This window comes from Scyliorhinus canicula, chromosome 1 (genome assembly GCF_902713615.1).
Source record: "Scyliorhinus canicula chromosome 1, sScyCan1.1, whole genome shotgun sequence".
NCBI classification, from domain to species: Eukaryota; Metazoa; Chordata; class Chondrichthyes; order Carcharhiniformes; family Scyliorhinidae; genus Scyliorhinus; species Scyliorhinus canicula.
Window position 1 is genome coordinate 249,955,607 of NC_052146.1, and position 288,358 is coordinate 250,243,964.

Sequence of the window (288,358 nt, forward strand, 5' to 3'; positions counted from 1 at the left end):
GACTGGCTGTGTTCACGAATCTCTGAGGTTTCTTACAGTTTTGGGCCGAGCAGTTGCCATATCAGGCTGTGATGCAGGCAGATAGACTGCTTTCTATGGCGCATCTGTAAAAGTTGGTAAGAGTCAATGTGGACATGCCATATTTCCTTAGTTTCCTGAGAAAGTATAGGCGCTGTTGTGCTTTCTTGGTCGTAGCGTCGACGTGAATGGACCAGGTCAGATTGTTGGTGATGTGCACACCTAGGAATTTGAAGCTGTCAACCATCTCCACCTCGGCATCATTGATGCAGACAGGGGTGTGTACGATATTTTGCTTCCTGAAGTCAATGACCGGCTTTTTAGTTTTGCTGACATCGAGGGTGAGATTGTTGTTGTTACACCACTCCACTAGGTTTTCTATCTCCCTCCTGTATTCTCTCTCATCGATGTTCGAGATCCGACCCATCACGGTCGTATGTCGTTGTGTGTGTATAGGGAGTATAGTAGGAGGCTATGTTTGCAGCTTTGAGTATTGGGACTATCATGCAGGAGGTGCTGTTGTTTATCCTTGCTGATTGTGGTCTATGGATCAGAAAGTCGAGGATCCAGTTGCAGAGGGAGGAGCCAAATCCTACGTCTTGAGCTTTGATATGAGCTTGGCTGGGATTATGGTGTTGAAGGCAGAGCTGTGGTCAATGAAAAGGAGTCTGGCATAGGAGTCCTTGTTGTCAAGATGTTCCAGGGATGAGTGCAGGGCCAGGGAGATGGCATCTGCTGTGGACCGGTTGTGGTGGTATGCAAATTGCAGTGGATCTCGGCATTCTGGGAGTATGGAGTTGATATGCGTCATGACCAATCTCTCGAAGCACTTCATAATCATTGATGTCAAGGCCATCAGAGTTCTTACACTGAGTTCATCAGGGAGAGGTGCGCTGCTGCCAGAGAAACTACTCGGTTTCGCTTTGTAACCTGTTATGTTGTTTAAGCCTTGCCTCAGCCGAGACGTTAGTCTGTGACTCTACCTTGGTCTGATGTTGTCTTGGCTTGCCATATAAATTTTCGGAGGTCGTACCTGGATTTCTTGTATAGATCGGGGTCGCCTGTCTTGAACACCTCAGACGTGGCCTTCAGTATGGAGTCAATCTCCCGATCTAAGCCATGGTTTCCGGTTGGGGAAGGTTTGTACTACCTTCTTTGCATGCAATCTTCTACACACTTGCTGATGAAGTCTGGGATAGTGGTGGCATATTCGTTTAGGATGGTCGCCGAGTTCTTAAATATGGACCAGTACACGGACTACAAGCAATAACATAAGAGTCCTTCTGTTGCCTTGGACCAGCACTGCACTTAACTTCTCCTGCGTATGTTTCTGCTTGTATGCAGGGAGAAGTAGCACCGTCTTATGGTCTGATTTTCCCAAGTGCGGTCAGGGAGATGGATCATTAGGCACTAGCAGTGGTCGAGAATGTTGCCACCCCTGATGGGATAGATGTGTTGGTGTCATTTTGGCAGTACACTCTTGAGGGTGACCTGGTTGAAGTCCCCAGCCACGATGAACAAAGTCTCTGGGTGTTCGTTTCATTGCTATTTATAGTGGTGTACAATTCATCAAGCACCTTCTTCACTTTCGCCTGGGGTGGATGAAGGAATTGTCAGTTATTTTTGGTGGCCAGGAATAGATGCCCAAATTGAAGAGAAAACCTGGCAATGCCAATCTTGTGAAAAACTGAGGAACATTCCACCATTACATCTGTGGGAATTGCTGACACAGCCATGCAGAGACTACACATAGATTATGCTGGACAACTGGAGGGTCACATGTTCTTAGTGATTATGGATGCGCATTCGAAATGGCCAGAAGTCGCGATAATGAAGTCAACAATGACTGTGCAGACCATTGAAAAACTAGATAAAACATTTGCAAGATTTGGAACACTGGAGCAGGTTGTCAGTGATAATGACATGGTTTACTTCGAAGGAGTTTGAGGATGCTTGAAAGGTAATGCTACGCACCATGGGTGCGATCTAATGGAAATGTAAGAGTCCCATTGTGAGTGCATTTAGCCGGATATTTCCTGGCATTTGTAGCACAGAAAAAGACCCCACTGTCAAATGGGACTCTATTCTATTTTGGGTCTCAGTGGGGAACGCCCGCTGAGGCTGCGCTTCGTCTAATTTCCTACACTGAGGAGCTCCGCTCACCAGTGCAAGATCAGGGTGCCATTTTTAAATGGTGCCCTGATCTCGAGACCCAGGACCCCCCAACTCATTTATGAGGGGGTAATCCAGCCCCCCACCATACCCTACCTAATAAGGGCAGGGCATCCCCGGGCCTGATCCCCGGCCGGTGCAAAATGCCACCCAGGCACCTTGACACTGTCAGCCTTGCACCTTGGCAGTGCCCCTGCCAGTGGTATCCTGGCGCCCGATAGCCTTGCACACTGGCAGTACCAGCATGACACCCAGGTGGCACTGCCAGGGTGATCAGGTGGCACTGCCAGGGTGCAAGGCTATCAGGGGTGCCAGGCTACCACTCTGCCTGAGCCCAGCCACCCAGGGGATTCCCTGGGAGACCTCCCCAATTGCTGTTCACCTGTTCATTTGTGGAGGCCAGTGCTAAATAGCGCTTGATTGGGGTCGCCGAGGCGAAGGGATTAGATCCCAATGCCTTGGGTAGATCTGGCGAGTGCATATTAAAATGAGAGTAACTGCTCATTTTAATATACAATTTTGCCAAGTACAGATCACACCCATTGTGGGTGGCTGGGTAAATCTCACCAGAGGCCTCTCATGAGATTTACAGGCTGGGTTGCACATTGCGGCTGTTAGATTACACCCCATATCAAGTCAGTTCTATATAATCCAGAAATTAGTGGATTGGCTGAACATTTTTTGCAATCATTAAAGCATCCTATCCAAGCATCGAAGGACCAGGGGACATTATCAAGAAGAGTAAACAAATTCCTAATATCTTGTCGTAACACTGTATATGATACCATGCAAAGTTCACCAGCAATGCTGTTTCATAGATTATCATAGAATTTACAGTGCAGAAGGAGGCCATTCGGCCCATCGAGTCTGCACCGGCTCTTGGAAAGAGCACCCTACCCAAGGTCAACACCTCCACCCCATCCCCATTACCCAGTAACCCCACCCAACACTAAGGGCAATTTTGGACACTAAGGGCAATTTATCATGGCCAATCCACCTAACCTGCACATCTTTGGACTGTGGGAGGAAACCGGAGCACCCTGAGGAAACCCACGCACACATGGGGAGGATGTGCAGACTCCGCACAGACAGTGACCCAAGCCGGAATCGAACCTGGGACCCTGGAGCTGTGAAGCAATTGTGCTATCCACAATGCTACCGTGCTGTTGTTCAAGAGGAAACTACAAACACAATGCGATTTGTTAACTCCACCTCATACTTCAGAGATGGTCAAATGACAATAAGAAGCGCAAATTGCTCGGAGGGAGAAAATCTAAAAAGGTAGTATTCAACCAGGGAATGTGTTAACTGGGAGCTACACCACCAATGAGAAATGGGTATTAGCTAGGATTCCATTAAAGACAGGTCCAATATCCAACACCGTACAGATGATGAGAGTTTGGTGACATCATGCTGATCAGTTATTTGCTGCATGAAGTGAGTTTGCAGAAACCTCTCAAGAGGTTCTATCTTTGGAAAATCTAGTGAGCAATAATTCGGCGCAGAGACCAGAGACAAGTTCAGATTCAATGCTTAGAATGACAGACACTGGCGTAGCTACTCGAGAAGTACCACCTACTGAAGGAATGAGGACACCTCCAAGATGGTATGGTAGCACAGTGGTTAGCACTGTTGATTCACAGTGCCAGGGTTCCAGGTTCGATTCCCGGCTTGGGTCACTGTCTGTGCGGAGTCTGCATGTTCTCCCTTGTCTGCGTGGGTTTCCTCCAGGTGCTTCGGTTTCCTCCCACAAGTCCCGAAAGATGTGGTTAGGTAATTTGGACATTCTGAATTTTCCCTCCACGTACCCGAACAGGCGCTGTAATGTGGTGACTAGTGACAATAAAGATTATTATTTTTATTATTAAGTTTGCAAGTTGCCAAGTTCAAGAACGCCAAATTCTACCAAAAAGGAGTAGAATGTCCATCACAGACTGCCTTATTGAATTGTATATATGCATAGAAATAATACATTGTGGATCTGTTGTGGAAATGTTAATTGTTGTTGTTGCACTAATGAAATAAAGGAGGGGTGTTATGTATCAGAGAATACATTCCTGATGGTTTAATATCACGTGATGTGTAGTGACTTCAGCATAGTGTTTGCGCGGGCTTTGGGCAGATCACCATCTTGATTGCATGAGCAACACCCTTAATGAACCTCTCATGGTATTTTAAAAAATCCAGAATGTGGGCACTTCCATACCTTTTCTCTTTGCGACAACAGCTTGGAACTATATCGCTTTGGCTTCACCGTCAATGGGTCAAAACCCTGGATCCCCCTCCCTAATAGCATTGCGGCTACAACTACAATACATTGACTGCAGCGGTTCAAGAATGTGGCTCACCAGCACCATCTCAAGGGCAATTAAGGATAAACAATAAATGCTGACCTTGCCAGCAACGCTCACATGCCATGAACAAATAAAAAAAATCTACAATATTCTTGTTCTCAAGCACTGTTGCCTCATAATCATGAAAAATCTGCCAGCTTTTAATTAAATATAGCTTTACAATATATTTTAATTTATTTAAAATTCTGAAAAGGGAATCATGCAAAAAGACAAGACACCAGATATATACAATCTTTGACATTTACAATATTTCAAAAAATACGGTAGTTAGTTATGCCACTTTTTAAAATTAAACAAACCTTATTTTGGACTTCTGGTGGTGGCTATGAGGCAAACAGTTGCATATGTGGTGCCTCCCGCCTGGGGGTCCGGTTTTTTGACCCTTTCTGCCTCGTTAACGGGAGATTTTTGGAAAGAAATTTGTGCAGTTTGATTGAATAAGATCCTCTCTTGGAGTGCCGTCTGTTGGATACAATACGAGGCAGAAGTCAGGCAAGGGATCCTTGTCGGATTCAGGTCCTTTAAGGGGAGAAAATGGCAGATGCTTCCATGGCTTTGTTGTCCCTTCTGTGGATGACGGAGAAGTTGGTGGACTTCTTAACAAACAAGTTTAAGAAGCGATAAGCGAAAGCTGAGGATCTGGAGAAGGCGATTGAGGGGGCATGGCCCCTATTCAGGTGTCCTTGGAGGAGGGATCAGCATATAGAGGTATTGGGGTGACTATGAAGAAGGTGGAGGAGGTGGTCACTGACCATAGTGATCTCTTTGGAGGCAGAGGTGTCATTGCTGGCAGAGGGGGTTGGAGGCCAAGGTCAAAGATCTGGAGATTCACTCCAGACAGCAGTATTTAAGAATTGTTGCGTTGCAAAAGAGCCTGGAAGGTACAAATGCTACAGATTACATCTCTTAAGATGTTTGGAAAGTTTGTGGGGGAAGGGATTTTTCCGACCCCATCAGAGTTGGACCGGACCTATCGTTTGTTGAGGCAGAAGCCCAGATTGGGGGAGTCACCACGGACGAACAGAGTCAGGTTCCATGCGTACCTGGAAAGGAGCGGTTCCTGAAATGGGTGATGGACACTGAAATGGTAGATGGGAGAACTATGCTATCAGAATATATCACGACATTGGGTCATTGTGGGTATCCACCCGCGCAGGTACCGGCACTTGAGCTTATCAGCCCGATCAGAGAAACAGCACTCCATTTTGTGTTTGTCTCGCATTTAAAAAATTTTTTTCAAAACACGTGGCTTTAAAACAAAAACAATTTTATTTTTCAGTGGGGTCTTTGTTTTCTCAGTTTCGTTTTTTTTTTTCTTGGCGGGGGGGGGGGGGGGGGGGGGGGGGAGGGATTTTTTTGCAGGGGGATTTTGTTTTCTTGGTTGTCTTCTCCTTTCGATTTTTCTGGGGATCTCCTTTTTTTCCCCCCTCTCTCCCTGGGGGTCCCCTTTTTTCCTTTACTTTTTCTCACTTCTCCTCCCACAGCACGTGAAATGTTCACCTGTTTTTTAAAAACTCGCCAGAACTCCCACCGACCTGTTCCCAGAACGTGAAGAACATGGGAGACGAAAGGAGAGAAAAAAATTCGGGAAAAGTTCAGGCCAGAAGCTGCACGGGGACCAGACATGGAAGGGATCTGGTATGGAGGCAATCTGACAAGCGGACCAGCACACGGCGCACAAGTCTCGCCGGAGCGAAAAGGCTGAAACAGCCAAGTACAAAACTCTCCCTCACCAGGAGAGAGCTGGATGGCAGGATCCATCTCAGAGGCAATGAAAGAGCACAGTCAAGAAATCAAAACGGACATATAGGCTGCGATAAAAGATGCGTTCGCTGAAACTCTGGTGAAAATACAGATTGCTCTGAGCAGGGCCGAAAAGAAACTGGAGACCCAGGAAGCCACCAAAGACCTTGAAAGAGCCGCAACTGACCAAAGTGACCGGATCGTGGCACCAGAAAAGGAGGTGGAGAGACTGGTTGCGACGCAGGATAACTCGAGTGGGAAAGTAGAGGACCAAGAAAATCTGTCAAGGAGGCGGAACCTGCAGATCATGGGCCTACCAAAAGGAACCAAAGGCAGAGGCCCCACGAACTATGTGGCACAAATGCTGGGCAACCTGGTGGGAAGGGTGACCTTCCCTACCCCACCAAAAATAGACAGGGATCATCGGTCGCTGTGACCGAAACCCAAGGCATCATAGCCAAAATACACCGATACCAGGAGCGGGAAACAATCCTGCACTGGGCCACGCAGTCCAGGAACTGCATTTGGGAAGGACACAAACTCAAAATTTATCAGGACATTGGGGCTGACCTGGCCAAGCGCAGGGCTGAATTTGACAGGGCGAAAGCAGCGCTGTACGAAGCGGCGTACGCTTCGGAATGTTGTACAGAGCAAGCTCTGGGTCACATACAAGTGCAAAGAACATTTTAATATGGCTCCGGCTGAAGCAGAAACGTTTGTCACAAGTGCGGGCTAGGGTAGCAACAACAGGAGAGGCGGGGAAGGGCCCAAGCAAAGAACAGCAGCATGGTAGCAAACCAACTGGGGGGGGGGGGGGGGGGGGGGGGGAAGAGAAGAGAAGAACCTCTCCCCTCCTCCACCCCACCAACACGACCCGACTGGCGAACTATGAGCCACCACCCGAGTGACTGCCGCAGGCGAAGAGGATGGCCCCAAACGTGTGGTCGAGGGCAACAGCAGAGGGAAGGTGAAGGAACAAGTGCAGGGCAAGATGGGGAAAGAACAGACAGAAACCATAGAGCGGGTGGGAGGACAGCGGGTCAGTAACTCCTGGGAGGAGGGTTACCACTCTAGCAGGAGAGCTAGTGCTGGGAGCATGCAGCAGATAAAGGGATAGAGTCCGCAGCAGGGGACAGCACATGGCAGGGGGCGTGGGAGAAGCAAGGAAGGAAAAGAGCTGGGGGAAGGGGGCGAAAGGGAAGAGGGGTCATGGGCAAAAGAGACAGGAACAGGAACGGAGCAAAACAGATAATATGACTACATAGAGCCGCATCTTGGGGCCCGGAACAAAGATGCACTGCAGACAACCACCCAGTACGGTCTCTGGGCAAAAGGAGACCCTGGAGTACAGGGGGCTATCTATGTGGCGGACGCAATGTTGGCGGCCGTGTTGGGTGCCCCCTGGACAAAAGGAAAAGCCAGAGTGCAGGGACCCGACCACATGGGGAAAGGCTCCCTAACAAAGGGAAACCCCGGAGTGCCGGGGCGCATCCACCAAGTATGGTTAATCCCACAGGAGCGAGGGGACAAAAACCCTTCACCAGGATAGTCACCTGGAATGTCAGGGGACTTAATGGCCCAGTGAAAAGATCCAGAGTCTTCCCCCACCTAAGAAACACGAGAGCCGATATAGTCTTCCTGAAGGAGACACACCTGAGACAGCAGGACCGACAGCGGGTAAGGGTTGGTTGGGACAGACTTACCAGTCCTGCTATGGGACGAGGGCCAGGGTGGTAGCAATTCTGTTAAATAAGAGGACGATGTTTAAGGCGACGAAGAGGTAACGGACTCAGAGGGATGGTATGTCACGGTCAGCGGGGGCCTGGACGGGGCACCGGTGCTACTTGTCAAATTGTACACTCCCAATTGGGACGATGCTAAATTCATCAAAAAGACCATGGCGGAAATCCCCAACATAGCAACGCACTGACTGATCATGGCCGGGGGGAAAGAGACTTGAACTGTGTACAGGACCCACAGATAGACAGGTCGAACCCCAGAATGGGGAAGACCTCGAACATGGCAAAGGAACTTGGTTGCTTCATGGGGCAGATGGGGGCGGGGGACCCATGGGGAGAAGGAATTCTTCTCCACAGTACACAACGTATACTCAAGGATTGACTTCTGTGGTCGGAAAATCGGTGATCCCAGGCGGGGAACTCCACAAAACGGGGAGGTCTCACCCTCCATGTTCTGGGAGGCGCTAAAAACCGAAATGATCACCTTTAAAGCGCGAAGGGATAGAGAGGAGAGCGTGGCTAGGCAGCAACTGGTTGACTCCATACTTGAGGTAGACCGCAAATACTCAGACTGCGATCGCAGAGCTCTTGTCAGAGAGGAAAAAGCTACAAATGAACTTTGACCTGCTCTCCACGAGGAAAGCAGTGCACCAACACCGCCAGGCACGGGGGTCCCTATATGAACACGGAGACAAAGCCAACCGCCTGTTGGCACACCAGCTGAGAAAGCAGGCAGCCACCAGAGATTGCGCAAATTAGGGACAACAGAGGCATACTAGAAACGGACCAAGACAAGGTTAACAAGACCCTCGAGGACTTTTACTGGGGACTGCATACCTCAGAGCCCCTAACAGGGGCCTTGGGGATGAAACAGTTCCTCGATGGACTGCACATGCCAGTCATGGGGGAGAACAGAAAACGGAGCCTGGGAGCACTGCTAGAACTGGGGGAGATCATGGAGAGTATAAGCTCCATGCAGGCAGGAAAGGCGCTGTACCAGCTGACTTTTACAAAGCATTTGTGAAAGCACTGGCCCCGCACCTGCGGGAGATGTTCACAGACTCACTGGGAAGGGGTACACTGCCACCTACGCTAGCACAAGCCTCAATCTCGCTAATAGCCAAGAAAGACAGACCCGACTGAATGCGGTTCATACAGACCCATCTTATTACTAAACGTAGACACCAAAATATTGGCCAAGGTTCTAGCCAAAAGGCTAGAAGACTGCATACCAGAGATGGTCGCAGAGGATCAAACGGGCATCGTCAAAGATAGATGGCTAACATCGAACATCAGGTGCCTGCTGAACGTGATCATGACCCCCACCTGGGGTCAGAGCACCGGAGGTGATCATCTCCCTGGACGCAGAAAAGGCCTTTGATTAGCACAGGCCTCAATCTCGCTGATACCTAAGAAAGACAAAGACCCAACGGATTGTGGGTCATACAGACCCATATCTCTGCTGAATGCAGACGCCAAAATACTGGCCAAAATCCTAGCCAAGAGGCTAGAAGACTGTGTACCTGAGGTGGTCACAGAGGACCAGACGGGCTTTGTCAAAGGTAGACAGCTTACCGTGAACATCAGGCGCCTGCTGAACGTGATAATGACCCCCTCCGGGGAGAGAACACAAGAGGTGATCGTCTCCCTGGACGCAGAAAAGGCCTTCGACAGAGTCGAGTGGAAATACCTCATAGAGGTACTGGAGCGGTTCGGGCTTGGAACAGGGTTCACCGCTTGGGTAAAGCTCCTGTACAACGCTCCCATGGCGAGTGTACAGACCAACAATACCAACTCCCAATACTTCCAGCTGCACAGGGGCACCAGACAAGGATGCCCCACTGTCCCCGCTGCTGTTCGCACTAGCAATTGAACCGCTAGCAATCGCGCTCAGGGCAGCAAAAAATTGGAGGGGGATCCGAAGGGGAGGTAGAGAGCACAGAGTCTCACTCTATGCGGATGATCTGCTCCTCTATATCTCGGACCCACAAAGCAGCATGGACGGAATCATCGCGCTCCTGAAAGAGTTTGGAGCCTTCTCGGGCTACAAACTCAACATGAGCAAAAGTGAGATCTTCCCAGTACACCCGCAAGGGGGGGGGGGGGGGGGGGGCAGCACTAAAGGGGCTGCCGTTCAATCAAGCCCGACATAAATTCCGCTACCTGGGGATCCAAATAGCCCATGACTGGAAAGGGATCCACAAATGGAACCTCACCAGCCTGACGGAGGAAGTTAAAAAGGACCTGCAAAGATGGAACACACTCCCGCTCTCCCTCGCGGGGAGAGTTCAGACGATCAAAATGAACGTACTGCCCAGGTTCCTCTTCCTGTTTAGATCCATTCCGATCTACATCTCCAAGGCCTTTTTCAAAGCGCTGGACAAACTCATCATGGCGTTCGTATGGGGGGGTAAAAATGCTAGGATCCCAAAGAAGGTCTTACAAAAAACAAAAACCAGGGGAGGGCTAGCCCTCCCGAATCTACAATTCTACCACTGGGCAGCAACAGCCGAGCGAGTAAGGGGATGGATCCAGGAGCCAGAAGCTGAGTGGGTGCGTGCGGAGGAGGCCTCCTGCATGGGAACCTCCCTCCGGGCCCTCGCCACGGCAGCACTCCCATCCCCACCCAAAAAAACACTCCAGCAGCCCAGTGGTGACAGCCACCCTCCAATCCTGGAACCAACTGCGGCAGCAACTTGGCCTGACCAAAATGTCGAACAGGGCTCCCATCTGCAACAACCATAGGTTCACACCAGCACTGACTGACGCCACCTTCAAAAGGTGGAGGCAGGACGGGGGGACACTGACAGTCAGGGACCTATACACGGACGACAGGATCGCAACACTGGACGAACTGACAGAGAAATTTCAGCTAGCTGGGGGGAACAAGCTACGGTACCTGCAGCTCAAAAACTTCCTACGAAAGGAGACAAGGACGTACCCACAACCGCCACGACAGACACTACTGGAAGACCTACTGGACGCAAGTATCCTAGAGAAAGGGAACTGTAGTGACATGTATGACCGACTGGTAGATAGGGACGACACCGTACTGGACGCAACAAGAAGGAAATGGGAGGACGACCTGGGGATGGAGATAGGGTGGGGACTCTGGAGCGAAGCACTGCATAGGGTCAACTCCACCTCCACGTGCGCAAGGCTCAGCCTGACGCAACTAAAAGTAGTACATAGAGCCCACTTAACAAGAACCCGTATGAGTAGGTTCTTCCCGGAGGTGGAAGACAGATGTGAACGGTGCCAAAGAGGCCCGGCCAACCACGCCCACATGTTCTGGTCTTGCCCCAGACTCGTGGAGTACTGGACAGCCTTCTTCGAGGTTATGTCCAAAGTGGTGGGAGTGAGGGTCGAGCCATGCCCGATAGTGGCGGTCTTCGGGGTTTCAGAACAGCCAGATCTATTCCTGGGGAGGAGGGCGGACGCCCTTGCCTTTGCCTCCCTGATCGCCCGCCGTAGAATCCTGTTTGGCTGGCGGTCAGCAGCACCGCCCAGAGCTGCGGACTGGCTGTCCGACCTCTCGGAATCTCTCCAAATGGAGGAAAATCAAATTGCCATCCGAGGGTCGGACGACGGCTTCCACAGAACGTGGGAGCCATTCATGCAACTGTTCCGGGACCTATTTGTGGCCAATGTACAAGAGGAAGAATAGTCAGGGGAAGGTAGCGGGAGGGGGGGGGGGGGGGGCTACAGGTTCGGTACGGGGGTTCGATGGCTAGCTAAGGCCCAAAACCAAACTAAATAAACATGTTGAGGGGGGGGGGGGGGGGGGCGGGCGCAGTTACTACTACGAAGATGCTTACCTGTAAATATGTATGTTAATTTTTGCGTGTTTGTTTTTTTTTCTCTCCTAACAATTTGTAATTTGTTCAATATAAAATATGAAAACTGAATAAAAACATGTATAAAAAAAAAAGAAAAGGCCTTTGACAGAGTTGAGTGGAAGTACCTTATAGAGGTGCTGGAGCGGTTTGGGCTTAGAAAAGTATTCACCTCGTGGGTGAAACTCCTGTACAATGCTCCCAAGGCAAGCGTACGGAGAAACAACACCAGCTCCCAGTACTTCCAGCAGCACAGGGGCAGCATGCAGGGATGCCCGCTGTCCCCGCTGCTGTTCGCCCTAGCGAGCGAACCATTAGCAATCGCTCTCAGAACAGCAAAGAACTGGAGGAGGATCCAAAGAGGAGGCAGGAAGCATAGAGTCTCGTTCTACACGGATGACCTGCTCCTCTACATCTCGGACCCATAAAGCAGCATGGAAGGAATCATCACGCTCCTGAAAGAGTTTGGTGCATTCTCGGGCTACAAACTCAACATGAGCAGAAGTGAGATTTTCCCGGTGAACGCGCAAGGGGGAGGGGCAGCACTGGTGGGACTGCCGTTTAAACAAGCCCAACACAAATTCCTCTACCTCGGGGTTCAAATCCCTCGTGACTGGGCGGGGATCCACAAATGGAACCTGACCAGTCTGACAGAGGAAGGCAAAAAGGACCTCCAGAGGTGGAAGACACTCCCACTCTCCCTGGCAGGGAGAGTACAGACAATCAAAATGAACATTCTGCCCAGATACCATCCCGATCTATATCCCCAAAGCCTTTTTCAACTCACTGGTCAAATTAATCATGGCGTTTGTATTGGGGGAGGGTGGGGGTGGGATGGACAAAGGAGCAAGAAGCCGAGTGGGTGCACACGGAGGAGGCCTCCTGCAAGGGGACCTCTCCCCAGGCCCTCGGCACAGCGGCACTCCCATCCCCACCCTAGAAACACTCCAGCAGCCCAGTGGTCATAGCCACCCTTCAGACGTAGAACCCAGTACAGCAGCAATGCGGACTGACCGAAATGTCCAACAAAGCCCCCATTTGCAATAACCACAGGTTCACACCAGAACTAATTGACGCCACCTTCAAACAGTGGAGACAGGACGGGGGGGCATTGACAGTCAGGGACCTATACACTGACGGGGGAGTCACAACACTGGAAGAACTGACGCAGAGATTCCAACTAGCTAAAGGCAACAAATTCCGATACCTGCAGCTTAAAAACTTCCCATGGAAGGAGACAAGGACACACCCGCGACTACCATGACAGAAACTATTAGAAGAGCTACTGGACAGAGTCATCCTCGACAAAGGGAACTGTAGAGACACGTACGAACGACTGCTAGAGAGAGCCGATACCGAATTGGACAAGACAAGGAGGAAGTGAGAGGAAGACTTGGGGTTGGAAGAGGGCTTCCACAAAACATGGGAGCCATTCACCCGACTGTTCCGAGACCGGTTTGTGGCCAACCCATAAATAAATTATTGATACAGTTGAAGAAGGCACACAAGTGGGTTCTTCTCAGGGGTGAAGGACAGATGTGAAAGGTACTGCGGTGCTCTAGGGGCCAGCCAACCATGTGTTCATGTTCTGGTCCTGCTCCAATTTGCTTAATTTTTGGGTCTCCTTTATTGATGTCAGGGATACTGGGTGTTAAACTGGAGCTGTGCCCGTTGGTGGAGCATCTGGTGATGCAGTCAAGAAGAAGACGTAGACTGGAGCAGAGTCTTGCTCGGGTAGGACTCCAGTGTCACCTGGTTCGGGGAACTGATGGAATTTCTGTATCTTGGGAAAATCAAGTACATGATGAGTCTTGGTATAAAACTGGGGTTTGTGTTGAGATTATTTTTGTATTATCGAAAAACATTTTTTGAACAAAGACATTAAAAAAAATAAACCTAATTTTATACATGAGCTATCCGAGATAGAAAGCCACCATTCAACACTATTACATTTTATACTATCTGTACATATTAATAATTTTCATTTCCTTAGATATTCCATACATTTATACAAGCTTAGTTTAACTGAATCTACATTTGCTAAATGTGGAGTAACTGGCATTATATTCACAACTATATAATGCTCTAGAATAGAAGGTAGGTCCAGCTAAAAGTGAATAAACTGATAAAATGAATCAAATTTGCACACGTTAAAAATGTTGGGCCAGATCCTCTGGCTGTTCATGCTGGCAGGATCTTCCAGTTCTGCTGACGGTGCACCGGCATTGAGGGTTTCCCGGCTCGGTGGGGCAGATTCAGTGGGAAATCCCATTGAAAGGAGCAGTACCAGACGATCTTGCTGCTGGCTAATGGTGGACCGCCTCCCACCACTGAGAAACACATCACGGCAAGGTATCTATTTAGACAATCTTAAAATACTTCATTTTCCATTTTATCACCGCAGAGCTCGACCCAGTGCTGCACGCTCTTACCTAGTTAAAATGAATAAGTTGACTTTGGTCATATACCTCTGATGATAGTACTTCAACCACTTGCAAACCGAGGTGTTAACTTCTTAAACTTTCATTGAACTTGGCTCGCAACATCTAAAAAATGTAATCCTATGTTATATACAGAAATGTACAAGTATCTTTTGATAGTAAAGATTTTGCAGGTTTACTGGCTGAGATGCAGTCTTCGCTTTGGGTATTTTTGATTAATGTAAGAACCTGACTTTCTTTTCTGAGAGCTACGATTCTTCAGCAATTTCTTGTTATTCGCCTCGAAGGGAGTGACATCGGTGTTTCCAAATGGAAGATCTTGTTCATTGTGTGTCTCTGCGTGGGTTGAGAAGATTGCCTTATTTGTCTGGGATTGCTTCATAATGGGGATGAGATTTAGAGTTTGCACAAATCCTTCAGCTTTCCCCATAAATGTTGGCAAATGCTTGGGGAACAAAATTGCATCATTATTAGTACTTTTACATTATAATTATATACATCTGAAACTACATAAAGAAACTGTACATTTAATGGCAATCCTAGAGACTTGATATATTACCCTTTAGTTAAATAACTGTAAACATCTGGCTATAGTAACCAAATTAACCATGATCCAGTCCTAAATTGTAATCCTCAGCAAACCTTAAATCATTTTAAAAAAATTTTTTTTTTTTTTATATTCTCCTCCTTTTTCACATTTTCTCCCAAATTTACACCCAACAATAAACAATCAGTAATGAATGTAATGTCAATCCCCCTAGGGGCTGTTTAGCACAGGGCTAAATCGCTGGCTTTGAAAGCAGACCAAGGCAGGCCAGCAGTACGGTTCGATTCCTGTAACAGCCTCCCCGAACAGGCGCCGGAATGTGGTGACTAGGGGCTTTTCACAGTAACTTCATTTGAAGCCTACTCGTGACAATAAGCGATTTTCATTTCATTTCATTTCATATCAATCACAACGATCCCATCCTCCCACCAAATCCCATTTAACATCCTCATGTTAACATAAACAAATGACAAAAAGGAATCAGCAATCACCCACAGTCACCATCAACACATACAGTCCCACTCCCCCCAACCCTTCCAGCCCCCAATCCCCCTAATGTTCGATGTGATCCAATTCTCGAAAGTGCATAATGAATTACGCCCATGTATTGTAGAACCCCTCTATACTTCCCCTCAGTTCAAATTTGACCTTTTCAAGCATGAAGAATTCCAGCAGGACCCCCCGCCTCGCCAGGGCACAGGGTGGAGGTTGATCTCCACCCTAACAGGATCCGCCTTCAGGCGATCAACGAGGGAAAGGCTATGACATCTGCCTCCGTGCCCGTTTCCAACCTTGGCTGGTCCGACATCCTGAATATGGCCTCCCAAGCGCCGGGTCCAGTTTCACGTTCACCACTTTAGAGGTTACCCTAAACACCTTCTTCCAGTAATCCTCCAGCTTTGGACAGGACCAAAACATATGATCCTGGTTTGCAGGGCCTCCCCCACAACGTTCACACACATTTTCTACCCTCTCAAAGAGCCAGCTCATCCTCGCCCTTGTAAGGTGCGCTCTATACACCACCTTCAGCTGTATCAGCCCCAAGCTCGCACAAGAGGTGGAGGCGTTTACCCTCCAGAGCACCTCACACCAGAACCTCTCCTCCATACCCTCTCCCAACTCTTCCTCCCACTTTACCTTGATCCCTTCTAGTGGCGCCTTCTCCTCCTCCAAAATAGCCCCATAAACTGCCGATACTACCCCCTTCTCCAGTCCCCTGTCGTCAGCACCTCCTCCAGCAATGTGGAAATCAGCTGTGCTGGGAAGCTCTGTATCTCCTTTCTGGCAAAGTCTCAAACCTGCATGTATCTAAATATTCCCCCCCCTGCTCCAGCCCATACTTCGCTCCCAGCTCCTTCAATCCCGCAAAACGATCCCCAAGAAATAAATCTTTGTGTTCTAATTCCTTTCTCCTTCCATCTCTGAAAATTACCTCAAATCATCCTTAATCCTCACTGGGTACACAATTGCTTACATTCAACAGCATTTATAGAAAATCACTATTTTGTTCTCGAGCTGTGGACAACACCGACCTTCTGCTTAATGGCTATTTACTGCCCATCCCCATTTGTCCTGGGGTCATTTAAGAATTAACCATGTGGTATGGAGCTCAAGTCAAGTATTAACTCGCCTGGACCGCAGGCTCCTTTTCCCGAATTAGACCAGAGAACTAGTTGCGATTTTATGACAATTAGGCAGCTTTCATGGTTATTGGGTGCTTGCCCTTTTAAGGAATTCAATTTTCCAACTTGTCACTTTGTGATCTTAATGCTAGTCCAGCAATATAACTCGAGGCCACTGCATCACATGGGACATCATGGCTAAACACATTCCTATCTATATATGCTCATTTTCAACAGTAGCTACTGAACAGTAGGGAGATATGCTTGTTTACTAACCCACTAATGCGGAAGCCAATTAATACACTCCATCTGAAATCACTTCATTCAGTAACGTTAGGGTCTGAACCTGGCGCATTATTGGTCAGAATGGTCCAACAACTCATTTGAGCTAAGGATTCACAACTTTTTCAACCTTTTTATTTAATTTTGGGAAAAAAAACACCTTATGAAAAAAGTTCATTCAGGAAGCTATACAAAATTAACACTCAATTCTTACCACCGAAACAGGATTTCATTACGAGACTTGGATCTCTGAGCCACAACTTCCAATGGAGAGGCATTGCCACACTGCTTGAGATTACATACCTGGAAATCCAGGTGATCCTATTTTACCTAACCTTCTGACTCAGACCGGGCGAGATGTGTGTAGTGCAGCATGCTCCCAGTGCAGCTCAGTAAACCAAGCCCTCCCACCAGCCTTTTTTTGGGGGGTAATTATTGCTGTTACAGTCGCAACACCCAGAGTTTGCAATTTAAATCACATTTGCAGACGGCTCCTAGTGCAGGGAAATTGCCCATTGGAAATTGGAACTTCCCAGGCAACTGTCGTGCAATCCTTATCTGGGAACTTCCGGGCAGGTTGGGGGGGGGGGGGGTTGTTCCCCTGGGGTGCCCTCCAGTTCCATGGCTCTGGAGCTTGGAAGTTATGGCATTGTTTTACTATGCAATTCCAGTCAATGGATGGAGTCATACATAGGTACAGTCATAGTTCTTACTTTCTTAAAATTACTATCTGGTGGGTAAAATTATTTGTGTGAACTTTCAATAATAATAATATTTAATAACAACACTTCTATCTACAGGCAATATTATGTACTGCAAAGTAATAATTGGTTCTTAATTCGATCCAATTAGTATATCCTGGACTCAGACAACCAATTATTACTCACAAAAGTTAATTTTGCTACATTCACAAGAATGTATAAATACATAATTGTAGCACTGGACACGGTATGTGAACACAGCCATTTTAATTCTCAGCCACCTATTTAATTTTAAAAGGCAATTTCAGCAACCTAATACACTTTTAATACCGAAGTATTAAAATTAGCCAAGGCCATTGTACTGGAGAAGGAATTAAAATAGCACTTTGGGGGGGGGGGGGGGGTCGAAGATTTCTTGCACCCGACCAAAGATAGGGCAACTTGTCCAAAGTTGTCAGAAACAAAATGCTAGTAAACTGTTCCTTCCAAAGACTCCAGTTAAGATCTTACAGTGCAAAAAAGTTGGAACACCTGAAATTTTTAAAAACTGAACTGCTGATTGAATCTTCTTTAGATAGATGAAGAGTTAATGGGTGGGCAGCATGGCAGCGCAGTGGTTAGCACTGTTGCTTCACAGCGCCAGGTCCCAGGTTTGATTCCCGGCTTGGGTCACTGTCTGTGTGGAGTCTGCACGTTCTCCCTGTATCTGCGTGGGTTTCCTCCGGGTGCTCCGGTTTCCTCCTATAAGTCTTGAAAGACGTGTGGTTAGGTAATTTGGACATTCTGAATTCTCCCTCAGTGCACCCGAACAGGTGTCGGAGCGTGGCGACTCGGGGGTTTTTCACAGTAACTTCATTGCAATGTTAATGTAAGCTGACTTATGACAATAAAGATTATTAATGTATAGTTGCTTTGGAATTCTTACCTTCATAACATCACTCATATCTTGAGAAATGTTTGATGCAATTCTCACCAACTCGGTCTCCTTGGATGCTACTAAAAATGCATTTACAAATTAGGAGTTAGAAATATATATACATTAAGCATATACAACTTTACAATCACCGTGGCTCAGGATTTTTCTAAAATCAGAAGGAAACTGCTTAGTGAACCACGACAAGTGCAAATCTTTTCACAAAACCTTATGTACCTTAAAAGGGTACTTCGTAGATCCATTTAATCTTCTAAGTAGTTCCTAACCCCAAAGATAATTTAACAGAACTCCATAATTATCCATCTAACCCATTAATATTTATTATCCAACAACTGCTTCAATTTACACATCACCTTTGTGCTAGAATTACATGTTAGTTACTAATAGGTTAAACGTAGTGCTCAAAACCACTTTTGCCAAACTAATAAATGCTCACTATACAATTGGCAAATCAGAGATAACAGTGTTATTTATGCAATTAACAAAGTTGTCTTAAAAAGCCATTAAGAAAAAAATTGTCACTATTTTCAGGGAAGAGCAGTATGACAGAGCACTGACATTTGCCCCTGGTTCTCATTCATACACTTTCCCTTGACCACGTTGCCCAGAAATAACGAGTTCCACTGGTATGCTGACGATAGCCAACTCTGCCGCACTATTTGTATGATGGTGTAGTGATAATATCAGTGGACGAGTAATCCAGAGCACCAGGCTAGATTTTGGTTCAAATCTCAGCAGGGGAGCTGGTGAATTTTTTTTAAAAAAAATTAGTTACTAATAAATAATTTATAATTGGGAGCTAGTCTCAGCAATGGTGCCATGAAAATATTTTTGATTGTTGTAAAAACCCATCTGATTCACCAATATCCTTTAAGGAAGGAAATCAGCCATCATTACTTGGTTTGACCCACATGTGACTCCAAACCCTAATGTGGTTGACTCAGAAATGGCTTGCTCAGTTGTATCAAACCGCTACAGAAAATTTAAAAAGGAATAAAACTGTATAGACTGCTCAGCATAAACTTCAGCATCAGAAATAACGACGTCAGTCAGCACTGTAGCCATGCCAAGTCCTTCTCACTAACATCCAGGGACTTGTGGCAAAATTAGAAGAGCTGTCCCACAGACTAGTCAAGTAACAGCCTGTATCACTAGGGGTGAGGCTGGAAGGGTTGTGTGTGGGGAGGGGGGGGGGACACACACTGTGTGTTAATGGTGACTATGGGTGATTCCTTATTCCTTTTTTGTCATTTATTTATGTTAACATGCGGGCTAATGTCTAGGGTTTGGTGGGAGGATGGGATAGTTGTTATTGATATGGAGATTGACATTACATTTGGTACTGATTATTGTTGGGTGTAAATTTGGGAGAAATGTGAAAAAGGAGAAGAATAAAATTTTTTTAAAAAAGTAACGGCCTGTATTGGTCATACTCATAGAATCATACCTTGCAGCCAATGTCCTGAACATCACCATCACCATTCCTGGTTATGTCCGATACCACTGTCCAGAAATGGCCTTCCCAGATCAAATTTTAAAAAAAAGCCATCTTCTTCAGCCTCACTACTGTCTTGGATTTGCTAAATGATTGGAATTATCCCCAAACTAAATATTGGAAAGAACAAATCATGGTCTTCAGTCCCACCGCAAACTGCACCTTACAGACATTGTCTAAATCCCTCCCCCTGGTCACCATCTGAGACCCAAACAGAACATTAGGATCCAATTTTACCACGTGTTTGAGCTCATGTCCTCTTTGTTGCCGAGATTGCCCACTTCTGCCACTGCCTGTTCACGCTCCTGCCTCAGCTCATCCACTGCTGAAATACTCCTCCTTGTTTGTTACCGTTAGCCTCAACTATTCTGATGCTATCCTGGCTAGCCTCCATCTTCAACCCTTCTAAACTTGAGTCATTCAAAACTCGGTTGCCTGTATTCCAAATCATCCTTACAGCTAGTCACTAATCAACCTTGTGTAGTTGTACAATAATTTATTTACCGTGTAGGTAGCAGGCATCAACTGGAAATTAATTTATGTCCAATTCTCCTTTACAAAAAAAGTATAAAATAAGACTAAACTGTGGTTGTTGGGTTAAGAAATGTTTGTAATGTGCACCTCTGCATGTAAATGCTAATATAAACAGGTAAAGAATGGCTTTAGTTTTCATCTCAACCCCCTAGTTTTCTGGAGTGTAACATTCTAAACTTATTGAACTGCAATGACCGCGAGTTCTGCAATGCTGTGAATTTAAAATTATCACTTTTGTTTTCAAATCATAAGACCATAAGACAGGAGCAGAATTAGGTCACTCGGCTCATTGAGTCTGTTCCACCATTCAATCATGGCAGATATTTTTCTCATCCCCATTCTCCTGCCTTCTCTCCATAACCCCATATCTCCTTATTAATCAAGAACATATCTATTTCTGTCTTAAAGACACTCAGTGACTTGGCCTCCTCAGCCTTCCTACCATGACCTTGCTCCCCCTATTCTCTGAAACCTCTAAATCTGGTCTCTCCCACATTCCAATTTTTATTTTGAACTACCATTACAGACTGTGGCTTCAGCTCCCTCCATCTGAAATTCGGCAATTCTATTCCTAAACTTCTCATCTCTACCTCTCTCTCCTTTGAGACCCTCGATAAAATCTACCTGTTTATCAAAGATTTTTGACACCTGTTCCACTACCGCCCTAAGCAATTGATGTTTTATTTCGTCCAATAACACTTCTGTACACGTTTGACATTGTTAAAGGCACCGCATAAATGCAAGTTAAAATTTCTGTTCAACTCTTGGCTGCACATGGAGGTGCTTCGTGAGGTGCTTCAAAAGAAGAAAAAAATTATCATTTAGTAGCTAGGTAAAAGGAAGAAGAGCAGTATTCCGGGAAGCTGGCAATCCACATTACACATAGGGTTTTTTGAGAAGAGCAAAAAAAAGGAAAACACAAATGTATTTATTAGGGAATAGTTCAGTGGGCAGCACAGCAACTAGGGAAGGCATTTGGAGGCTGAGGAAACAATTGCTCAGTGGGCAGCACAGTCAGTGGGCAGCAGTCACTGGGAAGGCATTTGGAAGCTGATAAAACAATTGCCCACATACTCACCGTGTTCTAGTTGGATCTCTGATGGCATTTTGGAGGCTACTTCCGGCTTATAACGTTTCTGAACACAATGAAATATGTATTATTAATAACAAAACTATATAAAAAGTTATATTAAAATGTTTTTTAGAAAATATTTTATGGAGGCATTTACAATTTAAACATTTTACCCTTTTAAACAACAGAGATCTAGCACACACAAAAACCCCACAATAATACACCCAATTCCCCCAGCCCTCAACCATAACTACCCATACATTAGATTCCCTGCCCTTAATCGTCACTTCCACCCCATCCCCGACGGTCAATTTTCGTGTGTCACGTGAGAGTATCTTTAAGAAATGGGTGTTTATAAATGGGTGTGTATATAAATATCTGTAAGTGAGAGTACTTTTAAGAAATGGGTGTTTACTACTGCAGTGATGTCAGAGAGTGGGTGGAGCTGGGCTGTCTGTCAGCTTTTTACTTTTGTTTTAGGCTGTTTGCTGCAGGGTGTGTTTTAGTTTTGTTTTCAGTGTTGGGGAGCTGAAGCCAGACAGAGCAGGTGTACTGTTGATCTCTCTTCCATGAAAAGACTATCTCTTGATCATTTGGTGAATTCAGAATTATAAATGTCCTCAGTAGTAAATGTAAACCATATGTGCTTCTGTTAAAAGGTGTTTCTCGGGTCTTCTGGATGGTTTTTGGGAAGTTATTAAGGATTACTTTGTGTTGTATTCTTTGGGGGTTGTATTTGAATTGATAGTTGCTAAGATGTTCACTGTACGAGTTAAAAAGGTTAACTTGAGTTCAAAGAATAAACATTGTTTTGCTTTTAAAAAATACTTTGATTTCTGCTGTACCACACCTGTCGAGAGGGCCGTGTGCTCCCCATACCACAATCTATTAAAAGTTGTGGGTCAGGTTAACTCCATGATGCACTTTGGGGTTCTCTAAACGCTGGCCCATAACACTTGAAGTCAATGAACCGCTGTCATCTCCAAGCGAACCCTCCCCCCCCCTCCCAATCTTCCAACACATCTGAAAATCCCCTCAGCCTTGGACACGCCCAAAACATATTTACATGATGCGCAAGGCTTCCCCCACACCTGTCCTCCACCTCCTCAAAAAACCTATTCATCTGGGCCAGTCAAATGAGCCCTGTAGACCACCTTGAACAGTATCAGACTAAGCCTGGCACATAATGTGAATGCATGGACTCTCCTCAGGGCCTTCTCCCATAACCCGACTTCCAACTCTCCTCCCAGCTCTTCCTCTTCACGTCCCCAATTGGGACCCCTTCCCACTCCATCAGTTCCAGATATATTACCGAGAGCCTCCCCTCCCCAACCCCTGTTTTAGTCAACACCTTATCCTGTAGTCCCCTTAGACCAAGGAGAGGAAAGCTCGGGACCTGCCTCCGGATAAAATCCTGTACCTGCAGGTACTGGAACCCATTTCTGCCCGGTAATTCAAACTCCCCCTCTAGCTTCTTCAGGCTTGGGAAACCCTACTCAATAAAGAGGTCCCCAAATCTCTCAATCCCTGCCCGCTGCCACCTCCTGAAGCCCCCATCCAGCCTCTCCAGAGCGAACGGTGATCATCACAAATCGGTGACCACACCAACGCCCCCTCCAGTCTCATGTGCTGCCTCCAATGCCCCGACACTCTCAGGACTACCACTAGGCTTGTGGAGTACCGAGCCAGCAGAATGGCAGCGGTGCCGTTAACAAAGCCTTCAGATGCCGCCTCCACTCGCTCCCACACCAACCCCTCCCACTCCCCATTTCCTAACTATCGACATATTAGCTGCCAGTAGTAATTAAGAAATTTCAGAAGGGCCAAGCACCCCTCCCCGCACCCCCGCTCAAGAAGGACCTTCTTCACCCTCAGGGCTTTCCTGGCCCATATAAAACACAAGATCGCTGCATTCATCTTCCAAAAAAAATGCCTTGGGGATGAAGATTGGAAGACACTGAAACACAAACAGCAATCTCGGAAGGACTGTCATTTTCAGTCTTTACCCTTCCTGCCAATGACAGCGGGAGCACGTCCCACCTATGGAAGTTCCCTTTTATTTGCTCAATCAGGCTGTCCAAATTTAGTTTACGAAGCTGACCCCAGTCCCTTGCCACTTGAATCCCCAGGTACCTAAAACTCCCTCCCACCACTTTGAACGGCATCTCCCTCAATCGTCTCTCCTGCCCCCTTGCCTGGATTGCAAAAAACTCACTGTTGCCCATATTCAGTTTGTAAACTGAGAACCAACCAAATTCTTCCAGTATCCCCATAATTCCTGCAATTCCCCCCAACTGGTCTGTTATATAAAAGGAGCAAGTCATCGCGTAAAGCGAGACCCTGTGTTCAACAGCCCAACCCCCCCCCCCCAATGGCCAGGACAAACAGTAGTGGGGAGAGTGGACACCCCTGTCTCATCCCCTGGCATGGACTAAAATACTCTGATCGAACCCAGTTTGTCCTTACATTCGCCACCGGTGCCTGATATAGCAACCGGACCCAATCCACAAATCCCTGCCCAAAACCAAACCTTCCCAGGACATCCCACAAATATTTCCACTCCACCCGATCAAAGGCCTTTTCTGCATCAATGGCCATCACCACCTCGACCTTGCGCTCCTCCAGAGGCAACGTTATTACATTTAGGAGCCACCTAACGTTGGATGTCAGATGCCGTCCCTTAACAAATCCTGTCTGGTCCTCCCTATTATCGCCAGAACACAATCCTCTATGCGTGTGACCAGGATCTTTGACAGATGTTTTACATCCACATTTAGCAGGGAGATTTACTATAAAACTCCCGAAACACATCACTTACCATTGCCGGATCCAAAACGACCCCCCCCCCCCCCTCCGCATCCCTCACTTTCCCAATCTTGCTTGCCACCTCCTGTTTCCTCAGCTGGTGCGCCAGCATCCTGCTGGCTTTTCCCCCATATTCATACACCGCCCCCCTTACCCTCTTCAGCTGTCTCTCTGCCTTACCTGTGGACAGGAGCCCAAATTTCAGCAGCAGTCTCTAACGCTCCTTCAAAAGCCCGTCACCCGGAGAATCCGTGTACCTCCTGTTCACCTATACAATTTCGCCTACCAATCTGTCCAACACCGCCCGCTCAATCTTTTCCTTATGGGCCCGAATTGAGATGAATTCCCCCTAATAACCATGTTCAGCACCTCCCAAACAATTCCTGCCAACATGTCACCCATGTCATTGATCCCTATATATCCCTGAATGGCTCCCTCACCGCTCACATACCTCCTCCTCCGCTAATAGCCCCACAGCCAACCTCCATTGCGGGCGTTGGGCCTTTCCCTTGCTAACTTGCAAGTCCACCCAGTGCAGGGCATGGTCTGAGACCACTATTGCTGAATATTGCAGCGTTTTGTCCATCACAAAGAAGTCTATCCGAAAATAGGAGACAGGTTTAGATAAAGGATCTGGATCGGCGCAGGCTGGGAGGGCCGAAGGGCCTGTTCCTGGGCTGTAATTTTCTTTGTTCTTTGTAATACACCTTATGCACATGGGAGTAGAATGAAAACTCCTAATTCCTCGGCCTCCCAAATCTCCACGGATCCCCCCCCCCGCTTCTATATTCCCCAATTCAAATGCCATTCGCTTATTAACCAAAGTAGCCACCCCCCCTCATTTTAAAGTCTGACCCCGAATGGAACACCTGTCCAACCCATCCCTTTCTTAACCCAATCTGATCCTCACTTTCAGATGTGTCTCCTGCAACATGGCCATGTTCATCTACAGTTGCCTCAAGTGCATGAACACACCGGCGCTTTTGACTGGCCCATTCAGTCCCCGAATGTTCCACCTGACCAGCCTGGTCGGGGAGCATCCCACCCCTGCCAATCAATCATAACCTCTCCTAGGCCAATCTGCAGCCCATGTCCCGCACCTCCCCTGCCCCACCCTCGGACAACTACTATCATCAACCCTCCTCCACTTTAAAAGTTCCCTCCCATCAGCAGTATAATTCCCCCCATTACCACTCCCCCTTGATCTTCAGCTCACCCCCCACTTTGCTTCCATGAACTAGCCCACCCAGCTAGCCTGGCAGTCCCAGCCCATGGCATCTAGCATCCTACCCCCCACTGATTCCCCTCCCCCCACCCTTAGTGCAAACAGTCAAAACAAAGGCAAGAGGTAAAAACAAATAAACAATCCCTCCCAAGGTCCGAACACAGAGATCCACCCCATATCCCTTAAAGCACTGCAAACCGACATAACCCCAAACAGAACCGATGAAAAAAAAAACGAAAGGAATCCAAACAGCATAAACCCAAAGTTTTTCACAACATAGTTCAGTTCTCCTCAAAGTTCAAGGTCCTCCTCCTGCCAGTCCATTCTCCTTCATAAAATCCACTGCCTCCTCCGCCCAGCCGAAGTACAACACCAGGCCCCCCATAGGCGAGTCGGGTAGAGTGGCCCAAACTTTATGCACTTCTTGTACAGGGCCGACTTGACCCTATTAAAATTATCTGTTCCTAGGTCTTGGTACCCCCGTATCTCAACATCTTCCCAAGTGCATCGCCTCATCTGTCTGGCCCACCTCATGACGCGTTCCTTGTCCTCGGCGCCTCACCCCCCTGGGGCTTATGCATCAGTGCCCTGTGTGACCGATCCACTTCCAATGGCCGGTCAAATGCACCTTCCCCGAGCAGCTTCTCCAGCATCTTCCCAACATATGCACGCGCATCCAATCATTCGATTCCTTCCGGCAGAGCCACGATTTGGATGTTCTGCCTCAGTTCTGCCTCCACTTTCTCCAGTGGTCGCTTCTGCTGCTCACGCATCAGCCCAATCTCTGCTGCCATCGAGGTGGACTGTTCCTCCAACCTCTGGATTGCCTGTCCCTGGGCTGCCAGTCGCGTCTCCACGCGGTCAACCACCGCCTTAATTGAGTCCACCGCCTGAGCCAGATCCTCCACACTTTCCTTCCGCTGTTGGGTGAACTTCTCATTTAAGAAGCTTACCAACTGGTCCATCGACCACTGAGCTGACGCACACTTGCCTCAACCAACTGGTTCACTTTTTTCTGGGGACTTCTGGACCGCAGCTCCATAACCAAGGGGTCACTCTCTTCTCACTTCTGTACCTTTTTCCGACAAAGTTCCTGCGACAAACCGGTGTAAACGTGACAAAAAGACCACCATGAGCAAGAGCTGCCAAATATGCACTAACTCACGTCTTGGCCGCCACCGGATGCAAGTTATATAAAAATATTAATGATCAAAATAACCCCTCTCCACTGGCTCACTGTAGGTTGGATAGTTCAATGGTCTAGATTGCAGCCTTTTCAGTCATTCATACAAGGTAACAGGAACTAAAGAATCTTACAGCATGGGATAGCTTTGTTCCATTCTTCTTCAGCTAGCTCGCTGAAAGAGCTGTCGACTTGGTTTTCCTCCCTTCTTGCAACTCTTCTACATACCTATTTAGATTTTATCTTTTCAAATATTCACCACTTCCTTTTAAAAGTTATACACATACTGTTTTATTTACTGTTTGGATAAGGCATTCCATGTGCCAACAGCACATCACAAGAAATATTTTTGTAACTCTTCCTTTCAATATTACATAAAACAGGAAGCAGACAGCATCAGTTTTTCCCTCTCATAAAAGCAGTGTTCTTAATCACAAAGGCCCGGCTTTTGTGGTAGTAACAGCGTGGCTATCAGCAATCACCATTACTATGGGGCAAATCTGACAGCAAATCCTGGACAATACGCATGCAGTTAAAGGTGCTGTCAGAGATATCTTACACCTCAACAGGGTGTGCAGTTGAAGATCTCACAAATAGACACAGCACTCTCCACGTCCACTCTATCTAGGCCTTGCAGTTATCCTGTAAGTTCCATGAAGATTTCCCTCCTCCTTGTAAACTCCAATGAACAGACCCAGAGTCCTCAACCGTTCCTCATACAACAAGCTCTTCATTCCAGGGATCATTCTTGTGAACCTCCTCTGGACCATTTCCAAAGCCAGCACACCCTTCCTTAGATATGGGACCCAAAACTGCTCACAATACTCCAAATGGGGTCTGACCAGAGCCTTATACAGCCTCAGACGTCCATCACTGGGCTTGTATTCTAGCCCCCTCGACATGAATGCTAACATTGCAATTGTCTTCCTAACTGCCGACTGAACCTGCACGTTAAGCTTAAAAGAATTGTGAACAAGGACTCCCATGTCCTTTTGTGCTTTTGATTTCCTAAGCATTTCCCCATTTAGAAACTAGTCTATGCCACCATTCTGCCTTCCAAAGTGCATAACCTCACACTTTTCCACATTGTATTCCATCTGCCACTTCTTTGCCCACCGTCCTAGCCTGCCCAAATCCTTTTGCGCACTCCCTCAATACTACCTGTCCCTCTACAGATCTTTGTACCATCTGCATACTTAGCAACGGTGTCTTCAGTTCCTTCATCCAGATCATTGATGCATATTGTGAAAAGTTATGGTCCAGCACAGACCCCTGAGGCACATTCCTGGTCACTGGCTGCCATTCTGAAAAAAACCCTTTTATCCCCACTCTCTGCCTTCTGTCAGTCAGCCAAACCTCTTTCCATACCAGGATCTTACGCTTTAACACCATGGGCTCTTAACGTATTTAACAGTCTCCTATGCGGCACTTTGTCAAAGGCCTTCTGGAAATTTAAATAAATCACGTCCACTGGTGCTCCTTTGTCTAACTTCCTTGTTACCTCCTCAAAAGAACTCTAACAGATTTGTCAGACATGACCTCCCTTTGAAAAAGCCGTGCTGACTCAGTCCTTCTTTATCATGCAATTCCGAGTACTCTGCAATCGCATCCTTAACAATGGACTCTAAAATCTTACCAATGACCGAAGTCAGGCTAACCGGCCTATAATTTCCAGTGTTCTGCCTCCCTCCCTTCTTAAACAGCGCTGTTACATTAGCCACTTTCCAGTCCTCTAGGGCCCTTCCTGCCTCCAGTGATTCCTGAAAGATCACCACCAATGTCTCCACAATCTCCTCAGCTATCTCCTTTAGAACCTTGGGATGTAGTCCATCCAGTCCAGGCTATTCATCCACCTCCAGACCTTTCAGTTTCCCCAGAACCTTCTCTTTAGTGATGGCCACTGCAGTCACCTCTGCCCCGATTCTCCTGGAGCTCTGGCACCCCACTGGTGTTTTCCACGGTGAAGACTGATGCAAAGTAACTATTCAGTTCCTCTACCATTTCTTGGTTTCCTATTATTACTTCTCCAGCCACAATTTCCAGAGGTCCAATGTCTATGTTTGCCTCTCTCTTACTTTTTATATATTGAAAAAAACGTTCCTATCTTCTTTTATATTGCTAGCTTGCACTCATTTAATCTCCTCCCCCTTACTGCTTTTTTTAGTTATCCTCTGCTCGCTTTTGAAGAGATCCTAATCCTCTGGCTTCCCACTAATTCTCGCCACTTTGTATGCTTTTTCTTTTGCTTTTATGCCGTCCTTGACTTCCGTTTTCAACCATGGATACCTTGTCCTCCCCTTAGCATGTTTTATAATAATAATCTTTATTGTCACAAATAGGCTTACATTAACACGACAATAAATTTACTGTGAAAAGCCCCTAGTCACCACATTCTGGCGCGTGTTCGGGTACACCGAGGGAGAATTCAGAATGTCCAAATTACCTAACAGCACGTCTTTCGGGACTTGTGGGAGGAAACCAGAGGTCCCGGAGGAAACCCACGCAGGCACGAGGAGAACGAGCGGACTCCGCACAGTGACTCAAGCTGGGAATCGAACCTGGGACCCTGGAGCTGTGAAGCAACAGCGCTACCCACTGTGCTAGCCTATTTTCTCCTCCTTGGGATGAATTTCTGTGCCTCCTGAATAACCCAAAAAACTCCTTCCTTTGCTGTTCCACTGTCTTCCCTGCTAGGCTCCTTTTCCAATCAACTCTGACCAGCTTCTCCTTCATGTCTTTGTAGTTATCCTTATTTAATTATAATAATGTTACATCTGATTCCAGCTTCTCCCTCTCAAACTGCAGGGTAAATTCAATCATATTGTGGTCACTGCTCCCTCAGGGTTCCTTTACCTTAAATTCCCCAATTAAGTCTGCCTCATTAGACCGCCAAATCGAGATTTGCCTGTTCCCTCATCGGCTCGGTCACAAGCTGCTCCAAAAAACCATCTCTTAGACTACCAACCTGATTTTCCCAGTCCGCCCGCCTATTGAAGATCCCCCATGATTATTGTGACAGTACCATTTTTTACATGCCTTTTTTAATCTCCCGATTTATTTTCTGTCCCCATCCTAACTACTGCTATGATGCCTGTACATAACCCCCATCAGGGTCTTTTTACCTTTGCGATTGCTCAACTCTACCCAGAGATTCTATGCCTTCTGATCCTATAAATCGCCCATGCTATCAATTTAACTTCATTCCTTACTAACAATGCAACCCTGTCCCCTTTGCCGATCTGCCTGTCCTTTGGATAGGACACATATTCTTGTATATTTAGATCCTAGCCTTGATTGCCCTGCAGCCACATCTCTGATGCGCACAACATCGCACCGGTCAATTTCAATGTGCGCAACAAGCTGGAGCCGTTAGGAGTGCAAAAGCCTAGGTTGAAACATTTGCAACGTTCTTCAGTCAAAAGAGTCAAGCGGATAATTCGTCACGGCCTCCACCATCACAGAAGTTATCTTCAGTCAACTCATGCTATGTGAATCAAGAATCAGCTGAGTGCACTGGATGCAGCAAAGGCTGTGGCAGCAAACAACATCCTCGCCACAGTGCTGGAAATTTGTGCTTAACAAAATCTTTCATGGGACACGAGTATTGGTGACAAGGCCAACATTTGTTGCCTATCCCCAACTGCCCTTAAGAAAGCAGCAGTGAACCACCTTCTTGAACCACAGTACTGCATTTGGTGCAATTACACCCACAATGCCTAGGAAGGAAGTGCCAGGATTTTGATCCAGAGACAATAAGGAATGGCGATGTACTTCCAAATCAGGATGATGTGAGGTTTGGAGAGCTCACAGGTGGTGATGCTCCCATGTGCCTAAAGCCCTTGTCCTTCTAGATGGTAAAGGTCACAAGTTTGGAAGGTGCTGTCAAAGGTATCTTGGCGGGTTGCTGCCACTGTATGGTGGAGGGTGGTGAATATTTAAATTCATGGATTGGGTGTCGATCAAGCCAGCTGCTTTGTCCTGGGTGGTTTAAATCTCCCAAGTGCTGTTGAAGCTGCGTTCATCCAGGCAAATAATCCATCACACTCCTACCTTGTAAATGGTCGACAGGCTTTGGGGAGTTAGGCGAGTTACTCGCTACAGAATTCCCAGCCTCTGAGCTGCTCTTCTCGCTACAGCATTGATATGGCTAGTGCAGTTAGTTTTCTTGCCAATGGCAACTTCCTAGGGTGTTGACGACAGGGAATTCATTGATGATAATGCAATTGATTGTCAAGATAAGATGGTTAGAAACTCTCGGAGATATCTTGGGGGCAAAAAACGTTACTTGCCATTTATCAACCCAAGTCTGAATGTTATCCAGGTCTTGCTGTGTGTGGACACTGACTGCTTCAACGTCTGAAGAGTCGCAAATGGTTCAGAACACTGTAATCATCAGCAAACATGTCCATTTCTGATCTTACGATGAAGGAGGTAATCGATGAAACAGCTGAAGATGGTTGGGCCTAAGATACTATTGAGGAACTCCTGCAGCATCTCCTGCCGCTTGATAGCATTGTTAACATCACCTTCCATTCACTTAGCTTGATGTTAGATTTGAAGATAAAGGTTTGCACCAAGAGTTATGCTCCTCTTTCAGAGCATGTACAAAAGCGTCCTGTTCGCATTTATGTTGCGATCAGTTCCCCAATATTTTAAAAATCAATTTAGAGTACTCAATTCATTTTTTCCAATTTAGCGTGGCCAATTAATCTACCCAGCACATCTTTGGGTTGTCGGGGTGACACCCAAGCAAACATGGGAAGAATGTGCAAGCTCCACACAGACAGTGAACCAGAGCCGGGATCGAACCTGGGATCACGGCGCAGACCCCCAATATTAAACTATTTTTTCTCTTAAATTCAAACATCTAGTATTTAGCGTTTCTTTCTTAAAAAATATATTTATAATGACTAGCTTTGACAAAGAGTCATCCAGACTCAAAATGTTAGCTCCCCTTTTCACTCCATAGATGCTGTCGGACCTGCTGAGATTGTCCAGCATTTGCTATTTTTGTTTCAGATTCCAGCATCTGCAGTAATTGGCTTTTATCTTTGTATTTTTAATGGCTTTCACTGCCAAAATAGGGAAGCAAATACTGCAATTTGTTACTGACTTTGACAAACTGTTTTGTTTAAGTGGTAACACTGATTTAGGAAAACTCCCCCTTTTTTATAGGTATACCCATGCTTAACCAGAGAAAGGATTTCCTGCTATCAAACAATTAAAGCTGTTTGCCCATTATTTGTTTCAACAACAATATGCAATTTAATTTATTTACCAAGTACAGATGTTCAATATTGTCATATATAAAGCATAGTGGTCAAAACACTTTCAGCAAATGATTACAGAATTGAATTCCAAAACAATAAAAGATTTTAAAAAAAAACAATAACATACTAGTGACTCCCTTGCTGCTTTCATGGTCTCAGCAAAATGTCCAACAATCTTCCTTGGAAACTGCTTACGTTTTGAGGCGGTCTCTTGAATACATTCATCCAAATCATCATCCAAACTCCTTATGTCATTACCTAAAAATAAAATTGTTATACAGGATATTTAGTAAAGGTGTAATTATTAATTTGCCAGATATTATTACATTATTGCCTTTTGGAATTATGTTTTTTTCCCCCAGCATAAAATTTGAATAATGTGAAAAAGTATGGAGGTTTTAAGATTAGAGGGGTCAGTATTGGCCTTTTTATCTTCCAGAAGCAGAACTGAATCATTCATGATTAACAGATTCAGTTTAAATACATACTAGCTGCATAACGTTTGTAAACTTTGTAGATAGACCAGTCACCTCAGATTTGCTGCACAGGAACTGGTCATTAGGCCCATGTGGTTTCTGCTGTTTATGCCCACCCGAGCTTCCTCATAGCTAACCTGCATGTCCTGTTACTTTCCCCTTCACATGCATGTCAAACCTCCTCTCATCACAACCACTCTCTGGGTAAAGAAATTCCTTCGGAATTCTTTAGTGGATTAGTGACCATCATAAATTTGGTGTCTAATTTTGGACTTCCCTCGAAGTCAAAAGACCTTCTAACCTCTACCCGGTCAAGCCCCTTCATAATTTTAAAGACTTCTATAAGGTCATCCTTCAATTTTCTAGGGAAAAGAGCCCAACCTGTTCAGCCTTCCATGATAGTTACAATCTCAGCTCTGATATTTTTGTAATCTTTTTAGCACTTTCAGTGCCTCTTAAAATACAGATCACCATAATACAAAATGGATTTATAGTGTGGTCTAACCACATTTTCAAACTTGACTTCTCTGCTTTTCAATTCTATTCCTCCAGTAATTAACTCGTGCTTTGTTTTAGAGTTTTTCTTGCCTTGTTAGCGTGCATGATTTGTGAATGGGTCACCCTAGATATCTTTGCTCTTTTAGATGCTAATTTCCAATGAGTAAATGACCTCCTTATTTACTGCACCAACTTATATTTGCTGGGTCATTTGCCATTTACCAGTCCACTCTGCAAGTTTATTAACATCTAATGTTCAGTTTTCTTCAGTATTTATTGTGAATGTTGAAACATTAACATCAAGACTAATGGCCAAGGAAGTAAACATGACAAAGTGTGGAGTGAGTCTTTTAGGAGTTTGGTGTTTTCTCTCAACTTAGCAACTTCTGGCAACTCCTGCAACTGACCAGGTCTACTGGCATGGAGAGAGATTTTTAGGTCGCCATGAGCAATCAGCTGGCATAGTGGTACATCTTCCTGTTGCTATCATCTGGAGGTGCAGTCTACATCATATGTCTTCTCTTAGGCAGTTCCTTGGAGTCGAGGATTACTTATTACCACATTAAAAATTGATTTCAGGTAACAGAGAGGTCCAATCCGCGACTGTCAGTTTCTGTCAAAGATGGGGCAGGTGGCGGTTGTACGGGGGTGCCCAGGTTGTCACGAGCTCCTTTCACTTTTGATATTTGGTTTCAGTTTCTCAGCAATGAAAATAGTTCAGCTCCTTTGCAGAAACTTTTCCCTCCATTTCGGACAGTCAGACATGATGGCCCCTCCCACCGTCAAGAGTCTGTAGCACCCGTTCACTATGTCAATCACATTGAAACAAATATTTGCTTCAATAGATAGAAATGTAATGGTACTGAAGGCTTCCGTGCATAATGTTAATTTTTAAACATACATTCAAGGGATGTGGGCTTCGCTGACTAGGATAGTATTCGCTGCCTATCCCCAAAAAGATGGTGAACTGTCTTCTTGAACCCCTGCAGTCTGCGTGGTGTAGGTACACCCACAGTGCTATTAGGGAGAGAGTCCTAGGATTTTAACCCAGTGACGGTGAACAAAGAACAATACAGCACATGAAAAGCTCGTTGGGCCCTCCAAGCCTGTACCAGTCATGATACCAACCTTTGCCAAAACTCTCAGCACTTCCTTGTGCCATATCCCCCTATACCCATCTTATTCATGTGCTTGTCAAGATGCCTTTTAAACGATATGGTTCCAAGTCAAGCAGGGGAGTGACTTGGAAGGGAACTTCCAGGTGGTGGTGTTCCAATGTATCTGCTGCCTTTGTCCTTCTAGATGGTAATGATTGCATGTTTGGAAGCTGCTGTCCAAGGAGCCTTGGTGAATTCCTGCAATACACCTTGCAGATGGTACACATTGCTGCTACTGTGTTGGTGGTGGAGGGTGTGCCAATCATGCTTTGTCTTGGATGGCATCAAGCCTCTTGAGTTCTGTTGGTGCTGCATTCAACCAGGCAAATGGGAAGTATTCCAACACACTCCTGTACGTTGTGGACAGGCTCCGGGGAGTCAGGAAAAGTTACTCGCCACAGGATTCCTAGACTGTGACCTGCCACAGTATTTATATGGCTTGTCCAGTTGAGATTATGGTTAATAGTAATCTCCATAGACTCCCTACAGTGCAGAAGGTCATTCAGCCCATCAAGTCTGCACCGACCCTCCGAAAGAGCGCTCCATCCGAGCCCACTCCCCCGCCCTATTCCAATAACCCCTAACCTAACCCACACATCTTTGGACACGAAGGGGCAATTTAGTATGGCCAAACCACCTAACCTGCACATCTTTGGACTGTGGGAGGAAACCAAAGCATCCGGAGGAAACCCACACAGAGACAGGGAGAATGTGCAAACTCCACAGACATTCATCCAATGCCAGAATTGTATGCGGGTCCGTGGTGCTGTGAGGCAACAGTTCTAACCATTGTGCCACGCAGTATGTTGATAATGGGGGATTCAGTGACAGCAATACCATTGAATGTTAAGGGATGATAGGTAGATCCTGTCTTGCTGGAGATGAGTCACTGCCTGGCACTTGAGTGGCACAAAATATTACTTGCCACTTGTCAGCCCAGGCCTGGATTGTGTCCGGGTCTTGCTCGATTTTGACATGGACTGCTTCAGTATCTGAGGAGTCACGAATGGTGCTGAACATCGGCAATCGTCAGTGAGCATCCGTATATCTAATCTTAGGATGTGAAATGTGTCTGTTTCTTTAGAGACTGAGCCTCAGTCTTTATGTACCTTTCCACATATCAAAATGAAGGCAGGTGATATATTCAGTAAACTCTATTACAGTTAAAAAGATTCACTGTTCAACCTTGAGGACTTGCTATATGGATCTCGATATTCGGCATCTGAAAGGAATTCAGAATTTTTTTTTCTTCAAATTTTAGAGTACCCAATTATTTTTTCCAATTAAGGGGCAATCCCCCTACCCTGCACATCTTTGGGTTGAGGGGACGAAACCCACGCAGACAGGGGGAGAATGTGCAAACTTCACACTGACAGTGACCCAGGGCTGGGATTCGAACCCGGGTCCTCAGCGCCGTAGGCAGCAATGCTAACCACTGTGCTACCGTGCTGCCCCAGGAATTCAGAAATGATTGAGGGAAACTGTCATCCTCGATTTATTTAAGGGAACAAAAGCAAAAATTAACTGATACAAGAGAATTGTGATCAGATTTCATATGAAGTTAAAGCAGGACACCTGCTTACCACTGCATTTTGCACCAAAAATGTTGTTTATTATCAAGAGACTGCAAAGAAAATTGGACTGAATTTATTTTGTTCCATACCACATCTCAGCTCCTCGTCCTCAGAGGCCTCTTGCCATAACAGCCCATTAACAAGGATATTCTCTTGAACAGCAGTTTTAAATATCTGCAAACAGAATTATTGCACATCATCAAGCCCCCAAAATTAACTGTACGGTCAGAATCCCTGTTGCTCCCCCGTCCGCAAGCCTTCCCGATTTCTGCCTCTCTCCACTCCCCCGCTCACCCCTTCATGATTCCCCCCTCCTCCAACACCACATTCACCTGGACCTTTCCCCGTCATCCCCCTGGGCCTTCCTAATCCAGCTCCCGCCCCGGACTCGCTTTTCCCCAGTTTCCTATCTGAACTCTGCCCTGCCCCAACTCCCATATCCTGAAGCCGCTCCATCCCCAGCATTCTTCCCTTCTCCTGATACTCCCCACCCCCAACTCTCTTCCCATGTCCAGAACAACCCACCCCCAACTCTCTCCTCTCCCTCTCTCCATCCCCAACAATCTTCCCTTCTCCGGACACTCCCCACTCCCAACTCTCTTCCCATGTCCAGAACCACCCACCCCTAACTCTCTCCTCTCCCCCTCTCATGTTCTACTCCCCCTCCCCTCTCCTTCTTCCTTCCCCCTCCAGACTTCTTCCCCCCCACTCCACACTTCTCCCCCTCCTCCTCCTTTTCTACCCCCCTTCTCCTCCTTCTTTTCTCCTTCTACTTCATCCCTCCCTTCTTCTTTCTCCCCCCTCCCTTCTTCCTGCTCCCCCTCCCTTCTTCCTGCTCCCACCTCCCTTCTTCCTGCTCCCCCCTCCCTTCTTCTTGCTCTCCCCCTCCCCTTTTCCTTCTTCTTGCTCTCCCCCTCCCCTTTTCCTTCTTCTTGCTTTCCCCCCTCCCCATCTCCTTCTTCTTGCTCTCCCCTTCCCCTTCTTCTTGCTCTCCCCCCCTCCCCTTTTCCTTCTTCTTGCTCTCCCCCTCCCCTTTTCCTTCTTCTTGCTTTCCCCCTCCCCTTTTCCTTCTTCTTGCTCTCCCCCTCCCCTTTTCCTTCTTCTTGCTCTCCCCTTCCCCTTCTTCTTGCTCTCCCCCTCCCCTTTTCCTTCTTCTTGCTCCCCCCTCCCCTTTTCCTTCTTCTTGCTCTCCCCCTCCCCCTTTTCCTTCTTCTTGCTCTCCCCCCTCTCCTTCTTCTTGCTCTCCCCCCTCCCCTTTTCCTTCTTCTTGCTCTCCCCCTCCCCTTTTCCTTCTTCTTGCTCTCCCCCCTCCCCTTTTCCTTCTTCTTACTCCCCCCTCCCCTTTTCCTTCTTCTTGCTCCCCCCTCCCCTTTTCCTTCTTCTTGCTCCCCCCTCCCCTTTTCCTTCTTCTTGCTCCCCCCCTCCCCTTTTCCTTCTTCTTGCTCCCCCCCTCCCCTTTTCCTTCTTCTTGCTCCCCCCTCCCCTTTTCCTTCTTCTTGCTCCCCCCCTCCCCTTTTCCTTCTTCTTGCTCCCCCCTCCCCTTTTCCTTCTTCTTGCTCCCCCCTCCCCTTTTCCTTCTTCTTGCTCCCCCCCTCCCCTTTTCCTTCTTCTTGCTCCCCCCTCCCCTTTTCCTTCTTCTTGCTCCCCCCCCTCCCCTTTTCCTTCTTCTTGCTCCCCCCCTCCTCTTTTCCTTCTTCTTGCTCCCCCCTCCCCTTTTCCTTCTTCTTGCTCCCCCCTCCCCTTTTCCTTCTTCTTGCTCCCCCTCCCCTTTTCCTTCTTCTTGCTCCCCCTCCCCTTTTCCTTCTTCTTGCTCCCCCCTCCCCTTTTCCTTCTTCTTGCTCCATTCCCCTTTTCCTTCTTCTTGCTCCCCCATTCCCCTTTTCCTTCTTCTTGCTCCCCCATTCCTTTTCCTTCTTCTTGCTCCCCCATTCCCCTTTTCCTTCTTCTTGCTCCCCCCTCCCCTTTTCCTTCTTCTTGCTCCCCCTCCCCTTTTCCTTCTTCTTGCTCCCCCCTCCCCTTTTCCTTCTTCTTGCTCCCCCCTCCCCTTTTCCTTCTTCTTGCTCCATTCCCCTTTTCCTTCTTCTTGCTCCCCCATTCCCCTTTTCCTTCTTCTTGCTCCCCCATTCCCCTTTTCCTTCTTCTTGCTCCCCCATTCCCCTTTTCCTTCTTCTTGCTCCCCCATTCCCCTTTTCCTTCTTCTTGCTCCCCCATTCCCCTTTTCCTTCTTCTTGCTCCCCCATTCCCCTTTTCCTTCTTCTTGCTCCCCCATTCCCCTTTTCCTTCTTCTTGCTCCCCCATTCCCCTTTTCCTTCTTCTTGCTCCCCCATTCCCCTTTTCCTTCTTCTTGCTCCCCCATTCCCCTTTTCCTTCTTCTTGCTTCTTCTTGCTCCCTCTCCCCCTACCCAAACCACCCCAGGCCGGCTCCCGCCCCACTCACCTGCGGGCCCTCCCATTCTCCGTCCGGTGGGAACTTTTCCAGCCGACTCTGTAGCGGCGCTACCAACCGCTCGAGTGCTGCCTTCACCGCGAGCTTGGAGTGACAGCGCACGCGCCCGTCCGGCGCCTCCATCCTCCCGCCCACTCGGTCGGTCGGTTCAAACTGCCGGCGGCGCGAGCCCGCCGCTTTCTGCCGTTGTGCCCCTTCCGGTTACACTCACGTCCGTCGGAGCCATCACTCGGCAGTTCCGATGGGAAGCCCAGCCTGAAGTAACAGTTCCGCCTGGCCGGCCATCACAGTCCTTCTTCAACTCGCGTAGAATACGTTGCACAAGTTCGGTCTGTTTTTGGTGAGAAAGTAATCCAGCGGTTTATTAGTGGGACAGATCTAAATAGCACACAGGCAAAAGGGAAGGACACTGCGCTTTGCTAAATATAAAGGACAATTAAATAAATGATGTCTCTGAGGCGGACGTGCGCCAGTTTTTGTGGTCCGGGCAACATGAGCGGATTCATCGATTGTCACTGTCACCTTGCAGCACCCGAATTCCTCACAGTAAGAGCTAGGCCTGGCTCTGGGCCCTTTCACTCACAGTAAAGGCAATGTTTCCTCAAAGTCATTATTCTGTAATATTTCAAATCTGCGCTGCAGCAAAGGGCCCCAAGTTGTATCTCCTGGTGGGTTCCTGGGCCTGGTCTTCTACAACATGTCAATGTTGGGGGCAAGGCCAGATCCGGCTATGATTCTTCCTTTGGCTGTGGAGATTCTCTTGCCGTTAGGAACATAAATGAACAACCAGCTCTTGGTAATACTGGAACTTCAGCATTTAGTCTTGAGTAGCAGTTTATCACGTCTTGAGGGTAGGGGAGAAAAATCTGCCAGTTTTCCTTTACTTCAATTAAGTATTGTAATTATCCACACAATGCCATTTAAAACCATTGCGAAAAATGTATTTTTTTTTGCCTAGCATTTGCAATGTTGCATTTTATTTTCAAATAATCCTGATAATTTTTATATGGGATTCGAGGTAATTTACAGACCGACTTAAGGGTTTGTTCTGTGCGATGACAATTTCTTGATTTACATTTTTTATGAGACAAGTAATAGTTCTGCAGACGTATGCGCATAGCATTGAGTCATTTACACGAGAATGGCCCAGCTGGATGTAAAAGATCTCGAGGCATTATTTCAAAGAGTAGAAAAGTTACCCCCCCCCCCCCCCCCCATCATCCCCCTGGGAAATATTTGTCTGTCAAATAACATCACAAAAATAGATGATCAGATCACTATCATGTGGGAGCTTGCTGTGCATCGATTGATGCATTTCCCACATTACAACAGTGCTACAGTTCAGGAGTACTGGACTTAATTGGTTGTCAAGTGCTTTGCAATATCCTAAGGTCCTGTAACTATAGACATGAGTCTTTTTCTTTTTTATATATGCATATTTTATACATATGGATATATGTGGTAAATAAGAGTGGCCCAATTAAGACTACTATGAATTATCACTTATCCCCATTACTATTCTGAGAAACTTTCTATTTACCTCTAATCCTTGCCTTCGGCCATCCATATGTCCACTGTTAGGATCTTGAACGAGAACCAACTATACTTTTTTCTTGTTATGGAGGGAAGGTTTTACCAGGCTGATTCCTGGGATGGCGAGACTCATATGAAGAGAGTTAGGATTATATTCAACCAAAGAGAAAATGCTGGAAAATCTCAGGTCTGGCAGCATCTGTAGGGAGAGAAAAGAGCTAGCGTTTTGAGTCCAGATGACCCTTTGTCAAAACGCTAGCTCGAAATGTTAGCTCTTTTCTCTCCCAACAGATGCTGCCAGACCTGCTGAAAATTTCCAGCATTTTCTCTTTGTTTTCAGATTCCAGCATTCACAGTAATTTGCTTTTATCTAGAATTATATTCATTCAAGTTTAGAAGAGTGACAGGGGATTTCATAGGAAAGTACAAAATTCTAACAGGATTAGACATGGTAAATTCAGAAAGAATATTCCCGATGGTGGGGAGTCCAGAGCTAGGGGTCATAGTTTGAGGATAAGGGGTGAATCTTTTAAGACCGCAGTGAGGAGAGATTTCTTCACCCAGGGAATGGTGAATCGGTGGAATTCACTACCACAGAAAGTAGTTGAGGCCAAAACGTTGTATAATTTCAAAAAGGAATTAGATATAGCTTTTGGGGGCCAAAGGGATCAAGGGTTATGGGGGTCGGCTGGATCAGGGTATTGAATTTCGTGATCAGCTGAAAGGCCTCCTCCTGCTTCTATTTTCTATGTATGTTTCTGTGTATCTCTTGTTCTATACTCTGTCCTATCATGTAGTTACAATTAGGGGCCTTGAGCACCACTCCCACAAGTGACTTCTTGCCTTTATCATTTGTCACATCAACCCAACTGCTTCCCCACCTAGGTTTCCTGAACTTAGGTCATCCTTCACTAATGTGCTAATACCATAATTAATTAACAGAGCCACCTTCACCTTTTCATACTTGCTGTCCTTCCTAAATGTTACAAAATCCTCAATTTTCGGATCATAATCTAAGTCATCATTGGCTATGTCTCTAATGGCTGTAATATCGTACTCAATCATTTAAATCTGCGCTTTCAGTTAATCTATTTTGTTACAAATTCTATGTGCATTTAAATACAGAGCCTTTAGATTTGTTCTTTAATTTCTTTTAGCATTTAGCCTCAGCAGCAGATTTACTCTTAAATTTGTACTTTCTGTCTCATCCTGTCCAGGTTTATATATAATGTCTTATATTAATATCCTCTCTTGCCTTCCCTCTCCTCTTTGGTTTACCACATCATCCCCAAATTTAGCCCTTGTACCCACCATTCAGTTTAAAACTCTAGTGCTCTAGTTTCCTCCCACAGTCCAAAGATGTGCAGGTTAGGTGGGGTCATGTAGATAGGGTGGGGGAATGGGCCTGGGAGGGGTGCTCTTTCAGAGGTTTGGTGCAGACCCGATGGGCTGAATGTCCTTCGACACTGTAGGCATTCTATGAATTCTACTTCCCTAGTTATGCGGCTTGCTAAAACATTAACTCCAGCATATTTAAGATGTAGTCCATCCCAACAATACAGATCCCACTTTCCATAAATTATTACCTTTGAGGTTCTGCTTTTTAATTTGGTGCCTAGCTCCTCCGAATCACTCTGCAGAACCTTATTTCTTGTCCTGTCTATGTCGCTGGTACCTACGTGGGCCATCTCCCACTGCAGGTTCCTCTCCAGCCCGGTGCAGATGTCCTTAACCTTTGTGCCAGGTGGGCAACACAGCTATCTGGACTCTTGCTCCTTACTACAGAGAAGAGGGCTCCTGGGTGTCCTCGGGCTGGCACAGACAAGATGAGCTGAATGGCCTCTTTCTGTGCTGTAACTCCTTTATGATTCTATGAAGAATGTCAATCCTCTTCACTATACTGTCCCCAGCATTCCTATGTGCTCTCCCCACTTGAACCGTTTGCTGTACCATGAACCATGGTCAATCAGCTCATCTACGCGTAGGCTACCCGTAGCTGAGAGAAGTGCAGACCTGTTGGGCAATTGCAGAGTATTACTCCTGCCCTCTAGGTGCCCCTACCTGCCTCATTTGCAGTCACATTCTCCTATCCCTGACCACTTTCCAAATTAGAAGGCCCTATCCTAAGAGGTGTGATTGCCTCCTCTTAGAAAGTATCCAGGTAACTTTTCCCCTCCCTGACGTGTCCACAGCTCAGCCTTCACACTGCAGACGTGTTTGCCCTGGATCACAATGTGGCTCCCACATGCTGCAGCCTTGACACATGAGCTGCCTTTCATCTTAATGCATTTAAAACAATTACTTAATTAAATTATTTACTTATCTGTAGTGCTTTTTATATATTTTATTAACTTCACCATCAAGTTATGTACCATTTTATACCTCTGGGATAAAGTAGAACTTACCCACTTACCAGATCCTCATCAAACAGCTAGCTCCTTTCCCTGTAGTAGAATAAGAACCATCCTAAAGGGTGAGAAGATAGAAAAGGCAAAGGGAAACAAACACCTCCATCCCCATTTCGCCAAACTCACCCCAATTACCAAACTCTAGGCTTGTGGTCAGCTTTTTTACCGCACTCTGTTTGGTTTACTGCACTGAAGACTCTGAATTAATAAAAAAACTCTTCTATGATACCTTGTTACATGGATATGCAATCACTTTGACCAGATAATTATAGGAAAACCAGTGATCAAGCCACATACAGCTTTACTATAATGAGAGCTCCTGTACGCAGAAACATAAGTCCCAACACCTTGTTCACTCGAACTATTGCTTCATGGCATTGCACAGGAACGTTTACAGATCTGTGCAGCAGAACATACAAATCTGTTCCTGCGCTTTCTTTAATGCTTTTCTCTGAAGAGTGCATGTACAGTAACAAAACACCATATTTGTATAGGGCCTTGAACATAATAAAAGTCCCACGGTGCTTCAGAGGAGCATTAAAAATACATTGTGCAATGTGAGGCGATATCGGCTCAGATAACCATAAGCTTGATTAAAGAGGTGGGTTTTGAGGAGTGTCTTAAAGGAGGAAAGTAAAGTAATGGGACAGGGAGGTGTGGGGACCGTAATTCAGAGCTTAGGGCCTAAGCAACTGAAGGCACAGTCATGAATAAGAACATAAGAACTAGGAGCAGGAGTAGGCCATCTGGCCCCTCGAGCCTGCTCCGCCATTCAATTAGATCATGGCTGATCTTTTGTGGACTCAGCTCCACTTTCCGGCCCGAACACCATAACCCTTAATCCCTTTATTCTTCAAAAAACTATCTATCTTTACCTTAAAAACATGTAATGAAGGAGCCTCAACTGCTTCACTGGGCAAGGAATTCCATAGATTCACAACCCTTTGGGTGAAGAAGTTCCTCCTAAACTCCGTCCTAAATCTACTTCCCCTTATTTTGAGGCTATGCCCCCTAGTTCTGCTGTCACCCGCCAGTGGAAACAACCTGCCCGCATCTATCCTATCTATTCCCTTCATAATTTTAAATGTTTCTATAAGATCCCCCCTCATCCTTCTAAATTCCAACGAGTACAGTCCCAGTCTACTCAACCTCTCCTCATAATCCAACCCCTTCAGCTCTGGGATTAACCTAGTGAATCTCCTCTGCACACCCTCCAGCGCCAGTACGTCCTTTCTCAAGTAAGGAGACCAAAACTGAACACAATACTCCAGGTGTGGCCGCACTAACACCTTATACAATTGCAACATAACCTCCCTAGTCTTAAACTCCATCCCTCTAGCAATGAAGGACAAAATTCCATTTGCCTTCTTAATCACCTGTTGCACTTGTAAACCAACCTTCTGTGACTCGTGCACTAGCACACCCAAGTCTCTCTGAACAGCGGCATGCTTTAATATTTTATCGTTTAAATAATAATCCCGTTTGCTGTTATTCCTACCAAAATGGATAACCTCACATTTGTCAACATTGTATTCCATCTGCCAGACCCGAGCCCATTCACTTAACCTATCCAAATCCCTCTGCAGACTTCCAGTATCCTCTGCACTTTTCGCTTTACCACTCATCTTAGTGTCATCTGCAAACTTGGACACATTGCCCTTGGTCCCCAACTCCAAATCATCAATGTAAATTGTGAACAATTGTGGGCCCAACACGGATCCCTGAGGGACACCACTAGCTACTGATTGCCAACCAGAGAAACACCCATTTATCCCAACTCTTTGCTTTCTATTAATTAACCAATCCTCTATCCGTGCTACTACTTTACCCTTAATGCCATGCATCTTTATCTTATGCAGCAACCTTTTGTGTGGCACCTTGTCAAAGGCTTTCTGGAAATCCAGATATACCACATCCATCGGCTCCCCGTTATCTACTGCACTGGTAATGTCCTCAAAAAATTCCACTAAATTAGTTAGGCATGACCTGCCTTTAACGAACCCATGCTGCGTCTGCCCAATGGGACAATTTCTATCCAGATGCCTCGCAATTTCTTCCTTGATGATAGATTCCAGCATCTTCCCTATTACCGAAGTTAAACTCACTGGCCTATAATTTCCTGCTTTCTGCCTACCTCCTTTTTTAAACAGTGGCGTCACGTTTGCTAATTTCCAATCCACCGGGACCACCCCAGAGTCTAGTGAATTTTGGTAAATTATCACTAGTGCATCTGCAATTTCCCTAGCCATCTCTTTTAGCACTCTGGGATGCATTCCATCAGGGCCAGGAGACTTGTCTACCTTTAGCCCCATTAGCTTGCCCATCACTCCCTCCTTAGTGATAACAATCCTCTCAAGGTCCTCACCTGTCATAGCCTCATTTCTATCAGTCGCTGGCATGTTATTTGTGTCTTCCACTGTGAAGACCGACCCAAAAAACCTGTTCAGTTCCTCAGCCATTTCCTCATTTCCCATTATTAAAACTCCCTTCTCATCCTCTAAAGGACCAATATTTACCTTAGCCACTCTTTTTTGTCTTATATATTTGTAAAAACTTTTACTGTCTGTTTTTATATTCTGAGCAAGTTTACTCTCATACTCTATCTTAGATGGATGAATGATGGAGCCATTAAAATGGTGGATGCTCAAGAGCCACAGAGAGAAGCGCAGATACTCTAAAGGGTGCAGGGCTGGCGGATTAGAGAAAATTGGGTGGGTTGAGGCCTTGGAACAAGCAAGGATGAGAATTTTAACATTAAGATTTTGCTTGATAGGAGCCAATATAGCTCAGCGAATAGTGCTTGGTTTGAGTTAGGACACAGACAGCAGCGTTTTAAATAACCGCAAGTTTATGGATGGTAAAATAGAGGAGTCCAGCCATGAGTGTATTGAAATAGTCAAGGCTAAAGATAATGAAGGCATGATTGAGGGTCTCACCAGTAGGTGAGCTGAAACAGGGCAAAGTCAGGGGATATCACAGAGGTGAACTTTGGTGGTCTTAGTGGTAGTGCAAATATGAGGTCAGAAGCTAATTTCAGGGTCAAATGTGAAATCAAGGTTGCCAACAGTATGGCTTAATATCAGATTATTGCCATGGAGAGGGAGAGAGTTGGTAGCTAGGGAACAGAGTTTAAATTAGGGATGGAAAATAACGGGCGGGATTCTCCTGTACACGGCAGGGCGAGGGGGTCCCGGCGGGAGTGAGTGGCGTGAACCACTCCAGCGTCGGCTGCCCCAACGTGCGGAATCCTCCGCACCTTCAGGGGCTAGGCCCGCCCCGGAGTGGTTGGCGCCCCGCTGGCCGGCGGGATAGGGGCCTGGCGCAACGCCAACCGGCGGCGAAGGGCCTCCGCTGGCCGGCGCGAGTTGGCGCATGCGCGGGAACGCCAGCATGTGCTGGCGTCATCCCCGTGCATGCGCACAGGGATTCACTTCTGCATCGGCCATCACGGAGGACCACAACGGCCGATGCGGAAGGAATAGAGTGCCCCCATGGCACAGGCCCGCCCGTGGATCGGTAGGCCCCAACGGTGGGTCCAGGCCACCGTGGGGTCACCTCCCGGGGCAAGATCCCCCTGCGACCCCCCCAGGAACCCCGGAGCCCGCCCGCGCAGCCAGGTCCCGCCGGTTACGGACCTACTCTGATTTACTCCGGCGGGACCGGCTACAGGCGGGTGGAACTTTGGCCCATCGCGGGCCGGAGAATTCGGGCGGCCCCGGCGCCCATTGAGTCGCGCCGGACCCCGCCATTCTCCGAGGTGGGCGGCGCGACTAATGCCGGGCCGGTGTTTGGGGGGGACGGGAGAATTGGGAGGTCAGCGGGGGCGGGATTCACGCCGACCCCCAGCGATTCTCCCACCCAACGGGGGGGGGGGGGGTCGGAGAATCCAGCCCAATGGCTTCAGTATTCCCAATATTTAATTGAAGGAAATTTCTGCTTATCCAATACAGGATGTCGGTTATGCAGCCTGATAATCTTGCAACAGTTGAGAAGTCGAACGAGGTGAAGATGAGCTAGCACTGGGTGTGACCAGTGCACATGTGAAAACTAACGCTGTGTTTTCCCATGATGTCGCTGAGGGACAGCACGCAGATGTGAAATAGAAGGGGACCAAGGATAGATACTTGAGGGACATCAGAGGTAAAGATGCGGGAGCAAGATGGGAAGCCATTTCAAGTGATTCTCTGACAATGATTAGATATAAATTGACCAGGTGAGACCAATCCCACCTAGTTGTCTGGCAGTGGAGAGGCCTTGGAAGAGGATGGTACGGTCTACCATGTGAAGGATTGCAGACAGATTGAGAAGGACGAAGAGGGAAAGTTTACCTTTGTCACAGTCACAAAGGATGTCGTGTGCGACTGATGAGAGCTGTGGTAGGGTTGGAAATCTGAATGGAGGAATTCAAATATGGAGTACTGGAAAAGATGGAATGGACTTGGGAGGCAAAATTGCATTCAAGGACTTTGGAGAGAAAAGGGAGATGGGACAATAGTTTGGAAGGATGGCTGGGTCAGTGCGCTGATGTGGTGTGCTGTTGGGAGATTTAAAGGAGAAATCAACAAGGCCTGAAGGGGGAGAACTGTTAATATCAGCCTGCCAAGTGAGGGACCAGGTTGGAAAGTTGAGTGGTCAGCAGATTAATGGGAATAGGTTTGAGGGATCAGGCAATGGATCTCATGGACAAAGTGAGCTCACAGTGGAGACATTAGGGACGGTAGGCGAGAAACCAGAGACAGATGTGAGAATAGTAATTAAATTTTTGCTATTTCTGTGTTCCAGTTTGACCCTGGAATAGACCTGGTCTGATGAGCTCCTAGCTCATGGATGGCATTAGGTGGATTGGCCATGATAAATTGCCCTTAGTGTCCAAAATTGCCCTTTGTGTTGGGTGGGGTTACCGGGTTATGGGGATAGGGTGGAGGTGTTAACCTTGGGTAGGGTGCTCTTTCCAGGAGCTGGTGCAGACTCGATGGGCCGAATGGCCTCCTTCTGCACTGTAAATTCTATGTCTATGTAAATAGCTGATAAGAGTAAGGTTTTCAGTGTTCGGGCCAGATCTGCTGGTGGATGGTTAACCAGTTTTCCACCATATCCTTTCAAATCCGTGTCCCATAGACTTAAGGTAGTGAAGATTGGGGCTGTGCCAGAGGGAATAGCCAGGGTGAGAGAGAGTGATGGTTCCTTGGGGACTAGCGGACATCAAAGGGAGGTCTTGTGGCACAGTGGTAGCATCACCGCTTCTTGGTCAGAAGCTCTGGGTTCAAGTCCCACTTCGGGACTTAATAGTCATGGAAGATGTATTCATAATGTGATCAAACAGGTTGATTGTCAGCCTGTAAATGTTCCCAATACACTTGACAGCAGGTGATGAAAGTGGAAGAATTTCCTGGTCAGCTGTACTGCAGAAGGTAACAACAAATCACTGCAGTACTTTGCGAAACATAATCATGGACCAATCGAATGGAAACCAATGGTTGCCAACACATGGGGCGCAATTCTCCGCCCCCCACGACGCCCCCCACGACGGGTGGGAGAATAGCGGGAGGGCCTTCCCGACATTTTTGCCGCCCTCCCGCTATTCTCCCACCCCCCCGCCGAAGTCCCGACCCGAATCGCTGCCGCCGTTTTTTTACGGCCGGCAGCGATTCTCAGCTGTTAGATGGGCCGAAGTCCCAGCCCTTTCCGCCGTTTTCACGAACGGCAAACACACCTGGTCTTGCCGTTCGTAAAAACGGCGTCACAAACTCGCTTTTTATAACCATGGCACCGATTGGCACGGCAGTACCACGGCCATGCCAAGGGTGCCATGGGCCCGCGATCGGGCCCGATGCCAGCGCACTACTTGTCCTTCCGCCGCCCCGCAGTATCCATTCGCTGGGCGGCTGAGGGGCAACCCGGCCCGCGCATGCGCGGGTTTCGCGCAAAAACGCGATGACGTCACCCGCGCATGCGCGGGTTGGAGTCTTCCAAACTGCGCATGCGCGGCTGACGTCATATGACGCGTCAGCCGGCGCTAACTCCGGTAAGCGGGCTTAACGATTTTCGTTAAGCCCGTCTTGCCGGAGCCTACGGCGTTGGGCTGCTAGCCCCGACCGGGGACCAGAATCGGTCCCCCGTCGGGAAGTGGCGCGCTGCCGTAAAACCCGCCCGGGTTTTACGGCAGCTTTACGATTTCTCCCGTTTTGGGAAAATCTCGCCCATGGTACCTGAAGGAGGAAGTGTAAAAGGTGGAGGTGATGCTGCAATTGAGCAGATCAGTAGCTGCAGAAAGATTGTGGCAAACGGAGGGCCAAAGATTTGAAAGTGCGATGTAAGAGAATTGTTTTTTTTAGGAATGGATGATGAAGGGCTGGGTGTTGGAAGGGGATGTGGTTGGTAAGTGATACAACAAAATGATCAGCGATAGCCTTATCAGTAATTGATATTATGGGGTGAGATGCTAAGATCAAGGGTGTGACCATGAATATGGGTTGGGGAGTTTACCTGGAGGGAAAGATTTAGGGAAGATTAGAGGACAATAGACTCAGGGGAGACAGAACATGATGTTGAGATGAGGTTCTAATCAACGAGGCTGAGAGTCGTTTTGTGCAGAAAGGAAAGCAGTAAAGATATCTTGCTGAGAAAATTTTTATCATACTTGAGAGGGTGGTACAGAATAATGATTTTGAAAGAGGGTAGAACAAGATGAGATGCAGAAAGGAGGAGGAAGTATCAGAGCTGTAGAGGTCAGGTAAAGGAGGATTTGATGATAAGAGTCACGCTGCCATCCTGATGGTCTTGGGTAGGCAAGTGGTGGAAGATTTAACCAGGTGGCGAGGATTCATGGGTAAAGTTGCCATCACCCCTCAGCCAGGCTTCTGTTAAGGCCATGATTTTGATACAATCATCCACAAGAAACTTATGGATGGCAAGGGCCTTGTTCTCAACTGATCGGACAATGTGGTAAGAGATGCATGGAAGGGTTGTAAAGCTGATCCCCTGGCAGAGTCCACAGGATCAGCAGTGGATGCGTGGACAGGGAGAAGATTGGCAAGTCTAGCCCTCCAGAGAGAACACTGGGCAGGAAGGTTGATGAGAGAGTGGGATGGGAGCAAATGGGGTTTCTACTCTTAAGAAGCCAGTGTAGAGTTACAAAGAACAAAGAACAAAGAAAAGTACAGCACACGAACAGGCCCTTCTGCCCTCCAAGCCCATGCCGACCATGCTGCCCGACTAAACTACAATCGTATACACTTCCTGGGTCCGTATCCCTGTATTCCCATCCTGTTGTTGAAGAATTGACGGTGTCCTGAACATTCAACCTGTCGCTATGCGTAACACTGCACTTTTTCAAACTCAACATTGTTTTCTGAACACTTAATGCTTCAAGATCCAGATAAAACAGGACAGCATTATTTACAGCTCAGCACTCACACAATAATGTCTGCAAATTTCTCTGGTATTTCATCAGTCTGCTAAAGCTATTGTGGGAGATTTTGATTAGTAGACATGAAAGAGTAGACATGAAAGACTGGTAAAGGTTTCTAATTGAATGGTCAAAATCCACCAAACAGGAGTAATCTTTCCAGTCCTCCAGATCCAAGAATTTAAACCAACCAAATTTCAAAGTTGCTGAAGAAATCTTTGTACACAGAACTGATGGCAGCCGCATAGGTCAGATCAAAATAGCTTGAAGGCTGCATTGGGCCCGCAGGTCACATATTGGATACTGATACTCTTTCAAATGGTTCTTTGAAAATCCACTTCAATTTGATCCACTGCATTTTCTTTTCTTCAAAGGAATCAATAACAGTTGTCAAATACCCTTTAGAAATTTAATTTTCATTAGATCACATTTAAAAAAATGTAACTCCCTTAAGTATTTTAGGCCCTCGTAGTTTATCTGTAATTGAAGTAAAACTAACTTGTCAGTAATAAACCCTGGTTTAACCTGTCTCCTTTTTAAGAAAATAATAATTTTTCCCATTTAGAGAATTTCAATCAATGCCCTTTCTTCCCTTGTTCCCTTCATAATTCTTAGATATAAACCATGATGTCCCAGTAATTTAAGTAAATTAAGTTTCAGTAACTTCTTTAATGCCATCTACTCTTTGAATAATAAGCTGTACTAACTAGTCTTTACCCGGTTCTACAATCCCAATAGCCACCTAACCTAGAAACAAAAGCAAGGTTTTTATTTGACATCCCTACCATTTCCTCAATCCCTGTTACAAGTTTGCCTCTTTAATCTCACAATGGTCCTGCCACTACTTAGCTATCCTCTTGCTGATGTGATTATGGAAAGTATTGTTTCGCTATATTTCCCTGACTCACCTTCTTTGTTTTTCTAACCTTCCTTTTAGTAGTTTTTCTATATGGTTTGTCCTGGTCGCTCCTTCCTCATCTTCTCTATCAGCGCTAATTGCCCTTTTTATTATTTTCAAGGTTGTTCTAGATTCCCTTACCACCCATGGGACCAGTATATTTGATATATTCACCTTCCTGCTCGCTATTGCAATATACTTGATCTATGTTCCTTCAACCTTCTTTTTAAACGTTCTCTATTGTTGATCTATCATTTTATTTACCAATACCTCCTATTTAATCTGGGCAAGGTCCCATTTTAGTTCACAGTCTTTTGTAGTTACCATTTTAACTGATATTTGGATAATATTGACCGCAATTATAATTATTAATATAATGTTTCTAGATCTCATCTTTAATAATTTTCAATTAGCAGCACAGCAGCACAATGGTTAGCACTGCTGCCTCACAGCACCAGGGCCTGGGTACAATTCCAGCCTTGGGTCACTGCCTGTGTGGAGTTTGTATTGTCTTCCCGTGCCTGCGTGGGTTTCCTCCGGGTACTTCAGTTTCCTCCCACAGTCCTGTGCAGGTAAGGTGGATTAGCCATGCAAAATTGCCCCTTAGTATCCAAAAGGTTAGGTGGGCGTTAGGGGATAGAGTGGGAGCTGGACTTAGGTACAGTGCTCTTTCAGAGGGTTGGTCCAGACTCGATGGGCACTAATGATTCTATGATCCAGCTTTGATGATCTGTAATATTTTCCAAGTTGCTGTTCCTTAGTTCCATTTCTCTATATAAATCCTCATGCTCCCCTGCTGCTACTACTCTTTGTTTTTCCCATTCCTATTGAAAGTTTTATACTCGGTCATATTTAATTGTCATTCCTTGCCCAGCTGCAGTCATGTTTCAGTTACTGCTATTAGGTTGTGTAATTTTGAGTGACTTTACCTTTTGAAAATCCAAGTAAAGTATTATTTAGGGCAGCATGGTGGCACAGTGGTTAGCACTGCTTCCTCACAGCGCCAGGGACCTTGGTTTGATTCCGACCTTTTAAAATAATAATAATTAATTTTTTAATAATTAAAAAAATATTATTATTTTAAAAAGGTCAGAATTGAACCCGGATCCCTGGTGCTGTGAGGTAGTAGTGCTAACCGCTGTGTCACCCTAAATAATACTTTACTTGGATTTCCAAATGACAAATTATAAGGTGCTACAAAAGGTTAACATGTAAGAAAAGGTCTCATGGAACCTAAAAGTCTTCTTTTTCTTTTTGACAAGGTTCGCGATATCCCTCGTTATCCAAGGCTCCCTAAACTTGCCACACTTATCCTTCGCTCTCTCAGGAACGTGACTTTCCTGAAACCTAATCAACTGTCGCTTCAAATACTGCCACATGTCCGATGTTGATTCCGGGAGGTCCCGGAACGCCGTGGCACCTCGGACTCACTCCCCCCCCCCCCCCCCCCCCCCCCCTCCCCCCGGTCCTAGGTGCATCTAGTGGGAAGCGGGCAGGACAGGCTGGCAGCTCGCCATCCCAGTCGCCCGAGCCGCAGCCTGGCTCATCTAGGCCGGGCCGCTCCAGGAAACGGCCACCAAAGGGATCCCGAGTTACAGGGCAGGAATCACAGGAGTCTGCCTCCAGTACTGCTGTACTGTCTGGGGAGCCACCTAGACGTAGTCAAAGGGCCCGTAAGGCCAAACAATTAGACACTGAGTAAGTTGGCACGGGTGCAGGGCACAGGCGAGTTATAGGGGCACCTGTATGGACTGTTTGTTATTAAAATCACTTTCTCACCGACAGAAGCTGCCTTTGTGCTCTGTCCGAAGCGTGCGGGGGTGTCATATGCATTGAGCGCCAGTGTGTGTGTATGGGGTGGTATTACGTCGGCCCCAGGCGAGTGTGCCCCCCCTCCCCCCGGGTCGCCCTCGCCATTCCCCCGGGCAGAGGACTGGACCATGCGCTGCAGTGTCACGGCCGCATGCAGAGATGGTCCGGGTGGAGGGTGGTACTGTGGCCATGGGTCAGACATTGTCCAATTATGTAGAGCCAGGATCTCATCGCAGAGCGGGTCGTCATCCTCCATGGCCTGCAATGGACATGCTTCCATGAGCTCGGCCCGTTGTGCCGCAGGTGGATGTGCAATGGAGGGGTGATGTGCATGCGGGTGGGGTGGGGGTGGTTGGTGGTGGGTGGGTGGGAGGAGGGGGGATGAGTGTGGGGGTGTTGGTGGTGGGTGGATGGGGGGGGCGTGAGGGTGGTCGGATGTTGCCATGGTGTGCGGTATGTGGCCATACTCGCCGATTCGCACGCCCCCTAGTCAGTGAACCGGGTGGTTATCAGCCTGTCCCGTGCCCGCTGGCACAACCGGTAACGGTGGGCAGCCTCCCGCCCATGTCCAGCCCGTCTGTCCTGACCATTGCCCCCATCCTCATCTGGGGAGGACTGCGCCTCATCCTGCTGCTCCTCCACTCCCCCCTCCTCTGCCTGCGGCACATCGCCCCTCTGCTGGGCTATGTTGTGCAGAACGCAGCACACCACAACGATGCAGCCGACCCTATCTGGCGAGTACTGGAGGGCCCCTCCAGAGCAGTCCAGGCACCTGTAACGCATTTTTAGCAGCCCAAGGCACCTCTCCATCACACCCCTGGTCGCTGCATGGGCATCGTTGTAGCCGTTCTCCGCGTCAGTCTGTGGCCTCCGTATAGGCCACGACTGCAACAGGTAACCCCTGTCGCCCAGCACCCAGCCCCTCAGCCGGGGGTGTCGTCCTTCGAACATGCCGGGGATGTAAGACTGCGCCAATACACATGAGTCATGTACCCTGCCCGGGTACCGGAAGCAGACGTGCAGGATCATCATGCGGTGGTCGCAGACCATCTGGATGTTCATGGAATAGGTCCCCTTCCTATTGGTGAACATGGCCCTGTTATCTGCAGGTGGCCACACGTCGACGTGCATCCCATTGATCGCGCCCTGGACCATGGGAAACCCAGCCACGGCAGCGAAGCCCGCTGCCCGGGCATCCTGGCTGGCCCAGTCCACAGGGAACTGGATGTAGCGGTCTGCAATGGCATATAGGGCGTCTGTCACTGCCCGGATGCACAGTGCACCGATGTCTGCGAGATGCCGGGCAGGTCCCCACTCGGTGCCTGGAATGACCCCGTGGCATAAACGTTCAGGGCCACCATAACCTTGACGGACACGGGGAGAGGGTGTCCTCCCCCAGTGCCACGCGGTGCCAGGTGTGCCATCAGATGGCAGATGTGTGCCACGGTTTTCCGGCTCATCTGGAGTCTCCTGCATGCCATGTTCATGAGGTCCTGGTACGACGAGCGGGGCCGATACACACGGGGCCTCCTTGGGCGTCTCCATTGCCGTGGCGCCACAACCTCTTCCTCCTCCTCCTCGTGCTCCTCGTCCTGTCGGGCGGGCATCCCTCCAGCCTGGGTGGCTGCCGCACTGCGGCACGCTCCTCTGCGGCAGCCTCCGCCACCTCCCTGGCATGCTCCTCCTCCTGCTCCCCCAGGGCAACATATAGAAGTGCGGCTGCCGCCACAGCGGCCAACATCACTGGCTGATCACCAAACATAATGGCCTGTGGGGGGTGGAGGGGGGGGGGAACTGCGACATGTCAGCATTGCCCGTACCCCCGCAGCCAGGTGCCATGGGCTGTATGGTCGCGTCTGTTGGAAGCTGGCACCTGCCCAAGCAGATGACCTCCCTCGTCCTCTTCCCCCCCTCCCCGGCACTCGTCCCCTCAGCCTGGCACTCGTTCTCTCCCCCCTCCCCGGCACTCGTCCTCTCCCCCCTCCCCGGCACTCGTCCTCTCCCCCTCCCTGGCTCGTCCTCTCCCCCCTCCCTGACATGTCCTCTCCCCCCTCCCCGGCACTTGTCCTCCCCTCCCTTCCCGGCACTCGCCCCCTCACCCCGGCACTCATCGTCGCCCCCTCACCTCGGCACTCATCCTCTTCCCCCCTCCCCGGCACTCGTCCTCTCCCCCTCCCCGGCACTCGTCTTCTCCCCTCGCCCCCTCCACCTCCAACCTCCACCCCCCCCTCTACCCCTCACACTTCCCCCCCCCCACTCATACCCCCCTCACATTCCCCACACACTACCCCCCGAACACACCCCTCACCTCCCCACCCCACCCCCTCTACACCCCCCCCCCGCTCACACACACACACCCTGCACACTGACTGCGGCCACGCCGTCACTTCTCCTGCGGCCACCCCACGCCGTGACCTACCTCCATGCTGTCCGTTGTCAATCATCAGTACTGGTTGACGCCGTTATATATGTGGTTCAATATACGCCGGTGTGACCCGTGGTCACGTCGGCAGGACTTCGGCCCATCCACCCGGGAGAATTCGGACAGCCCCGGGGCCCATAGCTTCGCACCAGTCCCCGTCTTTCTCCGAGGCAGGTGGCGCGATTCACGCAGGGCCAAATTTTGGGGGACGGAGAATTCGGAGGAGGTTGGGGGTGGAATTCACGCCAGCCCACGGTGATTCTCTGACCCGGAAAGGGTCGGAGAATCTCGCCCCCTGTTACTTTTGCACCAATCCAAAATCTGTCTACCTATCTGCTCCTGTACCTCCCGCTGGCAGTTGGGGAGCCTTGAATAAACCCCCAAAATTGTGATCGCTCCCTTCCTGTTCCTTAGCTCTACCCAGATTGCCTCATTGTATGAGCCCTCCGAGGTGTCCTCATGCAGTACGGCTATAATATTATCCTTAACCAGTAATGCTACTCCCCTACCCCTTTCACACCCCCTCCAACTCTCCTGAAACATCTATATCCTCCAACGTTCAGCTCTTCATCCATACTGATTCTACTCCCTGATATTCTGAGCCAAGATCCATTCTCAGTCCTGTCGTTATGTCATTCTTTATTATCAGGGCTATGGCTCCTCTTTTTCAATTACCCCAGTCTTTTCAAAATGTTGTATACTGTACAGCATTTATTTTCCAACCTTGGTCACATTGTATCTATGGGCAGAATTTTACGCTCCGCCAAGACGGGTTCTGAGGCAGGGGAAGCCTAAAACTGTATGGACAGGATGCCCTCTGGGATCCTGCTCCTTCTGACCACATGCAATTTCACACTGCAGCAGGCAGGGACTTGGGCAGGAAACTTGCCCTTTCCCCTTCCTTTTCCTGCCCAGCCTCAATTTTTAGGCTGGTGGGCGCAGGTCAGGGCAAGGTAGGAAACCAAGAAACGGATGAATCTCCATCTTGGGCAGGAAGGGGGGCCTCAATCTGAAAGACCCTTCACATATGGGCCACCTCACATCTGGGAGTAACACCCTCCCCTATCCCCCCCGGGCCTACTCCTCGACTCCCAAGGTTTCCGTCATCCCGACCTTCCCAGGGTATCCTCTACCCTACCGACTCCAGGACCCCTGGGACTTAGTTCCAGGCAGAGCGCTGCAGTACCTCTTCTGGCCACTGCAATGCTGTACCTGGATGGGCTGGAGAGCTGTCGGCCAATCAGATTGCCTGACAGCTCTCCAAGGTTGAACCTCTTTCCAAGGGTAGACAGAAGTCCCGCCTACTGCCAATCAGAGCTCAACTCAGTGTGAAATGTCAGTGAGTCTATTAACGGGTATGAGTTACTTGTTAACTCCCAGGATAGTGAGCACCCGCCACCCTGAAAATACGCAATATCTTTCTAATGGTGATTCGATCAAAACCATTTTTCTCTTTTTCAAATTTCAGATAAAGAGCCTTTAATTTTATTTGTTTACTATTATCCTTTGCAGGGATTTCATTAGCTGATGAACTATTACCATTAAAGTCTCTCCCTCTTCCTGTCCCACTCTGCTTGTTTTTACCCACGTCACCGCACTGCTCGGTTGTCTCAAATTTTGTCTTTAGATTTCTGAATCTCCTCTCACCTTACTGCCCTCGCAGTTCATCCTTTTTGTTTTTAAGCCTTATTCACAATTCTAGTTGCACAGATCACCAGGACACTGATCCCAGTTTAAGTGGAGCCCATCCTGATCTAACTGCTCCCTCTCCCTAGTACAGGTGCTAGTGCCCCATGAATTGAAACCCCTTCCCGCACCATTATTTGAGCTACATCTTTAATTCTCCAATCTGCCTGCTCCTATGCTAACTGACATGTGGCTTAAGAAGTCATTCACTAATTATTACCTTTGAGGTTGTGTTTTACTTTGGACACTAACTCCTCAAACTCTGTCAGCAGAACATAATGCCAGGCTGTATCTATGTCACTGGTCCCTATGTGGACCACAACAACTGGATCCTCCCTCTCTCATCCAAGTTTGGCTCTAGCCACTGACTTGGGCAGGCAGCACAGCCTTTGGAACTGCTGGTTATGGTGCAAAGAACATGATCTTTCCCATTGACTGTACTGTCCCCATCACCGCCCTTTTCACTCCCCCCGTTTGAATGGCTTCCTGCACTATGATGCAATTGTCACTTTTACCATCCATCCTGCTGTCGTTGTTCTCATCCACACTGGTAGGAAGTATCTGTTCTTCAAAGTCAGGGAGCCTGACTCACCCTGGTGCCCCAGACACTTGACCAAGCTTCAGACACGTACTGTAGATATAGTTGGCTGGATTTTCAGTGTTCTCCACAAGCTACCAAGTGTTGCATTTATAGGACACCAGCTGCCCTCTCATATGTATCTAACTATTTATTTAATTAGTTACTGGTTTATTAAAATAATATTATGTGTCAGTCTCCTAGCTTAGAGACAAAATAAGAACACTCACTAGCTACTGGAGGTAAAGAAGAAAGAATAAAAAGCAGCATCTCTTCTCCTTGTGCCCCAAATCCCCAACTTTGGCACTCTTTATGGAGTATTCTGTTCCACGATTACTCTGTGCTTCACCCTTGAAGTTAAGTTGCCAGTGAACAAAGCCAAAGATCATGTATGATTAGGAACCATATGGATACAAGAGGGAGATGAGAGCTCATGGAATCATACCGCAGAAAAGAGTAGGCACTTTTAAGAAGAGAGGGTAACAATTTGTAAAGAAAATTGGTGAAAAGAATTTCAGCCTGTCTTCTGATTAATGGTTAAAACATTGTTACAAAACACTGTAAGTTTGAGGACATATCTTCTGGGATACCAGAGAATGTTCTTTGATAATAGTGTGATTAAATTCTATATGGATACTTTTTTCTTTGCTTTATTTTGGAGTTTGCAGGAATTAAGATATGTTCTACTGGTAACTTTACAAACAATTTCAGAAACTTGTGAAGAAACAACTAAATAGAACAGTGCATTTGATGAACCAACTGAAATGAGCAGCATGAAGATTGTTCTTCATTTTTTAAAAGTGTTTTTATTTAGCAAATTTCCAACAATTTTACAATACAAAACAACCGCAAACAAAACTCCCAGCCCTCCCAAACCTCCCTTCAAAGAACAATACAGCATAGGAACAGGCCCTTTGGCCCTCCAAGCCTGTACCAGTCATGATACCTCGCTTTGCCAAAACCCTCAGCACTTCCTTGTGCTGTATGCCACTATACCCATCCTATCCATTTATTTGTCAAGATGCCTTTTGAATGCAATTAATGTACCTGCCTCCACAACCTCGGCTCGAAGATGAAGACATTCATCTTCACCACTTGGACCCACCCTGCCAGAGGCAGATGCAACATATCCCGCCTCATAAAACCCACCCAAACCTCCTCCACCAGCTTTGTTAAGTTCCATTTATGCAAAGCCGCCCACTCTATCGTTACTTGGATCCCCCGATATCTGAACCTGTCCCTGGCCAGCTTAAATTGTAGCCCCGTAATCTGGTTCTCCGATCCAATTCATTCACAGGGAACACCTCACTTTTTCCTATGTTCAGCTTGTATCCTGAGGAAGCCCTAAACCTCTCTAATAGGCCCATAATCCTTCCTATGCTCTCCAAGGGTCCGATGCGTACAGTAATGGGTCATTCGCATATAGCGACAACTGGTGCTCCATGCTCCCCCTCATAATCCCTTGCCACTCTGCCGACCGCCTACGGTCAGGGGCTTTATTGCTAGCGTGAACAGCAGCGGCGACAGCAGGCACCCGTGTCTCATTCCCACGTGTAACCCGCGACTTTGTGAGCCCATATTGTTGGTTCGTATGCTCACATGGTGCCGCATAAAACGGGCGCATCCACGCCGCAAACGTCGTCCCAACCTTCCCAGGACCTCAAACAGGTACTGCCACTTCACCTGATCGAATGCCTTCTTCTCTGCATCCATGGACACCACTACTTCTGGAACCCGTCCTCTCGACAAGGTCATAATATTTTAACAATCGCCTTATATTACTGGAGAGTTGCATGCCCTCTATGAAACCTGTTTGGTCCTCTGCAACTACCCCCAGGACACAATCTTCTATCTTCCCTAACACCAGCTTGGCCATCACTTTTATATCCATAGTTCACAGCGATTTGGGCCTGTACGACCCGCATTCTGACAGGTCCTTCCTCTTTTTTGGTATTAATGTGATTGTTGCCTGCATCGAAATCTGCGGCAGCTCCCCCTTCTCTAGCGCCTCACTAAACACCCCAGGAGATGCAGTGCCAGTTCCATCACAAACTCCTTATAAAATTCCGCCGGGTAAACATCCGACTGTGGGGCCTTTCCCGACTTCAACCCCCTTATACTTTCCAATACCGTCTCTCCCGCCTGCCTCTTCTCTTCCTCCAGCTGCAGGAACTCCAGCCCGTCCAAAAACCGCCCCATCTCGCCAATCCATCCGTGGTACGCACCCTCAAATATTCCCTGTCTATCTCAACTATCTCGCCCAATAAACGCTCCTCCCTCCTTCTCCCATCCTCATCCGATTAAACGAGATAATCTCCCCCGGACCACCACCTTCAGTGCCTCCCAGAATGTGGCTGCTGACACCTCCCTGTTCTATTTCAACTCCATATAATCCTTCATCTCCGACTGCACCTTATCGCAAAACCCTTTGTCTGCTAGCAACACCAAATCAAACCTTCCTGGGCTCTGCTCCCATCGCGATCTAAGCCAAACCTCCAGCCAGTGGGGAACATGGTCCAAAATTACTATCCCCAGGTACTCTGCCCCAGCCTAGGATTCTATAGCCAATGCAAACAGATGGGGGGATTTGGGGCATTCCTGCCTCGTACCTTGATGTCATGCAAAATGCCCTGATTTCATACTATTTGTGCGCACGCTCACCATCGGCTCCTTATATAGCAGCCATGCCACAAACTTCGTGCAATCCCGAATTTCTCCAGTGTCGCCACCAAATAACCACTCCACCCAATCAAATGCCTTCTCTGCATCTAACGCCACCACCACCTCTGTCTCCCTCCACTCTGCTGGAGAAAACACCACATTCAGCAAACTTCTCAAATTCGTGAGACACCCTTCCAACATTAACGCCCAGTCCTTTGTCAATATCTTGACATCTACATTCAGCAGAGATATGGGCCTATATGACCCGCAATTGGATCCTTGTGTTTTTTTAACAGCAGCGAGACAGAAACCTGCCCCATTGTTTGCGTCAAGACACCCCTAACCATCGCGTCCTCAAACATTCCCACCATCAATGGCGCCAGCTTGACCTTAAATTCTTTACAAAATTTCGACGGAAATCCATTGGTCCCTGTCGTCGTCCCTGCCTGCATCCTCCCAATCACCTCCTTCACCTCCGGTCTGCATCCTCCCAATCACTTCCTTCACCTCCGGCCTGCATCCTCTCAATCACCTCCTTCACCTCCGGTCTGCATCCTCCCAATCACCTCCTTCACCTCTGGCCTGCATCCTCTCAATCACCTCCTTCACCTCCGGCCTGCATCCTCCCAATCATCTCCTTCACCTCCGGCCTGCATCCTCCCAATCATCTCCTTCACCTCTGGCCTGCATCCTCCCAATCACCTCCTTGACCTCCGGCCTGCATCCTCCCAATCACCTCCTTCACCTCCGGCTTGCATCCTCCCAATCACCTCCTTCACCTCCGGCCTGCATCCTCCCAATCACCTCCTTCACCTCCGACTTGCATCCTCCCAATCACCTCCTTCACCTCTGGCCTGCATCCTCCCAATCACCTCCTTCACCTCTGGCCTGCATCCTCTCAATCACCTCCTTCACCTCCGGCCTGCATCCTCCCAATCACCTCCTTCACCTCCGGCCTGCATCCTCCCAATCACCTCCTTCACCTCCGGCCTGCATCCTCCCAATCACCTCCTTCACCTCCAGCCTGCATCCTCCCAATCACCTCCTTCACCTCCGGCCTGCATCCTCCCAATCACCTCCTTCACCTCCGGCCTGCATCCTCCCAATCACCTCCTTCACCTCCGGCCTGCATCCTCCCAATCATCTCCTTCACCTCCGGCCTGCATCCTCCCAATCACCTCCTTTACCTCCGGCCTGCATCCTCCCAATCACCTCCTTCACCTCCGGCCTGCATCCTCCCAATCACCTCCTTCACCTCCGGCCTGCATCCTCCCAATCACCTCCTTCACCTCCGGCCTGCATCCTCCCAATCTTCTCCTTCACCTCCGGCCTGCATCCTCCCAATCACCTCCTTCACCTCTGGCCTGCATCCTCCCAATCACCTCCTTCACCTCCGGCCTGCATCCTCCCAATCACCTCCTTCACCTCCGGCCTGCATCCTCCCAATCATCTCCTTCACCTCCGGCCTGCATCCTCCCAATCACCTCCTTCAACTCCGGCCTGCATCCTCCCAATCACCTCCTTCACCTCTGGCCTGCATCCTCTCAATCACCTCCTTCACCTCCGGCCTGCATCCTCCCAATCACCTCCTTCACCTCCGGCCTGCATCCTCCCAATCACCTCCTTCACCTCCGGCCTGCATCCTCCCAATCACCTCCGGCCTGCATCCTCCCAATCACCTCCTTCACCTCCGGCCTGCATCCTCCCAATCACCTCCTTCACCTCCGGCCTGCATCCTCCCAATCACCTCCTTCACCTCCGGCCTGCATCCTCCCAACCATCTCCGGCCCCACCCAACGACCCAGACCCACCTCCTGTGTTCCAACAGGACTCACAGACTCACTCGCCGGCGGACTTCCGCTGACCTCTTTCTTTCCAGCACCCTTCTTCTGGGTCTTCGACATTTCACACCTTCCTTATAACTTCCCACACCAACTCATTCACAAACTATCCCTGAAACCGGGAATAAAAGTCCAAAAACCAGAGACTCCAGCAGGAGCCACCATCTACATGCCACCACCGGAAGTCCCCCAAGATTTTCCTTTAGATAAGGTTACCTAAAGATGCAAAACAAGATTAAATGGAGTGACAGATCAGCTATAACCTAATAGAATTGTGGCATAGGTTGGAGGGGCTCAATGTTCCTAAATTTAAATGAAAGATCGCATTTGGGAGATGAGATATTTTCTGTAGACAATGTGGAAATTCCATTAATGTTTTTCACTGGGAAAGGGATGGCAGAGTGACCTTCATCTAGTCTGGAATGTATTTTAATATTAAAACAGAGATGTGAATTTAATGCTTCAGTTCTATTCTATCACTTATTCCCTTTTAATGCATTTTCTGTTTTTTAGCAGATCACATTTAAACTGAATTCAGATTCATAATATAGGAAGATAGAAGGAGGAGTAGGCCATTTGGCCCTTCGAGCCTGTTCTGCCATTCAAACACATCATGGCTGATCATTCACCTCAATGCCATTTCCCCCACTATCTTTTCAATGCTCCTATCCCGTGATATAATTAGTATCAGAAATCTAACAATTTCAGTCCTGAACATTCTCAGTTGACCTTCCACAGTCCTCTGGAGTAGAGAATTTCAAAGATTCACCACCCTCTGAGTGAAGAAGTTCCTCCTCATCTCAAACTTAATAGGCCTGCTCCTTATTATTATTATTCTGAGACCGTGGGCTGGATTCTCCGCACCCCAACGCCAAAATCGTGACAGGTGCCATGGCGGCGAATCCATTTCACCTCACGAAATCGGGACCGCCGCCGGTTCCCCGATTTTCCGGGACCTACTGTGTATCCCCTACCCGTGGCCATTGCTGGAGGCCCGCCCCGCCATTCTCCGTCCCTGACCGGCCAAAGACTAGATGGCGTGGATCTAATGTGGTCCTGCCGGTCAGGATACTAGTGTGGCGGCTGCAGACTTAGTCCACAGCCTCCATGGTCGGGGAGGTCCGATTGGAGGGCAGAGGGGGCCTTATACGGCACCGGGCTAATTTTAGGCGGGCGGTCCGGGTCGGGCGTGCTGCCAATGGGGGCTACTATTTGGAAGGTCCAGCTGAGTCCGCCATGGAGCGAGGCACAGCCGCCTCTGACCCGGACGGGGGCCCGTATCTGCAGCAAAAGCTGCGAGCTTCCCGACAATTCACTGCTCCCCCCCCCCTGCAGGGCTATGAATATGTGGCCCTTTCACGCCAGTTTTTCTGTAATGAAAGGCCACAGTTTGTATGACGGCGTGGGGACATAGTCCCAAAAACGGAGAATCCAGCCCCCTATCTACATCTACCCTGTCACAGCCTGTAAGAATTTTGTAAGTTTCAATGAAATCATCTCTCGTTCTTTGAAACTCTAGAGAGTAGATGACAAAGCCTATGAAGTTTAAAATGTTTGGGTGAGAGCCAGCCAACAAATACGTAAAATTTGTCTAAACGATAAGATAATTGCCTGCAGGGAATAAGGAAACTTTGACTCTTATAGAATGTGTAAACACGCAAAATTATCTGTTTCTCAAATATACTCAACATATTAGCAAATTATCCTGCTCTGCTTCACCGCCAAGGAGACCCCACTCTTCCTCCTGTTCTGCCTCACCCAGAGAGAAACCCCACTCACTCTCTGATACCCTATCTCACTGAGTTTCAACAAATAACCCAAGGAAGATAAATGCTGGTCAATGGACCACTTCCCCTGCGCTGTTGTGCGAATTTTTCAAGTTACTAGTTATGAATGTTAAAAGCACTAGAGGGCAGTATAAACACACTATCTTATGGAGGGCCACACATTAAGTTATAGGGATGTAGGTCTTCAGTGTCTTTGATCTAATCTTTTCAGAATGTCATCCATATCTTAATAATAATAATCTTTATTATTGTCACAGTAAGCTTACATTAACATTGCAATGAAGCCACTGTGGAAACCCCCTAGTCGTCATACTCCAGTGCCAGTTCGGGTACACAAAGAGAGAATTCATAGTGTCCAATTCACCTAACAGCACGCCTTTTGGGACTTATAGGAGGAAACTGGAGCACCCAGAGGAAACCAACACAGCCACAGGGAGAACTTGCAGACTCCACACAGACAGTGACCCAAGCCGGGAATTGAACCCGGGACCCCGGTGCTGTGAAGCAGCAGTGCTATCCACTGTGTTACTGTGCCATCCATATTCAACATATTACACCATTTACTCTTTTGGCAAAAAAATCTGTTGTCACCATTCCACCTAAAACCCATTCTGGCTGTTGATCATCCTCTGTGTATAGCGTTTCATAGAATCACAGAATTTCCAGTGCAGAAGGAGGCCATTCAGCCCATCGAGTCTGCACCGGCTCTTGGAAAGAGCACCCCACTTAAACCCATACCTCCACCCTATACATGTAACCCAGCAACCCCATCTAACCTAAGGGCAATTTATCATGGCCAATCCAGCCAACCTGCGCATCTGTGGACCGTGGGAGGAAACCGGAGCACCCGGAGGAAACCCACGCAGACATGGTTGGAACGTGCAGACTCCACACAGACAGCGACCCAAGCGGGAATTGAACCTGGGACCGTGGCGCTGTGAAGCCATAGTGCTAATCATTCTGCAATGAATGGAATTGTCAAGCATTTTGTGCAATCATTAAAACATTCTCTTAAAGCCTTGATGTGCCAGGGGATATTAGCAAGAAGAGTGAACAAATTCCTAAAGAACACTACATGTTACAACACAGAATTCACCGACAATGCTGTTGTTCAAAATGAAACTACAAACACGGTTTCTTTTGATACTGTCTTAAATTTGACAGTTACACCTCTGAACATCTTGTCCAATACCCCGGCACATCTGAAATTATTATTTCTGGTTGATTTTCTCTATTGATTATCTTGTTTAAGGGTTTTTTTTTTTCTGTAATGCCTCCTTTCGAAGTTCAACAGTTTTATTGTATCAAATAACTTATCAGAGCTCTGGTACTAAGTTTTAAACTTGATTTTTTTTTTTCTGTCCAGGAGAAGAATAGTTGTCATATTGCTGCACCAGTAATTCAGAGACCTAGATTCATGACTGGGAGACATGAGTTCAAATCCCACCATGGCAGCTGGAAAATCTAAATACAGTGAATTAAATAAATCTGGAATAAAAAGTAGAGTCAGTAATAGTGACCATGAAACTACCAGATTGTCATTAAAACCCATCTGGTTCGCAAATGTTTAAGGAAGAAAATCTTCTGTCCTTACCTGGTCTGGTCCACATGTGATTCAATTTTAACTATGGAAAATTGCAGCTGGGTGAAATGCGTCATGTAAGTGGGCAACAATAGGTTGCCCTAGGTCTCACCTATCCCTCTGTAAAATTGCAGCCAAGTGGGTGGTGGGAAGGTAACCTGGGGTATTTTATGGGCAACCTAGCCAGAGAGAGACTGTAAAACTTTGCACATGGTGCTTTAGAGGTGTCAGGTTGACCTCTCTGAGGCCAGACTGTCAAATGTGACAGTGCAAGATGCAAGACTTGTTCATTCTATAAATATGTTGGATCAGGGCTTCGCAAACTGGGCCTCGACTTCCAGTGGGGTCGCAAGATGATATTTTGGGGACATGAACTCTGAGGTAACAATGGCTGCTGTGGAGCTAGGACTGAATGCTAACAGCCGCAAGATCCTTTTCACAAATGGTGGACGTAGCTTAATGAAGTGCTCTCTGAGGCCCAATTGCTACTGCAAACAAAAAGCCTGTGAAAAGATAGGTATTTAGTTTATTTGGAGCGACCCTGCTTTTTCATTAATTCCCCCCCCGGAGATGGAGAGAGGAGAGAAGATGGGTGGTAAAGAAGGAGGAGATGGTGGTGGAGGAGTTGGGGTGAAGGAGAGGATATGACAATATGAAGAGTGGGAGGTATGGTTGAACTCCCATCCGTCCCTCCTCAACAACTCTTGTACCCCTCAAACTTTCATCATGGGGTTTTAGCACAAATGTGGGATTAGAATGGGAATGGGGGTCACACCAGGAACGGGTTTGGGCAGCACTCAATAAGATTGTTTGGAGAGATGCTCTACCTCCATAATCATTCTATAGAAGGAAAATATACAACACTGTTCATATGTGAAGATTTTTAAAAATGTATTCATAGGATGTGGGTATTGCTGGCTAGGCCAGCATTCATTGTCTATCGCCAATTTTCCTAATTGCCCTTAAGAATGTTGTAATAATCTGCTTTCTTGAATCACTGCAATCCATATGGTGTGGGTACCACTTTTAGAAAGTGAGTTCGAAGATTTTGATCCAACAACAGTGAAGGAATGGAGATATAGTTCTAAGTCAGGCTGTTGAGTGGTTTGGAGTGGAGCTTGCAGGTGCTTTGTTCCCATGGATCTACTGCCCTTGTCCTCCTAGTTGTAGGGTGTTTGGAGGTGCTGTTGAAAGAGCCTTGGTGGGTTTCTGCAGTGCATCTTGTAGATGGTACACACTGCTGCCGTTTTCCATCCTTGGTGGAGGGAGTGAAATTTTAAGATGGAGGATGGGTGCCAATCGAGCGGGCTGCTTTGTCCTAGATGGTGTTGAGCTTAAGTGTGCCCCCCCCCCCCCCCCCCAAAGCCTGTCCACCATCTACAAGACACAAATCAGGAGTGCAATGGAATACACCCCGCTTTCCGGGATGAGTGCAGCTCCAACAACACTCAAGAAGCTTGACATTATCCAGAACAATGCAACCCGCTTGACTGGCACCCCTTCCACAAATATTCAAACCCTCCACCACCGATGAACAGTGGCAGCCATGTGTACCATCTACAAGATGCACTGCAGGAACTCCCCAAGGCTCCTTAGGAAGCACCTTCCACATCCACAACCACTACCATCTAGAAGGACAAAGGCTTCACATACAGGGGAACACCACCACTTGGAGGTTCCCTTCCAAATTACTCATCATCCTGCCTTGGAAGTATATCGCGTTCCTTCACTGTCGCTGGGTCAAACTCCTGGAACTCCCTAATAGCACAGTGGGTGTACGTACACAACATGGACTGTAGCTGTTAAAGAAGGCAGCAACCCCACCACTTCCTCAAGGGCAATTAGGGATGTGCAGCAAATGCTGGCCTATCCAGCGAAGTCCACATCACGTAAAAATGAATAAAAACAAAATTTTCCCCCACCATTTATGATTTAAGAGTTAAATCTGTTGCTCATCGGATTGCGTAACTCTATCGTATGCTGCTTCTGCTGTTTGGCATTCAAGTAGTCCTGTGTTGTAACTTCACCAGGTTGACACCTATTTAAGTTTTTCTGCTGCTGCTCTTGGCATGCCCTCCATACACTTTATTGAATCAGGGTTGATTCCCCAGCTTGACTCTAATAGAATGATGGATCTGCTGGGCCATGAGGTTACAGATTGTGGTTCAGTGCAATTCTGTTGCTGTGGATGGTCCACTGCACCTCATGGATGTCCAGTTTTGGGTTGCTCCATCTGTATGAAATCTATCCCATTTAACACCCCGATGGTGTCTCACAACACGACGGAGGGTATCCTCGATTTGACGATGGGACTTCATCACCATAAGTACTGTGCAGTGGGCTCTCCTACGAATACTTAATGAACTTTACAGGCTGAATACCTTTCTAGGTGACTTCAGAGGGCAGTGATTAGTGAACCACATTTCAGTGGGTCTAGAGTCTTGTGTAGGCCAGGGCAGGTAAGCACATTAGATTTCCTTCTCTAAGGAACATTAGTGAACCAGATGGGTTTTTCCGACAATTGGCAATGGTTTTATGGTTACTATTACTGACACCAGCTTTAAATTCCAGATGTATTAATTGAATTTAAATTTCACCAGCTGTTGTTTCAAACCTTTGTCCCCAGGGCATTAGCTTGGGCCTCTGCATTTATAATAATAATCTTTGTTATTTATCTGTCACAAGTAGGCTTACATTAACACTGCATTGAAGTTACTGTGAAAAGCCCCCAGTCACCACATTCCGGCACCTGTTCGGGTACACAGAGGGAGAAATCAGAATGTCCAAATTCCTAACAGCACGTCTTTCGGGACTTGTGGGAGGAAATTGGAGCACCCGGAGGAAATCCACGCAGACACAGGGAGAACGTGCAGACTCCAGACACACACACACACAGTGACCCAAGCCGGGAATTGAACCTGGGACCCTGGAACTGTGAAGCAATAGTGCTCCACACTGTGCTACCGTGCTGCCCCTAGTCTAGTGGCATTATCACTAAGTCACTGCTTCGTTAATGCCCAATGTATTTTAAATTTACATAATTATCTTTGTTAAACCAACATTGACAAAGTTATCTTTAGGGTATGGACATGATCACTATTCTTGTTATTTTTGTTTTAGGATATTGATACAGTGATAGAGCAAGCGAGAAAGGTACAGTATATTTCCATTAATCAGTTCTTGGATTAAATAAAACACGCACAAATATGTGCATTTGCACATAAGTCTTGAAAATAAGTATTCTTCAATTGGCATTCCTGATATTCGATTATTAATCCTAGTCAGAAATTTCCTCGGAGCTTTTCCAGCCACACTGCCATAACTATTTAGGAAATGTGGTGGCAACCCTGTTTACACATATTAGGGCGTCCGCTGCACTTCTGGTGAAATTCCAACAATGGAGTTTGAATATTTCCGAGGAAATTCCAGGCCTGTAATTTGACGGTCCATTATGTATGAATTTTTCTCTGACTAGTGAAATATTTTCAACGTGAATAGTGAGAAGATTTTGCAACCACAAGTTTCTGCCCATGTTCATTCTGGCTGCTTCAGAACACAGCTCATGTTATGGTAAACAATGTAGTAGACTCCTTATCACAACTGGCACACCAGCCGATGTGGAGAAAGGTGTGACAAGGTGTATTAACACCTTAGCTACTATGTCTGTTGATTGTGCAGTCTTTAATTAGAACCGAGCAACAGGTTTCTATTTTGAATCCTATGGGCATACATACAGCTGTTATTGATGTGAGGATGATTATCCATTGCAGCATTCTTTGTTCTTTACAGGCTGGACTCCTAGCTCTTGTGGCTGTAGCAGAGCATTCTGGAGAATTTGAAAGGCTTATAGAGCTTTCAGATAAGTATGTTTATCAGACCTTTTGCACATTTATTTGTAAAATACCCAAGCCCCAAGCACCCTGGTAATTCAGTGGTAAAGGTACCATGTGATGTGCTGAGTAATATAGACAAGGTAGGTCTTTGGTTTCACCGAGTTTGTACTGAAGTAGTTGATTTAAACTGAGATTTAGCAGTGGTTCTACTTTTGCCCTTACTATTATTGAGCTGAGAGCGACGAAGATTAATTAGCAAATACCACTTCACTTGGTTGCTTTCCAGCGACTCCCTAAAGGAATGCATGTGTGTGGACATTGGATTATGAGATACCCCTTATCCAAATGTCCAGTCAGCACTCACATGAAGAATAGTCTCTTAACTGAATAACTAGAGGATTGTACCATCTGTGGAACTCAGTCAGCAGAAAATCGCCACATGATTATGCTTCTTTCATGTATGCAATAATTTATTTAAAACTTGCATAATGCCACTATGTACTGCATACCTTCATCTGTAAATTCAGATCTGTTCAAGCAATAGTTCTTAAAGGGAGCGGAAGAACAACTTTAGTTGGAACCTGTTGATTAAAGTAATAATTGTGACCCATGGTAATAGTCCCTGTATTTCTACAGTTAATAGAAGATAGACACAATTTATTTTTTCAAAGGACTCTGGTGCCCCAAGGCACAAACTTTCAGCATAATGGATAGGGTCGCCATCATGATAGAAATGGCTGAAAATCCTGTCCTGCCTCCCAACACAGCATTTCCTGTTTCCATGGGTGGAACTGGAGTTAGACTGCGGTTTGCCCATGTGTAATTATGAATACACTGGTGAATTAAATCACCAGTGACATCCACAGACGTAGGATTCAGGTAGGCCATAAGACCATAAAACATAGGAGCAGAATTAGACCTCTCAGCCCATCGAGTCTGGTCCGCCATTCAATCATGGCTGATGTTTTCCTCATCCCCATTCTCTTGCCTTCGCCTCATAACCCCTGATCTGCAGGCCAGGTGTGTAAAACCCGAAGAAAGCAACTTTGTGGATTCATTTGGATTAAGAAGGCAAATGGAATTTTGTCCTTTATTGCTAGAGGGATGGAGTTTAAGACGAGGGAGGTTCTGCTGCAATTGTATAAGGTGTTAGTGAGGCCACACCTGGAGTATTGTGTTCAGTTTTGGTCTCCTTACCAGAGAAAGGACGTACTGGCGCTGAACGGTGTACAGAGGAGATTCACTCGGTTAATCCCAGAGCTGAAGGGGTTGGATTACGAGGAGAGATTGAGTAGACTGGGACTGTACTCGTTGGAATTTAGAAGGATGAGGGGGGATCTTATAGAAACATATAAAATTATGAAGGGAATAGATAGGATAGATGCGGGCAGGTTGTTTCCACTGCTAAAGCAGAACTAGGGGGCATAGCCTCAAAATAAAGGACTGAGTTGAGGAGGAACTTCTTCAGCCAAAGGGTTGTGAATCTATGGAATCCCTTGCCCAGTGAAGCAGTTGATGCTCCTTCATTAAATGTTTTTAAGATAAATATAGATAGTTTTTTGAAGAATAAAGGAATTAAGGGTTATGGTGTTCGGGCCGGAAAGTGGAGCAGAGTCCACAAAAGATCAGCCATGATCTCATTGAATGGCGGAGCAGGCTCGAGGGGCCAGATGGCCTACTCCTGCTCCTAGTTCTTATGGATACCCAGGGTACCCCTTTGGAGAGGTAAGGTACTCCTTTGGGTATGATCCTGAGACACCTTGGGCTAGGTAAGGCACCTTTTGGGTTAGGTAAGGGACACTTTGGGATTGTTAAAAGTAAACATGATTGTGCACAGAAAGTACACAAACTCATTGGAACTGTTAAAACTGTCAAACAACTGTTAAGCTATCAGAGAACTGTCAAAAACCTTCAAAGAATTTTCAAGACTCAGACTACTCTGAAGGCAGAGGCAAGAGTGTTCCTAGAAGGGAATTGCTAGACCAGGGCGGGGCGGAATAAATTGAGGCCCAGGCTTGAAGGCCTTTTACTCACGTGAGTCCAGAATAGAGGCAGGAGCGGACCTGGACAGTCACAACTGCTGGACAATGTCGGGTTTGAAACAAATGTCAAACAGTGAGATCATAGGCAAATCGTAAGGTGATTCATTGGTGAGAATTGCTGCATAGGGACTGAGTTGAAATAATTGGGAGTTTAACAGATGTTAAAAATATTAATTATTAATAACCAGTAACAAGTGATTAACTGCTAAGCCTCATCTTTTATTTTCAAGTAATGCTTACTTGAATTGGTTCACTTTCCAACCAATATTCAGTTCTAAATACTGATGAGGCTGATGGTTCATCCGAAATGAAATGAAATGAAAATCGCTTATTGTCACAAGTAGGCTTCAAATGAAGTTACTGTGAAAAGCCCCTAGTCGCCACATTCCGACACCTGTTCGGGGAGGCTGGTACAGGAATTGAACCCGCGCTGCTGGCCTGCCATGGTCTGCTTTAAAATCCAGCTATTTAGCCCTGTGCTAAACCAGCCCCTCAAGGGGTGCAAACCAGGCTGCATCTGGGGGGTGCAGCCAGAGCCAAGTCCATGGCACCATGGGTAAGCTCATCTGTACAGAGGGGTAAAAGGAAGATTGAAAGAGCAATAGCAATAGGGGAGGGTGAACAGCCACAGGTCATGGTCCCGATTGATACGAATAACATAGTTAGGAAAAGGGATAATGTCCTGTGGGGAAAGACATTAAAAAACAGGATCTTAAAGGTATTTCTCCTCGTGCCAAGTGCTCCTTGGAGCTAAATAGATTGAACTGAGGAACAAAAAATGGCAATCACACTACTGAGAATGTCGCTCCACAAACAGTCAGAAGGAGATAGAAGATCACATATGTAGGCAAATCTCGAGAAAGGCAAAAACAATAAGGCATTAATAGTAAGGGATTTCAACTACTTCAACTGGGATAGTTTTAGCTTGAAAGAAATGGGGAGAACAGAATTCTGGAGATGCATTTAGAAGATCTTTTTAGCCAGTATGCCGCAAGTCCAAAAAGAGAGGGGTGTAGCTCTGGACTTAGTTTTAGGCACTGAAGCTGGACAGGTGGGAGGTGTACCAGTGAGAGAGCATTTTGGTGTTAGTGATAATTATGCAGTTCGTTTTAATTTCATTATAGAAATGGACAAAGATAGACGAGGAGTTAAAGTTCTGAATTGGGACAAGGCCAATTTTACTAAGCTGAGAAGTGATTTACAAAAGTGGACTGGAGCTACTTGAAGGTAATTCAACGTTAGAGAAGAGGGAGGCATTCAAAGGACAGATCCAAGAAGTTCAGAGTAAATTTGTCCCTGCAACAAAAAAGGGTGGGCCAGCCAAATCTAGAAGCCCGTGGATGTCAAAGGTACAGAGGAGATTTACAATGATGTTGCAAGGACTGGAAAATTACAGCTATGAAGGAAGTTTGGATAGACTGGTGTTGTTTATTTTGCAACATAGGAGGCTGAGGGGAGATTTTATTGAGGTGTGCAATTGAGGTTGTAAGCAGCCTGGATAGAGTGGATGGGAAGGACTTATTTCCCTTAGCAGAGAGCCCAATGATGAGGGGGCATAGATTTAAAGTGATTTGTAGAAGGATTAGAGGAGACACAAGGAAAAATATGTTTACCCAGATCGTTGTAGGGTTCTAGAATTCACTGTCTGAAAGGGTAGAAAAGGTAGAAATCCTCAACTCATTTAAAAGGTGTCTGGATATGCACCTGAAGGCCCATAACTTCTAGGGCTACAGACCCAAGTGGAAAATGAAATTAGATTGGGTGGTTAATTTGCTCGCAAAGGCAGACATGATGGGCACATTGGCCACCTTCTGTGCTGTCAATCTTTCTACATTTTTTACATTTTCTATATATCTGAAAAGAAAGAATGTGGGGAGAGGGCAGTACATGAATTGCTGCTCAGGAGAGCAAGCATGGACACAATGGGCCGAATGACCTTCTGCGCTGTAGTTAATCTATGATTGAAAGAACTGTCAAACGGTCAAAGAACTGTCAAACTAGGTGAGCTTGCATGGAAGGGTTAGGGGTAGTGGGTGGATGGAATGGATTGGCATAGAGGGTATGAGGAACCATGCGGGGTGGGTGGGGTGGCACAGGTCAGCATTAATGCAGCCTGGTGAATGTGTGGGGGGCTGAGGAGGTTTGGGCTGGAGGGATGTGTTTTGTTTCAATAACTTAAACATAGTGCCTTACGCTCAGCTCACCCTCTACATTCATTTCAGGGGAGGTAGGACCAGCTTCTAAACCAGCACGCACACCCCCACCCCTGACAAATATTGGACCTGCAGGCAGCCATTTGTAAAGATCAGAGCTCAGAATTCTCCTGTCTCTGTGCACTCAACCCCGGAGGGAAAATCCGGGACCAAAATAACACAACATGAAACCATTTGGGGATCAGTTAGATAGTGTTCAGCCCATACTTGAAGGAAATCACTAGGGCTAACGATTTATAGTGAATATATATCTAAACCATATATGAATCATTACTGAAAACTACACCTTCAGTATTAAAATTGTCTATACTTCTCTCCCTAATCTTTCCACCTTCCCCTTCCCATTTATGACCTTGCTTAACATCCACCTTTTTGACCAAGTGTGCTCTCCATCTATAATCTTCTTCTTTGGTTCAACATTTTTTCCTCTTTAGAAGCATCCTATTTACGATTCAGCATTCAATTTTTTAGAATTACAGCTCTGGGACTTTTTCTATGGTCAAGGTTCAATGTAAATACTTTGTTTTCTTGTCATGAAATGCTTGAATGGAATCATACAAATTTAAATGTACAGGTTCTCCTTAAGAATTTGTAAAAATTCAAATAAACGACAAGTCTATCATCATGATTTAAATTCCTTTGCACTTCAAACTGACTTATGAAAACAGGTCAAGGCCATAAAATGAGGTTTAATAATAAGTAACAACAGTACCACAAGAGCAAAATGACCTACTTGATAGAAGGAATGTTACACTATTTCATTTGACAATTCAAGTGTATTGTGTCTCCTTGAATTGCATCTTGGTGAGCTCAATCCGTTTGAAACAAAGACATATTTAAAGCAGGCTAGCAAAATATTGAATCAAATTTAATGAGAAAACTGTTAAAATTACTAGCACGTGGCAGCTATATCAAAAATAATAGCCTACTCACAAATGTTCTGAGTTCTTTTGATTTTCTTCCTCTTGAAGTTGTTGACACTTTCAAATACTAATCTTTAGGATTCTCTTCATTGGCTTCGGCAGCTCATGGAATCAGATTCACCAAAAGGGTGAATATTCATAGTAAACGAATCGCAACAGTTGCCCCTGCAACTTTTTCCTTCTCGCCAATCCTTCCACGGTGGGCACCCTCCAATATTCCCTGTCCACCTCCACTATCTCGCTCAATAGGCGGTCATGTTCCGCCCTCCTTTCCTTATTCGCATGAACCATAAACAAAATAATTTCTCCCTGGACCACTGCATTCAGTGCTTCCCACAAAATGCCTGCTGACACCTCCCCATTCTGATTGAACTCCACATAAACCGTAATCGCCAACCGCACCTTATCACAAAAACCTCCATCCGCCAACAACCCTGAGTCAAACCTCCACCCCGGCCACTGCTCTCGTCCCATTCTTAACCAAATTTCCAGCCAGTGGGGTGCATGGTCCGGGATAACAATCCCCGCATACTCTGCCCCCTCCACCCCAACCAAAATCTCCCGACTCACTACAAAGTAGTCAATCCTCAAACACACCTTGTGGACGTGTGAAAAGAAGGAAAACTCCCTTTTTCCTGGGTTCTGAAAGCGCCATGGATCCACCATACCCATCCTCTCCATAAACCCCCAGCTCCATTGCCATTTGTACCCTACCCATCGGCCTGGGGCTCTATCTATCCACTCTCGGCTCCAGGACGCAGTTAAAATCTTCTCCCATGATCAAATGGTGCGTGGCCAAATCCGGGATTGCTGCCAGCAACCCCCTCATAAAACCCACATCATCCCAATTTGGGGCATACACATTTACCAACACTACCGGCGCCTCTTCCAAGACCCCACTCACAATCACATATCTCCCACCCAGATCCCTCACCTCCTTCGCACTAAGAATCCCATTTTTTTGCTCATTAAAATCGGCACACCCCTTGATTTCAAATCAAATCCCGAGTGAAAACCCTGCCCGCCCCACCCCTTCCTTAACCTAACCTGGTCCTTCACACGGTCCTGTCTCCTGCAGAAAGACAACACCCGATTTCAATTTCCTGAGGTGGGCGAATACCCATGACCTTTTAACCGGCCCATTCAGACCCTGGACGTTCCACGTTACCAACCTTACCGGAGGCTTGCGCGTCCAATCCCCTCTACCGTCCATCATCTTCCCCACTTATCTCCTGCCCCTTTTATTCCACTCTGTACCTAGCCCATCCCAGATGGCCCCTTTTCTCGCCCTTGACCATGTCATCTCTCACCCACTGCTGCGTCACAGAAACCCCCCTCCCCCGCTTTTCCCCTTCTTCCCCCCCCCCCCCCACCCCCACTTCCCCATTCCCCCATCCCACTGGCCCCCCCTTTTGGCCTTCTCCCCCACCACCTCGCTTCCGTTCACCAGCATAACCTACTAGCGCAGCTGCGCCTGCCCAAAGGCACATCCTAATGACCTCCTCCTCCCCCCCCCATCCAACTCCTCAGCTCAAGGAAGGAGGCCTCCTGCTGGCCTTACCCTTCCCCACCCAAACAAGGACTTCTCCTGATCTTCAGGTAGCCTTCCCCAAAAGCAAACAAACAAATGTTAAACACAAAACAGTCCCATAAAACAGATGGGGGGATGGGAACATCGATCCCCTCATAAACTTTTCACCCCTACGACTCCTTACAATCTCAAGATTGAACAGAAACCCCCCCCCGCAAAAAAAGTCAAAAATCCCCCAATCCCTACATCCACTTCAAACATGCTCCTGACCATTACTTAGTGCCAGCACCCTGGTTCCCAAGCATTGTCCACTCAGTTCTCCCCCAGTTTATGCTCCTTAATGAAGTCTTCGGCTGTTTCAGGGGTCTCAATAATACTTCCGGCCTCTGAACGTCACCCATAATTTTGCCGGGTTGAGCACCCCAAACCTGATCTGCAGCCGGTACAGCACCGCCTTGGCTTTGTTGAAACCTGCCTGCCATTTTGCCAACTCGGCTCCGATGTCCTGATAAATTCAGACGTTATTTCCCTCCCAGTCACAACTATGCTTCTCCCTGGCCCACCGTAGAATTTTCTCTTTCTGCACAAATTTGTGGATCCTCACGATCACTGCCCGCGGCGGCTCCCCAGCTCTAGGCTTTTGCCTCAGAGACCTCCGCACTCGGTCCACTTCAGGTGCCTTATCTAGCACCCCTTCTGCCACCAGCCCCGCCAGCATTCTCGAGACGTACCTCGTGGCACTCACACCTTCCACTCCTTCAGGCAGGCCCACTATTCGCAGGTTCTGCCTTCTCGAGGTATTCTCCTGCTCCTCCACCTTTGCCCTGATCGTTTTACAAAGGTCTCCTAGGAGCCCCACCTCCGCCTCCAGAGCCACCACACGATCGCTGTGGTCCAAGATCACTCCTTCAATCTCCAGAATCTGTGACCCCTGCACCTCCAAACACCTCTCCATCCGTTCCAGAGTACTCTTCAGGGTTGTCACAGCTTCTGCAATGGCCTTTGCATGATCCTCGTGCATTTCTTTCCTCTGTTTATGGAATTTCTCCTTGATAAAAGTCATCAGTTCCAGTATCTGGGGTTTTCCTGCCTGCCCCTCCCCCGCCTGCATGCTGGAAGAGACTGTCTGTGAAGCACAAGGCTGTTTCAACTTTCCAGCCAAATGTCTCACTGTTTTCTGCCGGGTCTGGTGATCAGAAGACATACCATTTCAGGGGTAAACTACGCCTCTAACATTCACCTACGACTTTTCATCAAAATTCCAGCCGATTCTGTGTAAAAAGAGCTCTTTTCTGTGACTTTAAGCAGGAGCAGCCCTGTATGTGACCATTCACTCCATGGTCACAACCAGAAGTTTGTTGACCATTTTTCATAGGTGAACTTTGACATTTTCTGTTCGAAGGCTGTTAAACCATTGGCACATCACAGCAGGATTTCATCCTCCTCTCATTGTAGCATTGAAAACTGAGCAGTTTCCATAATAGGCAGTTGATTGCAATACCTGCAGACCTGAAGTTGAAAATCTACCCTAAATTCCTTACATTTGCAATTTCTGGAAGTAGCTAATAGTTAAAGATCAGGAGGACAAGCCATTGCTAATTTCTACTCCTCTCTTAGAAAGGAGAACAATGGCATTGGCCTTTGCTCCTGAGAGCAATTGTGATGCTGCCACCATTGATCTGGCTGAGATAGTATAAAAACACAAGCCATGAGCTGAATTCTACACCCCGGGGAGAGGGGGGGGGGGGGGGGGGTGGCAGTTATCATCATCCCTCTAGTTTAAAAGTTGGTGTCAATCCTACCTGTGCTTGGTTGGCTCACCACACAGCCATTTAATGGCTGTTAGGCCTTGAATTGTCTCAAGACAGGCCTTCATCCCCCATTGAAGAGGATGCCCCGCATGAGAGACATGCCAGACGATCGAATGGCTGGTAACTCTCTTGTCTCACTAGCACCACCAGGAGCAATGGCCACCTCTGGGACTATACAGTCAGCCCCAAAGATGAACAGCTTGAAGCCCAGACAGGTAAGTGCGGGGTCTTGCCGAGACCAGGCTGGTGTGTCAGGGCAATAGGGTTGGGGGGCAGGACAGAAGGGGTAGGGTGCAGCTGAAATGTGGTGGTGGAGGTTGAATTATGTTGTTGGGGGAAGGCTTCCGATGAGCACAGGTGTCCCATGAGAAGGCACCCCACCAGCCTAGCTCAACTACAAGTTTCTGCAGGTTTTACTGGGTAGCCTTAGCACTTGGTGCAGGCTTCCCCTGCTGTAGGTACAATCTTTGTGGCAATATTAGGAGGCATTTAAGTGACCATTAATTGTATATTTAAGTGTCTCAATTGGCCCAAGGGTGAGGGGACCACCATGTATAATATGTGACTGAGGGTGGGTGGATAGGTCGTGAGCATGACAGTGCTGCCATGGCAACCACAGTTATGCATTCCCCACCCCTACCCCTCCCTCTGGGAGAAAGGTAGAATTCAATCTGGGACCGCCCTGGTCTGTTTAGCTCATTATCACCCCATTGGTATATTTACCTAAAGAGCTATTATGTTACTCAGTGCCTCAGTGCTCTTAACGCAGTTTGGAAGGAATGTTGATAGCAGAAATGTTTCTTCAATAAAATAAATGATGGCATATCTAGTGTAGGTTTATCTACAATTTAGTGCTGTGATTTTCCAGTACCAACTAGTACGGGATTCATTATTTCCTGTCTCCTAATTTTATGACTAATAGGTTGCCCTCACAGTAGTTTTCCACTCTCTGTTTCTATCTTTCTATGTAATCACATATAACACATTTGTGTACAAGGTATCCACTTAATTGACTCACCCAGTGTTACAAATACTTTTAAATATTCTTTTATGGTTATATGGTCTCATAGTTCCTCCCCACCATGTGTTGTCACCAATCCCACATTTTAACACAAGGCGCCTATCTAATTGTCTCCCCTAAGTGTTAATTCTTTCAATATTATTCAGTTCCTCCCAACCCGGCGTCGTCTCCAACCACGCATTGTTTTATGCAGGTTGCCTACTTAATTGTTTCCCCATATACCATACACATTCTTAATTACTCCTTTATCGTTGTTTGCTCATTCTCTGAAATAAACATAGATACAAGCTCCTTTGTTTTGATGATGCTCCTTTTTGACTTGTGTGGTGAGAGCAGTCCATATAGGTCGTGTCAGAACTTGAATGACGCATTCGGATGCCAATTATTCAGAAATACCAAACGTATATTATCACTGTCAACTAATCCAGTCACCGAATCTAGAAAGTTCACAAATACAATCTAAGTGCGTACTTAGCCCCACCCAATGGAGAAAGAAATTGTTCCTTTGATTTCAGACAAGAAGGAAATTTACTGAAGCTGTGGGTCTGGCTGAAGTTCTTAGTTGTTTTCTTGCAGATTATTTTCACCAATTTAACCTGCGTGTCATGATTATATTTCACAAATTGCTTGACTCTAATTTGAACAGAAATTGAATGGGTGAAAGCACGGTGTGATATGTATTGAGCTGTATATCAAAGGAAGCTCGTAGATTTGATTTCTGTTCTATAAATCATTGATGACAGTGGGAGTTCTACATCTGACTTTGGTGTTCCTGGTGTAGAAAGGAAAGTCTGATTCCTGCTGGAAGAGTATTCATATATAAATATTGGGGGGGGAGACAGGATCAAACTTAGTTCTGATGACCCACTCCTAACACTCATTCATGTTTCACATTAATGATTTTAATTTGCTGTTGGTGCTCATGGAACTGTACCTAGTTTGAACCACTGATTTTTAAAGCAGAAAGACTTCAAGCAGACTCAAAGGGCTTGAACTAACTTGTGTTCAATAAAATCATTTAATAATTTTCCCCATGATTTATAATCTCTGATAGTTTTACACTTTATTTGAAGGATCGTCAGCTATTATAGAACATAAAGTGCAGAAGGAGACCATTCGGACCATCGAGTCTGCACCGACCCACTTAAGTCCTCACTTCCACCTATCCACCTAACCCAATAACCCCTCCTAACCTTTTTGGATACTAAGGGCAATTTATCATGGCCAATCCACCTAACTTGCACGTCTTTAGACTGTGGGAGGAAACCGGAGCACCCGGAAGAAACCCACGCACACACAGGGAGAACGTGCAGACTTCACACAGACAGTGACCCAGCAGGGAATCGAACCTGGGACCCTGGCACTGTGAAGCCACAGTGCTAATCACTTGTGCTACCGTGCTGTCCTGTTGTAGAATTTTATTTTGACAACATGAGTAATAGAGCGGTGTTTTATTATTTCTGGCAATTGTTTCCTGCAAAACTCATATAGCTGTGGTTTTCCTTTTGGTTCTAACATCAGTGATGATCATTTTGGACAGCTTGTTCTCACAATTCCTCCCTGTCCTGTTCCATCCCATTTCACCGTGTTAATTAGCGGCCTGTGGCACATTTTGTAAAATTGCATGTAGATTCACACTACTCTGTTGTGAAGATGCTACTTTCTCATCAGTGCAGAGAAACACACCCATATATTCTTGTCAGTACTTGCAAACTATTGAATAATGTCTGGAGATATTTAAACTTGTACTGACTTGACAAGATCAACGTCGTAAACAGATACAGTCAGAGGGAGTTCAGCCACGTTGAGTTCCAAGAGAGGCGAGGCTAGATGGCCTCTACTTTGATGCTGGGAATATTATAAGTAAGACTGATGACTTAAGGACACAGATTGACATATGATATTGTTGCCATCATAGGAATGTGGTTGAGGGAAGGGCAGGACTGGCAACTCAACATTAGGCTCTTCAGGGTAGGGTGTAAGAGGAGGTTGTGACGCATTCTTACTTAAGGAGTCAATCATTGCAGTAAGGGGAGACAATATTTTAAAAGTGTCTTCAAATGAGGCTTTGTGGGTAGATCTTAAAAAGGGTACAGTTACATTACTGGCAATGTATTATAGGCCCCAAGCAGTCAGCAGGCAATAGAGAAGCAGATGAGTAGACAATTCACTGAGGTGTGTAAAATAATAACAATAATCTTTATTAGTCACAAGTAGGCTTACATTAACACTGCAATGAAGTTACTGTGAAAATCCTCCAGTCGCCGCACTACAGTGTCTGTTTGGGTACACTGAGGGAGAATTCGGAATGTCCAATTCACCGTACAAGCATGTCTAGGGTAATTATATTCGGAGATTTCAACTTCCCCAACATTAATTTGGATAGTCATAATGTAAAAGATTTAGACGGGTGGATTTCTTGAAATGTATTCAGGAGAACTTTTTATATCAATATGTAGGAGGTCCAACAAAGGTTGGAGCAGTATGGGAGCATTTTAGTGATAGCGACCACAACACAGTACGATTTATGTTTGGTATGGAAAAGGAAAAAGATATCCTGCAAAAATGGTTTTGGATTGGGGGACAGATTTTATTAGAATAAGGCAGGATCTGGCTAAAGTAGACTGGGAACAACTTCCTGTGGAAATTTACAGCGGAGCAGTGAGGGGCATTCAAAAAGGAAATGAGGAGAGTTCAGGCCCAACATGTTCCCTTTAGGGTGAAATGTAGAAGAAACAAACCCAGAGAATCCTGAATATATCAAACTATTCAGGACTGGATAAGAATGAAATGAGAGACTTTTAGCAGGTGCAAAGGGAGCAAATTAGTGGAGACCCCAGTGGAGTGTAGAAAGTGCAGGGGGAAACTTAAGAAAGCAATTAGGAGAGCAAATAAGGGGCATGAAAAAGCACTGACAGATAGGATTAGAGAGAACCCCAAGAAATTCTATATGTGTATTAAAGGGAAGAGGATAACCAGGAAAGAGTAGGGCTCATTAGGGACCAAGGGGAAATCTCTGCATGGAGCTGGAGGACATTGGTAAGGTGTTAAATGAGTACTTCACATCTGTCTTCACTCCGAAGGTACACAATGCGGGCAAAGAACTATGAGGTTCTTCATTGTTTGACATAGGGAGTGAGGAGGTATTGGAGGTTTTGGCAAGCTTAAAAGTGTACAAATCTGGATGAGTTGTAGCCCAGGTTGCTGTGGGAAGCAAGGGAGGAATTTACAGGGGCTTTGACCCAAATAGACAGCTACCTACTACGTCCCGTGGCCTTCGATGCCTCGCGGGCATCCTCTGGGGGTGGAGTGTTGCGGCGCACTTGTCAGAGGGTGGCACTTGTACAGCCATGCCGTTCTGTTCCAGGTGCTGGCTGTGGAGACACGGCCTTATCAGGGGGGAGCTGGTGGCCACCGTCAACAGTTCATATGACAGGTCCAGGTTGGTATCCAGCATTTTCTCCTCCTGCTCAGTGCTCGTCGGGCTCTGGGGTTCACCGCAGGATGATGGGGCAGCTAGATTGAGCCCCGGCTGCTCCTGTGTCATCTGGCTCTGCCAGCCCTGACGCTTCTCCAATGTTTACATCATGGTGCCAACACCCTCGGCGATGCTCCCCAATGATTGGGCCATGCTCTGCAGTGACTTGGCAATGCTCACATGCAACTGAGACAAGCTCTGCAGCGCCTCAGCCATTCCCATCTGAGACCAGCACATGTCCCTCAGCACCTCATCAAGGTCAACCTGGTACTGGATCACGTCCCCCATTAGGTTGGACAGTCTACTGAGGCCCTCAGCTATAGTGGTCACCGCCTGAACAATGCCTTGATGTCATGCACCAGGCTCTCCATTGCGGTCGCCACCCGAGCAGTGTTGGCCCCAGTGCCACCCATTGCTGCCGACATCTCCTTCACCTGTAGCCTCAGGGACTCCTCTGCAGGGAAGCACGGTAGCATAGTGGTTAGCACAATTGCTTCACAGCTCCAGGATCCCAGGTTCGATTCCTGGCTTGGGTCGCTGCCTCTGTGGAGTCTACACATTCTCCCCGTGTCTGCGTGGGGTTCCTCTGGGTGCTCCGGTTTCCTCCCACAGTCCAAAGATGTGCAGGTTAGGTGAATTGACCATGCTAAATTGCCCTTAATGTCCAAAATTGCCCTTCGTGTTGGGTGGGATAATTGGGTTATGGGGATAAGGGTGGAGATGTGGGCTTAGGTTGGGTGCTCTTTCCAAGAACCGGTGCAGACTCAATGGGCCGAATGGCATCCTGCACTGTAAATTCTATGAAGTCAGCTATGGACCTGCTGGAGTGTCGCTGAAAACACACTCTGGATGTCCTGGCTTCTCCCTAATGTCTCCATCAGCTTACCAGGTAAACCTGCTCCTGAGGCTCAGTGTCTAGCTGGGACCCAGCTGGGTCCTGGGATCAGCAGCCCTCCGACTGCTGTCTCGCCTGAGTGTTCCTGCCTCCATCTGATGTGCATCAGCGACTCTGTGATGAGGAGACTAACGGCTGGGGAGATGAAGATAATAATGTTGATCTTTATTATTGCCACAAGTAGGCTTACATTAACACTGCAATGAAGTTACAGTGTGAAATTGCCTGTGTGTCGGAGAGTGAATGGTGGAATCCCTTGAGGCGGCAGTGAGTGAGTGGATGTTTAATGGGTGGGTGACTGTGAGAGTTGAGAATGATGAAAGGAGTGACTCACCCTTGCAAAACAGAGGAGATCATTCATCCTTGTGTGGCTATCCTTCTCTACAACTTCCTTATAAATGCTACAGAGCCCCAATTAGGGGCATATACATTTACCGACACTGCCAGCCTATCCGCTAATGACCCAATAACAATCACATACCTGCCACCCACGTCTGCCACAAACTTATCCACTAAGAAGCGAATCCACTTGTTAAATAAAATTGCCAAGCCCCCAGGGCCCTGCTGTTAAAGCCCAAATGAAATACCTGGCTCACCCACCCTTTCCGGAGTCTGGTCTGGGCCATCACCCACAAATGAGTCTCTTGCAAAAGCACCGCATCTGGCCCTGCAAAAGCACCACATCTGCCGCTGTTAATTCTAAGCAACAAAAGTAAAAAAAGACAATGTCTAAACAGCCTAAAAAATAACAGGCTCTGTTAAAATGGACTAAATGCAGGTCATGTCATTGTGAAGATTTCATGACTGAAAATATGAAATGAAATGAATGAAAATCGCTTATTGTCACGAGTAGGCTTCAATTAAGTTACTGTGAAAAGCCCCTCGTCACCACATTCCAGTGCCTGTCCGGGGAGGCTGGTACTGGAATCGAACCGTGCTGCTGGCCTGCTTAGGTGACTCCTTCCATTACCTTCTTTGTTCCTTTATGTAGCTAGCATGGTAGCACATTGGGTAGCACTGTTGTTTCACAGCACCAGGGTCCCGGGTTCAATTCCCGGCTTGGGTCACTGTCTGTATGGAGTCTGCACGTTCTCCCTGTGGCTGTGTGGGTTTCCTCCGGGTGCTCCGGTTTACTCCCACAAATCCTGAAAGGTGTGCTGTTAGGTGAATTGGACCTTCTGAATTCTCCCTCTGTCTACCCGAACAGGTGCCGGAATGTGGCGACTATGGGATTTTCACAGTAACTTCATTGCAGTATTAATGTAAGCTTACTTGTGACAATAAAGATTATTATTATACTTCTTATTGATAATACAACTTTGAACTCTTATTTTTAGGTATTCTGGGTTTGTGCTACCATGTCTTGGTGTTCATCCAGTGCAAGGAAATCCACCACAAGAACAGCGTGCAGCCACTCTTCAGGTAACCTCAAGGCAAAATTAATTTTTCCAGGATTTTTTGCCTAATTGGCATTGGAAGAATTTCTGGTAAATTAGTATGAAGATTTTCTTTAAAATAAGTTGGTGCACAGCGATTAACTCCATATGAAACACATATGTTATTTTGGAATTTGGGTTTGATTCTTCAGCCAGAACAATTCAGAGACAGTAGCCAAATATTCAAGATTCTGCACAAATTAATTTTCAAATAGGAGAATAAAATAAAAATTCCTATTACAGATGTGTCCATCGTTAAATACTGCCAAATAACATCTCTTATTCAGAAAGTAAATAATTGTAAGTATGCAGTTGCTTTAGGTTGTGAATTATTTTTTGACAGTGTTAAAATGTGACTTTTAAATATTAGAAACATTTTTCTTACTACCTGTTCATTTCCCTCTCTTAATCCAACCTTTCTTTCCCCTTCTATTTCTTTCTGTGCCTGTTGTGACATTGAATTCACCCACTTTAATTTACCCTCCTCCACAGTCCTTCTTTTGTTTATTTCCCAATCTTTTTATCTCATTGATTAAGGAGTTACTCTCTTTGTTCTGTCATTTATTGAGGTCCCAGTTGCTCTGTTGCCCATACTGTGCTCAAACTGTCAGCAAGTCTGAGGGCAAAAATATTAAGACCTGGGAGTGGAATTGTAAACCTAGCTTACAGGACACGCCATGAATGAAAAAATGAAATGAAAATCGCTTATTGTCACGGGTAGGCTTCAGTGAAGTTACTGTGAAATGCCCCTAGTCGCCCCATTCCGGCGCCTGTTCGGGGAGGCTGTTACAGGAATCGAACCGTGCTGCTGGCCTGCTTGGTCTGCTTTCAAAGCCAGCGATTTAGCCCTGTGCTAAACAGCCCATGTTCCACTTCTACAAAATCCATTGAGTTCATGTTTGGTCATCTCTTTCAGAAACATGCATTGATCTCATCCATTTACTTTCTCTTTATTAAAAATCATTATCTCTCTTCCAGGATTTGCAGACTGCCCTTCCATTAATAGAGAAATATAAAGAACATTTACTGGCAATTGGAGAGGTAATTTCAATTTAGCATTTCAAATTTTCTGTTCAATTCTTGGAATTCCAATCTTGGTTACAAGGAAAGCGGACGAGCATGTTGTATCCACTAGAAGTAAGACGTCTGATCAAAATGAAGTTTATTGTTGTGACTATTATACATTGTTGCTGCATCAATGGCGCAGTGTACTACTGTCCCCCATAAAGCTAAACATGCAGAGGATACAATTGTGAGTTACGCAGGCCAGACTCACTAGTGGTTTATTTCTACATAAGAACAATTTGCATTTATATAACATGTGTAAATTACATAAGATATAATTGAATCACATAATCTCATTGTATAACTGATATTACTGTAATTCATTTTTTAAAAATTGAGATTTCTTTCACAAGATAACATTTTGGTATATGCTAAATTAGTACTTTGAGGCACGACTTGTGATATGTGCATTATACTGGGGAAGAAAAAGTTGACTTTGGATCTTTAGTTTTGGTTTTTTTTTGTATTATCTTAGAGTCTTTGTAGACTAATTAATGGTTATATTGGTCAATAACTCAATTATTGTATTGTGCAATTACCGGGATGGTGTGGTGTTCTTTGTGTTGCTAATTTTAGGATGGTTGACGTAGTGTTCACAAAGACCACTAATAGCTTTAAATTGAACAAAGCTATGAATTTATTAACACTACTAATTTGGATTCAACACTTACTCCAAGATAATACACAGTTGATAATTAACATACAATCTAAACTCATCTACTACTAATCTCTACACTATTATATTAACTATAATCTGCTCTCACTCACACTATTTTCAGTCTGTTCTCTAGCTTTCTCCTCAACCTCTCATCCATAAGGCTTAGCATCGATGTCTTATATACTTGTACATCTAGCTCCCTCTAGTGGTTATTTAGACATTTCATTAACCCTTGCAATTCTTACATTTATGATAATGTCACAGATGGTAGAAGACAAACGTGTTCCTGTGAAAGCAGTATAATGACATACTCAGTGGGCATTCCGCTGTTACCGATGAATGAGCCCCATGTTCTTTACTTCATGGATCAATAGCGTCTGTACATTTCATATGACTACCCAACCATTCAATCCATAATTTCTTGAAGACTAGTACAGCAATTCCCAAACACAGCTGTGTTAAACTCTTCTTTTTGTACCGAGTGTTGTCTTATTCTTAATGATTTCAAACTCCTCTGAGTTCACCGCCTTCTTATCGTTCTTATGATCTTGGTGGAAACCAGTAAATTTTAAGAAGAAATACTAGTTACTAATTGGACGAATTAGCACAAATGACTTCAGGTTTTAAATAAAACATTTTACTGCACAAGACTTAAACAACACATGTACTATGAGCAGTGCTATATTTCATAAACACTTATACTTTAAACCCAAATGTTTGAACAACACACTTCTGATTCTATTTTTATTTCCACCCAAGAGTTACCTTGTACTTTACAGAATCTTGAGGATTCCTTCACTTATCCCGGGACCAAACCAAGGCTATCCACACCACATATTAATTCACATTGATTCTCCTTGGTGTTCCTGCTGTTGTCTGATGTATGGAATTTCTTGAGGTCCTTTCACTTGCATCAGGCTAGGAGACCCTCCAACTCTCCTTCAACAGGTTGTGGACTCCCCAGCTCAAGCAAGGGTCTCGGTGCATTCTTGCTTAGTGACTTCCAATCAGGAAACACTCTTGGTTCTTGATAGCCCTCTGTCGTTGCCCCACAGCTCCTGGCAGATTATCTCTCTGCTGTCTCAAAGATGCTTCCAGGATGACCTACACTTCAACTAATTGTTTCTGTGAGAAATCAACAGGTGAAACCCAAAACCACAAAAAAAAGCTCCCGGCAATCTGTTGACATGGTAACCTAGCCCCCTGGGATGTCCCAGATCGACGTTTAAATTAATTATCTTCAATTCCCAAACCATACCTTTTTCTGGGGAAGCCATATGAAGAGTTTAAATCCATCAATTAGAGAACCGTAGACATCCTAGCCTGATTGAGCTTCTGACCTTATATCTGCACCATCACTGCAACTGTCTATTTCCACCCATGTAACATTGCTTGATGCACTCCTGCTTCAGCCAATCTGCTGCCGAAACACTCATTCAGGCCTTTATTACCTGTTGACTTGTCAATTCCGGCACAAACTTGGCTTGCCTCTAATGCATTATCTGCCATGATTTTGAGGTCATCCATCTGCTAGCTGTGTCCTAGCTTGCACCAAGTCCTGTTCACCTATCACCCCTGTGCTTTTAAAAAATGAATTTATGGGATGTGGGCATCGCTGGTTAGGCCAGCATTTATTGCCCAACTGTAGTTGTCCTTCAGAAGGTGGTGGTGAGCTGCCTTCTTGAACCTCTACAATCCCTGAGGTGTAGGTACACCCATAGTGCTGTTAGCGAGGCAACTCCAGGATTTAGCCCCAGCCCCAGTGAAGGAATGACGATATATTTCCAAGTCGAGGTGGTGAGTGACTTGGAGGGGAACCTCCAGGTGGTGAGGTTCCCAGGTATCTGCTGCTCTTGGCCTTCTAGATGGTAGTAGTGATGGTTTGGAAGGTGCTGTCTGAGGAACCTTGGCATGTTACTGCAGTGCATCTTCTAGATAGTACACAAGGCTGCCACACGGCTTGCTGACCTACATTGACTCCAGTTTAAACAATGTCTCAATTTTAACATTCCCATTCTTGTATACAAATCCTGCCAATGGACTCATGTCTATGTAACCGTCTTCAGTCCCACAGACCACCAAAATATATGCACTCCCCAATTCTGACCATGTGAACATCCCCAATTTTAATTGCTCCACCGTTGGTAGCAGTGCCTTCAGCTGCTGAGGCCCAAGATCTAGAATTCCCTCCCTAAACCTCTTTGCCGCCCTACCTCTCCTTAGAAAATTCCTTAAAACCTACCTCTTTGACCAAGCTTTGGGTTATCTGACCCAATATCTCCCTATGTGACTAGTGTCAAATTTTGGTTATAGTTGGGATATTTTATTATGGTAAAGGTGCTCTACAAATATAAGTTATGGTTATAAACATAGTGCAATATGAGTACTGAACATTAAAGTCCAACTTAAGCTATTTATTAGCAAACCTCTCATTGCAGCAAATTCTGGCCCAAGACATAGTTGTTGTTAAAACAAAATTGATGGCTTTGAGACAAATCAGAGAGATACATTTTCTGTCATCATCAGTTAAAGTATATAAGCCCCTAAATGGCCCAATTTCAGGTTGGAGTAATACCTAAATAACAGAATCATGTGAAAATGTTATTGAATTTTGAACCTAAAAATAATACACATACAAAGCTACATCTGGTGCACTGATCCCAAAATATTTTAATACCGCATTATTTGAGCACATATTTTGCACAGAAAAAAACAGTTCATAGAATCATAAAGCACAGCCCTTGATGCCTGAAAGAGTTGTCTAATTACCCATTCCCTGCTCTTTCCCCATATGGCTGGAATGTTTTTCTTGTGGAAGTATATATCCAATGCCCATTTGAGAATTATCCAGTTTGCTTCTGGCATCTTTTTAGAAAGTGCATTTCAGACATTGACAACTCACTATGTAAACAAAATTCTCTTTATTTCCCCCTGTGCTTTCCTCCTGGCAGAGGAAATCGTTTCCCTTAATTAATTGATTAAAGTCCCTAATAATTTTGAACCTGTTGTTCTTTTATCAAAACCACAAGACGCGAGTATGTTCCTTGTACTGGACAAATGACCACACAACCAGTATATTAGTTCAATTATTGTTTATTATTAAACACAGGCTTGGTTCTATGCGTAATAATGTAAAACACGGCTACACATTAAACTATACCGAACAACTTAAATGACCTTTACTTAACTTCCAAGTGACCGGCTCTGTGCAGATTAGACCAATTGGGCAGGAACCTCGACGGCTGGGCGGGTCCCAGCTGCTATTGTCCAAGGCACATATGCACTCCCAAATAAGGTAAATCGGCGCCCCTGAGTCTGTTACTGCTGCTATGCTTCAATCTGTGTCCCATTGTCCTGGGGAAATCAGTGATTGACCTTTAGCAGGTGTGAGTTTCTGTGCAGGTCTGGTTTTCCTCTGCACAATACACAGGGGTTGTGTATCGTCTGTGTCCCAACCTAACCACAATTCCCAATATTAGAATTAGAACAGTACAGCACAGAACAGGCCCTTCGGCCCTCGATGTTGTGCCGAGCAATGATCACCCTACTCAAGCCCACATATACCTATACCCAGTAACCCAACAACCCCCATTAACCTTATTTTTTAGGACACTAAGGGCAATTTAGCCTGGCCAATCCACCTAACCAGCACATCTTTGGACTGTGGGAGGAAACCGGAGCACATTTTGTGGGTGGCCATTTTAAATGGCCACAAACCTCTTTATTCAATCTCCCCTTAACCTTCTCTGCTGTGAGATGGTAGCATAGTGGTAATGTCACTGGATGAGTAATACAGAAACCTGTGCAAGTGCTTTGGGGACCTGCAGCTAGTAGAATGTAAACTCAATTAACTTAATTACAATAATGAAAGAAATCTGGAATAGTGACCATGAAATTATCATCGATAGTTGTAAAGACTCGTTCACTACTGTCCCCAATGTGGTTCACGGCTAACTGCCCTCAAAGAGCAATTAATGATGGGCAACAAATGCTGGCTTTGTCAGTGATGGCACATCCCATGAAAGAACAAATAAACAAAACTCCAGCTTCACTTGTTTGTTAGAGTGAAATCTAATTCCTGGGATAATTCATGTAAATGTCCTCATCGTCTCTCAATGTTGGCTGATGCATAATCCGTGATTTACAAAGGTTCAGCATAACTTCCTGCAAATAAAAGTTCAAAGATGTGCAGGTTAGGTGGATTGGCCAGCCTAAGTTGTCCCTAAGTGTCCAAAGATGTGCAGGTTAGGTGGAGTTATGGGGATAGTGTGGGGAGTGGGCCTAAGTAGGGCGGTCCTTTGGAGGGCCGGTGCATACTCGATGGGTCAAATGACCTCCTCCTCCACTGTAGGGTTTCTGTGAAAAGGTGTTGCATTGGCCCCAGCTTTGCCTGTCTTTGGTGGAGTATGTGGAATGTTCCTCGTTTCAGTCCTACTCAGGCCCTCTCCCACAACTCTTTCTCCATTACATCGATTACTATGTTGATGCCGCTTATTATTATTATTATTATTATTCAGGCTCTCATCTGGACCTGGGACCAATTTATCGATTTTGCTTCCTATTTCCACCCCTCTCTGACCTTCACATGGTCTATAGCTGACATTTCCAACCCCTTCCTTGATCTTTCTATCTCCATTTTGTGCTATGGACAGGCCACAAATATCCATTATAAACCCACCAACTCCCACAGCTACCTTGTCTATAGCTTTTCACACCCCGAACTCCATCACATTCTCCCAGTTTCTCTGCCTCAGGCGCACCTGTTCCAATGATGCCATCTTCGAATACAGCGCTTCTGCCATGTTTGTCTTGTTCCTCAACCAAGGATTCCCCCACTGTGGTTGGCAGGGCACTCAAACCTGTCTGGCCCATTTTCCACCCCTCTGCTCTCACCCCTTCCTGTCCCTCCCAGACAATGACAGGGTCCCTCTTGCCCTCCTTTCCACCCACAAGCCTCTGCATTCAAAAGATCATCCTCCACCATTTCCACCACTTCAGCATCATGCCACCACTAAACACATGGAGTCATACAGTACAGAAGTGGCCCTTCGGCCCATCAAGTATTCACCAACAAAACTACACTAATCTTACTTTCCAGCACTGGCCCATAGCATTTGACATTTCAAGTGCCCATCCACATACTTTTTAAAGGTTGTGAGGTTTCCTGCCTCTACTACCCTCCCAGGCAATGCATTCAAGACTCTCACCACCCTCTGGGTGAAAAAACTTTCTTCAAATCCCATCTGAACCTCCTGCCCCTCACCTTAAAATTATGTCCCCTCGTTATTGACCCTTCAACTAAAGAGAACATCTACATTCTATCCACCCAGTCCATACCTCTCATAATCTTGGACACATCAATCAGGTCCCTCTCAGCTTTCTCTACTCTGAAGAATCAACTCGAGCCAATCCAGCCTCTCTTCATAGCTCAAATACTCCAAGACAGGCAGCATCCTGATGAATCTCCTCTGAACCCTCTACTGTGCAATCACAACCTTTCTATCATGACACTCCAGAATTGCACACAGTACTCCAGCTGTGGCCTAACCAAAGTTTTGTGCAGTTCCAGCATAACCTCTCTGCTCTTATAACCTATGCCAGGGTTTTTTAGAGTGTGGGTCGTGACCTGGGGTGGGTCGCGGGCGGGTATTGGGAAGATCATAGAGTGATCGGTCGAAGTTGTCCCGATCGCGGGAGAAGCACCCAATGACAGTCACAGGCATTTCTATTAAGAATGGCGGCCACTGCCACCTTTTAAATGAAGGAAATGAGGCTGTGTGCAGTTTTCCGGCCAGAAGTGGCAGCAGTGAGTAGGACAGGTGCCATGCATGTACATTTGACATCAAGAGCCCTGTATGTTTGTGCTTTTGATGCAAAATCACGGAGGAGAGCTTCTTCCATTTTCTAGCTGCTGGCATACAAGGCAAGAAGATGGAGCAGTTGAATCATTCCCTTACAAGTAAGATATGGCTGGAGACACAAGTAGGCAGTGTGCCTGCTGGCCAGGATCTCACATCTGAATCTGCTGAAGAAAGCTGCTCAAGAGAGTCTAAGACTGGACAGAGCAGTGCTAGTGTTAGCTGTACAGAGCTCCAGGGCCTCTGGTTAATAGCCTAAAAGAAAAAAGTTAACTCAGGAGCAAAGCAGTATAAAGATGACTTCTTGAGGTATGGTTTTGTCAATTGTGCCAGTGCAAATAAGGTTGCAAAGCCCATGTATGTTATATGCAGGGAATGCTCGCAAGGAGAGAATTTTCAGATTTTGAAAGAGAAGCGGCGGATGAAAAATTCTTTTTTAGGTGAAGACCCCAGAGTCAGTCATTAATTTACAGCTGACTCCAAATGACAAGTCTACACTCCTATACCTAACTTGTGATAGCACATTAAAAACACACCAAAAACCCACTAGGTTGTCAGCATTCTGGATTAGCAACTCCGAGGAGTATCCAGTGCTGAGTAAAAAAGCATTTTTTGCTGTTGTCCTTCACAACGACCTACGAGTGGATTTTCTCTTCTCACAAAGATGAAGATGGCATAAAGGATCTTCCTGAAGTATGCACCTGATATGCGCATTGCCCTCTCTTGTGAACCATATTGGAGTGAGATCATGAGGACTAAGCAGGCTCTCCTTTTGCATTAAAGGTAAGCGAATGTGGCACAATAATAATAACCTTTAATATTGTCACAAGTAGGCTTACATTAACACTGCAATGAATTTCCTGTGAAAAGCTCCTAGGCGCCACATTCTGGGGCCTGTTCAGGGACACAGAGGGAGAATTCAGAATGTCCAATTCACCTAACAAGCACATCTTTTGAGACTTGTGGGAGGAAACCAAAGCACCTGGAGGAAACCCATGCAGACAATGGGAGAACGTGCAGACTCTGCACAGAGAAGCAACGGTGCTAACCACTGTGCTACCGTGGAGGTCGGCCGGAATGGGTCGCAAAGCATGGCTGGTTGACAGAAGTGGGTCCCGGGAATTTTTTTTTAAAAAACACTGACCTATGCCACAATTGACAAAAGCAAATATCCTGTATGCCTGCTTAACTGCCCTATTAACCTGTTCTGCCTCCATCAGCGATCTATGGGACATGCACCCCAAGATCCCTCTGATCCTCTGAGCTTCTTAGTGTCCTGCCATTCATTGAGTGAATTCCATTGTCTTGTTACTCCTTCCAATGTGCATGACCTTGCACTTTTCAGGGTTAAAAACCATCTGACTCTGTGTCCCCTCTTCCTGCAGAATAGTTTAAACTACTCGCAACAGCACTAGCAAACCCAGCCACAAGGATGTTGGTCCCATTCTGGTTCAAGTGCAGACCGTCCCATTTGTATATGTTCTACCTTCCCCAGATATGGTCCCAGTGATCCAAGAATCTCAAACCCCTTCTCCTGCACCAACCCTTGAGCCACACATTCATCTGCCCTAATCTCCTATTTCTATACTCGCTGGCTTGTGTCACTGGGAGTAATCCAGAGATTACAACCTTTGAGGTCCTGCTTTTTAATCTGAGTGCCCAGCTCCCTGATTTCTTGATGCAAGTCCTCATCCTTCATTATGTTGTTGGTACCAACGTGTACCATGACCTCAGATTTATAACTCTCCCCCTTTTGGACACCATGCAGCTGTTCAGTGACATCCCTGATCCTGGCAACATACCATCCTGGAGTTATGTCTGCGGCTATAGAAACGCCTGTCTGTTCCCCTGACTATTAAAACTCTTCTCACTATCGCTCCTTCTTCCCTCCTGTACAGTCAGGCCGCTTATGATGCCAGAAGCTTGGCTCTGACTGCACTCTCTTGAGGAACTAGCGCTCTCATCAACTTCCAAAATGGAAAACCGATCTGAGAGCAGGACCCCAGGGGACTCCTGCACTACCTACCTGTTTCTCTTGGACAGCCTGGTGCCACCCTTCCTTCTTCCAGTACTTTCAGCTGCGGTTTGACATCCTCTTTAATCATGCTATCCACGTAACTCTCAGCCTCGTGGATGAGCCACAGTGTCCCCTGCCGCCACTCAAGTTGCGAAACCTGGAGGTCAAGTTTCTGCAGTTGGGAGCCCACGTAGTCATCTAGGATGCTAATATGGTCCATGACTTCCCACATATGACAGATCACACATTACACTCAGCTGACCTCACCTACCATATCTCAAACGTCATCTTTATTGCTAACCTTTCAAATTACTTAGTCTTGAAAGATACTAATATCTCCTTAATTTAGTCTCTTTGTCTAATTCTACTTATTTGTGTATTATTTACTATAATTAATTATGCCAAGTAGAACATTCTTAAGTTACAAAGCTAGAATTCTTACCTTTCCTAAATGTAGCTTTAAATAGGAGAGAAACAACTTACCCACTTACAACCTATCCACTACTGACCAATCAGCTCTCTCCCTTGTAGCCTCTACTACAGCAGAGCAAGACCACTCTCAACCAATCAACTTATAGCTTTTCTGTGATGACACTGCACACTTTGTTTTCAAACTTAACATGTTCCCAGGCTCTTGGGGCTTCTCTCCCCGCTCCCATGAGTATCTTCCGCAGGTCTGCCTCTCTGCTCCTCTTCCTGAAGGTGAATGAAGTAGGCCACGCTCTCCAAGCTGTATTTATCCTCTCGCTGCAGTATCTCCTACAGGTCTACCTCTCCGTTCCTCCTGAAGAACACCTTTCCCTCACCACCCTGTCAGCATTCGCAGGGACCATTCCCTATGTGACATTCTGGTCCACTCCTCCATTGCCCTCAACCCTTCACCCCCTTTCTACAGCACCTTCCCATGCAATCTCAGAAGGTGCACCATCTGTCACTTTACCTTCTCCCTCATCATTGCCCAAGGATCTAAACACTCCTCTCAGGTGAAGCAGCATTTCACTTACACTTCCTTCAATTTGGACTACTGTATTTGATGCTCCAAGGCGGTCTGTTCTACGATGGGGAGAATAACTGCAGACTGGGTGACCACTTTGCATAACACCTTCGCTCCATCCGCAAGCATGACCCCAACCTTACAGTCACTTGCCATTTTAACTTAGCACCTTCCTCTCACACCCACATGTCCGTCCTTGGCCTGCTGCGATGCTCCAGTGATGCCCGATGCAAATTGGAAGAACAGCACCTCATCTTCCAATTTGCCATGTCACAGAGTTCTGGACTCAACATTAAGAACAACCACTTTAGTTTGTGAATGTTCTCCTCCATTGTAATAGTTTTTTGGTTTTCCTTGGTTTGTCACGATAAATTTCCCCCCTCCCCCACAGGGCTACCTTGTCGCTTGTTTTTCAGTCTTGCTTTAACTGAGCACTGACCTGTACTCTCATATTAACACATTCTGCTATCTTCCCTTTATGTCACTGCAAACACTTCCCAGTCCTTAATGCCACTATTAACACCCCCCCCCTTTGTCTTCTGTCCATGACATCTTTGTCAATCTCTTCTTCGCGCCGACCTAGCCCTGACCATGTATTCTGCCCTGCCTCCTCCAACCCTCCTCATTCTTCTTCTCAAAAGTGTATTATATTGTTTTATTTGATAGTGGAATGTGTTATTTTGTGCTGCTGAAAAAAGGACTTAGAACATTATCCTTTAGAATTGATTTTGGGGGGGCAGCACGGTGGCGCAGTGGGTTAGCCCTGCAGCCTCACGGCACTGACGCCAGGTTCGATCCCAGCCCTGGGTCACTGTCCGTGTGGAGTTTGCACATTCTCCCAGTGACTGCGTGGGTTTCGCCCCCACAACCCAAAGATGTGCAAGCTAGGTGGATTGGCCACGCTAAATTGCCCCTTAATTGGAAAAAATAATTGGGTACTCTAAATTTATTAAAAAAAGAAAGAAAAAAAAGAGTTGATTTCGGTATTGAGCATGAAATAGTTCATGGAAATTAGTAAGAAACAGAAAGCTTTAACTTTGCTAACAAAGGAACAATAATATTAATATGTCATCTGGAACGAATGATATTGTCATATGTGATTTTCTTTTGAAATACAAGGTAGTTATCTGTATTAGTATTTGGGGATAAAAACAGAAAATCTTGGATAAGCTCAGCAGATCTGGCAATATCTGTGGAGAGAGAAACAGAGTTAACGTCTCGGGTCCATATGACTCTTCAACAGAACTGTGGTATTTGGGTTTCCAGGCTTGAAATCTATTAATAGTGATATTTCGGGGACTATACTAATATATTGTCAGCCATCTGGATGGTGCACTATTACATTATTTGATATTGTTCCTCAGTGGAAGAGAAGAAAAAACCTTTCGGCGGGAATCTCCAGTCCGCCAACCGCGTGTTCCTCAGCAGCGCGCCCTCAGCCGCAGCGGGATCCTCTGTTCCTGCCACCTACCAATGCGATTTCCAATTATGGGCACCACACGTCGCCGGGAACCGCTGGGAAACTAACACACGATGCACATGATGAGAATGCATTCACTCTCCGCAAGGCCTCTACTCATGTCCCAGTCCTCACCTCCCCACCCATGTCCCAGTCCACACCTCCCCTCCAGCTCCTACTCCCACTTGCGCTTAATCTCTTCCACCAGGGCGCCCTCCCTCTCCATCAATTCCTTGTAAATATCCAGCACCTTCCCCTCCCCCATATCATCCTCCGACAACAACCTGTCCTGCAACCCTGGAGGCGGTAGTCCCAGGAACGACGGCACCTCTCTCCTCACAAAGTCCCTCACCTGCAGGTACCTAAAGCCAACCGCCTTGGGCAACTCATACAATTCCTCCAGGCCCACAAACTTGCCCCCTATAAACAAGTCCCAAAAGTATTCTATCCCCCACCTGCCCCCACCTCCGAAACCTCGCAACCAACCCCGCCGGCACAAACGTATGGTTGTCACATATCGGCATCCACAACGACATGCCCTCCAGCCCAAAATGTTGTCTGCACTGGCTACACCTGCAACGCCGAAACCACCACTGGGCTCACGGAGTACCTGACCGGCAAGAACAGAAGAGGTGCCAACAGCAGTGCCCTCAAACCAGTACCCCTACACAATGCCTCCTCCATCTTCCCCAAACCGATCTCTTCTCCAAAACCCATTTCCTCCCCATCACAATGTTCGCTGCCCAATAATAATTTAGCAGATTCGGCAATGCCAACCCCCACCCCCCTTGTCCCCTCTCCAGGAACATCCGCCTCACCCACAGAGTCTCCGCCCCCTTCTCCCCCCCCCTCCCACATGTACCTCAATATTATCCTGTTGACCTTCCTGAAAAAGGACTTGGGGACAAAGATAGGGAGATTCAGGAACACGAACAACAACCTGAGCAGCACCGTCATTTTCACCGTCTGCACGAGCCCAGTCAGTAATAGCGGCAACACATAAAACCTCTTAAAATGCCCCTTCATTCCCTCTACCAATCGTGCCAAGTTCAATTTGTGTAGCTGGGCCCAGCTCCATGCCACCTGGACTCCTAAATACCTAAAACCCACCCCCACCACCCTGAAGGGCAACTCCTTCATCTCCTCTCTTGCTCTCTAGCATTGATCTGGAACACCTCGCTCTTTCCCATGTTCAATTGGTACCCTGAAAACGTGCCAAATTCCCTCAAAATTTCCGTAAGATCTCCAATGCTGCCTGTCGGGTCCGAGATATATAATAACAGATCATCCACATATAGCAAAACTCTACGCTCAGCAGCCCCCCACATCCAACACTCAATCCCCTTCCAACCCCTCAACGCCCTAAGTGCCATTGCCAGTGGCTCTAACGCCAAGGCGAAAAGCAACAGGGACAGTGGCACCCCTGTCTTGTCCCACAATGCAAACTCATCCGGTTCATCTGGACACCCTCCACCAGCGCCCTGTACAACAGCTGAACCAAATCCACAAACCCCTGTCTAAACCCAAACCACCCCAGCATCTCCAACAAATTCATCCACTCCACCTAATCAAAGGCCTTCTCCGCTCCATTGCCATTAACTCCTGCCTCTCTGAGGCATCAGAATTACATTAAAGTAAAAGTAATCTTTATTGTCACAAGTAGTCTAACATTAACAGTGCAATGAAGTTACTGTGACAATCCCCTAGTTGCCACACTCCGGCACCTGTTCGGGTACACTGAGGGAGAATTCAGAATGTCCAATTCACCTAACAAGCACGTCTTTCGGGACTTGTGGGAGGAAACCGGAGCACCCGGAGGAAACCCACACAGACACGGGGAGAACATGCAGACTGCTGTTTGTCATTTTTATAAATGACCTGGAAGAGGGTGTAGAAGGATGGGTTAGTAAATTTGCAGATGACACGAAGGTCGGTGGAGTTGTGGATAGTGCTGAAGGATGTTATAGGATACAGAGGGACATAGATAAGCTGCAGAGCTGGGCTGAGAGGTGGCAGATGGAGTTTAATGCGGAAAAGTGTGAGGTGGTTCACTTTGGAAGGAGTAACAGGAATGCAGAGTACTGGGCTAATGGCAAGATTCTTGGTAGTGTAGATGAACAGAGAGATCTCGGCATCCAGGTACATAAATCCTTGAAAGTTGCCACCCAGGTTAATAGGGCTGTTAAGAAGGCATATGGTGTGCTAGCCTTTATAAGCAGGGGGATTGAGTTTCGGAACCACAGGGTCATGCTGCAGCTGTACATAACTCTGGTGCGGCCACACCTGGAGTACTGCGTGCAGTTCTGGTCACCACATTATAGGAAGGATGTGGAAGCTTTGGAAAGGGTTCAGAGGAGATTTACTAGGATGTTGCCTGGTATGGAGGGAAGGTCTTACGAGGAAAGGCTCAGGGAATTGAGGTTGTTTCCGTTAGAGAGGAGAAGGCTGAGAGGTGACTTAATAGAGACATATAAGATAGTCAGAGGGTTAGATAGGGTGGACAGTGAGAGTCTTTTTCCTCGGATGGTGATGACCAACACGAGGGGACATAGCTTTAAATTGAGGGGTGAGAGATATAGGACAGATGTCAGAGGCAGTTTCTTTACTCAGAGAGTAGTAGGGGTGTGGAACGCTCTGCCTGCAACAGTAGTAGACTCGCCAACTTTAAGGGCATTTAAGTGGTCACTGGATAGACATATGGATGAAAATGGAATAGTGTAGGTCAGATAGGCTTCAGATGGTTTCACAGGTCGGCGCAACATCGAGGGCCGAAGGGCCCGTACTGCGCTGTAGTGTTCTATGTTCTATGTTCTACTCCACACAGACAGTGACCCAAGCAGGAATTGAACCCGGGACCCTGGTGCTGTGAAGCACTAGTGCTAACCAATGTGCTACTGTGCCGCCCAGCTACCGTGCTGCTTTAATGGCTACAGTATACATGGAAAACTGCTCCTTGAGGATGGGTTTAGGGAGTACCATTGAAAAAAAAAGTGATACTGTGTTTTTTTTCCTGGTTTATTTTGGTATGTTTAAAATAATTTTCTGTAGCTATTATCAGTAGTAACTCTGTTACAGGTTTTTCAGTGCACTCACTGCTAGAATTCTAATTTCTGTATCAAGTGAAGAATAATTTTAAGTTTAAAGCTGACAAAAGAAGCTGCAGTTGATCTGGACAATATTTCCATTGTGGTTACGTCTGAACCAAACAATGAACTGTTGGCTTTTATGAATAGTAGACAAACCCACACACTTACCCATGAAGTCATCTGTCATTCACAATAAAGCTTCTGATTATTATGATTTCACCATCAGTCAGACAATTAAATAATTGAACTTTGAGCAATATTTGTACAATATCACATTAAGAGAAGCAGGATATGAATAAGATAGTCAACCTTGTGAAATCATGAAAATTTATGACACAGGAGGCCATTTGGTTAATCGTGTCTGCGCCAGACAAAGAGAACAATCCAGCCTAATCCAACTTCCCGGCTCTTGATCAAAGCCATGCTGATTACAGCATTTCGAGTGTATATCCAAGTACTTTTTAAATGCAATGAGAGTTTCTAACTCTACCACCATTTTAAACAGCGAGTTCCAAAACCTCATCACTCTCTGGGTGAAAACATTTCTCAATTCCACTCTAACCGTTTGCCAATTATGTCCATTAGTTATTGACCTCTCTGCTGAGAGAAATAGATCCTTCCTATCCACTCGACCTAGGCTCAAAATAGTTTTATGCACCTCAACTAAACCTCCCCTCAGCCTTCTGTTTTCCAGAGGAAACAACTACAGCCTATTCAATCTTTCCTCATAACTTAAATTTCCCAATCCTGCTAACATCTTTATTAATGCTCACTAGTGCACTCACATCCTTACTGTAACGTGGTGACCACAATTGCACGCAGTACTCTAGCTGTGGCCTAACTAGTATTTTATGCGGAGTCTGCACATCCTCCCCGTGTGTGCGTGGGTTTCCTCCGGGTGCTCCGGTTTCCTCCCACAGTCCAAAGATGTGCAGGTTAGGTGGATTGGCCGTGCTAAATTGCCCTTAGTGTCCAAAATTGCCCTTAGTGTTGGGTGGGGTTACTGGGTTATTGGGATAGGGGGAGGTGTTGACCTTGGGTAGGGTGCTCTTTCCAAGAGCCGGTGCAGACTCGATGGGCCGAATGGCCTCCTTCTGCACTGTAAATTCTATGATATGATAAAGTTCTTGCATGACCTCCTTGCTGTTATATTCTCTTTCTCAGCTGATACAGGAAAGTATGCCTTCTTAACCACCTTGTACATGTGAAAGATTTCCGCCATTTAGCCGAGTTCTGACTTTTGGATTGTAGATTCCACCCTTTTAACTTTCTCTTGACCTCTGCCCAAAGGTGCCACCTCTCAGCCTCGCCCCAGCCCAAATCCAGCTTTTGTAGGCGCTTTTCACAGTAACTTCATACTTGTGACAATAAAAGGTTATTATTATAAAAGGTTATTAAATTTAGCTGTTATCCACATTCACAGCTCAAACTGCTTTCAATGCTAAAACGGCAGTGCTGCAACAGTTACTGGCTGCTCCTGCAGCTGCTCCAGTGGGGCTCAGATGCCCATACACCCTTCTGAGCACAAGTAGAGTTTCTAGGGGTCACACCTAGCATACAGTGATGGCAGAAAACCCTTCAGGATATTCAAAGGTAGTATGTTGGCACTGCCCACTAGCAGTGGACTTCAGGGTGAAGTTGCTTCTCTCGGAGTGGGGGGTGCGAGCCAGATGTTTGGTCCATGGCAGTCACTGCATTGCCACTTTCTGCACTGTATCTTTGCCCTTGCAGCAAGCTGGCGCAGCCTATATATGACCAACCCATCAATCTGTGGAGAAAATATAACCAACCTGGCACTGAGACCTAATAAGGGTTGGCTGAGAGCCCAGATAGCTGTTAGAATACCAGAACACCTGTTCCTCAGAGGAAAAAATGTTTTATTGACAGTGCAGGCTCTCTGATCTCTACGCTGAATTTCATAATGTTTATTTATGGAAGTGGTGGTTTCAGGGCTTTGCTGTTTGTGGTTTCAACACTTAAAAGATTGATACTTTTATTGGTTTGTAGGGAAATCTTTTTATTTAAATATCGGATACATTTATCAATTAATTAAATTTTTCCAAAGTAATTTTTGCAGATCCATTATACACGATTGGGTTCATTGGTTCTAGAAAGTGTACAGTGGATTAATAGTCATGCAAATGTCATAGGAGCATGAGGGGACATGGGGTAGATATAGGGGCAAGAGAGGGGATGAGAAGACATAGTGGGTCAGTGCAGGGGCAGATGAGGTGGTGTGAATGGGGCTTGGAGAGTGTTTGGGAGGTGAAAGGGATGTGAGAGGTGAGGGACGAAGGGCCTTTATGGTTTCTTTCCACTGGGACAAAGTCCCACAGCACCACGGTAGACTTTTTAAACAGTCTTTCTCCACACCCGGCAACCCTGGTGATGCCTCCACACTTCTCCCCAGATCGGCTGACTTGACTCCATACTGCACTCAGCTCCCAGCAATGAAGCTCCTATCTTTGTGGACACTTTTTCCCGAGGTAAGCAGGCTGGGCTGGGAACTTTGCCAACTCCCCCTACCCACCTCAAGGAGGACCAGCGAATATGTGTTTGTGTGCATGAATGAGTATGTGTGTGAGAGAGTAAGTGTGGGTGATGTGTGTGCCTGCCTCACTCCCAGTCTCAGGGCTCTCAATCACCCTCACCCCCACACACCAACATAGACGCTCACCCACACAGTGTGAGGGTGAGTGACTACCCTGAGACAGGGAGTGAGTCGGACATACACCCTCTTCCCCTCTAATGGACATGTTGATTAATTGCTCATTTTTAAAGGATCAATTTAATGCTTTGACATTGTTTCTTTTGTTTAGCAAGTACTTTACTTGATTCAAACCTCAGCTTTTAAAAAAATTCACATTTGATGTTGTGCAAAGCTTTGGTGGGATTCTCGGTCAGTCGACTCGAAATTGGGAAAGGCGATTGGGCGGGAGAATCGGTCGCGAGGCCACAATCGTGGCTGGCGCCGGACGCCCACCAGAATACCATGTTCCGGTGCCTCGATAGCGGCATCAATACGCTCTACTCCGCACGTACAGTATTCACCGTCCACACAAATCATTAGCGGGCCTGACCCGGTATTCTCCAGGGCTTCCGCAATGCTTTGTCTCTGCCTGGAGGAGTTATCAATGGCGAGTTTCACTTATGGTTTCAAAAATCGGGAAACAGGCACCATGGCTGCTGAGGGAAAGAAAGGGGGTATGAAAACTATCCAAAATCACTGCAGTGTTCTGACAGCTGTATTACTGGCTGGAGGCTTCTGCCAGGACCGGGGAGAGTAGCGGGGGGGCAGCCAGGAGCTGGGTCATGGGGACAGAGTGGGCGGGCATGGAACACCATTACCGCAACCTGCAAGGCAGCCATGCAACTGCGCACACTGCTGACTGCCCACTGTGAACTTAGTGCCACGGGTCGTATGGATGTCCCCCCTAGGTATCCTCTGGCCCCAGCCAATCCATCAACAGGATGGGCGTGCTCCAGCACATCAGTGCCATCTTGTTGACTGGGATGAGTGTGTGTGGGGAGTGGAGTGCTAATCTGCAGCTGCAGCTTGTCAGCCTCTCGATAACCAATCCCAACTCCGGCGAATCCGACACTTTCTCATTGGAATCGTTCATGTGGCCAATCCCACGTGACATTGGTGCTCGCCCATTAACGATTGATGAATTGCTCCGTGAGCGACGTCAGTTTTGATGTCGGTGTCGCACTTAGTCTCTGAAATGGAGAATCCTGTCCCTTAACTTTCCAAAATTTGCTCATAGGCCCATTGAGTGTAAACAAAATTGAAATGTGGCCCCTCCTGCGAAAAAGCTTCATATAAGCCCTATAAGTTGTGAGAACACAAATAGGCTGCAAAGAGGCACAAAAAGATTAAGTAAGTGTACAACAAGATGGCAAAGGAAGTATACTGTTGGGATGTGTGATGTTATTCACCTTGGTTGTAAGAATAGGAAAACAGAATATTTTTTAAAAGGTGTAAAACTAGGAAATGTTGATATTCAGAGAAACTTGGGATCCTCTGTACAAGAACACAGAAAGCACGCAGGTACAACAAACAATTGGGAAGACAAATGGCCTTTTTTGAATGGGGATTGGAATAAGGAATAAGTTAGACTTACTACAATCGTGCAGGACTTTAAGACTACACTGGGCATACTAAGGGCAGTCTTGGTATCCAGATCTGAGGATGAATATACTTGCATTGGAAGCAACACAATGAAGGTTCATTAGATTGGTCCCTTGGCTGAGAGAGTTTTTTTAATGACGAGAGGCTGAGTAAATTGGACCTATACACTCGGGAGATTAGAAGAATCAGAAGTGATCTCATTGAAACATATAAGACTCTGAAGGCGATTGACAGAGTAGACACTGAGCGTTTATTTCTCCTGTTTGGGGAATCTAGAACGGGAGGGGGGGGGGGGCACAGATTCAGGATAAGGGGCTGATCATTTAGGATTAAGATCAGAATTACTTCACCCAAAGGGTTGTGAATTTTTGGGATTTTCTACCTCAAGAGGGTTGAGATAGAGATTTTTGATCTCAGGAAAACCAACGCATATGGGAAGCGGGAGTAAAGTTCAAATGAAAGATCAGCCATGATCTTATTGAATATCAGAGTGCTGTGCCCTAGCAAGCTGTTCCAGTACAGCTAACACTGACATGTATCTGGCCATGTGTAAAATTGCTCAGATATGTCCAGTACACAAAAGGCAGGACAAATCCAACCTAGTCTACTCTCGATCATCAGCGTGATGGATGGTGCCATCAACAATTTACCAAGTGGAACTTGCTGAGAAATAACCTAATCACTCTTGCTCAGTTTGAATTCCGCCAGGGTCACTCAGCCCCTGACTTCATTACAGCGTTGGTTCAAACATGGACAAAAGAGCTGAATTCCAGAGGTGTGGTGACATCAAAGCAGAATTTGACTGAGCGTGGCATCAAGAAGCCCTAGCAAAACTGGAGTCAATGGGAATCGGGGAGATCTTTCTGCTGGCTGGAGTCATACCTGGCACAAAAGAAGATGGTTGTAGGAGTTCAAACATCTCAGTTCCAAGATCTCACTGCAGGAGTTCCTCAGGATAGTGTTCTAGGTCCAACCATCTTCAGCTGCTGCATCAATGGCCTTCCTTCAATCATAAGGTCAAAAGTGGGAATGTTCGCTGATATGATTGCACAATGTTCGGCACCATTTACGACTCCTCAGATACTGAAGCAGTCCATGTCCAAATGTTAGAAGACCTGGACAAAATCCAGGCTTGGGCTGACAAGTGGCAAGTAACATTCACATCCTGCAAGTGCCAGGCAATGACCATCTCAAACAAGAGAAAATTTAATCATGGCCCCTTGTCAGTTCCATGGCATTATCATCGCTGGATCTCCCACTATGACCATCCTGGGGGAGGGTTACCATTGACCAGAAACTGAACTGGATTATCCATATATATGCTGTGGCTCAATGTGAAGGTTGGAGGCTAGGGATCCTCTGGTGAGTAATTCACCTCCTGACTCACATATAGTAAAATTGGAACGATACAGAGAAGATTAGCATGGCCCTTGAGCAAGGATGACACACAAATTCGTGAAGCGTTCCATATTTTTTGGTGGATGGAACATTTTCAGACTGGAGACCAGTTCCCAGCGGTGTACCACAGGGATCAGTGCTGGGTCCTCTGCTATTTGTGATTTTTATCAATGACTTGGAGGAGGGGGCTGATGGGTGGGTGAGTAAATTTGCTGATGACACCAAGATTGGTGGAGTAGTGGATGAGGTGTAGGGCTGTTGTAGGCTGCAAAGAGACATTGATAGGATGCAGAGCTGGGCCGAAAAATGGCAGATGGAGTTTAACTCTGATAAGTGCAAGGTGATTCATTTTGGTAGAAAAAATTTGAATGCAGATTACAGGGTCAATGGCAGGGTTCTGAGGAATGTGGAGGAACAGAGAGATCTTGGTGTTCATGTCCACAGATCTCTGAAGGTTGCCACTCAAGTGGATAGAGCCGTGAAGAAGGCTTATAGTGTGTTAGCATTTATTAAGGGGGGCTTGAGTTTACGAACCGCGGAGTTATGCTGCAACTATATATGACCCTGGTGAGACCACATTTGGAGTATTGTGTGCAGTTCTGGTCACCTCATTATAGGAAGGATGTGGAAGCATTGGAAAGGGTGCAAAGGAGATTTACCAGGATGCTGCCTGGTTTGCAGGATAGGTCTTATGAGGAAAGGTTGTGGGAGCTGGGGCTTTTCTCTTTGCAGCGGAGGAGGATGAGAGGCGACTTAATAGAGGTTTATAAGATGATGAGGGGGATAAATAGAGTGGACATTCAGAGACTATTTCCTCGGGTGGATGTAGCTGTTACAAGGGGGCATAACTATAAGATTCAGGGTGGGAAATATAGGAGGGATGTCCGAGGCAGGTTCTTTACTCAGAGAGTGGTTGGGGTGTGGAATGGACTGCCTGCAGTGATAGTGGAGTCGGACACTTTAGGAACTTTCAAGAGGTTATTGGATAGGCACATGGAGCACACCAGAATGACAGTGAGATAGCTTGATCTAGGTTTCGGACAGTGCTCGGCACAACATCAAGGGTCGAAGGGCCTGTTCTGTGCTGTACTGTTCTATGTTCTATGACTCCCAAAGCCTGTCCACCATCTGCAAGGCTCAAGACATGGGGGCTGGTTTAGCTCAGTTGGTTGAACAGCTGGTTCATGATGCACAGCAAGGCCAACAGTGTGGATTCAATTCCCCTACCGACTGAGATTATTCATGAAGTCCCCATCTTTTCAACCTTGTCCCTCGCCTGAGGTGTGGTGATCCTCAGGTTAAATCACCATCAGTCAGCTCTCCCCTTCAAAGGGGAAAGTAGCTTATGGTCAGCTGGGAATATGGTGACTTTTACTTACTTTACAAGTCAGGAATGCGATGAAGTACTCTCCGTTTGCCTGGATCTGTGTAGCTCCAACAGCACTCAAGTTTGACACCATCCAGGAAAAAACAGATTTCTTGATTGGCACCCCATCCACAAACATTCACTCCATCTACCACTGACACACAGTGGCAGCCATGTGTAGCGTCTACAAGTTGTGCTGCAGATATTCACCACTACTACCATCTATAAGGACAAGGGCAGCAGATACATTGGAACACCGCCACCAAGCCATTCGCAACCTGATTTGGAAATATATTGTCTCTCCTTCACTGTCACTGGGTCAAATTCCAGGAACTCCCTTCCTTACAACACTGTGGGTATATGTACACCACGTGTACTGCAGAAGAGCAAGAAGGCAACTCACCACCGCCTTCTCAGGGGTAATTATAGATTGGCAAGAAATGCCTTAGCCAGTGATGCCCACATCCCATGAATAAATGAAACAAAAGTAGACTCAAAGGGCCATATGATCTCCTGCTCCAATTTCTTGCTGTGTTCCAGGATAATGCAGCACATCACGAACCACAGTGATAACCACTGTGCTACCATGCCCCCTTTGGAGGTCATGGCTCCTGGTTCCTGTTTTTAAGGTAGTGATTCACGCCTGCATGACATCATATCTGGTGGGTGGGAAGATTCGCTGATGGCTGAAGATGTGACGGTAATCCTACGAAGTAGAAACTAATGGATTAAAATTCATATTAATCAAATTCACACCCTTCCCGGATGTGGAACTTGATCACGTCATCAGGGAAGGCCCTGGAAGATCGTGTTCCGAAATCCCGTCAGCGCAAATTCCGTTTTTGGCCTCTCGTGATATTTAATGGCCATGATGGGGTAAATCACACCCGTAATGTCAAGGCTGGACTGCAAAGCATAATCATTAGTTTCACTGAAAACTGTCAATTTGGCACTTTTGGATTATGTGTGAAAGCGCTCACACTGAAAAAGGGGAAGTTGTGATCTTGAGAGTTCACATACTGACTCAAAGGTTTAGATTTTCATTGAGTTGAGATGACTCAGGAGCCCTTTGAAAATGGTCGGTTCATCCCAATTACAAGAGTCCCAGTGGATGTACTAAACTTGGATTTCCTCAAGACGTTTGAAGTACTACATCAAAGGTTATTGCAGAAAATAAAAGCTCATGGTGACATTTTGCATGGATAGAAGGTTGGCTCACTAAGAATAGGCATAAATGGGTATTTTCCAAGTTGTCAAGATGTAACGTGTGGTCTGCCTCATGGATCAGTGCCGGGAGCTGAACTGTTTACAATTCATAAAACGACTTGGATGAAGAGATGATTGCCAAATTTGCTGATGACTCAAGATAGGTAGGAAATTAAGTTGTGAAGAAGCCATAAAGCTGTGGGCAGGTTCAGTCTGTGGGAAAAGATCTAGCAAATGGAGCACAATGTGGTGAAATGTAAAATTGTCCATTTTGGCAGGAAGAATAAAAAAGAAGCATGTTATCTAAATGGTGAGGGATTGGAGAGCTGTGATATGCAGAGCAATCTGGGGGTCTTAGCGCATGAATCACAAAAGGCTAGTATGGTAGCGTGGCCCCTTTAAGGGGGTGGGCTCCACGGACCACGTGACCAGTTCGGGGGCCAATCGTGCAGGAGCATGTGAACCCCGGCCAATGGGGAGTTTGCGTGGGGCCCTGAACAGTGTGGATCAGAGAGCTGAGCTCAGAAGAGCACAGACCTGGGGTGGGATTCTCCGTCGGCCAACGCCCAAATCAGGGAACGCGATTGGGCGGAGAATTTGTTCCGACGCCAAAATTGTGGCGGGCGCAATTTCACGCCAAACCACAATTCTCCATCACTTTGACAGTGGTGTCAAAGCATTCCAGAATGCCGTTGGCATATCATTCACGGGCCCGACCTGATATTCTCCAGGGTCTCCGCAATTTTCCACCTCCACTAAGGCGAATTCCCGATGGCAAGCTTCTAAAAATCGTAAAAGCGACGTCGTGGCTGATGAGGATGATGTACCATCAATTGAACACGAGACGAGTTGCTAAACAAAAGTATGGCTTTAATATACTAGATGTTAAGCCCTGAGATCTATTACAGTAGAAGGATGACCGCCGGGAGTACTGGGTATTTATACCCCGCCCTGGAGGCGGGGTTAACTCAGCCTCTCGACCAATCGGGGAGCCGTCACATGACTGGTCTCAACCAACCGGTCGAGAGGCACATGACCAACCAGGGCCAATGGTAGGCTGGTGTTCTGCTCCAATGGCAGGCAGCTATGCTAATCATACCACCACATTCACCCCTTGCGGAGAAAGAAGCCGGGGGGTGTCAACGAGAGCTGCGGGGGGGGGGGGGGGGGGATCTGGTGGTATGAGTAGTAAGGAGAAATAAAATGTTATCCTTGGCTTCCCACTGGCCCAAACATTTAGCAACAGTACATAGTGTCCATACAAGGTCCATGGTGGTGTTGAAGTTTAATGGACTCGATCAGCTTTTTCATTGCCCATGACATCCTGGCAGACCACCACAGGGGAGTTGGTGACGTTGGTTCAGCCGATGGAGGTGGTTCAGCTGATGTCCTGGACTCCGGGAGCGGTGGTCCTTGAACTGTCTCCGTACCACGGGCTGGTGGTGGAGACGCCATGGATGGGGAAGGGGAGGCCTGGATGGGGCTCTGGGGGAAAAGGGGCAGGGGGGGGGGTCTGTGGTGAAGGGGGGGAAGGCCGCATGCCGGCGGGTGCCAGGTCCCGGAGGGAGACCGTGTCCTGCCGACCGTTGGGGTACTCCACGTACGCATACTGCGGGTTAGCGTGGAGTAACTGGACTTGTTCCACCAACGGGTCGGACCTGTGCACCCGCACATGCTTCCGGAGCAAGATGGGTCCGGGGGTGGCCAGCCACGTCGGGAGAGGGGATCCGGAGGACGACTTCCTCGGGAAAACAAGAAGACGTTCATGAGGTGTTTGATTAGTTGTTGTACAGAGGAGGGAGCGGATGGAATGTAGGGCATCGGGGATCACCTCTTGCCATCGGAAAATAGGGAGATCTCTGGACCGGAGGGCCAGTAGGATGGTCTTCCAGATGGTACCATTCTCCCGCTCGACCTGTCCGTTACCCCGGGGGTTATAGCTGGTCGCCCTGCTAGAGGCAATGCCCCTGCTGAGCAGGAATTGACGCAGCTCGTCGCTCATAAAGGAGGACCCCCAATCGCTATGTATGTACACGGGGTAGCCGAACAGGGAGAAGGTGGAGAGGAGGGCCTTAATGACGGTCGATGTGGTCATGTTGGGGCAGGGAATGGCAAAGGGGAAGCGGGAGTATTCATCGATCACCGTCAGGAAGTAAATGTTGCGGTTGCTAGAGGGAAGGGGCCCCTTGAAGTCTATGCTGAGACGTTCGAAGGGGCGGGATGCTTTGATCAGATGCGCGCGCTCGGGGCGGTAGAAGTGCGGTTTGCACTCTGCGCAGATGTGGCAGTCACGGGTTACTGTCCTGACTTCCTCGATGGAGTAGGGCAGGTTGCGGGTCTTTATGAAATGATAGAAACGGGTCACCCCTGGATGGCAGAGGTCCGCGTGGAGGGAGCGGAGGCGGTCTATCTGCGCGCTGGCGCAGGTACCGCGGGACAGGGCATCAGGAGGCTCATTGAGCTTCCCAGGACGATACAAGATATCGTAGTTGTACGTGGACAACTCGATCCGCCACCACAAGGTCTTGTCGTTCTTAATCTTGCCCCTCTGTGCATTATCGAACATGAAGGCTACTGACCGTTGGTCTGTGAGGTAAACTTCCTGCCGGCCAAATAGTGCCTCCAATGTCGCACAGCTTCGACTATGGCCTGGGCTTCCTTTTCCACTGAGGAGTGGCGGAGTTCGGAAGCCTGGAGGGTTCTGGAGAAGAAGGCTACGGGTCTGCCCGCTTGGTTCAGGGTGGCCGCCAGAGCTACTTCTGATGCGTCGCTCTCGACCTGGAAGGGGAGGGACTCGTCGATGGCGTGCATCGTGGCCTTTGCGATGTCCGCTTTGATGCGGCTAAAGGCCTGGCAGGCCTCTGTCGACGGCGGGAAGGTCGTGGACTGAATGAGGGGACGGGCCTTGTCGGCGCAATTGGGAACCCATTGGGCGCAGTAAGCGAAGAAACCCAAGCAGCGTTTGAGGGATTTGAGGGTATTGGGGAGAGGGAGTTCCATCAGGGGGCGCATGTGTTCGGGGTTGGAGCCTATCACTCCGTTACGCACTACGTAGCCGAGGATGGCTAGACGGTCGGTGCTAAACACGCACTTATCCTTATTGTAAGTTAGGTTAAGGAGTTTTGCGGTTTGGAGGAATTTTCAGAGGTTGGTGTCATGGTCCTGCTGGTCGTGGCCGCAGATGGTGACATTATCGAGATACGGGAAGGTAGCCCGTAATCCGTACTTGTCGACCATTCGGTCCATCTCCCGTTGGAAGACCGAGACCCCATTTGTGACATCGAATGGAACACTGAGGAAGTGGTAGAGGCGCCCATCTGCCTCGAACGCGGTGTACTTGCGGTCACTCGCGCGGAGGGGGAGCTGCTGATAAGCGGACTTGAGGTCCACCGTGGAGAAGACTTTGTATTTCGCAATCTCGTTTACCATGGCGGAAATACGGGGGAGAGGATACGCGTCCAGTTGCGTAAACCGGTTGATGGTCTGACTGTAGTCGATGACCATCCGGTTTTTCTCCCCAGTCCGGAACGCCAGCACTTGGGCTCGCCAGGGACTGTTGCTGGCCTCGATGACCCCTTCCTTCTGCAACCTATGGACCTCGGACCTGATGAAGGTCCGGTCCTGGGCGCTGTACCGTCTGCTCCGGGTCGTGACGGGTTTGCAATCGGGGGTGAGATTAGCAAACAAGGAGGGGGGGTCTACTTTGAGGGACGCGAGGCTGCAGACAGTGAGGGGGGGTATAGAGCCGCAGAATTGGAAGGTCAAGCTCTGCAGGTTGCACTGGAAGTCCAGTCCGAGGAGTGCCGGGGCGCAAAGGTCGGGGAGGATAAGGAGTTTATAATTTTTAAAAACCTTCCCCTGGACCGTGAGATCCGCGATGCAGCACATCCGCGATTACAGGGTGGACAGGGAGCGTGCAGCATCTTACCGTGTCAGGGTGTACGAAGCTTTCCGTGCTCCCGGAGTCCAGCAGGCAGTCCGTCTCTTGCCCGTTGAGGTGGATTTGCGTCGCCGTCTTGGCGAGCGTGCGTGGACGTGACTGGTCGAGCTGAATGGCCGCGAGCCGTGGAGAAGATCCATAGTCGTCGTTGTCGGCCGAGTAGGTGCTGGCAGGACCTTGTGTGCCAGTCCAGGATGGCAGCGCCCAGGACCCGCACGTGGAGTCAGGGCCCCAAGATGGCGGCGCCCAGGACCCGCACGTGGGGTCGGGGCCCCAAGATGGCGGCGCCCAGGACCCGCACGTGAAGTCGGGGCCCCAAGATGGCGGCTCCCAGGACCCGTACGTGGCGTCCGGGGCCCAAGATGGCGGCGCCCGCAGGACCCTCGTGGTTGCTGTGGGCGGGGTTAGCGGTGCCGGCGGGCCGATCGGAGCGGCTGAGAGCGGGGCAGAGAGGCGCGCAGGGGCCCGGGGGCGGGAGTGGGGGGGGGGTAGATTGACGCGGTGCACTGGAAGGGCCTGGAAGGGCCCAGAGGAGGAGATCCCCGATCGCTGCGTGGCACAGCAGCGACCGATTTGGCCTGGGAGGCCGTCGAAAAATGGCCCTTCTTCCCGCAGCTTTTACAGAGGGCGGAGCGGGCCGGGCAGCGCGGGCGGGGGTGTGTGGCAAGCCCACAGAAATAGCAGCGGGGCCCCGCGGACATGTCGGGGCGTCCCGCGGCGCAGGCCTGAGGGGGGTCGGGAGCGGCGGATGGCGGTGGGGAAGCGTGCCAGGAGGCCCAGAGCGCTGCAGCGTGGCTGGGGACATAGGCGCAGGCGTTTAAGTCGGCGACCTCCAGGGAGGTGGAGAGAGTCCGTGCCTCAGTTAGGCTGAGGTCATCTTTTTTCCAGCAGCAGCTGGCGGATTGCGGCGGACTGCATCCCAGCCACGTAAGCATCTCTGATTAAAAGTTCCATGTGCTCAGTGGCTGAAACTTGGAGGCAGGCAATTCCTCCCCAGGACAGCGAGGGCCTGGTAAAAATCATCTAAGGACTCACCGGGGAACTTTTGTCTTGTAACCAGCAGATGTCGGGCGTACACTCGGTTTGCCGGCTTAATAAATTGTCCTTTTTGCGTATCCATGGCTACGTCATATTCCTTTTCTTCCTCTATCATCGCGTAGGCCGCCATGCCCACGCTGGAATGGAGAATATGAAGTTTCTGTGCCATGGTGGGGGGGCTGCTTGCGGTCGCCAGATAGCTATCGAAACACGCCAGCCAATGCTTGAAGATTGCCGATGCGTTCGGAGTTTGCGGGCTGATGCGGAGGCAGTCGGGCTTGATCCGGAGCTCCATCTTCAAATTTCTAGTATATTAAATTGATGTACCATCAATTGAACGCAAGACGAGTTGCTGAACAAAAGTATGGCTTTAATATACTAGATGTTAAGCCCTGCGGTCGATTACAGTAGAAGGACGACCGCTGGGAGTACTGGGTATTTATACCCCGCCCTGGAGGCGGGGTTAACTCAGCCTCTCGACCAATCGGGGAGCCGTCACATGACTGGTCTCAACCAACCGGTCGAGAGGCACATGACCGACCAGGGCCAATGGTAAGCCGGTGTTCTGCACCAATGGCAGGCAGCTATGCTAATCATACCACCACAGAGGGAGAGAAAGGAAGTAGGACACGGAGAGGCGCGACCTATCCATCCTTGGCTCTTGCACCAGATTCCAATCCAAACTGGTCCCAAGCACCTTCCCCACAAATCCTGCATCATCCCAGTTAGGGCCATACACGCTTGCCAACACCACACCAAACCTCCCCTCCAACTCCCCTGTTATTATCACATATCTACCCCCCTGGTCTGCCACCATGTTCTCCATCTGGAACCTCACTCTCTTAACCAACCAAATCCGCTACCCCTCCCCCACCCTACTGTCAAATCTCTAATGAAATGCTTGGCTCACCCAGCCCTTCCTGAGCCTCACCTCATCTTTCACCTTCAGGTGAGTCTCCTGTACCATGACAACATCGGCCTTCCGCTTCTGCTTCGCCCAACTCAGGACCTTCTTCTTCAGATGGTACCTATGGAAACAAATAATCCCTGCACTTGGCGGCTCGTTCTCCTTCGGTTTAGACCTCAACAACCGATGAGCCCGATCCAGTTCGTACCAGGAGGGATCCTCCCCCTCCCCAACAGCTCTGCCAACATCTTGGTAAATTACTCAGTCGGCCTCAGGCCCTCCACCCCTTCGGACAGGCCCATGATTCTCATATTTTGCCGCCTAGATCTGTTTTCCAGGTCCTCCACTTTCGCTCGCAACCTTTGTTGGCCTCCATTACCCTCTGCAGCTCCTCACCCATCGAGGTGAGCTGATCGCTGTGTTGCGACAAGGCCTCCTCCACCTCTTTCAGTTTCTCACCCTGTTCAGCTAATATCTTTGACACCGCTGCCTTCATCGGGGCAATCAGCTCTTCTCACCAGGACCTTCAGTGCCGCCATCATCTCCTTCCTCATCACCTCCGTGAGCTTTGCGAACTGTTTTTCAAATTTCACAACATCACCTCGGTTATCTTTTCTACCGTGAACAGTGTGGCCCCACCCTGTGACCCAGCCTCCGCACCTTTCCAGTTATCGGGCTGATCCTTTCGCTCGAAGGTGAAGCTTCACTCACCCCCTTCTTCACAGCGTCTTTCTTTTGGTTTTTGGACATTCCCCTCCTTACAATAAGCAATTATTATTATTATTCCTTATGTCTTCCTGCACTTAATTGTTGAAAAATTGCCCCTGGGACCGGGCATTAAATTATTTTAAAAAATCAAGCCTCGAGCAGGAGGCACCCAACATGCGACTTCCTCCTACATGCCGACACCGGAAGTCCAGATTTGAGATTACTATCAGGTCAACTATTACTTAATTAAATGGCGGAGCAGGCATGAGGGGCTGAATGGTATAATCCTTGTTTGTATGCTCTTTGCTTTTGTACTCAATGGCCAGAGTTTTGCGTTCCTCCGGTGGGCACGGGCCCAACCAAACGCAAAGAAATATCAGCACGCATCCTGATGTCATCGCGGACCCATGCAATTGAGCGCAATTTTACATGGCCTGTCTACTTTTACAGTTGGCAGGTGGGCCCGTTGGCCAGGCGGCCTTTATGTTTAAACTTCAACCTTGATCCAGGATGGGATGAACTGTTCAGGCTGAAATAAAATTTAAAAAGTGTTTGAGACTGTGGTTCATATTTGAATATTCTGCCTAGTCACTCTTTGCATAGTATTTCCATTGCAACTTATTTTTTACAAGTCTGCACCTCCCTGAGACAGCAGCTGTCCCCCAGAGGGAGCACAGTCAAATTGTCAGACCACACCTTCCATTTTCTCAGCACCTGCCCTCTTCCTGCCCTCCCGGCGTGCTGAGCCTTTCCCAGCATGCATTTCACACGGCCTGCATGGTGATTGGCGAGCCAGCATGAAATCATATTCCGCCCATAACCCATTCTGTGCCCGCTTCCAGGCCTGCTGAGTGTGCACGCCTGAAAGATTCAGGCCTATGGCTTCATCTTGAATTCTACAAGCTCTTTAAATAGCTTTCTCAGCTTGTCCTTCAACTTCAACTATGTATTAATGTGAAATGCCAAGTCTCTCTGTTTCGACACCCTTTATAATAGCGCTATTTATTTTATGTTGCCTTTCCTTAGTCTTTGCCTCAAAATATTGTTTTATTCAACAGCGCATTATGCTATTTCATGCTGCTATAAAAGGATTACGAACATGTAAACTTCCATTGCCCTTTAGAATTCATTTATATATTGAGCATGAAATGCTTCCTGGTACTTAGTAAGAGCAGAAGGAAGGCTCTGTCTTTGTTGACAATAAAGCAGTAATATTAATAAATAAATCATCTGGGACTATTGCTATTGTCATGTGTAATGTTCCTTTTTAACCACCAGGTAGTTATCTGTATTAGGAATAAAAGCTTAAAATTTATAATGATAGTGATATTTTAGGTACTTGTACCTCAGCCGTCTCAATGGTGCACTAGAATTACTTCATTATTTGACATTATTTGTCAGTGGAAGAGAAGAAAGAAACCTTCAGAGCCTGACTTCTCTTAAATACAATGTGTTTCTCTGTTTATAATGCTTCCCTAGGTTGGTCTAGCAACCACACAAATGTTAATGAATCACTTTGAGAAACACATTTTTTGACTGTTTAGTCATCCACTGAGGAAGAATTGTGATGCTGAGAGATAGATCTACTTGTCAATCATAGAATCCCTACAGATCAGAAGGAGGCCATTTAGCCCATTGAGTCTGCACGATCCTCCGAAAGATCACTCTACCCAGAGCCACTGCAACCCCACCCTTGTATCCTCACCTAACCTTTAGGCACTAAGTGACAGTTAGGCATGGCCAATCCACCTAACCTGCAGATCTTTGTATGTAGGAGGAACCAGAGGGCCCAGAGGAAACCCACGCAGAAGCGGGGAGAAAGTGCAAACTCCGCACGGGTGAACCCAAGTCCCTGACAGTGTGAGACAGCAGTGCTAACTGCTGTGCCACTTATAGATCCCACTATATTCCCCCATCCAACCATTCCCCAGCCTCCATTAGCCCCCTCACCCCACCCCCACGAGTGTTCTTCCGGCTCAGCAATCCTGCTATGCCAAGTGACTTGGGCCAGATAAGCGGATTCACTTCCCGATCTCCAGGCCGGCCCTCGGTAATCGCCAACGTAAACCAGACATGCATATGATCCCAGCCCTTCCCCTGTGCTCCCAGCCCTTCCCTTTTGCTCCAAGTCCCTCCCCTGTGCTCCCAGTCCCTCCCCTGTGCTCCCAGTCCCTCCCCTGTGCTCCCAGTCCCTCCCCTGTGCTCCCAGCCCTTCCCCTGTGCTCCCAGTCCCTCCCCTGTGCTCCCAGTCCCGCCCCTGTGCTCCCAGTCCCTCCCCTGTGCTCCCAGCCCCGCCCCTGTGCTCCCAGTCCCTCCCCTGTGCTCCCAGTCGCTCTCCCCGCCTTGTGGGTGCATAAGATTACTCTTTTACTGACTAAAACAGCAGCAAAACACACAACAGCAGTGGAACCAGCAATGTCATTTTTCATTGCATTCGTAACTATGAAAACAACAGTTCTGAAAAACGCTGGATCTAGCAGGTCATAGGTAGTTGTATAAAAGTCCTATTCTCAACAATCAGTTAATCACTCTCTACATGAAAAAATTTCTCAACTCTCCTCCTAATCTTCTGCCAATTACTTTGCATTATCCCCACTGGTTATTGATCTCCCTGCAAAGAAAAATAGATCCTTCCTGTCCACTCTATCTAGGCCCAAAATTTGTTTTTACACCTCAACTACAACTCCCCTCAACTTTTTGTATTCCAAAGAAAACATCTACAGCCTATCCAATCTTTCCTCACAACTAACATTGTCCAGTCCTGCAAACATCTTCATTAATCTCCTCGGTACCCTCACTAATGCACTCACATCATTACTATAATGTGCTAACGAGAACTGTACAAAATGCTCTAGCTGTGGCCTAACTAATGTTTTATACATTTCAAATATAACCTCCTTGCTCTAATGTTCTCTCCTTCAGCCCATACAGTAAAATATGCAGTCTTGAACACCCTGAACACTCCCACTACCTTCAGAGATTTGTGAACATTCATGCAAACACTTTTTAATAACCTACCATTTATTGTGTATACTCTTGTTTTGTTTGCCCTCGCTAAATGCATGACCCCACACTTCTCTGGAACGAATTCCACTTGACACTTTTCTACCCACAGTCCTGTCTGTTGAAATCTTCTTGCAGCCGACAGCTTTCCACCCAAATGGCCAGTTTTTGTAACATCGGCAAACTTCTTAATCATGCCTCTTCATTTAAGTTCAAATCTTTGATAGATACCATGAAAAACATGGGACCTAGTATTGAGGGCTGTGGAATCCCACTGGAAATAGCCTTCCAGTCACAAAAGCACCCATTAACCATTACCCTTTTGCTTTTAACAGTCACTAACACTGTTTGGATCTAACTTGCCAATTTCCCTCTGATCAAAGGGACTTTTATATTTCTGATTAAACTCCCATGTGGGACGTTGTCAGAGGCTTTGCTAAAATCCATGTGGACGGCATCAAACATACGACCCTCATGCACATTTGTCGTTACCGACTCAAAATTTTCAATTAAATCAATCAGGCATTTTCCTTAAAATGTCTATGCTGACCATTCTTGATTAGCCCATACCTTTTTGAATGATGATTAATACTGAACTGGATTCTCCGTGGCGTGAAGCCAGAAGCGAGAATCGCGTTCAGGCAGAGAATTAGACGAGGTGGAAAAAATCCCGATGCCCATTCCAGTGCCATGCTCTGGTCCCTTGCAGGCAGCGATATCGAGATTTGCATTCCATGCCAACAGATCCATGCAAAACTGTGATTTGCATGAGTTTTAATATAATTAAAGGCTTGGCCACTCCACCGTGATGTTCCCACCCCATTAGGCAAAGGCTCCACAAATGAGAATGAGTGCAAGCAGGGCCTGGGCGCCAGGCTGCGGAGGGGGAGCAGGAAGCTAAAAAAACTATCAAAAAGCCTCAAGAATTGTCAGACTTGCTGGGGGGGGTTTAATGGAAATGAAAAATACTGTTTTTAGTCATTTTACCTTAATATAGTGGATTAATACGTATAATTGTAAATATGTAATTTTGAATCAACAGTCTCATATGTTGTTCTCTGATTTTATTCCAGGTTGGATTGGATTTCACTCCACGAATTGCCAGCACGGAGGCACAAAAAAATGAACAGAGACAGGTCTTCATTGAACAGATTGAAATTGCAAAACGGCTGGATTTACCTTTGTATGTAAACCCTCTTTTCTATGGGAATTGGGAGATGGGTATAGGGAAGTCCAAGCTACTCACTATCTAATTATGGCAAGAAGAAATGTTTGTACAGACTGACAGTGCAAGGAAATCAGCTATTTGATACTACAGCTATCCACTTAAATAGTATCATGAAATAAACTAATTGTTTTCCCTAAACTCACCCATCTTAGTTATGATAGAATCATAGAATTTAGAAGAAGGAGGCCATTCGGCCCATCGAGTCTGCATCGGCTCTTGGAAAGAGCACCCTACTTAACTCCACATCTCCGCCCTATCCCTGTAACCCTGCAACCCCATCTAACCAAAAGGCAATTTGGCATGGCCAATCCACCTAACCTGCACATCTTTGGACTGTGGGATGAAATCGGAGCACCCGGAGGAAACCCACGCAGACACGGGGAGAACGTGCAGACTCCGCACAGACTGTGATCCAAGAGGGAATCGAACATGGAACCCTGGCGTTGTGAAGTCATAGTGCCAACCACTATGCCACCGTGCTGCCCTATATAGTTATAGCACTGTTGGAAATAATGGTATTTACTTTATGCCTCATCAAGTTGCAATTTCCGTTGAGCAGACATGTGGGCTGTGACATTCGGTGGAGTGGCAGTTGCGTACTTAGCTTGAAATGCTACCGCTCCTATCTTGCCGACTTGCCAACTCAGGCTGGCCAAGATCTGTGTAGTGCAGTTAGCTCCTGGGACATACTGTTGAGTGCAGCTCAGTCACATGTTCATAAGCCACAGCCCCTTTTTAATGCACCTTTCAGTCCCTCATTTTAGCATTTCTCCAAATCAGCAATTATGGGCCCAAAGTATATTCAACACCTTCTTAAAGGTTTTTATTAGACAGATTCTGAGGTAAGATTCTGTTAGGCCAAACATTCTGAGCTCCAGTGCAGTGTAACTGAGGAATGCCCCAAAAATGTGTTGGCCAATCCCTCCAAGCCCCCATGTCCACCCCACTCACTGGACCTTCCCCAGGTAAGGAGGTGGAAGAAGTCCCTGATTGGGGAGAAAATCCCACGGGACAGAGAATTCCTGTGGGGGATGGGGAGACCCATTGTTGGGGTGGGGGTGGGATAGTCCTCTAGGGATTTGGGGATTGGAGGGGCCCTTGGGGCTTTGGTTTGGGGCCTATACAATAGCTAGCGTAAACCAGGTCCATTTAAAGGACTTGCCAGATTTAAAATTCTTTGACAAGTCAGGTACAAGGTAAGCGTATAAGGTAAGTGGATATGATTTGGAGGTTTCGGTCAGGCCTAGCTGGGGTTGGAAGTGCTGGGGGAGGGAGTTCGACATTCAGACCTTTGCGTTGGGTGGGGTGGGAAGGGGAAGAGGCCAGCAGTCAGGGCTGGCAGGAGGTTGATAGCGGGTCGGATCTGGCCGGGTGTGGGCAGAAGTCAGGAGCCGGGCCTTGTAGTGGAGGAGGTCGGGAGTCAGGTCTTGGGAGACGGAGTTCCCATGAAGGTAGGGTGTCCCCTGGTGGGGGTGTAGTTGGGTATGGGGGAAGCCCCTGGTTGTGGGGAAAGTTCCCATTAGACTAAGGAATTCCTGTGGATGGTGGGGAGACGCATTGTTGGGGCGAGTCAGGGTGGGAGAGCGATGATCCCTCGGATTTGGGCTGTGGGCCCCCCTTGGAGTTTTGGTTTGGATCTGTACAAGTTACCCAGAAACTAGAAGTAGTTTTAATTCTTCTAACTTTTTCTGGTCACTATTGATGGAACACAATCAGAACCATCTGAAGTTTACGTTTAAATCGCATTTTCGGATGGGGAGTTGCTGCAAATAATTATGACCCACTTGTGATGGAAATTACACCTCTCATTAGGCTTCCAAGTCCTGGGATGGACATGGGACTGGTTGACTCTGCATTATGAGCACCATGGTGGGTGTCTGATCCTGCTTCATGAAATAGAAGAGAGTCAGTCAAATATCCTTTAAGTCCCTTTGAGATCATTTGAATCAATTATTCATAAATTATAACAGCATGGACATTAAGAGAAAGAGAGAAACCTAAATGCATCCTATTTTTGTCAGGGAATGCTGCCAAGGTGCCCATTTAGCTGATTCAACCTGCTCAGTTTTCACCAAGGAAGTGCTGATAAAACTGACAATTTAATTCTCCTCTGTGAAGGCCTCATGCATTGAGAAAAGACATTGCAATGCATTCAGTGATCCCTTGGGGCAGTCTTTGTAATTGATGTGGATCCATAGGTCAATGCATTTGTTTCAATCTTGAAAATCAGAGGGGTAATTATGAATTTTGGAAAAGCAAGAATGGTATAGAATAGGCTGATCCAATATCACCGTGTTTTCCACTGTTTCCAAATTTACCGCACATATTCAAAGTTACCCCTAGGCGTTTATTCAAACTGCTGCCTCCAAAGTAATGGTGCCTGCATCGTTGGTGGAATCTTAGAGCACACTATAAAATCTTTTAACTTACTTTGGTGCTATTTCCTGCCATGCATTCATAAACTGCTTTCTCCAGAACCTGATATGGTATCAAAAGAAATAGTTGAGAAAATTGCAGATCTCGCAAAGCTCTGTTGATTTGGAAGTTGCGCCATTGAATGGAAAATCTGCAAACATTCCTCCATTATCTAAGAAAGATCAGAGTGAGAAACAGGTAGCTACAAGCCTGTTCATCTAACACAAGTTGTGGAGAAATTATTAGAATCTGTCATCAGGAACAGAGTAACTGGGCACTTGAGAAAATGTGAACTGATTAGAGTTAGTCAGTGTGGATTTGTGATGGGTAAATTGTGTCGAATTTTTTGGTGTCAGTAAAATGATTCCAGGAGGCGCGGGCTACAAGACAGAGCCTCTGCTCGCTCAAACAGGAACTCACATTCTACAAAGCCGTCGGATAGATCAATCAGCGATTCCCCCATGGTCTTCGTGAGGTTTGCAACAGGAGTGTTGCCTGGATCTTATCCATTTGAACTTCCAGAAGGCATTTGACATAATCCCACACAAAAGGTTATTAGCAAAGCTGAAAGCACCCTAGATTGGTGGCCAGTTGCCTTGTGATATAGCTTAGAAATTGGGTTGTAGATGGGGTGCTCTTTCGCCATGGGTCAGTGCAGACTCAATGGGTCGAATGGCCGCCTTCTGCACTGTAGGGATTGTATTCCCGATTACAGGGAACAATCTAGATGTTGTTTCGCTTGGCCTTTTGACATTTCATTTCTAATAATACAATCTGTAACCTAAAGGTATTTGTATAACTATCAAGAAGCAGAGTATAAAATGATTTGCAGATCACTGGGTGGAAGGGAGGGGAGAAAAGGACCATAAATACCAAGATGATAACCATGTGCATGACTGAACTAAAAATAAGAGCACACCTGATTTAGAACAGGCACTTGTCACTCTCATGTGCCAAAGCAAATGGTGTTGGGTCATTTGTCAACCGGTACATAATGTATAAGCACAGACTTAACATTACTTTGATTTGGGAGAGTAGTTGTAACAGGTGGTTGTGCACAGGTGCAATACTGGAATTTCTCCACATGGACTCCTTGTAAAGAACATCTAGGTGGGGCGAGTAAAGTCGAGAGGATTCGAAGGACAGTCCTTCAGAGGGACCAAGAATCAAGGGCTTAGCATTGCCGAGCTTAGTATATAATTACTGGGTAACAAATACGGAGAAGTTGTTGGTGTGGTTTGGGGATCGGCAGGCTACATGGGGACGGATGGAGGTGAAATTATGTTGGTGCCGGGGTTCGCTTCCGTTTTCACCAGTGAAATATTTGGCAAATCCGATGGTTGTCCCCACCCTGAAGATATGAAGGCAATTTTGGCAACGTTTTAAATTGAGGACGGTGCAAATGATATGTTTGAGACTGCAAGGTTGGGGGGGGGGGGAAGAAAAGGGATTGGAAGGAATGGGGGAATCTGTTCGGGGCGGGGGGGGAAGGGATTGGAAGGAATGGGGGAATCTGTTCGGGGGGGGTGGGAAGGGATTGGAAGGAATGGGGGAACCTGTTCTTGGAGGGATGATTTGCGAGTTTGGCAGAGTTGTCCGGTAAATTTAGCCTCTCGCTGTCTGGCTCGTTCAGATACCTACAAGTTAGCAATTTTGTGAAACAGATCTATCCGACTTTCCCTGTGCCGCCACCAATCTCATTGATGGAGAGGGTGCTTTCACTTACGGGGTTGGAGGAGGGGAGTACCTTGGGTATCTATGAAAGGATCGTGGCCAAGGATGCAGTATCAGTTGAGGGGGTTAAGGCTAAGTGGGAGGAGGTGTTGTGGCTGATGTTGGAGGAGGGGGCGTGGAGTGAAGCCCTGCAGAATGTGAACGCCATGTCCTCGTGTGCGAAACTTGACTTAATATAGCGTAAAGTAGTGCTTAGGGCTCATTTGATGAGGTCTAGGGTAGAGAACAAGCGAGCATTGTGGGAGAGGTCTGGCTGATCATGTACACATGTTCTGGGCGTGTTCCAAGCTCGTGGGGTTCTGGGTCTCCTTCTTTCGCACCATGTCAGCGATTTTGAAAATTGAACTGGAGCCCTGTCCCTTAGTGGCCATACTTGGGGTGTCAGACTTGCCAGAGTTGCCGACAGGGATGGTGGCCGATGTCCTGGCCTTCGCTTCGCTGATTGCTCAAAGGCAAGTACTGCTGGGGTGAAGGTCTACTTCTCCGCCCAGTGCCTCAGTGTGGTGGGAGATCTGATGGAGTTTCTATACCTCAGCAAAGTCAAATACATCGAGAGGGGAGCAGTTGAGGGATTCTACTGAAGGTGGCAACCGTTCATCTTGTACATCAAAGAGCTGATCATGGTTAGTTGATGCGGAGGGGGACGAGGCTGGGGCGGGGGGGGGGTGAGGGGAGGGAGTTAGGGGGGATGGCTCTTTTGTTTTTTTTCTCTTGGAGGGGTTTGTAATTTGGGGTGTTGTGTAGTTTTGGTGTTATGTATAAAAAGGAAAACGTTTGAATAAAAATAAGAAACATTCAGGTGATTCTGAAGGTGTTGTGGAGGAATTTAAGGAATGCCATCACTGAAGTTAGTGGATATTGTTATGGGCCAGGGTTTAGAGAACACCAAAGTATATCAAGGAGTTCACCTGACCCACAACGTTTAATAGATTTTGGTTATGGGGAGCACAAGGGCCCACTTTACAGGTGTGATGCAACAGAGATCTAAAGTATTTTTAAAACAAAATAATGTTTATTCTATGAATCCAGTTAACATTTTATAAGCACACAGTAAACATTTTACCAACTACCAACACTGATAACCCCCCAAAATGATACAGTACTCTATAGGTAACCCTTAGTAACTTTCCTTACAACATCCATAAGCCAAAACACTTTTTAACAAAGGTTTGAATTCTCTACAGAGAACAGTTATCACTTTTAAATTATCAAGTGATCTAAACACCTGGTTTAACATACAGAGAGACACCAGTAAAAATCTGCTTGATTTAGCTCTCCAACTGAAAGCGAAATTAAAACAGAGCCAAAAAGAGCTTCCAGCTCAAAAGAAAGTAAAAAGCAGAATCACATTCCAGCTCCACCCACACAATGACATCACTGCAGCTATTTGATAAAACACACTTTTCTTAAAAGCACTCTCACATGACAATATACTTTTTTTTTAAATTTAGAGTACCCAATTCATTTTTTTCCAATAAGGGGCAATTTAGCATGGCCAATCCACCTACCCTGCTCATCTTTGGATTGTGGGGGCGAAACCTACAAAAACATGGGGAGAATGTGCAAACTCCACACGGACAGTGACCCAGGGGTGTGGAGATACTTTTAATTCTGTGTTCTGTTTAGACTGTAAATGATTTGAGAGATTCTAATGCAATAACAGGAGCAAAGAAATTCAAAACTGCAAAATTCAAGCCAGATGGCAATCTTTTAAGTTATCTATCATTATTTTCAAAATACCTAGCTGCAATGAGCAAAGAAGTAGTGCCATAATATTTCTATCTAATAATTATTTTAAAAACTGAAACGGCTTAACATACACATTTTAGACACTTCCGGTGGCGGCGATGAGCAGTTAAGCCGCACATTCGGCGGCTCCCGCGGAGATCGGACTTTGGGGCTCTTTTCAGGGCCCCCAACGGAGCTGTAGCGGCAAACCCCAACGGGGGAAGAGGGCAGCAGTCGACCCCAACGGTCCCATGGTCCGGACCAGGAGCGGGGCAGAGAAAAAGCCGAAGAAAGCACCTCTGGAAAAACGGGTGCAGGAAGATGAAATGGCGGCCGGCGGAGACCTCGAGGAGCTGAGGAGGTGGGTCCAGGAGCAGCAGGCAACTCTGCTGCGCTGCTTCCAGGAGCTGAAGTTGGAGCTGCTGGAGTCCCTGAAGGTAACTAACAGGGAACTGATGGAGACCCAGACAGCCCAGGGGGCTGCGATCCGGGAGCTGCAGCAGCAGGTCTCCGAAAGGGGGAAGGTAGAGATGCACGAGGCGCTCCATAAAAGATGGAAGGAGCGGTTCGAGGAGCTGGATAACCGGTCGAGGAGGAAGAATTTGCGGATCCTGGGCCTCACGGAGGGGCTGGAGGGGTCGGACCTACGGCCTATGTGGTGATTATGTTAAACTCGCTGATGGGGGCTGGGTCCTTCCAGGGGCCCCTGGAGTTGGAGGGGGCCCACAGAATTCTGGCTAGGAGGCCCAAGCCGAACGAGCCGCCGCGGGCGGTGTTGGTGAGGTTTCATCAGTTCGTGGATCGTGAGTGTGTGCTCCAGGTGGGCCAAGAAGGAGCGGAGCAGCAAGTGGGAGAACACGGAGGTGCGGATCTTCCAGGACTGGAGTGCGGAGGTGGCGAGGCGAAGGGCCGGGTTTAACCGGACGAAGGCGGTGCTCCACAGACGGAGTGTGAAGTTCGGCATGTTGCAGCCGGCACGTCTGTGGGTCACCTATAAGGATCGGCATCATTATTTTGAGTCCCCGGAGGAGGCGTGGGCCTTTGTGCAAGCCGAGAAATTGGACTCAAACTGAGGGTCTGGGATGGGGGATGTTGTATTATACTGTATTTACTATATTTGCATTTGCTTGGTTTAGTGTAAGAAGTGGGTTGGTCTTAGGGTGGGTGGGGTGATGTCGTACTGTTTTTTCTATATGGGATTTTAAGCAGGGATCGGGTGGACGGGTTCGGGCAGAGTGGTAAACGGGGAGTTCGGGGAGCTGGTGGGGGGGACTGACAATGGGAGTGGCCCTGGAGGAGGCGGGGCCTGGCAGGGCGAAAGCGCGGGCTTTCTGTGGGTTTCCCGCGCTGGGAGATGGTGGGGCCGGGGCTGAGAAGCGCGGGTCGTTGCTGACTGTTTTCCTTTCCCGCGCAAGAGCGGGGGGAGGGGGGACCCGTTGACGGGCACAATGGAGGAGGGGCAGTCCCACGTGGGGAGGAGCCGAAGGTAGGGCGGGAGTCGCCGGGGTCAGCAGAAGTTAGCTGGCTCACGGGAGTGCTGTGGAGGGAGGGGCGCGGCTAGGAGGGGTCCTAGCCTGGGGGGGGGGGGGGGGGAGGGGAGTGGGGGGGGGGGGGGGTACCGGGTTGCTGCTGAAACGGTCAGGAAGGAGCTGGAGGACGCAGGGGGTGCTGGAGGGGGGGAGTTGCCGCCGTGGGAAACTGGCAGAGTGGGGGACGCTGGCCGGGGGTGGGCAAGGGATGGGGTATGGCTAATCGGCAGGGGAGGGGGGCAGGGAGCCCTCGGATCCGGCTGATAACCTGGAATGTGAGGGGGCTGAATGGGCCGGTCAAACGGGCCCGGGTATTTGCGCACCTGAAGGGACTGAAGGCGGATGTGGCCATGCTCCAGGAGACACACCTGAGAGTGGCGGACCAGGTTCAGCTAAGGAAGCGATGGGTGGGCCAAGTATTTCACTCAGGGCTGGATGAGAAGAGTAGGGGGGTGGCGACCCTGGTGGGGAAGAAGGTATCATTTGAGGCGTTAAATGTGGTGGCTGACAGTGGCGGGAGATATGTGATGGTGAGTGGCAAGCTGCAGGGGGAGCGGGTGGTGTTGGTGAATGTTTACGCCCCAAATTGGGACGATGCGGGGTTTATGTGGCGTATGTTGGGCCACATTCCGGACCTGGGGGTGGGGGGCCTGATCATGGGGGGGGACTTCAACACAGTACTGGATCCCCCATTGGATCGATCCAAGTCCCGGACGGGTAGGAGGCCGGCGGCGGCTAAGGTGCTGAGGGGCTTCATGGACCAGATGGGGGGAGTGGACCCCTGGAGGTTTGCGAGGCCAAGGGCCAGGGAATACTCGTTTTTCTCCCACGTACATAAGGCTTACTCGAGGATTGATTTTTTTGTCCTGAGCAGGGGGTTAGTGTCGAGGGTGGAGGATGTGGAATACTCCGCTATTGCCATTTCAGATCATGCCCCGCACTGGATGGACCTCGGGCTGGGGGAAGAGAGGGACCAACGTCCGCTCTGGCGCATGGAGGTGGGGTTGCTGGCAGATGAGGAGGTGGCCGAGAGGGTTCGGGGGTGTATCGAGAGGTACCTTGAGGCCAATGATAATGGGGAGGTTTGAGTGGGGACGGTCTGGGAGGCATTGAAGGCGGTGATGAGGGGGGAATTGATCTCCATTCGAACCCATAGGGAGAGGGGGGAACAGAGGGAGAGGGAGAGACTGATAGGGGAGATGGTGCAGGTGGATAGGAGATATTCGGAGGCCCCAGAGGAGGGATTGCTGGGGGAGAGGCGTAGCCTTCAGGCCAGATTTGACCTATTGACTACCAGAAAGGCGGAAGCTCAGTGGAGGAAAGCACAGGGGGCGGTGTATGAATACCGGGAGAAGGCGAGCAGGATGCTGGCACACCAGCTCCGAAAGCGGGACGCGGCCAGGGAGATTGGGGGAGTGACGGATGGGGCTGGGAAGGTGGTGCGGAGGGGAGTAGATGTTAATGGGGTCTTCAGAGACTTCTATGGGGAACTGTACCGGTCGGAGCCCCCGGTGGAGGGGGGTGGAATGGGGCGCTTCTTGGACAAGCTGCGATTCCCGAGGGTGGAGGAGGAGCAGGTGGAGGGATTAGGGGCGCCGATCGAGCTGGAGGAGGTGGTCAAAGGGATAGGGAGCATGCAGTTGGGGAAGGCGCCGGGGCCGGACGGGTTTCCGGCGGAATTTTATAAAAGGTATTTGGACCTGTTGGGCCCCCTGTTGGTTCGGACCTTTAACGAGGCAAGGGAGGGGGGGCTTTGCCCCCAGCTATGTCACGGGCGCTGATTTCCTTGATCCTGAAGCGGGACAAGGACCCTCTGCTGTGCGGATCATATAGGCTGATTTCGCTGCTGAACGCCGATGCTAAGCTGCTGGCAAAGATCCTGGCCACTAGAATAGAGGATTGCGTGCCCGGGGTCATTCATGAGGACCAGACGGGGTTTGTGAAGGATAGGCAGCTGAATACAAACATACGAAGGCTCCTCAACGTTACTATGATGCCGGCTGTGGAAGGGGAGGCGGGGATAGTGGTGGCATTAGATGCGGAGAAGGCCTTTGATAGGGTTGAGTGGGAGTATTTGTGGCAGGTGTTGGAGAGGTTTGGGTTTGGGGAGGGGTTTATCCGGTGGGTGAGGCTGCTCTACGAGGCCTGGATGGCGAGTGTAGCCACAAATAGGAGGTGGTCGGAGTACTTTCGGCCGTACCGGGGGACGAGACGGGGTGCACCCTGTCCCCCTTGCTCTTCGCGTTGGCAATTGAGCCCCTGGCCATGGCATTGAGGGAGTCAGGGAACTGGAGGGGCCTGGTGCGGGGTGGGGAGGAGCATCGAGTGTCGCTGTACGCGGACGACCTGTTGCTGTATGTGGCGGACCCGGTGGGGGGATGCCGGAGGTGATGAGGATTCTTAGTGAATTCGGGGGTTTCTCGGGGTATAAGTTGAACTTGGGCAAGAGTGAGGTGTTTGTGGTACATCCGGGGGATCAAGAGGAGGGGATTGGTAGGCTCCCATTGAAGCAGGCAGGGAAGAGCTTCAGGTACCTAGGGGTCCAGGTGGCGGGGAGCTGGGGGGCCCTGCACAAGCTCAACCTCACAAGGTTGGTGGAGCAGATGGAGGAGGAGTTTAAGAGGTGGGATATGTTACCGCTGTCACTGGCGGGGAGGGTGCAGTCCATTAAGGTGACGGTGCTCCCGAGGTTTCTGTTCCTGTTCCAGTGCCTTCCCATCCTTATCCCGAAGGCCTTTTTTAGGAGGGTCAACAGGAGTATCACGGGATTTGTGTGGGCGCATGGGACTCCGAGGGTTAGAAGAGTGTTCGTGGAGCGTGGCAGGGATAGGGGGGGCTGGCGTTGCCCAACCTCTGTGAGTACTATTGGGCTGCCAACGCAGCGATGGTGCGTAAGTGGGTAATGGACGAGGAGGGGGCAGCATGGAAGAGGATGGAGGCGGCGTTTTGTGTGGGCATGAGCTTGGAGGCGCTAGTAACGGCGCCGTTGCCGCTCCCTCCAACGAGGTATACCACGAGCCCGATGGTGGCGGCTACCCTCAAAATTTGGGGGCAATGGAGATGGCACAGGGGAGAAATGGGGGGCTTGATGGAGGCCCCGATACGGGGGAACCATCGGTTTGTCCCAGGGAGCATTGATGGCGGATTTCTGGGCTGGCACAGGGCAGGGGTTAGGAGGTTGAGGGACCTGTTTGTGGAGGGGAGGTTTGCGAGCTTGGGGGAGTTAGAGGGGAAGTTTGGGCTCCCCCCGGGGAACATGTTTCAGTACATGCAGGTTAGGGCGTTTGCCAGGCGGCAGATGGAGGGGTTCCCCTTGTTGCCCCCACGTGGGGTACAGGACAGGGTGCTCTCGGGGGTGTGGGTTGGAGGAGGGAGGATTTTGGACATATACCGGGTAATGCAGGAGGTAGACGAGGCCTCAGTGGAGGAACTGAAGGGTAAATGGGAAGAGGAGCTGGGTGAGGAGATTGAGGAGGGGACGTGGGCGGATGCCCTGGAGAGAGTGAATTCCTCCTCTTCCTGTGCGAGGCTTAGCCTCATACAGTTCAAGGTGCTGCCTAGGGCCCACATGACTGGGTCGAGGATGAGTAGGTTTTTCGGGGGCAAGTACAGGTGTGCTAGGTGCTCGGGGAGCCCAGCGAACCACGGCCATATGTTTTGGGCGTGCCCAGCGTTGGGGGAGTTTTGGAAGGGGGTAGCAAGGACGGTGTCGAGGGTGGTGGGATCCAGGGTCGAGCCAGGCTGGGGACTCGCAATTTTTGGGGTGGCAGTGGAGCCGGGAATGCAGGAGGCGATAGAGGCCGGTGTTCTGGCCTTTGCGTCCCTAGTAGCCCGGCGGAGGATCTTGCTCCAATGGAAGGATGCGAGGCCCCCAAGCGTGGAGGCCTGGATCGATGATATGGCGGGGTTCATTAAATTGGAGAGGGTGAAATTTGCCCTGAGAGGATCAGTACAAGGGTTTTTCAGGCGGTGGCAGCCTTTCCTGGACTTCCTGGCGGAACGGTAGGGAAATAGGCCGACAGCAGCAGCAACCCGGGGGGGAGGGAGGGGGGGGGGTTTGGATTGGGGGGAGGGGGGGGTTTGGATTGGGGGGAGGGGGGGGTTTGGATTGGGGGGAGGGGGGGGTTTGGATTGGGGGGAGGGAGAACTGTGTACATGGGTCTGTGGGGTGTGGCGGGTGCTATCTCTTTCCCTTTTGTTGTTTGGGTGATCTTTTGTTTTTTCTTTTTTTTTCTTTTTCCTTTTGTTTGAAGTTGCTCTTGAAGTTGGGGGGGTATTGTTCTTGGGGTGTTACCGCGGTTGTTTATTAATAGAGTCAAGATGTTTATATTTTGTAAAAATTTCAATAAAAATTATTTTTTTTTAAAAAACATACACATTTTATTATTCGTTCTTGTGATATGAGGGCCACTGACAGGGCCAGCATATATTGCCCATTCCTAATTACCCTTGAACAGGTGGTGGTGAGTCACTTTCTTGAACCACTGAAATGTATGTGCCGATGATATATCTACAGTGCTGTTAGGGAGGAAGTTCCAGAAATTTGACCCAGTGGAAGTGAAGGAATGAAAATATATTTGCAAGGCAGGATGGTAGCAGGAGGGGCAGCAGGGTAGCATGGTGGTTAGCATAAATGCTTCACAGCTCCAGGGTCCCAGGTTCGATTCCCGGCTGGGTCACTGTCTGTGTGGAGTCTGCACGTCCTCCCCCTGTGTGCGTGGGTTTCCTCCGGGTGCTCCGGTTTCCTCCCACAGTCCAAAGATGTGCGGGTTAGGTGGATTGGCCATGCTAAATTGCCCATAGTGTCCTAATAAAAGTAAGGTTAGGGGGGGGGGGGGGGGGGGGTTGTTGGGTTACAGGTATAGGGTGGATACGTGGGTTTGTGTAGGGTGATCATGGCTCGGCACAACATTGAGGGCCGAAGGGCCTGTTCTGTGCTGTACTGTTCTATGTTCTATGTTCTATGTATGTGACTTGGAGGGGAACTTGCAAGGTGATGGTGTTCCCATGCATCTACTGCTCTTGATCATATAGGTAGCAGGGGTAAGGGTTTGAAAGGTGTTGGAAGCTGGAAGCTGGAAGGCATTGCCTCAGTGCATCTTGGATTTGTACACATTGCTGCCACTATGTGCTGGTGGTGGAAGGAATGACTGTTTTAAGGTGGTAAATGGAATGCCGATCATGCAAGCTGCTTTGTCTTGAATGGTTGCTGGCTTCACTAATGTGGTTAGAGATGCACTTATCCAGATAAGTGAAGGCTATTCTATCACATTCCTTGTGCCTTGTAAATGGTGGACAGCCTTTGAAGAGTCAGGAGCGAGTTACTTGATACAGAGGCTACGGACCAAGTGCTGGAAAATGGGATTAGAATAGTTAGGTACTTGATGGCCAGCGCAGACATGATGGACCGTAGGGCTTCTTGCTGTGCTGTAAAATTCAATCACTGTATGACTATGAAGGTACTCCCAAATGTTGATGGTAGGGCAATTCAGCGATGACAATGTCATAGAATGTGAAGGGAAGATGGTTAGATTTTCTTTGTAAATCGTCTTTGCCTGGCACCTGTGTGGTGCAAATGTTATTTGCCGCTCATCAGACCAAACCTGATTGCTGTCCAGGTCTTGTCCAGGGCATGAACTGCTTCAATATCTGAAGAGCTCTGAATGGTATTGAAAACTGCAATTATATCATATCACCTTTTTAGCTGAAGATTACCATTTTAAATTTATTCTAATGCTTCATTCAGTATACTGCTCGCATTGTACTATTCTAATTATTCATTTTTCTTTCATTATAGAAATGTACATTCCCGCTCTGCTGGGCGTCCGACCATCAATCTTCTAAAGGAACAAGGTCTAAATTTTAAATTCCTTATTTTCAGTTTTGTAGATGTCACATGCATATTGAGGCCTGAATTAAGGCTTGCGCCTTTACCAAAATGGCGACGAAACCGCAAATCTGGAAGTTCTACCCATATTTCCAACAGGTGCTGTTTGTGCTGGGGGGCTGGGGGGGGGGGGGGTTGGGTGGACCGTGATGTGATTCACACATATGAGAATCCCAAACTCAGCAGGGCCATTTGAACTCAGTGCTAAGTTCAAACATCCCCCATTTTCACTGGAACTAGGTCCATTTCCCACTGTGTGTGACATGATTGTTAAGAGTGGATGTGAAACCGAGGTCACAGATTCCAGTCCAGCTCTGGGTTACTGTCCTTGTGGAGTTTTCACATTATCCCTGTGTTTGCGTGGGTTTCGCCCCCACAACCCAAAGATGTGCAGGTGGATCGGCCACGCTAAATTGGCCCTTAATTGGAAAAAATGAATTGGGTACTCTAAATTTATTTTTTTTAAAAGAGTGGATGTGAATGTGAATAAGGTCTGTGGAAGTTATTTAAAACCCCTGCTCATTAAATTTTAAAAGAATAGCCTGCAGTTAAAAAGAAATGGTGCTACCAATTTCAGTGGCTGTTTGTTGACCTAGACCTGAGGGTTATCATTATACTCTTATCACTGCTTGACTACTTCCACAACCTATCATTATCACAGCGAGAGGACCTGCACCTTCACAGTAATTGTCAGCTCCAAGTGGTTATAAAAAGATTAACTGTCTTTGATATGGGGCTATATCGGGGCGGCACCGTGGCACAGTCATTAGTACTGCTGCCTCACAGTGTTCAATTCCAGCCTTGGGTGACTGTTTGTGTGGAGTTTGCACGTTCTCCCCGTGTCTGCGTGGGTTTCCTCCACAGACCAAAGTTGTGCGGATTAGGTGGATTGGCCGTGTTAAATTACCCCTTAGCATCCAAAGTTGTGCAGGTTAGGTTAAAAGGTTATTGTGGTCGGGCAGGAAGTGCTCTGTCAGAGGGTCGGTGCAGACTTGATGGGCCACATGGCCTCCTTCTGCACTGTAGGGATTCTATGATTCTATGAATACAGTTTGGTTTTTCTAAAGGATTAAGTGTTTGAAGGGATTTGAATGTATCGAATGGGTTCTTATCAATGAGAGTGTGTTTTCAATATAGTGAAGTCTGTAATAGATGCTTAGCACTTCAGTTTATTTCACCTTAGCATATCTTCTGAAACCTGTTCATGATATATTCTGGGTTAGTTGGCATGGAGGATGTAAGGGCAAAGAATGGTGGGTGGGTGGGGAGTGGCAAGCATTGGCTCTAAGTTGACATAAGGACTATAAGGGGTCAAGGGGGGAAGGTAGAGAGGCATATAAGGTAGAAGTGGCCTTTGTGGTGGGTTTAGGGGCATTGGGGCTATAAGGGGTGTTTTTGGGACACAGTTTGTCATAGAGGGCATGAGGGGCCAAGGGGGATGGTTGAGGGGCATAGGTTGGCATGGGTGGGGCATGGGAAGTCTGTGGGGGTTGAGGAGGTATGAGAGATGAGGACTTAATAGGCTTTACTGTTTTTATAACTAAGTTGATGTTATAAGATGCATAGTTATAACTAAGATGATGTTCCAGAGCCTTTTAAACAACATGCCTTGGCACGCAAGAGACTTGGGGACAAAACATGAGGCCTGAATGATAAACTGAAATATCTAAGGCCAAATGATCGCTTTTCGGCCTTTTGGCTAAGATGAGCGTGAGGTCAGGTGTCATATCTGGATCTGGTATGTCTCTCTTGTGGGGACCATGAATTGGATTCAATTTGAATTGTTTTTTGGAGCAGGCAAGGAGCTGGATTAGGGATTTATCCCTGTCCACACTCTGAGCTCTGGCTTTGTAACTCTGATAAAGTAATTTTAAAAATCTAAAGGCAAATTACGTTGTCATATTATTATTACCATTACTCATTTAATTTATTGCAGTTTTTTCTTGCTCATTCCCATATCTTAACCTATCGTGGTATGCATTGTTGTTTAATCCACTTGTAAAAGCCGTAGCATCTATTTCCAGGCACAAGTGTTAAATTTGTGTGTGGGATGATGGAGTGCTTGATATTTCTTCTGCCATGCATCCCATCATTCTGCCTAGATAGTGAAACTGAAATAGTTGTCAAGTTCAACATTGTCCCGCTCATATAAAATAAATACTGGAAATACTCAGGCGGTCAGGCAGCAAGTGTAGGGAGAGGAACAGTTAACTTTACACATCAGTGACCTTTCATCAGAATTGGGAAAAGTGAGAGATATAATCAATTTTAAGCAAGTATAGGTAGGGAGTAAGAAAAAGAACCAAAGGGAAGTTCTGCGATAGGGTGGAAGACAGAGATTAAATAACCAAAAGGTCGATGATGGAAGGTCAAAGGGAGTAGCAAAGGGACAAGTAAAGGAACAAGGATCATGTACGGGATTCTCCATTTCAGAGACCGTGGGCAGCATTTACTGACCTTCCCCGTCGTGTGTTTTTCGGCGGCAGAGGCATCCCACCAGTGGGATTTACTGACCACACCATTGTCAATGGGATTTCCCAGTGATTGCACCCCACGTCGCTGGGAAACCCATGCACTGACGAAGGACTGGAGTACAGAGGCTGGTTTAGCACAGTGGGCTAAACAACTGACTTGTAATGCAGAACAAGGCAGCAGCACGGGTTCAATTCCCGTACCGGCCTCCCCGAACAGGCACCGGAATGTAGCGACTGGGGGCTTTTCACAGTAACTTCACTGAAGCCTACTTGTGACAATAAGTGATTATTATTATTATTATTCCGCCGGAGTGAACAGCCGGTGGATCGCGCCCTAAGCGTTAATGCCGGGACAGAATCGGTGGACTTCTACGACAACTAAATTGGCTCCTGTGCCGGAGCAATTCATTGGCTAGCGTTTTCACCGGCACCACGTGGAACTAAAGTGATTCCAATGAAAAACGGTGTCCAATTTGCTGGGGTCGGGATTGCCACTTGAGAGGCTGATAAGCTGCAGCCAGATATTAGCACTCCACTCCCCACACAGACTGATCACAACCAACAAGATGGCAGCATGAAGAGCGGATGCAGAGCTCAAGACCTGCTGGACATCACAAAGGCCCCAGAGAATACCTGGTCGGGTCCGTGAATGATGTGCCAATAGTGTTTACTGTACATGTGGAGTAGAATACATTGACGCCGCTGTCGAGGCACCGGAGCATGGCATTCTATCAGGCCCCCAGCGCCGGCCACGATTTTTGGCTCTCGCATGATTCTCTGCCCAATCAGGTTTCGCGATTCCTGGGTCGCTGGAAGGTCTTAATGAGGTGGGAATAGCAAAATAATGGCTATCTACCATCCGAAAACAAAATAAAATGAAAAGCAAGAGAGTAAAACCCAAACCAGCCAAGATAAAGAAAACAAAGTGGGTACAGAGGTTCCAGTCTGAAGTTGTTGAACGTATTGAGGCTGAAAGACTGTAAAGTGCCAAATCAAAAGATGAGCTGCTGTTTCTCGAGTGGGTATTGAGTTTTGGACATGGGGAAACACTGCAGGAGGCTGAGAACAGAAGGGTCAACATGAGAGCAAGGAAGTGACTGGAAGTTCGTGGTCACTCATGCTTGTGGATTGAACAGAGGTGGCCAATGAGTTATTCAATTTGCTTTGTTCTCCCCAGTGTGGAGCAGGCCACATTATGAGCAACAAACACAGTATATTAATTTGATTGAAGTACTCATAAATCACTACTTCACTTAGATGGAGTGTTTGGGCAACTGAGGGCAGAGGAAGCAAAAGGGCAGGTGTTGCATGTCCTGTGTTTACAGTGAAAGGGGCAGTGAGAAGGGGATGTAGATCATGGCGTTGCTGAGGGAACGGGCCTTTTGAAATGCTGAGAAGGGATCACCTGAGGAAGGAGCAGTGCTCCGAAAGCTGGTGTTTGAAACAAACATGTTGGACTTTAACCTGGTGTTGTAAGACTTCTTACTGAAAAGGGATTGGGAAGATGTATTTGGTGGAGGCGTCATACTAAAGGTGGGGGAACTGACAGAGGATGATCCATTGAATATAGGGGCTGGTGGGGTGGGAGGTGAGGAAAGGGGGAACCCTATCTTTGTTCTGGGAGTGGGAAGAGGTGAGGGCAGAAGTGCAGGAAATGTGATGGCACTGGTCAAAGGCCCTATCAATCACAATGGGGGAGAGTGCTCAGTTGAGGAAAAAGGAAGACCTATGCAAAGTACTGGCATGGAAGATTGCCTCATTGAAACATATGCACCAAAGACAGATAAATTGGGAGAATGGAATACAGGAAGTGCGGTTGGAGAAGGTAGTCAAGGTAGTTGTCAGAGTTGATCGGCTTATACTGAATATTCTTTGATATACCACACCCAAAAATGAAGACAGAGAAGTGAAGGAAGGGAAGAATTGGAGATGGACCATGTGAAGATGAAAGAAGGGCAGAAATTGGAAGCTTTTATTTCTTTCTCCAATGATGCTACCTGACCTGAAGAGTTATTTCCAGTATTTTCTCTTTTTATTTCAGATTTCCAACACCTGCATGCCTAGGGTGTGCCCATAGGGACTAGAAAACAGATTTCATAAACATAAGCTCTACTTATGTTGATTCCTCAGTTTCTTCTTAAACTTGGTATTCGGTTGTCGCAAGCATTAGGCCTGATCTGACCTGAAAGAAAAATGTATTATTCTAAATTATTACCCAATAAAGCGTTATTCTTTTGTTTTCCTAGGAGCTAAGAAAGTGCTGCTTCACGCTTTTGATGGAAAACCCTCTGTGGCAATGGAAGGGGTGAAAGCTGGATTTTTTTTTTCAATTCCACCATCTATCATAAGAAGCGAGCAGGTTAGATCAAATATAATAACGTTCTCAAAAAACAAACACGCTAGGCATGTAGCAGTTATATTAACTAATGCGATGAATAACACACTTATGAAGGTCCAAAACCTCATTGCTATGTTTAAGGTGCAGCCTTTATGGAAAATGAAATCCAAGATGCTTCTCCAGCTCAGTTTGCTCAATCACTCATACACTTCCACCTTTGATGTTCTTGCTGCCACAAAAACCTTACTAGCTCTTGTGCTGGTTATTGCACTAGTGTGGTTCTTTTCTTCACTTCCTCAAGTCAAAGCCACAAATTTGAGCATATCTGTTGCACAACTGATTTTGCTTATGTATCGCTGGGTCTGGCTGCAATCGAACCTCATACTCTTCTGTCAAAACTGCAGACCAGGACCACCCTGAAGAGCAAAGATAACCCAATTTGTTTTCTGTTGAATCAACAGTCTCCTCAAACCTCTTTGTTCTGTCTGCCGTCATCTCCAACAACAAACGCAACGAGCTCTTAAACGTCTTTGTCACTAAGAGTCCCTGCTACTTTCCTCCACAATTCCCTTTCTCATCAAGTCAAATATCCCCACTGCCCTAGCCCTGAATTATTGTTTCTCTGTATTTCTCTCCAGTCTCCCTTCATGCCATCCTTGAGATTATTTTGCTTATGAGACCCACAAGCTGCTCTCTAAACTTAATTTATACTCACCGCTGATCCACCCAACTTTTCTTCCTGGCCCCCTTGGCTAGTTGGCATTGTCTGTGGTCTCCACATCCCGCCAAACCCTTTCAAAATCATTGTCATCAATATTTCCTCAAAACACCCACTCTCAACTCTTGTGTCCTTGAAACAAAAACACTCATATCTGCAAATTCCTTTTCCATTCCAAAGTTTTGAATGTGCTGTAATATCCCATATCTATGTTCAACTTTCATGAAACTTCCTGTTTGAATCTCTCCAATTATATCTCTGTGCCTGTAACAACACCAAAATGGCACCAACCAAGATTGCAAATGACACATCCTCTGTGACATTGCTGCGTCAAATGGTTTTGCACTCCTTCACCGTTCTGCAGCCTTTAATGTGGTCCACCACGCAATGCTCCTCCATTCACCATTGTATAGCTTAATCAGCACTTACTTCTATTCTTAACTCTTTGATTGCAGCCAGAGCCCCATCAGCAATAATTTTTCTCTCATCCTAGCAGTGTAACCTTTAGACTCCACCAGGTCTCTGTCCTTAGCCTCTTCCTCTTTATCTGTGTGCTGCCTCTTGGCAACATCATCCATAGACATGGGGTCAGATTCCACAGAATCCTAACAACACCTACTCAATCTCTTCACCACCTTTTTCAACCCCACTACTGTCCCTGTGTTGTCAGACCACTGTGTTGTTTTGATGATGTCCCAATTTGGATGACCTGTTCACATCTCCTGCCAGCTCCCCAGTCAGGCTGAACCAGACTTTTTGCAATCTTGGCAACTAAAGAAAACCTTCCACCATATGAAGACAGATTCCAACTTAATGGTGCTAACCTCTTAATTTATTAGCTGTCAGTATCCACAGCGTGACTCCCACATGGTGTGATCATGTGGGTGCGATACTGAAGGGCTGTTGCCACTCAGATGACCCCACCACTGCATGAGAATTACATCCTTATAACTAAAGGGCAGAAGATTGCAGGGGGTAAAGAGAAAACTAACAATCTAGTCATGTAGCACATATGTAAAACTTAAATGTTGATTTTCAGTATTCACTTACAGCATTTTCATGTATCAAAACTTGCTGCTACAAACCTGTGGGACAGACATAATAGATTGTCACACAAGAGTTTTCTTGGAGAAGTTACCTTTAAACCACTACAATGAATAGTTTTAAAAGATTTTGAAAGGTATTGTTTAATCTGAATTTTCTGGATCAGTTTTGGATTTATGTGATCCGTAAACATACTAATTTACATATTGCTTTTCCCAAGAAGCAGAAATTGGTGAAGCAGCTGCCACTCGAGTTTATCTGCTTGGAGACAGATTCTCCTGCTTTAGGGCCAGAGAAACAGGTAACATCTGGAATTCCATGTGTGATTGTCTTACTAAAATAAAAGGAGGTGAATACTGAAGTGGTTTAGAGCAAGACCACCAATAGTATGAGCCAAATGTTTTTAGATAAATTAGGCTAAAGGAAGGCAAAGTGCCAGAGTCAAACAGAATATAACCAGAGGTTCCTATGAGAGAGAAAACTGCCGAGGGCTAGACGTTTGGGGGCTCCCACCGAAAAATGGGTAGGTCAGGCAGCATGTAACGAGGCAAAAAGTCTGAAACCTTCCCCAACCTGTTCACATCCAGTTTTGGGGTTGGGGCAGGCGAGCAATCAACCTGATTGCAGGTGGCATGATGGTAATTTAAACATTATAATGAGACTACAGGCCTGAGAATTAACCCGTTTTTAAGTTGAACTCCTAAGGCAAGGTTCTCTTGGCCTCAGGAAACATGTTAATTCAAGGGAAGGGAGGACTGCTGGATCCAGAAGGTAAATGCCTTTCCACTTAACTGCTTGTTCCAGTTTACCTGCTTCAACTCACTTCATAGAATCATAGAATTTACAGTGCAGAAGAAGGCCATTCAGCCCATCGAGTCTGCACCAGCCCTTGGAAAGAGCACCCTACTCATGTCCATGCCTCTACCCTACCCCCATAACCCAGTAACCCCACTTAACCTTTTTTGGACACTAAGGGACAATTTAACATAGAACAGCACAGCACAGAACAGGCCCTTCGGCCCTCAATGTTGTGCCGAGCCATGATCACCCTACTCAAACCCACGTACCCACCCTATACCCGTAACCCAACAACCTCCCCCCTTAACCTTACTTTTATTAGGACACTACGGGCAATTTAGCATGGCCAATCCACCTAACCCGCACATCTTTGGACTGTGGGAGGAAACCGGAGCACCCGGAGGAAACCCACGCACACAGGGGGAGGACGTGCAGACTCCACACAGACAGTGACCCAGCCGGGAATCGAACCTGGGACCCTGGAGCTGTGAAGCATTATGCTAACCACCATGCTACCCTGCTGCCCCTAACATGGCCAATCAACCTAACCATATCTTTGGGAGAAAACCGGAGCACCAGGAGGAAACCCACACAGTCACCCAAGGCTTGAATTGAACCCGGGCCCCTGGAACTGTGAGGCAGCATTGCCAACCACTGTGCCACCGTGCCGTCACTTACCTCTGACCCTTCTGATCTCAAATTCCAAATTCTTCTGAGCACTCCGCCAATCCTTCTGATCTAGTGCCTCCTCCACCTTCTGAACTTGACCTTGATTATCAGATCCCAACTTCAACACTCCCGACCCTTGAGATCCCTCACCCCAACGTTCTGTTCCTAGCCCCATGATCATTCCAGTCTCGCCCCTTTCCCTTGTAATTTCAACCCGAATCCTTCCGATCTCACACACAAACCCACCCAATGCACCGTACCTTCCAATCCTGAATGTGAGTCTTGTCATGGCACCCCCGCTTTTCTGATCTTGCCCTTACCTTCTGATCCCACCCCTGACCCTTCCAATCCAGGCCATGAGCTTTCTCACCCCAATCCTGACATTTGCAATCCCGCATGCCACCCCCTCTGGTGTCTCCACACATGACCCTTCCAATGTCCAACACCCCCAGCCGACCCTTCTGTCCCTTCCAATTTCAACCCTTGGCCCTTCCAATCTTGCTTCCTGACTCTTCCAATCTCATCTATGCCCCTTCCAATCACTCCGACCCTTACGAAGTCCAACACTACTACTCAACCCTTCTGTTCCACCGACCCTTCTGATCTCACCTGACATTGACCTTTCCAATCTTCCCTTGCGACCGCCAATTACATCATCTCACCTCCCTGCTTGCTGACTGCAATCTGTTACTGAATGTCTCCCTGACCCATGACCAATCACTGTCTCAATCTGGGACCTGGAAACGGAGATTAAAAATATTAAGCAGGTACTGCTATTTAACTTGGCAGGGCCTCAGGGAAAGGCATTCTTCCGGACATTCCAACCTCAAACAGGCCCTCTATTCCCTCTCACCTCAGAGTTATATCAGGCTGTAAATTTCAGGGCTGTCTTCATTTCGGATGTCTACCAGAGGACAGGAAATTGGATAATATAGCGACCTTTTTAAGAAGGAATATGAAGATAATCAGAGTAATTAATGGTCAGCTCAACATTTATGGTGGGGAAAATGTTTAAATCTTTAATTCAGCATAAAGTTTTGAAATGCGTAAATGAAAAAAAAAGTTAGAAGTGCTCAGCACAGTTTCATTTACCATGCTTTACAAACCTGAATGAGGATGGAACAGACATGGTAAATGGGAGAAATGTGAATGGACGTGTGTAATTGGGGAAATTTTTTCTCAAAGTATCACATTGGTGAAGATTAAAGGTATGGAATGGGACAGGATAAAAATAAGCTAGAAGGCAACAAATACAGTGGAGGATATAAAGGCAGTTTTTAAGAAAGTTTGGATTTGAACAGAATTTAACTCGGGGACCACTCCATTCTCTGTGCTGGTCGGTGATCACCACTTATCTGGATATATGCCCAGACGGAAGCAATGGTGTCAAAATTTGAAAATGTACCATAACAGGAAGTATAATTAATTCTTTAGGAAACAACAAAGGAATATTAGTGAAATATTGCCCTAATAATGTCAGATGAAATTCAGTGTCGGTAAGCAATATGGCAACAATTCCATTCAACAACATTTTAACAATTTCAAGTTGTAAATTCTGTCATTGTTTCCTTTTCATTGCCTGTTTAGTTTTATCTCTTTATTTTTGCTTCTATTCAGCAGCACATCTTTTGTTTCTTTGTTCTTTTCTGCCCCCATCACCATTTCCCTTGGCTCTCTGTCTTTACTGTTTGCACCCTATCACAGACCTTGTCCCACCCAGCCATTCCTCAAAACCTGATACATCATTAAGGGAGGCAATGATGTAATGGTATTGTCACTGGACTAGTAATCCAGAGACCCAGGCGAATTTGCTTCCTGTGGTGACATGTAGATGCAGTTCACACATTGGATGGCTTCTGCTGGAGCTTTTGCTTTTTTGGCCCTTTTCACCCAGATTTGGGAGGAAAGTTTACATGATCGGTCTTCAGATAAGTTGTGCTAACTAGAGGATGTCAAAAACCTGACGGAAGAATACAAGACAAAAGGGTACGAGCGCTAGTTCACCTGAGAGCTCGAGTGCGGAGAACTGTGGAAGAAAGATGGTGGGAGCAAGCTTGATGTGTGGGGCTGTGCCCATTACAGTGGACACACTGGGTGAGGTGATGGCGTGACAGTTTGCCAAGCGTTTTGAGCGTCATGGGAAGGAGATGATGAGAACTCTCTGTGGTAGTATGACTAGGGGTATTACGGTACCTGGGAGTGTGAGCTGCCATTGGTGCAGAGGACTCACTACCCATTGGCCCAGGTATCGTGTGCCTCTCAGCCGATTGGCTGAGAGGAAAGTAGCTCCGCCTACGAGGCGGGGTATAAGAACCCGTGTTCCCCGGCAGCCAGCCATTCTTCTGTACGTCTGCTGCTGGGTCCACTTCTTGCGAATTAAAGCCTTTCGTTCGGACTTCATCTATGTTTCGTGTCCATTGATTGTGCATCACTCTCAAACAGTTGGTGGACGATACATTGGCCCCGATAAAGAAGGCTTTTGGAAAGACGTTGACGGCAGAGCGGAAGCAAGGAGAAGTGTTGGAGGCGTGGAGGAGGCGTTGTCAAAGAACATTACAGGACCAGGAACAGGCCCTTCGGCCCTCTAAGCCTGTACCGGTTGTGATACTAACCTTGGCCAAAACCCTCAGCACTTCCTTGTGCCTTATCCCTCTTTCCCCATCCTATCCATGCATTTGTTGAGATGCCTTTTGAACGCTGTTAATGCATCTTCTTCCACAACCTTCCCTGGCAGCGTGTTCCAGGCACTCACCATCCTCTGTGTAAAAAACCTGCCTCACAAATCTGCTCTAAACATTGCCCCACGGACCTTAAAGCTATGCCCCCTGGTGACTGACCCCTCACCTTGGGAAAGAGTGCCTGCCCATCCACTCTATCCATGCCCCTAATAATCTTGTAGACCTCTATCAGGTCACCCCTCAACCTCTGTCGTTCTAATGAAAACAGCCCAATTTGATTCAGCCTCTCCGCATAGCTAACACCCTCCAGACCAGGCAACATCCTGGTAAACCTCCTCTGCACCTTCTCCAAAGCCTCCACATCCTTCTGGTAGTGTGGTGATCAGAATTGAGCGCAATATTCCAAGTGTGGCATTACTAAGGTTATAGAACGAAAGAATTTACAGTGCAGAAGGAGGCCATTGAAAAGAGCCCCCTACTTAAGTCCCTGCCTCCACCCAGTAACCCCACCTAACCTTTTTGGATACTAGGGGCAACTTAACATGCCCAGTCCACCTAACATGCACATCTTTAGACTGTGAGAGGAAACCGGAGCACCCGGAGGAAACCCACGCAGGCACGGGGAGGACGTGCAGACTCCACACAGTCAGTGACCCAAGCTGGGAATCGAACCTGGGACCCCGGAGCTGTGAAGCAACTGTGCTAACCAATGTACTACCATGCTGCCCTATACATGATTTGCAGTTTTTATACTCCAATGAAGGCAAGCATTCCGTATGCTTTCTTGACTATCTTGTCCACTTGTGTTGCCATTTTCAAAGATCTGTGTACCTGCATGCCCAGATCTCTCTGACATTCTATATTCCTGAGAGTTTTGCCATTTACGGTATAGTTCCACTCGACGTTAGACCTACCAAAATGCAGTACCTCATATTTGTCCGGATTAAACTCCATTTGTCATTTCTCTGCCCAAGTCTCCAACCTCTCTATGTCCTGCTGTATCTTCTGGCAATCCTCAACACTATCTGCCACTCCACCAACCTTGGTGTCATCTGCAAATTTACTAATCAGACCAGCTACATTTTCCGCCAAATCGTTTATGTATACTACAAACAACAGAGGCCCAGCACCAATCGCTGTGGAACACCACCAGTCATAACCTTCCATTGAAAAGGCACAACGACTAGCTTACTTCAATGGGGGAGGAGCTGCGGAAGGTGGAGGAGAGTAATAGAGGGTTGAGAGCCAAAGTGGAGGACCTGGAGAATAATAATAATAACCTTTCATTGTCACAAGTATGAAGTTACTGTGAAAAGCCCCTAGTCGCCACATTCCAACGCCTGTTCGGGTAAGATGGTACGGGAATTGAACCCACACTGCTGGCCTTGTTCTGCATCACAAACCAGCTATGTAGCCCACTGAGCTAAACCAGCAGTTAGGGTCACGGCAGCAGAATTTGTGGTCTTGAGTCTGTCCAAGGGGCTGGAGGGCCTGACACCAACAGAGTGCTTTTGGAGATGTTCGGCAAGTTGTTGAGGGAGGAGGAATACACTTCCCTCTTTGAGCTGGATAGGGCTCATTGGTCACTCTGACCGAAGCCAAAGGCAGATGAACCACTGAGAGCAGTGATCATCTGTTTCCACAACTATCAGATGAAAGAGAAGGTGCTGAGATGGGCCAAGCAGAATTGAGAGGTGAAGTGGGAAGCCAGTGATGTTTGACTATACCAAGACTTGACGGTGGAGCTGGCAAGACAGCGGGCGGCCTTTAATAGGGTGAAAGGACGCTTTACAAGAGTAATATGCTGTTCGGGATGGTCTACCCAGCGAAGTTGAGAGTTACACACAACTCCAAGGACTATTACTTTGAGATGGCGGAGGAGACGGACGCATTCGTGAGGACCGAAGGATGGGGACTAAACTGAGTTTGGACTTTCTTTTTGTATGTTGTGGTTGGGAGGGGATGGTTTGGAGACATTGGGGTGATGTGTTGGGGTTCTTTCCCCTTTGTTTGTGGTTCATCATGTTTGGTTCTTTAGAAAGGCTGGATGTGGGGGGGGTCTTTTTGTTGTTTTTTTGTACTAGATTTGTGCAGGAGGGGAGTCTGGCGGGGACCACCTCGCTCGCAAATTTGAGTTGGATAGTGAACGGGAGCGAGGTGGAGGGAGGGGCCTCAGTCGGCCGAGCCTGTGTGGACAGGTTTCGATGGGCCTGGGAGCTGTGCATGGAGGGGGAAATGGGGAGTATGCAGAGAGAAGTGGTTTTGAGAGGAAGTGGTTGGGGGATTTCTGGGAAGGCAGGGAGGCGTAGCTGGCTGATGGTAACTAGGTGTAGGGCCTGGTCCCACTCGCATGGTGGAGCCGGGGACCGTGGTCATGACAGATAGGAGGGGGAAGGGGGGTGAGAGACCTCCAGTCCGATTGGTAACGTGGAACATGCAGGGGCTAGGTGTACCGGTGAAGCGGGTGAGAGTTTTCTCGCATTTGAGGAGCTTGAGAGCTGATGTGGTGTGGTTGCAGGAGACCCACCTGAGGGTGAAGGACCAAGTGAAGCTTCAGAAGGGTTGGGTGAGTCAGGTGTTCCACTCGGCCTTCAATAACGGGCCTGGGGATTCGCGGTACGAGTGGGTAAGAGAGTTAGGCTTCAGATGGAGAAGGTGGTGGTGGATCAGGGGGCAGACATGTTATATTAATGGGAGCGTTTGAGGGGCGCTTGGTTGTGTTGGTTAGCATCTATGCCCCAAAATGTGATCATGTACAGTTTATGAGGAGGGCCTGCATCAATTAATTTTAGGCGAGGATTTAATTACAGCGTTGCATCCGAAGATGGATCGGTGTAAGCCGCGCTCGTTGATCCCTTTGTAGGATGGCAAAAGTGTTGGCAGCATTTGTGAAAGAGATTAGATTTTTTTACAAGTGCATAATGTGTACTCAAGGATTGACTTCTTTATTATGGGGAGGTTGTTGCTGTCGGGGGTGAGGAAAGCGGAATACTTGGTGATTATAATTTCAGATCATGCTCCTCACTTGGTGGAGGTGGTCCTTGAGAAGAGGCCTGCTCTGAAGCCAGCGTGGAGGTTGGATGTGGGGCTGCTTGTAGATCCAAGTTTTTGTGTGAGGATGGCTAAGGTGATTGATGATTATGTGGGGTTCAATAAGAATGGGGAGATCCTTTGTGCGATGGGATGGTCTCCCCTTGTCGCTGGCAGGCTGGGTGCAGGCAGTCGAGGTGAACATTTTTCCACAGTTTCTGTTTCGGTTCCAGTGTCTGCAGTTTTCTTTAGGGGGGTGGGCAGGCTGGTTTAATCATTTGTGTGGGCAGGGAAGGCGGCCAGGATAAGGAAAGCGGTGCTCCAAAGAGGGGGAGAGGCAGTCGGGGGCATGGCCCTTCCAAACTTGTTATATTATTACTGCGTAGTGAATGTGGAGAAGGTGCAGAGCTGGAATAGAGAGACAGAGGCTTTGTGGGTGCAGATGTAGGGGGGTTCTTGTAAAGCGTCGGAGTTGCGGGTGTTGGCAACGGAGCCGCTACCATTCACCCTGGGGAAGTACTCGGGTAGTCCTGTGGTGATAGCCATGCTGAAGCTTTGGTGGCAATTCCGACAGCACCTTAAGTTATGGACAGGCTCGAGGATGATGCCGATAAGAGGGAACCATTGGTTTGAGACCGGCCGGAGTTGCAGACATGTGGGGCAAATGGCTTAGCCTTCGCGTTGTTGATCGCTCGCAGACGGGTCCTGTTGGGGTGGAGGTCAGGTTTTCCCCCCTGTACCTCGGTGTGGTTGAGGAATCTAATGGAGTTCCTGTATTTGGAGAGGGTGAAATCTGCTCTGAGAGGCGTGGATAAGGGGTTCCACAAGGAATGGGGTTTGTTTATCTTACACTTTGGTGATCTGGTTGCTGTCAAGGGATAGTGGGATAATTCTGGGGGGGGGGGGGGGGGGGGGGGGAGTGGCATTGAGGTTGTGTTTATTTGTTGTAAAATTGTTGAAAATTTAATAAAAATATTTTTTAAAAAAATAATGGGGAGGTCTAGCCATTGGTGGTTTGGGCGACGCTGAAGGCGGTGATAAGGGCCGAGATCATCTTGTGTAAGGCGCAGGTGGATAGGGAGGCAAGGGAGGAGTGGCAGCAGCTGGTAGGTGAAGTCTTAGAAGTTGATGGGAAGTATGCGGAAGAGCCCATACTGGAGCTTTTGGCCAGTAGAAAGGAACTGCAGGCTCAGTTTGACCTTTTGTCCACAGGGAAAGTGTACGTCAGTTGAGGCTGGCGAAGGGGGTCGTATACAAATACAGGGAGAAGACCTGTTGCTTGTTGATGGGACAGCTCCACTGGCAGGTGGCCTCGCGAGTGATCGTTCAGGCCCAGAATGGGATGAGGGGGTTGGTGATGGCGCCAGAGCAGATGAATCAGGGCATCTTATAAATGGCTGTATCAATCGGGGCCCCTGGAGGATGAATTGGACATGAGAGACTTCTTGGGGGATCTGGAGTGTCCTAAAGTAGGAGAAGAGGAGAGGGCAGGGAAGAGCCAATGAGGATTGAGAAGGTTCGGACACAATAGGGAAGATGCAACAGGTAAGGCACTGGGCAGATGGGTACCCAGTGAAATTCTATAAAAAGTTTTTGGATAGGGTTGTTGCCACTGTTGGTGAAGATATTTGAGGATACGGCGGCTAAGAGGGCGCTCCCTGAGATGAAGGGACAGGCACCTATTTTGCCATTGTTAACAAAGGATAAGGACCAGTTGGAGTGTGGGTCGTATCGGCCAATATCCCTGCTAAATGTGGATGCCAAGATTCTTGCCACGGTAGTAATGCTTTGGTTGGAAGAGTGCCTTCGGCAGGAGATTGGGGAGAATCAGATGGGGTTTGTAAAGGGTAGGCAGTTGTCCTCCAATGTGTGGCGCTTGCTAAGCTTGGTGCTCTCCCCATCAGAATGGGGGGAACCAGAGGTGATGGTGGCGCTGGATGCAGAGAAGGAGATAGATCGAGTAGAGTGGAGTTATATGTTTACAGTGTTGGAGCGTTGTGGGATTGTGCCTAAATTTGTGGCGTGGTCAAATTGTTATATAAGGAACCAAAGGTGAGTGTTCATACGAATGAGATGAACGCGGGATATTTTCAGCTGCATAGGGAAACTAGGCAGGGGTGTCCCCCCTTTTGATTGCACTGGCAATAGAGCCGTTGGCCATTGCTCTGAGGTGTTTGGATAAGTGTTCCTCCGAGGGCAGGAGCTGGCTTGGGGGGAGGTTGCTGTTTATGTGGTGACTACTCACTTCAGGTACTTGAGGGTGCAGGTGGCTCAGCCAGAGGGAAAAATGAAGCAGAAAAAGGATGTGCAAGACAGATGTCGAGTTGATGATTGAAGTGTGAACCATGCTAACTATAGAAAGTTCAGAAGGGAATTGAAAAAGAAATAAGTAGCAAAGAGACAGTATAAGAAAAGACCGGTAACCAACATAAAGGAATCCAAAAATCATAGAGGCATACAGTGAGTAAAATGGTGGCAAAAGGAGTAGGGCCAATTAGGGACCAAATTAAGGCTGAAGAGGTAAATCAGTGCTTTATATTTGACCTCACCAAGGAGGAAGATACTTGCAAAATCACAGTGAAAGAGAAATTATCGAGACACTGCATGGGATAAAAATTGATAAAGAGGAAGTAATAGAAAGATTGGTCATATTTACAATTGGAAAGTCCCTAAAATCAGATGCATCTGAGGAAACTGAAGGAAATTAGAGTGGAAATAGCAGAGGCACTGGCTCTCGTTTTCCAATCCTCCTTAAATGTGGTGCCAGAAAATGGGAGAATTGCAAATAACACACCCCTTTTCAAAGAAGGTTTAACCTAACACCCAATCAGTCTAACTTTGGTGGTAGGAAAGCTTTCAGAAAAAATAATCCACGATAAAATTAAGTCGCTTGGACAAATCTGGATTAATTAAGGAAAGTGAGAACCAATTTGTTAAGATCAAATCTTGTTTAGAATTTAATGATTTTTTTTGATGAAGTACAGAGAGGGTGGTGGAGGGTAATGCAGTTGATGTGATATATGCTGACATCCAAAAGGTATTTGATAAAGTGCCACATGACTGGCTTGTCAGCAAAGTTGAAGCCCTAGGAATAAAAAGGACTAGCAGCATGGTTATGAAATTGGCTGAGGAGAAGGAAACAGAGTACTTGTGAATGGTTTCAGATTAGAGGAAAGTATATACTGGGATTGATATAAGGACCATTGCTTTTCTTGATCTACATTAATGACCTGGAATTGGGCTGCAGGACACAATTTCAAATTTTGAAAATTACAAAAAGGGCGCGATCTACCGGCAACATTGCGCCTGCAAGTGAGCGTGCCAGGGCACAATGTGGCTGGTAGATGCTGGGAGACCCCCTCCCAGGATCTACCTGGCTCACTACGCCTCGCGAAATCTAACGCAATCTCACGAGACATCTCGATGTGAATCCCACCCATTGTGGTCAGTATCAGCTTTGGCAAAATCTGCGTATTAGAGTGAGACAGCTAATATGCAGTTCCCTGAGGAAACCGAGGCATTGGTATCCACCCCCTTCGCCACGGAGAGCTCGGGCAAGCGCCGTTCAGTACTGGTCCCCACAGGCAGAATGGCACTCATGGGGGTCTCTCACGCGATCAGAGGTCCCCAAGTGCTTTCCCTCTGGGCAGGGTGGCATCCTAGCACTGCTGGTGCCAGCCTTGCACCCTGGAAGTTCCACCTGGGTGCCAGCCTGGCACTGCCTAGTTGCCAATGTGGCACTGCCAACTGTTGGGGCACTGCCGGGGTCCAGGCTGGCAATTTTTGTGAGGCTATGATCGAGCTGGGGGGGGGGGGGGGGGGGGTGCTCTCTATGTGTGTGTGTGTGTTAAGGTGCGGGAGGGCCCGGGGGTAGATTCGGGGGTCGCGTCAGGGGCTTGAAAGATTGGGGAAATGCCATTTCGATCTCTTGCTGCACTGAGGATTTCTGAAAAGCGGAGCCCCTCAGTGCCGAAAACGGGACTTGGCCTCGGCTGCAGGGTCCCCCCTGAGGCTCTGAGCACTGGGAAACACCCGGCTAATCTCGCACTGTGGGACTCCATCCCCATTCGGGTAGATCGCGCCCAAAAGGAGTATTGTGAACTGTGAGGAGCAAAGTGATAGACCTATGACAAATGAAATTTAATGCAGGGAAATGTCAGATTGTTAATTTTGGTAAGAAGAACATAGAAAGGCAAAATGAAATAAGGTATGCAATTCTTTTTTTACCGCATATTTGTGTTGAAGTTTTCAAGTTCTTTACCGTAGTCACATCAAGACAAAGGAAAAGGAGCAAAAAAGCCATATGTATCAATGCAAAACAGGTACAGCACATAACAAAAGTAATTGCCAACATGGGAACTGATAAAACCAGATGAGTTGGGGTGAAAAATCCCCAACGTGTTCTTCCCACGAATACAAGATTTGTCTGCACCAAGCAGGACAGCCAACAACACAGGATTGCAGCACGCCCACAGCTTTATAATAGAGAATAAAAAACCCCGAGAACCACAACTTTTAGTCATTATTCATTGTAATCAGAAAGGATCCACAAGTCTGAAAAACGCTGTTGATATCCTTCTTGGCCTTGTTCCTTATCGCTACTCTGATACCCCCTGAGGGGATGTTTTGTCGTTCGATCATCTGGTGGCTAGATCTTCCCCTGGACCTGAGACCCGGCGGGTTGGGATTAGTTGCTTGGGTCTTGCTAATATTTGTTCTTTCTATTTATTCTTTCCTTGATTTCCTTTGTGAGACCCAGGGTTTGAGATCTGAGACCTGAGATTTCCTTGGCTATGTGGTACTTGGCCATCTCCTTATTGTCTTAAAACTATATGATGGTTGTTGTTCTGTCCTGGGCCTGGAAGGGAGTTTGATTGCATTATGGATGTCAGTGTAATTCCCCCATAGCTCTGTGTTTCTCGGGGTTTTTTATTCTCTATTATTCCTGTTCTAAAGCAGTGGGTGGTTTTGCAATCCTGTGTTGTTGACTATCCTGCTTGGTGCAGACAAATCTTATATTCATGGAGGAACACATTGGGAATTTTTCCCCCCAACTCATCTGGTCTTATTTGTTCCCATGCCGGGAAAGGGGGAACCTGACTCCAGGGAGAGATTCCTGCCCTGGCAGGAAGAGCCAGTCGGGAGACCCTTGGAGGGAGGGCCAGCCAGGCGGAATGCTGGGGAAAGGGTCAGCCGGGGGATCCCTGGGAAGGAGGGTCAGCCAACACATCCCCTCACCCAACAACATGGAACCCCACCACCACTCCCGCGCCCCTTCATCCCCCGACAACCGGAACCACTCATGAAAAAAGGGGTAGGGCTACCACAAGACCACCACTAAAAATTCCTGCTCATTTGACCACAGCACTGATACCCGCCATCTTAATATCTCACACGAGCTGAGGAGAAAAACAAGAACAAAGAGAAGGACTCAATGGAACCTCCTCCGTCAGGGTCTATCAGAAGGAAGAAAAAGCTAATGGGCGGGATTCTCCATTAGCCGACATCGAAATTGGGACATGCGATCAAGCGGAGAATAGTTACCGAAGCCGAAATCATGGCAGGCAGCAGTTTGACACCGAATCACGAGACTCCATCTCCTCGAAAACGGTGTCAATGCGATGCATGCCACACTTAGTTGAAACTCTGTTTACATATCATTAGTGGGCCCACCTGCGACTCTCTGCCTGCAATGGGCCAAGCGTGGTGAACCTGGCATGGTGGCTGCTGAGAGAAAGAGAGGGTGTACAGACAGTGGCCAGCACTGTCATACCTCGCTGACAGTCATGCCGCTGGCCAAGGGGCTTCTGCCAGGGCCGGGGGCAGTAGTGGGGTGTGGCCAGGAGGATGTCTGTGGGGTCGGCGTATGCAACACTATTACCGCAACCTGTTCCACGCGCTATAAGATTGGTATTTTCAGCAAACTTGAAAATAGATCCCTAGTCAATTGCTCAACTTGAATACTTGACGCAGCAATAGTGTATCAAAGCTACCCTGTGGGACAATGGCTCTCCTAATCAGATCATTGCCTGCCGTATATCATGCAGATTTGCACACAGGCCAAAGGTTGCCACTTTCAGACCTAAGCAGGGCTCAGATTACCTCAAATTACATTGTAAAGACAAATTATCCCAAACATTGGAACAATGGGTTTCACGCAAGTTGTTTCAAGCTGTTACTTTGGCGGCACGGTGTCACAGTAGTTAGAACTGCTGCCCCATAGCACCAAGGAGCCAGGTTCAATTCTGGCTTTGGGTGGTTGTCTGTGTGGATTTGCACTTCTTCCCCGTGTCTGGGTGGGTTTCCTCCAGGTGCGCAGATTTCCTCCCACAGTCCAAAAGATGTGCAGGTTTGGTGGATTGGCCAAACTAAATTATCCCTTAGTGTCCAAAGATGTATAGGTTAGGTGGGGATAGGGTAGGGGAGTGGGCCTAGGTAGGGTGCTCTTTCAGAGGATCGCTGCAGACTCGATGGATCGTATGGCCTCCTTCTGCACTATAGGAATTCTGTGGCTGGGAGTTTTATGCGCGGTGGCTGCTAGACCCTCACCAGTTGTAAAATGGCACAGATCCTCTGCACTTAGGCTCAAAAACGGTGAATCCAGCCCCACATGTATGACGTTCAGTGCTGGTGTGACACCATGTACATAGGCCATAGATCCCAATGATTGACTGATCGAATCAAATAGCATATTTTTTTACCAAAGAGAAAATGTTGGAAAATCTCAGCAGGTCTGGCAGCACCTGTAGGGAGAAAAAAGAGCTAACGTTTCGGGTCCAGGTGGCCCTTTGTCGAAGCATATTCTTTTTGTTGTTCATAATAGACAGAGTACAGACTGCACCCAGCCAGCATGCATTTGAAAAACCCAAACCAAAATGTCTGCTATTCTATGTTATTCCTTGATTGGACAGCACTTGCTAAACATTCCTGAGTGTGCTAATAATTAGATTAACAACCAATTTAAGATAATCAGTCCAGCTTGAAACTTGTCTCATTTACACTTTCGAGAAGTGGCATACATTCTTTCTCTGCAAACCGAAGGAATATTTTCAAGCCTGTACATTAATTAATTACCCAGAAGCTTGATTTTTCAGGCAGCTGACATTTCCCATTGCTTTCTCCATAACAATGGTAAGTCAATCAGAGTCAAATTGCCAATCAAGCAGTATCCTTTGCTCTTGCATTATTGATTGCAGCGTTTGTTTGAAATTTGGTATCCTTGTGTTTGTCCTGATGAGTACAAGATGAGAAGCTTTGGCAACAAGTCTCTCTTTTCAGCAATATTCAAGTTCTGTACTACTAAGAGTACAAAAGGAAGATAGTACAGTAGTTAGCGCTGTGGCTTCATAGCTCCAGGGTCCCAAGTTCAATTCCCGGCTTGGGTGACTGACTGTGTGGAGTCTGCACGTTCTCCCTGTGTCTGCGTGAGTTTCCTCCGGGTGCTCTGGTTTCCTCCCACAAGTCCCGAAAGACGTGCTGTTAGGTAATTTGGACATTCTGAATTCTCCCTCTGTGTACCCAAACAGGCGGCAGAATGTGGCAACTACGGAATTTTCACAGCAACTTCATTGCAGTGTTAATGTAAGCCTACTTGTGACAATAAATATTCTTCTTATTAAGTTATGGTGAACCTCTATAAAATATTGGTTCGGCCCCAACTGGAGCAGTTTTCCAATGTTGGGCGCCGTACTTTGGGAAGGATGTTTCGGCATCGGAGATGGTACAGAAAATACTTGCGAGAACGATCCAGCGATTGCAAGGATTGATTGGCAAAGCTGGGGCTGTTTTCTTTGGCGAAGAGAGGGTTGAGAAGAGAATTAATAGAATGTTCACAATGGTGAGGCATCTGGACAGAGTACAAAGAGAGAAACTGTATCAATTGGCAAAACGGCTGAAAACCAAAAGTCACCAATTTAAGGTGATTGGCAAAAGGACCAGAGGCAACATGCAGCTAGTGGTTTGAATCAGGAAACACTCTGCCTGAAGTTGCAGTGGAGGCAGGTTCAATCATAGCTTTCAAAAGGAAACTGGATAATTACCCACAGATAACATTTACAGAGCTATGGTGAACAGGCAGGGGTAGCTCTTACAGAGAGCTGACATGGACACAAAAGACCAAATGCCCTCCTTCTGTGTTTGCACCACTCTATGGGTTAATAAAAACACTGAGTCTAGGTGTCAAGAAGCTAACTATACATAAAAATCCAATCAGGATGAATCTGAAATCCTCCAGGGGAATAAATAGCACTGTGGAGCCCAACACTCAAAATTGTAAAAAAAATGGACATGAGCTTTAAAGAAGACAAAATGCAATAACCATCAAAGTAAAATATTGCAAATAGAATGTAATCATAATTAATAGGAGAAGATTCAACATGAATAAGGGTCTTCAGATTAAATAGTTTGGCTCTCCAATAAATCCATTACTTCTGGAAAAGAACAGCTATCTGTTTTGAGAATGTTTTTAGATGTTTTACATTCTCACATAAGCTGTTGCAAATCATCTTTTCATAACCATAATTTCTCTGTCCCACTGCAAATATTTCTCAAGTTTTGATAGTGTGATTAATCTTGAGCTCAGATACAAGTGAAGCTGGTTTAGAGTAGATGAGTTTTGCTTTGAGAATTCCTCTTGTCTTCAGGGAGCTGGAGAATGAAAAGAAACTTACAGCCATGAATAGAGAAAGGTACACCTGCATCAGAATAGGTCTTAGCAAGTTCATACTTACTAAAGAAGCCAAATAATAGGGCGACATGGTGGCGCGTGGTTAGCACTGCTGCCTCAGGGCAGCAAGGAGCCAGGTTCGATCCCGGCCCCGGGTCACTGTCCGTGTGGAGTTTGCACATTCTCCCCGTGTCTGCGTGGGTCTCACCCCCACAACCCAAAGATGTGCAGGGTAGGTGGATTGGCCACACTAAAATATTGCCCCTTAATTGGAAAAAAAAAGAATTGGGCACTTTAAATTTAAAAAAAGAAGCCAAATAGTTGGACTTTACCACAGTTGTTTAAACATGTTTGAGGAACAGTGTGTCTTTTCTGCCTTTGCTTCACTAAGAATATAGTTGTAGGCACTTGCTATCCATCCAAACCTCCTGCTCAACTAGAATAGCTCTGCCCATGGTAGTGAAAATCTCAGTTGTATTGAACTTTTGCACCTCAGCTTTTAAAGTGAAATTTGTCATATAGCCAGTTTGCAATGCATTTGGCCAATAATGTGTTATTTGCCAGTTGCCAGCACATGTGGTCCTTTGATGTGGGATAGCTGCCATTGCATGTGGGATAATCTCCGTAATTATTTTTTAAGAAGGATCTCGGAAAATCCATGGAGGTTCCCTTTCCATGTGATGTGTAAGGTAGTGTGAGATGTATTTCAGGGTGTACTACCTCTTTGCCTGTAATAGAGAATCTTTCCACAGGTTACGACCATTGCTGATAGCAGCCAATTCAACATTGTCTAAGGACCAGTTATTGGGCCCTCCTGGCCTTTATGTTTCAGTTCTACACTGGACATTGTATTTATTAACTGGGTGACTAAGCAGCACGGTAGCACTGCTGCCTCACAGCGCCAGGGACCCAGGTTCGATTCCGACCTCGGGTAACTGTCTGTGTGGAGTTTGCACATTCTCCTCACGTCTACGTGGGTTTCCTCCGGGTGCTCCGATTTCCTCCCACAGTTCAAAGATGTGCAAGTGAGGTGGATTGGCCATGCTAAATTACCCCTCATTGTCAAAGGTTAGGTGGGGTTCTGGGGAGAGGGCAGATAGGGTGTTCTTTGGGAGGGTCGGTGCAGACTCAATGGGCCGAATGGCCTCCTTCTGCACTGTAGAGATTCTGTGATCGTGAATTTTCATGGAAGATTGTTAGTGTCATTGCAGAGTATATCTTCATGATTTAGGGAAAAAAGGGAAAGGTTTGAGTCTGTTTGGAAGAACATTGTAGCTGACAACAAGCACAGGTCTTTTAATTTAGTCATAGGTGAATTGATCTGTTTCCTTCACTGCAACCTACAACTGTACTATATTGTGCTGAAAGTCACTGAAACACTCTTTGTTTTTTTACAGGTGAGAAATGAACCGATGAACATATCCATCTCCTGTCAGTACATTGCACAGGTTAAAGGGCTTTCAGTGGAGAATGTCATGGAAGTGACAACTCAGAATGCATGCAAACTTTTCCCAAAGCTTCAACAATTATTCCGACGATAACGCAGCTCACCTCTGCAATAATAAAGTAACAAAAATGAGTAAGAATTAGTTACTTCGTGGAAAGAGAGATTGTATGATTCTACCCTCAATTTTCTAGTTGCATGTCAAAAGAGTTAAGAAATTAATGAATGTTAATGGCAACCTTAACGTTCATTGTAGCAGCCTTGAATTACTTCATTATAGTTAATGTATACTGTACATACATTAAAACTAAGGTAAAAATTATTTTCAATATTCACTAATTTGCCAATCGATGGTGATGATAGAGTAACAAACTGCAAATCTGAAGTAAAAGCAAAATAGCTGGAAATCCAAAATAGATCCATCATGATTGGAAACAAGAAGAAAAGGTTAGCATTTGAGTGCACCTCTCTGCGTTTTTACCTCCCTTTACTCCTTTAAGACTAATAATTCCAGGAGGCATGGAGTGAAAGGCCAAAGAGGCGATTGCGACAAACAAAACAAACATCCAAGCCCAAGACTATTGGGAACTGCTGCTCTGGGTCTGCGAGATACATTTAAAAGTCCCACTAATGAGCCCCAGCTGGGCAGGCCTCCGTCCGCTCACCATGGGAACTCATGTTTGACGAAGCCCACGTGGAGATCAATCAGCGATCGCCATTGGTCCTCATGAGGATTATCACAAAGACACTCTTTAAAACCAAATTTCTTTGATCAAACATTTGCCAATCTGACCTATTATCTGGTAATGCATTGAGTTTTATAATGCTCCTGTGAAGCACGGTGGAATATTTTTATTACATTAAAGGCACTATACAAATGTAATTTTTTCCTAACAGCACTATAAGTCACCACATCAACTGCAATGGTTCAAGAAGGCGGCTCACCACCCTCTTCTCAAGGGTACATAGGGATGGTCAATAAATACTGGCCTAGCCAGTGACACCCACATCACATGAAACAATATATTTTTAAAAATTTACTGTTATTAGCTCAGATGTCTGGACAGCTGGTTTGTGATGCAGATCAAGGCCAGCAGCGTGGGTTCAATTCCCGTACCAGCTGAGGTTTTCCATGAAGGCCCTGCCTTCTCAACCTTGCCCCTTGCTTGAGGTGTTGTGACCCTCAGGTTCAATCACCTCCAGTCAGCTCTCCCTTTCAAAGGGGAAAGCAGCCTATGATTAACTGTGACGCTGGTGACTTTACTTTATAGGTCATTGATGAAAGGAATACTGCATTGCACTATAGTATAGGACGTTGGCTCATCTACCTTAGAAGCACTTATAATTTTCACAATCATACCCATATCCTCTCCATCACCAAGACTGAAACTTCCTCTGTTATTTCCAAATGTTCCAATGCTTTCTTGGCTGGTAATCCTCCAATTCTGGCCTCTTGCAAATTCCCGATTTCCATCATCCCATCATTAGATGCCATGCCTTCAGATGCCTAGACCGTAAGTTCTGGAATTCTCTCCTGAAACCCCTCTCATTATCTACCTTTCTTTCAAGTTACGATATAGATCTACCTCTTTAACCTTCTTACCTGTTACCTGTCTTAATCTTTCCTTATGTGGCTCTGTAATTTGATAACACTTGTGCCTTGAGACATTTTACTAAGATAAAGCTAGGTTGTTGTTGTTGAATGGAGGACAGGTGTGTTAATCAATTACATAAAGCAAGTTGACAAAATAATCTAGTTTACAGTCCTTAAAATGTTGATTTTAACTTTAAAGGCTTATCCATTTAAACTTTCAGATGAGAAATATAGCTGATGGCCTATCTTTCTGCGCAAGTAAAACATTCCATGATGCTATTCAACAAGTAGCAGGATAGTTAATCTGCTGTCCTAGCCAATAATTATCGTTTAAGGGGCAGGCATTGAGGTGGAGTTAACACCAAAGTCAGATCAGCCATGATCTTATTGAATGGCGGAGTAGACTCAATGGGCTGAATGGCCTTATTCTGCTCCTAGGTCTTATGGCATATTGGCCCCTTGAATCTGCTCTGCCATTCAATCGTGTCTCTCATGTTTCTCATCCTCATTCTCCTGCCTTCACCGCATAACCCCTGATCCCCTTATCAAGAACCTAGCTATCTCTATCTTTAAAACTTCCGCAGATTCACCACTCTCTGGCTGAAGAAATTCCTCCTCATCTCTGTTTTAAAGGATCGTCCCTTCAGTCTGAGGCTGTGCCCTCGGGTTCTAGTTTCTCCTACTAGTGGAAACATCTTCTCCATGTCCACTCTATCCAGGCCTCTCAGTATTCTCTCATCCTTCTAAACTCCATTGAGTACAGACCCAGGGTCCTCAATCGCTCCTCATATGACAAGACCCACTTTTGCTCCAATTTCTTATGTTAAACAAAACTATTTATAGAGATTAGCTGATCACTCACCTCACTGTTGTTTATCGGTCCTTGCTATGTGCAAATTGGCCGCAGCTTTTGTTTATACAGTATTGCAACTTCAAAGTAATTAATTGGCTCCAAAATGCTCTATGACATCCTTTGGTCATGAAAGGAACTATATAAATAAAAGTTCTCTTTTTATTTGGATAGTTAAACAGATTTAGATTACAGCCAAGGTTCGTTCTACGCAGTGTGAAATATTTGTTTCAGGTGTTTTCTATGAGGAGATTCAGTGACAACATTTCTTTCTTGAATTACTTGAATATTCAACTTAGAAGTTCCAGTGAGGTCATGCAAGACAGCTACACCAATGGCAATGACAGAGAACAAATCCAATCCTAGTAACCTGTATAACCAGCACAAATTGTTGAATCTGACTGTGTTTGTGTTTGGTGTGAGTCAGAACATGGGTTAAATGGATGACAGCAAATACAAAAGCTTACATCCAATATTTACCTTGCATTAATAGTTATCATTGGAATGGCATGCAGAGTGGACAAATAACTCATTTTGAAGGACTGTCAACCTATCAGTTTTTTCCATTATCCACAAAAATCCCATGTATTATAAACTGGCAATGTTTACAAAAAACTTTAATTTACAATGTAATGTGACAAGAAGATGTGTAATCACTGCTACCAAATTACACTCATTCGATAAACAACCAAAATGTGATAACCGTTCAAAAGTGTTTTTTGTAGTTGCTTTACACAATGCGCATGTTGGGAAGCCCTATGCCGATACCCTTCTTGTATTGTTCTGACCTAGCTCTACTAAGATTTTGGGTTTTGAATTTATGGCACAGATGCAGATGGGCTAAATGTCCTCTGACTGTACTGTATCAATTTTTGAAATGTCTTACATGGGAAACAACAGACAGCAAAATTATAGAATGTAAAAAATTGATTTTGTTTTCAAAAATGTGCCTTGAAAGTACTCAGTAAATGTGTGACCAAAATTTCAATATTCAATATTCATGTTTATAATATATTTGGAAATCTTAAGAACATATACCAGCAAAATAAGACTCAAATACAAGAACAAAATATTTGGTTACCCTACATATTAAGCCACTTTACTGGATCATAAATGGAATGTAAAACTTAAAGACAGGAAAAACAAGGTCCTTGCCTTAATCTTAATCAGTCCTTAATTAGGCCAAATATTCAGATTCACTAAAATGCTTTCACAAGGGTCACCCAGAGGATCAGAGTTGTTTTTCCCACAGACTTCAATGTGCCGAAATCCTTCATCAATTTAAATAAACTAACTTGAGATAGCACAAAGAATGTCAAATAGATGCAGATTTATTTCTTTAATAAAGTAGAAACATTTCTCAAGACTTACAAAGTACAGATTGAAATTATGAGGGATCAGATGATCCATATCTCAGCTTTGTTATTATGCAGGTTAACTTTAAAAGTGAAGTTCATCCAAGTTACATGGAAACTAACGGTGAGAAATGAGCTTTAGCATGGCACTTAGATGCATGCTTGCCTGACTTGTTACTTGGAGTTATGCTTCAGTCTAAAGCCCTTGGAGAAGGAGCAAAACATCAGGTGCATTTTCTAATTATAATATATTATTGCTCCAATTTGTTTTTTAAATTTCGAGTACCCAATTCATTTTTTCCAATTAAGGGACAATTTAGCGTAGTCAATCCACCTACCCTGCACATCTTTGAGTTGTGCGGGCAAAACCCACGCAAACACGGGGAGAATGTGCAAACTCGGCACAGACAGTGACCCAGAGCCTGGATCGCACCTGGGACTGTGGCGCCGTGAGGCAACAGTGCTAACCACTGTGCCACCATGTTGCCCCTATTGCTCCAATATTAACGAATAGTTAGGATGAGCTTACTGGTATATTTCTTTGTTGCCGTAAAACTGTATGGAGGTAGCCACACTCTGGATTCTTGTAAAACATGATGAGGGGTTTATTAAGGGTGTTGCTCCAACTATAAAGATGGTGATCTGCTCAAAGCTCGCGCAAACACTCTGCTGACGTCATATGATGCAGAACCAGCAAGAATGTTTTCCCAGATACATAACAACCCTTCCTCTTTACTTCATTAATGCAAAGACAACAATTAACATTTATAGAACAGATCCCCAGATATGTTATTTCTATACCTACATGCAATTCAATAAGACAGTCTCTGGTGGATGTCGATTCCTTTTTAGTAGAAATTGGCTACTTGCAACCTCAGAAGTGCTTTTATTCTTTTCTGTACATTGAGTAGTCACTTTGGTATCTATCACTAGAGGCATTGAAAAGTCCTCAGAAACAGAATCTGAACTTGTCACTGTCTCTGGTATCCGTTTCAAAGTATAGGCCTCCAGATCTTCTAAAGGTAGAACCTCTTGAGAAGTTTGCAAACTCACTTTGTGCAGTAAGTAACTGACCAGCATCACGTCATCAAACTCTTTCGCCGTCCCCCTGTACATTGTATGATATTGGACCTGTCTTTGCTAGGATCTTAGAACATAGAACAGTACAGCACAGAACAGGCCCTTCGGCCCTCGATGTTGTGCCGAGCAATGATCACCCTACTTAAACCCACATAACCCGTATACCCGTAACCCAACAATCCCCCCATTAACCTTACACTACAGGCAATTTAGCATGGCCAATCCACCTAACCCGCACATCTTTGGACTGTGGGAGGAAACCGGAGAACCCGGAGGAAACCCACGCACACACGGGGAGGACGTGCAGACTCCACACAGACAGTGATCCAGCCGGGATCTTAGTGGGTACCCATTTCTCATTGGTGGTGTAATTCTGATCTAGCACTCTCTGCCTGGTTCAATACTCGCCGGGTAGCGATTTTCTCCCTCCTAGCAATTTGTGCTTGTTGTCATTTGACAATCTCAGAAGTATTAGGTGGAGTTAAGAAATCAAGCTATGTTCATATTAAGCAACAGCATTGCCAGTGAACTTTGCATGGTATCATGTACAGGTTCCGATAAGATATTAGAAATTTGTTTACTCTTCTTGATAATGTCCCGGTCCTTTGTTGCTTTTATAAAATGCTTTAATGATTGTACAAAACATTCAGCCAATCCATTCATTGCTGGATGATATGGAGCCGACTTGATATGGTGTATACTGTTCCCTTTCAAGTAGTCCTCAAACTCCTTTGAAGTCAACCATTATTACTGATAATCTGCTCCAGTGTTCCAAATCTTGCAAATATTTAGTCTAGTTTTTCAATAGCCTGCTCAGTTGTCCTCAACTTAATTATCGCAAATTCTGGCCATTTCAATCACTAAGAACATGGGTGGAATTCTCCCCCCCCCCCCCACCCCCCACGCCGGGTGGGAGAATCGCCGGGGAGCCGAGCGAGTCCCGCCTCGCCGTCCTGGCACCCGCACGCGATTCTCCCACCCCTCCCAAACCGGCACGGTGAGATTCATGGCTGGCCGCTAGGAAAATTGCCGTTTGTAACGGGCGAGCGGCGATTCTCCGGCCCGGATGGGCCGAGCAGCCTGCCCAACACGACAGGTTCCCCGCCGGCACCGTCCATACCTGGTCACAGCCGGCGAGAACAGCGCGGGAACACTGGGGGCGGGCCGGCCTCTCTGAAGGAGAACCTCCTTTCCTCCGCCGCCCCGCAAGGTCCATCCGACATCATCTTGTGGGGCGGCCGCGGGGAGGACGGCAACCGTGCATGCGCGGGTTGGCGCCGGTCAACCTGCGCATGCGCGGGTGACATAATATACACAGCGCAGGCCGTGTCATTTACGCGTGCCAAGGCCCGGCTCACGTAAATGACATGGCGCCGCCCCTAGCCCCCGGGGGCGGGAGAATAGGGGGCTGGGAGCGGCCTCCGATGCTGGAGTGAAACACTCTGGTTTTCACTCCGGTGTCGGGACTTAGTCTCCCGATGGGAGAATTGCGCCCCATGTGTCTCCCCAGTGGACCAGCAGAATTCATGTGTATTCTCTGCCATGGCTGAGTCGGCCATACCCACAGATGTAAAAGTTGTAATGATGGAATGCTCCTTAGCTTTCCACAAGATTGGCATTGCCCAACTTTCTCTTCAATTTAATCCAGGCCACCAAAAATAACCGCATGACAATTCTTTCATCCTTACCACACCGGGATGACCCTCATGCGGTTGGTCGAGGACTGTATTTCACAAGCACAGAGGAATAGTCTCACAGATTCCCCACAATATAACCCAGGTTTTCGTGTGATGTAGGGCTTGAAGTTTGGACTTTCCCGATGAAAGTTTGACAGCGTTACGTTTTGGAGCAAGTCCATGACCTTCTCCATCACTGGATCAGTTCTTGTATACCTTTGAGCTTGAGATGAAGTCACAAGTACTCTATTCATGAGCGAGAAGTACAAAATATTGACAATTCCTCTTCTTCAGGGTCATGCTTGATTTGTAACAGCAATCATGATACATCATCAGCTTTTGCATGATACTCGGGCGTGCGATACTGGATATCTTAAGTGTGTTCTGACGATATCAATGGCTATCTTTGCAATCTACTAGCTGCCAAAGAGGGTTCACCTTTATACGGTTCAAAGAGTATAGGCAAGTGTCAATGATCTGTCAAAGGGTAAAATAACACCCATAAAGGTAATGGTGGAACCTTCTAACACTGAAAACGATGCTCAAAGCTTCTTCTTCCAACTGCACGCAATTCATTTCTATGCTTGTAAGAGTGCATGAAACAAATACTATTGATCATTCCTCTCCTGAAGGCAAATAGCAATGTGTGTAAAGGCTTTAATTGTGTTGCTAAATTCAGCATGAATTTACCATAATAATTGATCAAACCTAAAAACGACTTGAACTGTATCACATTTTGAGTACTTGTGCTTCTAGGCTTATTGACATTTTCTTTGGTTCTTTGTGTAAGCCACCTTTGTCTATGATATAACCAAGGTGATTTATGGATGTCTTGAAAAAGTCACGTTTTTCCTTCTTTTTCTTTTCTTTTTAAATTTTAGTTATTATTTTTTTCCAATTAAGCAGCAATTTAGCGTGGCCAATCCACCTAACCTGTGCATCTTTGGGTTGTGGGGGTGAGACCCACACAGACAAGGGGAGAATGTGCAACCTCCACACAGAGAGTGACCCAGGGCCGGGATTCGAACCCTGGGTCCTCAGCCGTAGTCCCAGTGCTAACCACTGTGCCACATGCCGCCCACATTTTTCCTTCTTAACTCTCAGGTTGTGGCTGTGTAAGCGTTTCACAGTAGCTTCCAAATTCTCCACATTTTCCTGCTCACTTGAACCAGTGATGAGTATGTCATCTAAATAACATTGCACTCCATTCATCTATGGATATTTGAGAAAGAGCAGGAGCAGATGTTATTCCAAAAGGAAGTCTGCAGATGTGCCAGTGACAGATCAATTTTGCTGAAATTCTGCCCTCTAATTGCCCTTGAGAAGATGGTGGTGAACCACCTTCTTGAACCACTGCAGTACATGGTGGTTTAGGTCTATGCTGGTTTAGTCTACCCTCACCTCCCAAATCTTTGGAGCTAAAATTGCGGTGGCCGAGAACACAGTGTCAACTTGGAGGGCTGGATACTGCCTCTTATATTACTCCCCTCCGACCTTACTTTTTGTTGATGTGGGAATTAAAAATGGCCCTCAGAAATCTCGCAAAGTTACTGTAAATTAGCACTTACTTTTCTGCTGCATTATATCTTTGACATCATGTTTGCCATACTTTTCTATTGTGATTAAACTTACTGATTGTAATCACCTTTGATTGAGTCTTCTAAGGTTGATCTCCAAACTTGTTTCTGCTGTTATTCATTTATCTCTGAGATCTCCAAACTGTCTTCAAGCTAGAAGGTGCTATTTTCTATGATACAAGCCACATTTATCACAACTGCTTCTCTCTCCCCTGCCACAATCTCATGCTGTGTTCCCCCCACCCCAACTCCACCCTCCCCCTGCACCTCTGCTGCATTCCACTCCATTGGTACTCATCCCACCCCACCACAGTCACCTACTGTGGTACTTCCACAGTAGCACAGGGTGCCACCTCCACCACCACATTAACCTGGCGTTGCAGACCCCACCACAGCCCCTTACTGCCTGCCATTATCCCCTGGTATGGCACTCCCTACTCCCCGAGCCCTACCCTCAGTCCCCTGCAGGGTAAGGCCCAGGACAGGGGAGTATGAACACGGGCCCACGCTGTAGGACAGTGGTTCCCAATCGGAGTCCCTCAGGTGTGCTATGAAATAAGATTCACAATGTTTCAAAGTTAATGAATGGCGGCGGAGGGGAAAGAGTGCGTCTCTTGGAGACGCCAGCCCGACGATCGGTGGGCACCGATCGCGGGCCAGTCCCCTCCCGAGCACGGCTGTGGTGCTCGATCCCCTCTCCGCCCCCCACAGGCCCCAAACTTACCTTTCGCGCGATGTTCACGCCGGCAGCGACCAGGTGTGGTTGCTGCCGGCGTGAACAGGTCGGGAACGTCAGGCTGCTCGGCCCATCTGGGCTGGAGAATCGCGGGTCGCCATGAAAAACGGTGACCCGCGATTCTCTGAGCGGCATGTCGCAAAACGCAACGCCATTTTGCGGGGGTGGGAGAATCGCGGGGGGTGCCGCGATTCTCCCACCCGGCCTGCGGAGCGGAGAATCGCGCCACGAGGTTTGTGCACAGACAGTACAGTAACAGTTACTTGACTGTTGCAATTTTGTGGACTTGTGATGCCTCTTGCTCTGTCCTAGAATGCCTAATTTGCAGAAACAAACTGAACCGCCATCTCAAAACCTTTCCAGCAAGGATATATAGTACTTCAGTCTCCTGAGAGAACAAAACATTAAGCAAAATCAACATATGATGGAGTGTGTGGTTTTTAGATAATGCACAGGAGTAGAGTTACTGATGGCTGAGCATTTAGCGAAATCGGAGAACCTGCACACCATTACTGAAATGCTAATTCTGTCAGCATGCAAGAGTATTGTGAGATTAATGTCGGGAGCTGATGCTGCCAAAGGAATCAATAAAGCTCGGGGCAGGATTCTCCAAAAATGGGGCTATGTCCCCACGCCTGCGAAAAAACGGAGAAAGTCCAGAGTGATTCTCCGACCTGGAGAGGCAAGCAGGGCCCTGGAGTAGTCCTCACAGCTCTGGCTGCCAATATGGGGCCCTGCACTTCCGGTCAGGGGTCCGTGCGTGTGCACGGTGGCCTGTGTCGGCTGCCCTGCGCGAAATGGCTGACCCACACTGCAGACTGGCACCAAGAGGATTGCCCCCCCCCCCGGATCGGTGGCCTCTGATCAATAGCCTGGTCGTCTTGGAGGCTCCCCCACTCCCCCCGTGAATGATCCCCCTGCCTCCCACCAGGGCGGCTGTGGACCGAGTCTGCAACCGCCACGCCGAGTGACCGCTGGGTGGAATCATGAGAGAACCACGCTGGCGGGAACCCGACCAGCTACACTCGGTGAATTGTCGTGGGGGTCTCTTTCAATGGCCCCCGACCGGCTCCTCATGCGCCCGATTGGCGGCGATTCTCCGGGGACCGGAGAATAGCGGGAGCGGCGTCGGACTCGATCTCGGGTTTGACGCCCATTCTCTGCCCCCGCGCCAATGGTATATTGACAAAATGTCAGATATTGAACTGGTACTTGAGGAGAAATTAGAAATAAGTGGAAAATTTGCCTTTCAATTTATGACACCACTGATATTAGCAGACATTGCCAGCTCTTAGCCAATATCAAGTACGTTGACAGGGATTTTATTGAAGAGAATGGGCGATTCTCCGTCCCACCAGCCACGTTTTCCGGTATGGCGTGCCCCCACCAGCAGGGGGATTCTCTGTTCCCGCAGCCAGCCAATGGAGTTTCCCATTGTGGCCACCCCATGCCATCATGAAACACGCGGGCGTGCATACGCTACTGGCGAAGTGGAGGATCCCACCAATGGTGAACCCCGCGGAATATCTTTTGCAAGGAATTACCTAGTCATGCAACCAGAGCAGAAATATTTTGTGTTACAACAGTTTATCCGGAGGAAAACAATCTTAACTGCACCAAATTCACCTTCACTGACAGAGCAGCTTTCAAGATATGAAAAGTCAAAGGATTCGTGAGTAAGGTGAAAAAACAGAATTCTGGCATCTAGGACAGCCACTGTATCCTGCAATGTGACGCCCCGTTGCCAAAACAGTGCCACCTGAGTTAACCAAACAGTTAGACCAAACAGTGAAGATCATGGGCTGGATTCTTCGGTCGCCGACATCAAAATCGCGTTCGGCGATCGGCCGGCGAATCAAAGTTCCTGACCACATTGGGGTGGTAGGCTTTCGTGATGCTCCGCCCCCTCCAAAGCTGCATATCGATGGCCTCAGGACATTGCCTGGGGGGACTTTGGGGGGTTGGTCCGGGGCGCCTGAGCAGGCCGGAGTGGGGGACTATTTCGCGGCCCATGTCCGTGAGTGGCTTCTGCCGTGCGCATGCACGGCCACGCACCTGGCAATTCTCCGGGCTGTATTGGCAGCTACAGCTGGGTGCTCTACGCTGCTGGCATGCTAGCCCCCAGCAAAACAGGGAATCAGTGGCCGTTTTACTCCATTGTCTGCTGGTGTGGTGTAATAGACCCAGAATTGGAGAATCCAGCCCCATGAATACCAGTGGTTACTCATGAACACAGATGTGCAACAGCTGTTGCACTTTGTGTTCATGAGTAAACCTGGTACTCGGCTCGCATTTCTTCACACAAAATAGTGAACAAGTGCAATTTCAAAGGTCGTGACTTCACATTATTCATGACTGAAATATTCAAGTTGGTATCAGCAATCCTCCTGGAAAAACCATACTCAACCTCATCTCCACACAAATAAAAAAACTACAAGAGAAGTTTGAATGCTACTCCCCTCCACAAGTATGGAAGACTTTGACTGGGTATGTGATCCATTTAGTTCACTTTCTTTTGAATAATCTAAGACATTGTCATTAAAAGAACAAGAGGAATTTGCAGAGCACAGGATGGATCGCACATTGAGAGTGACGTTTAGAAAGATGTCTCGAGACACATTTTGGTTGCTTGCGGGGCACGAATATCCATCTATTTCAGATTCAACTATAGCAGTGCTCTTACGGTTTCCCACAAACTACCTGTGTAAGTTGGAATTCTCAGCTTATGTAAAAAGCATAAAGGGGGAGTGCCCGTCAGTGTAGCAAGACCTGCTCTATCATCAGTTCCTCCCTGGATAAAGAGATTTTGCTCACAGAGGCACGCCTAGGTGTCACACCCAGCGTTGTCGGTAAGATACTGCTCGTAGAATTTCCTTCATTTTAAAAAAAAAAATAATTTTTATTGGAATTTTTACAGAAAATATAAAATATAACAAGTAATAATATGCAACTAACTGCCCCAAAACACCCGCAACTCCTCCCAAACCGTAACATTACATGTATCACACTCCCCCCACCCTCCCCCCCAACAAGAAAACGTAACCATAAATTAAAATTAAATAAATCAAATTTAAATAAAATAAACAAACATAGTCATCGTGCCCCCCCCCCCCCCCCCCCCCCCCCCGGGTTGCTGCTGCTACTGTCCCAGTACCCTATCGTTGAGCCAGAAAGTTGAGGAAAGTTGCCACCGCTTAAAGAACCCTTGCATCGATCCTCTCAGGGCGAATTTGACCTTCTCTAGCTTAATGAAGCCCGCCATGTCATTGATCCAGGTCTCCACGCTTGGGGGCCTCGCGTCCTTCCATTGTAGCAAAATCCTTCGCCGGGCTACTAGGGACGCAAAGGCCAGCACACCGGCCTCTCTCGCCCCCTGCACTCCCGGCTCTACCGCAACCCCAAAGATTGCGAGTCCCCATCCTGGCTTGACCCCGGACCCCACCACCCCCGACACCGTCCTCGCCACCCCCTTCCAGAACTCCTCCAGTGCCGGGCATGCCCAGAACATATGGGCATGGTTCGCTGGACTCCCCGAGCACCTGACACACCTATCTTCACCCCCAAAGAACCTACTCATCCTCGTCCCAGTCATGTGGGCCCTATGCAGCACCTTAAATTGAATGAGGCTAAGCCGCGCACACGAGGAGGAAGAATTTACCCTCTCCAGGGCATCAGCCCATGTCCCGTCTTTGATCTGTTCCCCCAGTTCCCCCTCCCACTTCGTTTTCAGCTCCTCTACTGACGCCTTTTCCACCTCCTGCATGAGCTTGTAGATATCGGATATCTTCCCCTCCACTACCCAGACCCCCGAAAGCTAGTTTTTAAAACTCTATTATTATAATTGAATTAAAGGATCACTACCAAGGTAACAGTTAACTTTTCTTACCATTTGCCCAGTACATTAACTCTTCCATCAGAACATCGAGACGCACTTTGAAAAACTCTGGGCTAGGTTCTCCATTTCAGCAGCTAACTGCTGGCTGAAGCGGAGAATTCGCGGGAGTTTTACGACACCAAAATCAGTGCCGAACCCTCACCGATTCCAGGACCGGTGAGGGGCTAGCAGCGGCTCCAGTGCCAAATATGGCCGGAGAATGCACACCGCGACGACCTGCAGCTGGCGTGCGCCGGCTGTGTGTGAGCCCAACTCGCAAAATGCGACCCCACAGGCCACCCCTTGGCCACCCCCCCCAGCCCTCGCAGACCCACCCCCCCCCCCCCCCCCCCCCCCACCCCAGCCAGAGGTACGGATTCGGGCCCTGGGTGGAGGCGCTGGACACAGTCCGCAGCTGCCATGCTGGGTTCCCGACCGCTCAGACCATATGTCAACCACGCAGTCAGGAACTCGGCCCATCGGGGGCGGAGCATCGGGGAAGGGCATTCCATTGGTTAGGATGCCAACGCTGTTTCAACGGCATGCAGCGCGCGACGCGATGATGCCATTTCAGAGGGGGCGGAGATTTGAAAACATGCGTCAATCCAGCGCCGCTCCCGATTTGGGAATCGAAAGGGATTCTCTGCCTGATCGCCGATGACGAGATTGGCGTCAGGCACCGGAGAATCCGGCCCTCTATTTTTGTAGCCTATGTTAACTTGTTTGGTAGACTGTTCCAGTTATCACTCTTAAAGGTATGTGATCTTAACTCGTGATTTCTTTACATTTAATTTCTATTTTATGTCCTCTAGTTCTTCTAGGGTACACCTTATCTATAGTAATTAATATTTTATGTACCTCAATAAGGCTTTTCCTTTAACATTCTTTTTCTAGACTGAAAGGCACAAGCCTCTTTAATCTCCCTGCATAGCTTATTCACTCTGACTTTGTCCATCAGTGGGTGAGTACAGCCTTTGTCAAGTAGTTGTGATGAACACAGTGGGCTTGCTTGAGAATTCTCACTTTGATGTCAGTTTTCCCTTACCATCAATTTTCTCCAGCAAAGATTGTTAAGAGTGTGAGTATGGTAAATAATTATACATAAATATCATTATAACAACCTGGCAGAAAGGCTGGGCCAGACTTTCAAAAGGGGTATAAATATCAAACCATGGGCTCCATGGACACATGACTGGCATGGTTCCTTTTTACCTAACACACAACAGCACACTTGACAATGGGGGTAGCCCCTGCGGAGCTGCTGATGGGATGAAGGCCTAGCACCAGGTTGAGCCTCAAGTTTCCAAAACTCAACCGAAAGTGGAGGTGCAGCAGGAGGTGCAGAAAAGGCACCATGACCGGAGGACGCCAAGATCGAGGTTTCACTCGGGACATGGTCTATCCTCGCAACTTTGAAGATGTGGCACTGTGGCTCCCTGGTGTCGTGCTGGAAAGAACAGGACTGGTCTCCTACTAAGTTAAAATTCAGTGGAGAGTTCAGCAGAAGCATTTGTACCACCTCAAGAAGCGAGAGCCCCGGGTGGCACAGTGGCGCAGCGGTTAGCACTGCTTCCTCACGGCGCCGAGGAACCGGGCTCGATCTCAGCTCTGGATCACTGTCTGCGTGGAGTTTGCACAATCTCCCCGTGTCTGCGTGGGTCTCACCCCCAGAAACCCAAAGATGTGCAGGGTAGGTAAATTGGCCACGTTAAATTGCCCCTTAAATGAAAAAAAGAATTGGGCACTTTAAATTTAAATAAACAAAATAAAGAAGCTGGAGCCCATGCTCCATGTCGCCCAACCGGCACCATTGAGGTCCCCTCCGCGCTAGGAACCTTTCGTCAGCCAGAGGACCTATCCGCTTATATCCCAGCACCCAGACCAGCATGATGAGGGTGACTCCTGCTCGGAGATGCAAAATGTCATGTCTGGGACCGAGGTACTTGTGTGTTAACACTTTGGAGATCGGCAGGAAGAGGCAGTCGGTGAACCAATACACACGCCCAACCCAGAACCGCCGCAAGCTGAAGCACAACCTCGGGCCAAGCGGCTCAGAAGGCCCCCACCATTGGCGGCTGAAGGGGAGCGTTCGGACTGTGGGGGGGGAGACATAACCTCCGATGAGGACCACGGAGAAACCATTGTCGATCTCCCAAGGGACTCGTGTGGTAAGAGCTTCCCAGGTAGACGGTGGAGGCCACCCAGCTGGAGCTTGTTAAGACCTACATATAAAAGCCGGCCCCAAACAGGGCCTGGAGTTGTTGGTTGTCCCAACAGGGAGTGGATTTGGAGAGAGTTACTGCTGTCGGAAAAGTATTGTACAGAGTTCAAAATAAATTCTTGTCCTGCTACTGCTGGTTTCCTCAGTTAATAAATCCTTAAAGGCCATTTAAATAAGCACTGGAGTGAAAAGCTCCATTCTACCCCATCAAAGCCCTTTCCTGTGTTCAGGCAGATCATTGGGATTAATGTATTTGTGTTTTTACAGTGCTAAATCATTCAAATGTGATATCAGTCAAATTGGAGGGAACTATTCCGTTTGTTCAGCCTGAAGGGTGCAATACTGGCATTGTAGTTGAAGAGAATATAGCCTGTGAGAATGTACACATGACAAGACTTCACTTTTCTGCAGATTAAGTTGATTGTGTCAGAACCCTGGGACTTTGGATTGTGTGGTGGAAGAGCAGAAATGTCTAATAGGCAGGGCATCTAATAGGGAGATGCTCGGCTTAGATTTTTTCTCTGATTTTAATCCTAATTTCAAAAGCAACATGCAGTGTAGAAAAACATCAGAACCATCACAGGACTGTTTGTGTGTGCTTAAGAGTCTACTTGCATACAACCGATAATGGTTTGTACCTTAAAGCAGGCATTGTCAAACTCGGGGACAGGACCCGCGACCCGTGGGTCGCAGGCGGGTGTCGGGAGGGTCGCAAAGCCGTCCGTCACGGCGCTACCGATCGCGCACATCTGCACGCAACAGCTGTAGCAGCCGACTGTTAGTAACGCCAGCTGCAAGCGGCCTTCAAAATGGCCGCAAACATGAACAAAAATGCAGCCGCACTGTGCATGCGTGCCAGATCATCAGTGGGATGCGCAAAGCTATGTGCATGTGTGCCGATGATTGGGCGCGCATGCGCAGTGCGGCCTTTTTTTTAAAAACGGTCGCAACATTTTGTTTTACAAGTTCGGGGGGGTTTTATTCATTTATTTTATTCATTTTATTTTTATTTTTTTGTACAAGTTCGGGGGGTTTTATTTGATAAACTTTTACAGGAAAAAAAAGCAGAACTTTAGACAGATGGAGACTCCATACTTTCCGACACCGGATGGCTTCCCCTTCATCCAATGGAGGTTCCATTGGAGGAGCGTGTACGAGGGCCAAAGGGACCCAAAACCATTTCCTCCATTTTTGTCAGCAGCAAACAAGATAAGAGAAAATGATGGGTCGCGCATGTCGGCCGGCGTGGGTCGCGAAGGTCGGCTGGCGTGGGTCGCGAAGGTCGGCCGGGTTGGGTTCCGAAGGTTGGCTGGTTGGTAAAAATGGGTCCCCGGAAAAAAAGTTTGAAGTACACTGCCTTAAAGAGTGCAGAAATTTAGGAAAATATTTGAACTGTTTTTGTTTTGTATGTACTTCAATGGTATATAGTGAAACCGTTACCTTATTAATGGAACAGTGCACAGGAAGCAGCTGACACCTGTGATGACCACACATGGATGCTATGGCATTGACCTTCATTGCTATGGGCACTATAGAGTAGATGTTTAACTATCTCTGCAGCTGCTTCTGGACAAGGTAGCATATCTGAGTTACAGTCTATCCTGTTGGGCCTACTCCTGATCATGCAGTGCTCCTCCTCTATTAAACCCAGTTAGCTGCATCTATTGCACTAGATCCACTCCTGCTTCATTCACCATCATTCACCCAAAGCTTTTCATGAGAGGTCTTTAAAACAACCTCCAAAGGTACATTTTTTAAAAACTTATAATAAATGTTTGTTAAAACAGTTTTGAAAGACTAGGACTAATACTCTGAGCAGGATTATACAATGATGAATAGCCTGACAACATTTTCTAAAATAACATTTTAATATTCTGGCCGATTTACCAATTTCAACATATAAGTTTCCAAAAGAAACTCTGTCAGGTGAACCTTTTTACCAATAAATGGGCCCAGGTTTTTGCTGCAGGATATACGGTGAGAGTCACACATAATCAAAGACTAAATTGGACTGCAATTATTAGCAATTCCATTTAAGCAGTTAAACAAGAAAATCAGGAAGTATCTGTCTGAGATGCGCTGCCTCACCAGGAGCTTCATTATAGCAACATCCCACGGAAAGACTCAACATTGAAACACATGAAACATAGTGAAGTTGTGAGATTTTAATACTTAACCAATAAGCTCCCACTCAACTTACCAGAAAATGTTACGGCTGCCCCATTCACGTGTCAGCGAATGTTTAATGCTGCATTAAGGTTAAAGGGGGGTGGAATTCAAAGTGATTCCTGCTGGGCAGCAGGTAGGTTTCAAGTTTTGTAGCTCGATATTTTTGCATAGAAGAGCAGCTCTCAAATCTCATGGCTGTGCGGGCTGGGATGTGTCTGTCCCACTGTTACCTCATGGTGTCGATGGTCCAGCTATTTATTTATTTATTATTTTTTAATAAATTTAGAGTACCCAATTATTTTTTCCAATTAAGGGGCAATTTAGCATGGCCAATCCACCTACCCTGCACATCTTTGGGTTGTGGGGGTGAAACCCACGCAGACACGGGGAGAATGTGCAAACTCCACACGGACAGTGACCCAGGGCTGGGATTCGAACCCGGGTCCTCAGCGCCCTAGGCAGCAATGCTAACCACTGTGCCACTGTGCTGCCCTGGTCCAGCTATTTAAATGGCTCACGCACACACATTCACTCTCTGTAACCCAGTAATTTTTATGGTGCGTGAAAGCACCAGGAAGAAGCAAGCCCTCTGTCCCCCAAGTTCACCAATAAATGACTGGAGAGACTCCTCCAGGCAGTCCAGAACCAGAGCGAAGTCCTCTATCCCAGAGATGGCAGCAGCAGGCCTACCAATCTAACGGTGCTGGCTTGGGAGCAGGTCACCAGGGAGTTCAGCACATGTGAACCCCAGAGCAGTGCCATACAGGAAGAGGATGAATGATCTCTTCTGCTCTGCCAGGTTAAGTCAACTTTCTCCTCCCTCCCAGCTCACATTCTCAGAAGGCCACCGGGCATTTGCAGAGTTACAGTCCACAGGGATCTCAAATGGACATCACCAGTGATTCTCTCAAAGATACTTTAAGATCATCATCTCCTTTTCACATCCTGCACAAGTCGCATCTTCAGCCTTTACTGGGGCCCAGCCATGCATGCTTATGATCTGCTCTTTCATCTGTTCTGCTCAAAGTCTATCCATCTGTCCTTATGCAGGACAAGATCACCAACAAGAGTGAGAGATACCTGGCCGGATGGGGGATGCCGGAATTGAGGCCCCCACTCCCTTCAAGGAATAGTCAGCAGAGCCTGCTGGCGAGGATAAGGGCAGTTCCTGCACCAAAGGTGAGATCAGTGACTCGTAACAATCCAGTGAGGATCAATGCAGTAGTCATCACCCACCCATGGACCCTGTGAGTGCTCTTTAATGTAGGTGATGGTCTAACGAAATATTAATTATCTCTTCTCTCTATTACAGCCATCAACAAGAAAAGGCACTGGAACTCACTAGCCAGCCCATCAGTGCCTAGCCCCAGAGCACCTTAGATCAAGATCCTGAGGAAGCATCCAAAGTCAACCATCACCGCATTCAACTGCACCCTCCACCAGCACAAAGACACACACCTCAGTGGGACCTAGTTCTAGAGCAGGCTTGGGATCACTATCAGGTGACAGCAGCACAGAAATGGGTCCACAGCAAGTGGAGGTATTGACAGCCAAGTGCTCTGACATTTGGAGGAATGTTGGAAATCAGGCCTCTGCTGAAGCCCAGTCCAATGACAAGCCTCTTGAATCGGCCATCAGAGAAATGTTGAATCTCCAAAGACAGGCAGAAGAACAGCAGGCAGGGTTGTCAGAGGCCATCACCAGATTAGAATGAAGGAAGAGAGTCCATCTACTTTCTGTCGGATGTCATGCCTCCAACATGCAAGTGCATCAAAGTCACAATTGGAAGGGCATCCGCCACAGAGACCCTGGTCCAAAGATTTCTGCCAGATATGCACTCTGACCTGCACACCATCACCTAGTCATGAGTAAGATCTATCAGTGGCTAGTCCAGAGTGGGACTGGGAACCTCAACCTCCCTCCTATTGCCCCTTCTCCTCAAGGAGTTAGTGAGAGGCCCTGGGTCATTCACAGGGAGGACTGTCAGCTGGACACCATGAGAGCCTCCAGCCAAGACTCTCTAGCCATGCCCAGCCGTTTCAAATCGCCCCTACCTGTAACCCATCAACACTAACTGATCAAGCCAAAGAAGGTTCACCTGCCCCAGAGTGGGAAACCTTTATCAGGCCGGACCCTTCCAGGCCTTGAGCCTCCAAGGAAAGCATGCCAAGGTCATCTCAGACAACAGGGCATATCAGTCAACCTCCACCTTTGCTGCAGATGTTGGGGATGCACCAAGATATAGCAGGAGGGTTAAAAAAAATCAAGAATTACTGAGTACAGTGGTCATATGGGTGTTCACTCACTGTATATAGCTGCATATGTGAAAATATATTTTATTTTTCCGCCTCAAACTCTCAGCTAGCGGATGGGTCTTCCATGTGAGGCACAGTCCCGAGACCATCCAAGTAGTAGCTAATCACACTTGTTCAGCGGCCACAGAGTGCTTCAGAGGAGAGGTACATTACAGCTCATTCTGCAAAATGCTCCTTTATTGAGTAGACTATTAGCAAGTTGAAGATGCAGTTCCGATGTCTGCAGCCATCAGGCTGCTGTCTCTAATACTCTCCCTAGAGAGTGTCCTACATCTTTGTGGTTTGCTGCGCTCGACACAATCTGGCGCTCCAAAGAGGGGAATGACTTGACACATGGAAAATTGGAGGAGCTGCATGTCTGCTCCGATGGGGAGGTCACCGAAAGGGATGATATTGAAGAGGATGAGGATGATAATTCGCCACAGGAAGAGGCAATTTTATGGGCCAGACTCAGCAGATGTGCTCGTGAGTTCCTTCGAGCGATAAAGGTCCAGGATCCTGTCCCTTTGATGCAGGGTGGACATTAACATTTTCTTTGCTATCCTCAACATCTCAATGAAGGGCATCGATCTCAGCATCAGGAGACACAATCTTGCTTAATGATGGCCCCACCCGGGTAAGGTTAGGCAGCTTATGAAGTACATGGCCGTTCAGTAATGGGATAAAAACTCCTCAATTGGAAGCCATTAGAGATGGTGCAGTCCTTTCAAGCATTGCAGCAACACTTCACTGCCTGTGGCAGCCTTCAAGAGGCAGGAACAGTACTGCAAATATTAATGCACTCATGGTAGTATGCCTGGAGTTGCAAAGTGCTTCAAGGAGGACAATCAATCACCAGTTACTGCCTGATGATCTGAGGACTAATCTTAATCCAGAAAATGGCACTTTTCCAAAAGCCATCTCTCATGCATGAATAATATTCTGGCCTCATTCTCATACCGTGTCCTCAGGATGAGATTGCTTTTCAAGACATTACGCTTTGTCACTGTCAATCATGGATGTGAGTCAGGTTATCTTTGTCTTCGCAGGGAGGGCTTTAGTAGCACCATTGTCTGATTATTGGCAAACACTCATAATCCAGCCTTCATCAGGAAATTCCAAAGTTCATGTCCAGCGTTGCCATGGCATCTGGGAGTGTCAAAGTCCATCAGACCTGACACTACATTTAACGCATACTGTATTTGTCCAAAAGACCACATGGCAGATGTATTGGAGTTTTCTTCTCATCCCATTGCAGGCCTCCACATTTATATTCCAGCCGATTTTGTTATGTGCGACGATGCCTGAAACACTGATGGCACTGTGACAGTGTGCAGCCAAAATAATTATGCCAAACCACGCTAACCAGACCTTCAGGTGAAAACTAGCATCTCCACATGTGGCATCATGAGGCTAGGCACACACTATAACACTGCATAGTTGTGGCTGTCTAACAAACATTTCACCAAGTGCTAACTCTGCATAACTCAAGTGATGGAGTAATATTTACCCTTAAAAATGGTCATGGGTTAATGCTGCAGACCAACATTAATGGCTAAGGTCTGCAGAGCCTATAACATGTGCAGAAAACAGACTTCAGCACAGCAGCATCAGGATAAATAAAAAACTTAACAAAATGTATGCTTATGAGGGAATATTATTTGATCCTCTGACACCATTTTTAAAAAATTACAGGATGTGGGCATTGCTTGTTGGGCTAGCATTTACTGCCCAGCCCTAGTTATCCTTCAGAAGGTGGTGGTGAGTTGTCTTCTTGACCTGCTGCAGTCCGCAAGGTGTAGGTACATATGCATTGTCCACCCACCATGTTCAGAGAGCCACTGGCTTTGCTCATGTCAATTCTGTGAATATAAAGGTATAAAGGTGATGCGTAAGCTGAGACTGAGTGAGAAAACATAGACATGATGGGAAATACTTGAGGAGGGGGAGCATCTGAAGAGACAACCTAAATGTGCTGAGGGCCCTCAAAAATCTGTGGCACCCGTAAGTAACTCAAGATGTAAGAGTAATGCAAACTCTCAGGGTTCCTCACAAAAGCATGCATAATCCGCTTTTGGTGACAAACCTTGCACCTTGAGGGTGGAAAACTTTTCTATTGAGACATCTTACCAGCTGCTGCCAGGGAGCTCTTAAGACTACATGTATACAGTTGATGGCACCCTGCATTTGTGGGAATCCGGAGATTGCTGAAAGTCCCACTACTTTGACAGCCTGGCTAACTACATCCAAGGATAACAAGACATATATTTGAGCCTCACTGAAAAGGGCATTGATTTATTTATGAGTGAAGGATTGCGATATTCCGCAGAGGTCCCCAGTGAAGCCCTTGAACAAGCCACTTGCAAAAATGTTGCGTGCAACTGTTCAAGCCACTGACAAGGATTTCCTCCTAGACCAGGTGGCATCAGATCTACGCGAAGAATGTGGTAGATGTGAACCACCACATTCTTTGAAAATCAAAGATGTCTGTGGCACTCTCTCGTTCATACTCAACGTTAAGAAGTGTCTTCGGTACACCCTTTGGCGGACCAAAAGCCTTCCTCCTTCTCAGTTTCTGGGTCTTCACTGAGCCCCTCTGACTCATGTTCTTCAGGATGAGGCTCTTCCCTTAGCCTACTAGACGGAGACGGGCTCTTCGTCTCCTCCTCAATTGCATCAAAGCCATGAATCAGGCAGCATTGTCGGCTGTGTTCATTCTGCACTCCTTGTCCCTGTGGAAAATAAATGAGAGACGTGATAACACATTGCCCTGCATTGATCAACCTTCCATTGCCAAGCTCGGGAGTCATTGTGTAACCCTTGGGCTTCCCTCATTCCGGACATTCCCTCTCCCAGTCCTCCATTGCAGCAGAAGCACATTCTGAAGGACCACAAAGAGCCGAGCCCCTTTCAGCACCTTTCAAACGCATGACCTCTACCACCCAGAAGGAGCAGATGCATGTGAATACTACCACCTGCAGGTTCCCCTCCACCTCACACACCATCCTGACTTGGAATTATATTGCCATTCCTTCGCTTGCTTAGCCAAAATCCTGGAACTCCCTCCTGAACAGCACTGTGGTGTTCCTACGCCACATGGACTGCAGTGGTTATAAAGGGGGATTCACCACCTTCTCAAGGGCAATTAGGGACAGATGACAAATGCTAGCCCAGACAACAATGCCCACATCCTGTGAAAGAATTTTTAAAACTCTGTAGTTGGATTTTCAGAAAGACTGGGTAGCTTGTGCCATTTGTTCACGGCTGCCTGTAAATTCTGGACCATGATGGTTCCTCAATCCACTGGGTTTGAATAGTAGGATTGGGGGATGTTGGTGAAAAGGAGAAAGTATCAAGTTCAGTTGTGATTCTGAGATGAAAGCAAACAATAGGAAGACTTTCATCGGTTGCCAGGCAGTAAACATCTTCCACATGTTGTGAAAAACATCCTGAACAGTTTGTTCTTTTAAATGCCCAAGAGCAAAATTCCCCAATCTGCTGTGAACCATTGAATCTTACAGCTCAGAAGCAGGCCATTCGGTCCAACCTGTTTTTGCTGGCTTTTTGAAAAATATAACTCCCTTCTTTTTGCTCATAGCATTTAAATCTTTCCTTTTCCAGTAAATATCCCTCTTGAAAGTGAATCTGCTACTGAGTCTGCTTATCTCATTTTTTAGGTAGTGAATTCCAGATCATAACAATTATGCTGTGAGAAAAAAAGTTAGGTTCTTTTGCTAATTATCTTAAATCTGTGTCCTCTGGTTATCGACTGTCCTGTTATTGATGAGACGAGTATTTATTTCAGCTTCAGGAAGATGTAGTACTTTTGCTTCATGTTGATGTAATATGTTTGCTGCAGGACTGCACGGTAGCATAGTGGTTAGCACAGTTGCTTCACAGCTCCAGGATCCTAGGTTTGATTCCTGGCTTCGGTCGCTGTCTGTGCAGAGTCTGCATGTTATCCCTGGGCTGGATTCTCTGCCGGCGGGATGCTCAGTTTTGCCAGCAGCCCGGGGGTTTACTGACGGCATGGGGCTGCCCCACAATTCGAAACCCCATTGACCAGCCGGCGTAATGGAGCATCTCGCTGGCATGGTGAAACAGAAATGTGGTAGGGCAGACAATCCCCCCCCCCCCCCCCCCCCCCCCCCCCCCTGTGTTTGCGTGGGTTACTTCTGTGTGCTTTGGTTTCTTCCCACAGTCCAAAGATGTGCAGGTTAGGTGGATTGGCCATGCTAAATTGCCCTTAGTGTCCAAACAAAAGATTAGGTGGGGTTACTGGGGTTACGTGGATAGGGTGGGGGTGTGGGCTTATGTAGGGTGCTCTTTCCAAGGACCGGTGCAGACTCGATGGACCGAATGGCTTCCTTCGGCACAGTAAATTGTATGATTCTATGAATGTGTGATTTAATCATTGCGTCAATTTCAGTAAATTTGCTGCATTTTTGATCAATTAATCTCTGTCATGGTTTGGGTTAAAACAGATCCATAGGGCAGCACGGTGGCCTAGTGGTTAGCACAACCGCCTCACGGCGCTGAGGTCCCAGGTTCGATCCCGGCTCTGGGTCACTGTCCGTGTGGAGTTTGCACGTTCTCCCCGTGTCTGCGTGGGTTTCGCCCCCACAACCCAAAAATGTGCAGAGTAGGTGGATTGGCCACGCTAAATTGCCCCTTAATTGGAAAAAATAATTGGCTAATCTAAATTTATTAAAAAAAACAGATCCATAATAAACATCAAAACTGCACTCCACACTGGATTACACTCAGGAGTTCTATATATTTTAAAACAATGATGCTTCATTAGTCCCATTGCTGTACTTCTGAAATCAGTCCCAATGGAAAATTAAAATGTTCCTGCAAATTATTATACTGGAGCATTCTTTGAGAGAGACCACACCTGCAAAAGTGAACGCAATCTAATTACAAAGATACAAAATGTAGTTTGTCAGATCTTGCAAAACTTTCTGCATAACAAATCAGATTGTACATGATGTTTGTTATTATACTATACTAGTCTTTACTTGTTGAATGACAATAAATTGCAAAACATCTCTCTTCCTTACCTTGATTGGATCTTACATGACACAACTTAAGGATTTATGAATGAGGCTCTTCCCCATTTGCACTCCTGCTGAGAACCAATGGTAAGCAAGATAGAAATAAAAATAGATGTTTATTCCAAAATTCTACTTTTTTGCGTACACTCCCTATTTGAGTTGCCAACTCTGGATGGATGTATTCCTGGAGATTTAATCACGTGGCCTGTTGCTTCGATCCCGGTCACATGTTCCCGTCACCCAACAAGTACATCCTATTGGCACACTGCCTTCCCATGCTAACGTCAGAATTTTACATATAATGTTCAGCCTGACCCAGAAACGCACAAAATCGCTTGAGAAGATGCCGAGTGTGTCTCCCGGTGTCATCGCACCCTCCCCCGATACATTGGTTGGCAGCGTGTATGCGAGTAGGAAGCACGCCTGTCGACAATCAAAGTCAATTTAGGCAGATGGGACGATTGGCAAGGCAGCCTTTACATTTAAGCTGCAACCTTGATCCAGGGCTGGATGAAAGATTAGGACTCAAATAAAATCGACAAGTGTGTCTGAGGACTGAGGTCTGTGTAAGATTGTGCTGCCTAGACACTTGTGCATAGTTCTATCATTGATATTTTGCACAAGTCAGCATCTCCCTGCAGCACCTTCATCTTAGCTGTTCCCCTGAGGGAGCACATTCGCTTTTCTCAGAACCCATGCTCCCCGACAGGGCTCAGCCTTTCAGTGTGAAATTGTGCTCCAGGGCCGACCGCAATGAGGAACATTTTCTGTTACTGGGCCTGACGAGTGTGCGCGCCTGACAGGAAAAATACTCAGCCCTGAATGCAAAATGATTTTTCTTTCAGTTTAACCGGGTCAAAATCTTGGACTTCCCTACCTAACAGAATTTTGTGGGAAAACCTACACTATATCCCCTGTAACACCCTCAACAGTTAATTTGCATGTATGTTTTTATGACCTTTATTCATTTTCTCCCTCCACTGTCTGCTCCCTCTCACTCTTTGTCATTTTTGAAACATCGGTGTTTATAGCACAGAAAGAAACCATTTGGCCCATCATATCTGCGTCAACTCTTTCTCAGGCCAATCTGAGACTAATCACACAGTCCTACCCTGTCCCCACAGTATCTTTTCTGTGTTTCAGAGAGCTATCTAATTTTTCCTTAAAAGACACAATTGGTAGAATCTTCTGAGGAGTGGCAATCTCCGTCATTTGCTACACGTCTCCTATTTACATTCCTTTGTTACAACTGGTTCCCGGGTGAGATTCCCCAATTTTTTTACCATCCATCCCCTCTGTGAGAGCTATCTTAGCATAGCCGCAATTTGTAATGATTCCAAATGGGATACCCTCAAATTGTTATACTCCCGTGTGAGGAGTGACGAACTGGCTCCCCTCAGTTGGTGGCAACGAGGTTCATTTAAAAAGGATCCTGTCCCTTGTAGATATCTTTTCCCAGTCCAAATGTATTTATGTTTTGAAAGGAGCCAATTTCACCAGGGTTTCTTGAATCAAAGAAAGAGTGAGTTTATTAGTTATTAAAATGCGAGAAGAAAACATCAAAACACAACCCACAGGCACACAGATTAGAAAAGAGTCCAAATTAAAAGTTGAAATAGATATACGAATCAGTCTTTGACTTGTTTGTGAGGAGTAGATGGTGAAATGTTGCGGACGTTAAGTTGGGTGATTCCAGTAGCTCTTGACTTTGGCAGTTGAGCAGTTGGTTTAGAGCTTCTTGATTCTGCAAGTTTGCTAAAAGGCGTTGTCCTGCTTGCGTTTCAACTGTGGCTTTGCGGATTTGACTTGCTTCCAGCAATCAGAGCGAGACAGAGTGACTTTACTTGCAAGCAGCACCGACTTGCACTGTGGAACTAGAACACCAGACTGACCAGAGTGACAGTTAGTTTGTAGACACTGGGTTCTGCAGGGTGGCTGGAAAGCTGTCTGATTTCCTTTAACCTGTGGCTTTTCCTGAACTTTCTACCATCAACAGAGAGAGAGATCTCTTTCCTGCAAGGTGGCATTACAGCGGTGACTGACTGCTGTCTTTTCTTGTTTCTGTAACACACATTCAGACACCCCAGCACTAGTACACGTTAATCAAGTCTGCAGTTGGCTTTTCATCCCAGTTCCCTATGTATTTGTGGAAGGGGAAAGCCGCAACCATGTCTGGAATACATTTCACAGCATGGAAGCAGTTTCCTTTGAGAGGGTAATCAGCTCCCATTATCTCTACAGGACATTACAGTTCAGTCTGTGCATTGCTTCTTCCTTTGAAATATCTCTGTCTGAAAAGAGGTGTGATATTCCATTGTCTCTTTCTCAGGACTGAGTTTAATTAGAACATAGAACATAGAACAGTACAGCACAGAACAGGCCCTTCGGCCCTCGATGTTGTGCCGAGCAATGATCACCCCACTCAAACTCACGTATCCACCCTATACCCGTAACCCAACAACTCCCCCTTAACCTTACTTTTTAGGACACTACGGGCAATTTAGCATGGCCAATCCACCTAACCCGCACATCTTTGGACTGTGGGAGGAAACCGGAGCACCCGGAGGAAACCCACGCACACACGGGGAGGACGTGCAGACTCCGCACAGACAGTGACCCAGCCGGGAACCGAACCTGGGACCCTGGAGCTGTGAAGCATTGATGCTAACCACTATGCTACCGTGTTGCCCCTAGGATTCACATAGGAATTTTCTAGACAGCCACTGAATTACATTCTCACCCCTCTTTGGCTTGTATGCCCATTTTAAAAAACACATCTCTTACTTAAAAGTTCATTATGCCTGTACGTAGTTTGTTACTATAGTCTACTGTCATGACACCTTGCGCTGGAGCTCCATCCGTATTTCTCACCTGGACTTCCAAACTGGACCTCTTAAGGAATCTATCGGGTAAAGTCCTCTGTCAGAGCACAGAAGCATCAGTGGAAGCCAAGCCAGGCCCACTCTTCTATGGCACTAGGTGCCAAACTCTGATAGGTGTGAATGCCCAAACCCATCTTGACAAGCTTGTAGAGAAAGTAACTGGATAACGGGATGGTAGCATTGGGGGTTGGATGGTAGTAGGGTGAGTGAGGTAGATAGATGGGGGGAGGTGGAAATGGTTGGGTGAGCGAGTAGTTGGGGGTTGTCAGGTGGTTGGGAGGGTAGTCCTGTGGGGCGGTATTGGGTGGACCATGAGGGAAGTCGTGGGATCAGGGATTTGTCAAATTGAGGGGGACAGCCAAGTGGTCAAAGGGAAGTAGTCCAGTCAGGGAGTAGTAGGGTAGTCAGGTGTGGTGAATATAACACGGTAAATTCATACTCTATATTGTAAGCGCAGTAGCATTACCCGACCACTAGGGGGAGTAGCTCTGGGAATGCTCAGGAGCTTGTACAGGGCTCCACCCTTGGCTCCGCCCACGACTTCTCCCCCTAGTGCTGCTGTATAAATACCCTTGTCCAGAGTCAGCCTGCAGTTCACAGAGAGTTCATCAACAGGTAACAGGATGGCTCTGAAGTAAGTTGATTAAAGCCTAGATTCATATCGGAAACACGTGTCTGGTGAATTGATGGTTCCATCAAGGTAAGGCCGATAGTTGGGGGTTATGAGATTCATCAAACTGTCGAGTTTAGAAGGGTGGGGAGGTATAGTCGGGTGGCGGGGTGGTCGTGTGGGGTAGTCAGATGGGGTGACCTCGGGGTCGGGGTTGAGTAATAGTTGGGTGGGGTTAATCGGGGTTTTAGGGGTATAGTTGGGTGTTCGTGGAGGCGGTAGTCTGCTAGGGGTTAGTCAGGTCAGGGAATAGTTGGAGGGGTCGAGGTTGTGGGGGGGTTCAGGGATTGTTGGTGGGAAGAGGTAGTCGGAATGGTCAGTATGGCAATTGGAAGAGTTAAGTGTAGTAGTCAGATGGTCAGGGGGTGTGGTGAGTTTAGTCAGTCAGGGAGTAAGTAATGGGTGTTATTGAGGGGGTCAGAGGAGCGCTCGGGTGGTCGGTGGATACCTGCTTGGGTGTTGGTTGGGGAGGGGCAGTGTTTGCTGGGTGGGAAGGAGTAGTCAGGTGTCCAGTGGGGAGTTAGGGGATCAGTAGTGTGGTTACTGATGAGGTAGAACTGGGTTTTATCCATCTAACTTTTCCTGCGTAACTATTCTGCTAAGTACTTCAGAACCATTCGAAGTCTCCCACTTTAACTCAGAGTTTTGAAAGGTTCCGGACCCAGGGGAATTGCCCATCAGAAGTCCCAATTTCCCAGACAATTCCCATGAAATTAGTGCTTGGGGACTTTCGAGGGGTTCCCCGGAACACTTTGATGGGTGTGCCTCTGGGCGACCACCACCCGGAGTATAGAATTTCTGGGCCAATATTCCCAGCCACACTGTGTAGCAAAGCAACAATACCACTAATAGATAGATTCCTCCTTACTCTGTACAGAATAAAAGATTTGATCACCTGCTCTTATTCCTCCCTTTTGCTTTTCTCTTATTATGTTTCTTACTTCTCTGCCAGGCATTTCTTTGTAATATTTTTCTGAGAACATTCACTTTGATATTTCTTTTAATGGATGGCAAACCTGACCAGGGATTCAGTTGGCCTTTGGATCATGATAATAGGATGGAGCCAGCATAAAAGGAAATCCAAACCTTACTTCTTCCTACTACAAATTCGCCTCCCAACCCTTCATCACCTCCAGCCTATATTCCTCTTGCTCCCTTGTTGTGTAACTTCCTTCCTGCCTCCCATGTCATGGTCCACCTATCCACCCGGTATTCCCTCCTCACTCACATTGCTACCACAATGTCCCTAATTTTTGAGTCCAGGTCTGAGGCAGGAGGGTGGGCAGGGAATATCTGGCTTCTATGGAGGGTAACTTTCTCCAGTACACCCTTGCTAAACTTGTCATCTTTGCTTTTCCCCCTTTCCCCCATATCCTAACCTCCACCTTACCTCATCATACCTTTTTCTACCACTCCCATCCTGTATCTTCCTGCTTCCGATGTCACACACTTTCCCAACTGCATCTCTTACCCACTCCCATCACCTCATTCCCATTACTGTCATACAAGCATCAGCTCTAATTTCCCTCTTTTATATATCCTGTCCTTCACCTAATTGCATTTCCATCTCCATCTCACTTGAATTCAATAGCAGATTGACTCAAATGTTTTAACAAAAATGCTTTAAAGTATATTCAAAAAATGATTCTGTCACTTTGACAGATTTGTGCTCAGCAAGAGAAAACAAAATTACTCGCAGTCTAGGCTTGGATTAGATTGGATTGGATTTGTTTATTGTCATGTGTACCGAGGTACAGTGAAAAGTATTTTTCTGCAAGCAGCTCAACAGATCATTCAGTACATGGAAGAAAAGGGAATTAAACAAAATTCAAGAAAATACATGAGAATACATAATAGGGCAACACAAGATATACAGTGTAACTACATAAGCATTGGCATCGGTTGAAGCATACAGGGTGTAGTGTTAATGAGGTCAGTCAATAAGAGGGTCATTTAGGAGTCTGGTGACAGTGGGGAAGAAGCTGTTTTTGAGTCTGTTCGTGCGTGTTCTCAGACTTCTGAATCTCCTGCCCGATGGAAGAAGTTGGAAAAGTGAGTAAGCCGTTTGGGAGGGATCCTTGATTATGCTGCCCGCTTTCCCCCGGCAGCGGGAGGTGTAAATGGTGTCCATGGATGGGAGGCAGGTTCGTGTGATGGACTGGGCGGTATTCACGACTCTCTGAAGTTCCTTGCGGTCCTGGGCCGAGCAGTTGCCATACCAGGCTGTGATGCAGCCCGATAGGATGCTTTCTATAGTGCGTCTGTAAAAGTTGGTAAGGGTTAATGTGGACATGCCGAATTTCCATAGTTTCCTGAGAAAGTATAGGCGCTGTTGCATGCTTTCTTGGTGATAGCGTCGACGTGAGTGGACCAGGACAGATTTTTGGTGATGTGCACCCCTAGGAGTTTGAAACTGCTAACCATCTCCACCTCGGCCCCGTTGATGCCGACAGGGGTGTGTCCAGTACTTTGCTTCCTGAAGTCGATGACCAGCTCTTTAGTTTTGCTGGCATTGAGGGAGAGATTGTTGTTACACCACTCCAGTAGGTTCTCTATCTCCCTCCTGTATTCGGACTCGTCGTTATTCGAGATCCGGCCCACTATGGTCATATCGTCAGCAAACTTGTAGATGGAGTTGGAACCAAGTTTTACCACGCAGTCGTGTGTGTACAGGGAGTAGAGTAGGGGGCTAAGTACGCAGCCTTGCGGGGCATCGGTATTGAGGACTATTGTGGAGGAGGTGTTGGTGTTCATTCTTACTGATTGTGGTCTGTTGGTCAGAAAGTCAAGGATCCAGTTGCAGAGTGGAGAGCCAAGTCTGAGGTTTTGGAGCTTTGGTGTGAGCTTGGCTGGGATTATGGTGTTGAAGGCTGATGTAGGCCAAGTCTTGATTTGCATAACCCATTACAAATATAGCATATGAAGTCAACGTTGGAGGAATTGATAGAAGTGCTGACTTTGCACTGTGCTCGCTTGTTTGAAGGCATCTAACTCTGTTTTCCACCAATGTTTAAATCATTTGATTACAAAGACTTCTCCATTTGATTCTGTCCAAGGTTGTTTTCCCCCCACATATTGGGATCTCGCTTGCAAACACTGAGATTGACTTTCAGATTGTCTTTGTCTGAGTTTGGAATGTCCTGTAGCATGGATTCCCATTCTCCACTGGCTGTAGAATACTGCCTTTAGTTTCCCTATGAACCACATGACCAATCCAGCGAAACTGAGCTCTGATGAACATGTTCTTGATGCTAGGTATGCAGTGCTTTGCAAGAACTTTGGTGCTGGGATTTTGTTCTAGTTGATGTCAGTGGAGGACGTGCTGGTCCCGATAAGGGAGAGTTTGGGAAATACTTCGGAGGTGGTGCGGGAGCATGGAGAGGTGCTGAAAGGGGGAGGGGAGAACTTGTTGTGACCTCTGGAAGCGGAGCTGCTGGTGGTGGAGGAGAGGGCGTACTCCCTGTGTCTGTGTGGGTTTCCTCCGGGTGCTCCAGTTTCCTCCTGCAAGTCCCGAATGGCTTGCTGTTAGGTGAACTGGACATTCTGAATTCTCCCTCAGTGTACCCGAACTGGTGCCGGAGTGTGGCAACTAGGGCATTTTCGCAGTAACTTCATTGCTGTGTGAATATAAGCCTACGTGTGACAATAATAAAGATTATTATTATGAATTGACATGGGCAGTGATAGTGTGTTTCCACAATTACCTTTTGAGGGTCTCCAACATCTCCCTTCCTTGCCTCTCAAAGTGCTTGCCAAATTGTCTCTCAAACTCGATTGCCATTACCTCCGTCAGTATATCTACTGTGATCAACGCAGCCCCACCCAACGAGGTCAACTCCTCCAACTTTGCTCCCCATGAGCTTTGCACCTTCTCCGTCTCCAATAAAGGGCTACCATTGGATCATTCTTTCCAACATTCTTTCTCACAGCTTTCAACATCTTCTCATTAAGTACTGTTAAATTGATCAGGTTTGTCAACCAATTTCCCTCGGGAGCCGGGCTAAAAGGACCAAAACACAAGGACTCTGACAGGATCTAACCTTCTCCTGCATGCCACCACTGGATTCCTGAAATGGGCCAAAATAAACCAGGATGCAAGGTGGGAAGGCAGCAGCATTCGGATATATCAGGATGTCGGAGTAGCACTTGCAAGGAAGCATGCCGCCTTTAATAAGGCGAAGCCAGTGTTGTACAAAAGCAGTGCTCGTTTTGGTGTAGTGTACCCGGTGAGACTGAGAGTCACGCACAATTCAAAGGATCCCTTTTTAGAGATGGTAGAGGAGGCGGAAGCTCTCATCAAAGTATTGTTTGGGTAAATGTAATACTTTTGTATATATGATTGGTTAACTGGGATTTATTGTTCTGTACTGGAGTATATATGTTGTTAGGAGAGAAATGGGGGGGGGCCAAAGAAGTTGCGGGTAAAGATTAAGGCAGTAATCTGGGTAATATATGGCCCAAAATGGAAGGTTAAGAAGTGTAAAGGCTAAGGTTTCAATTTCCTTTGTAACAGGGTGGTGTGGGGGATAGGGGGGGGGGGGGGGGGGGGGGAGTTCCTGTCTCTTTAGGTGTGGGCCCTGGCCGAGAGCTAGCTCACTAGCAGTTAGAGCTCAGCTAGTGAATGGGAGTGAGGGGAGGGGAGGGGCTGCAGCCTGTTGGACCTGTTTTGACAAATTTCGATGAACCGAGGTGTGTTTCGTGGGGCAGGGGGGTGGTAAGGAGAGAGCATTGTTTGACGAGAGGGAGCTGGCAGGTTTCTGGGTTAGGGGTGAAGGAAAGGGTAGATTGCTGACAGTGACCAGGCATTTTTCAGTGTCTCACCCTATGGGTGGAGCTGGTGACCACCTTGGGGTGGGCCTCGGTACTGGGAACTTGGAAAATGGAGGGGATAATCCCTCGTGGTGGGAATGGCTGACTTGAGAGGGAGAAGGCGTGAGAGACCTCCAATCAGACTTGGAACATTAGGGGTTTGTGGGGCCCAGTGAAATGACCAAGAGTTTTCTCTCATCTGTAGAATTTAAGGGCCAATGTGATGCTTCTGCAAGAGACACACCTGCAGGTGAGGGATCAGACTAGGCTTTGAAAGGGCTGGTAAGCCAGGTGTTTCACTCAGGCTTTGATAAGGGGGCCCAGGGGATGGCAATTAACAAAAGGGTCCGTTTTCTGGCAGGAAGGGTTGGGCCAGATCAGGGAGGTAGGTACGTTACAGTCACTGGGACGCTGGGAGGTAAGCTAGTGGTGTTGGTGAATGTGTACACCCCAAACTGGGACAATGTAATATTCATGAGGAGATTGTTGGCCACAACACCAGACTTCGGTGTGCATCAGTTGATCTTGAGGGTAGACTTGAATTGTGTCTTGAATCCAAAATTAGACCGGTCAAAGCCAAAGTTGTTGGCCTCTTTGGGGATAGCAAAGGTTCTGTTGGCATTTGTGCAGAATGGACGGGGGGGTGGGGGGGGGGGGGGGGGGGGGTAGATTCATGTTGGTTTATGCACCCTGGGGGTAAGGAAATCTCCTTTTTCTCCCCTGCACATAAATTATATTAGAGATTTGATTTATTTATGATGGGAAAGTCTCTTCCGTGCTGAATTATTCTTTGTTCTTTCTTTCGGCACAAGGAAGTGCTGAGGATTTTGGTCCAGTGTGGTATCATCACCGGTACAGGCTTGGAGGGCCGAAGGGCCTGTTCCTGTGCTGTATTGTTCCTTGTTCTGTTTGGGATGAGGAAAGCTGAATACTCCGAGTTGGTCATCTCAGACCATGCTCCCCATATGGTAGATTTGGTGTTAGAAATAGGTCTGGTTCAACTCCCGACATGGAGGCTGGATATGGGGTTATTGGCAGACTTGGGGCTGGATTCTCCCAATCTGCCTGCCGAAGAACGCTGTGGGTGAGTCACGTAGAATGGAGAACTCCATTTACCTCGGGCGGGATTCTCCGGTGGCCGGGTGGAAGTGGCCAGAGAATCCCACCCTTCGAATTCTGTGGACAGACATCAAGGCCAATAGATGTTAATGTGGGATTTAATGGGTACAGGTCGATCTCACCCTTGGTTGTGGGAGGCCCTGAAAGCACTGATCAGAGTGGAGATAATTTCACACAAAGCGCATATGGATAGGGAGGCAAGGAAGGAACACTAAATGTTGGTAGATGATATCTTGGGCGTAGACTGCAGGTACTCGAATGGCCCAACCCCAGAGCTCTTGGCTAGCAGGAAGAAACTGCAGATGCAATTTGATCTGGTGTCTACAGACAAGGCAGTTATGGTGCTCGAGGGGGTTCTGCATGAGTATGGGGAGAAGGCCAGTCGTCCCTTGGCTTGCCAGTTGAGGTGGCAGGTGACCTGAGAGATCATTCAGGTCAGAGACACGGGTAGCAGGCTCGTGCCAGACAACGTTAATCAGGCGTTCTAAAGCGTTCTATATGGACCTTTATAGGTTGGTTCCACCGGGGAGGAGGTCAGGTATGTTGGAGTCCCTGGAGGGCTTAGAATTTCCTGAGGTGGAGGAGGAAGACCTTGAGGGGGCAGCGGAGGTTTTGACAGCAATAGGGCACATCCATTCGGTATTTATGGACAGATTATATTGGAGGATTCAGTGTGGGTGGGGGTTAAGGCAGGTGGGAGGAGGAATTAGGGCTCATTTTGGACGACGAGGTGTGGAGCGAGGTCCTGCCGAGGGTGAACTCCACGTCCTTGTGGGCGAGGCTTGGTTCAATCTAATTCAAAGTAGTTTAGGGTGCACCAGACTAGCTCCAGAATGTGTTGTTTTTTTGCAGATTTGGAAGGTAAGTGTGGGCGTTGTTCAAAGAATCTGGCCAACCCTGTGCACATGTTCTGGTCTCGCCCTAAGCCTGTGGGTTTTTGGGTCTCCTCATTGGCACCATGTTGGCAATACTGAAAATTGCACTGGAGCCCTGTCCTTTAGTGGCCATATTTGAGGTGTCAGACTCGCTGGAGCTGCAGACGGACACGTAGGCCAATGTCCTGGATTTTGCCTCGCTGATTGCCCAGAGGCGAGTACTGTTGGGGTGGAGGTCTCCATCGCCACCCAGTGCCTCAGTGTGGCTGGGAGACCTGATGGAGTTCCTACACCCTGAGAAAATCAAGTTCACCATGTGTGTAGCAATCGAGGGATTTTACTGGAGCTGGCAGCCATTGTGTATTTTAAGGAGCTGGTCACCATGCACTAAGGGGAGGAAGAGGGTGAGGCATGGGGGAGGCGTTAAGTTTTGTGAGGAGTTAAGTTGTATTTTGGGGATGTATGGCTATATTGGTGTTTTATTCTGTTTTGTTGCTTTGTATCATTTTGTATTATGTATAAAATGGAAATATTTGGATAAAAGTATATATTTTTTAAAGTAGTACGGTCACAGAATCAGCAGCAACATCGACATTTTATAAGGAAAGTATGGAATCTGCCACAGAAAAGGGCGAGATCTTCACTACTCTAGTAACACTAGACTTAGAGTTAAGATCGATACCGGGGGCGAAGTGTAATGTGCTATCTAGCAAAAATCTATGGGAGATAGACCCAGATGTGATACCGATTCCAACCAGCAGTCTGACCTCATGGCTTATGGTGGACAGACAATCACCGCTGAGAGTGTAACTACCCTTCATTGTGCTCAAGGAAACTTCAATTTCCACACTGTGAAACAGAATGTTAGGACTTTGCGATAGCATCACACTAGAGCTCAATCAACTTGATCTAGACGTATATGCCCTACAGCCCCAGAGATGACAATGTCAGGTTATTGGCAAGCTACCAGTCGTATATCACATGCGATTAAATAACCCTGTTCCACTGACAGTTTGTGTTCCAAGAAGAGTGCCAGTAGCCATGAGGCAAAAAGTCAGCAACAAGCTGCATTGCATGGCAGCATTAGTTGCAATTGCCCCGTAGGGGAGGCCACAGAATGGGTCTTAGCAATAGTTTTTTTAATTTTTTCCTATTAAGGAGAACTTTAGCATGGCCAATCCACCTGCCCTGCACATCTTTGGGCTGTGGAGGTGAGATCCATGTGGGCACAGGGAGAATGTGCAAACTCCGCACAGACAGTGACCCCAGGGCCAGGTTCGAACCCAGATCCTCGGCGCCGTGAGGCACCAGTGCCAGCCACAGCGTTACCAGGCACCCCGGTTTCAGCAATAGTAGCCGCAGTAAAAAAGGATGGCATGTCAGAATACACATTGATTCAGTACATCTGAACAAAGCATTACTCAGACCATGCCACCTCATGAAGACAGTGGAGCAGATGATATCAGACATGCCTCAAGCAAAGGTATTCAGCCTGCTTGATGCAAAATGCAAATTTTGACAGATCCCATTCGAGTTGGCACCTTCAAAACTGACTACATTCATGGCTCTGGTAAGGAGATACCATTTTCTGTGTATGGCAGTGAGGTCTTTCAGCGGCTCATGGAGAAACTCTTTGCGGATCAGCCGTGCAAGATCATGGCCGATGATATCCTGGTTTGGGATCAGACTGTGTAAGAATATGACGCGTGTCTTCGGCGTGTCGTGCACAAAGTCAGGGATCTCCGGTTGAAGCGAAACTCTGCGGAATATAAATTCAGGGTAAATCAGGTTACACATGTAATCCACTTACTCATGACTGATGGTGTGAAACCTGGGGCGAAATTTTCCCCTACCCGGTGGGGTGGGGGGTCCCGGCATAGCGGAGTGATGCTAACCACTCCGGCGTCGGGCCTTCCCAAAGGTGCGGAATTCTCCGCACCTTTAGGGGCTAGGTGCGCGCCGGAGTGGCTACCGCTCCGCCGATTGGCACCAATGGCCTTTGGCGCCCCACCGACCGGCGTCGGGGTTGGCCGAAAGGCCTTTGCCGGTCGGCATGAGTCTGCGCATGCGTCGGAGCGTCAGCGGCCGCTGACGTCACCACGGGCCCATGCGCGATGGAGGGGGTCTCTTCCACCTCCACCATGGTGGAGGCCGTGGCGGCGGCGGAAGAAAGGAGTGCCCCCACGGCACTGGCCCGCCCGCCGATAGGTGGGCCCCGATCGCGGGCCAGGCCACCATGGGGGCACCCCCCGGGGTCCGATCGCCCCGCGCGCCCCCCAGGACCCCGGGGGTCCGCTCGCGCCGCCAATCCTGCCGGCACAGAGGTGGTTTAAACCATGTCGTTGGGAGAGGCCTGACAGCGGCGGGACTTCGTCCCATCGCGGGCCGGAGAATCGCCGCGGGGGTTACGCCGATTAGCGGGGCGCGATTCCTGCTCCCGCCAATTCCCGGGTGATGGAGAATTCCGCCCATGGCGGGGGCAAGATTTACGCCGGCCCCGGGTGATTCCCCGACCCTGTGGGGGGTTGGAGAATTCCGCATCTGAACAAGGCTGCAGCCATACAACAAATGGATATTACTGTGGACAGACACACTATACAGCGTGTCTGGGTATGTCAAACTATCACTCCAAATTCTTTCCCTGTTATACTGAGGTCACTGGACCACTTTGTCAACTCCTCTTCAGGACATTGAATGGTGTTGGCACGAGCACCACACAGTATATTTCAACAGGCTCAAACGAGCATTAGCAACCCCAACTGTACTGTAATACTTTGATGTTCTGGCGCCTGACCTAATCTCGGCAGCTGCATCCCAGTATGGACTTGGTGCAGCCTGCATCCAGAATAACCACAATAACATGAGACCTCAAAAATATGCTTCAAGGGCACTCACAGACACTGAGACTCGTTATGCACAAATCGAGAAGGTATTGCTTTCCTTAATTTTATACATGTCGGAAAGCTCATGATTTCATATATGGTCATCCTGCAACCATTGAAACAGACCACCAACAATTCAAAACCATCCTGAAGAAGCCTCTCCACACTGCATTTCTGCAACGCGCAATGTTAAAGTTTAGTTTTATAATATCAGCATCGTATACAAATGAGGAAAGGAACTCTACCTGGTCGATGCCTTCACCAGAATCTTCCTATCCACTACGGACCAAGATGATCACATAGACAAAGTGTAAATAGAGGTGCTATTCTCTCGTCGTGTCCAGGAGCTAATGCAGGCTCTGCAGCAGACATCACATGCATGTGACTGCATGACGTAATAATAAAAGGTTGGCTGGTATCCTCCAAGGAGCTTCCTCATCAATTCCAAGTATTCTTTGCCCTCAGAGAAGAACTAACCATTTAAGATGGCCTCATCCTGCTTGGTCAACGATTTGTTATTCCGCTTGCCCACCATCTTACTACACCCAACAACTGCACCAAGGGCATCCTGGGTTGGAAGAAACTAAAACCAGGGCCAAAGAACGGCTGTACTGGTTCCCTGTGTACACTGATAAAGACAGGGAAGTCTCAAGATGCTCTCGTTGTAATGCACTAAAGCTGCACCAAGTAAAGGAACGGCTACATCTGCATGAGGTGCCAGACCTCCATGGGTGTTCACAGTGGCTGATATTTTTCACTGGAATGATAAACAGCACTTGGTCTTCTTTGATTCATATCCGGGTGGTTTGATCTTGACTAATGTAGTGAATGTAATTCACACTGTATTGTATTGTATAGAATTATGTCCTTGTGGGCTCTGTCTGTGAGCCGTTGCGCGGCTCTGCCCATAGGGGGAGATGAGGAGCTTGTACAGGGCTCCACCTTGGCTCCGCCCATGGCTCCACTATGGAATCAGCCCTCAAACCTGATCGACTAGAACTCGACCCACAGGCTGCAGAGGCAAAGGAAATCTTCCTACACTGGCTTCGGTGTTTCATGGCCTACCTGGCTGAATCAAGCACTTCCGAGACTACAGAGGAGCAGAAACTCAGCCTACTGCACGCACTGGTGAGCCATCGTATCTCTACGCAACTCAATTGTACCACCTCCTATACTGAGGCCCTTGCTATGCTCGACCGATTGTACGTGCGGCCGATAAACGAGGTCTACGCGTGGCACATTTTCACTACCCGCCGCCAGCGCCCCGCAGAGTCGCTAGAGGACTTCCTGCGCGACTTAAAAGCCCTTGCTCGGGACTGTAACTTTCAGGCTGTAACGGCCTCCCAGCATATGGAACTCGCTGTCCATGACGTTTGAGTTGCAGGGCTCCGGTCTAACTATGTGCGCCAGCGACTACTCGAGAAAGGTGCCCAGAACTTGGAGGACACGGGAGAGCTAGCAACTGCTATGGAGGTCGTGTTCCGATGTTTAAACTCATTCCCCGCAGACCAAGCGACCCCATCGTGGACCCCTGACCAGCGACTGCCCCAGGCCTGCACCGCGCGGCCACCCATTCACTATGGAGCGTCAGCGTGCCATTTTTGTGGCCAGCCCCACCACCCACGGCAGCACTGCCCGGCCTGCAACGCGACCTGCAGCAGCTGCGGTCGCAAAGGGCATTATGCCAGAGTATGCCTGGCAAAATCGAAACTCTCTAACTCCCCTGCAGTCCAAAGCACTCGCCCCCCCAACTCGCAGGCCTGCAGACCCCGTAATGTTGCAGCGTGTCTGCCAACTCCGCCTCTGCCAGACATGTGCGACGCATGGGGGCCGCCATCTTGGCAATCCTCCCCCACGCGGCCGCCATCTTGGCAATCCTCCCCCACGCGGCCGGCCATGTGCGAGTCATGGGGTCACTCCAGCACTGCTGATTGAGCCACCGACTACCCGCAACTCAACGCAGTCACGTTGGACCAGTCGCGTCCGAAGTATCTCCAGAGCTTGATGATGTCCGTTCAAATCAACGGGTACAGGATCGTACATCCTGACCTGGTAAGACGCTGTTCGCTCCCTATCTTCCCTGCACGGCACACTATCTCCCTCGCCTCGGGCTCGCACTCGGTCCACATACAAGGGCGCACCATCGCGACCCTAACGATTCAGGGCGCCAGTTACTCTAATTTCCAGCAGTACGTACTCCCCGACCTCTGCGCCCCACTCTTACTTGGACTCGACTTCCAATGTAATCTCAAAAGCCTCACACTCAGCTTCGGCGGACCCCTACCTCCACTCACTATATGCAACTTAGCGACTCTAATTTAGCATGGCTAATCCACCTAACCTGCACATCTTTGGACTGTGGGAGGAAACCGGAGCACCCGGAGGAAACCCACGCACACACGGGGAGGACGTGCAGACTCCACACAGACAGTGACCCAGCCGGGAATCGAACCTGGGACCCTGGAGCTGTGAAGCATTTATGATAACCACCATGCTACCGTGCTGCCTCTGCACTGTAAATTCTATGAAATATCCACCCCATCCCCGCAACTCAGCAACCCCCACCCAATATTTTTTGGACACTAAGGGCAATTTAGCATGGCCAATCCACATAACCCGCACATCTTTAGACTGTGGGAGGAAACTGGAGCACCCGGAGGAAACCCACGCAGACACGGGGAGAACGTATAGACTCCGCACAGACGTTAACCCAGCCGGGAATCGAACCTGGGACCCTGGAGCTTAAAATCAACTGTGCTAACCACTGTGCTACCGTGCTGCCCCGTAACAAGTGTGTCAACACCCCTCCCACTCTCACCCCCACAACACTCTCACCCCGACCCCGACTCTCACACTCCCCCCCAGGTCTAATCATGCGTCTTGTCTTGTGTCTTGCAGGACCCGCTGGAGATGGAGCGGGCCCATCTGGTGTGCCCCGCCCCCCGCCCCCAGCCTGTGCCACTGCCAGAGCCTTCCTGAGAGCCAAGCACCGATGCTGAGAGGAGCTCGAACGGCAGCCCATCACCCGGGACGCAGGACACCCCGGAGGCTGAGGAAGTCACTGACTTCCTGTCACAGCGTCTCCAACACACTCCATCATCACAGAGACGCTCACCTTGGGTTCGGCTCCTGGGGCACTATCTGCTGCACAGCACACAGCTGCCCCGGTACAGCAGGGGGAGGTAGGAACACTCAAAGGGTGGACTGTTGGAGGACAGGCCAACCCCAGGGACTAGATGCTGTCAAGAGGGTTTCGGGCTTCTGGAACGGACAGTCCCATCGGTTGTGGAAATGCAGTCACAGAGACAAAGACTACAAGGGTTGTCGGCGAGTATCCAGTACCTGCAGGTGCAGTTGTGGGAGTCCAACCACGTGCAGGAGCAGGAGGTGGTGCCGACTATGCATGCCATCCAGGCCAATATCGCATGGGTGGCGTCCACAGTGGAGGCATTTGGGGCAACGGTCCTGTCTGTAGAAACATAGAAACAGCGAAAATAGGTCTGGGCTAGCTAGAGTAGGGGAGGGGAATGGGCGGATGTTGTGGGTAGCCTGGGCTCCCCACACTTGCGACCCTGCCCCCAGGATACCGACCGTCCCCCCAGACTGTCCATCCCATAGACCAGACCCAGTGTTACTACCAATCTGGGCCCCACACCCCGTAGGGCGGCAGGAATGTATCACAGAGGAAGTTGCAGGCGAGGGGTGGGAAGGTGGAGGGGGAGATGTGTGGGGGTGGAATGCAGTGTCCATGCCCCTGGCCATGTTCCCTCCACCCCCCACCCAAATTGGTGAACCTGGAGGCGGTCAGAGTATCCCGTGCACGTTGGCCCTGGTGCACATGTCGTGGTCTATGTCCTGCCCATCCTCCCCCTCTCCTTCTCGTCAGATGTGGCCTGGCATTCCTCCTCCCACTGCTGGCAATGTTGTGGAGGATGCAGCAGGCAGCCACAATGTGGGAGACCCTCTCCCAGCTCCTGCCCAGCTGTGGCAGCGCTGGACACAGTCCGCAGCTGTCATGCCGGGTTCCCGCACGGCTGAGGCCACATGTTCCCACCCCGTCATGAACTTGGCCCATTAGGGGCGGAGCATCGGGGGAGGGCCGTGATGCCGCCGTTTCAGAGGGGGTGGCGCATGCGAAACTTGCCTAAAACAGGTCCCGCCCCACTTACATCGTAAAAATGGATTCTCTGCCCGATCGCTGATTATGAAATCGGGTCTCATGACCAACCCCTTGAAGCACTTCATAATGAAAGGTGTCAAGGCCACTGGACAGTAGTCACCAAGGCACATTGCCTGGTTCTTCTTTGGCACAAATACGATGGTGGTCTTCTTGAAGTAGGTGGGAGCCTTAGAATGGAGTAGGGAGAGGTTGAAGATGTCCGTGAACACACCTGCCATTTGATCCATGCAGGATCTGAATGCATGACCAAGGACTCCGTCAGGACCCGTCGTCTTCTGAGGGTTCACTTTCAAGAAGGCCGATCTGACTTTGGAAGCTGTGGCTTTATGGGTATGTGTGAGCTTCTGGGGCAGTTGACAAAGGTTTGATGGTTTCCTGCTTGAACTGAACATAGAATGCATTGAGTTCATTGGGGAGCAGTGCGCTGCTGCTGGAGATTCTACTTGGCTTTGCTGCTACAACCGACTTACATCGTCTGTGACTCTAGCTTAGTCTGATATTGTCTATTGGCATCCCTGATGGCTTTGTAGAGGTCATACTTGCATTTCTTGTCTTGGTCAGGGTCACCTGTCTTGAATGCCTCAGACCTGTCCTCCAGTAAGGAGTGAATCGCCCTATTTAACCGTGGTTTCCGGTTGGGGAACATACGTACTACCCTCTCTGCCATGCATTCTTCTGCTGCTGAAGTCTGTGATGGTGGTGGCATACCCGTTTAGGTTGGCCTCTGAGTTCTTGAATATGGACCAGTCCACTGACTCCAAGAAGTTGCATCAGTGCTCTTCTGGTGCCTCGGACCAGCATTGCACGACCATCGTAACTGGGTTCTCCCGCTTAATATTCTGCTTGTATGCCGGGAGACGGAGCACTGTCTTATGGTCTGATTTTCCCAAGTGCAGTCGGGGGATGGGTTGGTAAGCACCCTTTGTGTTTGTGTAGCAGTGGTTGGGAATGTTGGCACCCCTGGGTGAAAAGGAAATGTGTTGGTGTAATTTTGGCAGTACACTCTTGAGGTTGGTCTGGTTGAAGTCTTCGGCCACGATGAACAAGGCTCCGAGTATTCTGTTTCACTATTATTTATAGAGATCTACAATTCATCAAGTGCCTTCTTCACTTCCGCCTGGGGTGAGATGTAGACCACAGTGGTGATGGCAGAAGTGAACTCTCTTGGAAGGTGGTATGGGTGGCACTTCACAGTCAGGTATTCCAGGTCCGGGGAGCAGTAGTTCGCCAGGGTCACCACGTCCAAGGACCAGGGGGAGTTGATGAGGAGCCAAACTCCTCCACCCTTCGCTTTGCCCGATGATGCTGTGCGGTCCGTCCGGTGTATTGAGAAGCTGTCAGGTTGTATGGCACAGTCATGCGAGGCGGGGGTGAGCCATGTCTCTGTGAGACAGAGGAAGGAGCAGTGCTCGGAAAGCTAGTGTTTGAAACAAACATGTTGGACTTTAACCTGGTGTTGTAAGACTTCTTTCTGTGAAACAGTGCACACAGCAGTCTCTTACTTACCTCTGAGAGGTAAGTCTACGGTTAAGCTCATCCAGCTTGTTTTACGATTGCTTGGGGACGTTTGTCAGGTGTATGCTGGGGAGAGCAGTCTTGAAACCGCGTTACTTCAGTCTCACCTACAGATTGCAGCGTTTCCCTTGCTTTCTAGGTTGGCAGCTGCTTCTGGGTGGTTCTGGGACCTGATGGGAGAAGTCTGACCTTGTGGAAAGTAAGTGGTCGCGTCTGGCGGGTCCTGTGTGCTGGTTGCAATTTAGGGGTCGTCGAGGGGGGGCGTGTTCACGATCCGGTCAGATCCCAGGGTTCCACAAAGAAGGGTCTATCTTTCAGCGCTTTCAGGTCCTCGCGTGGGGTCTCTGAAGTTTTGGGGTATTTATTCTTGGTGCGGGTCGCAGGCAGCTCCTTCCTTGATCAGGTTGGGCTGGGTCCCGTGTTCAGTTCCAGCGTTGGTAGTCTGATCTGGCGCTCCTGGAATTGGGCCTTGGAGTAGGCCTGGTCAGGCCTCCTCGTGAATTCCCTTCCTTTCCTCCAGCTGCTGGTAAGTTGGGCGCTGGGCGGGCCTCTCCGTGTCGGGTCATTGGGCGGGACTCTCCTGGTCGCGTCAGGCCGGGTCTCCTGGTCGGGGGCCAGGTTGGGCGTTCCAGCAGCTGGGTCGGGTGTTCTGAGGACTGGCATGTGTCCAGCAAAAAGGTCATGGGCCATAGAACAGTTTCCCCTCCACCTGTTGGTGTTATCACACACTCTGGGTGTATACGCAGGCCCAGCGCAAAATATGGGATTTTATCACCACATAGGCTGTTTGGACTGACAAACGTTTTGTTTTGTATTCTCTGTTGTTCCCTTCCACCGCATGTTGAAAGAAGGGGAGAAGTACACAAAATGGGCTATGCACCAAATTGGAAGGTCCAAGCTGTTTAATTGTGCACACAAACCATTGTACATTGTTGAATAGCTAACTGTTTTTAAGACACACATGGTCTGTACATAGTTTTCATTGCGTACTCTGTTACACCTTATACCACCGGGGGCCCAAACTATTCAAGGAAGAAGTAGGCCTGGTTGACACATGACTACGTGATGACGTGGTCATGTCTAGCATCACGTGGCACGAACGGGCCAGATTTCCCTGGAACCTTGGGCAGAGCGCAAGTGTTTTCATACAGCTGCAGAGTTAGTTAAATACACTTACTGTTAATACAGTCCCATTGCAACCAGTTTTACAGCGAACCAGAGAAAACCACATTGCCCGTAGAAATCTGCTTAGTGGCCTTCATGATTTCCACTTGAGAAGGATTGAGGGCAAACTCTTCCAGCGTGTGGTACTGTGTAAGTGACTAAATAGCATCATTGCACCTTATGTATTGTTAGTTTAGGATATCGTTGAAATGCTCTGCCCACGGAGAGAGAATCCCATGTCTACTTGTTAGGAGCCGATTGCAATCTGCTGAGAGTGGATGCGGTCATAACATTGGTTTTGGGGCAAGAGACTGATCGCAGACCTTCATGTAGAGCCTGCAGGTCATTTATATCAGCAGCTGACTGAAACTCATCAGCCCTGTTTTACACCATCGGGTCTTCAGCTCTCTTAGTTTGGCCCACAGCATGTATTTTGCACAGTGGTATCTGGCTTTTAATTTCTTGTCAGATATGTAGAATCTGTGAGCGTCTTGCTCTTTGTTAGAAGCTTGCTGATGTCTTGATTGTTGTGTTGGAGCAGTTTGATGCCTCTGTTTAACAAACACTAGGGTCTCAGATGTCGTGCTGTGAGTAATATCCTTTAACTTTTTCCAGGAATCTTCAATGGCAATAATATCGCCTGGAATGTCAGCAATTCCTATGGTTAGTTTGCGTTTTAGTTTTTGCATCTTGGCCCTTTCTTTAAGAACAGTTACATCAAGCTTCCTTTGTGGCTTGACTCTGTGCCAAAGTACCTCAGATTTTATCTTCAAAAGACACAATATTCCTGACCAGCCGATGGTCAGACCAGCATTCTGCACTTGGAAGGAAGTGGGTAGCTCACAGGTCCTCGAGATCTCTGTTGTATAATAACGCGCAGTGTTTGAATTTGGGGTGAATCCATGTTGTCTTTAGTTATCTGCTTGCAGGAAGACTGCATTTACAATGGTTACTTCAAACTCACTGAACTTGGAGAGAAGGAGCTGGCAATTGGACTTTGCTCTGCCAATATTGTGGTGTCCTCGTTCTTCACTCCCTGTATCACAATCTGTGCCCACTAGGGCATTAAAATCACCAAGTTTTTCCTGGTGTGGTACTCCTCTAATTATCTTGCAGAGGTCATAATTGAGTGCTTCTTTGATCCCACCTGTGTGTGTCTTTGTTGGAGCAAATACACTAATGAATGTTGTTTGCTGGTTACTGGCAAAACGTAAATGAAGAACTGAGTCAATCTCTGATCCCCATAGGAAGTGATTCAATTTTGAGGGCCAGTTCAAATCAAATAGCAAAGCCCACACCTACTGTCGAAGCTGGTCTTTGGATTTACCAATCTAGTGGAAAGTGTAGCCTGCACCAAACTTCTCAAGTTGAGACTCCTCATCAAGCCTTGTTACGTCGATGTTGTACCTCCCCAGCATTATGGTTATGAAGATTGTTCGGTGCTCCAATCTCATATTGTTGGCGAGAAAAGATCTGACATTCCATGAACCAAGCTTCATTTGATGGCTAGTAGTTGTGCTTTTACATTTCAACCGTGGTAAATGGATGATCATCCAGGAGTAGTAACCTGGCAGAGGCAGGGTGTGCTGGCTGTGTTCAGGGTTTCTTTTTTGCCCCTTCCACGACTGGGAAGAGAGGCGCAGCACCTGAAACGGTCTGCTCTGAAGCCTCAGGAAATTTGAACTTTGCACAGTTCCAATCTCTGAAGAGTGACCATCACCCTGAGGCCTCCTGTGTGCAGGGTTATGACTTAAGATGACAGTAGCATCATCTACTTGTCCACACCTCTCCATCACCACAGGGCTAGATATGTTTGGTGCATCGGTTGATGATGACTTATGAAGAAACTGTTTTATGAGTATATTTAAGTGCAGAGATTCTCCCACTTCCTCATCGAGGCACAGGTGCAATGCATGGGATCTGCAACATAAAGTGCATAAGCTGCTATAAATAGAAGACATCGCAGGGAACACAGTGAGTTCATGAAGAGACAATAGGAATCAGGAGTGGGATTGGAAGGTGACACAAACAAGGAGGAACAGACTATTATGAGATTATCTCACAGGCATGTCTTTCCACACTGAAATGCCCAAGTCCCGTGGCCTTTTCTCAGAACTTTGTCTGCTGACAGTCGAAGATAGTTTCTTAATTTACTGCCTAAGTGCAAAACTGGTGCTGCCAAAAAGGTCTGTTACAGAAACAATGAGGTTTTCATCTTCATTGGTTGAAAATAGGGTGGTTTCTACATCAAGTAACTTCCACAACGTCCCTTTGAGACCCATGTAGGATATTGAATTTATCCCAGAGTTCAGCATTTTGTCTCTTTTCTGCATTCCTTATAGCTTTTGAATGTCCCTCCTGTTTCCTGGTGAGCAGAACTTGACGTGGTGCACAAGGTGTGGCTTGAACAGTGCAAAGTACAGCAGGACCACAATTTTCTTTGACATCGGTAGCATGGTGGTTAGCATAAATGCTTCACAGCTCCAGGGTCCCAGGTTCGATTCCCGGCTGGATCACTGTCTGTGCGGAGTCTGCACGTCCTCCCCGTGTGTGCGTGGGTTTCCTCCGGGTGCTCCGGTTTCCTCCCACAGTCCAAAGATGTGCGGGTTAGGTGGATTGGCCATGCTAAATTGCCCGTAGTGTCCTAAAAAGTAAGGTTAAGGGGGGGGTTGTTGGGTTACGGGTATAGGGTGGATACGTGGGTTTGAGTATGGCGATCATTGCTTGGCACAACATCGAGGGCCGAAGGGCCTGTTCTGTGCTGTACTGTTCTATGTTCTATGTTCTATGTTTTGACTATGTAGTTAAGCATTTTTGACTGGCTTTGTTGATTGTTGCATTGCGTTGGCTGGGCATGTTGAACATTTAGGGTTATTAATACCCTCAGCTATACAACCCTATTCTTGAAAAATGTGTGATAACCATGTTCCCTTCCTAATCTGCAATATTTTACACTTGTCTGCATTAAGGTTAACCTGCCATTGTTCAGCCCGCTCATCCACCATAAAACTATCACTATTTTAATAATAATAATCTTTATTGTCACAAGTAGGCGTACACAGTAACACTGAAATGAAGTTACTGTGAAAAGCACTTAGTCGCCACATTCCGGCACCTGTTCGGGTGCACAGATCGAGAATTCAGAATGTCCAAATTACCTAACAGCACGTCTTTCGGGACTTGTGGGAGGAAACCGGAGCACCCGGAGGAAACCCACGCAGACACGGGGAGAACGTGCAGACTCCACACAGACAGTGACCCAAGCCAGGAATCGAACCTGGAGCTGTTAAGCAACTGTGCTAACCACTATGCTACCGTGCCAAGATAAGGATGCCAGTGGACCTTCTGGCCAGCTACAAAGCTCCCGTCGGGAAATTGAACCCCCGTCTCCGGCTTGACAGGCAGGGATACTAAACACTATGCTAACAAGGAACTGCGCTACTAACAAGGAACTGCGCTATCTGTAGTTGATAACTCTTGCCATACCTAAACGTCAGGGATTGGGAAGAATAATGTGGCTTAATTTTGAGATTTACTTTGCGTGTGGTGAAAATTTAGCTCAAAATAAAATTACTTTATATTCAAAACTTTTTTTGAACATTAGAATATAAATTAAAATTCTTTTACTTTTTTAAATCATTAAATTTATTTGCATTGCAGAGATCACTACACAGTAGGATGGGTTCCTTTCTGTTGGACAATTCCAGTGATGGCATCAAGTAGGAAGTGTTGGCGCAGGGAGGGAGTACAACTTCCTACATTTTTTGTCGAGCTGGCCAACACAGGAAATCATGCTACAAATGTGGAATTTCCCTCCTTGTGTTGCGGTTACACTCTTGGGACTCGAGTACAAAATCCTCGGTGGATACTTGTGTGCAGCATGAAGAGAATGTTACACTATGTTGGAGGGACCATCTTTCAGGTGAGAGGTTAAATAAGGGTCTGTCCTCTCAGGTAAGCATAAAGGATCCCATTATACTGCTTTAGAGGAGATTAGGGCAGTGCTCCCCAGGGTCCTGATCAATATTTATCCCTCAACCAGCATCATTATCATCTTGTTTTTATGAGCTAACTGCAGTTCCAACATATCAATAGTGACTGCAATTTATAAATATTTAATTGGCTGTAATGTTCTTTGGTACTGAGTATGTGAAAAGCACAATACAAATACTAGTTATTTCCCTGATTAATGATATCTGGGCTCATGCCCAGTCTGAGAGTCCAGACATCCAATATTTTATTAAAGCAGCTGCACCCCAAGAGAAATGGCATGGTGGTGCAGTGGTTAGCACTGCTTTCTGATAGGGCCAGAGACCTGGGTTCAATTCTGGCCTTGGGTGACTGGCGGAGTTTGCACTTTCTCCCCTTGTCTGCGTGGGTTTCCTCCGGGTGCTCCAGTTTCCTCCCACAGTTCAAAGATGTGGAGGTTAGGTGAATTGGACATGCTGAAACTGCCCCTTATTGCCCAGAGAAATATAGGTTAGGTAGGGTTCAAGGGATAGGGTGGGGGTGGGCCTTGGTAGGATGCTCTTTCAGAGGTTCAGTGCAGACACGATGGGCCTAATGGCCTCCTTCTGCACTGTAGGGATTCTATGAAAGATTTCTTAATTGACAGGTCTTTCTTTCTGATCTATCCTGTCAATTACAGAATGTCTGCGTAAGATAAAGAGGTTTTAAGAGCATGCAGTTTCTGCTATTGATACTTTAAAAGATCTGGATGTTTGATACTTTTCTATGGATTTAGTAAAAGCACTTTATGAATGACTGTTTATGAAGCTTTTCATGCAGGTTTAGTGACTGCACACAGTGTGTACTGTTTGAATGGCATGCAATTTCCATTGGTTGGCATGGAAGGTAAAAGGGCCATATGGGATGGGTGGGGAACATAGTTTAGCGAGGGGGCATGGATAAGACCTTTAGAACCTTTCAAAAGGTTCTCTAAACCAGGCTATAATTTACATCATAGGGGCCATGAACTAAGAGTCTCTGAAAAGCAGTCCAAATTGCTTGAAAACTGCAGCAGACTAGATGCCTATTCCTGCAATGGAGCCAGCCAGGTCGGGAATGCAGCCTCGCAAACCACACCAGTCCATACCCTCATTCCGTACCTTTAACGGGGATAAGAATCCCAGAATCAGGCCCCAGCCATCATTTTTGAATGATCTGCTCTCGTCTTCCGGCTCCGCAAAAAGATCTAGCCTGTTAACTGTGTTACTGTTTCCACTGATGCTGCCGGACCTGCTGCGTTTTCCCAGCATTTTCAGGTTTAATTTCAAGTTGGATTAACTTCCTTCCCTAAAATTGGGAGAATTTCTAATATATCAAAAACTCTCCCTGCACTTTAACAAGGAATGTTTCCTAATCACGGCACGACGTGTAAGGTAAATAATATATGTTGCTGGTTCAAATGCGACCGGGCGGCAACTCTTTTATCACATTGGATATGGAGCCGCTCCTAGCCAAAGGCTCTCTTTGTGAATGACGGGAAGATTAAATAAGCAACAGGAGGTTTCCGGAAGCAAGGCTGCTAGTTATGAGCATACAGAAAATCGCCTTGGTGATGTGGGGAGCGGTCTGTTTGGTTACTCCGTGGCAGGGCGGGGCACCATGGCCATGAGTCAGTGTGCAAACTTTCAACGCGCTTTGCATGGGACTGAATAAAACAAGCAGGCAAAACTCTTGTCTTTTCATTGCATTGGCGATTAGACTATATAAAATAACAAGCTCTTTCCTTGAGCACAGTGCCTTTTCCTCACTACCTGTGTAGGGATACTCAGACGCAGAATTCTCACCTATTCAAAGCTTTGATGACTTTGTGTCCGGTAAATCTAATTCCCTGTCCTATTCCGGCCTTCTCCCATCTTTGGCTTCCGGCTACGTTTTCCCTCAAGGGCAAGGTGTGCACAGCATCGGCTGGATTGAAAAATCATTTGACTACATAGATCTATCCGAACAACACCAAGCATTACAGGGCCTCAATCACTGCCTAAACTGCTTCATTCTTTGGGATGGTTTGGAGAGTAAATATAACAGCTAGCTTCTTTTCTTCATTACTAACTGCCTCTTCCATTGTCATTAAGATGGAGTCCATCCATTCATCTCTCTTTGCTGCTTCTTCCTTCACCATCTTGGTAATCAAACCCATTCAGCCCTTTCACTAGTTTCTCGTCAATTTTCCCTCATGCTTTCTCTAATCCTGTTCATGTGATACACCTAGCATGTGACCCAACTAGTGTTTCCTTGATTTCATTGTCACCACTCTGCTGGCCACTCACTTCCTTTCCTGAACCCCATGCTAGGGAACAATGTAAATCGTTTATTTTTTTCAAGTACTGACCATTTATCCTTTTCAAAATATTTCCTCCTTAAAAACCACACTCTCAACTCCTTTGATATGAAATGAAATGAAATGAAAATCGCTTATTGTCACGAGTAGGCTTCAATGAAGTTACTGTGAAAAGCCCCTAGTCGCCACATTCCCGGTGCCTGTTCGGGGAGGCTGGTACGGGAATTGAACCGTGCTGCTGGCCTGCCTTGGTCTGCTTTGAAAGCCAGCGATTTAGCCCAATGTGCTAAATATTGCAAAAGTACTTCATATCTAACTGATCTTTCCTCTCTGAAGTCCTTGAAAATGGTGTCTCACAAATTGGTGCCCATCTTAACTTCAATTAAGTCTGCACGTTCTCCCCGTGTCTGTGTGGGTTTCCTCCGGAACCACCGGTTTCCTCCCACAGTCCAAAGATGTGCAGGTTACGTGGATTGGCCATGCTAAATTGCCCCCTAGTATCCAAAAGGTTAGTTGGGGTTACTGGGTTAGGGAGATGGGGTTGAGGCCTGGGCTTAAGTAGGGTGCTCTTTCCAAGGGCCGGTGCAGACCCGATGGGCTGAATGGCCTCCTGCACTGTAAAATTCTATGAGCAATCCGCTAACCTTGTCTTGGCCCATCTGCTGCTGACACCCTCATCCATGTCTTTGTCACCTCAAAACTTAATTACCCTCTGCTTTCCTACTTATGCTGCCATTCGCCATGTGTTGTGAACATCAGTCATCCAACACTCTGCTGCCCTTGTCTTGTCCTGCACCATGCCTTGCTCACTCGTCCTTGCTGACCTACATTAGCTCCCACTTTTGTAACATCTTACATTTAAAATTCTTCGCCTCCTGTTTAACCCTTTCATGGTCTTGATGCTCAGTAACCTGCAGCCTTACAACTCCATCCTTCCACCCCTGGACTTCTCTGACACTGGCCGCTTTTCTTTTCAACATTGACGGTGATGCCTTTAACAGTGTTTCTCGTAAGCTGTGCAGCAACCTGAAAGTCCCTGTGCAGGCCAAGGACAAGTTGGCTCCTTTAGTTATGATGCTTGTGCAGCAGTGCAAAGAAATTTCAAGGTGTTCATACTTAAATAAATCACCTGCAGCCCTCCAAAATAGGAATGTTGCCGTCAGCACCATGTTCTAGAATTCCTTCCCTTAAACTCCCTTCACTTTCTTTCAGAATGTCCTTCCAACACTTTGACATATCTTTCGATTACCCCTCTAATCTCTCCCTCTTTAGCCCGGTGTCCATTTCTGTCTTCTTACATCTCGGGACGTGTTTCTATATTAAAATGATATAAAATTTAAAATGTTTATGAAACAAAAATGACAAACCACATGCCTCAATCTATGAAAACAAATTTTGCCTTGCCTCTTCTTAGCCATCTGGTGGAAGTGTGAACAAAGTGGGATGTGCATTGTTTCAAAACTAGAAGTCACAGGTCTTGGTTGTAATGAATCTGACAGGAGCCAGCTCAAGGCTGAAAGGCCTGCTGATTTTTAAAAATAGAAGCTAAACATTGCAGACGCTTCAAATCTGAAAGGAAAACAGAAAATGCTGAAAAAACACAGCAAGTCTGGCAGCGTCTGTGGAGAGATAAACAGAGTTATGGGCGCGATTCAACCGGAAGAAAACAGAGTCCAGTTTTGGGTGCGTTGAACAGGGTGTTTCCGCTATTCAACGGCACTTTTGGGCCTCTGCAAGGAACGCCTGTCGAGGCCGCACTACATCATCTGCTGCACTGAAGAGCTCAGTTCACCAGTGCAGCAAGAGTACTCGTGGATCGGAGAGCCATTTTTAATGGCAGTCCCGATCTTTCAACCCCCTAAGCATGCCCACCCTGGCCTCCAGGTTCCCCCCCCCCCCCCCCCACCCCCACTGAACCCAACTTACCTCTTCCAGGGCCCTCAAATCCACCCTCACCTCACCTCTTCAGGGCAAGGCACCCCCAGCCCGACCCCTGGCACAGGCAACCTGGCACCTTGGCAGTACCAACCCGGCATCCTGGCACTGCCCCTGACAGCCTGGCAGTGCCACTATGGCCTTTAGGTCCCAGGTGCCTGGAGAATACGGTGTAGACATATTTAAATGAGCTTATTGGAACATTTGCATATACATATCTGGATCTCGCGTTGTACGCGAGGTTTGGTTGAATCTCGTGAGACGCCTCGTGTGTCGCAAATCTCTCTATAGACCTTGATGAGGCCGGTAAATCGCGCCAATGGACGTGAAACATTCTCTCTGCACGGATGCTGCCAGACCTAAGCTTTTCCAGCATTTTCTGTATTTATTGCTGAGTTTCTTGCCTGCTGTTATGTCCTCAAAATCCATTGTCTTGACTGTGCTCTTGGCTATGTCTTCTTACTATAACACACCTGGTGTCCATTGCTCCTCTGTGACATCTCTTGGCATATCTTCTATATTTTAGTTGCTGTATGGGTACAAGTTGTTCTCTAAACAACCAGCTGGAGAGACAAGTCAGCCAGGCCAATTAAATATACTATCCACTCATTTATTTTACTGCTGTTTGTGGGACATTGGTGTGTGAAAATTGACTGCCAGGTTTGCCTGCATTTCAATAGTGACTGAAATGGAAATTATTTAATTGGCTGTGAAGCACTTGGGTCCTGAGAATGTTAAAAAATCCTTTAAAAATGCACATTTTTCCTTATTGTAGTTTGACAACTGATATTTACACAAATTGCTTCTTTGGATTTATGTCAAAATAGTTCCTGTTATCTTGGCAGCTGATTAAGGCACAGCAAGATCCCAGAAATAACACTGAAATAAATGGTCAAATAACCTGGTTTAGTTATGTTAATTGAGGGATAATTGATGGCCAAGACACAGGGGGATTTCCCCTGCTCTTCTTCAAATACTGGGCGCGATTCTCCGCTCCCGCGCGGCATCGGGAAGGCCATCGTGAACTCGGCCGAGTTTCACGACGGCCCGAAACGGCCCCGTTCACGAGCGATTCAGGCCCCGGAAATGGGCTAGGAGCGGGGCCGCGGGAACCACGTGGGGGATGACGCCAGAAGCCGGCGACGACAGAATGATGTCGCTCCGCGTCGTAAAAAGGCGCGAGCGACGAAAACAAGTGAGCCGCCCCGAGGTTCGGTGAGACTGACCTCGAGACCCTCCTCGATGAGGTGGAGCAACATCTGCCCTAGAAGAGGGCATCGCCACCCTGCCAGCGTTGTGCGACCCCACGGTCTGGGGAGCAGTGCCAGAAGAAGCTCCACGACCTCACCAGGGCTGCCAGGGTAAGTGCCACGAGGGTGCCCCCGGGTCACAACAATCCCCCCCCCCCCCATGTCCCTGATCACCCACCTCCCCCCGGGCACGAGGGGGAGGGGGAGGGGGGGCGAGAGTGAGTGGAGGATGGTTAACCAAGTTGTCACAGACCCACATGAGAGCTGCGACCCCCTGGAGAGATGCCATGGTTTAGCTGCAACTTTCCCCCCAACCTGTGCCAATATCTGAACGCCCTGATGATACCTGCCGAATTGTGATGATCTATCTATGCCACCCCCAACAGGACAAGACTGCTCACAACAACCGGGAGCGCAACAGGACCGGAGGAATTTCACCCATTCTGTACCCTCTGACCGTGTTTGAGCAGAGGGCACTGGACCTTGCTGGGGGATCTGACACCCGGGAGGTCGCGCAATGCGAGGTTGGCGGTGCAGAACCAAGTGAGACAACCCTGCATGACAACCCCCCCCCCTCCCAGCCCCTTCTCTGTGCCCTCACACTCTGCCCACTGGACCCCCCATCCTCTCTCCCCTCACACTCTGCCCACTGGACCCCCCATCCTCTCTCCCCTCACACTCTGCCCACTGGACCCCCCATCCTTTCTCCCCTCACACTCTGCCCACTGGACCCCCCATCCTCTCTCCCCTCACACTCTGCCCACTGGACCCCCCATCCTCTCTCCCCTCACACTCTGCCCACTGGACCATCCATCCTCTCTCCCCTCACACCACTCTGCCCACTGAACCCCCCATCCTCTCTCCCCTCACACTCTGCCCACTGGACCCCCCATCCTCTCTCCCCTCACACTCGGCCCACTGGACTCCCCATCCTCTCTCCCCTCACACCACTCTGCCCACTGGACCCCCCATCCTCTCTCCCCTCACACTCTGCCCACTGAAACCCCCATCCTCTCTCCCCTCACACTCGGCCCACTGGACTCCCCATCCTCTCTCCCCTCACACCACTCTGCCCACTGGACCCCCCATCCTCTCTCCCCTCACACTCTGCCCACTGAAACCCCCATCCTCTCTCCCCTCACACCACTCTGCCCACTGGACCCCCCATCCTCTCTCCCCTCACACTCTGCCCACTGGACCCCCCATCCTCTCTCCCCTCACACTCTGCCCACTGGACCCCCCATCCTCTCTCCCCTCACACTCTGCCCACTGGACCATCCAACGCCCGGCCGAGCGTGTCTAAATAACCCCGTCTTATTCTGTTCCAAAGGGCATGCTGCCGAACATCCAGGGCCGTCTGCTGCCACACCCAGCCGGACATCCGCCACCACCACCGCACCCAGGGCCGCACGCCCAGAGGGTGGCAGGAGGTCAGCCAGGAGTGCCATCCTCCCAACCCGGGACTGTCGAGCAGGTCGCACACATGACGCCGACACAGTCAGCAGACTCACATGAGGGAGAACCAGACATGGGCCGCGTGCGCCCTGCGGCCGGATATGACTGGAACGACGACACTGCGGATATTATGATGGATGAGGACCTAGAGCTGTCTCCCACACCATCCCAGAGACACTCACCTCGGTTGGACAATTAAGTGATGAAGCTCCTGGGTCACGGTCTGGTGTGCACCACACAGCTGAGCCGGTACAGCAGGTGGAGGTCGGAGCAGCCGAGGGGCTGGACGGTCGGAGGGCAGCCCAGGCCCAGCATCCAGCTGGCTCCCAGACGTTTCCCGGGTTCCTGGATTTACTCGACCCACCCACACAGCCGATGCATTTTGAAAACCAGGGACACAATGACGGGATGAGGGCTGCCTTCCAGCAGCTGCAGATGCAGTTGGAGGAGTCAAACCGTGTCCAGGAGCAGGGAGTGGTGCCGCTCATGGCAGACACCCAGGCCGACACCACACGGGTGGCGTCCGCGGTCGAGGCAATGGGTGAGACGGTTTTGGCCATGGGTCAGGTTATGCAAGGCGTTGGGCTTAATGTGCACGCGTCATCCATGGCCCTGGATGCCCTCTCACAGGCAGCAATGCGCCAGAGCCAACATGACATTGCCGGCGCGCTACGGGCCCTGGCCGAGTCTCAGCAGGTTATGGCCCAGTCCCAGCATGCCATAGCCCAGTCCCAGCATGCCATGGCACAGTCCCAGCAGTCAGTCGCGGAGAGCATCGACCGCCTGACGCACGTGCTGGATGGCGTCGCGCACTCACAGGTTGAGGTCGCACAGTCCCTGGCGGGAATGTCTCACTCCCTGGACTCCGTCTCAGCGAACCTTCGGACTCTGGTCGATATGGTTGCAGGCCTCCAGGACTGGCAGAGCCAGGTGTCGATGGGGCGACGGGGCACCTCCCCGCTCGCACCTCTGTCCCACAGTGAGGCCCGGGGGCCACCGGGCTCCCCGAGGGAGGAGGAGGTTCTGGGGCCCGTCCCATTAACTCCATCACGGGACATCCCTGAATGCTCGGCCTCTCCCCGCCCCATCCCTGGTGCATCGGGTGGGCAGCGGGCAGAGCAGGGTGGCACCACGTCATCCGAAACGCCCGCGGAGCAGCCTGGCCCATCAAGGCCGGGTCGCCAAGGAAACGAGTGCCGACGGGGAGACGTATCGCAGGACGTGATTCTCAGCAGTCCGCCTCCACTCCTGCTGTATCATCTGGGGATTCACTTAGACGTAGTGGTAAGGCCCGTAAGGCAACGAAGAGGGACACATAGTAAGTTGGCACGGGTGAAGGGCACAGATTAGTTGTAGGGACAAGGGCATCTGTACATAATATTTACCATAAAACTCACTGTTGCGCCTAACTTGTAAGACAATGTGATTTTTCCGTTGCCACAGGGATCGTGATGGTGACCGAGTGTCGCTGGGGTTGACGAGCAGTGAAACTTCGGTGCCGGGTGTGCACGGGGGGGTGGGGGTTGGGGTGGGGGGTTGTTGGGGGGTGGGGTGGGGGGGTGGGGGGTGGGGATTGGGGTGGGGGGGTTGTTGGGGGTGGGGGGGTGTTGGGAAGAGAGAGAGTGAAATCATTTACTTCGAGTGCCGGGGGTGGGGGTGGGGTGGGGGGGGTGGGGGGGGGGGGGGGGGGGGTGGGGGTGGGGTGGGGGGTGGTGGAGTGGGGGGTGGGGGGGTGGGTGGGGTGAATGGGGGGGTGGGGGGGGTGGGGTGGGGGGTGGGGGGGTGGGTGGGGGTGAATGGGGGGGTGGGGATGGCGCTATTTATATCATGTTTCGCCGGGCGGCGTTGATGATGTCACCCGACGTCAACCGATGCGCCACTTCCGCAGCGGGTGAAACTGACGCGTACAGCGCCACTCCGCTGCTGGCCCTTTCGGGACGGGAGATTTCTGGCTGATAAGCGGGCCCCGACGCCTGAGTCACCAGCGCCGTTTTTGCCCGCCGGTCAAGGGCGTCACGATGGACTTCGGTGAATTTCGCCCCTTGGCAGCCGCCTGCCACGGGATACCTGTGTGTCCCGGTGGCCTGGTTGCGCTGCTGACACGCGGCCCCCCATCTCACTTCTCCCTCTCTCCCCCCCTCCCACTTCTCCCTCTCCCCCTTCCCTCTTTCCCCTCCTCCCCCCTCCCACCTCTCCCTCTCCCCCCCCCCCCCCCCCACCTCTCCCTCTCTCCTCCCCCCCTCCCACTTCTCCCTCTCTCCCTCCTCCATTGGCTGCTGCGTTCTCGGAGATGCCTTCCCCAGTTTGCCGAGACTCCGGGACGGTCCGATCACCTCCTCACTCCTTGTCAGCCAGCACGACTGGCTGACGACTTTTAAAAGCAGGTGTGGACGGCGACGGCGTGACCTGGCATCATGACGTCGGGACTTCGGCCCATCCGGGCCGGAGAATAGCGGGGGTGCCGGAGAATCACCATTTTGGCTGCATCGGGCGATTCTCCGGGTTTTTGCGCGCGAAACCCGATGACAGAAATTTGGCCGGTTCGGAGAATAGCGGGAGCGCGTCGGACCGGCGTCGCGTGAAAATCTGGCGCGGCCCGCTATTCTCCCAACCGGCGTGACAGCGGAGAATCACGCCCAATGTGTGGGATCCTAAACAGTATCCTGAGAAGACAAACTTGGCCTCAGTTTAATTCTATTCTGAAAGAAGGCACGTCCAGTTGTGCAGCATTCCCTCAGTACTCCACTGAAATGTCATGCCTAGATTTTCTGTTCAAGTCCCAACAGAGGCCTCACCATTGCCAGGATAGAATTTTCCTTCTTTGCCGATGCTGGCATTTCTCTGACGTTTTGGTGGTGTTGTTCCAAAGAAAAAGTGCAGGGAAAGAAGAAAAGAAAAAGTGAAACCAGAGATATGGGGTTGGATTCTCCGCTTTGAAGACTAAGTGCTGGTGCCGGCGTGTGAACAGTGGCGTTTTACGCCCGGAAAATGGCGCAAAGGCTGCACCAACCCTCTGTCTGATGGGGGGTTAGCAGGCACACAGCGTAAAGACCCCGGGTTTAGCTGCGGATACGGCCGGAGAATTGGCAGGTCCATGGCCACGCATGTACACGGCGTCATCGTGCAGCGGCCACGCCATGCAACATGGCGCTGACCGAGTGTGGACCTGGCCTGCCAGATAATGCCTCCCTTTGGCCAGGTTGCCACCCCCCGGACCACCCCCCACCAGTGCCCCTAGCCCCTGTTAAAGCACCACCTGCCCGTGGAACGCTCCCACCCGAATGTGGCGGCGCTGGAAACCGTCCACAGCCGCCACGCCGGGTTCACCAAAATAAATAGCATGAGTGACCCATGCCGTTGGGAATGCGGCCCATCAGGGGTGGAGCATCGGTGATGTCCTGAGGCCGTCAATACGGCGTGCGGCATATTATGCGAGTACGTCATTTTGCAGGGGGCAGAGCATCGCAAAAACAGCATCACCCCCCCCCCCCGATTTTGGGGCAAATGGGGATTCTCCGGGCGATCGCCGAACGCGATTGGGGCGCCGGAGACCGGAGAATGCCGCCCGTGGCTTAAGAATGAGGCCGTACTCTTTGCCCATGAGTAACATTAATGATTCGCTGCAATCTTTCACAAATTAACACTTCTTAAATTCGCCAGCAATGGAAGGGTACTCGTGGAATAAAACCAAAGAATCTATTTGAAGTGAAGCAAAAACTTGTTTTTAAATCCTTACACATGTAGATAGCTGCTGTTGAAATAAAAAATGGCACAAAGGTCATAATTGTTGATGTCATTTCTGGAAACCAGCCTCTTGTGACCAACGGTTCCTCTTTCTGTAAATGTAGACCATCAGCCTTATGAGCATGACAAAGAAATTGTGCATACTGAGTTAAATTTGATTTCTGTTATTTCCAGACTTATGTATTTCTGCTGTCTGTAACTGTTGCCACGTTGTGCACTATCGTCAATAAACCAAACCTCAAGGCTTCAAAAATGCAGTGTTACCTATTCACCTGATCAAGCGAGAAGTGATCTTCTTTATCTTGCCTGCCAATTAAGTTTGTTAGTTTAGTACAAGACAAGTATTATGTTAGAGTTATACCACGCTGGTCACACACTGATAAAGCTGCCCAGCAGCCCCAAGTCCTTGACAAAGAAATTTAGCTACTGAATAGCTTCCATTTTAACCTCAATATTGCTGGATTTTCCAATGTCATATAATTCAGCGTTAATTAATATTCAAATTATAACTATATACAAGGTCATTACGAAAAATACTGGGCGAAATTCTCCGCCCCCCACGACGGGTGGGAGAATAGCGGGAGGGCCTTCCCGACTTTTTTGACGCCCTCCCGCTATTCTCCCACCCCCCCGCCGAAATCCCGACACGAATCGCTGCCGCCGTTTTTTTACGGCCGGCAGCGATTCACAGCTGTTAGAAGGGCCGAAGTCCCAGCCCTTTACGACCTTTTTACGAACGGCAAACACACCTGGTCCTGCCGTTCGTAAAAACGTCGTGACTACCTGGAAAAAAATAACCATGGCACCGATTGGCACGGCAGTACCACGGCCGTGCCAAGGGTGCCATGGGCCCGCGATCGGTGCCCACCGATCGCGGGCAGCGGGCCCGATGCCCGCGCACTATTTGTCCTTCCGCCGCCCCGCAGTATCAATACGCGGGGCGGCTGAGGGGCAACCCGGACCGCGCATGCGCGGGTTTCGCGCAAAAACGCGGTGACGTCACCCGCGCATGCGCGGGTGGCGTCTTCCCACCTGCGCATGCGCGGCTGACGTCATATGACGCGTCAGCCGGCGCTAAGTCCGACAAGCGGGTTTAACGATTTTCGTTAAGCCCGACTTGTCGGAGCCTCCGACTTCGGGCTGCTAGCCCCGACGGGGGACCAGAATCGGTCCCCCGTCGGGAAGGGGCGCGATGCCGTAAAACCCGCCCGGGTTTTACGGCGGTTTTGACGATTTTTCCCGTTTTGGGAGAATTTCGCCCTAAGTGACACAAGCAGCTAATCCTGCACAATAAAGTGAAATGAAAAATGAAATGAATGAAAATCGCTTATTGTCACAAGTAGGCTTCAAATTAAGTTACTGTGAAAAGCCCCTAGTTGCCACATTCTGGCGCCTGTTCGGGGAGGCTGGTCCAGGAATTGAACCCGCGCTGCTGGCCTGCCTTGGTCTGCTTTAAAAACCAGCTATTTAGCCCTATGCTAAACCAGCCCCTAAGACTCCAAAGTCAGTGTGAGGAGTCAGCTCCAACTCCTTGGCTGGTGCTGCTCTAGGTGGAAGGCTGTAAAACTTGTAACTCTCAATAAAGGATCACAGTCAGACCTCTGATTACTATATAGCCACTAAAGACTGTCGGAACAACTCAATTCTAAAAATGTTGTCATTTGATAGCTATTAAGATCCAGAAAGTCGAGCAGTAAGGTGAACACACATTTATTTATGGTCACAGAAAGTCTGCTTATGGCATAAAATATATTGACAGGGTGCAGTCCCGTTGGGACAGCCAGCATGCTGGACCCTGCTGGGCCGACCTTTATACTGACTTCTTATAAGCCTCAGCTGGTCGGGCCTCCACCCACTAGCAGGGAAGCTCATATTGCGCGAGTCCCAGGGGGAGATCCATCAGGGTATCCCCTTGGACCTCATGGGGTTTATTACAGTAGCAAAATTGTTTTCGGAGCTAATCAGTTCACTTGCCACTCTGAAACCCATGGGATGGAGCAGAATGCTTGTTCTGATGTCCACAACCAATTCAGGTCAATAATGTTTGACAGTTTAACCTCTTTTGAGATGTTAAGGCAACTATGATCGATAACTAAAGAGGTTTAATGGGAGGAAGGTGTAGGTTAAAACTTTTATTTGAAATATTATTTTTAATCAAAGAAACACACAAGATATTTCTTGACTTTTTTTGAAAAAAGCATCAATTTTAGCATTGCCGTGGAAGTGGAGGATTCCGTCCTCTGCTAGACTACTCCAATTATGTGAAATATTCTAGAAGCATATCGATTGCAGATGAACAGAAAGGTCCTTGTATTTTGTTTATGCCTTTTCTGACCACATGATATCCCAGAGCATATTTGTTTATCTGAAGTATCACTGTTGCAACATAGAAAAAAACAGCAGTTTGCCTCAGCAAAACCTCACAAATAACAGTGAAGGAAATGGCCAATTAAACCATTTTAACAAGATTAATTGGGCGGCATGGTGGCACAGTGGTTAGCACTGCTGCCTCACAGCACCAGGGACCCGGGTTCAATTCCAGCCCCAGGTGACGGTCTGTGTGGAGTTTGCACATTCTCCTTGTCCTTGCATGGGTTTCCTCTGGGTGCTCCGGTTTCCTTCCACAGTCCAAAGGTGTGCAGGTTAGGTGGATTGGCCATGCTAAAGTTCTCCTTAGTGTCCAAAAGATTAGGTGTGGTCTCTCGGTTATGGGGATATGAGCCTAGGTAGAGAGCATGCAGACTCGATGGACCGAATGGGCTCCTTCTGCACTGTAGGGATTCTATGATTCTATCATAAATGTTAGCCATGACAGCGAGAATTACTCAATTCTTTAATATCCTCCGAAATGAACAGGTAGGACCTCTGATTTCATCTCATCCAGAAGATGGCAGCTATATAACTTGACGCTGGCTGGAGGGCCACTCAAAACTAGCTGGCCCTAGTGGATCAGTCCCAGTTCCAGAATAAATATTGCTCAATCTTTGGAATAATAGGATGTTGCAACACAGAAGGAGGCTGTTCAGTCCATCAAACCTGTACTGGTCCTTGAGTAGGTGCCATCCAATTTATCCCACACTCCTATTTGGTTTCCAAAGCCCCGTAATTAATCTCCTTCAAATATTTATCTAATTCGAGCAGAACTTTGGGCGGAATTCTCCCATCGGGAGACAAACAGCCGATGCCGGAGTGAAACCTAGAGGCCACTCCTCGCCCCCTATTCTCCCTCCTGGGGGGGGGACTAGGAGCGGCGGCGCGTGAATTCCGCGTGCCGGGCCTTGACGCTTGCGTCAAAGCGGCACGCCGGGAATGACGCGGCCGGCGGCGCCGAAGTGACGTCAGCCGCGCATGCGCGGTTGCCACCTTCCCCTCCGCTGCCCCGCAAGACATGGCGGCTTGATCTTACGGGGCGGCGGAGGGAAAAGAGTACGTCTTTTAGAGACGCCGGCCCGATGATCGGTGGGCACCGATCGCGGGCCAGACATCTGCTGAGCACGCCTGTGGTGCTCGATCCTCCTTCCGACCCCTACAGGCCCCACACTCACCGGTCGCGCGCTGTTCACGCCGGCAGCGACCAGGTGTGGTTGGCGCCGGCGTGAACCGGTCGGGTTCGGCAGGCCACTCGGCCCATCCGGGCTGGAGAATCGCCGGTCACCGTGAGAAACGGTGAGAGGCGATTCTCCGAGCGGCCTGTCGCAAAACGCGACGCGCCATTTTGGGGGGGGTGGGAGAATCGTGGGGGGTGCCAGGGCGGCGTGGCGTGATTCGCCCGGCCCTCCCGCGATTCTCTCCCCCCCGGCGCCCTTTTTGTTTTATTTTTCTGGAGCCTGAAGTCACATTAACTGTTGTCTTCCTTCCTTGAGGCTCTATAGATTGAGACAATTTTTTTTCAGTTGAAATATCTAATCAGAGTAGAATTTTCTGCAATGAAAAGAGAGGATACATTTTTAGCGGTCACAGAGGGGTCAGGTACGAGAGTATAACAAAACTGATTTATTGTTGGAGTAAACCATTGACAGGTCACCATCCAAGTCTGAGCCGGGACCTCTCTGCTGAGGCTCCTGTCTGGGCTGGCTTTTATGTCCGTAATCAATTACCCCGCTGATGGGCCCGATGGGCTCGTATTCCATGAGGTTTACGGGGAGGCCAGTCGGTCCCTCCCCGTAGGTCCCATGAGGGTCATAACATAATTGAATACAAAATGCTCCACGTGTGCTTGCCTTCAAACTAACAACACAATGGTTGCGAGGTGTTTAAATATCATTATGCCTTGCTGGGGATAGCTTTTCCTTTTTCATTCAGTTTCTTGTATAACTGTGGTGTTCAATTGTTTTTCCTCCTCTTGTTGAAATGATTTCAGGTGGCAATGAACTCTGCGGCTGAAGGCTTTTCACCCAGATTTACAACATAGTGAATTCGGAGTACTGGATCTAAAGGAATTGTTTCTGCTCCCATGTTATTATCTCGAAGTTTGTCTTTTCCGAGAAGTTTTCGGCGTCACATGATTAGCTTTGCATCAGTTAAAAAGAGTTTCTGAAAGAATGATACTGTATTCAGCAGCCCAAGGACTACCCCAGAGGAACCACAAAAAAACACCAGAAGCTGTACATATTTTATAAATTGACATTCATGTTGGTATGCAGCTAAATTGGCAAAAGCATGACAGATGCACTGTCTACCCTTTTTGGAAATAACGAATGTGATAAGACCTGTCAAGGAATTCATTGATAACAAACATGCATATTTTTGAATCTGTAACCCAATGTTCCAGTATGATACATTGTTTGTTGTTTTTCTCAGTAGAATCAGATGAAGAAACAAAAATCCAGTCCCATGTTTTAACTTGGGAAATCTTACAGTACGTTTTTAGTCATCCACCATAACAGTATCCTCTCTAGTATCCACAACTAAGCGAATAATAGAAGAATGGAGATAGGTTCTGGCTTACTTTTATGCGCGCACTATTGACTCTTTCCCTTATGGTTGCTCTGCCTAGATTTCAATGCCACTTGAATTGGTTCAACCTCCCACTGGCTGCATGATCCTCCCAGCATGTACTTCTCCCGACCTTCAATTCACTGACAGACCTTGACCTTTGTCTGTCAGTCACTCTCTACCCTATTTTAGCTCTGATTTTTTTTTCTCTTTCTGTGTGCATGGCATAGAAGAATTTCCTGGGATTTTTATGGTCTTCATGCTGATCTCTAATAAAAGGCTGATTTTGGCCTTTTTTCAGTTGCATAAGGTTAATTCTTTCCCCATGTTTTCCATGGAAACAAAAGGGCGCAATTCTCCGCACCCGCGGAAAATCGCGAAGTCAGCCGTGAAAATGGCCGACTTTTGTGACGGCCCGACACGGCCCAGTTCCCGACGTATTCACATCCGGGAAATTGGCTAGGAGCGGGGCCGCGTCAATCACGTGCGCGATGACGCCGGAACGCGGCGACGATACGAACACGCCCACGTGACGCCGCCCGACGCCGTAAAAAGGCGCGGGCGAGCACAGAAACTAGGCCAGGAAGTCGGAGCTCAGGAGAGCAGCCCCACGATTCGTTGAGGCTGATGTGGAGACGCTGCTCGAATCAATCGAGCAGAGGAGGAGCATCATCTGCCCGCGTAGAGGGCATCGCCACTCTGCCAGTGCGGTGCGCCAGGCCTGGCGTGAGGTGGCTGCTGCCGTCAGTGCTGTGGGGCAGACCCATCGCTCTGCAGAGCAATGTCGGAAGAAGATGCACGATCTCACCAGGGCTGCCAGGGTAAGTGCCAAGAGGGTGCTCCCGGGTCACAACCATCCCTCCCCCCTTTACTTAATCACCCACCTCCCCCCCCGGCACGGGGAGTGGAGGGGGATTGGGGCAGAGTGAGTTGAGGGTGGTTCACAAAGTAGTCACAGACCCAGCACTCTGGCCCCCGTGGAGAGATGCAATGGTCTTATTACAACTTGACCCCCAAACTGTGCCAGTATCTGAACGGACTGCTGATACCTACCTGCCGGGTGCTCACAACACCCGTGAGCGGAACAAGACTGGAGGGGGTTCGCCCATCCTGCACCCCCTCACCACGTTTGAGCAGAGGGCACTGGACCTTGTTGAGGTCTGGCAATGCGAGGTTGGCGGAGCTGCAAAAAGTGAGACAGCCCTGCATGACAAATACCACCCCTCCCCCATCCTCTGTCCCTTCACACACCCTGCCCACTGGAACATCTCCCCCATCCTCTGTCCCTTCACACCCTGCCCACTGGGACACCTCCCCCATCCTCTGTCCCTTCACACTCTGCACACTGGGACACCTCCCCATCCTCTGTCCCTTCACACCCTGCTCACTGGGACACCTCCCCCATCCTCTGTCCCTTCACACCCTGCCCACTGGGACACCTTCCCCATCCTCTGTCCCTTCACACCCTGCTCACTGGGACACCTCCCCCATCCTCTGTCCCTTCACACCCTGCCCACTGGGACCGTCCAGCGCCCAGCCGAGCGTATCTAAATAACCCGTTTTATTCTCTTCCCTAGGATGTGATGCCGAACGACCAGGGCCGTCTGCCTCCAGGCGGAGACAGGCATCTGCCCCCACCTCACCCAGGGCTGCACAACAGAGGGTGCCCGATCAGCGGGGAGTCCCATCCTCCCCAACCGAATCTGTGGAGCAGGACGCCCAGAGGGCGGCGACAGAGCAAGAGAGAGAAATGGCCCGCGAACGCCCTGCGGCCTCTCAGTGGGCCGATGACATCATGGAGGCGTCCACCCAAGACGACCTCGAGCTTGCGGCACAGCTATCTCCCACACCATCCACCATCCCAGAGACACTCACCCCGGTTGGCCTATTTAGTGATGAGGCTCCTGGGTCACAGTCTGGGTCGCACATCAGAGCTGAGCAGGTACAGCAGGTGGAGGTCGGAGCAGCCGAGGGCCCGGACTGGCGGAGGCCAGGCCAGGCCCAGCATGCAGCTGGCTCCCAGATGTTTTCCGAGTTCCTGGACTTTCTCAACCCACCCGCACAGCCGATGCATCAAGAAACCCAGGGACACAATGACGGGATGAGGGCTGTCTCCCAGACTCTGCAGACGCTGTTAGAGGAGTCGAACCGCGTCCACGAGCAGCGAGTGGTGCCGCTCATGGCAGCAACCCAGGCCGACACCGCAGGGGTGGCATCCGCGGTGGAGGCAATGGGTCAGGTTATGCAAGGCGTTGGGCTCAATGTGCATGCGTCATCCTCGGCCCTGGACAGGGTTGCCCTCTCACAGGCAGCAATGCGCCAGAGCCAACACGACATTGCCGGCGCGCTGCGGGCCTTGGCCGAGTCTCAGCGGGTCATGGCCCAGTCGCAGGACGCCATGGCACAGTCCCAGCAGTCAGTCGCGGAGAGCATCAACGGCCTGACACATGTGCTGGATGGCGTCGTGCACTCACAGGTTGAGATCGCACAGTCCCTGGCGGGAATGTCTAACTCCCTGGACTCCGTCTCTGCAAACCTTTGGATCCTGGTGGATACCTTTGCAGGCCTCCAGGACTGGCAGCGCCAGGTGTCGGTGGCGCGACGGGGCACTTCCCCGCTCGCACCTCTGTCCCAAAGTGAGGCCCGGGGGCCACCGGGCTCCCCGAGGGAGGAGGAGGTTTCGGGGCCCATCCCATTAACTCCATCACGGAACGTCCCGGAATTCTCAGCCTACCCCCGTCCCATCCCTGGTGCATCGGGTGGGCAGCAGGCAGAGCAGGGTGGCACAATGTCACCCGAGATGCCCGCAGAGCAGCCTGGCCCATCAAGGCCGGGTCGCCCCAGGAAACGCTTGCCAAAGGAGAAACGAGTCGAAGGGGGCAATTCGCAGCAGTCCTCCTCCACTCCTGCTGTATCATCTGGGGAATCACTTAGACGTAGTGGTAGGGCCCGTAAGGCAACAAAGAGAGACACTGAGTAAGTTGGCACGGGTGAAGGGCACAGTTTAGTTGTAGGGGCTAGGGCACCTGTAAATTATTGTTCACATTAAACGCACTGTTCCACCTTACTTGTAATATCGTGTGATTGTTCCACAGCCACAGGAATCGTGATGGTGACCGAGTGTCGCTGGGGTTGACGAGCGGTGAAACTTCGGTGCCGGGTGTGCAGTCCATTCCCCCCCCACCCCCTCCCACAGCTAGCCCACGCGGGCACATGATGGAGTGTCCGTGATGAACTCAGCGGCCACCAAGGTGGATGGTTCAGCTATTGCCATGGGTCAGACTCTCTTTAACGATTCTGAGCTCACAATTCGCAGAGCAGGCTGTCATCATTCCACATGGCACTGATCACACCCGCTGACACAGCCATCAATGTTGTGCCATACCGTCTGGACCCAGTGGTAAGGGTGATGTCGAAGTGGAGCAGTGTACACTGAGAGGGGGTGGGGGGTGGCTGTGGTGGTGGCAGTTGTGTGTTGACCCTCTGCACGACTAGCGATGCAGGTGGTGGTTTGGTGTTCAGCGGGGACGTCGCATACGACGCTTGAACCGTGCTGCCACCAAGGCGTCGCGTGTCCGCCGTCCTCGCCGGGTCCGTCGTGTCGCCTCCTGGACATCACCAGCTCCTGGGTCGTGTCTGCGTGCTGCGCCCGCCACTCTGCCAGCCTCCTCCTCCTCCTCCTCCTCCTCCACCTCCTCCTCTGTGCTGGCACCACTGCCACTGGCTTCTCCCTCCGCCTCCTGCAGCAGGTCATCTCCCCTCTGCATCGCGATGTTGTGCAGCGCACAGCAGACCACTACAATGCGAGCGACCCTGTCGGCCTGGTACTGCAGGGCCCCTCCGGAGCGGTCCAGGCACCTGAATCTCATCTTCAGGAGGCCAAGGCAGCGCTCCACCACACCCCTGGTTGCTGCATGGGCCTCGTTGTATCATGTTTCCGCATTGGTCTGAGGCCTCTGTATAGGCGTCATCAGCCAAGACCTCAGCAGATAACCCCTGTCGCCTAGCAACCAGCCCCTCAGCCGGGGGGGACGTCCCTCAAACATCGCAGGGATGTACGACTGCGGCAGTATGTAGGAGTCATGCACACTCCCTGGGAACCTTGCACAGACGTTCATGAACGTCATGTGGGGGTTGCATACCACCTGGATATTCATGGAGTATGTCCCCCTCCTGTTTGTGAACACCTCCCTGTCCCCTGCAGGCGGGCGCATGGGGACGTGAACACAATCGATTGCCCCCTGCACCATCGGTATCCCGGCCACGCTGGCAAATCCACGAGCTCGTGAGTCTTGAGTTGCTCAGTCCTCGGGAAAGGTGATGTAGCCGTCCGCGATGGCATAGAGGGCGTCGGTCACATCCCGGATGCACCTGTGGACCGATGACTGGGAGATCCCGGAGAGGTCCCCGCTCGGAGACTGGAAGGAGCCGGTCACATAGAAGTTAAGAGCGATCGTCACCTTGATGGCAACCGGGATCGCGTGTCCTCCCCCCGTTCCACGTGGGGCGAGGTGCGCCACGAGGTGACAGATATGTATCACCGTCCGCCTACGCAGCCGGAGTCTCCTCCTGCAGGTGATGTCCGTCATTGTCAGGAAAGAGATCCGGACACGGTACACCCTTGGCCTTGATCGTCGCCTCTGGCGCTGTGGCTGCACCCTCACTCTCTCCTCCTCCCCCTCCTCCTCCCCCCCATGCTGCTCGGCGACTGGCAACTCCTCGGCCCTTCCCTCTGCTGCTGCAGCTGGCCCTGCATCCACTGCGGGTTGTGGCTGTGGATGCTGCTGCATCTCCAAATGCAGTGCAGCGGCCCCAACCACTGCGCAGAACATAGCCGTTCTGTTCGCAGACATTGTGCTAACCTACAGAAGGGTGGTGGGGGGAAGAGAAACGGGACATGTTAGACGGACATGTTAGACGGAGGTTAGTCGACACCTCGGCAGCCGCCTGCCATGGGATACTTATGTGTCCCGGTGGCCTGGTCACGCTGCTGACACGCAGTCAGCCTAACCCCTGGTCACTTTCTGCATCCAACGGCCAGTAAACTACGTCCTCTTCACCGGTGCGTCAGTGGCCTGTGGCCGTAAGCCACAGGGCAACCAGCGGCCGTGTCCTCGTGACCGTTAGTGCAAGGATTGAGGAACATGGATCTATCACCTCCCCATCTGTAGCCTTTAAACCCATGAAGCAGTCAGTCAATATAATCCGGAAGAGGTGCAGGTACTCTTCTTGGCGCCTGTATCACATGTTTTGAATCCTCTTTGAGTTGTATCTTGCAGGTGAATAAGAGTGTACCATAACCTGTGAACACATCGCTGAATTTGCTGATAATGTTCTCAGAATCGTTGGAGGGTTGATCCAATCCGTTGTGGATGATATATATCAACTGCACTAGAACTAATTCTTCACAGGACTGATCACCTATTAATGAAGTCAAGCCCTCGGATACAATACAGAATGGGATGGAATAAACTATGTTCTTCACCAACACACTCAGGCCACAAGTACCATAACATTTCATGCTTTAACCATTATAATTTCTCTAAGATATTTTGTGATTTCTTCTAATTGGCTGAATTTTTAGATTTTTTAAATCAGTCATGCTGATTAAATTGGCTTTGACACCAGTGTCTCACTTCAATTGGACCACTGTACTGTTCACGCCAAATGGTAGCAGCCAATTGTCCTCATCAACCACATTTATTTTAAATGGAGTATCAGTTTGCATTTTTTTAAGTGCTGGAAAATTAAAAGTAATCAGAAAGAATAACCTACCGATTGGGTAAACTCCATGGTTTGTGTAAAGAAAAAGAATGGCAATATTCGCATATGCATGGGTCATAAAGATCTTAACGAAATATCAAAAGAGAACATTACCAAATACCAAAGCATGAGGAAATCACATCTGAGATGGCTGGTGCACAATTCTTTATAAAACTTGACGCATCTCAAGGTTTCTGACAACTAAAGCTGGAGGAACAAAGTCCTGCACTTTTATTCATAGAATTTACAATGCAGAAGGAGGCACTGTAGCCGATTGAGTCTGTACCGGCCCTTAGAAAGCGCACCTTATTTAAGCCCGCACCTCCACAACTATCCCCGTAACCCAGTAACCCCACTTAACCTTTTTTGGACACTACGGGCAATTTAGCATGGCCAATCCACCTAACCTGCATCTCTTTGGACTGTGGGAGGAAACCGGAGCACCCGGAGGAAACCCATGCAGGTGAGGGGAGAACATGCAGACTCCGCACAGACAGTGATGCAAGCCGAACCTGGGACCCTAGAGCTGTGAAGCAATAGTGCTAACCACTGTGCTACCGTACCACCCCCATTAATACAACATTTCATTGAAGCCTAATTGTGACAATAAGCGACTATTATTATTATTGGGCGATACTGCTTTCTGAGAATGCCGCTTGGCATAATTTCAGCATCAGAAATTTTTCACCATGCCATGGAGCACATAATTTAATGCATCGAAGGTGTACGCGCATACGTAGGGCTCAACCATAGAAGAGCACAATACGAGGCTGCTTAATGTTCTAACAAGCGTCAGGAGAACTGGGCTGAAGCTCAACAAGCAAAAATGCCAATTTGGAGTAACTGAGGTCGCATTCCTCGGTGACAAGCTCTCATCGCATGATAATGAACCTGACATGGACAAAATCCACGCAATTCTCAACTTGCCAAAACCAGACAACAAGAACGACATCTTAAGGGTGATGGATTGATCAATTTTATAGGGAAATTCATTCCAAACCTGTCAGCATGAACAACACATCTATGTGATTCATTGCACAAACAACGGATTTCACTTGGACTGAGCAACATGAGCAACAGTGGAAGAAGCTCAAGACTTCACTCACCACCACGCCAATTCACATTTTATGATTCACCTAAGCAGATTGAAGTGTCTACAGATGCGTCCAAAGATAGTCTAGCAGTCCTTCTGCAACTCGAGTATGACGATTGGAAACCAGTCGCATATGCATCATGATCAATGATGACAACAGAGCAGAGGTAAGCTCATATCGAAAAAGAATGCACATGTTTAGTGGTAGGCTTGGAGAAATTCCATGGCTATGTTTATAGGCTTCCAACTTTCACAGTTGAGGCAGATCATCGTCCTTTGGTTAACATTGTCAAGAAAAATCTCAACCGGATGTCTCCACGCATTCAGAGGTTGATGATGAAGTTATAATGCTACGATTTCAATCTTCTAGTCATGAGTAACTCTGCTGACAATCTACCATGATACAATGGTGACACTCTGTTACTCAATAGTGCGAGATATGGATCAGATTGGCTGTGCATTGCTTTCAACAATTACTTAACAATATGTACACCTTTTTCGGCTTATCCATTGACTTGTTGGTATGACTTCAATCTCACCTATTTCAGATAAATATTGTTCTTAGCAGATGCATTATCGAGAACTCTGATACAAAATAGTAGTAGTGAAATTGCTGACGATATAGATCTGCATGTCAATTTTATTTCCACACTACTACCAGTATCGGATACAAAACTACATGAGATCCAAGAAGAGACCAGAAAGGATCAAGCTCTTCAAGAGGTGATGAGGAACATCAACTCACACTGGCCCAGAGGTCAATATATGGAGTTCTACAATATAAGATCTGAACTCAGCATCATTAATGGGGTGGTACTTTGTTTGAACACTATAGTCATACTGCAATCTCTTCACAAGGATGTACTAAATAAGATGCACAAAGGACATCTTGTGATTGAAGAATGTAAATGGAGAGCTTGTGGCTCTGTTAACTGGCCAAGTATAAACCAGGATATTGACAGGATGGTCAGTTGTTGTGACGCATGCCAAATGCATTGTTGAAAGCAAACAAGAGAACCTATGCAAATATCTGATTTATCTACAGCACCATGGCATAAAGTAGCTATGGATCTATTTCACCGATGAGGGAAAGATTATTTAATGATTATAGACTATTTTTCAAACTATGCCGAAATGGCACTACAGCAAACAGTGTAATACTGCATACCAAGTCAATTTTTGCCAGACACAGAATTCCTCAAGTAGTCATGAGTGACAATGGTCCTTGTTTTAGCTGTAAAGAGTGGCAACACTTCGCAGTCACATCACGTCAAGTCCATTGTACACTCAAGCCAATGGATAAGCTGAAAAAGGTGTACATATTGTTAAGCAATTGTTGAAGAAAGCAATGCACAGCCAACTGGATCCATATCTCACACTATTGAGTTACAGAGCTTCATCATTGTCACATGGTAGATCGGCAGCAGAGTTACTCATGACTAGGTGGTTGCGTACCACACTTCATACTTGGCAAAGGAGGAGAATGCAGTGGTACTGCAGGAAATGCAAAACATTAAAGCAAAACAAAAGCAGTTCTATGATAGAGTGGCTAGAACTTTACCACCTTTGAGTAGTGATGACATTGTGAGAGTAGAAAATTCAGGCCATTGGTCGAGAAAAGCCATTGTACTTGAATAAGTAGCACCTCATTCCTATAATGTACAGACAGAGGGTAGGTTGGTTTGAAGAAGAAATTGTCACGCACTCTTGAAAACCAGAGAGGGTTGAAAACCAATGTGATGGATGACGAATCTATGTCAGAATCAACGTCAGCCGCAGTGTCAGATAGTTCAGCAATTCAAGAGCTCGAGAATGTCATGGAGAATATTGAATCTACAAGTTCTGAGCAGCAAGGTCAAACTTTGAGAAGATCAACCAAAGTCAGAAGAAATCCTGACCGACACAATTTGTAGATTTGGACTATTTGTATATACCATGCTTGCTGTTTTTGTGTGTGTATATATATATATATATATATAAATATGTTAAACCAGTTTTTAAAATTTTAAAGAAAAAAATAATACTGTTAGACTCAGGCTAATGATATCACATGTAAATATACTGATGATAATGTACTAAATTATTCCTTCAAAGGATGTGGCGATGTCATGGTTATATTGTAACTCATCGACTGACCACTGGGAGTTTCATTTGTATATAAGTGAATCAGGTGGCCTCAGACTGACTGGAGAGTTGGAAGAGAGAGATTGCTTGTGCATGATCATACTGTTATTCAGCTGTTGTTTTGTATATAGTTATCCTGCCGAGACCTCTTTCTCCCTTTCCCAACCAAATTGCCGGTCTAATCCTAACACCACATAAAGTAAACATCTTTCCAATAAAGCTCTTGGGCAGGATTCTCCGACCCTCCATGCCGAAATCGCTATCAGCATGGGGACGGAGAATTAGAGTCAACCACAAAATCCGGTCCAATGCCGCTCCTGCGATTCTCCGGTCCCTGGAGAATAGTCGTGAATCGCGCGTGCGCGGTCAACGCAGCACAGGTAGGGGGCCATTGACAGAGGCCTCCGCGCCGATTCTCTGACGAAAACTGACCGACTTTCTGACGGCTTGGTTCTAGCCACGTTTTGTTTGTCGGGAACGCCCAGTGGCAACTGCGGAGTCAGTCCGCGGCCGCTATGGTGGGGGGCGGGGCATCCTTCACCTGGGGTGGGGGGGGGGGGGTCATGGACGGCCAGGCTAGAGATCGGGGGCCACCGATCCGCGGGCACGCACAATCTCGTGGGGGGGGGGGGCCTATATTTTTGGGGCCGGTCCATGGTGTGAGTCCGCCATGTCGACCGGCCGCCGCTGTGTGCATGGGCAGATCCTGACCAGAAGTGCAGGGCCCCGTATCCACAGCCAGAGCTGCGAGAAGCACTCTGGGACCCTGCTAGCTCCTTTCAGGTCGGAGAATCACTCTGGACTTTCTTCAGGAAAGTCCGCATTTTGATGTTGGAGTTCGGACGTAGCCCCATTCTTGAAGAATCCTGCCCCTTGTCTTTTCATACCTTTGTGGTTTGCAACCATATCCTTTAAAAATCCCACAAAAAAATTTGGCAAGGAGGAGGTCAGAAGCATGCAGGCAGACTCTGTGAGAATTGGGCAGCGCGGTAGCATTGTGGATAGCACAATTGCTTCACAGCTCCAGGGTCCCAGGTTCGATTCCGGCTTGGGTCACTGTTCTGCGGAGTCTGCACATCCTCCTGTGTGTGCGTGGGTTTCCTCCGGGTCCTCCGGTTTCCTCCCTGTGGTGAATTATACTGCATTGTAATTCACACTGTATTGCCTTACATGTATTGTGTCCTTGTGGGCTCTGTATGTGAGCCATTGCACGGCTCTGCCCATAGGGGGAGATGAGGAGCTTGTACTGGGCTTCACCCTTGGCTCCGCCCATGGCTCCTCCCACTAACCGTGAAGGATAAAGTGCTGCAGACGTAAGCCCTGCTCTCAGTTCCTCTGGTCACAGGCTGGCTCAGTTGTAAGATTATTAAAACCACAGTTTACTTCCAATCGTGTGTCTAGTGAACTGATGGTCACATCACTCCCACAGACCAAAGATGTGCAGGTTAGGTGGATTGGGCCATGATAAATTGCTCTTAGTGTCCAAATTGCCTTAGTGTTGGGTGGGGTTACTGGGTTATGGCGATAGGTGAGGTATTGACCTTGGGTAGGGTGCTCTTTCCAAGAGCCGGTGCAGACTTGATGGGCCGAATGGCCTCCTTCTGCACTGTAAACTCTTTGAGGTAGTGCTTATTCAAGCCCTTTCCATAATAGAAATGTTGGGAATATTTTCTGCCATGGGACCACATCATGAGAACCAAGCGGTGGAGCTCATATACTGAAAGATTTGATTATTTTGTCTAAGCGAATATATTTACAGCAGACAGTGTAGTCCCATCTTTCCTGAGTACAATGGGAGGGGGAGAGGGTGGAGCGGACATTCAACCTCCTGCGAAGTCTGGTGCAGCCAGAAAAACCAGCTCCAAAACCTATGACAAAATTGTTGTGATATTAAAGCTCCATTTTTCCCCTAAAGCTTTGGTTATCACCGAGTGATTCGATTCCAAAAACGTAACCAATAAGAAAGGTGAATCGGTCACATATTTCTTAGCTACTTGGAATAAATTATCTGAATACTATGTCTTGAACAACACCATTATTTTCATAGAATTTACAGGGCAGAAGGAGGCCATTCGGCCCATCGAGTCTGCACCGGCACTTGGAAAGAGCACCCTACCCAAGGTCAACACCTCCACCCAATCCCCATAACCCAGCAACCCCACCCAACACGAAGGGCAATTTTGGACAGTAAGAGCAATTTATCATGGCCAATCCATCTAATCTGCACATCTTTGGACTGTGGGAGGAAACCGGAGCACCCGGAGGAAACCCACACACACACAGGGAGAATATGCAGACACTGCACAGACAGTGACCCAAGCCGGAATCGAACCTGGGACCCTGGAGCTGGTGAAGCAGTTCTGCTATCCACAAGGCTAGCCGTGCTGCCCACGGACTAGTCTGTGGGTTAAGAAGTGAAGCTATCCAAAAAAAAGGCTGTCAGCAGAAAGCAACTTAAACCTAAAGAAGGCTTTAGAAGTCGCGATCTCTATTAATTTAGCAGCTAGGGAAGCCCAACAATTACGTTTGAGCACCAGAAAGAGAGAAGTCGCCTCATGAACCCCTCCACCCCCACACCACCCCACACCACCCCCTCACCACCCCCTCACCACCCCTCACCACCACCACACCACCCCCACACCACCCCCTCAACACTCCAACACCACCCCCACACCACAACCTCACCACCCCTCAACACACCGCACACACCCCACACCACCCCACCACCCTCACCACCCCTCACCACCACCACACCACCCCCACCACCCCCTCAACACTCTAACACCACCCCCACACCACACCCTCACCACCCCCTCAACACCCCCACACCACCCCCACACGACCGACTCCCACCCCCACGACCCACTCACCACCCCACTCAACACCCCTCACCACCCCCTCACCACCCCCAAACCACCCCTCACCAACCCCTCACCACAACCTCATCACCCCCACACCACCCCTCACCACCCCCACACCACACCACACCACCCCCACACCACCCCACACCACCCCCTCACCACCCCACACCACACCCTCACCACCCCCACACCACACCTCACCACCCCACACCACCCCCACACCACCCCCACACCACGCCCACACCACCCCCTCACCACCCCCACACCATCCCCATACCAACCTCACACCACCCCATACCACCCCCACCCACCCCCACACCACCCCCACACCACTCCCACACCACCCCTACACCACCCCCACACCACCCCCTCACCACCCCCACACCACCCCCACACCACCCCCTCACCACCCCCACACCACCCCCTCACCACCCCCCCACCACCCCCACACCACCCCCTCACCACTCCCTCACCACCCCTACCCCACCCACACCACCCCCTCACCACCCCCACACCACCCCCACACCCCCCCTCACCACCCCCCCACCACCCCCTCACCACCCCCTCACCACCCCCACACCACCCCCTCACCACCCCCTCACCAGCCCCACACCACCCCCACCACCCCCTCACCACCCCCAAACCACCCCCACACCACCCCCACACCACCCCCACACCACTCCCTCCCCCCCCCACACCACCCCCACACCCACCCCCTCACCACCCCCCACACCACCCCCACACCACCCCCTCACCACCCCCACACCACCCCTCACCACCCCCACACCACCCCCACACCACCCCCACACCATCCCTTACCACCCCCTTACCACCCCCACACCACCCCACACCTCCCCCACACCACCCCCACCCACCCCCTCACCACCCTCTCACCACCCCCACACCTCCCCCACACCACCCCCTCACCACCCCCACACCATCCACATACCACCCCCACACCCACCCCACACCACCCCCTCACCACACCCACACCACCCCCTCACCACACCCACACCATCCCCTCACCACCCCCTCACGACCCCGCACCACCCCCTCACCACCCTCTCACGACCCAACACCACCCCCTCACCACCCACACACCACCCCCTCACCACCCCCCTCACCACCCCCTCACAACACCAACCCCTCACCACCCCCCTCACCACCCCACTACCACCCCCACACAACCCCCTCACCTCCCCCACACCATCCCCACACCACCCCCTCACCACCCTCTCACCACCCCACACCACCCCCTCACCACTCCCACACCACCCCCTCACCACTCCCACACCACCCCCTCACCACCCTCTCACCACCACCCTCCCAACCCCTCACCACACCACCCCTCACCACCCCCTCACCACGCCACCCTACACCACACCCACACTACCCCCCACACCACCCCCACACCACCCCAACACTGGTGTGATATAACCACTGTAGTGATGGTACTTGCAGTAGGGGGGTGTATCCTGTACCTGTAATACAGGTTCCTCCGGCAAGCCCCTGCCGGCTAGCTCCGCCCACAGGGAGTCCTCTCAGACCCTAGTCTACAGTTGCAGATGAGGAATAGCATCGCACAGCAATAAAGCCTCGATTGTACCATGTCCTTCGTCTTTGAGTATACTCACCACCCCACCCCCACCCCCTCACCACCCCTACACCACCCCCACCCCACCCCCTCACTACCCCGCACCACCCCATAACCACCCCCCTCACCACCCCCACACCACCCCCTCACCACCCCCTCACCACGCCCACACCACCCCCTCACTACCCCCTCACGCCCCCACACCGCCCCCACACCACCCCCTCACCACTTCCACACCAGCCCCTCACCACCCCCACACCATCCCCTCACCACCCCCACACCATCCCCTCACCACCCCATCACGACCCCACACCACCCCCTACTCCAGCCACTCAGCACCCCCTCACCACCCCCTCACCACCCCCTCACCACCCCCACTCCACCCCCAACACCACCCCCTCACCACCCCTGCACCACCCCCTCACCACCCCCTCACCACCCCCTTATGACCCCGCACCACCCCCTCACCACCCCCTCACCACCCCCTCACCACCCCCACACCACCCCACACCACCCTCTCACCACCCCCTCGCCACCCCCTCACCACACCACCCCCTCACCACCCCCTCACCACGCCACCACACCCACACTACCCCCACACCACCCCAACACTGTGGTGATATAACCACTGTAGTGATGTGTACTTGCAGTAGGGGGGTGTATGCCTGTACCTGTAATACAGGTTCCTCCGGTAAGCCCCTGCTGGCTAGCTCCGCCCACAGGGAGCTTGTGTATAAATATGCGTGTGAGTCTCTCAGACCCTAGTCTACAGTTGCAGATGGAGGAATAGCATCGCACAGCAATAAAGCCTCGATTGTACATGTCCTTCGTCTTTGAGTATACTCACCACCCCACCCCACCCCCTCACCACCCCTACACCACCCCCACCCCACCCCCTCACTACCCACACACCACCCCATACCACCCCCTCACCACCCCCACACCACCCCCTCACCACCCCCTCACCACGCCCACACCACCCCCACACAACCCCCTCACCACCCCCTCACCACCCCCACACCACCCCTTCACCACTTCCTCACCACCCCCACACCACCCCCACACCACCCCCTCACCACCTCCTCACCACCCCACACCAACCCCTCACCACCCCCACACCACCTCCTCACCACCCCCTCACCACTCCCACACCACCCCCTCACCATCCCCACACCACCCCCTCACCACCCCATCACCACCCCACCCCACCCTACACCACCCCCACCCCACCCTCTCACCACCCACACCCCACCCCATACCACCCCTCACCACCCCCACCCACCCCCACTCCAGCCACTCAGCACCCCCTCACCACCCCCTCACCATCCCCTCCACCCCCTCACCACCCCCACGCCACCCCCACACCACCCTCTCACCACCCCCTCACCACCCACACACCACACCCTCGCCACCACTTCACCCCCTCACCACCCCCACACCCACCCCACACCACCCCCTCACCCACCCCACACCACCCCCTCACCACCCCGACACCCACCCCCCACACCACCCCCTCACCACCCCCACACCACCCCCTCGCCACCCCCACACCACCCTCACACATACCCCCTCACCACCCCCTCCACCCCACACCACACCCTCCCCATCCCCTCACCACCCCCTCGCCACCGCCCAACACCACCCCCTCACCACACCCCCCTCCCCCCCACATCACCCCTCGCCATCCCCTCTCATCCCCTCACCACCCCCTCACCAACCCATCAGCCCCTCACCACCACCACACCCACACCCACCCCCACACCAACCCCCCACCCCCCCCCCCCCCCCCCCCCCCCCCCCCCCCCCCCCCCCCCCACCCCCCCCCCCCCCCCCCCCCCCCCCCCCCCCACCCCCCCCCCCCCCCCCCCCCCCCCCCCCCCCCCCCCCCCCCACCCCCCCCCCCCCCCCCCCCCCCCCCCCCCCCCCCCCCCCCCCCCACCCCCCCCCCCCCCCCCCCCCCCCCCCCCCCCCCCCCCCCCCCCCCCCCCCCCCCCCCCCCCCCCCCCCCCCCCACCCCCCCCCCCCCCCCCCCCCCCCCCCCCCCCCCCCCCCCCCCCCCCCCCCCCCCCCCCCCCCCCCCCCCCCCCCCCCCCCCCCCCCCCCCCCCCCCCCCCCCCCCCCCCCCCCCCCCCCCCCCCCCCCCCACCCCCCCCCCCCCCCCCCCCCCCCCCCCCCCCCCCCCCCCCCCCCCCCCCCCCCCCCCCCCCCCCCCCCCCCCCCCCCCCCCCCCCCCCCCCCCCCCCCCCCCCCCCCCCCCCCCCCCCCCCCCCCCCCCCCCCCCCCCCCCCCCCCCCCCCCCCCCCCCCCCCCCCCCCCCCCCCCCCCCCCCCCCCCCCCCCCCCCCCCCCCCCCCCCCCCCCCCCCCCCCCCCCCCCCCCCCCCCCCCCCCCCCCCCCCCCCCCCCCCCCCCCCCCCCCCCCCCCCCCCCCCCCCCCCCCCCCCCCCCCCCCCCCCCCCCCCCCCCCCCCCCCCCCCCCCCCCCCCCCCCCCCCCCCCCCCCCCCCCCCCCCCCCCCCCCCCCCCCCCCCCCCCCCCCCCCCCCCCCCCCCCCCCCCCCCCCCCCCCCCCCCCCCCCCCCCCCCCCCCCCCCCCCCCCCCCCCCCCCCCCCCCCCCCCCCCCCCCCCCCCCCCCCCCCCCCCCCCCCCCCCCCCCCCCCCCCCCCCCCCCCCCCCCCCCCCCCCCCCCCCCCCCCCCCCCCCCCCCCCCCCCCCCCCCCCCCCCCCCCCCCCCCCCCCCCCCCCCCCCCCCCCCCCCCCCCCCCCCCCCCCCCCCCCCCCACCCCCCCCCCCCCCCCCCCCCCCCCCCCCCCCCCCCCCCCCCCCCCCCCCCCCCCCCCCCCCCCCCCCCCCCCCCCCCCCCCCCCCCCCCCCCCCCCCCCCCCCCCCCCCCCCCCCCCCCCCCCCCCCCCCCCCCCCCCCCCCCCCCCCCCCCCCCCCCCCCCCCCCCCCCCCCCCCCCCCCCCCCCCCCCCCCCCCCCCCCCCCCCCCCCCCCCCCCCCCCCCCCCCCCCCCCCCCCCCCCCCCCCCCCCCCCCCCCCCCCCCCCCCCCCCCCCCCCCCCCCCCCCCCCCCCCCCCCCCCCCCCCCCCCCCCCACCCCCCCCCCCCCCCCCCCCCCCCCCCCCCCCCCCCCCCCCCCCCCCCCCCCCCCCCCCCCCCCCCCCCCCCCCCCCCCCCCCCCCCCCCCCCCCCCCCCCCCCCCCCCCCCCCCCCCCCCCCCCCCCCCCCCCCCCCCCCCCCCCCCCCCCCCCCCCCCCCCCCCCCCCCCCCCCCCCCCCCCCCCCCCCCCCCCCCCCCCCCCCCCCCCCCCCCCCCCCCCCCCCCCCCCCCCCCCCCCCCCCCCCCCCCCCCCCCCCCCCCCCCCCCCCCCCCCCCCCCCCCCCCCCCCCCCCCCCCCCCCCCCCCCCCCCCCCCCCCCCCCCCCCCCCCCCCCCCCCCCCCCCCCCCCCCCCCCCCCCCCCCCCCCCCCCCCCCCCCCCCCCCCCCCCACCCCCCCCCCCCCCCCCCACCCCCCCCCCCCCCCCCCCCCCCCCCCCCCCCCCCCCCCCCCCCCCCCCCCCCCCCCCCCCCCCCCCCCCCCCCCCCCCCCCCCCCCCCCCCCCCCCCCCCCCCCCCCCCCCCCCCCCCCCCCCCCCCCCACCCCCCCCCCCCCCCCCCCCCCCCCCCCCACCCCCCACACCCCTACCACCCCCTCACCCCCACTCCACCCCCCCCCCTCGCCATCCCCACCCTCCCCCCCACCCCCCCACCCCCCCACACCCCACCACCCCTCACCATCCCCTCACCACCCTTCACCACACAACACCACCCCCTCAACACCTCCACCACCCTCACCACCAGCACACCACCCTCACCACCCCCCCACCAACCCTCGCCACCCCCACACCACCCCTCACCCATCCCTCCACCCCACACCACCCCCACACCCCCCACACCACCCCACCCACCCCACACCCCCACCACCCCCCACCCCCCCCCACCACCCCACCCCCACCCCCACACCCCCCCCCACACCCACCCACCCCCCCACCCCCCCCCCACCCCCTCACCAACCCCACCCCACCACCACCCCCCCCCACCACACCCGCCACCCCCACACCACACCCACACCACCCCCTCACCACCCCCTCACCATCCCCCCCACCCCCACACCACCCCTCACCATCCCCTCATCATCCCCTCATCATCCCCTCACCACCCCCACACCAACCCCTCACCACCCCCTCACCATCCCCTCCACCCCCTCACCAACCCCTCACCATCCCCTCATCATTCCCTCACCATCCCCTCATCATCCCCTCATCATCCCCTCACCACCCCCACACCAACCCCTCACCACCCCCTCACCATCCACTCCACCCCACACCACCCCTCACCAACCCCTCACCACCCCCTCACCATCCCCTCCACCCCCACACCACCCCTCACCAACCCCTCACCATCCCCTCACCATCCCCTCACCACACAATACCACCCCCTCAACATCCTCTCACCACTTCCTCACCACTAGCACACCATCCCCTCACCACCACACCACCCCTTCACCACCCACACACTATCCCAAACCATCCTATCACCACCCACACAAATTACCCTCACCACCTCCGCGCCACCCCCGCACCACCCCCTCAGCACCCCTTCACTTTCCCACACCATGCCCCTCACCTCCCCATACCACCCACCATTCCAATACATGACCCAATCATGCATCATGTCTTGTGTCTTGCAGGATCACCTGGCGACGAGGCGTACCCTTCTGGTGTCCCCCGCCCATGACCACCACCCCAAGCGGACACCAGTGACGTGAGGCAATGGACAGCGACAAGAGCCCTCAGACTGCAGCCCGAGACACCCTAGAGCACCAGTCTGTGGACGACACTGACTTCCCGTCACAGCTGTCTCCAACACTCACCAGCATCTCAGAGACACTCACCTCGGTTGGGTATGCGTTGGGTACACTAGGGAAGAAGCTCTTGGGGCACTATCTGGTGCGCATGACACACGCACTGTGGTACATCAGGTGCAGGTAGGAACCCCCGAGGGGGTGGACAGTCGGAGGGCGGCCGAACCCAGGAACTTGCTGCAATCCAGACTGGTGTTGGGCTTTGGAAAGGGCAGTTCCATCGATAATGGAGATGCAAACGGAGAGCCAGGGGACTGCATGAGGGGTTGTCAGCAACCATCCAGCATCTTCAGGTGCAGTTGGAGGAGTCCAACCGCCTGCAGGGGCAGGAGATCGTGCCACAATGTGCGTCACCTTGGCCAACACCGCACAAGTGGTGACCGCAGTGGAAGCTTTGGGGGCGAAGGTATTGGCCATGGCCAGGATGTCGAAGGCCTGGAGCACTCTGTGCGGGCGGTGGCCGAGGCCCAGGACAGGCTGCCCTGTCACAGGTAGCCATGTACCAGAGACACCTGGGCATTGCAGCGGCACTCCAAAGCTTGGCCCAGTCACAAAGGGTCATGTCAGCAGCATTGCTCGGGCATTGGCCAACCTGAGCCAGTCACAGAGCGAGGTGGCACAGTCACTGTATTCCATGGCCTTGAGCATTGAGATCCTGGTCAAGACAAGTGCGGGCCTCCAGGACTAGCAGCGCCAGGTGGCGGGGGAACGCCAGGGGTCACACACCGGTCCCAATGAGTAGCCTGGAGGCAATCAGGAACTCGGAGGGAGGATGTGGTGATCGGGCCCGTAACGGTGACTCTCGCAGGGGTATTGCCAGAACACCACAGCACCTCAGAGTCCACCTCTCCTGTCCCTGGCGCAGCAGGAAGAACAGGGTGGCACCACGCCACCTGGGACACCCGGGCAACTGTCCATCCAGGTCCAGTCGAGGATGGCCGCCAAAGGGGACCCAGGTCGCAGGGCGTGAATCGCAGCAGGCCGCCTCCACCCCGGATGTACCGCGGGGATCCACCTAGGTGGAGTGTGAGGGCCAGTAAGACCAGAAAGATAGACGCCAGTTAGATTGGCACGGGTGCAGCACACAGTATAGCGATAGGGGCTAGGGCACAAACCTGTATAAATATGTTCACCGTTTCACAATAAATACCTGTATACAATATTTCACCCTGCCTCGATGCTCTGTCAGAAGGAGATGGGCATGGCTGGGCTGGCTGCAGAGGGATTGAATGGGCAGATGTTGGAGGGCTCAGGCCAAGGACCCCAGTTCAGCCACAGCTCCCCGCCCACCCCCATCCCTCACCACACCAAACCCCCGCTATCACCCAATAGCCAACCCTTCACCTGGGGGTGCATCTCAAAAGTGTCAGGAACCTTTAAGTGTGCCAAGATGAAGGCATCGTGCATACTGCCCAGTTATCGGGTGCAGACATGCATGATGTGCAGCTCTCGGTCACACCCCAGCTGCACGTTCATCGAGTGGAACCCCTTTTGGTTTGTGAAGATCGGCCTGTCATGGTGATTATGCATCCTGTCGATCACTCCCTGTACCTTGGCATCCCAGCAATGACGGTGAACTCTGCAGCTGGGGCATCTCGGTGGGCTCGGTCCACATTGAATTTGGTATATTGTGCTGACCTGGCACACAGGGCCTCAGTGACAGCACGGATGCACCTGTGCACCGAGGTCTGCGAGATCCTGGACAACTCCCCACTCGGCGCCTGGAAGGACCCCATGGTGTAAACATTCAGGGCGGTCATCACCTTGATGGCCACCGGGAGCAGGAGACCTCCCCATTTCCCCACGGTTCCAGGTGCGCCATGATCCGGCAGATATGCTGTACGGCCCCCTGCTCTGCCCACGTCTTCAATGGTATGCCCAGTTCGGCAGGCCCTCGAATGACAGGTGCCACCGGTACACATGAGACCTCATGTGGAACCTCTTTCCCACCTCCTCCTCCACGGCCTGCTGGGTAGCCTGCTCTCCATCTTCACCAGCTGGCTCCTGTTCCTCTGGGGCAGGCTCTGCCATGGCAGGATCCCTCTCTAGCAGCTCCTGCTCCTACAGCCTCAGTGAATCTCCCAGGCTATGGCGGCCAGGATGAAGGCCAGGATTCCTGGTTGGATTCCAATAGCCAATGTAGCAGGGGGTGAAAGGCAGACATGTTAGCATGGTACGTACACCCGTGCCCAACCAGGTCCAACGGGTTACACGGTGATCCCGGCCTGCACTGCAGCCCTTGCCCCCACATATGCTCCTCATCCCCCCTCCCCATCGCCATGCCGACCGCCAGCCATTCGCCCTGGCACTCTGCCTTATGCACCGCACTCCTGACCCCGTCAGTGCCCGGCACAGCGAGAGTCCCTTGCTCCGGCACCCATCCCTGATGACAGGCATGCATCCCTGCCGTCAGTGGTACCGGAGGCTGTTCCTACCCATGCCAGCTGTACCTTCCGCAATCCCATCCAGAGCTCTCCAGTAGGGGCTACTGTGTCGTTGCCCTTGGGTGCAACATGTGATGGCCACCGCGATGCCCGGTTAGGAGGAAGTGCTTGGTGGGGTGGAGGGCTGAAGTGTGGGGGTGGTGGGGTATGGGCACTCATAGGGCTGGTGTCACTTTATGCAACCATGGGTCACTGAGGGCAGTCACTGAGGTGCGTGGCAAGATGGCTGCCTTGCAGGTTGCAGCAATGGCGGCCCATTGCTGGACACCCGTCCCGGGGGTCACCCCGATCTCACGACCCAACCCCTGGTTATCCCTATCACCCATCACTGCTCCCCCCCATGGCCCTGACAGACCCCCCCCCTCCCTCGGACCGCAGCCCAAGGCTGCCCCTCTGGGAACATGTTCAACCTCCTCTCTTTCTCTCAGCAGCCATGGCGCCTGCTTCCCGATTTTTAAAACCACAAGTGAAACACGCCGTCAGTAATTCCTCCTGGTGGAGGCTGAGCATCACGGAGGCCCCGAGAATACCATCTCAGTGCCGTTAATGATATGACATAACGTTTACTCTTCATGCGGAATAGAACACATTGACGCTGCTGTCGAGGCACCGGAGTATGGCATTCCATTGGGCGCCCAGTGCCGGTCACATTTCGCAATTCCGACATCGCTGGACAAAGAATCCCACCAATTGTGTTTCATTGCAGGAACCTCTAATGTAAAGGGGGAAGAAAGTGTTGTGTATTTCATGTTTGGTCCTAGTTGGAATAAGGTCACTTTAAGGGTCCGATCACATGACATATTGATGACATCATTGACTATTTGCACAGGCAAACAGGCAGTATATCCTTATAGCCTGTACAGTGAAGACCTTTCCAATAAAACTTTTGTTTATTTGTTCCTTTGTGGTCTGCAAGCCTATCCTTAAAATACCACGCATCCAAACATATGGCAGCACTGTGGCATAGTGGTTAGCATTGCTGTCTCACAGTGTCAAAAAACCCCATTCAATTGCAGCCTTGGATGACTGTGAGCTGTTTGCACTTTATCCCCGTGTCTATGCGGGTTTTCTCCGGGTGCTCTGGTTTCTTCCCACAGCTCAAATGTGTGCACATTAGGTGGAATAGCCATGCTAATTTGCCACTTAGTGTCCATAGATTAGGTGGGGTTACGGGTTTCTGGAGGAATGAGCCTAAGTAGGGTACTCTTTCAGAGGGCTGGTGCAGCTTCGATTGGCCAAATGGCCTCCCTCTTCACTGTCGGTATTCTGTAATTTATTTTTTAAAATAAATTTAGAGTACCCAATTATTTTTTCCAATTAAGGGGCAATTTAGCGTGGCCAATCCACCTACCCTGCACATCTTTGGGTTGTGGGGGTGAAACCCACACAGACACGGAGAGAATGTGCAAACTCCACACAGACAGTGACCCAGGGCCGGGATTCGAACCCAGGTCCTCAGCGCCGTAGGCAGCAATGCTAAGCACTGTGCCACCGTGCTGCCCTGGGATTCTGTAATTCTATGACACTGTGTCCTGTACATGTAATTATCTGTGACATGGAGGTGTTGCAGTAAACTAGCCTGCTCTTTCTGCCCTCCCTAATGTGGCAAAGATGTGGAGATGCCGTGTTGGACTGGGGTGAGCACAGTAAGAAGTCTTACAACACCAGGTTAAAGTCCAATAGGTTTGATTCAAACACGAGCTTTCGGAGCCGCGCTCCGAAAGCTCGTGTTTGAATCAAACCTGTTGGACTTTAACCTGGTGTTGTAAGACTTCTTAATGTGGCAAAGCGTGTCTAATTTATGCTGCAGCTCAAGTGTGACTCATCTGGGATTGCCTCACTATCCACGAGTTTCCGTATTGTGTGTTCAAATACTCTGCTTGTGTTCACGTTGCATATTCTGTTCACGACAAAGATGTATTGTTTTTTTAGGAGCAAGCAATTTCATCACCTTCCCCTGAGCAATTGACAGAGAACTACAGCTTTACAGAGAGCAGGATTCCAAAAAGTACATTCATGCTGTACACATGTTTTTGTTCAAAACCCTGACATTTATCAAAAGGAAAGGATTCCACTCTGTCAATGAAGGGCTTATTTGTAATTGGCAGCACTGTGTTATGCAATTGAATGCTTGTTCTGTTCCTGATGGTTGCCATGAAGTCACCATTTTAAGCAGACTACATTGCCAGAAACATTTGATTCAGGAAATGACGTTTTTGGGTGGCTTCTGGCTATCCTTTGCTGTCCTGGTTGCTGCCAACTATAGTTTCTCAGGCCATGAGTTGAGCAATGATAATAATTAGGTCCATTTATGTGTCAAACTAATAACTAAGATCACCAAGGCTATTTGAAGGTGTGCTATCAATGCCTCAAACAAGTTCCATATGTAATGAAGGAAGGAATTGCAGATATATATTGTATCACTGGGGTTGGGCCTGTTTAGCACACTGGGCTAAATCGCTGGCTTTGAAAGCAGACCAAGGCAGGTCAGCAACACGGTTCCCATAACAGCCTCCCTGAACAGGAGCAGGAATGTGGCGACTAGGAGCTTTTCACAGTAACTTTATTTGAAGCCTACTCCTGACAATAAGTGATTTTCATTTCATTTGGTGCAGTAATAGTGTGGGGCTGGTTTAGCTCACAAGGCTAAATCGCTGGCTTTTAAAGCAGACCAAGCAGGCCAGCAGCACGGTTCGATTCCCGTACCAGCCTCCCCGGACAGGTGCCGGAATGTGGCGACTAGGGGCTTTTCACAGTAACTTCATTGAAGCCTACTCGTGACAATAAGCAATTTTCATTTCATAATAGTTAAAAGCCTTGGTTAGGACTTCCGGTGAGTAGTCACATGAGGTGGCTCTCCTGTATACGACAGAAAAATAGGCACTTTTTTGGCCGAATTTAGCCCGCAAAATCGGACTTAAACATCTCCTCACCCTCAACAATAGTACGGACAGCAAAAATCCAGGAAGCAACAGCTCAAGAGGCCGCAGGAATACCAGGAATTGCGGCAAGGGAAAGGAGCGGCAAGCCAGCAGGTCGGCGGACCCACAGGGCAAGGGATCCCCACCCTCCCCCGAAGGAGAGGGAGACCGGTGACCAGGGAAAACAAGCCCCCCTCCCACCCTGCCAGACGATGGATGGAGGATGTTCCTAAACAAGGAACAAAACACAATGAAAGTTGACATTAAGGCCAAGATTAAGGCAACAATCAAGAGGGCGGAGGTGCTTGCCGCCATGCAGACGATGCTCAACAGCATGGGGGGGAAACTGGAAGCCCATGGAGGACGATGCGAGAGCTGGAAAAGGCGTTGACGGATTTGGGTGACCGAATTGTCGCCCTAAAGGCCGAGATCAAGAGGCTGGTGGCGACCCAGAGGAGCCTGAAAGAGAAGGTCAAGGACCAGGAGAATTAGAACATAGAACATACAGTGCGGAAGGAAGCCATTTGGCCCATCGAGCTGCACCGACCCACTTAAGCCCTCACTTCCACCCTATCCCCGTAACCCAATGACCCCTCCGAACCTTTTTGGTCACTAAGGGCAATCCACCTAACCTGCACGTCTTTATTGGACTGTGGGAGGAAACCGGCGCACCCGGAGGAATCCCACGCAGACACGGGGAGAATGTGCAGACTCCGCACAGACGGTGACCCAGCAGGGAATCGAACCTGGGACTCTGGCGCTGTGAAGCTACAGTGCTATCCACTTGTTCTACCGTGCTGCCCTATCGGTCGAGGAGGCAGTGCATTCGGATAGTGGACCTGCCAGAGGCGATCGAGGGCAGGGACCCAACTGTCTAAGTGGCCCAAATGCTGGGCAACCTGGTTCCCCAAACCGGCAGAGATTGACAGGCTCACAGGTCGCTCCGACCAAAGCCCAGGATCGGGGAGCACCCAACAGCAATAATAGCCAAGCTTCACAAATATCAGGACTGAGAAACGATCCTTCAGGCGCCTGCTGAACGTGATAATGACCCCATTCCAGAGGTGATCATCTCCCTGGATGCAAAAAAGGTCTTCGACAGAGTCGAATGGAAATACCTCATTGAGGTACTAGAGCGGTTTGGACTGACAACAGGGTTCACCTCAAAGGTGAAACTCCTGTACAACACCCCCAAGCCGAGTGTACGGACAACACCACCAGCTCTGAATACTTCCAGCTACACAGAGGCACAAGGCAGGGATATCCGCTGTCCCCGCTTCTGTTCACCCTGGTAATTGAGCCGCTGGCGATTACCCTGAGAGCGGCAAGAGGTTGGAAGGGAATCTGAACAGGACACAATGAGCAGAGTCTCGCTCTATGCAGATGTCCTGCTCCTCTACATCCTAGACCCACAAAGCGGCATGAAAGAAATCAAGAAGCTCCTGGGAGAGTTTGGAGGGCGACAAACCCAACCTGGGCAAAAGCAAAGTTTCCCCGGTGAACCCGAGAGGGGGGTGGGCAGAGCTGGAGGGTCTACCATTTAAAATAGCTCAAAATATATTCCCATACCTGGGGATCCAGATAGCCCGTGACTGGACACAGATCCACAAGTGGAATCAGACCAGTCTGGTGGAGGAAGTAAAAAAGGACCTACAGAGTTGGGTTATACTCCCAGAAGAATCCAAGAAACCCCAAAACAGTACTACAAATAAGAAAAAACATGGGAGGCCAGGCTGGCCCTCCTGAACTTGCAATACTACCACTGGGCAGCCGCGGCGGAAAGAGTGAGGGGATGGGTAAAGGACCCAAATATGGAATGGGAGAGGATGGAGGTGTCCTCATGTTCAGGGATGACCCTCTGGCCCTCACCATGACAGGGCTCCCATCCCCACCAGCAAAACACTCAACCAGCCCAGTGGTGGTGGCGACCGAGAGCTTGGAACCTGATGAAGCAACATTTCGGTCTGATCAATATGTCCATCATGGCCCCCATCTTGGCAACCATAAGTTTGCACCAGCCATGCTAGACACCACTTCAAGAGGTGGAGACAGGACAGGGGGACACTGACGGTTAGGAACGTTTACTCTGGTTACAGACTAGCAACATTAGAGGAGCTGACGGAGGGACTGGGCCTACCAAACGGGAACAAACTCCGACATCTACAGGTCAAAAACTTTCTCCGCAAGGAGACGATTACATACACACAAACCCCGAAAAGCACATTCTAGAGAAGTTACTGACGCAGACAGCCTGGGGAGGGGAAGCTGTGGGGCCTATATGGCCAACTTTTAGAAAGGGCGCTCTCCCCACTGTACAAAATGCCACAACTCCCCACTGTAGTGAGAGAACAAATGAGATTAAATGGCGTCCCGATCTCTGAGGCCCCCAAAACAATCCCCAACCTTCCCGCAAACCCGAACGCAATAGGGAGGGTCCCAACCCGCTGCACCCCCCCCACCCCCACCCCCCCACCCCCCAAAGCCAGGCAACCCCAGCCCAATCGTGTGTGCACATAAAACCTGGTAGTACCATGCCAGCAGGTAATGCCACCTGGGCACCTTGGCAATGTGAGGCTGGCACACAGATGGCACTGCCAGGGTGTGAGGTCAGCACTGCCAAGGTACCTAGGTGGCACCACCCTGACCAAAGGGCATGCAGCTGGAATCCTCCGATCTCCTGGGAGACCTCCACGAGTGCCGTTCCACCTGGTCCTCATTTGTAGCAACCAGTACCAAACGGCACTTGCCCGTGGTCTCTGAGACGAAGGGGTTGAATCCCAAAGCCTCAGGTACCTCGGTAATCTGCACATTAGAGTAAGGCTTACTGCCTCACTCTAATGTGCAGGTTTGCTAAAAGTTGATTCTGCTCATTGTGGGTAGGATTCACATCACAACGTCTCATGCGATTGCATTGAATCATGCGAGGCATTGCAAACCGGGTAGATCGTGGGAGCAGGGTCACCTGGCTTTCAATGACCATGCTGTGCCATGGCAAGCTGCTTTTCCAGCACATTGTGGCTGTAGGATCACGCCCTATGTTCTGAAAAAATACTAGATTGGGGATGTAAACAGACAAGCTGCTTTTTGCCAAATGCTGGTAAGTTAAATTGTAGTTTGACACAGGCAAGAATCTGCAAGCTGGTTCCTGAAGGACCTCTCTTTCTCACATCAGTTTATCCTATACATCTCCACAAATCAAGTATTCCTGGGTCTGACAACTGTATTTAAAAGCGAATTTTAGCCGGAGACGGGTTTTCTTTGAGTGGAGATAAAAAAATAGCAGTTAGGACTTATTGTTTCATTTTCATTGTTAAGCATTGTTTACCAGCTAATTGTAAGCTATTTTCTTTGTGGAGTTAAATTTAGTAATACTGTATTAGTAATAAATTTTTAAGATACCGTGGTCCGGATTCTCCATTGGCCAACGGTGAAATCGGAAAAGGTGATTGGGCGGAGAATTGGTTCAGATGCCAAAAACGCGGCTGGCACGGATTTGACGCCAAATCACAATTCTCCATCACCTCGACGGCTGCGTCACTGCATAACGGAACGCACATACAGTAGACACCGCTTCCAAATCATTAGCGGGTTCGACCTTGTATTCTCCGGGGACTCCGTGATTCCCGCCTCCGATGGGCTGAGTTCCCAACGGCATAGTTCACTTAAAAACCGGGAAACCGTCTTCGTGGCTGATGAGAGAGAGAGGCAGGAGATAGGACCCAGAGAGGGGTGACTGCGGGCTGTGGGTCTGCACACTAGCCGTGTTAGTTGGGGTGGGGGGGGGGGGGGGGGGGGGGGGGGGGCTGCCAGGGCCGAGGGAGGAGGGGCCGGGGCTGGGCTGGGCGGAGACAGGCTGAGCGGCCGGGGTGACCCCCATGGGACTGGGGCAATGTCCAGGCGTGGACTGCTATTATGGTGACCATCTTGCTGCACACACACTGACCACCCACCTTGGCCTCTGGTTCAGCACCGATAACCCCGGTGAACATCCTCCTCTGAACATCTAATATCTTTACTCAAACCCCTTACATTCTATTCTCCTTTGTTACCAATTTGCCTCAGGTAAATATCTGTTTACATTACTGCCAGGCTGATCAACATATCAAAGGCGCAAGTGCCATTAACCTAACCAAACTGTCTGTACCACTAATAGTTTCCATTTTTAAGTAGTTTTTTTCAAAACATACAACCAGCAGCACGCATTCCCAATAGCTGGAGTTCCATGATTTTCATACTATCCTGCTTTCCTGATAATATATTTATTTTATATATTTTATATAGTGCCTCTCTTCATTCTCCCTACCAAAACAAATCACATTAAAGTTCACTGCATTTAAATTTAATCTTCCACTTGCCCACCCATTCACCCAGCCTGTCTACATCATCTTGAAGGTTATCATTATTCATAGGGTGGCACAGTGGTTAGCACTGCTGCTTCACCGCTCCAGGGACCGGGGTTCAATTCTGGCCTCGGGAGTGTGGAGTGTGGAATTTGCACTTTCTTCACTGTCTGCGGGGTTTCCTCGGGTGCTCTGGTTTCCTCCCACACTCCAAAGATGTGCAGGTTAGGTCGATTGGCCATGCTAATTTGCCCCTCAGTGTCCAAAGGTTAAGATTAGGTGAGGTTACTAGGTTACCAGGATGATAGGGTGGAGGCGTGGGCTTTTGTCAAATTCAGATTCAGAATTTACAGTGCAGAAGGAGGCCATTCAGCCCATCGACCGACACCGGTCCTTGGAAGAGCACCCCACTTAAGCCTACACCTGCACCCTATCCCCATAACCTAGTAACCCCAGCTAACCCTTTTATGACACGAAGGGCAATTTTAGCATGGCCAATCCACCTAACTGTCATATCTTTGGACTGTGAGAGGTAACCGGAGGGCCCGGAGGAAATCCACGCACACACGGGGAGAACGTGCAGACTCTGCACAGACAGTGACCCAAGCGGGAATCGAATCCGGGACCCTGGAGCTATGAAGAAACAGTGCTAACTACTATGTTACCGTGACACACACGACCCATGTAGGGTGCTTTTTCCGAGGGCCGGTGCAGACCTGATAGGCCGAATGGCCTCCTTCTGCACTGTAGAGATTCCATGGATTCTAATGATTCATAGCTCACAATATTAAGCTGAGTGGGTCTCCTCACAATGCAATTCTCTTGCATCTATCTTGTTTTACAGTTGAGCTTCCTTCTCCCCCCTCCACAGAGGCACCTAAAAAATTACCTCTTACATTATTGATCTGCTCAACGTACTGGGATGAGAAAAATCAAATTTTTCGGCCACCTCCATGATTTGAACATGTTTATTTCATTTTATAGTCACTGATAGGGTTGGCAGTCAATCAGATCAGACACCTTGGAATAACTGTATTTTCCTTTCAACAACTTAATCAGCTTATTAAAATTATTTCTTTATTACAGCTATGCAGCCAAAAGGATTATCTAAAATCCTCTTTTATATTGAGTATAAACTGGAAATTTGCCAATGTTTGAAGTACTAGATCAGCTTTCTCATGCCCAAAATCGTCTGCTGGTAGAACAAAGGTCATGTGGTGTTATTTTGACACTTGTATTTTAACCGTAAACATCTTTCACCAGACAGAGTACATCTGAAGTAGATGTCATTATAGTACCTGAAAATAAAACTAGCAGATTTAAGAGGTATTGTTTTATTCATTTTTACAGGCAAGGGAAGGTGGAGTTAGGTGACTCCAGGTATCCACAAAATGGTAGGATGCTATGAAAATGAATGTATTTTATTTTGCACAAGTAAAATCAAAACTGCCATGTATTTTTGCAAACCATTTCTAGGCAACAACTAAGAAAGAAACGATAGGGAACAATTTTCAATTGATACATTTAGTAGTCACAGTTGTGAAACCAGGAAGCAGGTCAGATACAGGTGAGGTGTTTGTTGTACCTTCTAAACCACAGTGTGTATTTAACCCATATACGATGGGCAAATGACCACACAAGTTGCTTAATACAAATTGTTTATTACAAACACACAAAGTTAATATTAGTCAATTTTGTGAGGGCCACGAACAATCCAGCACGAGTTGAAGGATAGAAAGAAATAACATTTATTTACAATAACATATATATACACAACAGCAGCAGCAACTCCCTTGCTGCTCACTCTCCTCTAGTCGGTTCCAAACGGGCCAGCTTTATATATGCAGGGAATCTGCTAATGATTTCTCCGCCCCCACATTGGGGAAGCTCGTACTCCCAAAGGATTGTGGGATTGCCATTAGTTCCCAGCCAGTGGTAAGCAGGCAGGTTATGACGTCCCTCCCTCCCAAAGTCCAAAGAATCCACCGAAGACCCTGGCGAAGGAGGATGTTGAACTCGTTTTGACGCAGGCCGGACACCATTAGCACGAGGCGCTGGATCGGGCGGCATGTAAGGAGACGGAGAACGGCGCCTCTGTGATGAATGGCGTAACGGTTGTACATCCACGGCCCGTGGGCCCGAGGATTCCCCTCTGAGGCGTCCTGTGTCTCCATCTCGGAGTCGGAGTCTGCTGCCTCCGTCATCTCGGCGTCTCTATCTCCACGCGGTTCTGCAACGACCTGCGCAGGCTTTGAGTGCAGCACCAGTGGAACAGTACTTTCCACTGTGTCTGGTCTCTGTAGCTGTAGAAATGAGCTACAGGGGAGGGGAATCTTTGGAAGGGATGGTCTTCTGTACCGAACGTGGTCTACATGCTTTCGCTGGAGACGCCCCTGGGCTTGCAACTGGTGAGCGATAGGGCCCATTCGGCGAAAGATTACGCCAGGGACCCACTGGGCACCACAAGTAAAGTTCTGAACGAACACTGCCGAATCGGCCAATGCCGAGATAAACCATGACCCTACCATTCTTGTGTGCGGCGTACTTTTGCGCCAATGTCCAGGAAAACAATGCCAAGGCGGGTGCGAAATCTCCGGCCCATCAGGAGTTCTGCGGGAGCTACCCCAGTCACCGCATGTGGGGTGGTCCTATATGAAAACAAAAAATGAGCCAGTCTCATGTCCATCAACCCAGAAGACTGCTTCTTTAGGCCTCATTTGAATGTCTGCACTGTGTGCTCCGCCAACCCATTTGAAGCCAGTTGGTATGGGGTGGTGCGGTTATGGCGTATGCCGTTCAGCTTCATGAATCTCGCAAACTCCTCACTTGTGAACGGAGTGCCATTGTCCGTGACCAGCACCTTGGGGAGGCCATACGTACTGAAAGACAAACGCATCATACACACCTTCTCTGCGACGGGGTGCAAACCTTCACGGTCCACCCGATAACCTAGGTAGACTACTTCCTTTGCCTGAAAGGTGCACTTTGTGCGATGTAAATGGACTCCAGCCTCCAAAAAGCGTCTAAGGACAGCCTCCAAATTTTCCAAATGTTCCTGCTCCGACGTCCCTGTAATCAAAACGTCGTCCAAGTAGACAGCAACACGCGGTAAACCTCTCAAAATGCCCTCCATGACGCGTTGAAAAATAGCGCAGTTAGAGGATACCCCAAAGGGCAACCGTGTAAATTCATACAGGCCCCGGTGTGTACTTATCGTTACATATGGCCGGGAGGCAGGGTCCAGCTCCAACTGTAGGTAGGCGTGACTCATATCTAATTTCGTGATCAGGAGTCCGCCTGCAAGCTTCTCGTAGAGATCCTCTATGCGAGGTATTGGATATTGGTTGAGCCGGGAAGTTTATAGTCGCCGCACAAGTGAACTGTGGCATCTGGCTTCATTACAGGTACAATTGGTGCTGCCCAGTCAGCGAAATGGACGGGCCTGATAATATCCAAAGTCTCCAAATGAGTGAGATCCCCTTCTACCTTCGAGCAAGGCGTAAGGCATCAGGCGCGCCCAGAAATAGGTGCTGCAATAGGTGCTGGTTCGACTTGGATACGGGCTACGGCCCCTTTTATTTTTCCCAAACCGGGCTGGAATACATCTGGGTACCGTCCTAGCACCTCAGTCAACCCTCCAGAAACTGTTTGGAGGATGTGCTGCCACTGCAGCCGCAAATGGCGCAACCAGTCCCGACCCAACAGGCTGGGCCCATGGCCGCGCACCACGATAAGTGGGAAATGCCCCTCCTGGCGTCCATAAACAACAGGGGTCATTGTAGTTCCTGCAATGTCCAATGGTTCTCCCGTATAGGTGGCCAACCCGGCCTGTGTGTCGGTTAACGTGAGGGTATGTATACCCTGCTTGATGCGGTCGAATGTCCTCTGGGCGATCACAGAGACCGCTGTGCCAGTGTCCAACTCCATTGACCATTGACCCGTACTGTCACCTTAATGGGGGCCACACGGGGAGCTGCCACACAATGCTGCTGCAGGCAGTCATCCTCCGTCTCCACGTCCTCAGGAGTAGTCACCGCAGGTTCATCCAAATGGAAGGTAAGGCCCCTGGGCTGGCCCCAGTTTCTGTCGGAATGACGGCGCCTCTGGCACCCCCAGGACCGGCGTCCGCGATGGGGTCGGCATCAACAAGCCTGACACGGACATGGCTCCTCATCCATTGGTTCTGGAGAAGGCTCCCTTCGGTGAGGAATGCCCGACGTCCACTGGCGTCGATCCGGACGTCTCCTCGCCCAAGGTACTACATCGGTGCGGGGGGGGATGCTTTCGGACGGAAGGGGTTGCACCCCAAGGCGTGCACCTCCATTCCCTGTAGCACCTGCACTCCTCGTTCTGCGCTCTTTCGGGACAATACTATTTGAATGGCCTGTTGAAAAGTCAATGTTGGCTCAGCTAACAACTTTCTCTGGGTTGCTGCATTGTTAATACCACAAACCAAACGGTCGCATAACATTTCTGACAAGGTCTCACCATAGTCACAGTACTCCGCAATCCTGCATAGCCTGGATAGAAAGTTGGCAAGGGATTCTCCTGGGGTCCTCTCAGCGGTATTAAACCGGTAACGCTGGACTATCGTGGGCGGGGTTGGGTTAAAATGTTGCCCCACTAAGTTGACAAGTTCATCAAACGTTTTGGTGTCCGGCGCAGGTCGTCTGTGTCCTCGGCTCTGGTCCCTCCGTGGATGGTCTTCGTCTTGGCTGGTGAAGGGATCATCGCTGTTGTTGGCTGTCGAAAGCTGCAGTCGAGAGATCAAGCGGGTGGACTACGTGGCACATTTTATCACTGGGGATTTTTTGCGTGCTTTTGGGCAGTTCCAGGTGAAGGTCCAAAGGATCGATCAGGTCTCGATCACTCTGATCGACCTTAACCAATTGTGGGTGGACACCTTGGTGGCTGGGCGGGTCCCGGTCGGCCATAGCCGTTAGTGTCCGAGGCACGTAGGCCTTCCCAAATAAGGAATGCTGGCACTACTGAGTCTGCCACATTATCAGTTTCTATCTGGAGCCCATTGTCCCGGGATGGCCTTTTAATGGACTTTTTCCTGTGTCAGTTTCTGCATAAGTCTGAGCTGCAGCTTTTGTATATTTGCAAGCTGTCTGTGCTCAGGCATTGTCCAAATTTCCCATCTATCCCCACGCTCGGCCATTTTAGGTGGCATGGGGCTGGTTTAGCACAGGGCTAAATCGCTGACTTTGAAAGCAGACCAAGGCAGGCCAGCAGCACGGTTTAATTCCCGTATTCGCTGGCTTCGAAAGCAGACCAAGGCAGGCCTGCAGCACGGTTCAATTCCCATACCAGCCTCCCCGAACAGGCGCCAGAATGTGGCGACTAGGGGCTTTTCACAGTAACTTCATTTGAAGCCTACTTGTGACAATAAGCGATTTTCATTTCATTTCATTTTCATTTCATTTCATTTCACAAGGTGAGGTTAGGTGGATTGGCCATGCAAAATTGCCCTTAGTATCCAAAATTGCCCTTAGTGTTGGGTGGGGTTACTGGGTTATGGGGATAGGGTGGAGATGTGGGCCTGGGTAGGGTGCTCTTTCCAAGAGCCGGTGCAGGCTTGATGGGCCGACTGGCCTCCTTCTGTATTGTAAATTCTATGATCCATGTTGAAGAAGCAACGGCAAGATTGAGAAAGAGAGAGGAAGCAAACATCGGGAAACAGCTCAGGTAGCGATGAAGTGCTGAAGACAAAAAACAACTTTTATGCAAAAGATTATTGTCTTCTCTGAACCGAAGTCCTGGTCACTTCAACTGCACAGTGTGGTAGGCACTGGCCAGGGGCTGGTTTAGCACACTGGGCTAAATCGCTGGCTTTTAAAGCAGACCAAGGCAGGCCAGCAGCACGGTTCAATTCCCTTACCAGCCTCCCCGAACAGGCGCCGGAATGTGGCGACTAGGGGCTTTTCACAGTAACGTCATTGAAGCCTACTCGTGACAATAAGCAATTTTCATTTCATTTCATTTTTCAACATATATTTATGGTTGTTGTTTAGGAAATGGAGGGATTTCAGGAGAGTTTAGGATTATAGGGAAAACAGATGTTTTTGGGGTTCCAGTCCTTGAGGAACTAAGTGCTCATCGTGTTATTCACCCTGGGGTAACATGGTCTGCAACTGGATGCAGTTGTACTGGAAATTAGACACCAAACTTAGACGTTGGTTCAATACGTTTTATTGAACTTCTGTAGCAGTGCACACAGCTTGCTGTGGGTTGACACTCTACTAATCTAAGTGTACTAACTATAACTAACTAGACCAGACTAGCTCTGAGCCACGTGTAGAAGGTGCAAACTGATATATACACCCTGACTGTCACTACAGTTGTCACCAGTGGAAAGAGGCAGAGTGTTGATGCCTCGTGTGTTTTATATTGGGAAACCCCCTTCTCGTGTTCTGTCTGGTGATTGGTTGTGTACTGTCCTGTGTGTTGATTGGCTGTACTGGGTGTCTGTCACTGCCTGTCTGTATCTCATTATGTGCATGAGTGCATATCATGACAGTGTTTACTGTTAATTTGCCGAAGTATAAGATTGTCCATTGTAGTGTTTCATTATCTTTCTTCGACTTTAATAAATAATTATATTGCTGTTTAGTGAAAGAGAGGTTTGAGTTCTCACCACACAGTACCTGTTAGCTGTGAGGTCTAGAGGGGTTTGGGCAGTTAGACATGTACATTTCACCCATTGCTCCTTTACAGTTGGATCCTTATGTCACTCGCTATTTCCTAAGAGAGGAATAAACGGCCTTTTGAAGCCAATCCAAAAATGGATCCATTTGGAAATAGGCTCTCACAAGAATGTTCAACATGAGTTAATTGCAGAGTGGGTGAGACACGTGGTGATAGATACATGGCTGGCAGCGTGTGGTATAGGGAAGAGAGCACAGAGTTGCATGACTATGTCATTGGATCAGTTTGGAAAATGGTGGTGTTGAGGTTTTACTCTGAGACCAGCTTCCAACTCCACCCTGCTGCAAGAGCATCATGTGCAGATTTCCCTCCCTTAAATCACTCTCCTTCCTCCCTCTCTAAGCCTGGATCCCATCTTGATAGTTGTTGATATCCTTGTCCTCCTCACAAACGTTTGATGTTGATGTCTGAATGCCTTATCTGGACCTGACCCCTCCACATCCTGAGGCCTGTTGCACTGTGTTATTGAGATCCCTCCCATAAAACCATTGGGTGCCCCTTTCCCCCTCTACGTTACCTATTTCCCGTCTGGAAGCTGCAGATGCCTCCCCTGATTAGGCCATCTTTGGCCCAGTATCAAGCCTGGACCGAGATGAGTGAGGGAATGACCACACCCTGAGCAACATGCTGGGCACAGAACTGACAAGTCCTCCCCCTTCCTCGACTGGGATCAGGACAGGCATGCTAAACACAAGTCCACAGGACTGATTATGCTTTCTGGTTCCGACTAATCTTCCGCCAAGCCTCCCCAGTCATGTGTCTCTGTGCTCTCTTCCCTACCCCTCCCTTCCAGTCATGAATCTCTGTGCTCTCTTCCCCATACCCCTCCCTTCCAGTCATGAATCTCTGTGCTCTCTTCCCTATACCCCTCCCTTCCAGTCATGAATCTCTGTGCTCTCTTCCCTATACCCCACCGTCTCAGTCATGTGTCTCTGTGCTCTCTTCCCTATACCCCTCCCTTCCAGTCATGAATCTCTGTGCTCTCTTCCCTATACCCCACCGTCTCAGTCATGTGTCTCTGTGCTCTCTTCCCTATACCCCTCCCTTCCAGTCATGAATCTCTGTGCTCTCTTCCCTATACCCCACCGTCTCAGTCATGTGTCTCGGTGCTCTCTTCCCTATACCCCTCCCTTCCAGTCATGTGTCTCGGTGCTCTCTTTCCTATACTCCACCCGCCCAATCATGTGTCTCTGTGCTCTCTTTCCTATCCCCACCCTCCTAGTCATGAATCTCTGTGCTCTCTTCCCTAAACCCCACCCTCCCAGCCATGTATCTATGTGCTCCCTTCCCTATACCCCACGCTCCCAGTCATGTGTCTCTGTGCTCCCTTCCCTATACCCCACGCTCCCAGTCATGTGTCTCTGTGCTCCCTTCCCTATACCCCACGCTCCCAGTCATGTGTCTCTGTGCACCCTTCCCTATACCCCTCCCTTCCAGTCATGTGTCTCGGTGCTCTCTTTCCTATATCCCACTGTCTCAGTCATGTGTCTCGGTGCTCTCTTCCCTACCCCTCCCTTCCAGTCATGTGTCTCTGTGCTCTCTTTCCTATCCCCACCCTCCTAGTCATGTATCTATGTGCTCCCTTCCCTACCCCTCCCTTCCAGTCATGTGTCTCTGTGCTCTCTTTCCTATCCCCACCCTCCTAGTCATGTATCTATGTGCTCTCTTCCCTACCCCTCCCTTCCAGTCATGTGTCTCTGTGCTCTCTTTCCTATCCCCACCCTCCTAGTCATGAATCTCTGTGCTCTCTTCCCTAAACCCCACCCTCCCAGCCATGTATCTATGTGCTCCCTTCCCTATACCCCACGCTCCCAGTCATGTGTCTCTGTGCTCCCTTCCCTATACCCCTCCCTTCCAGTCATGTGTCTCGGTGCTCTCTTTCCTATACCCCACTGTCTCAGTCATGTGTCTCTGTGCTCTCTTCCCTACCCCTCCCTTCCAGTCATGTGTCTCTGTGCTCTCTTTCCTATCCCCACCGTCCTAGTCATGTGTCTCTGTGCTCTCTTCCCTATACCCCTCCCTCCCAGTCATGTATCTATGTGCTCCCTTCCCTATACCCCACCCTCCCAGTCATGTATCTATGTGCACCCTTCCCTATACCCCACCCTCCCCGTCATGTATCTATGTGCACCCTTCCCTATACCCCACCCTCCCAGTCATGTATCTATGTGCACCCTTCCCTATACCCCACCCTCCCAGTCATGTATCTATGTGCACCCTTCCCTATACCCCACCCTCCCAGTCATGTATCTATGTGCACCCTTCCCTATACCCCACCCTCCCAGTCATGTATCTATGTGCACCCTTCCCTATACCCCACCCTCCCAGCCATGTATCTATGTGCACCCTTCCCTATACCCCTCCCTTCCAGTCATGTGTCTCTGTGCTCCCTTCTCTATACCCCTCCCTTCCAGTCATGTATCTATGTGCACCCTTCCCTATACCCCACCCTCCCAGTCATGTATCTATGTGCACCCTTCCCTATACCCCTCCCTCCCAGTCATGTATCTATGTGCACCCTTCCCTATACCCCTCCCTTCCAGTCATGTGTCTCTGTGCTCCCTTCCCTATACCCCACCCTCCCAGTCATGTGCTCCCTTCCCTATACCCCACCCTCCCAGTCATGTATCTATGTGCTCCCTTCCCTATACCCCTCCCTTCCAGTCATGTGTCTCTGTGCTCTCTTCCCTACACCCCACCCTCCCAGTCATGTATCTATGTGCACCCTTGCTCGCAGGCCCCATCAGCACGTGTCTCACCCACTCTGCAATCAGGCCTTTGCCTTCCAGGCCCTTCCCTTGCCTCTATCTCGGAATGTGGCGACTAGGGGCTTTTCATAGTAATTTCATTTGAAGCCTACTTATGACAATAAGCGATTTTCATTTCATCTTGTCTCCACCCTCCATTGAAACCTTTTCCCTCCAACGCCGCTCCCCCCACACCCCCACCACCACTCCTCCCCTGCCTTCCCACTGGCCTTGCATGACCCTGACCCCTTTCTTTGGCACAGAGCATGAGGAACGCTAACTGCAGTGCAGTGAGAGGTCGATGCGTGCTGTGCACACACACCTCAAGGTCACAAGTGAAGTGCAGTTCACCAGGTGCAATTCACTTACATGTGGTTGTGATCTAATTAGCTGCTGGCGTGGCCATTTGATCTGGAGAGGGGTGTGATTCCAGTGAGCTGAGTTTTAAATGCGTAATCATGGTATTCAAATGCATGCAAATACAGTTCCTGTAAGGCAGGATGGGCAATCCAACTTAGCATGAAAGTTGGGAGTGGAAAATTTGAAACCATCTTTCTGCCAGCTGGAAACTGACATTCGACCGTTCCCCGCATTTTCCTGCCTCAACTGTCATGAAGCTCGACGTTGAGGAGACCTGAAAACACCGCCCATTGAATTGGGAGCTAGAAATCATGCTGCTATCTTCAGGGTGTTACCCAGGCATGTTTCAAACCAAGACGGGAACCCCCATTGGAGTTGCAGTGTTAGGCATTTAAATATTCTAACAGACAGTTAAGGGGAAAGTTTTTGTTTTGGATTGGATTTGTTTATTGTCACGTGTACTGAGGTACAGTGAAAAGTATTTTTCTGCAAGCAGCTCAACAGATCATTCAGTACATGGAAGAAAAGGGAATTAAACAAAATTCAAGAAAATACATGAGAATACATAATAGGGCAACACAAGATATACAATGTAACTACATAAGCTTTGGCATCGGTTGAAGCATACAGGGTGTAGTGTTAATGAGGTCATCAATACGAGGGTCATTTAGGGGTCTGGTGACAGTGGGGAAGAAGCTGTTATTGAGTCTGTTAGTGCGTGTTCTCAGACTTCTGAATCTCCTTCCCGATGGAAGAAGTTGGAAAAGTGAGTAAGCCGGGTGGGAGGGATCCTTGATTATGCTGCCCGCTTTCCCCCGGCAGCGGGAGGTGTAGATGGAGTCCATGGATGGGAGGCAGGTTCATGTGATGGACTGGGCGGTATTCACGACTCTCTGAAGTTCCTTGCGGCCCTGGGCCGAGCAGTTGCCATACCAGGCTGTGATGCAGCCAGCTAGGATGCTTTCTATAGTGCATCTGTAAAAGTTGGTAAGGGTTAATGTGGACATGCCGAATTTCCTTAGTTTCCTGTGGAAGTATGGGCGCTGTTGTGCTTTCTTGATGATAGCGTCGACGTGAGTGGACCAGGACAAATTTTTGGTGATGTGCACCCCTAGGAATTTGGAGACTTAAGTAGGGTGGCAGCTGGATTGGTGGCACTTTTCCTGCTGGACAACATGGTGGCAACTTGCGTCTGATTTCACACTCGGAAGCTCAGTAGTTATGCATGAACGATTAGCTCTCTGAATCACAAAGTGGGTGGAACTGATTTGTCTGCCCCTTGCTAACCCATGAGGTCAAATGTCTGGGTGGCATATTTAAACTCCACCTGGACACACAGCGTGCAATTCAGCCACCACGGTGCGCCCTGCCAATGGGTGAATCCCACGGGTGCCCCAAAACGTTCTCCCTGCCGGGCCAATCGTGAGTCACCTGACTCGCTTCGCCCAGCTCAATCTGGATTACGCCCTCACTGGGCGTGATCTAGATAATGAGATTTAAATGAGCCATTAGACTCACGATGAAAGATCGTGTTGACTTACGAACCACGTTATATCCCTCCACTGAGGCGATTGTTTGACTAGGCTTTCACGATACAGTCTTGTAGCTGAGGCACACTCTCACAGATCTAGGTAACCTTCATACTTGACATCTCAATCCACAGAGTTTGGAAAAGGTTTGGACACATTCATGAAGTGTGCCACATCACCTGCCTCCTGAAGTCTCTGATCTGGCATGTTGATCAAGCTCAACTTGTATTTCAGAGGTGACTGGGTGCTCTTTGGCCCGTGAGTCATGCCAAATGGACAAAACACATGTGAGGCTTTCATTGATGATCTGGATGGTATGCAGCAGCTGTGCTTCTTTAATGGTTACATTTTCCATTCCCACATATCTCTCTGTCAAACCTCAAATGGAGCGACTGTACAATGAAGCTAATGACTGGCACAGTCTCTCATTGAAATGCAACCAAAAGGCAATGACTCCAATTGCAGCATCTCAAACAATTCATCCTCTTCTGTCAGCTCTGGCTCTTTCAATGTTGTACCTCTAAGCAGTTTGAAGGTGCCCTCTGAAAGGGCCCCTAAGTGCATCTCTCGGCTTCTCCCACACTGCCTTAGACCCCTCCACTGCAGATTATTTTCCAGGTTTGATTTCAAACTGTACAACAACTTCAGGCTTGCAACATGGTGATGCTGCATTTTTATTTTGAGATCAGTTTTGACCCTCCCACCTGCCCCTCCCTGGACCCTGGTCCTCAAAGCCCCAGGACTGCCTTTAATTGCCCACCCCGACTATGAGGTTCACAAAGCCCCAGGACTGCCTTTCATTGCTCACCCCAACCTCTTGGCCCCAGATCAGAGACAATGGGAAGAATTCTCCCATTTTGGGGCTAAATGCGGTGGCGGTTGGCTCCGGCTGCACCTTTCCTATTTGCCAGAATGGCGGAATTCCACGGCAAATTCTGTACTTGGAACCTCATTAATTATACACATGCCCGTTCCCCTCCAGGTCACCTGGTGGGCTGGCAGCTGATTCATTTGCCCAATGTCAGCTGATGGGTTTGAAGGGCCCAACACAATATTTAAATTCCAGTCCAGCGCACTCAATTCACTCTCTCCAGCCCACCTGCCTTCACCAGACTGTCCCAGCAACCTAGAGGGAAAAGGTTAGCACCATGCACTCCAACCCCGGTTGAATTTCAGACCTTTGTTATGGAAGCAGTATGGGTCCTGCAGCATGGTGCTGCCCATGAAAATACTGGTGTTTGGTACCAGGGGTCAGGGAGACCTCTGTACCACCCAGCCCCAGGCACAGTATTAATCCAGGACCATCTTGTGCATGCCACTCATTATCAGCGGGTTTGTTAACAATGTAAATTCTCACTGGCGTGGCGCAAGATTGAAAGGCCTGTTGGGATGTGGCCAGACAGCTGTTTTAATGAGAATTCATGAGATGCAAATTGATGCAAATAAAATTCACACCATCAGCCAGCGGGAAGACCAATCCCCAATTTCCCGGTCATTGGGAGATTTGCTACGCGGTTTTTTGGTGGCAGATTTATGACTTTTTGGCTCCCGCTTGATTCGTCTGTGTCCCCCCACCAGCAAACCTGCCAAGGTGGGATGGGAGAATTCTGCCCTAGAACTGTCTTTCAATGAACTCTGCTGTTCCTACTTTGCTGATGACAGCACAGTATTCCCCCTCCCCCCCTCCTTATGTGTCTGTGCAACTTCTCTCTCATATGCAAACCTGTCCCCTTCCCCACCTCCATAATTCTCTGTGCAACTCATCCTTCTTGTGCCACACTAAAACAATTCCCCACCCACCACTAACATATTCTGGCAACCCTCCCACTCATACAGTTCAATTCTGATTCTGTTGTCAGCATTCTAGTCTTCCTTGCCTGGCTCCTGCTTCCCCAGCTTCAGTCTCCTCTCTGCCGGACATTGTTTCCCCTCCCCCGCAATCCAACCCCACCATTAGCCTATTGTTCCCCCTGTGTCTCCGTACTCTTTGCCCCCCTTCAATCCCACCATAGCTCAATGCCACCCCCCCATGTCTCTGTAATCCTTCTCCCACAGTACCCACCCACCCCCCACCCCTCCCCCCGGTTGCAAAGCTGGACTCTGTCATAGAGCGCAGCCCTGCCCTAGCCCTACAGGACATACTCTCCTGGAGTGCAGAGGAAGCCAATGAGCAGACCAACCCCTACACCTCCACTAGTGTGGCATCTCACTGTTATTGGTAAGAACTCGGAGCAGCACTGCTGCAGGTAAGCTTTGAATGTTGCCCTCGTCTCGAAGTCAGGAATAAAGTGAGGACTGACCACCAGCCATGTTTGGACCGGTCCACTTTCCAGCTGCAAGATTGAGTGGGGGAATGTTATTTGGGCGAGTGGCATTTATAACGAGCAATCATGACATGGTAATGCATGCAAATGGAGTCCCGCCATGGATGAGCGGGTAACCTGACGTGCCATCAGCCGCAATGAAAGTGGTGAGGGCGAAATTCCAAACTGATTTCCCGCCAGTGGAATTCTGATTTTTTGCCGCTCTCTGGATTTCCCGATCGCACCCTGCCACGAAAACTGGAAAAGGCAGGATTGGAAAACTCCGCCCTTAAATTCTGTTTTCACCAAGGATTCTGGATGAACAGGCAGTGAACCTATTTCCAGAGCTGTATGGAACTTGCCAGTTACTGAGACGAGTGTACATTGGAAAGGCTTCATCTGTGAAACTGGTCTGGGAAACCTTTGATCAATGAAGCTGTAGAGCTGCAGCCATGGTCAAATGAGAGGTTGCGGCTGATTTGCACTCCTCCTCAGAGAGTGCTCTCTGTACTTGACAGGGGTTTGCTAACTTCTTGGAAGTCGCTTCCCTTTTCTTGCACTTCATTCTCCTTCATCTGTACTTCCCTGTTGTCAGCCAAAAAAAAACAGAACCCCCCCCCCCCGCCGTAAATACAAAAGAGAAACAATAAATTAACGCCCGCCATTGGCAAAAAAACAGATATTCAACCCAAAACAAAAACAAAGAGACAACTCCCCCCCCCCCCCCCCCCCCCCCCACCCCGGGTTGCTGCTGCTGCTGACCTTTTGTTTTTACCGTTCTGCCAGGAGATCTACGAATGGTTGCCATCTCCTGAAAAACCCCTGCACTGACCCCCTTAGGGCAAATTTCACCCTCTCCAATTTAATAAACCCCGCCATATCGTTGACCCAGGCCTCCACGCTTGGGGGCCTCGCATCCTTCCACTGAAGAAGAATCCTCCGCCGGGCTACTAGGGACGCAAAGGCCAGAACACCGGCCTCTTTCGCCTCCTGCACTCCAGGCTCCACTGCAACCCCAAATATTGCGAGTCCCCAGCCTGGCTTGACCCTGGATCCTCCCACCCTCGATACCATCCTTGCTACACCCATCCAAAATTCCCCCAGCACTGGACATGCCCAGAACATGTGGACATGGTTTGCTGGGCTCCCTGTGCACCTAATACACCTGTCCTCGGTCCCAAAAAGCTGGCTCATCCTTGCCCCCGTCATATGAGCCCTCTGCAGTACCTCTGCAGAAGAGGAGGAGTTCACCCTTTCTAGGGCATCCGCCCACGTCCCCTCCTCAATCTCCTCACCCAGCTCCTCCTCCCATTTATCGTTCAGCTCCTCCACCGAGGCCTCGTCTACCTTCTGCATCACCTGGTACACTTCCGATATCCTCCCCTCTCCAACCCATACCCCCGAGAGCACCCTGTCCTGGACCCCACGCGGCGGCAGCAGGGGGAACCCCGCCACCTGCCACCTGACAAACGCCCTTACTTGCATGTACCTAAAGGTGTTCCCCGGGGGGAGCCTAAACTTCCTTCCAGCTCACCCAGGCTCGCAAATTTCCCGTCTATGAACAGGTCCCCAGCCTCCTGACACCTGCCCTGTGCCAACTCAGGAACCCGCCATCAATTCTCCCCGGAACAAACCGGTGGTTCCCCCGTATCGGGGATCCCATCGAGGCCCCACCTCCCCCTGTGCAACCTCCATTGCCCCCAGATCTTGAGGGCAGCTGCCACCACCGGCATCGTGGTATACCTCTTCGGAGGGAGCGGGAGCGGCGCCGTTCCAAGCGCTTCCAGGCTCGTACCCACACATGATGCCATCTCCAGCCTTTTCCATGCCGCCCACTCCCCGTCCATTACCCACTTACGCACCATCGCTGCGTTGGCAGCCCAATAATACCCACAGAGGTTGGGCAACGCCAGCCCCCCCCCATCCCTGCCCTGCTCCAAGAACACCCGTCTCACCCTTGGAGTCCCGTGTGCCCACACAAACCCCGTAATGCTCCTGTTAACCCGCCATTCAATAAATATCAGGGACGGGATTCTCCGTTTCTGAGAAGTGTTGACGCCAACGGAGAATCCATGGACTTTTATGACAGAAAAACCGGCGCCACACCGGGACAACTACCATTGAGGGGCTAGCAGCGGCGCACGTGGAACACAATCGATTCCAATGAAAAACGGTGCGGGACTCGCCGGGTCCATGATTGACACTCAGGAAGCTGACAAGCTGCAGCCACATATACACATTACAATCCCACACACACTCATCCCAGCCAACAAGATGGCACTGGTTGTGCTGGAGCGCGCCCATTCGACTGTTGGGTCATCTGGGGCCAGAGGGCACCCAGGAGGATACCCTGGGGGACACCCAAACGACCTGTGGCACCAGGTTCAAAGTGGGCTGTTAGCGATGTGCGCAGTTGTATGGCTGCCTTGCCGGCTGCGGCAATGGTGCTCCATGCCTGCCCACCCTGACCCCACAACCCACATCTTTGCCACCCCCCACTACTCCCCCCAGCCCTGGCAGACATCCCCCGGCCAACGGCACAACTGTCAGCACACTATGGTGATGTTTCCGTACTCCCTCTCTCTCCCTCAGGAGCCGCCACGCCCATTTCACGATTTTTAAAAGCACAAGTGAACTCGGAGGCGGAGAATCACAGAGGCCCTGGAGAATACCGGGTCGGGCCCACTAATGATATGCAAACGGTGCCTACTGTACATGCAGAGTGAATTGCATTGACACCATTTTCGAGGTGATGGAGAATTGTGTATTAACGTCGGATCAGCACCTGCCCCCGAGTTCGGAGACCTGGGTCAACGACATGGCTGGGTTCATCAAGTTGGAGAGGATGAAGTTTGCCCTGAGGGGGTCGGTACAGGGGTTCTTTCGGTGGTGGCAGCCTTTTCTCGATTTCCTGGCGAAGGGGTAGAGAGTGGTCGGTCTCTGCAGCAACCCGGGAGGGGGGGGGGGGGGGGGATGGGGGGCAGGGGGGGCTGTTTTGTGATGGTTGGGGGAAGTGTTTTTGCGGTGGTGGGTTTGTTATGTTATTTTCTTCTTTCTTGTATTGCTATTTGTTATTATTTATTTTGGGGGGGAGAGTTCGTTTCTTGTTTTGTTTTGTTTGTTTTAAATTGCGGGGAGAAAATGTGTTATTGTTATTAAAAAACTTGAATAAAAATTATTTTTTAAAAAAATGTTCGATCAAATCCACCCATGCCAAGAAATCGCATTATTCCCCTTCGTCTTGAGGGTATCGGAAACTCCTCAATGACTGTTGGTTTAAAATACCGTGTGACCCTTCGACCCTGTCCAATTTTATGGCCAAGGAAAGTGACTTGGGCTTTTCCAAATTCACTTTTGGCTAGGTTATCACCAAACCCGCCTCCTGAAGTCGATCGAATAACTCCGTCAGATGTTTTAAATGTTCTTTCCATGTCTGGCTGAAAATTACCAGATCGTCGATGTATACCGCACAATTGGGTAATCCTGAAACAACTTTGTTAGTTAACTGTTGAAAGGTGGCTGGGGCATTTTTCATGCCAAATGGCATAACTTTGAATTGGTATAGACTATTTGGAGTCACAAAAGCTGAAATCTCTTTTGCCTTTTCATATAAAGGTACCTGCCAGTAACCTTTAAATAAATCCAATTTAGAAATAAAACCTGATTGCCCCACTTTCTCAATGCAATCCTCCAAACGTGGGACAGGATAAAAGTCCCTTCCTGTAACTGTAGTAACCTTTCTATAGTCCACACACAACCATTAGGTACCGTCTGGTTTCGGTACCATCACTATGGGTGAGCTCCATTGGCAGCAACCACTTCAATTATGCCATTTTTAAGCATACTTTCAATTTCCTTGTTAACTTGTGCCAATTTTAAAGGGTTAAGTCTATATGGATGTTGTTTAATTAGAACAGCATTTCCCACATCTACACCATGTATAGCCATTTTAGTGCTTCCCAACTTATCTCCACAAACGTGCCCATGTGATATCAATAACTCTTTCAGGTCAGTTCGTATTTCCTCTGAAAGGTAACTCAACAATTTTTAAGCATACTCTCAATCTCTGAGTTAACCTGTGCCTATTTTAAAGGGTTAAGTATATGGATGTCGGTTGATTGGAACTGCCTTTCCCACATCTATATCATGCATAGCCATTTTAGTACTTCCCAATTTATCTCCACAAACTTGCCCATGTGATATCAATAACTCTTTCAGGTCAGTCTGTTTTTCCTCTGGAACATAACTCAACAATTTCTCCCAATTTTTAAGAACATCCTTGTTTTCCAATTAATTTGAGGTATGTCAAATTTCAAGTCATCTGGATTTGGTTCGTCACTTTGAGTTAGAATCATTAAAACCTCCTCCTTTTTCTCTCTTCCCTTTCAAAGTACCTTTTAAGCATATTCACATGACAGACTCGGTGAGTCTTCCTTCTATCTGGTGTTTTTACCACATAATTCCCCTCACTTAATTTCCTTTCAATCTGATTAGGTCCACAAAACCTAGCTTTTAATGGCTCACCTACCACTGGTAACAACACTAAAACTTTATCTCCACTGGCAAAACTACGAACTTTGGATTTCTTGTCCACTCCCCATTTCATCACATTTTGTGCAACTTTTAAATGTTGTCTCACCAATTCACCTGCTCTATTTAATCGTTCCCTAAAATTTGACACATAATCCAATAATATAATTTCCAATTTCTCACTCACCAATTTTTCCTTAATCAATTTAAGTGGTCCTCTTACCTCATGACCAAAAGTGAGTTCAAAAGGACTGAATTTGGTTGACTCATCTCTCATTGCAAACAGTACAAATGGAATTCCTTTATCCCAATCCTCTGGATAATCTTGACAACAAGCCCTCAACATTGTCTTTAATATCTGATGCCTGATGTTTAATTCTAAATGCTCCCTGCGATTCTGGATGGTACGCAGTTGATTTAAATTGTTTTATTCCTAAGCTATCCATAACTTCTTTGAATAACCTTGAGGTAAAATTTGATCCTTGATCCGATTGTATTTCTGTGGCTAGTCCATATTTAGTAAAGAGTTTAAGTAACTCCTCCCTAGTAGACACATCCATTATAGTCAAAAGATATTAATTCCCACTTTTCGTTTTCATAAGCAGTCCTACGCAAGCAATTAGGACCCTTGTAAAAGGTTCCTCAAAAAGAGATTTGTTAGTACTCTTTGGGGGGGTTTAAACTAATTCAGCAGGGGCATGGGAACCTGGATTGTAGTTTTGGGGTACGGGAGATTGAGAGTAGAGAGGTCAGGAGCACAGATTTGACTTCGCAGGAGGGCGGCAGTGTTCAGATCGGTGGTTTGAAGTGTGTCTATTTCAATGCCAGGAGTATACGAAATAAGGTAGTTGAACTGGCAGCATGGGTTGGTACCTGGGACTTCGATGTTGTGGCCATTTCAGAGACATGGATAGAGCAGGGACAGGAATGGTTGTTGCAGGTTCCGGGGTTTAGGTGTTTTAGTAAGGTCAGAGAAGGGGGCAAAAGAGGGGGAGGTGTGGCGCTGCTAGTCAAGGACAGTATTACGGTGGCAGAAAGGATGCAAGATGGGGACTCTTCTTCCGAGGTAGTATGGGCTGAGGTTAGAAACAGGAAAGGAGAGGTCACACTGCTGGGAGTTTTCTATATGCCACCTAATAGTTCTAGAGATGTAGAGGAAAGGATGGCGAAGATGATTCTGGAAAAGAGCGAAAGTAACAGGGTAGTTGTTATGGGAGACTTTAACTTTCCTAATATTGACTGGAAAAGATATAGTTCGAGTACATTGGATGGGTCGTTCTTTGTACAATGATGTGCAGGAGGGTTTTCTGACACAATATGTTGACAGGCCAACAAGAGGTGAGGCCACTTTGGATTTGGTTTTGGGTAATGAACCAGGCCAGGTGTTAGATCTGGAGGTAGGTGAACACTTTGGAGACAGTGACCACAATTCGGTGACCTTAACATTAGTGATGGAAAGGGATAAGTATACCCCGCAGGGAAAGAGTTATAGCTGGGGGAAGGGCAATTATGATGCCATTAGACATGACTTAGGATGTGTAGGTTGGAGAAGTAGGCTGCAAGGGTTGGGCACACTGGATATGTGGAGCTTGTTCAAGGAACAGCTATTGCGCACATCTCCTCTAAACTTTGCCCCACGGACCTTAAACCTATGCCCCCTAGTGACTGACCCCTCCACCCTGGGAAAGAGTGCCTGCCCATCCACTCTATCCATGCCTCTTATAATCTTGTAGACTCCTCCCAGTCCATGATCTCTAATAAAGTACATAACCTCCTCTGGTGAGTCAAAGTAAAATTTCTGTTTCTGATGTATCACCCACAAGTGGGCAGGGTACAAAACCCCAAACTTCACCCCCTTCTTGAAGAGGGCAGCCTTTATCTGATTGAACCGGCCCTCCTCTTCGCCAACTCCGCACCCAGATTGTGGCAGCTCAGTCCCTTCCCAGGTGAATTTCCTGGTCTGCTTCACCCATTTCAGGATCTTTTCTTTGTCCAAGAAACGATGCAACCGCACCACCATCGCCCTCGGCAGCTCCTCCTCCTCAGGCTTGTGTGCCGATCCACCTTGATGGGCTGGTCGAAGGCCTCTTCCCCCGTCAACTTCTCGAGCAAGCTCGCCACAAACTTGCCGGCCTCCGCTTCCTCGATGCACTCAGGCATCCTCAGGCATTCTGACAATCCTCAGGTTCTGTCTCCTGAAGTGCTTCTCCAGGTCCTGCAATTTCTCTCTCAGCATCTTCTGGCTGTCCAAAACCATCCCAAACTTCGTCTCCAACGAGGCCATCCACTTCTCATGCTCCCCCACAACCTTCTCCACCTTCTGGATTGCCAGTCCTTGAGCCTCCAATCTCTGCTCCACTCTCTGTCACAGCTCTGAGCGGCTCCACACCTTGGGGGGGTTCTCCGACCCCCCGAAGAAACGCCCGGGGCCGGCGTCAATCCCGCCCCTGGCGTGTCCCGAATTCTCCGACCCCCCGAAAGTCGGCGGGGGCGGGGATCACGCCGCGCCGGTCGGCGGGCCTCCCGTGCTGGTCGGCGGGCGCCCCGCAGCGATTCTCCGGCCCGCAATGCGCCGAAGTCCCCCCGCTGACAGGCCTCTCCCGCCGGCGTGGATTAAACCACCTACCTGACCGGCGGGATTGGTGGCGCGGGTGGGCTCCGGGGTCCTGGGGGGGGCGCAGGGGCGATCTGACCCTGGGGTGTGCCCCCACGGTAGCCTGGCCCATGATCGTGGCCCACCAATCGGCGGGCGGGCCTGTGCCGTGGGGGCAATCTTTTTCTTCCGCCTTCACCATGGTCTTCACCATGGTGGAGGCGGAAGAGACCCCTCCCCTGCACATGCCCCGGTATGATGTCAGCAGCCGCTAACGCTCCGGCGCATGCGCGGACTTATGCCGGCCGGCGAAGTCCTTTCAATCCCGGCTGGCGTGGCGTCAAAGGCCGTTCACGCCAGCCGGCCGAATGGGAACCACTCCGGCACGGGCCTAGCCCCTCAATGTGAGGGCTTGGCCCCTAACGGCCCGACGCCGGAGTGGTTCACGCCGCGCCGGGTAGGGGGGGAGAATCCCGGCCCTTAGCCATGTCTTCCAAAGCCTCTTTCCTCTGCCGCTTGAATTTGCCATTCAAAAATTCCACCAGCTGCTCTGTCAACCACTGAGTGGGCAGCACTGCCTCCTTGCCCTTGCCCTCCGCCATCTTCATCTGTGTTGTACCATGAAAACCTTCCTGTCCAGCTACTCTCGCATCACTTCTTGTCCTCTGAGCCATACCCAACCTCAACCTCACCAGAGGAGTATTACCTTTCCTGGGCACTCATACACCTTTTACTCTCAAAGCTCCCCCCCCCCCCCCCCCATACGAGTGGGGAAGGACCAACGAGATTCACCTAGAGCGGTAACCACTACTCACTCCAGGCCGCCACCGGAAGTCAGCGCAATTGATTTATGCTTCACACCCTTTCCCCTCTCCGTCTAACCCTGTCAGCATAATATTCTATTCTGCTCTTCCTGATGTGTCTATCTAGCTTCACATAACTGCATAATTTTCATTATCATGATCTGCGTTTTACGGGAAGCCCACAACCAGTTGCTTTTAAGGTGGTGATGGGCCTGTAGTGGATTATAATCCGATCCCCTTTTTGGGTCAATTCTGGATTTGGCGCACTCCTGTGATGATCACACTCACTTATGGTTGAGAAAAGCAGGCCTCACAGACACTTGAATGGGCCTGATCTTACTCTTCCTGAGGGAAAGGAACCACCAGAGAATATTACCATCCTCCAGATAGCCTTTTAAACAAGTATTGACTAGATTTTAACAACCCGCATATGATAAGCATCTGGGAATCTCTGCTCAATAATGTACCTCTTCACTGAAGAGTGTACAGAGATGGGATCTCAAGTTTGGATGCAGAAGACTATATGAGACAATATATTGTCTAAATTGTATCAAAGTTTATTAAAGAACTGAACATGTAATTCCCATTTCATGGTAAATTGACTGCAACGTTGATAATTCTAAGAAAATAAAGTATGATCTTGTTTCTAATAGAGAATCTAAGTCTTAATAATGTTACAGAGAAATAATTAAGGTATCCGTAAATATTTAAAGTAGGATTTATCTTAAATCCCCAAGTAGAAAGCTACCGAGTCGAGCGAGATACCTCCAACCCAAATAAGGGGAGAACTATCATCGTCATAGCAACTGTATATTTATATTAAGAGATGTTGGAGAGAATTCACTTAATGTAAAAATGTGTGTGGTTCCAATATTTATACCATTTAACAGCTGAAACAACATAAAACATGTTGAGCATTCATGCTAGACCACATCTTTTGTTTTATTCAACATCCTTTATTTTAGCCAACGAACAAGATACCAGAAGGTACAGATAGTGGTCACTCAGCTTCCATGATTCACAAGTATTTCAGGGGCATCCTGAAGGTTATCTATTGTTAGATTTTGGTATCTTACAATTTATCAATGTCTTGCGATGTGGTATGGAGGGCAGTTCCTGTTTTATTTCAGAAACTGTTTGGCGTTAGAGGCTATATCATATCCTATACCATAGGATGTTAGTGTCCTTGAGCACACAATTATGCCCAGGCATGTTTATAAACTTCTTCAACTTTTAGCCAACAGATGAACACCTCTTTTAACTTTTAACTTTTAACTTTTAATCCCTACTTAAGGAACAATCAATCTTTTAATCTTTCAACCCCATATTTACAGTTGCATTCCTTCGCTGGCCAAAATTTTGAACCACTAGAACAGATAAGGTAAAGGGACTCCAACAATACTATTAAGTGGGAAGTTTCAGGAGTTTGATTCAGTAACAATGAAGGTTGATGTGTAACTCGGCGGGGGGGGGGGGGGGGGGGGGGGGGGGGGGGGGGGGGGGGGATTTGGAGGCGATGGTGTTGCCATGCACCTACTGCACTTGTTAATATAGGAGCTGAAAGTCACAAATTTGGAAAAGTAAGCCCTGGTAGCTTGTTACAATGCATTTTATAAATAGTAAACACTACAACCATGGCCTACTGTTGGTGGGTGGGGGGAGGGGGGATAGATGTTTAAACTAGTGATTGCTGCTTTGTTCTGAATGTTGTTGAGTGTTGTCTCAACCCAGGCAAGGACAGAATATTCCATCTCACTCCTAGCTTGTGCCTTATCAGAGGCTTTGGAAGCTCCTGTGCCCATCAGCGCAGAATACCCCACCTCTGGACTGTTTTAGTTATCATTGCATTCATTTATGCATTTTGTTCAGTTGAGTAGTGATCTCCAGGATGCCAATGAAAGGTCTGACGATGATAATATCATTCACTGTCAAGGGGAGGTGGTTACGTCTGCTGTTGTTGGAGATGGTCATTGGCTGGCATTTGTGAGGAGGGAACATTGTTTGTCATTATCAGCCCAAGCCTAGATATTGTCCAGTGATCGCAAACTGTTTCAGTATCTGAGGAATTGTAAATGGAGCTGAAGAATGTGCAATCATCTGCCAACAGGCCCACTTCTAACCTCCCAATAGAAGGAAGGTCATGAATGAAGCAGCTGAAAATAGTTGGTATTTGGCCAGATTGCCTTTGTCCTACACTTGGATAGGACATGACTGGGCAATGTTCGGAATTATCTGGTCGGTGCCACTGTTTTAGCTGGACTGGAACATCATGGCTAGAGCTGCAGCTAGTTTTGAACAGCAGGTCTTTAGTATAGCCAAGGTATTGTGAGGACATGTGGTCTCGATCTACTGGCCCTGTTGCCCCTGAATAGGAGCGTGACACGGCTGATGCAGTGGGAAGGGTCCCAATTGGGGAGGTGAAGAGGAAGTGGGAGGAAGAGTTGGGAGGAGAATTGGAAGTTCGGAAGGACCAAGCCTCCCTCCCCGCTCAAGGAAGACCTTCTTCACCCTCGGGGCTTTCCAGGCCCATATAAAACCCGAGATCGCCACATTAATCTTCCTAAAAAAATGCCTTGGGGATGAAAATTGGAAAACACTGAAATACGAACAGCAATCTCGGAAGGACTGTCATTTTCACGTCTGTACCCTCCCCGCCAATGACAGTGGGAGCACGTCCCACCTACGGAAGTCCCCTTTCATTTGCTCAAATATGGGCTGGTTTAGCTCAGTGGACTAGATAGCTGGTTTGTAATGCAGGACAAAGCCAGTAGTGCGGGTTCACCTCCCGTACCAGCTTACCCGAACAGGCGCCGGAATGTGGCAACGTGGGGCTTTTCACATTAACTTCATACTTGTGGCAATAAAAGATTATTATTATTATTATTATTTAGTTTATGAAGCTGACCCCAGTCCCTTGCCACTTGAATACTCAGGTACTTAAAACTCCCTCCCACCACTTTGAACGACATCTCCCTCAGTCTCTTCTCCTGCCCCCTTGCCTGGATCGCAAACACTTCATTCTTGCCCATATTCAGTTTGTAACCTGAGAACCAACCAAATTCCTCCAGTATCCCCATAATTCCTGCAATTCCCCCCAACTGGTCTGTTGTTTAAAGGAGCAAATCGTCCGCATAGAGCGGGATGCTATGCTCCACCACCACCCCCTCCTCCCTCACTATCCCCCACCAAATGTTCGATGCTCTCAGCGCCATTGCCAAATGGCGCTATGGCCAGGGCAAGCAGTAGTGAGGAGAGTGGACACCCCTGTCTCGCGCCCCGGCACAGTCTAAAATATTCTGATCGAACCCGGTTTGTCCTTGCATTCACCACCGGTGCCTGATATAGCAACCGGACCCAATCCACAAATCCCTGCCCAAACCCAAACGTTCCCAGGACATCCCACAAATACTTCCATTCCACCCGATCAAAGGCCTTTTCTGCATCCATGGCCACCACCACCTCGACCTTGCGCCCCTCCGCAGGCATCATTATTACATTTAGGAACCACCTAATGTTGGACGTCAGGTGCCGTCCCTTAACAAATCCCATCTGGTCCTCCCCTATTACCCTGGAACACAATCCTCTATGCGGGTGGCCAAGATTTTTGCCAACAGTTTCGCATCCACATTTAGCAGGGAGATTGGCCTATATGAGCCACACTCTCCGGATCCTTATCCTGCTTCAAAATAAGGAAAATCGATGCCTGCAATAACGTTAGGGGGAGCACTCCCAGCTCCTTTGACTCATTTAAAGCCTTTACCAGGAGCGGCCCCAACAGCCTGGAAAACGTTTTATAGAACTCAACTGGGTAGCCGTCTGGTCCCGGGGCTTTTCCCGATTGCATTTCCCCCACCCCGTCTATAACCTCCCCAAGCCCTCCACCAACTCCTCATACAGCCCCCAAAACTCCAGCGCCCCAGAAATCGTTTCATATCCTCCTCTCCAGCTGAGGGTTCCGATTTACACAATCTATTATAAACCTCCCAAAACACATCATTCACCCCCGCTGGGTCCAGAATCACCTTACCCCCTGTATCCCTCAGTTTCCCAGTCTCTCTTGCCGCGTCCCATTTCCTCAGCTGATGCGCCAGCATCCTGCTGGCTTTTCCCCCATATTCATACACCACCCCCTTTACCCTCTTCAACTGTCTCTCTGCCTTATCTATGGACAGGAGCCCAAATTCCAACTGCAGTCTCTGACGCTCCTTCAAAAGTCCGTCATCCGGAGACTCCGCATATCTCCTGTCCACCTGTAAATTCTTACCTACCAGTCTGTCCAACTCCGCCCGCTCAGCCTTCTCCTTATGGGCCCAAATTTAGATGGGTTCCCTCCTAATAACCTCCTTTAGCGCTTCCCAAACCACCCCGGCTGAAACCTCACCCCTGTCACTGATCTTTAGATATCCCCGAATGGCCTCCCTCACCTGCTCACATACCTCCTCCTCCACTAACAGCCCCACATCCAACATCCATTGCGGGCATTGGGCCTTTCCCTTGCTAACTTGCAAGTCCACCCAGAGTGGGGCGTGGTCTGACACCACTATTGCTGAATATTCAGCATCTACTCTCAGCCAGCAGCGTTTTGTCCATCACAAAGAAGTCTATCCAGATATACACCTTATGCACATGGGAGTAAAATGAAAACTCCTTACTCCTTGGCCTCCCAAATCTGTGGATCGACACCCCCGTCCCCATGCGCTCCACAGACCCCCGAAGCTCCTTTGCCATACCTGGTACCTTCCCAGGCCTAGAACTCGAGCGGTCCAGCCTCAGATCCAGGACCGTATTGAAATCTCCTCCCATAATAGGTCGATGTGAATCTAGGTCCGGGATCTTCCCTAGTACCCGTCTAATAAACTCAACGTCATCCCAGTTCGGGGCATATATATTTAGCAATACCACGGCCATCCCCTCCAACCTCCCACTAACCATAACATATCTACCCCCTGGGTCCGCTTCTATATTCCTCACCTCGAATGGCACTCGCTTATTTTTTTTAATGTTTTTATAACATTAACAAAAACAATAACATCCACATGGCAAAATGAACACTTCCCCCCCCCCCCAGCCCAATCTTCACACACCTCAACCAAACAAAAACAATCTGCCCCCTCCCCCGCCCTCCTTGGAATGCCACTAGCTTATTAACCAAGATTGCCACCACCTCGTTTTAAAGTCTAATCCCGAATGGAACACCTGCCCAACCCATCCCTTCCTTAACCTAGTATGATCCCTCACCTTCAGATATGTCTCCTGCAACATGGCCACGTCCTCGTTCAGTTGCCTCAAGTGCGCGGACACACGGGCCCTTTAGACTGACCCATTCAGTCCTTGAACATTCCACGTGACCAGCCTGGTCGGGGGGCACCCATCCTCTGCCGATCAACCATAACCTCTCCTCAGCCAGTCTGCGGCTCATGTCGCGCACCACCCCGGCCCGCCCTCAGGCAACTACTGTCATCAACCCTCCTCCTCCTCCACTTTGAAAGTCCCTCCCTATCAGCAGTCTAATCTACCCCCACACCCTCACACCCCCATTACCCTTCCCATCCCCCCCCGCATTGATCTTCAGTTCACCCCCCACTTTGCTTCTGTGAACTAGCCCGCCCAGCTAGCCCTGCATCTACCCCCCACTGATTCCTCTCCCCCGCTCTTAGTGCAAAGTCAAAACAAAGGCAAGAAGTAGACCAAACAAACAATCCCTCCCAAAGTCCAAACACAGAGATCCACCCCTCATCCCTTAACAAAGCACTCTCTATCGACCTAACCCCAAACCGAACCGAAAAAACAAAAGAAATCCGTACACCACAAATCCAAAGTTTTCAACAACATAGTTCAGTTCTGCTCAATCCAAGTTCAAGGTCCTCCTTCCCTTGTCAGTCCATTCTCCTTCATAAAGTCCGCTGCCTCCTCCGCCGAGCCAAAGTACAACTCCCAGCCCCCATAGGTCACCCATAGGCGGGCCGGGTACAGTAGTCCCAACTTAACGCCCTGCTTATACAGGGCCGACATGACCTTATTAAAGCTCGCCTTCCTCTTCACGAGCTCTGCTCCCAGGTCTTGGTGCACCCAAATCTCAACATCTTCCCAAGTGCATCGCTTCGTCTGCCTGGCCCACCTCATGATGCGCTCCTTGTCCAGGAACCGATGCAATCGTCCCACCATCGCCCTCAGTAGCTCACCCCCCTGGGGTGTGTGCATCAGTGCCCTGTGTGCCCGATCCACCTCCAACAGCCGGTCAAACACAACTTCCTCAAGCAGTTTCTCCAGCATCTTCCCAACATAGGCACCCGCATCCGATCCTTTGATTCTCTCCAGCAGACCCACGATCCGGATGTTCTGCCTCCAAGAACGGATCTCGAGGTCCTCTACTTTCTCCAGCAGTCTCTTCTGCTGGTCACGCATTACCCCAATCTCCGCTGCCATCGAGGTGGACTGTTCCTCCTGCTCCCCCGCCTGCTCCTCCAACCTCTGGATCGTCTGTCCCTGGGCCGCCAGTCTCGTCTCCACGTGGTCAACCACCACCTTGATCGAGTCCACTGACCGGGCCAAGTCCTCTGCACTTTCCTTTCGCTGTTGGGTGAAATTCTCATTTAAGAAGCTCACCAACTGGTCCATCGACCACTGAGCCGGGCAAGGCCAGATCCTGCCCGCCTGCCATCACTGCATGCGCTGTCTGCTCCTCACTCGCCACCGCCACTTGGTTCATTCTTTTCTGAATACTTCTGGACCACAGCTCCATAAACTAGGGATCACTCTCTCCTGCTCTCACTTCTGCACCTTTTTCCTACAAAATTCCTGCAACAAACTGGCGTAAAGACCACAAAAAGACCACCATGAGCGGGAGCTGCCAAATCCAGGGAACTACAGGCTGGTGAGCCTTACGTCAGTGGTAGGGAAATTACTGGAGAGAATTCTTCGAGACAGGATCTACCCCCATTTGGAAGCAAATGGACGTATTAGTGAGAGGCAGCATGGTTTTGTGCAGGGGAGGTCGTGTCTCACTGACTTGATAGAGTTTTTCGAAGAGGTCACAAAGATGATTGATGCAGGTAGGGCAGTGGATGTTGTCTATATGGATTTCAGTAAGGCCTTTGACAAAGTCCCTCATGGTAGACTGGTACAAAAGGTGAAGTCACACGGGATCAGGGGTGAGCTGGCAAGATGGATACAGAACTGGCTAGGTCATAGAAGGCAGAGAGTAGCAATGGAAGGGTGCTTTTCTAATTGGAGGGCTGTGACTAGTGGTGTTCCACAGGGATCAGTGCTGGGACCTTTGCTGTTCGTAGTATATATAAATGATTTGGAGGAAAATGTAACTGGTCTGATTAGTAAGTTTACAAACGACACAAAGTTTGGTGGAATTGCGGATAGCGATGAGCACTGTCAGAGGATACAGCAGGATATGGATTGTTTAGAGACTTGGGCGGAGAGATGGCAGATGGAGTTTAGTCCGGACAAATGTGAGGTAATGCATTTTGGAAGATCTAAAGCAGGTAGGGAATATACAGTAAATGGTAGAACCCTAAGCAGTATTGAAAGTCAGAGAGAACTAGGGGTACAGGTCCACAGGTCACTGAATGGGGCAACACAGGTGGAGCAGGTAGTCAAGAAGGCATACGGCATGCTTGCCTTCATTCGCCGGCGCATTGAGTATAAAAATTGGCAAGTCATGTTGCAGCTGTATAGAACCTTAGTTAGGCCACACTTGGGGTATAGTGTTCAATTCTGGTCGCCAGAAGGATGTGGAGGCTTTAGAGAGGGTGCAGAAGAGATTTACTAGGATGTTGCCTGGTATGGAGGGCATTAGCTATGAGGAGCCGTTGAATAAACTCGGTTTGTTCTCACTGGAACGACGGAGGTTGAGGGGTGACCTGATAGAGGTCTACAAAATTATATGGGGACAGAGTGGATCGTCAGAGGCTTTTCCCCAGGGTAGAGGGGTCAATTACTAGGGGGCATAGGTTTAAGGTGCGAGGGGCAAGGTTTAGAGGAGATGTACGAGGCAAGTTTTTTACACAGAGGGTAGTGGGTGCCTGGAACTCACTGCCGGAGGAGGTGGTTGAAGCAGGGACGATAGTGACATTTAAGGGGCATCTTGACAAATACATGAATAGGATGGGAATAGAGGGATACGGACCCTGGAAGTGTAGAAGATTGTAGTTTAGTCAGGCAGCATGGTCGGCACGGGCGTGGAGGGCCGAAGGGCCTGTTCCAGTGCTGTACTTTTCTTTGTTCTTTGTGCATGACCACTCACTCCATGGTCGCCACCAGATGTCCGATGAAAATAATTCTAAGTGTGGACTTGATTGGGGAGGGAAAAAAAAATTCAACCAACTTCTGTTTACTGTGTTACAATTGGTTTATGGCTCTGGCAAGTGGGGAAAGGGGAACACACAGGCTGGTGCTTTACTGCAGTAAGTGTACCAGGCCACAAACTACTGGAGATAAAGCCATGCCCCAATGGACAGTGGCCAGACGGGCCAAAAATCTAACTGTACTCCAGTATAAAACTGTACGAAAGGGCACCCTCCTGTCAGAGTGTCTTGTCTGCTGAAAACAATAGTTGCCGTTCATTTTTGGTCTTCGCATGTTGGAAGTTCAAGTCCCTAGTTACATCTTTGTAATTTCTGATCCAGCTAAGACAAATTCCTAAATACATCTAGCATGTTTGTTCGTCACTCACCCTTGCATATAACCCTCTAAAATACATAAACACATTTTAAAAATTCAAATCCTGAACAACTTAAACATAAATTAATCAAACTTATCAAACAAAAGGTGAAGTCACAAGGGATCAGATGTGAGCTGGCAAGATGGATACAGAACTGGCTAGGTCATAGAAGGCAGAGAGTAGCAATGGAAATGTGCCTTTCTGATTGGAGGGCTGTGACTCGTGTTCTGCAGGAATCAGTGCTGGAACCTTTGCTGTTTGTAGTATATATAAATGATTTGGAGGAAAATGTAACTGGTCTGATTAGTAAGTTTGCGGATGACACAAAGGTTGGTGGAATTGCAGATAGCGATGAGGATTGTCAGAGGATACAGCAGGATTTAGATAATTTGGAGACTTGGGCAGAGAGATGGGAGATGGAGTTTAATCCGGACAAATGTGAGGTAATGCATTTTGGAAGATCTAATACAGGTAGGGAATATACAGTGAATGGTAGAAACCTCAAGAGTATTGACAGTCAGAGAGATCTTGGTATTCAGGTCCACAGGTCACTGAAAGGGGCAACACAGGTGGAGAAGGTAGTCAAGAAGGCATACGGGATGCTTGCCTTCATTGGTCAGGGCACTGAATATAAAAATTGGCAAATCATGTCGCAGCTGTATAGAGCCTTAGTTAGGCCATACTTGGAGTATAGTGTTCAATTCTGGTCGCCACACTACCAGAACGATGTGGAGGCCTTAGAGAGGGTGCAGAAGAGATTTACCAGGATCTGGCCTGGTAGGAGGGTAGTAGCTATGATGAGAGGTTGAATAAACTCGGTTTGTTCTCACTGGAACAATGGAGGTTGAGGGGTGACCTGATAGAGGTCTACAAAATTATGAGGGGCATAGACAAAGTGGATAGTCAGAGACTTTCTCCCAGGGTAGAGGGGTCAATTACTAGGGGGCATAAGTTTAAGGTGCGAGGGGCAAGGTTTAGAGGAGATGTACGAGGCAAGTTTTTTACACGGAGGGTCGTGGGTGCCTGGAACCCGCTGCCGGAGAAGGTGGTGGAAGCAGGGACGATAGTGACGTTTAAGGGGCATCTTGACAAATGCATGAATACGATGGGAATAGAAGTATATGGACACTGGAAGTGTAGAAGATTTTAGTTTAGACGGGCAGCATGGTCGGCGCAGTCTTGGGGGCCGAAGGGCCTGTTCCTGTGCTATACTCTTCTCTGCTTGTTCTCTGTTTCTTTGTTTCATCCTTGTTAATTGCTCAACAATTGCTGCCCAATATTCACATACATGCTCTGCCACACCCCAACAAGCCTCAAAAACATTCCTGACTGCGCATATGAGTTAATTTTTGACGTAGGAAATGAGAGATATGCCTGAACTTGTAAATACGTAGTTACACGTGCACGGGAATTAAGCTGTAGGGGATATTCCTCTCCTTGTATCTGAGAAGGAAACATAATGAAACGGTGAAGGGAATATCCAGACGCCAAAGACTGAAAAATTGGGAGTGGGGGGAGGGGGGAGGGGATGGTCGAGTCTGACGCCAAATCCCTCCCTTTCCCACTGAGAAAGAAACACTTGAAAAATTCTGTATTCTAGTTAACTTGAAGTACTTTTAAAATTAAAAGAAAAACAATGTTTAGATTTTCAACAGATCGTTGTCCATGTCAAAGCTCCCACTGCTCCAGTTCAAAGAGGCAGCCAACTGACTCTCCTTGTTCATTTTGGCAGTTTCCTGGCTCCATCCTCTCCAATCCCCCTTCCAATCTGATACTTTTCTCTTACATCCTAGTTAAACTAGTATTCCTTCTATCATGTCAATTAAAACTCATACTTTTTCCTCAACTGCTGCCACTTCCTGCCACATCCCTCACAATCCATGCTGCCACTTTTCCCCACCTCAGAGCTGAAACTGGAATTCTCTTCCTCATCTGCCGCTGTTCTTTGTTCTTCTCTTTTCACCCCCCCCCCCCCCCCCCCCCCCCCCCGGCAAGAGCACTCTCAATTTTCATCTTTTCTCCTTCCCTGTTTGTTCATATTGAGTAATTTCCCCTTCCTCTCTAATGCCTACTCTTTGTGATCTAGTTCCCACTTCCCTTTCTTTTGAAATGTTACATATTGGGTTTTTGATCATTTTATCCACGGGATTGAGATTTATGTTCATGTATCTTTAAAAGGGAGTGGATTTCTGCAGTTACTTATAAAAGGCTGTAAGATACAGGCATTTAAGATTTATATTAAAACCAAAAAGGCAAGTCGCAGTTCACAGTCTATTTCCAGCTAACTGAATAAGGATCTATTGCCTCATCTCAGGCTATTACTGAAGAAGACAAGGCACACAAATCTATTTTACTACCTTGTCTCAGATCCCCAACTGTACCAATTGCAGTGAGGCTGATTTGATTTCTGTACACTCTGCATTGCTTCATGATATCATAATTAAGAAAAAGAAGGGAATGGGACAGTGAGGTTTCAAACAAGAGCCAGTGAGGCTTAGGCCCAGGGCCCACAACTGGAAACAAAACGCAGGAGGTCATTTTTAGCAATTAGAAAGTGTCTAGACATGAAGATAATGCCAAAAACAAACGAGTCTGCTTATGAAAAGTTTATTATTCTTTATCTATTTTTCAAGGAAAGATGTGAGGTTGAGTTATATTTGCTTAGACTGCTGCTCTGTATTATTGATGCAATAAAGCTGCTTAATGATTTGCATCTGGCTTCATCTCGAAAAGTGTTTCTCAGACTACTTTTGAAAAGATTGAAGAAGTGCATGTGAGGACACTTGAAAAAATTCTGGGAAGTTCATTTCAGTAGTGCGTTCTGCTAGTTCAACATAGCTTTTGCGGAAGGCACAGAAATGCTGATGCAAACGGCCTTTTTTCATGTAGGGTTTTGCAGCTGTTTCAACAAAATTACAGTGGAAACATGGGTGAAGTCCCACAGAAATTCATCCCCGTGAAGCCTACTTAACAGAGCGGTCCTATTGATACATGTCTGGATTACACTGGCACTTAGTTAGACAGTAGCTGGTTTGGGCAGAGTCCTGAATTCTCTATTAAAAATGAGCTACTGGGTAGGAGAGGGAAATGGAATGGTTGGTAATTAAATGTTGAATGGGAGTGACAGCTATCACTAAACCCAAGGAAATATCTCAGAAAGACTGAAAATATGTTACAAAATCCATCTTACCTAGTTACTCTTGTCATTTCTTCCTCTCATCACCTCCTATTTGCCACCCCTGTGGACACACTTTATCTCCCTTTCACTGCCATCTATTCCCTGCCCTTTAATTGCCATTCAGGCCATTTTCCTCTGCTACCCACTAACACACTCTTATTTGGATCTGTTATCATCTAGAACACTCAAATGCCACAAACCCTGACATTAGGAGGAATACAGAGGAGATGGATGGCCCTGTCCTGGTCAATTAGTCACAGGTTTTGGCAAAAAGTAGGACCAGTGCCGAACCTCTGGCCGGAAAATGATCTCCTTCGGGATGACTGGCTAGTGTTTGGCACGTATGGTGCCTCATTCACCAGTCTGTCAGACAGTTTGGCTCATCTGAAGCAGTGTGTTTTCATTCATGCAATAGCCAAACAACAGTTTCAATGAGCCAACAGGCAACCCAGCCTCATAATGCATACATAAAGAGTGCAACCGTACTGGAATTAATGTAGCAAAAGCAACTAAAAAACAACCCCTTGAAGATTACTATCATCTTTCGACTGACTTGCCCAACTTCTCTCTCAGAATTGAAGAACAGAAATATTAAAAGAAGAGAAATATAAGCTTTACTTTTGTTCTTTGAAAAATGTTGCTTCACATCAGGGAGGCAGTAGTGGAGTGATAATATTACTGGACGAGTAAACCAGTGTCCAAGTTGATGTGTTGGGTTATCCCTCTCCAGTAAAATTTGAATTTAATTAACTAATAATTTATTTAATTATAAATGAATTCCCGTACCAGCCTCCCCGGACAGGCGCCGGAATGTGGCGATTAGGGGATTTTCACAGTAACTTCATTGAAGCCTACTCGTGACAATAAGCGATTTTCATTTTCATTTCATTTCATTTTCAAAAGCTAGTCTCAGTAATGGTGATCATGAAACGATTGCATAAATATCTAGTAAAATCTCAGACCAGACTGCAACAGTGGTTAGAATACTGGATAGAAACCCCAATATTTTATTTTAATTTTGTAAGACTGTGAGGAACAGGTACTTCACTCCAGGTGTGATTTCAAGCAAAATAGGGATTTGCTATTTTAAACAAACTTTATTGCTAACACAGTATTAAAATATCTTTAACATCACACAATAAAATAGCTGACAATTACCCCTGAAACGATGCTAATCAATATAGTGACACAATAACCCTTAACTGCTATCCAAATCAAACAACAAAACCATCTCAGGCCCCAATCCACGTTTTATTACAGTTAGCACTCAGGAATACTTGCTATATAGAGATGTCTTGGATACTCCACTTTGAAAATGAGAGATATTTTGAGATTGCTTGAAAGCAACAGACCTGACATCCTCCCATTAACTACATCATCTCACTAAGCTGAACACAATGGCTGGGATCCTCCAACCCAGCGCCGAGTTGGAGAATCCCCAGGGGGTGTGAGAATCCCGCCCTGCCGCCCCGATGCCTGCTTCCCCATTCTCCGGCACCGATTCTCCGGGACCCATTGGGCTGAGTGGCCGAAGGGTTTGGCAGAGTCCCACCAGCGTGGGTTACTCAGATCCCACACGGCCGGACCTGGAAGGTGAGTGTGCGGGGGCCATCCTGGGGGGGGGGGGGGGATCCGACCCCAGGGGAGCCCCCACGGTGACCTGGCCCGCGATCGGGGCCGACCGATCGGCGGGCGGGCTGGTTCCATGGGGGCTCCCCCTGGGGTTGGATCCCCCGCCCACCCTCCTTACTCCACGCTGGGCCCCTGTAGGGCTCCGCCATATTTCCCGGGGGCCAGTGTGGAGAAGGGAGCACCCGCGCATGCACGGAAATAAGCCGGCCGTGGCGCGCATGGGCGGAAATACTCCGGCCACTCTGCGCATGCGTGAACTCACGCGGACCGTTCCACACTGTCTGGAGCTGAGGGGGCAACGTCGGCCCCAACCTTGCCTTCAAGGAAGGGGAGCATTCCCCATTATCGGGGACCGGAGTGGTTGGCACCGCTTTTCACACTGGCAGGGGGACATAGCCCCATTATTAGAGAATCCTATGTCACTAATTATCTACTCCCCAGGGAACTCTCTTGATATAAAATAGAAGTCCATTAGCCCAAACTTTTACAATGCTTTAATTACACCTCTGGCTCCAAACAATCTAGCTATCTTTCAAACCAGGATTTTTAAAACATGATTGTAGCATTCTGTTTTCTGTCTTAAGTTGGTCCCAAACAAGTTTACAACCAATTAAATACTTTCTGATTGTAGTCACCATAGTATTAATGGAGACTCCCAGTTGTAATCCTCATGAGACCTACAGGGAGACTGATTATCCTCCCCATAAGCTTTGTCGAATATCAGCTCCCCAGATGAGGGGTCTTGGGGGGCATTAGTGAGATAATTGATTACGGACATAAAAGCCGATCCAGATGCAGCCTAGGCAGAGAAGTCCCGACTGGGGCCTGGATTGTGACCTGTAAATAGTGTCATTTACATCTAAATGTAAATCCACTTAAATATTGAGGCTACAAGAGCAGGACAGAGGCTAGGAATCCTGCGATGAGTAACTCCCCAAAGTTGTCCACCATCTATCTACAAGGCACAGATTGGGAGTCTGATGGAATGCTCTCCATTTTCCTGTATTAGTACAGTTCCAACAACACTCGAGAAGCTTGACATCATTCAGGATAAAGCAGCCCTTTTGATTGGTACACCACCCATAAACATTCATTTCCTTCACCACCGACACACAGTAGTAGCAGTGTGTATCATCTACAAGAAGTACTGCAGCAACACACCAAGGCTCCTTAGGCAGCACTTTCCAAACTTACAACTACCAACTAGAAGAACAGGGGCAGCAGACACATGGGAGCACCATTTGGAAATTCCCCTCCAAGCCACTCACCATCCTAACTTGGAAATATATAATTGTTCCTTCACTATCGCTGAGTCACAATCCTGGAACCCTCCTTAACAACACTGTGGATGTACTTACACCACATACACTGCAGCAGTTCAAGAAGGTATCAGCACCACTTCTCAGGTGAATAAATGTTGGACTAGCCAGCGATGCCCACATCCCATGAATTAATTTTTAAAAATCAGTTGCAAATTGCAGATTATGATGGACAAACCAACCCAATTAGATCAGTAATATTTTCTATGTTAAGTTAAATGTACTGTATATATAGTTTACAGATTATTGACTGCAGTGTCAGGAAACATGATGATGACATGAAATACCAGGGAAGTCCAATAAATTTGAATATTTTCTGCTGGCTATATATTTAAAAAACTATGGCGAACTGTAAGTTGCTTAAGATGGGGACAGTTTGGTTCTGCTAACAGAACTAGTGCTTTTGATATGTTGATGGGCCTAGCAACACTGCAAACAGATGTTTACCAAAGGTGTCATGTGAGAGTCCCTTGTTTATCAAATGGCTGCAATGATGTCATTGTGTGGGTGGAGCTGGAATGTGTCTCTGCTTTTTACTTTCGTTTTGAGCTGGAAGCTCTTTTTGGCTCTGTGTTTTAGTTTCGCTTTCAGTTGGAGAGCTGCATTCAAACCAAGCGGATGTTTTTTGGACTCTCTCTGTTCATGCTAAAGAATGTTTCCAGATTACTTGATGATTGCAAAGTAATTCGTGTTTCTGTAAATAATGCAAACCTACTGTCTTTGTTAAAAAGGGTTTTTGACTTATGGATGTTGTTAGGAAAGTTACTAAGGTTTACCTATAGAGTATTGTATCTTTTGGGGGGTTATCAGTGTTGGTAGTTGATAAGATGTTTACTGTGTGTTTATAAAATGTTAATTGGATTCATAGAATAAACATTGTTTTCGTTTTAAAAATACTTTACATCACACCTGGAAAGTGGGCCCTCGTGCGCCCCATAACCAAAATCTATTAAGAATTGTGGGTCAGATAAACTCCATGATATACTTTGGTGTTCTCTAAACCCTGGTCCATAATAAAGGCAACCTGGTAAAAATAGAGAAAGAAAATAAAAGGCTATGAATAAGATGTTAGAGGTTCAATGGAGGAAAGAAGGGCCAAAATTATCCGACTGCTCCCGCCAGCGTGATCTTCCCATCCTGCCAACGGAGACTCCCCTGCTGTGGGTTCCCAGTGACAGTGGATGCGAACAATGGGGAAATCTGTTGACAATGGCAGGGCTGGAAGATTCCACCACCAGCCAGTGGCAGGCCACCTCAGCCGCTACAAAACACGCCGTGGGGGGGGGGGGGGGGGGGGGGGGGGGGTGGAGAATCCTACCCAAAGTGTGAACTTTGCATTTTCATTCCAAAAGCTTGATTCACAAAATTAAGGATATTCAGTTTAAATTCTGAACAAGTTAGCTCAAGTAAGGGAGATCAAAAGGGAAAAACTGTATATCAGGAGATCATAGCGGCTGTTTTGAAACTCAACCATGAATAGCTGCCCAACTCCCAACAAGCAGAATATGTGAAGAAAACATGTCTTGAAAAAAACAACTGATTGTTTCACCTCAGAAGCAAACCCCAAAGTGATAAAATGGCCTGGTGTGTTAACTGCTGCTGGATTTATAGAGTCATAGTGGTTTACAGCAAGGCAACAGGAATCAGCCCTGAAGCAACTCCACTGGGACTTTCTTATCAATTACCCAACACAGGTTTAGTTGTTTCTAGGGCTGTCTACCTATCCTGGAACCATGGCCACTTTCCCACATTTAAAAAAATTCATTTACGTGATGTGGGCATCGCTGGTTAGGCCAGAATTTATTGCTGAACCCTAGTTGCCCTTCACGAGGTGGTGGTGAGCTGCCTTCTTTAACTGCTGCACTCCTTGAGGTGTAGGTACACCCACTGTGCTGTTAGGGAGGGAGTTCCAGGATGTTGCCCCAGGATGTTGCCCCAGCGATAGTGAAGGAGCAGTGATATATTTCCAAGTCAGTGTGGTGGGGTTCCCAGGTATCTGCTGCTCTTGTCCTTCTAGATGGCAACGGTCGTGGGTTTGGAAGATGGTGTCTAAGGAACCTTGGTGAGTTACTGCAGTGCATCTTGTAGATGGTACCCATGGCTGCCACTTTGTCGGTGGTGGAGGGTTTGAATGTTTGTGGAAGGGGGAGCAATCAAGTGGGCTGCTTTGTCCTGGATGGTGCCAAGCTTCATGAGTGTTGTTGGAGCTACACTCACCCAGGCAAGTGGAGAGTATTCTATGACTTTTGTCTTGTCGATAATGGACATGCTTTGGGGGGGTCAGGAGGGGAGTTATTCACCATAGGATTCCAGTCTTTAACCTGCCCTGGTAGTCATGGTATTAATGTGATTAATCCCAATTCAGTTTCTGGTCAATGGTAACCCCCAGGATGTTGATTGTGGGATATTCAGCGACGATAATGCCATTGAATGTCAAGGGGCGATGGTTAATCTTCTCTTGTCATTGGTCATTGCCTGGCACTTGTGTGGCATGAATGTAACTTGCCACTTGTCAGCCCAAGCCTGGATATTGTCGAGGTCTTGCTGCATTTGGACATGAACTGCTTCATTATCTGAGGAATTGCGAGTGGTGCTGAACATTGTGTAGTCATCTACAAACATCCCCACTTCTGATCTTATCATGGAAGGGAGGTCATTGATGAAACAGCTGAAGATGGTTGGGCCTAGGACACTACCCTGAGGAACCCCTGCAGTGATGTCCTGGAGCTGAGATGAATGACCTACAATCACCACAACCATCTTCCTTTGTGCCAAGTATAACTTTAACCAGCAGAGAGTTTTCCCCCTGATTCCCATTGACTCCAGTTTAGCTAGGGCTCTCTGATGCCGTACTCAGTCAAATGCTGCTTTGATGTCAAGGGCAGTCGCTCTCACCTCACCTTTGACATTCAACTCTTTTGGACAATTTTTCACATTGCCGGGTAGGTGCCAGTGTTGTAGCTGTACTGGAACAGTTTGGCTAGGGATGCGGCAAATTCTGGAGCACAAGTCTTCAGTACTGTTGCCAGAATATTGTCAGGGCCCATATAGCCTTTGCTGTATCCAGTGCCTTCAGCCGTTTCTTGATATCAGATGGAGTGAATCGTATTGGCTGAAGACTGACATCTGTGATGCTGGGGACCTCCGGAGGAGACCGAGATGGATCATTCACTTGACACTTCTGGCTGAAGATTGTTGCGAATGCCTCAGCCTTGTCTTTTGCACATAAGTGCTGGGCTCCTCCTACATTGAGGATTCGGACATTTGCGTAGCCTCTTCTTCCAGTGAGTTGTTTAATTGTCCACCACCATTCACGGCTGGATGTGGCAGGGCTACAGAGCTTAGATCTAATGCGTTCATTGTGAAATTGCTTAGCTCTGTCTATTACTTGCTGCTTATGCTGTTTGCCGCACAAGTAGTCCTGTGTTGTAGGTGTCCAGGTCGACGCCTCATTTTTCGGCATGCCTCATGTTGCGCCTGGCATGCTCTCCTGCATTCTTCATTGAAGCAGGGTTGATCCCCAGGCTTGGTGGTAATGGGGATATGTCGGGCCATGAGGTTGCAGATTGTGGTTGAATACAATTCTGCTGTTGCTGATGGCCCTCAGTGCCTCATGGATGCTCAGTCTCTCGATCTGTTCAAAGTCTGTCCCGTTTAGCACGGTAACAGTGCCACATAACACGATGGAGGGTATCTTCAATGTGAAGACTGGACTTTGCCTCCACAAGGACTATGCAGTGGTCAATGATGCCAATACTGTCATGAGCAGATGCATCTGCAGCAGGCAGATTGGTGAGGATGGGGTCAAGTATGTTTTTCCCTTTTGTTGGTGTCATAATATGCACCCATACACATCATGAGGCAAAAGCAGGCAGTGACACACATCCAGGTGAGCCAGGTGAGCCAATCAACATACAGAAAAGAACACGACCAATCACCAGACAGAACACCAGAGGAGGGCTTCCAACTATAAAACACACGAGGCATCAGCACTCAGCCTCTTTCCACTGGTGACAACTGTAGTGACAGTCAGGGTGTACAAATCATTCAACACATTCTACACGTGGATCAGAGCTAGCTTAGCATAGATAGTTCGAGGTAGTTTACTTAGAGTAGTGGAGAGTCAGCCCATAGGCAGCTGTGTGCTTCGTTACTGAAGTTCAATAAACCTTATTGAACTAACGCCTATGTTTGGTGAATGCTTTATCGTTTAACTGCATCGTGTTGCAGTCCGTGTTACCCCAGGGTGAATAACATGACAGTTGGTTCCCTCACCATCTGCTGCAGTCCCAGTCTAGCAGCTATGTCCTTTAGAACCCGGCCAGCTCGGTCTGTGATGGTATTACTGAGCCACTCTTGGTGATGGACATTGAAATTCCCACACCCAGAGCACCCTCAGTGCTTCCTCCAAGTGGTGTTCAACATGGAAGTGTACCGATTCATCAGCTAACACTTGTAGATGTAGGGAGGGATGATATTTTAACTGTGATTAAGTGTCGCAGATTTGTTTGTTTCTCTTAATGGCTGAGGGAGACAGCAGAATTTAATAATAATCTTTATTGTCACAAGTAGACTTACATTAACACTGCAATGAAGTTACTGTGAAAAGACCCCAGTC

General features: G+C 48.7%; 3 protein-coding genes and 1 pseudogene across 5 annotated transcripts; 3 read left to right on the top strand and 1 right to left on the bottom strand.

Annotated features, from left to right (window-relative positions):
• Window positions 1-13,690: 13,690 nt before the first annotated feature.
• Window positions 13,691-38,439, bottom strand: nsl1 (NSL1 component of MIS12 kinetochore complex). The gene is made up of 6 exons (XM_038811184.1): window positions 38,116-38,439; window positions 35,768-35,852; window positions 32,101-32,231; window positions 21,497-21,554; window positions 18,381-18,451; window positions 13,691-14,748 (listed from the first exon to the last, which is right to left on the bottom strand). Exons 1-6 carry the CDS (start codon window positions 38,245-38,247, stop codon window positions 14,479-14,481), a joined length of 747 nt encoding a protein of 248 aa, XP_038667112.1. The 5' UTR covers window positions 38,248-38,439; the 3' UTR covers window positions 13,691-14,478.
• A 73-nt stretch (window positions 38,440-38,512) lies between these two features.
• On the top strand, window positions 38,513-156,019 carry tatdn3 (TatD DNase domain containing 3). 3 transcript variants are annotated; one of them, XM_038811150.1, is made up of 10 exons: window positions 38,513-38,670; window positions 67,860-67,892; window positions 68,529-68,602; window positions 83,824-83,908; window positions 84,901-84,963; window positions 117,831-117,940; window positions 131,189-131,244; window positions 135,999-136,111; window positions 138,073-138,153; window positions 155,090-156,019. In XM_038811150.1, exons 1-10 carry the CDS (start codon window positions 38,569-38,571, stop codon window positions 155,231-155,233), a joined length of 861 nt encoding a protein of 286 aa, XP_038667078.1. In that variant the 5' UTR covers window positions 38,513-38,568; the 3' UTR covers window positions 155,234-156,019. The 3 variants fall into 3 exon arrangements, with proteins under 3 accessions (XP_038667078.1, XP_038667088.1, XP_038667098.1); XM_038811160.1 differs by having other exon boundaries at window positions 138,076-138,153; XM_038811170.1 differs by having other exon boundaries at window positions 138,079-138,153.
• On the top strand, window positions 104,554-104,666 carry LOC119978612 (annotated as a pseudogene).
• A 78,891-nt stretch (window positions 156,020-234,910) lies between the features above and the next one.
• LOC119973321 (basic proline-rich protein-like) lies at window positions 234,911-236,422 on the top strand (the record flags this gene model as incomplete). The annotated part of the gene is made up of 1 exon (XM_038811196.1): window positions 234,911-236,422. A coding segment is annotated over one exon (1,512 nt), but the record flags the coding sequence as incomplete, so codon positions are not given.
• Between the last annotated feature and the right edge of the window lie 51,936 nt (window positions 236,423-288,358).

What these genes read in the sequence shown, in the direction of transcription:
- tatdn3 (XM_038811150.1), top strand. Translation starts at nt 38,569, where the DNA reads ATGATGTCTCTGAGGCGGACGTGCGCCAGTTTTTGTGGTCCGGGCAAC. An exon ending in CAATCTTCTAAAGGAACAAG is followed by an intron (nt 131,245 to 135,998) that starts GTCTAAATTTTA and finishes TTGTTTTCCTAG; the next exon opens with GAGCTAAGAAAGTGCTGCTT. An exon ending in CTATCATAAGAAGCGAGCAG is followed by an intron (nt 136,112 to 138,072) that starts GTTAGATCAAAT and finishes GCTTTTCCCAAG; the next exon opens with AAGCAGAAATTGGTGAAGCA.
- nsl1 (XM_038811184.1), bottom strand. Translation starts at nt 38,247, where the DNA reads ATGGAGGCGCCGGACGGGCGCGTGCGCTGTCACTCCAAGCTCGCGGTG. An exon ending in AAGCAGCAAGGGAGTCACTA is followed by an intron (nt 21,555 to 32,100) that starts GTATGTTATTGT and finishes CATTGTGTTCAG; the next exon opens with AAACGTTATAAGCCGGAAGT. An exon ending in ATATGAGTGATGTTATGAAG is followed by an intron (nt 14,749 to 18,380) that starts GTAAGAATTCCA and finishes TTGTTCCCCAAG; the next exon opens with CATTTGCCAACATTTATGGG.